The 288,358-nt window shown below is 29.8% G+C and overlaps 1 protein-coding gene and 1 long non-coding RNA gene across 3 annotated transcripts; one reads left to right on the top strand and one right to left on the bottom strand.

The window, feature by feature from the left end:
* The first annotated feature begins 2,784 nt into the window (after positions 1-2,784).
* On the top strand, positions 2,785-155,807 carry LOC148227148 (uncharacterized). Of its 2 annotated transcripts, XR_015811944.1 has the most exons (4): positions 2,785-2,996; positions 150,036-150,112; positions 153,336-153,458; positions 155,221-155,807. It is a non-coding gene; the product is annotated as an uncharacterized LOC148227148 (long non-coding RNA). The 2 variants fall into 2 exon arrangements; XR_015811945.1 differs by lacking the exon at positions 150,036-150,112 and having other exon boundaries at positions 2,858-2,996; positions 155,221-155,235.
* An 86,802-nt stretch (positions 155,808-242,609) lies between these two features.
* LOC148227149 (uncharacterized) lies at positions 242,610-247,751 on the bottom strand. The gene has a single exon (XM_088201603.1). It carries the CDS (start codon positions 247,703-247,705, stop codon positions 246,290-246,292), a length of 1,416 nt encoding a protein of 471 aa, XP_088057729.1. The 5' UTR covers positions 247,706-247,751; the 3' UTR covers positions 242,610-246,289.
* Positions 247,752-288,358: the final 40,607 nt, after the last annotated feature.

Consider the following 288,358-nt stretch of genomic DNA (forward strand, 5'->3'; position numbering starts at 1 on the left):
CTGTTATTAAGCGCTAATATACGGTAAACATTAGACACCGTTTGAAAAATATTTAAACGATCAGGCAATATGCAAATTAGCCCCAGTTCTTATCGATCGAAACGTCAGGCATGAGAAATGTACGTTGATAATTAACATTTGTGATTTGTTTTCGGTCAAATAAAAAATAAAACATCATAATAGATTCAAAAAATATTTAAAGGGCTAAAAAAGTTTAAATTTAGCATTATATATGATCACGGATGCGTGTCGAGGAATATATTCGACGAATACATACATATATAAAATGATTGGTTTTAGAAAAAAATAATGATAAATAAAAGCAGAGAGCCTTTTATTGTTTGTGCCGTGCTTTTGATTTGAACCACCTCTCAAAAATATAATTGTGGTGTTAAAAAAACGGAATAGGGATGAAACAATGGATGATAATATTTTTAAAATGGCTCCGCGTTGGTGAAATTGCTTTAGGCGCACGAAAATATCACATTTCAATACGCGAAATGTGCTGAAACGTCAAAATCAGACGTGTCCGTTTTTTGGTATAATATATAGATAAATAATTTATGTGTTCATTTATTCTGAAGTGGCGATATTTGATTCATAAATTGATTCTACAATTTATGACTTCATTTCAGCGATGAGCGAGATGATTCATATAGCAATAATATTATTAGGTGTGTATATTTACACAAGTTAGTAAAGCAGCATTACACATAATATCTAAGCAAGTATGTATATATGTATATGCTTATACCCATCTGACATTCAAATGTCATGTAAGCAACGAAACAAGGAAACTCAACATACGCATCAAAGGCTAATTGTTATAATAAAGAAGATACATGTACATATATCATGCAGCCATTGTGAAATAAACAAATATTGATTTAATTTTTTTATCTCTAAAATATGTAATGCATACTATTAAATAATAATATACTTAAATATTATATATCTGGATTTAAATAAATCAAAAATAATATATACATATATATATTTAAAAATAAATTCGCATGCAATAACTTACAATTGCAATAATAAAGCAAACATTTACTATAATTATCAGGAATTTCATAGGCCAACATACACTCGTTTAGCACCATAAAACAACAATTTGTGTATAAAGTATGTAATAGACAATGCGTCTACTGGCATAAAAACCGCTATTGTAATTTATCTTTTGCATAAAAGCTATTTGGAGTGTGTTTATCTTGTAATTTTAATTATTTAAGACTTAAATATATATCGTTTGTTGAATGTGCAAGTGATACAATTGTAGGAGACGATCAACCGACTCTGGACAAGAGGGTCAGAGACAGCAGACGATCACACGATTCGAAACGGTAGAGACTTTAGCAGATTATCCAGAGGACATCACAACTTCTTAAAGTCTCATATTCACAACTCGAGACTACTTCAATTTTGTTAAATGTACAATTTAACCGAGTAAACTGTAACCAGCTATTAGGTGTCTATTTTGGTGCAAAGTAACACACCTTAGCCCTTAAAACACAAAAGTTGGTTTAATGATTACTGTTAATTTTATTTGTAACTCCTATTGAAAATAAATATTTAACATCTATAAGAATCAAAATGTGTAAAATAGTTATTAGAGTGAAAAGAACTATATTTTTTAATACTGTTTCTTCCATTCCAAAGAAAACACTGCTGCAAAAATCAATAAGCAATTTATTTATGGTAATGCCAATGACGTTATATAAAATAAAAATGTTTTAAATAGTTATTCTAAGTAATAATGAAGACAAGTTCATGTCTCGTCATTAGTGACTTGTGTTTTTAAAACCACAGAGGAACTACGTGACAAAAGATTTAAAATAAGTTTACTAATTTACGTTAATGGCAATGGCGTTATAAATAATCAAGACATGTAAAATAGCTTCATAAATTGTAAGCCGTATGATCTATTGTCACTTGTGACTATATTGTCTTTATTACCCAGCTATAGATTATTTTATATTCATAATTATTATTTTATTTATCATGTTATTGCAAACTAATTTTAATACTAAAATAAATAAAAACACTTTTAATCTTTTGTCTTCACGTTTGCAGTAACACGTAGTGGGTCCTCTGCACGTCGCGGTTCAGTTCAACTTTATACTTTTAACTTAAAATTTTAGGATATCAATAGCATAACTTATTTTAATAATGCGTGCAAATTTAACGCTACTACTATTTAGTGATTAAGAGAAGTCTTGTGAAAGACAGGTATCTTTTTAATTTTATATTTAGTACATATAAAACAATGAAATACTTATGAAAGGAAAGAACTAGACTTCAATAGCGTTAAAATAATTAAGTCCTTGCTAGGTATTAGTAAATACATATATTATTAAAACTATGATAAAAATATAAATAAGAGATGATAGTTTAGGGACGGTGATGGTGGCAATTATACACAGATTGAGCCGCTGCAGTAGTATTTTTATTGAAGATATGAGCATTTTAAAAGGGTGGACGCGAGAAGATGCGTCCGAACGCCAGGTAGGCTGCCATTGTAGAAAGAAAATCGCCAGTGCCACTCAAATGCCGACCAGTTTTGGCCATAACAAATTTAAATCGGTCCCCATAATAGATTATATGATAAAAAATAATAAATAAATAATGTTTTTTGTTGTAATAAAAAAACAATTGAAAATGGTTTTCATCGGATTATTATATACGAATTTTGTTTTTAAATTCACGATACAAGCAAAAATTAAACTTTGTTTAACATATTTTCTAATGAATTAATCATATCACTAGTCTTCATTATTTATTTTACCTTTAATACAAATACTTGTGTAAGCACCTTAAATTGAGTGTTAGATTAGCGTCCGAACAGTGCAGACCGTTCCCGGACGCTCCGTAGTATTCCGCCGCTCAAGTGTCGTAGACAAGCCGATCTCGTGAGGAGCTGATGCCGGAAGTGCTAATCCAGTGCCAGCATACCAACGGAGATCGCTCATCCTGCGGAGACAGCGAGGGAGACCGAGGTAAGTCCCTATTTCATAACCCCAAAAGTGACAGCTCGCACCGCGCATCGGCGCCTGCGCATCGCTGCCCGCTACACACGATACCGATTTTGCGCTTCGGCCGCCCGCGAGCCACCCGCGCCCGCACCACACGATCACAACATCGCGCTGCACCACACGATACCAACTTTGCGCCCTTGCCAACTGAAATCGCGGAGGAAAAATGTCGTTTACGTCGCGATTGAACGTTATAATGGCTTACGCCGCGAAACCTTGAAACAGCGCACCGGCGCCCGCGTTTCAGCATGGCAACAATCCTCGCGTACGCCCTGCTCTGGGGGTAGGGCGTGCGCGTGGATGGTTGCCATGCTGAAACGCGAGCGCCGGTGCGCTGTTTCAGTTTTATAATAATGTCAGTGTTGTAATCGATTTTTTTTATTTTAAATAATTAAAATTACGATAAACGCTAATTTATTTCGTAACAAATTTAAATTCATGAAAAACAATTAAAGCATATTTATAGTCTTAAATAATAACTGAAAAAATGAATCAGTTGTAAGATCTACAATAGAACAAATTATGTTTGATTGCTTGCATGCTTAGAAGTTCAATTTTATGAGATTAAGTTGCTTTGTGGTAATCGCAGTTTGCTCATTTTATGCAAATTTACATCGAAAAACTACCCCAATGTATCGTTAAACATTTTCACGAATATAGTTCCGTATCGAAAATTAAGTGAATAGATTATTATTGTGATTTATAACTGTAGGCCGTTGTCTTATCTACAGAATATAAGCATATAATATAGCCTTATGTTTAAGCAAAAAAAGTCTTCAATATTGGTTTAAACTACCATTTAATTAAATGCATTATTTTGTATCACGTACTATCTATTTGAGTCTGTGTTTTCACTTATATTTGTAAGAAAAAACAATTACCAAAATATATTTACAATGAAAAATCATTATAAATACATTGAAATGAAAGTGGCGATCAAAAGTTTAAAAAAGAATGACGCTGGGGTATTAAAACGGATAATAACCAAATATCTTAATAACTATTTATATTCTTTTTAGATTATTAGGGAATATTTGGTTATTCTGGGAATTCAAATTATAGATATTTATTTAAGAAGTAAAACGAGTCTTGAGTCTTCTAAAATAATTTTTGGTATACATAGTTTACATGTTGAGAGAATCTTTATTTGCTTCCAAAAATGATTCTGAAATATTTAATAAAAGCTTGTTTAGCCAAAATATTTTCATAGAAATCGTATTAATATTTTGGTAATACATTAGATCAGGAATATGGCTTATTTTAACAATGAAGGGCAAAAGGTTATCGACAGCTCATTTCTATAGACTATATTATATACGAATATGCTGACTTTTCTTTCTATAGTGTTTTAGATTCTTTATGGTAAAGAGAATTCAAACTGAACAATGTAAATTAATTTTAAATCATCAGCTTCCGATTACGAAATCTAATGTGTAACTTTTTTTAACCAGAAAGAAATATTTTGATGGCGAATGAGATTACGAAAATTATATAATATGGCATTTTCCTAAAATAAAATGCGTACTTTTGAAGTAAGCCCATATACATTAAATGTAATTAAATATTTAAATAATGGTATTTATAAATTATAAATTGTGTTTATATTAAATATTTTATTTTAATATCCATTTATATAAAACTATTATATTAAAACATAGTGTCTCTAGTTATTGTGTAGTTTTTGTTCGTACCTTTGATTTACTGTATTTTGTATATATACAGGTAAAAGCTTTTTTGTTTTTAAAGTATCACATGCCCAGATTTTTTTGTAAATAACCATTTCTACAAACGCAAACCGAAAAACACCACAAAGTTGATTTTTCCAACGAACACCATTCCTATGTGCGGACACATCCGTTCGTTTGAAATAGCACGCTGCTGCTCTGGTATCAAAGTCTCGTCCGATACACTTTTTCGAGTTAAACGACGAACCAAAAAGCGTCATCATACAAACAGACATTATTTAGCAGCTATATGCGCGCTGTTTTGTCCCAGAGCATTCAGTTTTCGTTTTAAGCGAAATTTTTCTCGAAATAAAAAACAAACTGCATCGGCGGTGCAAGTCTAGCGCTCTGGCCGAGCATTGTTCTTTTATCGCCGCAACAGATGCCACGTCCCAACTTAAACTGTTTTGTGCGACTCTTATTTCCACCCAGCCGAACCCCCGCTGTGAAAAATTCAGTGAGATCTAGTCCGTGTTAGGGGTTGGGGGACTCTTCCGGCGGAATTGGGGCCGGGTATTTCGCGATTTTTTTTCTCTGTGGTGGAAAATATTTCTGTATCTTGAATGTGCGGAAGAATTGAATACTGTGAAAAAAAATCGGAAGTAGTTTATTTTTATATGACATTTTGAAGTTTAATATTTCTTGAAAACTTGTGATTACAAATAATGTAACACAAATAAATATCCGTTATTTTTAAATTTTAAAACAATTTTTTTATAAATACAAGCTATCATATACCGCCTTGAATACTACGAATATGTAGTAAAATAAAATTTCTCTAAAAAAAGCGAATTTGTTTACATATAATTTCTCGAAAATAATATGTATATAAATATGTGATTGTTTTTTATACGTTGCTTCACTAAAAGTTTTAAGCTATGCAATATAATCCTACTTATAAAAATTATCAAATTAAATAAAAAAATATTATCAAAACCAATAAAAACAAATTATTTGATTTTGCTTTTTTTTTAAAATGATGGATATTTTTAGATGTGACACAGCACCCGAGCTAATTTTGACTCACCCAATCTAAAAAGTTCGCCATTGCCAATCTAAAGCGGATTACATATCTTAAAAATGATAAAATATATAATTATGTATCTTAAAAATATCTAGAATACTGAAACATTTTGATAAAAGCTTGTTTCTAAGCATTCTTTTAATAAATTCTGCCACAAATCACTACTTTTATATCCATTTTTTGCTCATCGCAAAAGTAAAGCCAATTTTATATTACACTATTTTTCTAATAAAAGCCAACATTTATTTTTTGCCAGTCGATTTTCTCCGTCGACCGTAAAATAAATTAATCACCTCATACTAATTAAACGTCAGGCCCGGTCGGGTCCCAGACTAGATCGAGAGATAAAGAAAATTGTGAGCTTCGGACTGTCATCAATTCCCACCTCGGCCCATTAGGTTTTTTCGCCCTTCGATACGATAGATCAGTTATACAACTTTAGCGAGCCTCCATCGTTGAGGCTCTGGGGAAAGGCGATCGTCACACACTCGTGAGGGTTCAATTAGCGCGTTAGCCCAGGGCCAATTTTTGATCAGCGCTTCCTGTCTCGTTTTTATCCGGCAGGGGCGTATCGGCCGTCGTGGCTGATTTAAAATTGATAAAGGGCGATTCAATTTGATTTATGGCGATGCGCGGCCATTAATCCCGATTGGCCCCGAAAGGCGAACGGGGGGCAATGTCAACGCCAAAATTGATAGAGTGATCAATTATCGCGCTTTGTTTTTTTTTTCAATCAAAAAAATCGGTTAGGTCGTGGAGAGAAAAATTAACGATGTATATTGTGGGTGTACCGGTATATGTTGAGAGTCTGAATAAATGTAGTAAATATAGTATTTTTAAACTAAAACATATTTTTAACTGTTTTTTTAATAATATAAATATTTTTTCAATTATGTAAATGATCAACATAAAAAATATTTAAGAAAAATAAATACAGACTCTTAACATCAATTTTGTAAATTTATCTAATAAAAATGTGGTTTATATGACATCTACATTTATTTAGTAAAATTTTAGTTTGACATTAGGCTTAATTTAACAGTAAAGCTGTTTCTTCTTGTAACGATTATTTACGATTATAAGATGTGATATTTTTATGGCGTATGTTTGAGATTGCTAAGATAAAAATAGCATTTAGAGGTAATTTTCACTAAAAGTAAAACTAGCTTAAGTTATCAGTATAAACTGAGATTAGAATATTTATTTTGATAATCATAATTATTTAATTTTATAGTATGAACATGAATAATGATCCTAGGCTAGTCCTTTCATATGAGCTTGCTTCATGTGACTCGTTTAACTCATATAGAACTAATTTTACCCAATTTTTTATGTACTAAATATTAATGAATGTGTGTGCTAGCTCAAAAAAATACGTATACAAGCGTATCTGTTGTAGAAGGATGCAAAGTATAAATTTTTCTCCCCCGAAACGTCCGAGCGTAATGCCGTACGTGTTAGGTCATGTGAAATATTTCAGCGGACGTTAAGCGATGGACCATGGCCATCCTCATGACAGTGTGAAATTGCCGGCTCGTGACTCGACAAATTTGACCCGATACCGTCCATAATGATTCATCTTAAGGATAACTATCAACGCCGTCCAGTTTTTGCGAGCATTCATCTCTCCTCGCAGCTCGCTGATAACGCTAATGCGATAACAAGGGAGATGTGACGGTGCAACAAATAACTCCAAATGAGAAAACTAATACTGTACTATTTGTATGTAAGCCGATTATAAAATATGTTTATATAAATAAAAAAAAAATATTATCAATAAAATGTAATCGTTAATGATTTCCCATAAAAATATTTACAAAATTCAATCATAATAATTAGACCTATATTTTTTCACTTTTTTTATCAAGCCAAATTCAGACAATATATAATATTTATTTTATATTATCCAAATGTTTGTTATCTATTACTGGATTTTGATTTTATTGCATGGCATGTATGCCATGCCCAAAATGGTTTTACCATTACAAAGGCATCTATTTCATGCCCAATGTATTTTCTATATTTTGAAGCCATTTTAAAAGACTTGACGATCAAACTTCTAGTATTATATTTTATTTCATTAGTTACATGGGATTATTTAAAAAATATATTACTGTAAAAATAATTAGTAATTCCTTACCATTTTACTTGGAATTGCTAAATTACTAAAATTCGTCGTAAAATTTGTTAAGCCATAGATAGATTTTGAAAACAATTTTTTGACCAGTCCTATACCAGCAGGTTATCAATGGTTCTTAATCTAACAAGATTTGTTTTTACATTTACGTACATATTTTCCTTAAATAAATTAAATTACTGTTTTAAATTAAACTCAATATTAAGACAACATGTCTTGCGAGCATTAAATTCTGAATCGTAAAGTTGATGTTGATGAATTATTTGTCATATATTTATTATTTTGTGCCCTTATATATAATAGGTCTATTGTCGCTAGGATTATTTAAGCTGAATGTTTTATTTTAATCAAGAGTAATCCTTCAGTTGTTCGACAGATTTTCACGATACATTGTTCATGCTGAAGGATATAATATAAAAATAGTGATAAAAATCCAATTTACAAACTTTTTTTAAAATAAAAACACTTAAACACACATACACTTAAAAATATCTTCATCATTTAAAGAAAAACATATTAATTAAATGGCTACCTCTGTACCTTTTGTAACAGTCGTACATTTTTGGTCGGAAAACAGTTATTTACATATTTTGCTCTTATTTTATTCATTTTTTCCTTTGCAAATTAATGCGCCTTCATTAATGCTAAATTAGTTTTCTGTCAAATTTTGCTTATAACTAATAATTTCGCAATTATATTTTGAAGAATCACACATGCTACTTGATATTTCAGGTTTTTAAAACAATATTTATTTATTGGTTCAAATAATTATTTAACTTTTTATGTGCAGAAATTTGTTAAAATGTCATAACTAATTATTAAAGCATTTAATGCAAAATATCTAGATAACCATTGAGAGGTCTAAATAATAAAACGTCAATTTCTGATATATTGGAAAATTCTTTAAGCTTTTCAATTTTTGTAGATGTTCCACTAAACATAGTATATATTTTCTTTATAAGGGTTTCAATATCCTTAATAAATATAATCTGCTTTTATGCATCATCTATTCAAAGATAATTTCCTATGAGCCATACAGTGCTGTTGAAGTAAATGTGGAACAGATATAAACCATTTTGTATATATCAAGATTATTTTTCTTGTAAAACTTCTTTATCTGTATTAAAATAGAATGACTATATGGAGACCACACACGAATGCCTTCTCTTTGAAAAATTCTCCGCGAAGCTTTGAAAAATTTAAATCATAGATTTATCTGTCAAAAAACGTTAAACTTAAAGATATTTGATTTTACTAAAAATATTAGATATAAGCAATAAAAAACACAGACGACTTTTAACATAAGGTGTTGTAATTTTATATATAAATTTACAAACTGGCTAAGTTTTTCACCCTGGAAAATCTGAAATGACGTGAATAAATTTGACGCTCTTACTGATTAGGTTATGGTTATAAACCAGTAACATGAATTGTATTTAATGTTATATTTGTAGAATTATTTATCTTATATAAAAACAATGTATATGTAGTTTGTATATATACTTATGAATTTATGCAATGTGTATAGATGTTCAGCAGCTATCGTATACCTATGAGAGTACAGTTATCTCACCTGTACCGGCCACTGCAAGTTTTGACGCAAAACTGCTGCTAGCCGCTTATATAACCCTAACATTCCTGCAATTTATAAAGAAAGAAAGTAGAAAATCTTAGTAATATACTTTTAATTAAACTTTTACCATTTAATTGTATTTATTTGAACAATTTATTTGCTCTCTTAATTTATTTTGGATAATAATAATATATTATTTTAATATATTAAAATTTTAATCTGCTCTTAATAATATATATATATATATATATATATATATTTGCTCATTATATTTTTTTCAAATTTATTTTTATATTGAATAGAAATCTCGATAGTCAATTAAGGGTTCGTGCTTTGGTAGCCCAAGCAACCGAGCGAGTGTATTTCGCAGGAGCGCGAGTGCCAGAGGAGATAAGCCTGTAAGTTTACTAACTACATTACCCAAAGCTTTGAGAAGAAGCTTTCGTGTGTGCGATACATGCGAACCGAAATATTTATTGTAATTTTTACTTCTTAAAATGTTTCGTCCCGTTATCATACCTCAAAACTTGCCGGCCAGGTAGCGAGCGGCGGGTATTACTATTTCAACTATTAGTTGGAAATAATTCGCGTCCTTTGAGCCGTCTTCGGTGAAAGTAATACGTTTTAATGAAAATTCCTCCTTAGAGGGACAGTAATCAAAGTCTTCCGCAGGTGAGCAAAATATCTTCAAAGGACGACCCGAGATTGCAAAATGAGAAATGTTTAAAAGTTTTGCGCCAATTGTCCATTAATCATTCCGCGTTTGAGACCACTCCTATATTATTGAATGCAAAACATATTTCGCATGAAATAAAACCTTTATTCTAAGTTGCAGCATATAGTAATATGCTGCAACTTAACATAAAATAATGTTAATATTTTGATATAGGCATTAAAATAATTTAAAATTGTAATTGTAAGGCAATTTACCTTTTATTTTCTGGTTTTGCATATACTTCGTTTTCATGTGGTGTTAAGAAATGAAATATATGTATATATATAAATATATTTTATAAAGTGTCAATGACTTTTAATGATGTTTCTCGCAAACGTAACTTATTTATATATCACATTAAGACATTGATACCAACTCGGCGTCATAATTGGATCAATTAGTTAACACCACCTAATAATTGGATTAAACAACCGTAAAGTTATGGGCTTCGGTGCGCGTGGCGCTGATTAAATTCCGCGTCGGATTTGTCCGGTGGACCACGTAGCCGTGGTTAGTTGTTACAACAGGAGACTAATTTGTCTATGGACTTCCTTTGTGCGATTAATAACGAAATCCGGTAACATTTCGCTCCGGTACACATCGAACGTGATAGTCACGTTGGGTCGCTAATGAACGCCGAGCCCAACGGCACACTAGGTACCAACTACTAGGTTCGGATTACCCTTCATAGATTACACCTTTGCCATAGATTAAAGCCATTCATCAATGCTAATGTACGTCCGAAAGATTCCATTAATTATTCATTCTTTGGACGACCGTAACACTAATAACATATCGCCCGTATACTATAAAATTAGAGGGTTATATTTGCATATACTAATAAACAACAATCTAAAACAATCGTCCCTGTACGGTCCCGTATATATACAATATAATATTTATTTTGTTAAAATTTAAGTTTTTCAAAATAATATAAAAATAAAAGTAACAATAAAAAAAAGTTTGTAATAAAAAAATATATTACAAGCTAGGGATAACATTATTCTTGAAAAAAAATCACCAGTAGGTATATTGAATTCAGTTTTATAATTATTTTTCAGCCAAAAATGTACAAGTTGATTTTGTTAATGAAAATTTGTTGTTTCACATTTTTGCTTTGATACCATATAAATATATTATTATTTTATTCATAAAGCCATTAAAATGATAAGTGTTAAAAACCTTTAATGTACATATATAACTGAAGCTCTCTCCTGAGGCAGCCAGCCCTCGCTCGGCACTTGGCTGTAAGTTTCAGCCTATGAGCTTATGCTTTCGCGTCCTAATGCAGCGTAGATTTCCTACTTGAATTGTCTTGTCTTGACAGCCGACGCAAAGCTACTGATGGTCTTTAGCATGCTTAAGCATGCTAAAGACCATTTATAGAGAAGAATATTAGAATGTGAAAGTAGCGTTAAGTCATATAATATGGGTTATTCTTAAAACATACATATTTGTTATAGAACATTTACTAAAAGAAATCCATGAAAATATTTTTTCGAAAGACTCAAAAACCCACTCTTTCTTATACGTGGCGGGGGTTGATTATCAGGGGGGTTATTTGCACGAAGGTTTAATTGTCAGGGGGGTATAATTCCAGGGGGTTAGTCTCCTAGAACCGTTTTAACGATGTCCGATGAGACTTTTAAGCTAATAATAGTCATCACGTGCTTGCTCGGGAGAGAGTCCGTGCTCATTCCAGGAAAAAAAACAAATTATATTTGCAATAGGTTCTTATTGGCCGCAAATTGATCTCCCAATCGTTCCATTAGCATTTTTTTATAAAGTGTCATATATATTTGAAGACGATTTTAAAAATTAAAGCAGCAATGTTTTGTGTAGGTCGGTAAAAAAGGACAAAATTAAGTAAATAAAGACGTAAATGAGTAAATGAGAATATATAGAATGTATATAGCCATATAAATAAATAAATAAATATAGGTAGATATGGATATTTCAATGTAGATAAATTTACTATGTCTACAACTATGAAAATATCTGCTCGTGCTACTGTGTCACAGTGAAAAATATATGTCGAACTACATTATTTTTGAAATTCAAACACATGCATCTGAATTAAAGCCTGATAGATCGGATTAAATAAGCGGAAGCTGGTATTTTGGCACTAATTGGTAGACACATTTTGACATTCTAGTACTATAATTAGTTTAAATGGTAATTATAAGCTAGAATAAATATATTCCAGCTTGATATTACAACATTTTAAATTCTAGACCCTTAATTATTTTCTCTAGATTAATGTATTATATTAGATATTGATTCAAACACCTAAAAAGAGAGCAAAATCTGCCTCCAGAATATTATTTCCCGTCGTCGGTAAAAGATTTCGTTCGGTAAAATTTCCGTATGACGTAAAAGTAGGCTTTGTTTGATTGCTTCCTTGGACCGGTTGCGGCCCTTACTTTAAGAGCCGTTTTGCGGAACTGTCCCGCTTTATTTTGTTACACCCTAAACATTTTATTCCCGCCGCACTGAATCGTCGCTTTTTACGATTGCGCGTTTGTCTTCCGCCCAACGGCTAAATAAATACTTTTGCGGCGAAAAGAGTAATGATACTTTGCCTACGTGGCGGCGGGCGCCGTTGCAAGTTTAACAATTCAAATGGAGTCTTCATATTGAAAAAATAAATATGACTGGCACGCGTTTAGGCTGTAAATAATCTTCAATTTACATTCATATTTTTATTACAAATTCTTTTTGATAAACATTATTTCCATAAATAATAATACATTGGAAATTTATTTTACAAGCATGATTTTTTTTCCGAAATCAAGTCAAATTAAAAATAAATTAACAACATATTTTTCTAAAAATATGAAGCTGTACATTAAATAACTATGCTGCGATAAAAAAAGTATATAATAAAGATAAAGACTGATACACGATTGAAAGAGAATTCGAATTACGACAAACATATTAAAAAATCGTTAAGTAGAAAAACAGAGAGCAGGCATGAGATTTCTATAATGTTGAAATAAAAATAATAATAAATATAGTAGTAGCTATATGTAAAAATAATTTTAATCTTTAATTGCTGAATACTCATTGTATAATAAGATTTAAGTACATATTCATTTAAAATAACAAATAAATATATAAAAATCATTTACGTAAGGTATATTACACATAATTAGCATTCTACGCCTTTATGTAGCATATAAAAATCTTTACCACTGTTTACATAAATGTCTATGGAATATTCTATTTTTATTTTATTTGTTACAAAAAAACTGTAGTAAGAGCTAAGCAATCTAAATTGTAGAGTATGCAAAGGCAAATGCTTTAAATACGAGACTTTTCTCTGCAATATATGCAAATATCCTTTTATATGCAAATTTTCGTTGTTGTACATAAAGAACTTTTATAGATAATTCAAATTATAAATTTAATAAACAAAAATTGCTTAAATAAAGTATTTTTTGCCACAAAGATATTTACTATTTTTCCTACAAAATTATATTTTATACGTGAAATTTGGTGTTGATTTTAGGTCTATATTATTTTTATACAAAAGTCTTTGTTTTATTAGAATACCACAAATTAGTTTTTTGATTTGATGCATATATTATTGTTATAGTCAATATTTAGGGATTATTTTTATGTTATATTTTTCTGTAATTACGATAGAAAAAAATACCCATAAAAATAAAATTATGTTTAGCTTGGGAAAAAATAAATTTTGTTGTACATTATCTTTTTTATTATTCAAGAAATATGTTTAAATTAAAAACATAAACAATACTGGCAGAAAATAAATGTGATATTTATTTATTTACTAAAACTTAAGCCGATATTCTTACACTAGAAACAAAGTTATAATTCATTTTTACTTTATTTGCAGCACACAAAAGTCTCCAACGTTTTACTTTTGCTCCTTTTTCCTAATTAAACTTTTAAAGCCAAACGAAGCATCGATCCAGGTTTCCTTTTAAAGCGAATCAGATAAAAAGGTGCACCGGGGGAAGAAAGCGCTCAGTGTTCCGCAAAATCTAAAGAAATCTTATATGAAAGCTCACTATGTAGGCCTGCATAAATGCGCGTGAACGAATACGATAACATAGAATTTAATTTAAAAACAACCCTATCTAGATACAACTTTACAAGGCAATTGATTAATCGTTTATGCTAACTAAAAGTTTATTTAGATTTTTATTTTAAATATCCATGTCTACATTAAATTGGTGTAAAATAAAATTATAAACGTCTCTTAATTTTTTATTATAAAATATTTTTTGCATATAAATAATTATAAATTATGCTTTTTTTTAAATATAATCTGTCCCATAGGACAATAAGCAATTTTTATATTATATATATTTCTTCATTTCTCCTGCAACTAGATACTTGGGAAAGAAAAACGAAAAAGAACTTATAATAAGTCTCTCAGTGTATACTTGTTTTGAATAATTAGCATACAATTATAATATTTATAATTAAATAAATTATAGTTCTAAATAAATCTTATTTTATTAGTTGGTTTTTGTTGATGGTCATGATATTGCTTATGTTATTTAAATATATTTGTTAGTTCCAACATATTAAAACTCTAATTACTTGCCAGTATATAAGGGTAAGTTTTTAATCTGTTTAAATATTGTTTAATTATCATTTTAATTGTTTCTTTTACACTGACACAATTGCAGTCACTTAATATTTAATCGCTAGGCACAAACAAAAAAGCAACGGTCATCAACGGTCATCACCTCTCAAAAATATTAATATTAGATATGGGGGTTACACGATAAATCTTAGCTTCATAAGATCACGCCAGTCTTTTGATAGATTTATATATTTCATTTTGTTTTCTATAAAAAGCTTGCATTTGCTCCTGTGAGCCATTAAATCTTGCGAAGTTGAAATCCCAGATGTATCCTTTTGATCTAAATATGAATTTTCCAGGTCAGTCTTCTGTCGAGATGAATTAAAATATTTTGGCAGAGTTTCATTTTAGTATCCATTATCCGTCAGGGGATACAGGAGGACAAGTATCTTTGTTTAGCGTAAATGTAATATGGGTTAATTAAGTTTCATTTGCTCTGATTTGCAATTTTAAGAATCATTCTTGGGCTTTTGAGGTATGATCTTGTAGTCTCTTTGATGGTTTTCATGTGTTTTTATTAAACGCCTTTATTGTAGTGTCGTCAGCAAAAACAGCATTTCTTATTGAATTTGTCTGAGAAAAATGTAAGTGTGAAGAACGCTGCATATTCAATGACATTTGGTACAGTTTTGTTATTACTTCCCTGATCTTAATTTTTGAGTGTAGTTTATATTTCAGGTAAATTTGAAATATTTAGATGTTGTGTAAAAGCAGTCTCTAAATTTTGTAGAGTAGTCCAAGATGCCATATTTTGACAAAAGCCTGTCTTATATTTAAGAATACAGCTTAGTTATATTTAATAAAACGGCTATTTTGCTCTATTGTAGAATATTTATTTCTCAAACCAAATCGATGATTTAGTAAATGATTACGTTTTTCTATTAACGGTTCAATTTACTTTTTAACAGTCGTTTCGTTTGATAATTTTTCAACTTTTAGTGAAATCATAATTTGAACAACTTATTATCGAATTAGAAAGTAGTTTAATATAATTTCAAAGTTAAATAAAATTACTCTGATTACTTTCATTAGCAATTCTTTTATCACTTTGCCCCTTATCTAATCATATCTGTGTGTTTTACATTATTTGTTATATTTTTAATAGTCCATCTAAAAATGTTCATTTAAAAAATTGTAAAATGTATTTTCACTATTCTGATCAATTGTAAAATGATTCAAATATAGTAAGTGATCGACAAAAACTTCAGCTTTTTTCGTTATGAAGTCTAATTGTGGAAGAGAATTGTTAAGCGTTTCTTATTCTCTTTGTTATCTTCCACTTCCAAAGGAAGTATTCTCTGTAGCATTGAGGCTTTTAAGATCTTTTTGGATAACCTCGTTTTTTTCTTTGCTAATTAGTTTTTCTAATTCCACTGTCGATTCATTAAATTTAGTAAATCGAAGAATATAGAATTAGCAAAATAAATTAATATAAAAACCTACTGTGTAATCCGTATAAGTGATATAGTAAATCGCAAATTGTACAAAATATACTGTTCAATTTACTTATACAAAATCGTCTGAATAATATAATGTGCTTTCGTTTAATTATGTGAAGTGTGTATAATAAATTTTATTAAATGCTTATTATACCATTATCGTTATTCTAAACCGATTTACAAAACGAGCAATTCTTCCAAAAAAATTATAATATAATAAGACGTTGCGACGACGATGGCACGAAACGATAACGAGGATAGTGTTTGCAAAAAGGAACACGGGCAAAAGCTTAATATTGAATTTTTATACAGGTGCGATTCCAGGCGGTGTGGAGTCTCGCGTGGAAACTTTACTGCAATTCAATTTATGCGGGAGGAAAGCCATGAAATAAAAATGTATGAAGTCGGACATAAAACGCTTCGTTATCAACACATGAGTCAACAAAGTATGTTCATTTTATTGATAAAGTATTAAATGTATCAAGAGCTTTAAATTGTAAGTCGTGATCCACTTTAAAATTTACGTTTTAATATTACTTATTTAAACTTTAATTAAATTGACATAAATATTTTGTCATTTAAAAATATTGTAAAGCTTATTTTTAAATTAAAATATGTAATTTAAGGTTTTACAAAAATATAATATTTTTATTTATTATTTCTTGGGTTTTGAGGTCAAAGGGGTGTGACTTAGCAACCAAAAAATCTGATTTGTATCTTGTATAATTTAGCATAGTATATAATAATAACAAAAAAGGCTAGTGAAGAAGTGATGTTCTATAGACGATAATATATCTCGCGTGAATACATGTCTCTCTCGATTTGTCGGGTCTGTCTGAGCTCGTTTTTGATTGCATTAAATCGTGTGATCTCGTCTCAAATCGTGTGATCGTCTCTCGAATCGTGTGATCGTTTGACGATGTGAGAAAGCGTCACATATTTAATACTCTTTAATCAAAACAACTCTGTCGAATCACATATGCAGATGTTAGTGGGCCAATTGCATCGCTTGATTATTCTACCAACGAAATATGTTTACGCTTTGAAGTGAAACTTTCGAATTCGTTATTGCAAAAGGTAGATGTAAAAGCGGTTCTTATGCCAGATAGATTTATCCCAGCTGGTGTTCCTCAGGGGAGTTTACTTGGACCGTTCCTTTTCATTTTGTAGACAAATGATATACCTATTTTAAAAAATACTTGTCTTTCAATGTATGCCGATGACACGGCGATAATGAGTAGCTCTTACGTTCTTAAGCCTATTTCAATAAAATTGCAAAAATATTTAAATCTCTTAAGTAATTATTTCAAAAAGTGGAAAATAAAAATAAATCAGGACAAAACGGAGGCTATAATTTTTACAACTCGAAGACAACCTTTGCCCCCGACTATTATAAGCGAGCAGAGAAAGTGTATAGAATGGAAGGCGAGCGTTAAGTACCTCGGAATTCACCTGGACTCCAAGCTTAAATTTAATAAACATATAACCGAACTTAAATCTAAAGGGCTCGCAGCCATTGCGGCGTTAAAACCAATTTTTAATCGAAAAAGTGCGCTAAATACTAAAAATAAAATTTTATTATATAAGCAATTAATCAGACCGGCAATGACTTACGCCTGCCCAGTGTGGAGTAATACGTGTAATACTAACTTTTCTAAACTACAAGTTGTTCAAAATAAAGCTATAAAAATAATTTATAATACTCCTTTTTATACTAACCTCAAAAAACTTCATAATAAATATTTAATTCCAACTATTAAAGAACATGTTCACCACCATACTAATAATTATTATAAAAATATACCGCGAGATCATACTAACCCGTTAATCTCAAGAATCGGTGATTACGACAAAAACAAACTCAAATTTAAATATAAACACAAAATGCCAAAGCACATCTTGCTCTGACGCATAAATTTTATCTAATAATTTAACAGCACCAGGTCCACGAGTTTTATATTAAAAATATATATTTATAATTTATAATTTTTTTTTTCTTTTTTTTTTTTTTCTTTTTTTGTTAAGGGTGTTTATGTACTTTGACCCAAACTTAATGTATTTTATGTTTTTTTTATTTATTATTCTTATTTTTGTAATTCCTCTTAATTTAGCTAATCAATCGTAAATTGTGATAATGGTAATTAACCAGCAACCAATGAAATGTAAATATATATGTTTATAAAAATGTATTATTTAATTATGTAATAAACAAAATTAAAAAAAAAAAAAATGCCATATAGATGCATTGTTTATCGTGTAACATTTACGCTCAAAAAGGTACTTTTTCTGGTACTACCAGCGTTTACCAGGCAGATGTGCTATAAAGGAGTTCTGTAAAACTTCGCAATTGTGATATTGAATATTTTCTAATTTTTAGTCAGGCCTTTTGTCAAAACTAGTCGCTATCTTCTTTTCATAATATTCGAAATGATCGTTTGAATGACCTTATCTTTAACCGTGGAGTTGGTTAGACCTCCCATACCCTCAGTGTGCCGTTTGTGTTATTAAACCTAAAGATAATTATTAAAATACTTTGACATTTATCATCGACAGATGTGTGTGACAAACTTAACAAAAAGTATTAGAATGTTTTTGACATTAAATTAAATGTAAACAAACTCTTAAGAGTAAGTAAGTTTAAATATTTATTTTAAAGTTATGTCTGATTAGGATAAAAATTGTTGGATAGTTTCATAGAAAGTTGAGTGTTAAAAAAATGACAAAAATTACTAAACCGTCTTCTTTAATGATTTGTTTGTGGGTATATTCTCATTGTTTATTATAATTTATGTAAAAATAATTTACGCAAGTTTAACCCATTAAGACTAAAAGGTCATCATTAAAAACAACATAAAAATCGTGTTAGGTTTACCAAATTTAATCCGGGTTTAAGGTTGGGCGCTGTGTGTACAAGAGCAAGGTAACAAACATTAATTTCGCTTCCGTACGTGTATAAATTAACAGATTTTAAAATTAAAATTATTCTAAAGGGTATGCACAAATAAAAGTAATTAATGTGTTTATGCTAATCAAATATTTGCGTTTGTGTAGCGTTAATTATAAAACTTAACCGCGACTGATGGTTGAGTTTGTGTTCTTTTTATAATAAATACTTTATGAATTAAAATTGATTATATTTAAAAAACGTCCCTTGATAGTTATTTTTCTGTTTAAGTGAATAAAGTTTGAAACATTTGTAATTAATTGCATATTGCACATATTCTGAATATCAGTTGTTTGTGGTTAGGATGGCTTCGTACAATCGAATATGTTTTATCGACAGGACAGTTGTTGACGGCCCTTTGCGGTGCCAATGTCGAAATTGTTTAGCTAGTTTATTTTACTTCAATGAGGTCTAGTTAAAATAAGAATGTAAAGTATTAGGTGACTTTTGGGGTCGATCAGCGAGTAATCACTCCACTTGCTAACCTATCATTTCATATGACTTCGCCATATGCTTCATTGTAAAATTGTGAGTGACAATAAATTGTTAAATTTTTATTCTTTTCCCTCTTTTTTTTGCTTTTAAATCCAGATTTTTTAATTCATCTCAGTTTGCCCCGTGATCATTCATGATTTGATTTATTTTCAGTAAGTTGACAAATCTGTCTCTACATTTTTGTCATCGTATTGCATAAATACCTTATTTTTTAAGCTGTGTTTAAAAATTAAAATAATATTAATGGTATTATCTTAACATAAAAAGCATAATGGCAAACCACGGACTTTTGCTGTAAATGTTTTTTCTGTAATTATTTTCTTTGGTCTCTGAGCAGATTTTTTCATTGGAATTTGAAGGCACAACAAAAAGTGCTCCTTATATTACACTAATATTCACCACGGTTACGCGTCAGATTTTTTGCTATATTTATCCTTCAGACTCATTATGGTTACGTGGTTGAATTTAAAAAGAGTTCTAGTACTATTTTAATATTCATAAAAAACTTTTCATTTCTTAAAGGTGCAATGTTATGAAATATTGCTTTTAGCAACTATTTTTTTATTATTTATTTTAGATTTTTATTGAGTTTAGCGATTGCGTACCTTCTGTATAGAATAATACATCATTTTTTTATATATTGTATTATTAAAAGTACTCATACTTTTTGTATTTTATAATTTATCCATATTAAAATTATATTTAAAAACAAATTTACTAATTTTACAATAAAGTATTATTAATGTCGATTGTAGAGAATGGGCTATAAGAATTTTGTATATGCTATGCTAAGATTCAATAAATATTTTTTTAAATACTTTTTACCAGATGAGGAAACGTTTCGCCGATAATCGTCTGTTCCACTCATGTAAATATTGCAATAAAAAGTCTTACTATATTCCACATTGAGTCTCATTGGCCACAAGTTCAATCACCCCTAAGGCCTAAACCCCTAAAGTTTAATTGAATTCTGAAAATTTTACATATAAATCAGGTTATCAATTTTATTTTTAGATCTTTACACACCAAGTTCAATGGCTTAGTCTACGTTAAATTATTATTTTAAAATTCAAATCTTGAAAAATGAATATCATGTATTTTGAGAAACAGCTTCTCGAAGTGATGTTTCAAACTCGAATTGAGGTAATGATCTATGCTGGTTACAATTATCTTTGCAAGGAATATACTGTCATAAGTTTGAGTTGGAATTGTATGTTTTTAATTTTTTTTTGAGCGTGACATGAATGTAGATCGGCCGGTGTGCAGAATAATTACCGCTGGCCAATATGTCCGCCTGCTGATTTAATATCACCCAATGTGAATGTGAGCTGCCTAAAATAGCTGACGTTCATTGGCAAAGAACTAAGCTACTATTAAAACGCACTATTTTTTAATGTATATAAACTTTCTTTTGAGTTCTTCCTACTAATGTTATGTCTAGTGTTCGATTGATTGTGTTTTTTATTTATTATTTTTATTTTGTATATACAATCACATTTTTCTATTTCATATATATTAAATTATATATAATTATTTTGAGTTTCAAGATCATGTGTTTGAAGACATTACAATTTTGTATGATATGCATCCTAAATAATTTATTCCAAGATTTCCCTTGACAGGATTAACATCATATCTCAGACGACCATCGTCTAGCTCGTTCGTTCTCGCCCATCACATGCGTACCGTCACTAAATCGGCTTATCGCCCCCTTTACGTAAAACTTCACCTGAAAACATTTCTACGTGCTACCGTTGAGCACAAGTTGGTTACGTGAAGCACTCCGCTCACTCTCTCTCTCACTCGTTCGCTCTGTATCTCTCCCATCTGACGATGTCGTTAATAAGTGAAGTTGGCCCAAAGAGCGATAAGCCCCGCGGCAACTTTATGACGAAGGTGGACAGTTATCTTTTACGTGGATAAATCACGGCCACTTTGCCGTTTAATACGCGATAACGTATTCACGTGCTATGCGAAATGACCCGCGTCGAACTTTAACTGCCGAGATTTTTGTAGCCAAAATCTCGCGCGCTCGTTACAATTTTAACTGTCGTATAAAAGTTTGCCGCTCTTTGCCGCGTCTGAACGGATTACCATCGCAATTATGATCTTTCCGTTATTATTCATGGCCGTTTGGAAACGGGTATAACACTTAAAAGTCTGCTTTATTCGAACCAACTTTATCTTGGAGAGATCTCGCGTTAAAAGTGTTTCATGTCGTTATACGGACGTTTACTTCAGGTAAAACTGGACAAATTCCCCATTACAATGAAATAATAAATAACAATATAACATCTTAAAGTATGATCTTATTTTATGATAAAATACACTCTTACTACGAAATCGAGGAAAGTGGTATTTCCACTTCGTCAGATTTAATTCAGCCAGGCGGTGGCTTTAAATCGGCATAAGTTAATTTGCGCTTTAAAACGACTTGAGAATTTACGAATGCAGAAAAACTATAGAAACAAAACATTAGAAATTATTTAAATTTTTGCTTAAAATAATTTTAGAAAATTTAGTCAAACAAAACATTAAAATTTCTATGCTTAACCTTTTTTAGCATAAAATAGAAAAGAAAATAATATTTAAAATACAAGTCTGATGTTAAGTTTATATTAACTTATATCTAATATAACTTACATAATAAGTGACCTCGGGCTATTGGAATTGGAGTTGTAGCACATTAAACAAGGTGTGGTTGGGTATTTTATGTTTATATTTGACTTTGAGTTTGGTTTCATCGTAGTCATCAATACTTGAGGGGAATGGATTAGTAATAAATCGCTTTAAACCGAAACTGATTATTAGGTTAACCGTTGGCCTTTAAAATAAAAATTAGATAATTTTAGTTAGTCAATTAAGTTTTCGATTGTTGAAGTTTTTAATAATGCATATTTATTTTTGTGAATGGTAATGGGTTAAAGAGATAAAAAAATCGAGTAAAGACAATAATGAAGTAGATAATTTTTTTTATATTATATCATTTTTTAGAATTATATATAATTTATTAAAATAGCATATGCTATGGTAAATGTGAATTTTCAGTGTAGTTATATTTTCACTGGCATAAAATCATATCAGAATATTTTTTTCATTGATAGATATATATTTTTAATTGCATATATTCTAAAACTTACCAGATAAATTCGCATAGGTTAGATTTGGGTTTTCTTTAATTAATTAAGAATATTGTAGTATTTACTCGAACGATTGTTTAATATATCATCACTAGTCTAGTATGTTAAATTATATTTATTCTAGTGAAAATATATTTTCATTAAAAATACACATTCACAGTAACATATACAATAGACCCCCAATAACACGGTAAATTGGATATGTGCTATTTGGGTGCGAGTAGTTGGAGGACTTGAAAATACTCATATACGTACGTATGAATCAGGCGCGTGTGGTGAGATATCTTCCCTTTGGCTCGCTCACACATAAAGTAACATGCATCCAAATTACCGTGTTATTGGGGGGTCTATTGTACCATACACAATGTTTATCGCATCGCTTTGAGCATATTATGAATAGTCAAAAACTAGTTAATAATTCGTTTATATATATTTACTCAAAAAATAACTTGCCCAAAACGAAATTAACAAGAAATAATTATTTTATGGTTTGATTTTACTATTAAATGTATTACAAATATTATCGAATACAAGAAATTTTATTGAAATTATTGTTAAAAAAATAAAAATGCTTACACAAATTTATAAATATTATGTTATATAAATTCGTAATAAATAGTATAATTTTATAAAAATATAATTTCAAACTATTTATGTACAATCTTTTTTTACAGAAATTTTTATTAGATTCAGGTTTTTTGTTAAACGTTTTGAGGACTAACCAAATTTAATGAATGTATATCATATTTTTTAACGCTCATCTTTCTTGGAATCAGTTTATTCCTTTATTCTAAATTGACATATTTCACAGAATTAGAACCGTAAATACTTTCGTGTTTATCTGAAAATGTACTAAGAGCATTAAAGAGTAAGTTTTTTTATACGTTGCACATATTTGACTTGTACTGAATTACTTGTCCTAAGAAAGATATATCGTATTTAAAATCCATGTATATATGTGATATTTTTAACTTTTTATTATAAAAACCAATATATATATATCATAAATCATAATTTTCAAAACGTAGCTGCTTATCCACGCCTGCTTAACAAGTTCGCTCGAATAGCAGAGTAAAAATAAAAAAATGGCCGTCGGATCGGTATAAATGACTACCAGTTACGTTTGCAAGCACGCGAACGAATCGAAATAAATCACAGAGCTAATACGCTGATAATTCAAATTGATATATGAATGCAATCTAAAGTGCATCGCGACTTGCCATTCATGCGCTACGCTCGTGAATCACTGCAAAATTAACCGCGGCATGCCACTCATGTCATGACGGTCCCTGGTTTAAGTTAAACGGTTATTTGTAATAAATGAGAAAATAATTATTACGTTCGTCGATTTGTATATAAAATTTAATTCAGTCAATTGCAAAATCACGGCTAGTTTTCATTGTTTGTACATACATAAGCAAAATCTAAGTGAAACGCATCAATGTGCAGATTAAATGTTCCGCGGATTTTCAAGTGTTGTGTTAAATTTTTTCTTAGTTAAGTGAGCGAAGTTACCGTTTGAAAAATTAATTTTAATTTTAAGTGCTTAAAAGATAGTTAATTTATTTAGATGAGTATTTTATTGTTTTGAGTTTTGAATAGAGATGAAAAATGTTAATTTTTCTTAATCACAAAAACTAAAAAACAGCAATGCGTATTTTTATTTTATTTTAACACAATAATTAACTATATAAAGATAAATTTAGTATAAAGGATCAAATATTATTACAAGAAAAAATATTGTTTCAAATATTGGCAAACAAATACTATGCGATTCTCAACCTCATGTATTTTTTTGTATATGGAAAAATAACACTGATCTGATATGATTAAAATTTATAAATCCACTTATTCAGAACATTATGTAATATTATTTGCGCATTGATATGATCAAAAGTTTTAGCTTTGTTTTAATATAAAAGATTTTCCTGCTAGCGGCCGCATGTGTGCGGCCTGTTTGGAGTTTTAATGCAATTGCACGATCGGAAATTGCAATTCGGTTTCGTTTCCGCGTACCTGCTCATTGCGAACCATTTTATTTCAGTACTAGCCAGTTTTGCGGCTTAAAATATTTCTATGAAATACTTCACAATATACGACACGAGACCGTTGAAATATTTACGATACAATACACGTATACAATACTCATCGTACAGACTGGGAAATACACACAGTGTAGCAATGTTTCCAAATTTTATACTCGATATGCTGTAAATTTTTATTATATCAATTCGTCGAACCGGTCGTTTGAGTACTACATGGTAGCATTTAATTTAAGCTGTGTGAATTTGCATCATTGCTACTTTGTATGTCAATTTAAAACGTATGCGTGAATTTTCCCTATTACCTTTAAACAAAGCTCGTGTATTTATTTTTGTTGATGAATTTTTGATAATCTATGGCATGTTTATATTAAAATATGTTTAATTGAATAAATATGGTCTAGATAAAATTATAAACGGATAAATGCTTATATTATTCTACTATTTCTTATATTAACAAACTAAAAGCACATCATTTTTTTCTATACATTTATTGATTAAAAAGTGGCATCACATCAGTGTGTGACAAATATTGTTGCTATAGATTCAAATCAACAAACGTTAATTTTGCTGATACAGTCGTTAACGTAACAACGGAAGCTTCATAGACTGATTTTTTTCAAAGGCTTGATCGTCTCAAGTGACTATGACAAACTTAACTTTTTAATAACATGCTTAATATGCTCGACTTTATTTGAGTCTCGTGCTTTTTTGTCTAATTAGGTTTTAAATATTTTTGTATCTACTCTTCTTTGCTTATCACACACACTGCATTCAAATAGAGCTGAATTATCGATTGGACAACCAATACATACATGCTTCTGAAAGATCACGCTGATATATAATATTACTTTATTCAATAAGATATATAATATTACTAGTAGTTTGAACTCATAATTGGCAATTTTTTCAGGGCAGCGGAACATGTTAATTGTTTTTGTGCAACGAGTCGTGAACTGTTCATATGCGATAGACGATAATGCTGTTAATAACCACTTTTATTTTTCCTGTATTAATTAACGGTGTTCAAGTGCGGAAAATTTCCATTGGCTTTTGCGTTAACGCTAATTGAAATATATTATTCAATAGGTCTAACGATCAAAGGTGAATTTGTTTTAACGTTATGGATGGCATTTATGAATAATTCGGGAATGTACCTTTAGTATTCTGCTAGTTTCGGCTATTTGAAAATGGTATGATTAATTGATTAAATTATGGTTAAATTCTAAAATGTTATTGCTTATTAAAATTGTAAAACTCATTGAAAATATTCACAATTAATATATCACGGAAATGTAACATTACATACTAAATTAAAAGAAATATACTTATAAAAAACGACACAACGTTTAGACAACATTTGAATTGGTTTATGAAACTTTCAGACCCTTTACTTATATTTCAATTAGATCTACTAGTACCTTAATGTGCTTTGGTACCATAGAGGTATCTCGAATTTATGCCAAAAAATCAAGTAAATAAGTTGCTCTCTTTCCCTAATCATCTATAAGCCAGAACATTGTTATAAAATCACTTTTGTAACACTTTAACTTATTTTGATTTAAATCTAGCTGAGATCCATTATAAATCTGTTCTAGCCAAGCCGTAAGCTTGAATTTATAGAAGTTGAATACAAACTTTAAGACTTCACGATATTAAAAATTACTTTTAAAATATCGAGTTTTGAGGTTGAATGTGTGTTTTTTTGTAAGAAAATAGACGCAGGATCATTTATTTAAAAGAAACCATTTAACACAGTATCAAAACATGCGGCTCTTGAAAGTCAGACTTTGTTGGTATGTCGGGTTATATTTGTTGACTGAGTGTTGGAGATGAAGCTGGGATTGTCGTCATGCTGTCGTGTTACTGATGTCTTTAGTGTCGATCTACCCTTGCCATTCTGTGACTTGACTCGTGTCTGTCTGGGTAACCAAGTGTCACATATTTTATAATGATCGTTTGAGACAGGCTGGCGTACGGAATAATTTTCCGCCAGCCTATAATCGACATATTAATTTAGTTCACGAGAGTATTTTTCTTAGTCTTTTACATTATTTTTTGATTTCAAGATTGCACAACAGTTATTTAGTTCATAAGGCCTCATAACTATGTTCATAAAGTTCCAAACTCAATATATAATTTTATATAATACATAGATATTCATAATAGTTTGATTCGAAGCAGCTCCGTGAGTGTGCTTTAAGTAAAAAGTTTTCACTGACGCCTCGAACTTATGGAAACAACATTTCGCAATGAAACGGTATAATTTCGCGATTAAATTTCAAAGTTTGCTTGAATTACGGGCAGTGGCATTTAAGGCATTTTGATGTCTTGTTCGTTAAAACACCATAGTGCTCATAACTAAAGGCTTTCCGGGTGGAACGGTGTTAACATAAAAGCACTTGAGTGAGGTTGTTAAGGTGGATGGAGGATCTTTATAGATATGCTAAGATATTCACAGGCGCGCACAAAAGGACGTACACAAATAATTGTACGCTGGTTTGCGTTGCATAGTACGCGTGTTTGTTTATGTGTATGTATCTGTACAAGTTATCTGTCAGCATCCCTGGCAAATTTAACAGATAACGTCCCGGCTTGATAACGGGATCTAGCATTGTGATTATGAATTCGGGAAACGTCTCGTATAATTTCGCCGTGCGGCGCTGACAAAAACCGGACGTACCAAAGTCAGATTTTATGCCTTAAATTTATGATTTTCTCAGATTTACATGTATCTAATTGGATTATTCATAATTTTGACGTATAATATATAAATCATTTATTGTGAATTATGATTTATTTAATAAATATTTCATTACAGGTATGAATTTATTTATATTCTGTAATTTTTTTTATTAAAATTTATAAAAAAATACTTTAATTGAATTAAAAAATTATCTACAAGTTGTCAGTTTATAACTTATTCCCATTACAAGATTTAATATACATATACGGTTAAATTCATATTCATAGACTATACAAATATAAAACCCTTGACTATTAGCTACACTTAATTCGCTCATTCTAGAAGTAAAAGCTATGTTGTTTTACTCAATAATGAATAATCGATACTGTGTAAAATTCGCTTTTTTTTATTTTGTACCTGAACAATATCATTAAAATAACAAATACGCGTTTATCTATGTACGATAATGATACAGCAATTTTTGAACTAATCGCGAATAAATTATAAAAATCTTTTGCAATCTTAAATTAATATTTAGAGAGGTTAAAAATTAAAATCAAAACCAGAATAAAATAAAGTCAAATTTACAAAACGTAGAAAAACTTTGCCACTGCTTTTCTAAAGTTAACAAGGCAGTAATGTAGAATTAAAATCAAGCGATAAATACTTAGGCCTACACTTAAACTCTAAACTTAAATTTTTTAAGCACATTTTAAAATTTCACTATAAAGGGCTTGCCGCAAATGCGGCCCCAGGACCGATATTCATTAGAAAGAACGCGATAACTATACAAATAAAATTTAACATATGCTTGCCCAGTGTGAAGTAACACCAGTGATACTATTTTTTCTAAATTACAAGTCATTAAAAATAAACATATAAAAATTATAAATAATACACATGTTTATATTAATCTTACAAAACTGCTCATTAGCCTTTAAATACCAAAAAATATGTCATTTTTATACCAGAGAATATTAGAAAAATATTTCGCGAAATCACACTAACTTACTAATCTCATGTATCGGTGACTACGATAAAAACAACAACTTTCCATATTTCTCAATTATGAATAACGATGAAATGAATGTGACTGTGTTAACGCAAATAGAGTATAGAACTTCAATGAAATGTACTTAAATTATCACTTAATTTATTGTTCTTTTTTCTATTTTTTTCCATTATATTTTATACATTCAGGACGGCTTTGTCGATATATAGGACGTAGAGAAATACTCACTAACATAATAGCTTTTCTAGATTGGATTTTGCTTTAATGTTTCCGGTTTTTAACGATGGTAAATATATCAAAGTTTTCATTGTTTGAGTTTTTTGTAGTACTAATTATTATTCTGCAACTTTACATAATTAAATATAGGTAATGGTTTATATGCATCGACTTAACAAATTTAATTTAATTAAATTCTCAACGCATTATGATTCGCAACACTTTCCAAAAAACAAATTGGGAAGCGTTGCTCTATGACACGTAAGGGCAAACCAATTATAGACTAATATCGCGAGATCAATTTAAAATTTCATCATCGTGCGCTTCGCGATAAATTTAATACGCACAAATTTTATAATGTATACCTATATGCGACGGTGGATGAACATTATACGATTATGTTCCTGCGGCTTGGCCCCAATTTCGGGGCCGTTCGTACACGTCTCACTTTATACGTGGGGCAATGTACGGCGGTTTGAAGGCTGACAGCGCTTTAGCCCAGCAATGATTTATTGCCCTCGAATGATAAACAGGGGGCTGCTGCAATGGGTGGGAGGGTTAGATCGGTGGGCGGTCGGCCACCGGGTTAGGCACTTGATTTTAGATCCGATACAATCGCGGCGTCAAAGCGTTGGCAACCTATGACAGACACCTCAGCGAGGAGACACGATGGCTCTAAGTGATATATTACAAGTTGCTCCAATAACGTCGACAAGCTTAGTCTTACTCGGAGTCGAACGAAAGCTCTATAATTACAATGGCAAACATACCTAAGAGCCATATTTGACGAGTAACCGCAAGGATTAGGCAAAGATTTTGCGACACTGAAGATGGGTGTTAAAATATCTACTGAAATTTTGATTTACATGAAAAACAGATTTGGATAATGATTTTATTATTTATAAAATTCTAAATTAAAAATTATTATTCACAAATACAGGTGAAATATTATGTTTAATATATTTGACATACGAATAGTGTGTTATATATTTTTTTGTTTCTCATTTACTGAGAAAAATAAAAAAAATCCCATGAAAAAATTTGAAAACAACTTAAGGAATATTTTTAATGCACTTAAGTCAATTAAATTATCATCTGGAGCATCGGATTGATGTGATCTAGTAACGACTAATTCAATTTTAAAGTTTTTTTTAATGTGAAATACTATTTAAAAATGTATAATAAATATTTTATGAAAATGAGAGAGACCAAGATATATGGGGCATATTAGCATACAGTTTGAAAACTACTGGCTTAAGATATGATAGTAGAGTGTGAGATATTTTTTCAAGTGAAAATTCTGCTTCCGAAGAATAAAACTTTGTCAAGAGCCAGGGATAGAAACAGTCATGTGTCACTCCAGACAGTTCTTGTGGTTGTCAAGCAAAGTGGAGAGGCCGCGCATTTATATGCAATTTGCATGCCGCCTTCATCGAAGGCTTTTATTTGAGACATCTTTCGAAGACAGTCACTAATAGCTCTTCGAATTTCCTCCACGGAGCGCAGCCATTCTTAAAAGGCCAGCCATGAGTCATGCGCCACCTCTTTCTCCTGAGAATACACCCTATCGACCACATTCTCTAGATGTCGGATCTGCGCCCTCAGATAATTTGTTTCTAAGCTATGTCCCTAGTGACGTGTTTAATCAGTGTTTTTTGTATTTCTTTAATTTAAATTCATATACAATGTTATATTTTAAAATTAAAATGTAGCATAACCTACTATTTTAGATTAAGTTATACATAAAAAATTAATCGTATTTATATACATATATGTATCTATATATCAAAGCTCAAAAATATTTATATAACTGAAATTAAATCTGACGTATGGCACTCATGCAGTCGTTTCTCGCAATATGAAATCTAAAAAAATCCTTTTTATACTTTTTGTTTCGTTTGCGAGTTCAAAGTCAACAACAGCTGAGTTTTGTTGATTCAGTCGCCTCGAAGGCTTCAGATAAAGCCTCCAGACGTTTACTTTACTTTCGTGAATAACTGTGTGCTGCAACTCATGAAAAATCGAATAGCGTCACACATATACCTATACATAAAATACGCCTCGCATATTCTAGTACATCACGTGAATCGCTTGTATATAATACATTCTATTATTAAAAATAGGTGTAAGAAAAGGTACGCGGCACCCATGGGACTGGAACCCCTACTACCGAGCTAAGTGTATACTTTTCGAACGTAAATAAAAGGGAAAAAAGGCCTCTGAAGGATGGTCGCGGAAGGATAAGGGTTGATATCTGGACCTCCATAAAAAATGCTTTCCGTTTTTCGGTAAGATTTTCTTCCGGAAGAAACAAAGGAATATGTACTTAGCGCTTCCGACGTCGTTTATTTACATTCGCACTACATTATCCCTCCACGGACATGTACACACCTCTGATCTATACAAGTACGTATTATTATATACATATATATTTACCTGAAGGTCTAAAAGTACCCAACTATATGTGATAGAGATGCGGTATAGTAATACTTTATCGTAAATACCTTCAAACAAAATTTACACTGACGGTCATATCAATTAGAACAATATATTTGAGTAAAATAGTATCGTTTTGTGCTCTCAACATAAAAATTAAATTTATGCTATACTTATTACAATTCTGTAATATTATTAAATATAAATCGATGATCTTATCATAATAATTTATTTTTCTATTTCATCCACAATTTTGTTATAAGCTAAAATATATTAAAAAAAATTATATAAAATCAAACATTGCTGATTGCAACTTAAGAAATAAAAATTAAAATACTTTTTACAAATTAAATTAAATATATAGCAATGAATTAGGTAATAATTTAAAAGTACATTTAGCTAAAAATGTAGAACAATTTATATGTAGTCGTTAGCCCTAAAATAATATGTGCTTTTGCATTTTGTGTTTATATTATAGGTAAGGGTGATTTTTATCGTTGTCGTATACACAAGATCGTGGTTTGGTGTGTTTAAGCAACATATTTTTATATTATTTTCTAGTATTACAATGACACTTTTTGATGTGTATTATAGCTTTATTTTGGGTGACTTGCAATATAAAAAATAGAATTACTGTTAATACCTTACACCGAATAAGCACATAATATAATAAGTCTGATTAATTGTTTTTATATACAAATCTTATTTTTTGTGGTAAGCGCGCTCTTTCCATTAAATATCGGTCTTGATTCATCGGTTTTCATGATCTAACTTTACAAATTTAATCGTTATTTATCGCAAAAGCTTTGATTTTTCTTATTGATATATTCACCTTGTTTATAATTTTAGTTAGTTCATGCTATATATAGTTATTTTGTGTAAGTTTGCTACGAACATATTAAGTATTATAAATATTTAAACATTTTAATTTTAAACTAAAATAGATTTAAGGATTATGCATTTTTAAATACATTATTTTTTTCTTATATCTACCAAAAAGTATTCGTATTAAATAATAAAAATAATTTATTTTATTATCAGATAGCGAACTTTTTAAATGACCCACGTAGCATGGCAAACTAAGATACCTTAATCCATTATAGCTAATAAAAAGCGTTGTGATTAGTAAATGAATTCGTGTACACGCCAGACGCACCCAGGGCCAACGCAACAGGATTGCGTGCCACAGTTTCGGGAGCACTGCGTCCGATGATATATGGCCAAGGTTACAATGGTGGTGGGCCATAAATAATGGGGTTGAAAGTTGCTACGAGACTCGTCGAAGTATATGGTAGACTCCAGATTTAATATCTTGCCCAGCACGCATTTTCCGAATTTTCTTTGTTTCAAATTAGATAGACCATTACAAAATTATACGTTGTTATAAGTTGTTCAAAAAGTTTCTAAACCATATTTTTATTATATCTATTATTATTACATAAAACTTATCCAGCCGTGCCACTTTAAATTATGCCTTTAACGTTGATTTAATTTTAGAATAAGAAGAGTCTGTATTTCAGGTCAAACGAAAATAAAGCATTTCTTGTTTAAAGCTTTTCTGTATTACTTTGATAAATTTATTTTACTATTGCTTAATAATTTATATTGTACTTATGAATTACGGTAAAATAATAAAATAACCGTTGTGTTTAATTTACATTTTTTAATTAATCATATGATTCCATATATCATTTAAAAAATCTCGGTAAGCATATTGAATAATTTAAATAGTCGAATAATCAACATTGGAAATTTTTTTTTTTTATTGTCATTATTATATTTAATAATGCTGTATTTGTTTATAAAACTGCAGCTTCTTAGAGTATATTTTTAAAAAATAAACGTGTAAATTGCTTATATATTTACTTTGTACTTAAAATATATTAAAATTAAAAAAATATTTAAATTAGATAATAAAGTAACCCTTTTATATATTATTCTGGTTACTTTTTTTTACCAAATTTATACTTAAAAAAATGAAGTGTACAATATTTATATTTTAAAAAAAACGCATCACTTGCTTGTAGCTAATTTGGTTTTTAAATATAATACATAAAATATATTGCCTATTAGCTGAAGTAGCTTATTACTAGAGAATTTTCAGTACCTAATGTATACGACCTAGGTCGATTTTAATTTATTCATTAACGATATTTTTCTGTGAGAATCTTTAAATCTAATTTATGATGATTGATCAGAATTATAATTATATAATACACACTAATTCCGATCTGCCATACACGATATAAATGATAAAACAATAAGGTCTTTATAAGATTTGAACTTTTGTCTATCGTATTGGTATTAATTATTAAATTCAGTAGTTACTCTTAAAATATTGAGTAAAAACCCTGCATAAGAAATCCCATTGATGTAATATTTTAAGAGTTAAGAAATTACTTTAACAACCTATATATATTAACCCAAATATATTAATAAAATCATTAGTTCCTTAGCAAATTATTGCATTGCGTGTCGAAGTTTGAAAAAAGCGTCATAATTACACGTGAAATGTGCGTTTTCTTCTTGAGCCATAAAAAGCATCACTTTATCGCCGACGTGAAGAAAATGTCGTTATTTTGCTAAGTAATGATGACCATCGAATCCCAAATCAACGATACACATTCGAAGCCCCTGTATAAACGACACATGCCACTGGAATATTAATACTGTTTTATTTCGGCGAAATGGTTTTTATTTGCTATTTTTTTGGGGGAAAAATCCCTAGCCCGATTTACTTCAAACACTCGCTGTTTACAAATGATGAATAGTGACGCGAAAGACGCTGTCGAATCGTAATTATGTAAATCTGGTCTGGACCAGTGTTTCTCAAAGTAGGTGTAAAAACGCTAGCGATGAAAGTATTTTCCATTTTTTTAAGGGCGGCTTAACTCATCACTTTAAAATACAATACTTCCAAATACGCTCTTTAATATATTTATTTATACAACTATATAGTCTTTAAAATAAATTTATAAATATCTACAACCTATATTATTTATTAAAATATTCATAAATGGACGACTTAACACTTCAATAACTGCAAGTAAATAAATAAACTAAGCTCACAAAACCACTACCTTCTAAAAGTCAAATAAAGATTATTGTTGAATAAATTAATTTTTTAGTACGGTATAAAGCATATTAGTTTATTATTTCAAACTTTATAAAGTAAGATTAAATCTTTGCAAATTTACCGCTCAAAAAGTTTAAGAATATTAAATAAAGATAGTAAGTAGTTAGTTTATTATTAATCAAAATATTTTTGTTTTGTGTACGTGGTTGTTTATTATAATTTAATATGATTTTTAAGTATGAATTATAATACTTTAGGTATAATTATATTATTAAATGGCTTATTTTTTTAACATTTTGAAACATTTTTAATGATAATTATTTTCGTTGTAGTGCTATCATTATATAGTAATTCATTACAAATATAGTTTGTACAAGATCAGATGTTAAATTTTGTATGTATATATGAATAATATATGCACTATGTTTATCGTAAAAAAAGCTTTAAGCATATAAATAAATAACACATAAGAATCTTATTACCAGCATCCAGGAAAAAATATTTATTCAACATTTATTATGGGAATAAGTAAGATAAAATTATTATTACAAAATCAATAAAATCACTTTAAATCGCTGTTTTAAATTACTCGTTTTTTTAAACGAGTTGTTAAAATTGTTTATTTTCATTTATTTTGTTTCATTTGTAAAATACGGCGTTTTAGCAGACTGGCTTAAAGAAATATCCAGCAATTTTTTAGCGTAATTTAAGTATTATTGTAATTGATTGTAAATCTACGAATGTTTAACATATGTTCTGCATTTAATAACCCAATTGCTTTGTAAATAGACAAAAGGGGTAACAAAAATACTAATTCGGGGTTCAAGTGACGTGATTTTTTCAGACGGATAGACGTTGGGAAAGCTAGTTACGGTTTATTTTTTAAAAATATCTGAGATTTTTTACTGTAATGTGTGAATATGTGGTGTTTTCCATGTTGTAGTCAAATATTTTTCAATAATTATATTTATTGATTTCTGTTAAGCGTGTGTATAAAATTACCTGCTTGTCAGTTAGTAGTACAAATTGTTGATGTGACTTAACAAGAAAAATTAAAAACCTATTGCATTATCTTCTGACCACATCTCTGAAAGTCAACCATTTTTAGTAAAAGCTACCCAACGATGGTGCATTGTCTAATAACTACAAAAGAATACGTACTTTAAAATATATTGGTTATTGTGCAATACTAAGTCTTCTACACGATTTATAATGTTTTTAATAAATTTCATACCATTATTGTTTGCAGGATCTAAAATGTTTCATTGAAACCCCCACAAGTATTAGACCAGAATAGCATGTATTGAAAAACCAATAGCTACGTATACTCTCTGAAGCATACTCTGGCAATTATCTTCCAATGATTGTAAATTACAATACATGTAAGTTTATAAAAAAATTATAGATTGATTGAATTTTTGTAACCAAAGTATTTTTTCATTTTCACTTTGAAGGAACATACATTTAAAAACAATTTCCTTTTATTTTTATGGTTGACAGCTACATGTAAAAATATAAGATATGAAATATAGTAGTCATTTATTTAAAATATAAAAAGAAAGAAAAAAAAGTTTTTGCTATACACTACTTATTAAAATTAACGAATATTAAACATAATATTTTTTTATATACCCAACGCCTAATTTATTTGCTATTAAGCTAGTTAAATATTTTTTTACAAAAATATTGGTAATTGTGCAAAATATTTGGTTTACATGATCAAAAACCATAACAAAGTCAGGGATAAACTTTAAAGGTATATCTTTATTACTCTACACTGTATTATTTAGCCATTTAAAAAAATTGTATTAAACAAAGATTTATTAAAAATTAAAAATATAGTTTAGTGAAAAGCATTATTAAAAAATATATAACGTGCTTAATTATTCTAAGCAATAATTACAATTTATAAACATTTTGCAAAATAATGAAATAGTAAAATGTTATCAGTGTATTTATATTTTAATTATATTCATAGTAAAGTTAGCTAAATACTAGGTCTAGACACGTTTGACGTTTAATGTCAAACTTAATTAAGCACATAGTCAAAAGACGTCGTTAACATCGTCCCGATTGTTACGTCTTTAATTAACAAGACATTCGCGACGTTTATTACATAAGCAGTTACGTTAAAAATACCGTAAAAGCGTAAATCACACGAGCAAAAAACAATAATAAAAAACGCGTTCGTGCTCTGCGTGCACGTAGCCAAAACGATTCGAAATGCCAATTTTGTATATATATACTTTTTTCCGTCCTCTGTAAAAAATACAACTTTATGAAGACGTGTATGGATATATACGAGTGTTTGGCTGTACTTTTGTACGTGTATTTGTATTAAAAACATATATACACAAAAATAAAAGCGTGTTGTACTATTGTTTACCCACGAATGTGTCTTAAATATTCTTGGGCGTTGAATATATATTTCTCAAAGAAATATTGCCAATGATTTAAGCGCACATTTATGGGGTCCTTCCGAACGAGCGGTATTGTTAGCCAAAATCGATATTTCATGTATTAACTATGGAAATTGCTTATTCACATCATTACTCTTTGTGAAATTTCCCGCGTGATATGCCCGATTGGCGGGGTTTAATTAAATCCCATGACGATCGTATACCCCCTAGAAATTTTCGATGATAAGATAATAAAATTAAATCGTAATGCGGATGCTTCATCATGTATTATTTGGTATAAAATTATGCTGCTTAACTTGCTTTTAATGTTAACTTAACTATATAACTGTTTTTAATTTATTTTTTAGTAGATGGGTATAAAAATAATCGCGTAAGACAGTTTTTTGATTTTATACTGGTAAAATAAATATTTATTATTTTAAAACTTACATATTTGCAGTTATTATTTTTATGTCAAACAAAGAATCAAATATATTTGTTAGATCTTGAGTTTACTATTTGTAAAATAAAATTGTAAATTGCCGAATCTTACTTAGCATTTTCAATGACTCTACAGAAATTAACATTAATCTATTATACAAATTTAATAATACCAGCAAATATTTAATAATATATATTAATATTTAGATATCAAATGTCAATCAAAGGGTTATTAAAATAAAAGAACAAATAGTATTTTAATGATTTAAATTTTTTTTAGAATTCAATTAAAATTTAATAATCGTTCATATTATAAGTATAAACATTTAATTGTAAATTGGTTTTTAAATATGTATTATGTTATATATGAGTTCCACTTATTTTAGTAATATTTTATTAATAAATTTGTAAATTATGACTGAATATTTTTTAATAATGAAGTTATGAAACGAAATCATTCAAAAGTATTGATATAAAATACTTAAGTAAATATACAGGTATTAAATACAATATTCTGTTAAAGTGTATGATTAATTATTAGGTAATTCTGAAATAATTGTCGTTTCAATAATGAAATAAAAAATCACCTTTTGATGTTTTTTTATTATTTTCATGTAACAAAATATAATGTATTGTATTTATATGGTCAGTATTCGAATTAATTTTTAGACATTGTTTAATATTGGATGGTCAATATTATTTTTACATGGTCAGTAAAAATAATAAATGTTCATTATTTATATAGAAGAGCCAGTATTTATATTATATGATCTGTATTTTAACCTCAAGTATGTCTTATGTTGTCATTATTAAGATGTTTTAGCGCCAACTAACAAACAAATAAATAATCAGTATTTATATGAATCAGTAATTAAAACAAAATGGTCAGCAATAAATAAAAAAAGATCGGCATTTAATATTATATATGATAATAGATAATTACAATAAATGGTGTTTTTTTTAAATGATTTAATTTGACTTGCTTGATTTATATAAAAAGTGACGCTTTACTGTAAAAGTTGCAAAATCTGAAGAAACCCAATGAAATTTCTTAATTCGTTTTTTCACCAAATTTTTTAAAAGAAATACTGACCTTTTTATGTTAATACTGACCAAATATGTATTGTAACCAAATATTAGATTTATATTGACTAATAAAGATTTGTATACTGATCAAAAGTCTATTTATACTGACCTATTTATAATTTACACTGACCCATTCTATATTCATACTGGCCATTACAGTAAAATAATATTAACCATTTTCTCAATAGAATACTGACCATAAAGCTATTCAAATACTGACCAATTATATATAAGTTAAATACATTGTCCTTCTAGAAATATAATCTTTCACCTTTCGGTAATTTTTTTAATTCCATTTGAATAATTTGTAGTAGACTTTTATAAAAAATATTCTGATACCTTCCTCTTCATATCATCTGCATTTTTTTCATCTAGAAAGTGTTGCATTAATTGAAATAAATAGTAATCGAAAAGTGGAAGTAAGAGAAAAGCTTTCAGTGAAGTTCCTTAATTTATCGAGAATCAATTTTGCCACAAATATTTTGTACAACTATTTTAATCATGCTGAAAAATGAAAGCCTTTTTTTTATTTTGGCGTGCAAACGATCCAGCTGATCACAAGTTTGGCCTGATTTAAGAGCTCTGTAATGCCTGATCCTTTTGCAATATTTTTTACTTGACCTTTGAATAACTACTGTCTTCTACGACGATTGTTCTTGTACAACACCCATTTCTCATCTCCGGTTATTATTTTTTTGATAAAAGGCAAGATCCAGTAGCTTTTGGAATAAGAGAATATGTGCTGGCTTGTTTTCTCATATACCATGTAAGCCCATATACATTGTCTCCAACTATTATCAAACTTCTTAATGTGTATTTGCACTTTTGGACTAGTAAGTTTCTCAGATACTTTGAGTAGGATTTGCTTTAATTTCTGTGGCCAGGACATCACCGTCTCTCATATCGAGAACAATTCTTGATATCGTATTTTATCGTGCAATTTTTTTAACTATCTTTAACGTAAACAAATATCTAATGAATGACCTATTCTTCACAAATATTTTTTGTGGCCGTAGTTACTGAATTTTTTTAATTAATCCATACAAAATAAATTTTTACTTGATAAAAATTCTGTCATTGTTAATCATAGAGCCATTTTTTTTAATGTAGAAATTTGAAGTATAGATGTGTACCAGCACAGATATAGCAAAATATGTACTTAGGTATCACGGCCAAAACATGACTGCTTGTTAAATCTAAAATTATTAATTGATTGAAATTTACTCGATATGCACATTACAAAAGGTTCGACTTTTAATTTAAGCGCATAATATAGGGTAATATTATTTAACTGGCTGATTTAACAAGCGCTATAAAATTAAGTTTATTACAGAGCTTTTAAAATTACCCACGCTTCGACCAGCTAAAACTATACAGCCATATATAAAGTAGCAATATGAAGCCACATTTAATAAGAGTAAATCGGTTTTATCTTATTCATTGTAATAAATAGAACATCTTTGTTAATGTTGATCAAACAAGGGGGATAAATTCGCACAATCAGCTTAATCTTGGCAAAGTATTAGGCTTTCTTTACTTTACTTCTCAAACATGATTAACGATCCTAAAATAATTAAGTACAAATATTTTAATACGATTTTTAAGCGTCGCAGCCGATTTAGAATCGTGGCATAATGTCGTTATCAAGTATCCCCAAGCGCTGGCCGCTCTTTGGCCCCGTCATAAATCAAAGGATAATCCTGCTAAAGTTCTCGTCTGTAGGTCTCATAGATAGATGAATTTGCCATAATAAAGAGTATAAGGCGCTTCCCGGTTTTATTATCTACAAATTTCGCAACGCGACAATAATTCGCCGACATAAATTTAACAAACGGAATATAATCTTTAATTGCCATCGGATATGGAAATGATTATGGATCGAAAAGTTATTGGAACATGTCACTAAATTTTATATTGATACACATTTCTTAATTATTTCATATTATTTTTAGTATGAAATAATTAAGAAAGAGTATTTAGATTTAGATTTTTGTAATAATTTATTATTTATGTTTTATTGTGTATTTAATACAGTAAACAATATTATTAAACTTATTTGTTATTATAAATAAAATATACCTACTCAATTCTTTAGTTATATTACCGATTATTTTACACTATATAAGTAATATGAAAGTTAAGCAGTATTTTCGCAGGAACTTTTTGATTTACCTTCGTATATCGGTAATAGAAAAGCGTACGTATCAAACTCAATATCAGATTGGTCTTATAACGAAGGCTTTATTTAACCTGTCGACGAAAATCGCAGGTACGCTTTTATCGAGCTCACGGACTGGAATGGCACAAACGTCTTGGCGAACTTGGGCGATAAATATTTGGCTCTGGAAATTACTTATTAAAGGAAATTAGTTAATGATCGTAGCCGTATAGCCGAGAGACGTGACGATAAAGTGCGGCCCTCGAGGGGTCCAAATGCAATCAAACTACGCTTAAGATCAACTCGAGATATCGTTTATTACGCTCGAAACAAACGTGTTTTACTTTCTTTCTCTTGCAAGATTACATTTAGCAACTACATTAACATATATATATATATATATATATATATATATATATATATATATATATATATATACTAAAAAAATTATAAATAAATATATACGTTATACAATTAATTTATTAACTCCTGTACTATAGTCGGAATAAAGAATAAAGCCTTAAACAAAAATAATATATTAATAAAAAGTGTTAACCAAAGTACTTGACTTTAGATCATACGCTACTGCCTTTTTAAAAATTTTTCCCTTAAATAGTACCTTAATAATTTTAGTATAAAAAGGCAAAAAAAATAGAGAGGTTGTGTTTTCTTTCTGTAAATGTTTTAAAAATTAGTTTATAAGACTGGCAAAAATACTAAAAAAAGTTTTTTAATTAGCTAAAAATATATAATATAGCATATGGAGAGCTCTAAATATATTAAACTAACTTATCTACATAACATTTTTAAATATTACATTTATACTCACAAAAACGAATATATGTTATAACATAAAACTGAATCAATGCTGCTTCAGGCTAGCACAAAGCTTTTACCAGCTGAAGGTATTGAAAGTCAATATTTAAATATTGAGTTGCTATAACTGACTCCAGAGGGTGGCTGTAAATAGCAAATGGTGCTTAAGCCCAAATCGGTGCAGTGCAATAAATTATTATTTATGTAATAATAATTAATAATTAAATATAATTACAAATTGGTAATAAACTGCGGTTGCCAGATTAGCGAAATAATCTCTTGTCGGAGAGACTTTTGGCTGAAATCCAACTTTGCTGCTTCATTATCTTCACGTGATTGACGTTTACTATAATGTCGGTATCCACATTAATGCCGAGGTATTTAATGCATAATGACACGTGCCAAAAACACGTATAATAATATCAAGTACATAACGTATATTGTTATCAATGAAACCTTTCAATGTTGTGTTTTATTATTAATCCACGTTTCATTCGAATATGTATATTTATTCAATACACAATGTAGGCATTTACAAATGTTTGGCTGTTTTTATGGCTACGTAGGTATAAGTAGGAACGGGGAAAAAGAACAAGGAAAGTGCCGGAAGCCTGGACGAAAAAATCACCCGCAGAAATAAGGTTTCGGGTCAATCGATCTGTTTGAGACGTGAGTTTTTTGTAGGTGATTACCCCAATACATTTGTGTAGATAGTGTTTTGGTGAAAAACGAAGATTTATTAGCTCTGTTTGTTTTAAAGCTTTCGCTCGCGAACTTTGAAAGCTCGAAACGGCGGGAGTGTGCTCGCAAAAAAAGCGCCAGGAGCAAATGGGCGTTGTTTATGCGGAACATGGGCAAAACGGAATACAAGTGTTTGAACATTTATGTAATAGATATATTTTTTTGCTAATATATATTTATCTTAGAAAAAGCATAATCGCTATACATAGTATTTTATAATAATACTGAACGAAACATCATAATATAATTTTATTGAGTTTTATTTAATAGCATATCCATTAAAAAGTAGCGTTAAAACTTCTATCTAAATATATAAGGGCTGGTTGAAAAGTATTTTATCAAGCATATGTTAGGTAAAACACAATGAATTTTATATTTAAAAATTCTCAGAAAAAAGGCACTGCTGCAAATATGAACACGATCTGCACTCTCTCTCTCTTAGAGATATCTGAAAAAAATCATCTGAATCCTTTGTTACAATGACCTCAACCTCTAACTTACAACAACTGGAACACGTAGTTAAAGCCCACACAAAAAAATAAAAATATTAACAAATCGCTATGTTTTTTGAAAAAAAAATATGTTATTGGTCTATCTACAATTAAAAATTACAATTGTAGATATTATTGTATTAGCTCAAATAGTTTTTGCAATAAAAATATTACCATTAGAGTAAAAAACACTATCAAACCCATGGGTAAGCACCTTGTGGATTACGTCATTCGGCTATCATCTTCTGTCTAAACTTTGTGTACGTATATCCTATTTATTTCACGCTCAATAAAATAGCTTGAATAAGTAGTAACGTATCGTGTTTTTTATTTTCACATTTTGTAAAACTCTCACGGTAAAATGCTATCCTTGAGTTTGTGTCGTAAATTTTCGTCGGTCCTCTCGGAATGTTTAAACATAAAATGCATACATACGCCAGGCAATTCCAACTTCCATCATTTGTGTGATATATTAAGGGTATTCATCAGGCTCGTTCTTGAATTTGAACGTTGATCTCCATAATATTTTATTTTTCTCCCCTTCCGCAGGGTAATTTTTGCGGTACCCATCAAAATTATAATGATTAACGTCATTTTGCGCGGTGACGTTAAGTGTAATTAATTACTCGACCCATTTGGTATTTGCGGTCTCGGAAAACTCCTATGAAAGACTTGGAGGTTTACGTATAACATACGAGCATACTTATAGTATAGTATTTTATTATATTTATTTTCAGCGAAAGGAAAACTTAAAATTATATTTATAATTAATATCGAATTGATCAAAACAGTTTTAACTAACCGTAATAATACATTTTTATTTTGATATATAAAAATATATTCGTAATAATATTTCATACGTTGAATGCGAAAAAAATATGTTTATTACATTCCGTTTAATTAATTACTTTAACATTTCAATGCGAAATGAAAAAACTTGCCCCGTATTTTATGTTTACTGACTTTAATTTCTGACTTTTATTACTCCCCTTATTTATAACATATAATATGGTTATTAAAATAAATCGAGTTGGCGTGTCTAAGTTTTACTACGTGTCGATATTTAGACAACGTACACAACTCACGAAGAATGGAGACATCGCCGCAAAGTACTGAAATGCAGTTATTTTACAAAAATGCAGTAAAGGCGAAAAGATGAAATAGGGGAGATTAGGAGATGAGTGAATGCACATTAGATTTTCGTACTGCAATGCTAAACGACAACACGGAAACGACATAGCGCAATGTGATAGAAATAATGGAAATTTACATCGCACGTTCAGCCGCATATTTTCACCGTCTAGTCACTAAAAGTAACTAAATAAATGTGTAAAAATAGTTTTAGTATTTTTTGAACTTTTTTAATCTTTTATTATCATGTGTGAAAATTTGTTTTTATTTGTAGATATATATTATAACTGACGAAAATATAAATTCGATTCACATGCGTTTGTGAAAATAATTGCTGCTCTAACTTGTCCATGTAATTTAATTTCCAAGTTGCGAAATGGCTATTTTCTGGTAAAATCTAAGCTCAACCTAAATAAATTCAACATAACTTGCCCAAATAAAAGCTTAAAAACTATAGTTATTTTAGAAACAGATTGCTTTTATTTTATATTATAAAATAGGTTTGGGTTTAAACAGTTTAGTTTGCTTTTATTTTATATTATAGAATAGGTTTGGGCTTAAACAGCCAATAGACGTTATATTATATTTTTTATAATAGACATAACTATTTATAATAGATAAAAAATGTCTTTTGATATGATTTCACTAAAACACCATTAAAATAATACCCTTCGTTGTGCCATATACATATTTATTAAAAAAACGCGAAAAAGTAGGATGTGTTAATAGAAATTTTAAAATTAAACCATAAAAATATACATGGTAATACGTGTTCTATTAGGAATATTGCTAATGTTTTTTGTATGCTTTATGCGTTTACTTTTAATTAGGATTATTAAAAAAGTTTAAAATCTAGATTAACTTACTATTTCAAAAGAGAATTAAAAAAGTATATAAGAGTTCAACACGTTCACATTTAATACTAGAATACAAAAAAATATCCAAGAATAAATAAAATTTTAAATATATTACTTAACTCATTAAATCGTTTTATTTTAAAAATAATTTTATTAAAATTACTCGATATATATGTTAATAAATTATATTAAATCATTTAACTCATTTTTAAATAACTTTTTAATTTCTTAAAGCTAGTTTACTTCTACATAATAATATATATTAATGTTACGACAAGTTAAATTATATGTGTATACTACCTATTACTCTATAAATTTCTATGCTTTAGATAGATAGAATTTCCTCGAACAAGGATTAACTTGCCTAGCACTGTATTGTTGATAGCAGCATGAGCAGGCGTGTTTTGTCTTTCTATTATTAAATGTTAATACTTTAAAACTATTCACTTTTAATGCACAAATTTATGTAAAAAAGCTCGCATTTAAAAGTAAGAGTCATAAACACTGAAAAATATTTGAGTTAAAAGACTATTAAAGTGAAAGCAATTGTTGCATATACGCATTTAAAACACAGTAAACACAAATAATATGTCTTTTGGGTTCATATATTGAAGCGCTCTTTTATTTAATATTGGAGAGATTTTTAATCGCTTAAATCGTCTAAATATTTTTTTTGTTTAAATGGGGGACCACAATAGGAAATATTTTAACAGCATAACTCATAAGGTACGCGCTAAAAATAAGAGAGAATTAAAATATATGTCATCTTAAGAAAAAATACGGTGCACGCAGCCGTTTCAAATTTTTGTTAGTGGAAAGATTCTAAAATATTTAAAAAAAACTCACCACCTTTATATATTTGCTCGTCAAACCAAAGAGGAGCAACATCAAAATCTCACATAGATATAAATACGGGAACGCGCACAACCAATAATCGCTCTTTCTGGGCACTTTGTTTGAGTACTTCCTCTCAGCACAAGTAAAGTTACGCGTCTTATGTTTTTTAGAAATTCATATAATAATACCAAAATATGGGAATTTATTATACCTTAATTTAAAGCAGTAGATCTGGCTATTAAATATAATTTATTAAAAAATATTCAATATGATCATAACATTCTGATATGTATAATAAACTAGCTGCCAAAATAGAGTGATGTATAATATTCTACTCTCATTTTTGTACGGTTCGTATCATATATGATAATTTACACATGCATACACACACGAGAGCACTTGCCGAATTCGTTTTACCATAAATATGATAACGGCGAAGATTCTCGGCTGCAAAATTTATATTTAACACGGAAGCACTCCGCCATTACGCCTCGCCGTTAACCTCCGGCTAGTGGTTTCGGCCTTTGTGTAGGTGCGAATATCGCCGTTTTCCCCTATGGATATGGGAAAATATACCGCGGTACTTTGATGTTATATTGCCTTTTTTAAAACTGTACCTGCTCTCCTCCCCGCTTTGACTCCTGGCGACGAACGGCCGAACGGCGAAAATCTCGTAAACGCGAAATGTGATGAATTTCGCTCGGGAAATCTCTTTCTCTCTCCCTCCGGCTGTCCCGCTAGCGCTGTGATGGATGTTCGTCGCAAATGAAAAACACACCACGTAGTACGTATTCATGGCAGAGGAGGTGCTAAGCGTAAAATTTAACGCCGACCGGTTGTTAAGGCGGTCGTCAACAAGTGAAAGTGGAGAGGTGATGCGTGAGACGCTTTCGCTAGGCGATTTCTTGAAAGTAATGGGGGTTGGTCGTGTAACATATTCTCTAAAACTTGCGGGAAAGTGTGCGACTAGATTTAAGTGTGAATATATAGGGAAAATCACGGTAAAACGACTGCAACACTTTTGATCAAATCTATTTTATTAGGAAGGTTAATTCTGGTTTACTGAATACCATTATATTTGTATTACAATTATTTGATTAATACCCGAAAAATATTTAAAATGCAAACTTTTTGCTAAGGTATTAACAATATTTATTATAATATTTGACATAGACCAAAAATTAACTTTTGAAAAATTAGAGCACAATAAATAAACAATAAAATGTTAAAAGTATATGAAGCCCACTGAAAATCAAAAGGTAAATTATTAAGGCATTATAAATTTTAAAAAAATATTTTAGTTAACTATAATACAAAATATTAAAAAGTCTACTAAGACGCTTAGCTTTTGTGAGTTTTAAAAATATTCTTGATCTCGTCTAGTGGTAAAGTTTCAGAACTATACCACAAATTTTCTAAAAAAATCGACATAAATATTTAATATTTATTAAACGTAGTCAAATAAGATACGCTGTTTTTTATTTTAAAACCAAAAAAAAGAGAACATAATAAAGTGTAAAAAATGTAAATAAAACAAGCGCGTATAAATTTATACAATTAGCTTTGAAACTGACGCGATTTAAATTAAACATAAAAATAAAATAATAATTGTCTATGGATATAGTTTCTCAAAATATGAGGCAACCAATCGTGATCTCGAAGCAGTGTTCGGACTTAGAAGTTCGGCGACATTAAACAAGGAACCCAATGATAGACACATGCACTGGAATTGTTTCAACCAAATCCTTGGTTTTACATGAAACGGGCACAATCTTGAACTTCTCAAAATCACAAACCGCACGACGTCAGGCATAAGATCGCTTTTATGTGTTTTTTACACTGTAGAGTGAAGTCAAGTTTATCGTGAAAATTGTTTTTGACCATAACAATACTGAGTTAAAGAGTTTTAAAAATATTGTTGTGTCCCATCTGGTGGTTAAACTTTAAAACTAAATTACCCTTTCCGATAATAAAATATCCAATTATATTTCATATTTACCAACCGTGATATAATAAGCTTAATACCCACGCGTAAAATATACACAATTATATTGAACTTACTTAACAATCTACATTTATTTATATCATCATATACGAAACATGGACGCATAAACTTTCAAAACTAAGATCAGCTGATAATACATTATGTTAAATATTTAAATCACTTCAAAATAAACACAGTTAAAAACTGGAGATATTATACACAGACAATGACAAGGCAAAGATGTTAAATAACACTTTTTTTATATGCAAATAATTGATTTAACTAATAAATCAATAAACGTTTATTTAAATAAATAAGCACTACAGATATTCGATTCCAATTTACAGTGCTTGCTCATTCCAATTATTATGTGTGTGTAGTTTTAACTCTTAGTATATAGACTATGAAAATATTTTTTTCATTATTCTCTGACTGTTAGTTCGAATTAAATAAAATACTTAAATCTAAATTTTTAAAGCATTTTAAGACAATTTTATCTTATGCAAATGAAACGTGTCACTTGCTGCTTTTTCCTTTAACTAACTGTGTTTTGTTACCATAGATTAGTTTCTAAGTAGAGTATTGTTTATGTGTATTCAGCATTTTAATTAAAAATGTTTTAATATAATATTTGTAAAAACATATAGATTATTAATCATGATATATACATAGAAAAAAATCTTGTAAGTATTTTTTAACCCTGTTTAAAAATGATAATGTTAAATAAAAGGTCAAGAGCAAATTATATACTTTTTTTATATTTTCAACGAACTTTATTATTATTCTTTATTTTATATAATAAATTTCTCTTAAAAAAATAATTGGAAGGTAAAGGTCATTGATTTTCAGATTGAGATTTATGCCTAATTTGCTTCGTTAAAAAATAAAAAAATATTGAATTTTTTCATTTATTACATAACTTAACGTTTTTTTATATAATTGAATTTTTTTCAGGGTGAGTTATTCAAGGTTTTAAATTACACCATATAATTTAAATACTAATAATTAATGATTATTTAAAGCAATTGAGATAGATAGCCGTTTTACTTATAAACGACTTAAAAGAACGATAGATTAATTCTTCAATTGTAGCACCATTCCATTTTCAACGTCGCCAATTTATCTAACATTTCCATATTAAATTTTCACCAAGAGCACCGGTTGCACACACCAAACCCAACCATTTATTTCTGCATCGGACCAATCGTTTGAATTATAAATGTAGCGGACGAGTCGTAGTAGACCGCGCCGTACATTATAAAAACGACCGTAATTTGTTTTTTTTTTGCGACCTGTATATGTGTATTTTTTCATGCCACCCTGTTCCACCGAATTGGCACTTTGTCGCTATAGAATTATCGTGTGCCATTTACACTTTTTGACAAATATAAATTTGGTATGTTCTAATGTATAATATACATATTTTTTGACAAAGGTTGTTATATGACACACCCTTGCAAGCTATGTATAATGATCGTTTTAAATTAAATATATATTGTGGAATACCACAAGAATTTTATACTATTTTCATTGCACGTTTGCCTAATTGTAAACTGTTTTTAAAGATATTAAAATTTCACTTTTTAGCTATAAATTAATATAAAATTTTATAGTTAATAATACTATATACATTAATAGATTTTGTCTTTAAAAAATCGAAATAAACATTGAACTTTAGTAATGTAACAACTCAAATCTAAATATTAAAAAGTACTTGGTGTTTATGTATGATTCATTTAATTTTACATGTTAAAATTATAAATATTAAAAAGATTGTCTAAATTTATTTACACATATTTATTTAAATGTATCTCGTTTTTAATAAACTATATAATTGCCGATTTTTTTACAATTTTCATTAAAAACTTGCTATGTGTAATAAAATATTATAGTCACTTAATATTAATTGGTATTTGGTTTTTATTTGTTTTATGTTTACAAATCTATTTCCGTATTTCTTGAGCATTTATGGAGACCAGTCTGAATTGTCATTAATATATGCAGTTTAATTATACAATTTCCTGTCAAAAAAGTTCTTAAAACTTTTTGACCCTGCTCTTTCTACCAGTGAAGCTAACAAAAAATCTAATATTTAAAATATTGTATCTTACTGCTCAGTAAAAATATTTAACTCTATTTTTTGTCATTATTTCATAATGATTTATTTCTTTTCATGCGAATATTTCCTAATCAGCTTTTGCGGTATTCGTATGTTCCTATATTTTTGAGGCGAGAACTTATGCGCAAATTTTCCGAGGGCGTTCACCGTGAAAAGCAAAAACACGCGACGTTGATATGCCGCAAATTAGTAGTACCGTTCAGTGAAATTCGCGTCGTTTATCACGTACGATTCCATGATCAATTAGTTATGCGATACAATTCGGCAACTAGACCGTTTGTAACCGCAAACTGTAACTGCATTATCGCCGAGTTAGTTTAGAGTCTCGACGCCGGGGACCCTTTGGCCCGAAATTGACGTTCAGACCTCTAGACACGACTTGCATCCGAATCGTGTTTGGATGCGGATATCTTCTATCGTATTGAATTATCAAAACGGTATCAACAGTCGTTGTTTTCAATGATTACGAAGTAAATTGTTTTATCTGGATTAAATATTGGGTATTTTGGGGATGATATAGTTTTAGTTTATATGATATTAGAGTAACATAATATTCAAGATATGTTATTAAAAATGTATTTTAATATCAGCAATAAAGTACCAAACAATATATTATTTAAAATCGTACATAATAAAATATTAAATATACAGAGGGCAAAAGGTCAGAATAAAGTGCGGATTAAAATCTTTGCAATTATTTTTTACAAAGAAACAGAAAATCGTGCTAGGTTATTAGATAGCGAAACATGGAAAATCACTTACTGACAAAAAATTAATCAAGCAAAAAAAGATAATTTATCAAGAAATAATGTGGCTTGAGAAGTAAAAGAGATTAAAAAATATTTAATTACTGGAAAAGTCTACAGATGTTTCTAACACTGCTCAGATCTTACTGTTTATTTAAGGAGTGAATAAAAATTATAAAGTTAACGAAGTGCTTTTTGATGTGCATAGTATTTACATAATAACCACAGGAGAAGATATTTTTAAAAATGTTGAAAAATATTCGGACAAAACAATATTCAATCGAAAAAAAATAAGTTTATTACCACTGATAATGGAAAAAATATGAGTGGGAAAAACAAAGGCGTTGTTTACATATTAAAGGCCGTACAAATTTATGGTGATTCAAAACCAATATTTGTACATTGCGTCATTCATTAGTAATCCGGAAAATGCTTGGATATGTCAGTAGTTAATAACTGTTAACTGTATTGGGTCACACGCTCTCAAACATTGTCAATCCGCGAGTTTATTAAATAAATTAGAGAAAATGGCTTTCTATATTGTACTATAGTACGCTGGATTAGTCTAAGAGAAATTTTCGAAATTTTCTTGAATAAAAAAAACGTCGTCTTGCTGAATTGCAAATTTTAAACAGATATAACTAAACATATAAATGATATTAATTTACGATTGTCAGAAGAAAACTAACTTTCGCTTTTATTTTTACTCTAATACTACATAATTTCGACAAAAAAATCTTTTAATCCCAATTATAAATAAAATGTTTCACGCATTTTTAGTCAGAAAACTGAGACTTTATTTTCCGCTATTTTTTCAATTAAAGCTTTGAGTGAAATAAGAAATAATTTTTCCTTCCGGTCTCTAGATTTTAAAGCAATTGAAAATGACATAGAGAATTTACAGAATTCTTATATATCCAACATAAACTCTTATTTCAGATTTTTCAGTAAATTAAAAAACATTTTCTTGTAGTTTTTTCCGCATATTATTTGTGTAAAATTAAATATGCTAAAATTTTTTTAAAATTAAATCCAAGAATCTAAGATACAATTCAACTGATGAGCATCTTTTGATAACCGACATTAGTAAACTTGATTCAATCTACAAACAATTGTCAGCGGAGAAACACAGCTGCATAACTTTTATTATATATTATTACAATGTTAAAATATATTTTACAAGAGTGAATATAACATTTAAATACTATGTTGTTTTAATAAAAAATAATGTCAGCTTAAGGGGCAGGATTTATGGTGCTTGACTTTTTATTAAAAGAGCTAACCGCATTCACTTAAATTTGGAGATCTGATTCGTTAACGTTTGACCAAAATTGTTAATCGGTCAGTTGAAGTGGCGCAACCTAGCAATAATCAATACTGAAAATCAGCTGACATCCGAGCCTCTTTCGACTTCACCCACTAATCATAACGAGATATTAGACCATATTTAATTTTATCTATATCCCACTTATAGTATTACATTATTATAAATATTCCAATAACTTTTTTTTATTAGATTAGCAAATCTAAAAAATGCTTGAACATAGCACAATATCCTTCATGTTATATTTGCGCATAAAAAAAGCTTCATCAAAAAAAACCGAATGGCACAACATCAAGTCGTAATATTATATTATGAGGTATATACGCAATTGAACGTATCGTATAAACATACAATACGTTGTCCGTCAACGAGCGAAAACAAAACACGTAAGGTTTACGTCTGTCGAAATGAGCGTGTACGTTTCATTTATTTACGCCCTCATCAGAATTCGTGTGGCGTACAACTGTTTGAAGGGGACTCGGCGCCAGGTAACCAAATTGAATGCATCACCTGAACGGGGGCTTACATGGCCGCCCAGGGGCGTAAGCCCCCGGACAGGTCCCCGGAATAATGCCGAGGCCCTTCACGACGACCTTTTATTCTTTCGCATAACCCTCCGCATGCGTGCGTACCTACATATGTACCTACGTGTGTAATGGAAGGTTAAATGTGAAAATTTAAACACACTCGCTGTATGGTGTTAAATTCAAGACACTTGTTTGTGTTGTATTAAACAATTTCGAAAATAAATATTGAATTTGTTTGAAGAGCAAATACTCAACTGTGGTAGGCAAATAATGAACAGTTTTTGTGTTTGTAATATATCATATTCATAAATCACTGTGTAAACACTAACAAAATTAATTTAAAAGTTACTAAAATAGCTTATTTTTGATTCTATATTAAAAAGCTTTATATTCCATCGCGTTAGCTTATGCCATCGCAAACTAAGTGTAAAGAGTTTAAACTTATCTACACTACATTGAAATTGGTTATATTTTGATTAAAACTACAAACCTGTTAAATTAAATGGAACATAGAAAAATGCACTATTTATTTTTTATTTATTTATATTATGTATAAATCAATAGCATACTTTATAGAATCAACTAATTGAATACATTGTGTGCCGTGTAGTAAAGTCCTCAAACAATACAAACATTTTTGAAAATGGGTGCTCGTTTGGCATTTATGTATCTACAGGCTGTCTAGAATAAAATGTATGATAAAATAATAATACAATTACGCTTGTTGAATAAAATACTATGTCTATCTATATCAAACATATATAAGACAAGTTTTTTTTATTGATTTTCTATTTTAAATACAACATTAAAAGTAATATTGAGTCACTCGATCCATCTCACTATTTACTTAAGAGTACTTGGATAGGGTTTCCTTAGAGGTTTCTGGTCTATGTATCTAAACTCTCGTATTTTACATTTTCAGCGAAATTTTTATATTATTATATTTAACTACGCAGCTGTGTGGACCTTTTGGACTAAAAAATATTTTCCGGGTTACATTTAATTTTTAATAATATATTTTTAATGCCTGGTGTTAATCTACACTAGACAAGAATCTAAATTTTCGAGACCAAAAAATTAGAAAGAATTTGAGACGAGAGGGACACCAGCGGATAGTTCAAAAGACATCACAATCCCAGCTTCTCCACCAGCACTCAGTCTATGTAATACAGCTCGATACCACGTTTTTAAAGTTGCTAAGGATATTTTTTAATGCTTCAATGCACGAAAAATTTCAGCTGCGAGCTTGAGATTGCTCTAGAGAGTCGCGATCGCGACCCTCATTCTTGCCCGTCGTGGCCGCTTAAGAATGCTCTCCATGCACGAGCCATGTAACTTCTAAACGAGCTTGCCAAATACAATAATGTTTTTGGCGATAGCTATGAGGAGCTAGAAAAAATATGTAGGAGGGTATTTATTGTATAGTTATTATTTATATAATAGCCATCATAATGCATTAGAAAAATCCGCTAAGTCATGATGGTCAGATTTGTAATGAAAAATAAAATAATAAAATAATCTAAACGCCATTCACAGAATAATCTTACCTGCTTTCATGTCACCATTACAAATGTGCAAAAGTCCCATAAGACACGTAATAAACATAAATAAAAATTGTAGTTTCCCCTCTGAATCATCTACATTACTTTAATAATAGAGGATTGAAAAAGACGTTGTACTCCTTTCATTCCTTAATAATAAGCCAGTAAGCTGCCATATTTATTTAGACTTATGTCGAATTCGCAGCAAGCGGAGCTGCATTAAATCCACCAAAAATACCGTTAACTACAACTTCTTTTATTTTGTACGTTTGATCTAGTTCAACCAAGCAGTCACTCAAAATCATTAAAAGTTTAACTCGATATTTAGAGCGACTAGCAAATTACAACAACAAATACCAAGTATATATAAACATATTATTATTGCATAAATTTTACGGATTTAAGTGATTTTAGTGATTTAAAAACTATTTATTACAAACTTTGTCAATATAAAAATATATGCGTGTATTGTAAAGGTGCCGCACAAAAGTATTTGTTATACTCGTATTTAACCACAAATTGTTTGATATAACATTTTAGTTTGATATTTCATATAAAACACCCCGTATACACACACACATACAACTCACGTGCTTTTGCATACATCTTCAAGCATTTTACGAGTGCAAATTTTGAAATATTCGTCGTTATTAAATTATATACGGGAGTGAAGTGGAAAATTCACGCGAGCGGGCCAACTTCAATATTCATACGAGCGGCTAAGTGAAAGGTAGTGTTCTGGCAATTTTCTCATAAAAGAAGATCAGCACAGCACGCGAACGCGTCATGAGCTACCCATGGGCTTGGGTGTAAATTGGAGTGAAGATAATGGCGTCGTGCAGTCGAAGCAGCTAGCTCATTAGCCTAAAAAATGTGTATGCTGCGAAAAAGAGGCCAAATAAAAGTTTATGACCGGCGGGGAAGCGATCGGAAAAACGAAGGAAACTGCAGCGGGGCTTTATTTAAAATTCAATGTACAAATATTGGAGAATGTTTGCTTTTATTTTTTGGGCGATTGGCGATGTATTGAATTTTTTACGATTTTTAGAACGGCGATCAAAATGGGATTGCGTCGTAAACAAGATGCTTAATAAATTTTTACGTTTTTTAAAAATTATGTTAAAACGTCAGGTTCTTAGATAAATTATGTATACGTATTTTTTTTAATGTTGGGATAAAAAATAATTTTATCTTAAGTGAAGAAAAATTTCCATATTTAATTATTACCTGATTTTTTCGATACAATTCATAAATATTTGAAATGTCAAGTATTTGAATATAATTATTAAAATAAAAAAATAATTTAATTTTAGACATACATACTTACACACTTTTTTATTAGTCCTAATTTTCAAAATATATAAAAATGATTTTTGTAAAAATATATTAACAAAATTCATATTAAATTATTTTATAATAACATCTCATAATTTCGTAAGAACGCGATGTAAGGAAAGGTCAAAGAGCGAACATAATTGTATTTTATTCGCAAACGAATATTCAATTATTTAGAACATATACTGCGTCAAAACAGCTCAGTGAATATTGCATATGCCAAACACTAGGAATATATTAATTATAAATACTCTTAATAACACATTACAGATGTATTCAAAGCAAAACATTTTATAACAAACAGAGAGTTAAAAAGCCGATTAAGTTGGACCTTGTAGAGCTTAAAATAAATACTGTCATTTAGAAGGTAATAAAAATAAAAAGCTAAAATATACTCGATATTACCGCCGCAGGACTGGACACATGGAGATTGGGAAAAAGTACAGTGGAACTTTGGTTTAAGAGCATAATTTATTCCGGACACGTTATTGCCCGGAATAAATTATGCTCTTGCAACACAAAGACACTTTAACCTTGAATTAAAAAAATTCTGAAATACCTAATAATTATATTTATATAAGAATCACTCCTGTCTTGATCAAATATTCTCGTTAAATTTAAACTAGAAATCAATCTTATAAAACTTTTGATTTATGAAGTAATTAAAATGTGTTTTTTCTTAATTTATTTGAATAAATATTTTATTACTTATTTGCTACGGGAGCTATAGTCTTTTATTACTTATTTGCTGCGGGAGCGGGAGTACTTGAACCGCGACAATCTGCTGCACCAAATAGCCTTTAGACTAAAATATTTGCGAAACTTAATCCGAAACACATAATGCAAAATAATATAGTTTTAAATTTACTGCCGCATCCTTCTTTGTTAAGACTCTAATTGTGATTTGTTTGCGAGAGCGCATCCTCCATCCGGTTCCCGATTTTTTTCATAGCAACTGCATTTTGAGAGAGTCGGCGAACATTTTGAAAAAACAATTTCTCCCGTTAATGAACCTAATTAAAAGCTCTGCGTTTTCCGCTGCGGAAAAATAAGTCGACCAATTAATTACAGTTTTCCTTGGTTGGAAATTTTCAAAGAACTCTCCGAGAGAAGAGGGGCCGACGGGGGTAACAATGCGGCCCAGGCGAGATACTCTAGAAAGAGAGTAAATGATTTCAAAAGTGCATTAGGAAAGATCGCGATGTGAATGGTTAAAGGGTGCACGTAACCGGCGAAATCATTTTGCGGAGAGAAGAAGCTTAATTGGCGCGCTGGGAAATAGCCCAGACAAATATTTTCGAAACACTCTAATTTGCGCCACCGAGTTGCTTAAAGCAAATTTAAACTTGATTTAAATCTTTAGCAAACAACAACGATACAAAAATGAAGGGTTTCTAGAGGTTTGTGAAAATGTAAGCGTTGATTGATAAGCGGGACAATTATTTTGGATAACAGTATATAATATTAATTATTATAAGACTGAAGTTTTGTTATATTCAAAAAAATTAAAACATTTTATTTATATGCTTATGAAAATAACGAACGTATTACTGCTGCAGCTTAAAAAATAGGATTTATGTAATATTTAAATTGCTCATTACAGAGTTTGTTATTAAAATACACTTTTTATTTAATTTTTGTAGTAGTGATAAAATACGTTTTTACATATGTGTGTTATCACAAAAAATAGTGATACTATTGCTGGTTTTACAATAACCGGATATTGTTGTTGACTTCTTTATTAAAATTCCAATTAAAAAATATATCTGATTCTATCAATAAATTGTTTCAAAACATCCGGTATTGAGTTTTTCTTTATAATTTGCTAAATGATTTTTATTTAGTTTATAATTAAAAAATACTTCTAAAATATAAATATTAAAAAATATTAATTATAAAAATGTTATGTTAATAAGCCATGTTCCTTAAAAAATTAAAAATAAGTGCTAATCATTGATCACAAATAAAGTATTTGTTAAAAAGCTTAATGATTAGTAGTCCAAATTCAATGCAATAAAATTTACATAATAAGTAAAAATTATTCCACAAAAAAAACATATTATTTAGTTTATTATCAAAAATAATGTCTGGCTTTTTGTAAAAAACCAACACTCATTAATCATATTGCGATAAAACTACAACAATATATGATAATTTTTGATGGATTCGCCAAATATTATTTACATGCGAAATCAGTTATATTTAGTAAAAACTAATTTTCTAATTAAACTATATATATATAAAAATATATGTTATTAAAAAGCTATGTCCTTTCAAAAATAACTTTTACATGCTAATAAATTTAAAAAAATAAGGTATTTGGTAAACAGCTTGATGATTAGTATTTGAATTTAATTTTTTTTTTCAACAATTACAATTTTGAAATTTCAAATTGGCATCAGGCAAAGACATGATAATTTTTCTCAAAAAACATTTACGTGATACATTGAAAAATATAATAGGAAAACGATAAAAACTTTAATTGCAAGATTGGCTAATGAACATAAAAAAAGTACGCTACAAATTGAAGTCATTCGAAGCGCCATATGTTTTATTATCTTTAGTATTCTAATCAAATCCATTGAACAAAGGACGTTAAAATAGTAGTAAGCGATACAATAACATATTGAAATGTAATTTGAAATTTGCAACAATTCTAAGCAACATAAATATAATAAATTACCAATGATTAAAAAAATACAAATGTGCACAAAAACATTAGAAAGATGTAAGCTTATAAAGGTTGTTTGGACAATGACTGCATGCGGTACTTACATTCCTTTTCTGATTGCTTTTTCTGCAAAATATGCCAGAGGGATTAATGGAAGGAGCACCAAATGGAGCAATTTCAGCCTGCCATACTTTAGGGTAGATGCAAGCGAACATTTTTAGAAAGAGCTAGAGTCCTTTATAAATTAATCTACTTTATTAAGTTATTTTTATTAAATTTTATCAAATACTGGTAAAAAAAAATAAAGCGAAGAAATGAAACCATATATATAAATTTGCCTAATATATTTTTTTACAATAAAATATCAGTTTTATTTTTGCCACCGAATCACAATTCTTAACTTTTATGTACAATAAAATTAAATACACATAAAATTATTAAACATGACATATTATTTATAGATAATGTGTCGCATTTGGCCACGAAGTATTAAATAACAATGAATATATTATTAAAGAAAAAATATATATTTACCTAATGAGATTTACACAGTTGGGTTAAATTTAGCACGGGAGTTAGTAGTGGGCAAGTCATTCGAGTGATAATTACAGTCGTGAAAGGCCCGTCTTCAGGACAGGGGTAGCAGCCCGGGGCTAAATGTTTATAGCGGCTAAGTTAAAAGCTCTGGCCGCGATTAAAGTCGCCCGCCCCCATAAAACCGGCTCTGCAAGGCGGCTTAGCCGAGCCAAGAATCTGAACTCGGAAGAGACTCTACTATATTTGCCATAAAACTAAACGTTCATTAGTGTCGAATTTAGACAGCGGCTCCAGAAAACCCTCGGCGGAGATTTATGAATATACGGACACTTAATATTTTCAAAGGTGGAAAGCTTCGTTATAGATATAAAAATATATTTATTATTTATATTTATTCTGAGTTTATTTATATGTATATATGAATTTAATACTATTTAGTATTGCATATTATTTTAAAAATGGGCAGTGGAACAATAATAAATACAATTTTCTTAAAAAACATAAGGAGTCATTTAAAAAATAACACTATACTAAATTATTATCAGGTCGCGAACTTTTAAAATGACCAGCGTATGTTGAAAATTTATCTAACATAAATAAATTACTTAGTTTTTATATAAAACTTTTCCCGATACTCGTTGCAGCAGTTGCACCAAAATAAACTCTCACAAAAATACATTCGAATCGATATGTTGCAGTCATTCCACTTCAGCACAACCCTCTAGGTACAGATCTACTCGTTTGTTAACTTTATTATCGCAATACATTTCAAATGTGTATATATTTATATAATTTGTAAATTTCTAAATATAGGGGGTGCTAAAATCGATCGCGGCAGCGGTTTGCATAAATTATTGCAAGTTGGCACGCATTAGCTCAAGCTTCAATTTAGCACGAATTACGATACGGTCCCTTTGGAGCTTACATAGTGACGCAACATACAGTGACAGAACAGGGATGATAATGTGTGTAAAAAATGTGCTTTTTGAACGCGTAGCGTGTAAACATAACGGCCTGGGCTTGCGGCCACGGCTTTAATTTCCGGCTTGTGCGGTCGTACATTTTTATTCAACTCTTTGAACTAGATACTGCCGGTATAGTTGCTTGTGCGGTAATAAATATCGAGAGAATATTCTCCAAAAGGAGTCAAGATACGCGGAATGTGCGTCTAGGGAAGATTTACGCCTTGGCACATAATTCAAGCAAGCCGCTTATGTCGCATAAGTGAAAAATATGGACCGAGAGTTGACTTCTTCTTTAGAATCTTTAAATATAGCATTTGACAAGTTTAAACGCTTAAAATCTTGCTTAAAATATTTTGCATCAATCTCTAATGGTATGTCATAATGTGTATCCGTCAATAAGGCAATTTTAGATGTCGCTGAAGAACCAGAAAACGATAATAGAGCATAAGAAAATCCAGTTTGCTTCACTGTACATATAATTCTAGAAGTTCCTTAACTTATAAGTAAATATTAAAAATATGTTCTTTCTAAAGCTATAAATTCTAAGCAAGCTTTTAAATTCTAACAAGAGCATAATAATTTTATGTCCGGATAGGTGTATGAATAGCTGCAGAAAAAAATAATTATTTAATTAAGAAAATCATCACTGATTACTTTGTTCACGGGGAAAATAAACACAGTCTTTAGGAAAAACTTGTTAATAATGCATTAAATGTAGTTGTTATATGGGGTAAAAGTTTGTACAACATTTTTTTATAAAAAAATATTATTTTACAGTGTTAAATAAATTATTTTTGGCAAATATATTGTTTATTTACAACAAGTGTTAATTAAACAAAAAGTGGTGATTGTTTCGCATATCGTTCAGCAAGTATATTTGAACTAGGATGGACGATGCGAAACCCAGTGTTACCAAGTTGGCCGAAGAGATCTCTTGAAATGTACCCAGCGGTGTCTCCAAGCACTCCTCTGAAGAATAGTCGAGGGTTCTCCATAGTCACTCGAGGCTGATCTTCAACCGCACTCGGTTCATTGGTATGGCAAACAAAGGAAATATGAGTGCTCATGAAAACCCGTAAGGACGATATCCCGTATTCTCTCTTTTAGAATTTTTCGTTTATATTTATAGAATATGTAAAGATGAAACGAGGCTTTAGATTGACACACTTTTAATACTGCGACGTACTTTCGCTCACTTACGTGTATCATCAAACATGTAGATAATAATGTAATAAATAGAAACTTTGTTATTACTGCGAAATGGAAAATATCAGCGAAAAGGTTCTTTCTCTTTGAAATAAAACGAATTTCCGGTGTGTATCGGGCTTTCGCTTTTGAAATTGAGCCGGAAATTGCAAAATTTAGCTATTAGTGCAAAAATAACTGTCATATAGCAGCTTGGAATGAGTTATACATAGTATTATAATCAAATTTTATTCTATTTGAGGCAAATATCTGATTTTATAAATTACGATTTCTCAGCTAATAATTAAATTTAGTATTATATTTTCGCTAATTCATTAAGAGTTTTTTTATTTCCTTCGAGTAAAATTTTAAGTTTTTTTAACAAAAACCATGTTTAATTTAAGAGCAATTTCTGCTTTACTATTAATTTTAAACTGAAAATTATTAGCGAAATTTAATATAAAGTATAGAAAGTTAACATAAACCGCAATAATTTTCTTAGGAATCTAATACCATACCGAGGCTTTGAATCTTTGAATGATCCTCTTCACAATAATTAATGGTAAAATTAAATACAAAATACAACTACGTAACATTTGATTTTAATGATATTCTTATTAACGATACGATACTTGTTTTGGTAACTTATTACGATTATTTTAAATCATTTCATTAGCTAAGTGTCAATCGATCGATAGCTTTGCCGTTTTTTTTACTTGTAATGTAATTAAAAGTTACAAATAAATCTATTTATTCTCCCAAAAGGATTACACAATCTTATCGTATCTAATTTTGTTTATTTTCAACATTTTATTGACTTTTTTCGATTTTTAAGGAAGGTTACAACAATTACTATCATACATAAATCAACATCATTATAGAAAAAAATACTTTAAAACACTTTTTGTGTATCTAAATCTGTAGCAACTAATTTGCTTTTTTATTACTATGTGTCGGGTGTATTATTTAAATCACTCTTTTCTTCATAATAACTCATGCTATTTAATCATAAACGTTTTAAAGCATTTTAATCGTTAATAAAAAAAATAGTTTCTTTGTTAAAATAGGACACCGCCGTGAAAAACCTTTCAATAGCTTAAGTTACAAGGTACGCGAAATAAATCAGCAAATAATATATTATCTGTCGCTTAACATAAAAACAGGCGCTCGTAATCTGTTTAATCGCTAACGGTAAAAACTCATTAATATTTTGTAATTGGTCTCATTAAAAAAGGTAAAATTTATGTACAAATTTTATAATCACACTTTGAAGCATATCAATGGAAATTCACATCCAAATAGTGAACATAAATTGTGAAATTTTATTTCAAAACCATGAATCGTTGCAACTTGAGATATTCTCTAAGCAAACAATAATTAGAAGTTTGATCGTTTGTTTTGAGAAACAATGTTCATTATCGACTTTCCATGAATAGCCAACGCTTGGTTAGACACGAAGCCACAGTTGAACGTGTCAACTAGAAGGTGGTTTGGATAGGTATATAATCTCGGTGATATCCTCGTATTGCAATATGCAGTCAAATGTATGAAATTTTGAAGGAGAGATTCTGAATTCACCCACAAGCTGATAATACCAGATAAAGCACATTTTCACATAGATTGATTAACGAACAAAAAAACTACAGGATTTAGGTTCAGAAAATACTAGGGAAATTCACCAAATGTTGTTTCATATTTTTAAGTATATGGTCTAATGTAGGGTAACATTAGAAAAAGTGATTTTTGAAGACGGTAACAAAAACCTTGTTAATGATACAGCATATAAATAATAGTCTATGACCCTAGAGTCTAGGGTCTAGGGCCTAGACCATTGAAACGCCTTTTAAATAATTTTCCTAAAATGTATTACTCTAAGCAGTTTTAAGATACGTGCAAAATGTATTTAATTAAAAGTGACAGCAAATGCCACAATCCAACTTCTCCGGTATTTTTTCAAGGACAGAAAAAATCCATAATTGCGACACAAGCAAGCTTTCCCGTTTTCTAGGTCTAATGATTCCATATTTTTTTTCTCTGAGTATATCTCGAGTAAAAAGTGTATTTAATCAAGTCGTAGACACTAAACAGGTAAAAAAGTAAAACCTGAAACATAAAGGGGTTTCCTGAAAAACGTCTTAGAAAGGGAAAGTTTGTGCAAAGCCGAAAACTATTGACATTTGATATTTTAAATCAAATCCGTGTATTACTCCCACCCTAAACAAGATGAGCTATTTTTGTTTTTAATTATATAAAAAATACATTAAAATAAATCTAAGAATTATAAATATTAGCAAATTGAACCTCTTATATAAATATTTACTTTTACGCTCGTGTAGCTTACAGTGCGTGGCTGTACGAAAATGCGATTTTTATATACAGCTTCTATTTTTTCCCTTACTTTTTCCCCGGGCAAAAAGACATGGCGGAAGGGCGCCGGAAACGAGAGGGCAAACACTGTCAGCAACACAAACTGGCCGCTAAGTGGATTGGCTTGTCCGCGTGTTGACTCAGTGTCAGATACTATTGTCATTTCCTGACCTCTTTTTTCGGACTGTCGATCTACAGAGAGAAAGAGAGAGAAAGAGAGTCAAGAAGCCTACTTTTTATATACACTCGTATAGAGATTGTGTTCGTTTTGGACGCATTTTAATTATCGAAACTCGTTTTGTTCATATAACGGTTCATTGAGTCGAATCACAATGACACATCATTAGCGCGAATCGCTATAGTAATTCGAGCGGAAAATTAATTTCGATTTCCCTAACTGAATGAATATTATTAACTGATCGTCGACCGTGTGATTTGATTTCGAAGTTATGTAGTTATTATGCAACAAATTGCATCTGAAACTAAAGTTAATGAGATAACCAAATAATTTATTTCATTTAGACGATGTGTGTTTTTTTTATTTACTTAATTTTATTTTAAATTAAAACCATATTTTTGATTTATTAAAAAATACATACTAGTACTTATTTTCACCTTAAATTATCTCTATGTACATCTACTATGTGTATTTATATTTATCAGGAGTCTTCCGTCACTTTGTACAAATTAGGTTTTAATAAATTACAAGACAAATCAGCTACAAATTCTAGCAGATAGTCAAATTGATTTATGCGGTTCAACACAAATGCATATGTTAGCTTTAGTGATATACTTAGCTATTATCATATAAAACAGAAAGTTCAGTTCAGTCGCAAATCATTTTATTTTATTTTAATAAAATATGCCTGTTTTTAAAAGCGTTGTGATTTAAAGTTGAAAATAAACGTAAATATTATACATTTTATAACATAATAAATATCTATAATAAAACACCTAGTATCACGCAAAATGGCCTTTTTAAATCAATGTTGCAAAGCTATATGTGTCTTTATTTTAATAATTTTCATGCTATGTCTATTAAAAAGAGTAATTGTTCATATTTACAAAGAATAAACAAACATGAGGTCAAGATATTTTGTATAGGTGAATTATTTAAAAATATTACAGAATTTAAAATAAAATCGCTTAAATTACAACCTTTCACTATAAAGAGTATTACTGCAAATATATAAAGAAAGGTTATTACCTAACTGGATAAAAAAATATTTTAGCTCAAGGGTCAACTTTTTTTTAACTTCAAGCTAAAAATATAAAAATGTATTTATGTGACTGTTACTAATTTTATAATAATGTTTTTAAAAAGAATTTTAAATTAATTCTAAATGTGATGGTCGTATTTATTTTTTCTTTCAAAAATAAAAAATGCTTAAATATCACATCTAAATTAAAGACAGCTATATATAAAATAAATTCATCAAAATTTCAAGCATTTGCTAAATAGCAGCCTTGGCATTATTCGAAGAAAAAATGAATCATAAACGATCTCAAGTTTAAAATTTATTACTGTAGCCATTCAGAGTAAATTCATATTTATTTCCCTCATGAAAGCTTCATTTTTTATCCACTTACCGAGTGTATTATATATACACGCATACTTAAATACAACATAAATTCATAAAAAGCTCGTTAATATCAATTAATTTCTGAATATAAATGCACCATAGCAAAAATAATAATATAAAACAAGAAACCCAAAATAACGCAATTGTGTCAAGATAAATGGTTTCCTAGCAGGAGAAAAATAAACCTTAATTGTTTTTTTTTTTTGTAACACAACCGATTCCAATAAAACATCATTTGTCAAAGCGTGGCTCGCGGGTCCGCTTTGAGCTTATTTATGGCTAGAGAATTATTCATAATATGGTTGTTGGTAAATAAGCGTTGTTGTTTGGTCGGAATTAAACAGGAAAAGTTCGGGGCTTAATAAATTAATAAAATAATTAACACGCGAGCTTTTACACATTCTCGTACCAACGCTACTGAAAAAGCGGTTCAAATCTGATTGCGATAAATATAAAAGCAACGCTTTACCGCCTGTTGAAATTTATGACCTAGTAGATTAAAAGAGATGCATTGTAACGTATATGATATATACTTTATATATATTGTTTATGTGCTGTCGATTGAAATATGGGAGCGATGAGAACTACTAAAGGAATGATAAAATAAATATTATTATATGAATAACATTTTTTTGAACAAAAACATTATATATATTATATAAAAATACATACTTGCAAAAATCTTTGTTTAAAAATTTAGCAAAAAATATCATATCGCATAGTAATATTCTTATTTTCAAGAGCTTAATTGTCAAATTAAAAAGCTCTGAAAATTTATTTGCAAATAATTTAATATTCAAATAATCCTCATGGATTGATCATAGAAGGTTATATAGTCTGGTTTTCCTAGTTTCAGTAAAAAAAATGTCAAACTCAGTGAAAGGCTTCCTAAAGCCTTTCATTGAGTTTGACGCATAGTTCTGTCACTACTATACAAGACTCGACAATACTCTTGAAACACTTCCATTCAGCAAATTATTTATTAAAAAAACAGGCTTTAAAAGCATTTCTCTGTAATAATTTAGATATTTAGTTATTGCAAGTTCTTCTCCCAAATGGTTAAAAAATAAAATGTAACTGTTTAATTCACGCTTGGTATTGCAACGGGAACTTCACATATCAAACAGCAACATTTCTCTTTAACCATGACAAAAAAGATTGATTGCAATTTCTTGTGAAGTTTTTACGTTTTTGTCTTTTTTTGGATCTACAAAAAAATTTTTTTTTTGAATAACTCGTTTGAAAAAAACACTTAATATCTAACAATTTAATGTTTAAATGCGTTTTGCATAAAAAAATTTACCGCTATAAAATACCTATGAAATCGTGGTTCGATGATAATTAAGATTGATCATAATCATTTTTATCAACTGTTTTTTTGCAATCGACTGGTCGTGTCTGCAATATATAAATATTTTTTAACAAAACATTGTCGTATTTTCATCCAAGCGATTTTTTTGCTATAGCACAATATTCTTAAAAATCTAAGACACGTACACCTTACACATATGATTATATATAGAGGCAGTATATTTTTCATAATGCAAGAGATGCCTCATGCCCAGACAGTTTATCCGGCGTGTTGTTTGGACAGCGAGAGTCGCCATACAAAATTGAGCGTGGACGGTAAACGGAGCAGACGGGGCGGGGTACATGCTTTAATAAGTTAATGGATGTGTTTACTTGTAAGGGAGTGTCTCCAAACAGCAAAGAGGCAGAGCAAAAAAGCCCACTTGGACATTTCGAAAATTATTTATCGAAAGCTTTTAACAGGACGAGGACCAGACAACAACTTTTTAAAGGGATTTTTAGAGACCCATTTTGATGTTCACTTAGTTATGTTATTTAAAAATAACCAAAAACAATGGTTAATGGATTTTTAACGTAAAATTAATAATGTAACTGTGACCGTTGTACAACATTGTTTAATAAGTTCATATTATATTATATGTGTATCTGAAGAACATATTCGCAATTTTATTGATTAAAATGTAGTTTTTGGTTATTCTCTTTCGGACAACTACCATACAACTCTAAATTTTGCATCCCACGGACCACTACCATGTTGTTTTATATAAATAACATTCTCAATATAAAACAATACATGTTTTTTCACTCCAAGTTATTTGCACAATATAATTATATAAAAAATGATAATATGACCCTATTCGAATAAAATTATTTATACATTATAAAAAATGCAAAAAAAAAATTAAATCGTATGTATGTATCGTTTCAATGATATTATTTTTGCTTATAATTGATAATAAAGCAACGATTTGAAGATATGTGTGTCAAAGATGTTTTTTTGACATTTTTTTTTATAATTATTTTTCGTGTAAAAAAATCTGTAACGTTTAAATAGAGTAGTATAATTGTGTTAACGTAAACGGAAAGTCCTCTTATTCGTGTCTGCATTCAAAGAATTTAGTTGTCTGCCAAGTAGCTTGAACTCTGAATTCCTAACACAAACATTGTAAATATGTTTAAAAATTTCAGCAGACCATTTGTTAATTACCACTGTCATAAAGAATACGAATAAGTGACGAACCGTCAAAGTGAAATGTCTTCCTCTTTTATGTATGTAGAGAAACTTCATTTGCTTTCAAAAGTGATTCCGAGATCTTTCATAAAAGTTTCTCTATCCAAAACGTTCCCACTGGGCTCGTGGGAGTAATCTTATGGCGAACGAGATCGAGAAAATGACACAACATGACACTTTCCGGCACTAAAGGGCTTACGGTTGACAGAAACCCATCTCTACAGAGAATCTAATAGATTTTTCTGTAAAAAGAAAGAGTCAAATTAAATTGTTTTGGTTTTAATAAAAGTGTACATTTTTTTTATATTTTTTCATATATTGATAAAAGCTTAAATCTGTAATACGTATGCACGATATTTTCGGGGCTTAAATTACATAATTTGCAACCATAAAAACGCATAAACGGACTGGACGTGAAATTTCTCTATAATCGCAATGTTTTAATAATTAAAATATGAAACATGTCAACAACTTACAGACTTTGTCAATTTTTTTTTTACCTACTAACTGCTTAAAGTTATTGATTGTGTTAACGTCGTTGTAACGCATCAGAAGATCTAAATAAATTTTACCAAAAAATTACAAAAAATGAAAATTATAAAACTTTTAACACACAAATGCTTGAATACGCAAATAATAATTAAAAATAAAAAACAACAATTTGTAAAAAATAATAGACTATGATTATAGAATTTTAAATACCATTAAATATAAGCAAATTGTAGAAATTTATATTTACGTCCTAAAACTAACACAGACTTTTCTATGTTATAAAAATCAATATGATAATTGCGATAAAATGTAACTATGTGAATACCCAAAACAATTTAAAGATAGTTATGTATAAAAAACGAGTACGGCCAGGGGAATTATGTACGTAGGTGTGAATTTGTATAATATTTTTCCTTGGATCATCCGCAAAAATAAAACTAGCCTGTCTCATAAATGAAATAAAGAATCCTTCATGCATTAAGAAATAAATTATAATAATAAGGATTTTGTATTTTATGTCTATGTTTATATCATATGCATTATATGTATGTGTAGTTAAAAAAAATATTGTAAAAATTAGCTATATTAGCTAAATAAATTAATAAATAGTCACATTGCAAAATATAATTCTTTGATTCAATACATATTACTAAAATAGTTCATTTAACTAAAAACATATAATTAACTTTATATTAAAAAATAATAAGTTAAAATGTACACTAAACAGCATATTTTTAATTTATACTTTGAAATTTTTAAAAATGTTTAAAACCTTATCTGTTTTATATATTATATGATAGGTAAACTCATGAATTTGTCATCGCTTTACAGAAACCGTTATGATGTTTGTACAATACATATATTTATTGAATTGAAATTCCATTTGTGAGAGCAACCATCCATTGGAACTAGATATGGTCGAGTGTCAGACGCCAACGACAAAGCTTTTGAAGAGGCGCTGAAAACAGCGCAGTAATTATTACTGCCAAAGAGCTTTTCGCTAACTAAGAAATACTAATGGCAATACATTAACTATTTTTTCTCACAGAAAAGTCGTTAGCACTTTCTGCGTATATTATTTTATCAAATCCAAAGCATAGAACGCTGTTGAGTTTATTGTGCATCCACAGAGGCATTAAGTATGAACTGTTGAAGTTGTGCCGTAGAATGTCTGGTAACTCAATAAAGGCTGTCGTTTGGGTATTTTCCGAGAATAACCCAATTATACCGGTTTACGGTAACGTTTTCAGGCGCTAGTTTTGCACTATATGGTATTACGAACGAGCGTACACCCATTTAACGGTGTTAATTAAATGAAGCTCTTTGATTTTTAGCTAATGTAAATATAACTGTTTTGTGGGGGTCGTAATGTTTTATTTGGTTAAATAAATGATGTACAATAAATCCAAGCTTTAATTTTATAGTTTGCACCTCCAGTTGCAGAACTGTTATGGCATAAAGTACACTTTGCTAAACTGCATAAAGCATTTGGAAACATACGGGACTGAGCGTATGGATTAAACATTTATACACAAATGTGTGAGAGTTAATTCATGAAGTTATACAAAGGTTTACCCATACGGAAAATTATACAGTTGTATAATATTAATTTACAATGCGGCGCGGTAGCAAGACATGATAATCAAAAAGTCTTGCGCAGTAAACTAATGTATACTTTTTTAATGCCCTAAGCTGAGTGAGAATATATTTTAATTTTAGAATGAACAAATCATGAAAAAAATATATTATATATACCAATTGTATAATTATTAATTGAATAAATAATACTTGCCAATATCATGTACAATATATGTACATTTAATGATTTCGCCTTTATATTCTCATCGCTTTAAACATACTTTTAATTTTTATACCTTGTTATATGATTACAATGGAAATGGTGCTGACACAAGTTGTCAGCATCTAAAGAAATCTATGCAGATAAACGATCAACTAATCGTATTATGTTTCATTTTGGCTTCAGCCGTATATGAAAACTTTTATGAAACATATACTTTTTAACATCACATACACCGTAACTGTATGTATGAATATATACTGTTGAAACTAGTGCAAGAATCTGGTTCCAGATAGATTTTTTATATCCAACTTGCTTAGAATCGAATGTACATTTTAAAGCACTGCACCGCACCTCCCTTGTATAAAATATTCCAACTCACTTTATTGCGACTATAGGTGTTTTCTGCGGCGGACATGATTGAGCGCACGGAATCGCTTACAGGAAATAACACGATTACATACATTTCCATAACGTTTAAAGGATACCAAAAGGAAATGCTACATCGCCACCACCGCCGGGAGGGTTACTACCATACATATGTATACATAGTATAAGAAAAACGTGCACGGGCGATTAGGGAAATTCACCGTGCAGTCGTCCCTGCAATGCCTAAATGCGCCATGAATTATGCATGAACCCATGTCCGTCTCTCGGTCTTGGACTTAATATATTTACATGCAACCAAGTTCATCACTGGGCTACAACATTCGTCATGCGGCTATGTCCTGATATGTCCACCAACTTTAGCTCGCGATAATGTATTCAAAAGCGAACGTGAACTTTGCCAAAACGAAGTTTGCAATCTGTGTGTACGTAATCGTAAATGGCGGCAAAGTTTAATTCGGTCTCCTGTTGGTCGCTTTTGCTGTTTGACGCTGATACGATATGTTATGTTATGTTAGGGTATGTACATATGTATGTAAGTCGGATTTGAATCTCGATATTTAAGTTGAACTCTCGCGTATATTACTCTCTATCTCATACAGTGGTGGCCATCTGTTTACTCAACAGCAGTTCAGGGTATTAAAACCGCAAATAATAAAGCAATTTAAAAAATAACACATATCATCATTATTATATTTTTGTATATAATTCTGTAAAATTTCTCAGCAGAAAGCATTATTTAAACAAATTTGATATACAAACAAACCTTTAATTGGTATTGTTATATTATAAAAACGTTAACAATGATCGCGTCAGACTATTAAAAATGCAATGTTATTTAATCGTTATAACAATGTGCATGAAAAATTTATGTTGTTTGTTATTTTTTGTATTCATCGGGAAGTGACTACAATGGTTTTGTTTATAAAGGGCTACCAAGAGCATGTTCATGTTACATTAGAGTAATTAAAAATACTTATATGGACTGACAGACTGACAAATTGAGCTAAAACATTCGATTTTGGGTTAACAAGGGTAAAGCACATACTTGAATATATCAAAAAAAAATTTAAGTATTTTTTTATATTTTTATTTATATGGCAGAAAATCTTTGATTGATATCTAATATATATTATATCGTTATACCACTTCATATCACATAATTGTCGCCTATCTTGTGTTTTTAATTAAATGTCTAGATATTCATCTACGAAAGTTAAAGTGATCCATCATATTTAAAATTATTAATAAATTAATTTCTATAATCTTTTATATATAATACTAATCGCCATTATGAATCAATAATACGATTACTTATTAAATGTTTTTCTTTTCTTTTTTTTGTTATATTTTATATTTATTTATTATATAAATTGAAATAGACTTCTCTTATATAAAACAATTTTAAATAGACTTGATAAACTTATATATTCTGTGCAATAAACTTTTTTTTACTGTTTTTATGTAATTTTTCGGGTTTTAAGAGTTGTAACTTTTTAGCCAAAATTTCTGCTGGAAAATCTGGTAACAGTTTAATTTTATTATGTATTATTTACCTCTAAAATGAAAATGTGTCTCTCTTAGACTTAGTGCTGGCGGAGAAGCTGGTGAAAAAGTGACGTCCTCTGAACGATCCGCTAATGTTTATCGTATGGATGTGGGTCTCTCTCAGTTTGCCTCGGATGCTGTTTGTTGTCTGAGCTCGTCTCTGATCCTCTCTCGCTTTCAATCTACTTTGACCCTCTCGTTTCAAATCGTGTGATCGTCTGGCGATGTAATAAAGCGTCACATATTTTATACTCTTGATTTGAATCACAGAAGCGGATGTTGGTGGGTCAATTGCATCGTTTGAGTATTCAACCAAAGAAATACACAGTAAATCTTTCAAAATATGTTCATGCCTTAAAGTGATGTGAATTTTAAAATAGTTATTATTATCATTTCCTAATACGCATCCTTTACGTACAAAATGGTAGTTTTTATGGTTCTTACGAGCGGTTATGCGCTAACAGGGAGATGATCCCATAAAATCTCTGATAATTAGGCAATTGCAGTATTATATATTCTCTTCCATTTTTATTAAGCCTCTTATAAAAATAAATTGTTATTTTATTCTAATAATTTTAAAATGGTTGTTTAAATGATCTTGGTTGCAGCTGGTTGACCCCTTAAAACCTTAAAAAAAAAAATAAAAAGTAAAAATAAAAATAAAAAGATTGACTGGTTAAAATACTATTTTAATAAAGTTTATTATTATATTCTTTTCAGTTTAAAAATACGTTAGTTATTATAGAAACTTAGTCATAAAAAAAGGATGGTTTTTATTAAAATTATTAAACTAATCTTTATGAAATTTCAGGCTTAATATGAGAAGTACCGTTTTTTCTTTCATTCGTCTACTTTTTTATTTCATATTCAGTTAGACAGAATATTTAATAATATGGAAAAACCATATATAATATTAAATTTAGATTGACGTTATTCATATAAATGTTTTATTTATTAAAAAAAATTAGATTTAAAAAAAAATATACAATTCAACAATTTTAAAATATATTATTATTAAATGAAAATACAATATAGTCCTTATTAAATATTATTAGACCAAGAAAAAATGAAGTGAAAATTATTAAATACATAATAATCAAATTAACATCAAAATAGCTTTAAATGCAATTTTATTAATATTAAAAATATTAGAAATTTTAATATATTTTATGTCAATTTAAATTATATTAATTCAAATGAATATAAAAAAAGTCAAGTTATTTTTGTGTCTTTAATAATATCATACAACTCCTAAATTTAGAATTTTATATGAAATCATGAAATTAAAAACAAAAATCGCTTCTTTAAACTTATTTTATTTCAAATACATGTTAAAAGCGTGATAAATTATTAGCAGTATTTGTAACTTACAATACAAGTTTATTCGATACGCACGTGACAATCAAAGATACCTTGGATATATTTATGTATTTTAAATACAAAGATATGTTATATTATATTGACAAAACTAGCTGTTAAAATCACGACCATTAAAAAAAAGTTTTTTTATAAAAAAAAGTAATAAACAATAAAGAAATATTTTCGCATTGTGTTATACGTCAAGCGAAAGTAAAAAATAATATAAATTCTAATCTTCTAACACGTGTTAAAAATATAATATAGGCTGATATAGGATTTGATCACACTATCTTTAATAGCAAGGAATAAATTACACCACTGGTCTAATATGCTTTTCAGGAAATTTCTATTATACTGTTATCTAAAATTGACACTCAAACATCCATAATACATTATTACATTGCGATGATATGTACTCTTATCCTAGTCGCAAATCAATCACAATTAACCGTTAAGGGTTAACGCAGGGGCGGCGCACGACTTAGCGCTTATCCCCTATAATAATTACCATCAGCGATAAGTGTTATTCGATATTATGATCAAGCGTCAGCCCACGCATTTAGTTATTCCGTAGGAGTATCAAGAGAAATGCCCAAGTGTGGAAACCTTTGCAGCTTCATGAATTATTCAAGAGACCGCTCCTAGTCAGCCTGTTGAATCCCAGGGACTCCTTGGGACCGTGATGCCCATCTAGGATATGGCAATTTTTTCGCACTCCATAATACATCAGCAATGCCATGACACTCTTTAACCCTTTGATGGCCGAGGCCAGGCCGCCGTGGCTGGATTCGCAAGGAGTCGTGATCGAATCGCCAAAGAGGCAAAGGAATGGGGTTTTCGCATTCGCAATACAAATCTCTCCGACTTCGGGGAGAAAGTTTAGAAATTTGTCATTCCTTATCTGAGCGCACGTCGATCCGGGCAAAATTTATCGGAGTCAAAAATAAAAATTCAAAGTTGTAGGGGCTCGAAGATTTGCGAAAGGTGTTTGGGGAAATCTGCAAGATTTCCGAATCGAATCAACTTTTTTGCGGCTAGAATGTTTGCTTTGGAATTTTAGTGTTTTTTCGTAAGAGTAAACTTCTTGCGTGGTCCACCAGGAAAACGGTTGATTGGTTTAACATATCTAAAATAAAAACAAATATTTGCAGTCATAGATTTTGTATTTCAATGGGTTTCATACGTTTGAAATAACGAATAATAAAAAAAGCCTTTGTCAAGACGATATCTAAATAAAAATATTAATTTATAAGTAATTAATATAAATCATGATTTAAACAGCTTTTTTAATGTAATTTTAATTTTCAATTATTTTTTATTAAATTATTTTCAAATCGAACTCCAAGAAATCACTGAGAAACAATATTTTTTTAGGAAAGATGTTAATGTACTTGAACTATATAGTTAAATATGTATATTGTAAAAAAGTTTTGAAATCAAGTGCCAAAGCTAAAGGCGAGCAACTTCTACGCATATTTAAAACGGTTAGCACAGCAGTAATCACTTGAGTACAGATCATTAAACTTCTCGGACGGTTCGTCTCTTAAAATGTGTTTTAGGTAAATTATGTTAGTATCTTTAGAATAGTTTATGAAAAGTTTATGGGCGCCCATGATTTTATTTCAGCTGGTATTTTATATTAAAATGCAGGACATTGTTGCATATCTGCTGTTGTTTTTTTTCAATATTTTGTTAGAAATACTACTTGTACCATCTCTGATGTATAAAAAAATACAAAAGTGATTCTCATATACATATAAAAATAAAATTTTAAAAGAGAGTTATTGGAGGGTATCGAGCTTATCTACAACATCCTAGCATAAAATTTATTTGCTAAGAGCAATGAAACGGATGTTGCTTAATTTATTATATATTTTGCTATTTTAATAAAGTAGAATTGTCTGTTGCAAAAATATTTTATGGTTTCTCAATTTCTACTCCGCAAATTAATTTGGTCTAATCTAGTCTTAGTGTTAACATTACGGATAATCTTAGAGCATTTACTGAGAATTATGGTTATTTTTTTAAATAACTACCGGATATTTTAAGAAAATAACTAGTACGAAAGACCAGTGGTTAAGTTTCTGATTATTGACATGAAAGACTTGGTTTTGAATCTTATATGAAACATAGGTTTTTTTTATTTTGTTTTGTGTCAAAGAGATCAAAATTACTGATTATTATTAAATTTATAATTCCGATCGATTATTACAGATTAGATTTACCCAAATATTTCTAATCTCACGGATAAATATCGTGATGATTAATTAATTTGAGCTTAGTCGTACATATTAGGTATTGCAATTCTTGAGTAAAAATCTAATTTAGCTCATAAAAAATATCTCGTATATTTAAAAAAAATGCTGAACCATACAGGAACTCTATATTTAATAAGTAGTTATATCATTGATTTATACAGCTTCAGTTTGTTTTAGGTCTTTTCTATTTGAAAATATTTGGGCTATGGTACATTTGGCTTGATAGGTATCGATTAATTATAATAGGAGCTAAAGATGATGCCTTGCGAGACTCCCAAATAGAACTTTCTTTAGAGTAGAGTATTCTGTCTCTCAAAGATATCCAGTTAGCAGTACACTGCCTTTAACGGTTCTAAGTAAATTTTTCACAGCACTTTCATAATTTAATAAGATATCTATAGTTGTATGTATGTCATTGATAAATAGAAGAAACAGCAACGGACCCTATATACCTAATGCTTTTTGAAAGTCATTTTTTTATTAACACCAATTCAAGATAAGAATTTAATATTATTATAAGTTACATATGGTTGTTTGTATGTCACTGACTAACAGGAGAAACAGCAACGGACCCAAATTAGGCCCTGCGGTGATCCCGAATATACTCAACACTCAAGTGATAAGAAACCAAAGTTAGTTTTCGAAGAAGAAACCCGTAACAAACTTTACCTAACGCTTTTTGAAAGTCAGTGTATACGACGTTGACCTGGATTTTGGTATCAAGGGACAACGTTAGTCTTAAATTAGATCATATCATATATGTAATATAAAAAAAGTATTATTATTACATTTTAATGAGTTTATTTTTTTTAATTTCAACGGAAAGTTACCTACTGACCAAAATATAGTAATTTTATTATTATACTAAACTTATAGGGTACACTAGGCGAGGTTTGTACTACTGTATCGTTTGCCGAATCCAATTAGTCGTCATTAAAGTGCTCTCGAGCCGAATTGGACCCAAATTGGGTTAAACTATATCGCGTCGGCGAATTGACGTGTCAATGCGAAATAAACAAAAAAAAAGTGGCGGTAGCTTCTGGCACAATTGCACCCCACCCCCTGGCGGGCAGTTAACCGTGTTATTACCGGGAGGGTTGGTCGCACGCGACAAGGGTTAACCCGGCGTTTTACACGCTCCTAGGCCCGGTCTTAGGGACGCACTTATTATTGCCCCGGTTAATATTGAAAAATTATTCACGAGCTCATTTCGACCGGTAATGACTAAATTTGGAGCGAGCCGATTTTTACACCCGTCATTTGGTAAATCGCAACGGAACTGCCGAACTGTATACACGAAATATGTACACATATAATCATAAGTCAATTTCCATAAATTGTGTGGCCGCGCACGTAGGATTGTGTAAAGTGGCGAATATCGCCGAAATTCACTTTGTGCCGACGATCTGATACGGAAAAACGGAATCAGATATGAAAAATGGCAAGTTTCGCCCCGCGGAAATGAATACTTTAAAGCGCCACTTGTTGCTGAGTTATAGTCGACGTTAATAAATATTATATATATATATTATATAATATGTACATTTGTAGATGTCATATATGTGAATAATATCAGTTGTGGTTCATCCATATGAGCTTTGAGATTAGTTATCCTACTATGAAATTAATGTTACTGTTCTCAATATTTATTGAACTTAGTCGTAATATAAATGCCACTTTTTTCCGTCGTACTAACTGCTATCTACATATATCGGTTAATAAAAGTTTTACTTTTATATTTTTTTTACTTCTACAAATGTAGATTTTCTATTTTTACAAAAATCCCTTGAATAGCTGTGGAAGTAATAGATCGAAAATACATTCACGCACCCCCTTGAAAAATGTTTTTTCGTTTTTTATTTCGGAAATTAAATTAAGTGCAAGATAATTTTTTTAATAAAAATCCATACTTATATACATACTAAACAGTATTTTATATATACATACTAAACAGTATTCCAATTTTTATTGGCTAGTTTGTTGCTTATTCATAATATTGCTGTATTTGTGAATCACTTAAATTTCTGTGCAAAATGTTGGAAATCCCATTTCACACCGGTATGTGGTGGTAAATGAAAGAAATGTCTGTTATGATACTTTAGTCAGCTATACATAAGGATTTAACTTTAAACACCAGAACTGTTGTAAGTCCAGATTTTGCAATTTTATTTTAAAACGTGCATTCGCTTCTATTTCAATAAGATCAGCTTTTATTAAATTGCTATCGTTCATAAAAGTTTTGCACTTCATAACTGATTTACTATTTTTAGAACGATTGAATCAAGCATGGGAAAGTTTGCAAAATTTCAATTTTTAACTCGACGTGTCCAGGTTTTGTTCAATAAATGAAGATATTTTTTTAATAGCTGTTTTTATCAATTCCTTGCATTTTTGAGTTTAATCCTCACATGTGCCTAAATATATCTTATTATTTTTTTCAGAGGCTTTATCAAAATCACAGTTTTGGTTATTCATAATTTTAGTTAATTTTGCTTAAAATTATAACTGTATTATTTCCTCCCCTGAAAAAAAATTAAAAACCTTTTTACCAGGCGGATCTTGAAGACAGATAAGATAAGTAGTTTAAACAGTACCGACTTATTACTGATTGATTGCTTGTCTTCAGATATACTTAACTATATTTGCTGCATTAAATAAGTGTTGTTTTTAACTTTATGCCAAAGCTTTTGATGCAAGTGCATGACGATTCTTGAAGAACAAAAATAGTCTGGAATTTTTATTGTTATCGATGTAAGAAAGAGTGATTGGAAACATAAATTTATTTGACATCAACTCTAGTAACTTACAAAATTACAAATCTCGCAAAAATACCAATAGCCGACTGTTAATATAAACATCAGTTAACTCGTCTTTTTAAATACTTATTTAGTTAAAAAACTGTCTTTGATATAGTTTAATACTTTAAGTAAAATAATATTACTAAGATCGAATCACATTGTTTGAATCTGCTGAATTTTCTTCTGGGCTTTAGAACCTAATAAAATGTTCACAATTTATAATGCATATGGTTTTAATAATTAATAAGCTTTTGTATGATTTTTTAGCACACATATATATATATCATTTAATTAAAAGTTTCTAAAAAGGATTTGTGAATTGCACATCTTAATATAATAATTAGAAATCGACATTTTATCGTGGACTCCAAGAGCACATGATGCAATCTAGTAAAATTTTTATAGCATAAGATAGTTTTAAACTATATATTACAGATCTAAATATATACAATGTTATTTTAAGAAACACTGCTTTAAGTGTACCATTGTTACATTTTTCAGATATTTTTGTCAGCAGAATTTCCATGTATTATAGTTAAGGCAGAGGTTTTATATTCAGAAATAGTTATGAAAAGGACTTCAAAATTATGTTTGAGTAGGGATGAAGATTTAGTATACACATCTCCAAAGACATTTACGATAAATCATCAAAGATGATTGGCATTGTTATGCGAAGCATCTTATAACCAACATATTGCCTATTCATGTTATGTGCGATACGGTAGCTCATATTGTCTTAAATCATATTACAGAGAGTCTACAAAATTGATGCAGAATTGATACTAAAAAATATTAAAATTTGTTTATTTTATTAAATATTTTAATATTAAGATTAAATTATCTAATTAAGTTAGCCTTTTAAAAAAGTTTACTGTCTGAAAACAACAAGTTAGAATAAAAAATCCCATAAAAACTTAGCAAGGTAGTAATTACATTCAAAATGCAATAAATTAATTACGAAACCATTTATGCATTCGTTTTAAAACACTTCTCGGCCGTCAACAGCATCTGTAGCCGGACCGCAAAAACTCGCCGAACCGTTCGCTCAAGAAACGAGTGTTAAAAATCCAAATTTCACCGCGAAACCAGTAATTACTTTCGAACCGAACGAACTAGAGAGAAAAAATCAACCGCCGAACGGACCTCTGCGGAGAGAACCTCGGAGGGAAAAAATCGAGAGCTCCGGTTCGTAAAACCCCCGCCGAGGAAATTAAATGTAACAATCATGTACCTGCGCGCCATTACCCCTCGGGCCTCGACCCCCAGGGGGGCTTCCGCAGAATAGGTACAAATGGGATATTGCGGCGGTGATGGGGTATGGGGTTGGAAACTTTCGCAAAAACGAAGAAGTCAGCGTAACAAACCAATCGGTGGAAACCGAACTTGAAAGATTAAAACAAGTGGAACAAAAGGCCCGGAAAACTATCTGCCGAGTAAAAGTTTCGCATTTGAAACGAATGCCTTTGTGCTAAAAGCGTTATTTTTGTGAACGTATGAATAGATGCGATGCTGAATTTAAAGCTGTAATTTTGTTGCTGGAGATACGTGCCTGCAAAGTGAGCATATATTATTATAAAAAATATAATAAATCTATACGTTATCAACTTTAAATCGTTTGTGTATTTAAAACAGCTAACAATAATAATAAAAACAGTTACGTCATTAAACATATCTTATGAATTATTAATAACAGTAATTATAATTAAGTAAAAAAATCTTTGCATAATAAACAACCTATAGTAGCCAACAAAACGGAAAATGGACATGAAAAATTGTGGTTCCAGTTACCTTGTCATCAAACAACTACCATTTTGTCTTAGTTTTTCGATCATTAACTGCTTATATAAAACTCACAAAATAAAGGTATAAAAATATAATTTAATTTTTTTTAAATTAAAATGTAAATAATATTTTTTTAACGTCTAGACACTTTTTTACAAATTCATCTCATTTAAAAACACCTAGCCTAATTTAAATATAAATAATTTAATTAACATCAGGTGTAATTAACCTAGAAAAAATCTCATACAAAACACTAATCATATAATTTAATTATTTTTTGTAGTGCTATTTGTGTTGTACTGTATAAATTATTTCATCTTATTCGTTCCTTTTAGCGCAATGTATATTCTAAATATTTTAAATTGTAACGTTTTTATTACGTGATGTTAGGATTCAATATATAATTTGAAAAAATGTTTAGCTGAGAAATTCGCATCTTTCGTTGTAAGCCCAATTTGTTACACCTAGGTAAATTTGTACCAACTAAGTAAGTCAATTAGACATAATGAATACTACAACTTTATATTAATCAATCAGTAACATTTATATAATTAAATATAAATTAATTTATGTATCAAAATTTTTCACTTCTGATGATCACTCCGTAGAGAATCTAAATATATAAAAAAAATATTTTTACCTACTGTATATATATCATTAATTAATAACATAAGGTTCAGAGGGCCCAGGTTAGACCCTGAAGGAAATTTCGAAGAGGTGAAATACTCTTTCTACAATCGGACGCAATACGCTACAAACTCTTAACGATTGATACTTTGAGCGATCCGAAGTAAATCATCCGAGCAATCAAGTTTAGACCTATTTTTTAATAATAACATATGACAAACCTTGTCAAAGGCCTTTTCAAAATCTATATATGCAACGTCTACTTGAATTCCTGCTTTGAGAGATTTTATCACCGTCTCGGTTAGTTACGGTGGGACGGACATGATAAGGCTCATAGTGTTGTTTCAAAAAAACTTGCTGAAAGTGATTTAAGACGTGAAATTTAATATAAATATTTTTATATGTATTTTTAAGTAAGAGCAGCCAAAAGCATTAAAAATGATTTACCTGTATTTAATTGTACTATATATATGTACATATATTAGTATCAAACTTTGATGTATGAAATGAACTTTGAAGCTAGTCAGTAATTGCTATGTGCGTGAATTGAAAGTTAATTGAGCTCAATTTAAAGTTTTCCATTCAATCAATAACCGATTTGGACAACTATTATATCCAAAGTATTATTAAAGTATATTAACGTGCTATATTCATGGGACTTTTACAATTAGTAGCTAATGATAAAATTAGCACATAATAAATAAATATTATTCATAAACACATAAACGTTGTATTGTAAATATAACAGGTGTAGATAAAATGTTATGACACCATTTTTCGCATTTTAACTTGCCATTATGAAAAAATAAAATCACACTTTTAAGGAGCTAAAAGTTTTAAACAATTTTGTTTATGATTTGTTCTATTTACATAATAATTAATTTTAACAATAAATTTCATAAAAGCGTATACTAATAATTTATTGTTAAATAAATCATTTTAATTATTCAAAATCCATTTAGCACTGAACTTAAAACACTAAAGACTTGTAAATCTTGAGACTCATACACGTAAGAAAATTTAGTCTTGAAATTGTAATGTGTGCGAAAAATTAAAGCCTTTAATTTTCATGTATCTGGTATGTACGTTAAACAAAATCCATTTTCATAAAATGAATATTAAAACAAAGCCTCTATGTGTACATCAAATATACTTACCTGGCCCAGGCCTTAACTTCTAACTTTACGCATTCTAAATCCCTAAAACACGCTTCTACACGCCTGTATTTTTTACGTACACATGTTAAAGAACATAAGAAGAATAACAAAATGTCCGTTTTGTTCCGCTGATCCGCGACCTTTATCCCTAAAAGCCACTCTTTTATTAACGTCCCTTTTGTAGACCGTTTTTTCGTTCAAATAATTCCACCAGGTCACCGATCGAGTTTTTTCATGCGAGATTAAAGAGAAAAAAACTTTGTTTGTACGTTAACTATTTACATACACTGTTTGTAGGTACTGTCGATGTTTGCTACCTGAATTCCCCGAGCGTCGCGATGCTGCGGATTGGATGCATAGGAAATATCCTGAATGTCTGCTTAATCTATAATGTATGCCTTTCATTATATTGCAACGTCTTTCGTTGCCCTTCCTTGCCTCTCCTCGTTGAGCTGGAATTCTTTTCTTAAAAAAATAATTGCGTTGCAATATGCAAGAACCGCCACAATGTGTGCTTTGTGCTAGGCAAATACGCCGCTGAAAATATCGAGGCGGTCGTTTGTTGGCTTAATAAAATCGCAAACGAAAAACGCTGTCATGTTTGATGGTTAAAAAGAATTTTCTTTTCACACACGCTTTGAAGTAAACCTTGTTATGTGATATTTTGGTTAATAAATAATGCTCCAGTGAGCTAACGATGTGGTTTGCAAATAATGATCGAGCGAGTCAAGAATGTTGCTACAATATTTCCGGTATTTAACTTATTTTATTATAAATCCTTTTTATACAGGGATCGTTCAAGAAGGAAAGCTTATTACGATGTTGCCTTCAATACCTACTGTTTATTTTGCGCTGTGTTTAACGGTACGTCAATTGCCAAAAATACAAAATATGAGTTATTGTAAAACTTAAAAGAAAAGCTTTCAACTACTTCCTTATAATTCAAACGCTAATTTATGGTCAGTTTATTTTTTTATATCCAAACCAGATTAAATATTCTATTGAAAATTTGTAATTTATGTTTTTTTTATTAAAAATCTGACTATTATGACTTAGGTGTCTTCAATGCCTCATAATGGCCATTATACAAACAATTTTTTTTTATATATAATACATCAACCAAAGCATATGCTTGTATACGTACAAATCTATAGACACACTATTTTACAAGAATAAAATTTAATGTTAAATTACAACATTAAAAAATAAAATTATGCTGCTTACTTAAAATATATGAGCACCATCCAATATATTTTTTTCATTTACTTATAGCTATCGCAGATAACTTTTTGTGTTTGACAAGCTCGTTAAGAAGCTGGATGGCTAGTGGAAGAGAAGCGTTCTTAAACGCTGACTTTCTTTCAAGAATAAGGGACGTGATCGCTACTTTCTGGTGCACTCCTAAGCTCACAGTTGAAAGTCGCCGAGAATTGAAGGATAGCTGACACCACCCATTAGCAACTTGTAAAAGTGGTTCATTGAGAAGACTCTACGCCAAAAATGTGATTAATTGTATTCAAAATCAAATATAAAAATACAGATACCCATACTCCCTCTTGTAGAGATATCTTAGAAATTTATTTTAAATTTTCTAAAAAGAAATACTTTGATTCCCTAGAATTCTAGAAGATAGAGCTATATGTAAGGATGCTTTGAACTAGCATATTGTACAGAATGCAAATCGGCAATAAATTTGTATTATTTATATTCTATTCTTCAGTACCTCACTAACACAGTTTGAGTAAAACTTCTGATTTGCCAAATCTCTACGCGTTAATGCAAATTTTTTTTCATAGCCTTATATATTTTCATATACTTCCTTTATTTATTAGGTTTTACTTAATATATTTGATTTTTAGTAATTCTTACCAATTTAATTGTGATAAATATGGATTTATGTAAGGCAATTATTGTGATTTAAAAAATCTTTAAAAAGTGACATTTGGAATGTAACAACTTTGAAAATTAATAGATGTAACTATAAATAGCCTTTATTAGGCCTAAATTATATAAATTTAATTTAAAAATAAGGTTTCGTAAGCTTTTCATTTACAGTAACACCGTTGAAAAGTTACTGAAATATTTCATATTTTCACATATGACATTTCCCGACTCGAAGCTACACTAAATAATTCTAATTGTAAGTTTCCATAAGGTCGGGCTCTTCCTTTGGCCGTCAAAGTTGGCATAAATATATAATCTATACACTGTGACCTCCGACCTTAGCTGTCTTACAAGAAAGTACTAAAAGCAGCCCATCAAGTAAATGACGTGTTTCGCACTGAGCGTCGTAATTTATTGAAGCATTTTTAGAATTTGCACCAAATTTACATATAAAAAATTAAATAAATTATTTTGTATAATTTTTTGGTGTTTAAACTGGTCGCTAATGGATCTAGTACAATTTTACGCTTCGTTTTAGTGTTTGAATCGTTTCTCATTTGGCGTTTTGAAAAGCTCGCGGGCAAACTTTATAAAATCGCTTGAAAGGGATTAGAACCGTGGCTTTAACCGCGAAAGCCCTACTTTCATCGGATTCTTTTGATCTCTAAACATCTCGAAAATGTATTTATACACAATGTTCCGCCGTTTATCGAGATTGAAATATTGTGAAGTTGTTTCTTATATTAAATCACGCCGGAGGCGGACGAAACAATGGTTTCGCCGCAACGCAAATTATTCGCGTCTCTTTTGAATACGTAATCTATTAGAACTCTATTGAAAATTAAAGCCCTGTATCTGCAAGAGTCTCTCTATGCCGCAACTCGAAGAGACAATTGTGATGAATAGTCTGCAGGCATCCATTCGTTGAGGCAGTCATTTCACTACGAAGCCAAAGCTGGTTATCTCACTCAGGCATTCCTAAACTTGGGGATTATGTAAACTCGTGTATTGGGGCAGACTACGTTTCCGAGCGAATTGAAAAATCTCATCTAGGGGAAGAGAGAGAGAGAGAGAGAGCTTATGTTTATTTTGGTATTAAAGGCTTGCGTATTTGATTATTTTTTTCAAGCCGTATGTAGATAACTATACACGAGGAATATTCGTAAAGTAAATAAACAAAGTCCAGAAAATATTTCCAAAGCATTATATTTTGCAATTAACTTATTTATTATACTTTGAAAACAACCCTATATTTTTTTAAAGTATCATCATTTAATTAAATGCGTTAAGTTTGAATAAGAGTTTTATATATAATATCTATGTTCTGCTGGTTTTAATAGCCTAATCTCTCTGTACTGTTTCATAAAAACAGTACTAATTTCTTCTTGACATTGTTATCAATCGTATCGAATTTTTCTTAGAAGTTTGTCGACAAAAATGTAAAGACTATAATTAATGATTATCAACAAAAAAACGGATGGCAAATAATTTCATTAGCATTTTATCTTTTTATATTTTTTTAGTATTCAACAGTTTTCAGTTCCAAAAATTCTTCAAAAAATTGAAATATATATGTTTATTTTTCTTGTACGCGGCTATCCAAAAGAGCAAGAATTTTTAAATGCATCTATCTTATTTCTCAATGTAAATATATTTGAGAAAAATCCCTAGAGAGTAATATTAAGTTTAACAAGAAAGCTAAACATGTCATAAAGTTTAGCCATTCATTCATTACCCAACAAAGACTTTACCGTGGCTGAGGTTTTTTCTCTCAGTAACTATTTTATTTCTGTTTTGGTTCATCAAATCGTGAAAGAACTCTTTTTTTAAATAGCCATGACACTTTTACGTGTAGAAGAAGATGGACATGGCTTAACTATTTTCTTTATGATCTTAACACCTTCATATCTCATGTTATGTTTTTGGTATGATCTTAAATTGCGGATGATTTATTATTAATGGACATGATTTACTGGGAACCATCACTTCGTTGAAGAGTGTTGTTAAAAAAAGGACGATTTTAATAAACAATATTTAAAATAATTGTTACATAAAACTAATTTCTTGTACTTTATAAATAACTCTGCAACGAATCTTTATCCGAAAAAAAACCTTACATAAATGCACAAACAATTTGTTTTATGAAACAAAGTATTTATTTAAATGCACATATCCCTTAAAAATATTTGTCTGTTAAATAGCACATTTAAGCAAATCATACAAAAAAAAAACCTAGCTAATTTTTTCAGATAATATAAAACCATATTATTTTTTTTCATTATTCGTTCGCTTTGATGAAGTAGACTTTTTATTCAGGTGTTCGTCATGTTTGCTATGACTCTCTTTCTCATTTTTTTATTATTTGAGCATAAGCTTATTTACGACATGCCATTGTTCGTATCGGCACACCTGAAATCTCCCTTGGAATACTACTTTGCCGCTGTACACATTTTAGCAAACACTGCTTTAGAGTAATCATCTATAAACAAATCTATTGTGGTGACATGACAGTTTCTTAACGCATAAGCATAACTTCTTGTCGAATGAAACAATGTATTTTTTTTGCAACACGTTTCGACAAGTACACTGCACTATTTAGTGGTGACATATAGTTATAAGTTTTTTTTTACATTAAATATTGTTTGTGCTTTTCGAAAGTCTTGTGTGTCCTTCTTCACGTCTTATATTTTCTGTGTGCTTGAATACAGCAATTTATTATGTAGCGCCTTTGTTTAAATGATACCTTTTTACAATAAAGTATGTTGAATCCCTTGAAAAATGAAGAAAACAATTAGTTAGTATTTTATGCTAATTTTACCATATACAGAATGTATATAAAATACATTTTTGGTACGTGGAAATCAAAAATATTTTTTTCTGGAAAAAAAAATTATTCTAGACGCTTTTTAAGTATGTAAATAACAATACGAATGCAGTGATAATATATTTTTTAGTAATGTGCAGTAAAAAAAAGTTTTTTAAAAATATAATTTTTAAACAAAGATGTTTGTAGACATTTAGTCTTGTATTTCGAAAGCAGGTAATTATTTTGAGCCCCGTGAAGACATTTATAAATACGTGATGGCCACGTAGATAAAAATTGATATACTAATAATTTACTTTTGTATATCTTCGTGTTTCATATTAGATTTTCATTATATTATTTTGCAAAGGATTACTTTATATACACAATGAAAAATAGTTGTTCAATTTATTATTATCAAATATAAGTATTTTAATACGATTTTAGTTTGTTTAATTTATTTTCACCATGATACACACGTAGTTTATTTCTTAATATATAAACTTAATTAAACGCCACTCTTCGTTTTCAGCTTCACTACACCCCCATTTTCTATTTATCTGGCCATTGCTATCTATATATATGTGTGTGTACAATACAATCCTTTTATATTTTTCTAATAAACCGTGATAATTACCTTTGCCATAATATATTTAAAATGTGCGCGCCATCGTTTGACATGCGTTTCAAATTTTACATACCAAGTCAATACGATTTTCTATAAAGAGGAGAAGAGCTTTCCAGACAAGAATGCAAATTCACAAACGTTACAGTCTCTTTGACACAGATAATTTACCAGAGAGTAGAGCACAATTTGTTCGCTCGCATACGAGTGCCGGAGCAGCAAACTAATTCAGTATTTTTGCTTGGATAAGCAATTAAAGCGAACTAGTTGCCGCATAACACAATGCTCCTTTTCTTCAGCATCAACGCGCACCATACAATTGTTCTTTGTTCTACTATTTACTGCCAGGTAATAATTAACTTGCATTATATAAGAATGGGGCTGCTCCTTGAGATCTGGCGATCTTTATGAGCCAAAGTAAATCACGAGGTTTTTGACACCGGTGATAACAATTGGTTACTACTAGTATAACAGTTAGTTACACATAAAAACACATTATTACAATTCACTACTATAATGTTTTTGACTTTTAAAGGTATATTAAATATTAATATTTTATCTATTATATTATAATTTCTAACAAATTAAACAAATAGTGAATTATGAGATTTACTGAGAAATCTCTTATATCTAAATTGTAAAAACATTTAAAAAACGCAATTAGAATAAAAAATGTATAGATATATCATAGTTTTAAATAGACTATAATTTAAATCATCACTTTTGTCATGAGTTATTATTAAAAATATGTCGGGCCTCGATTGCTCGGATGATTTAACTCGGTCATTCTCGAGTTAATTGAGCGATAGTAGAAAGTTATGGGGGCCGATTGTTGAAAGAGTATTTCACCCTTTCGAACGTTTCTTGAGTTTTTAATAATTTTGCTCTTTACGATATATATTATTGACACAAATACGGCAATTACATATTTAACTTTTCTTCTGTATGCAGATAATTGTTTTATTACGGGGAATATTATATATATTTTTTTAAACATACCAATTATATAAAATGTACATGGTATATACTGCTATATAACCATTTTTATGTTAAGTTTTTTTTTCTAAAATTTGATAAAAAAACGTTGGTCATAAAAATTGAAGAAGAAAAACTAAAAAACCTTTCTAAATTTAGATAACATTTTTTTTTGAAAAAATAGCAATAAAGTAAGTGATAATTGGTGTACAATTTGTAAATATTATTACTTTTTTTTAAGAACCGAAATATTTTGCTTTTTTAATACAAAAAGCACTGACTTCATCAGATTTATATTTTACACTTAAATTGATATTTTTAATATATTTATATTTATAAATATAAAATACGAAATTGTAGTTATAAAATAATATATTTCAGAAATTTTGTTTTATTTTAGTAACAAGAAAGTTTCTATCAAATTGTAGTTTAATCGTAAAATTTTACTTCAAAGCAACGATCGAATTAGCCTTTTCCGCTTATTATGTTTATTGTCGTGGTTTTCCGACTCAATTTTCACCAATACGAACGATACCGCAACACGATTTTTGTGTCGCTTTTGAACATGATCACCAATCTAACCCAAATAAATGCATGCAGGGTAATTATTAGTTAATTTATAGAAATGTTGGCAAACAAGAGCGAGAGAGCCGGTGGAACGTTTTACACCGTCCACCGCTCGTTATAGTCGTTCGCGTTTAGCACGCGAGCTGTCTTCTGTTCTTCGGTTGTGCCTTGCTTTTTGTTAACCCTGCTAATGCTGGTTATTACTCTAAACTTGGCCGGGGTCACGCCTCGGATGTATTCGTTCTCATATTTGGAATTGTTTGGCCGCACAACGAAACCAGTTAATTGGCGCTGTCGGGTGACACATTCCATTGAACGCACGCAAATGAAATTTAGTGAGTTTTTTTAATGCATTAAAATAAAAACTGGCGTGACGGAAAGGTAATAACATAATTAATAATATGACTTTTGTGAAAAAAATATTAGGTATGTTTTAGCTATTTTATATAATATGATTATTTCTAGTAATGAAGCAATTTTTCATAAAATCGAGCTAAATTACGCATTTCATTTTTCAATATAGGAAATATATTTTTTTTAATAACCTACTTTTTTTATAATATTGTTTTAGGATTTTCCCGGTTCGGATTTTGAGGCTGAAGGGGTGTGACTTTTTAGCCAAAATAGACGCTGGAAAGCTCTCAACAGTTTATTCAGTTAATTTATATAATTTACTAAGAAGGAAATATTGTCGAGAGTAAATATTTATGTAGACTTATCGCTGGAGGAAAAGTGAAGTCCTCGGGATGGTTCGCTGAGGTCTCTCGTGTTTTTGTTTAAGTCCGATTGTTTGCCGTCTTAATGCGGTTGATCGTCTGTGATGTACTTATCTCGAGTCGCAGAATCGTCTGTCGATGTGACAGTGTCAGACCTTTTATAATCTTAATTTGAGACGACGTAAATCACAAAAATGCAGAAATTGGTTGACCAATTATATCGCTTGTATATTCAACTAACGAAATATGTTCATGCCTTAAACAAGTGAAATTTTTAAGATAACCAGAAGGGGGTATATGACAATAGTGGCTTTCACGCCAATAAGACGCAAGACGTTTTTTCTGGTTATACAAGTGTTTACAAAAGTGCAAAATTGATTGTTTTTTAAATTACGCAATTGTGTTATAATATAATATCTTTTTATTGGCCCTTTTGTCCAAACAAGTAATTATTTTCTTTATTATGTTCAAAAAGTGTCGTTTAAGTGACCTTAATGTAACTGTATATATAACCACGATATGGACCTCCTACAATTTCATATATATATTTTCGGGTGATGAATTTTACCACTCTTATATTCACAATTAAAGGAATTATTTAATCATGCTAATAAGTAATAAAAACAACAGCTCGACTTGTAATAAGGCGTTTTAACTATAAAAAAAATCGGGTTTTTCGTTAAAATTAGACACCGCCGTGAGGTGCCTTTTAATAGCTAAAGTTGCAAAGTTTGCGTCATGAATTAATATAGATAAAATATATCATTCGCTTTGATAAAATATAACGTATGCATTCGGGTTTGCCTCTGAAACGGCCGTCCTTAGTCTACTTTTAGCTGCTATTGAAAAAAAGCGGACAACAAAAACTACCAATAAAAGAGAAATGAAAATAAAAACATAAACGCGGGCAACCAAGAATCACTTTCCTACAGACACCTCGTCTAAGACTTAACTGGCATTCACACTTAAACAGATCTACAAGAGACTTCAATTAAAAGGAGACCAATTTCAGACCAGCGAAGGTCGCAGATGCCACCGCTTCTCTCTTCACATCCACTGGTCCAGCTCGCCGTTCAACCCACTTCATAGACGCCTAGAAACTACGAATACACATATGGAGATTTTTCAATTGCTGCACAACGTATTAAATAAAAATAATAACAAAAAGCTTAGTCTAAACAATATTATACCCCTTGACAATAATTTGTGAAATTTAACATTTTATTTTTCAGTTAAAATAATTTAGACACATTGTAAAATATTATTATTATTATTTCTGCCTACTACTCTATTCGGAACAAATGCTTACTCAAGATTTATTTCAGAGAAGAATTAACAAAATAATAAGCCGACTTAATTTAATTGCCCAACAAATATAGCAGTAGTTTTTTTTGCATTCCATAAATATTATCTTAGAATAAATTATGTATGTAAAAGCTCCTTTCTTAAAAAAAAGAAATAATGATTATTTCTAATATACATAGCAAATATTTTGAGATCAAAAAGCTCTTTTATAATTATTGTATTATATTTTTTTTAAATGATTATTCCAATAACTCGAAATTCAAAATAAACATTTTCAATGATATAGAAGCAGCAAACCACACTTATTGAATATAAAAGTGTCTCTCCCCAGAACGTTGTTAGATACAAACATTGTGATAAAATTTAATAAACTTTAAATATCTGCAATGAGAGATATCTTTTATACTAAGAAAAAGAAAGATGAGAACAAATAAATCGGGATATTGGAATTAAATATAAAAAGTTGCATTATGTTTTTTAAAACGAATTTTAGCACAGGATTGACTTATCATGTCCTTAGAACATCTTAATATTTATTTTTCAAATTCGCCACAGAGATCAACAAATTACTTGACATCCCTTTCATAATTTTTAATGTATTTGAGTGTTTATTCATCCCCAAACATTGTTTTCTTCATCTTTATAACTAATTTTGGTATTACATATTTACGCTTTAAGTTCACAATTTTTTTTAATTTTTATTAGTAGAAACTTCATAATTTTTTTTTATGTATAGTGTATGTTGGCGATAAGTTGCTAGGGAATTTACATATGATTTTATATTTGTAAATATTATAAATTATTTAATCTTATGTAATAAAGTAAAATATAAATAACTCATAATTAATTGTATTTTTATTTAAATTTTATTTTGTATTTATCAACTCGTAAAAAAACGAACATTTATTTTAATCGTCAATTGAGCCGGAAAAAAACAAAGAGCAAACGAAAATTTATTACAGAGAAGAAAAAAGCGCCTCTCGCTACGTTTTATATTATATTTTCAGTAAAAACAACTCAAGGCGGCAAGTAATTTGTTTTAATTAATACTTAAACGAATCCAGTTTGACAGCACCAATATTGATCTTTGGCATTTGTTAGAGAGAGCGGTGCAGCGAAACGGACATAATTTGATAATATCATCAAAAGAACTTGATTATGCAAGGGTAGGGCGAGGTCTTCAGACATTTTTCCTTTGAGGCAAATTTTCATTTTGCCCTTTTAAGAAACGTAAGTGTACGTAATGGCTACGTATTAAGTTAATAATTTCGCCCGGAATGCTTTTGACAAATTCATTCGTGCCTATGCCAGAGCCCCCGTTACGCATTCCCTAACGTCGTTTTTCAACACGTTCGATTTGCTCGCTTTCAAAAACAGAATAAAAAATATACATGCTTCTAATTTCAATACATTAAAAGCTCTACATATGGCGCCGCATTATCGTTGAGGCATACATAATATAAAGTTCGGTGCTCAAATAGGGCGTGTAACTTTTTACCGCAAAACCCATTAGCGTTGTGCAACGTTAATATTTTTTATTCTCGGTCGAGATTCCAGTTGATACTGGAAAGATAAAATGGTTTTAAATTACATCTGTGGCAAGATGTACAAAAATAATATGCATTTCTCTACATATACTTTATAATATATTTTTACATCAAGACCCTCTCTGTGGAATCAAATTCCAATGTAATTTATATTCTATCGTAGCTATTTTAAATCTAAAATTTCTACTTTTTTATTGAAACTAAAACTTAAGAAATTTACATAAATAAGTGAATATTATATTACGTAAATCCTTTTTCGTACAATAGTTTAATTAAAACACATGTACACTTATGACTGTGAGATCAACTTAAGCTAGCCTGACATTTGTGATAAAATTAGCTAATTCTCCTCTGTACGTTTAGTATATTTAATTCAAATTTCAAACATATGCGTATAGCAATGATTTCTATGATCACAAAACCAAATTGGTCGAATGTTACCGCCATGTAAATAATTGACAAGACCGCGGCGGGCGTATCAGCTAAAATCGTTTTTGGCGAAAATGTTCACAGGACCAGGAACCACTATGCTATGGATAGTATTTGATTGAATTCAAAGGCTATGAATTAGTTAATGGAATGGGCAAAACTCACTACGCTTGACATACCTCACGTATCAACGCCAAATAGTCAAACAAAGCTTCAAATGCACGTAGCGTGCCTTCAATTTCCTTTACACATATTAATACAATATGCTAGGGATAAAATACAGAAATGGATAATATCATCCTACATACACACCAAAAAGGATTTTAATAAATATTGTACGACGGTAATTCGAAAAGCAAAGATACAAGGCTGGTAAGAAAATAAGGGCAACGTGTTTTTTTTGTATGCTTTAAATTCATAATAAGTGCAATTCGTTCAATTATTTTGTAAAACTACTGCTAAAATGTTACAGTGGACTAAAATGTTTAAAATAAAATAAAATAAAAGTAAATAACATAATATATTAATTAAAGTCAATAATCGTTTTTATAAGAGTTTAACCATTGATAAAAGATAAAAGGGCTTCGACAAAAATTAGGTGTCAAAGATTAAGGTGACTTAGCATTTCTAATGTTTATAAAATACAGATCGAGTTAGTAGCTATAATGTTTGAATAAGTCGTTGTAAGATATGTGATGATGCAAGTCTAGGTGTGTTCACGAAGAACCCTTTTATATGTTTAATAGCCACCAGCTTTGATGAATTTTGTGCGAGTTAATTCAGAGCAATTAGCCTTAAGAAAAGATTCTTAAGCATAACTCCATATTTTATAGCATTTTTAATATAATTGAAGGGACTGACTTTGGCGACGGTAGTTTTAAGGGTAGTCAGCCATAATGACTTATAGCCCATATATAATTGTATTGTATGATATGTGTGAATGAGTGAGTTTCTTCATTGACCTTTAATTTTATAAGATTGCATAAACTTTAAATTAAATTTGAAATGGTTATTAAGCAGCTTAAATATATTATTTTAATCCAAATATTTCAAAATAATTCGCCTTTGTAAATAATATTTATTTTTTTAGTTTGTGTTTTTTGTGTTTTCATTGGCCTTCAAAAAATCATGTAAAAGTCTCCACAAAATATAAGAATTAAAGCTTAGCAAAAACACATACGACGCATATTTTTAGTTTTTTTTCATTGCAGCCATTTTGAAATTTACTCAAAATTTTTGCAGTTTTTAATAAATATATGTATTTATTTTTAGAGTTTCCACTCACGTAGTTTTTTTTGCTAGTGGCAATATATAATTTTTGTAAAATGTATTAGGCTATACTTTTACTAAAAAAATTAGTGAAATTACATTTATACTAGTAAAAAATCACTGAAACGGTTGCGTAACGTTTATTTGTTGTTCAAGCCCAATCTTAACCGAAACGACATAAAATAATGTAAGTTCTTAGGAAAATTTTAATTTTTGCACTTTAATTAGGTTATTGTGGGTTTGCTTAATTCGTTTAGATTAAGTTCGGATTTAAACAGCAAATGGACGTTTATTAACTATCCAATTGTGTATTATAGAGATTTAAAAGCATAATATAATCTCACTAGTGACTATTAGCTAAATAATATTTTCGCTAGTACTAATAACATATATTTTATTTTTATTTTATTTTTTCGATTAAATAAGGACCATCGTGGCCTAACAAGTTACCCCAATGCGCCACGATGGTCGAAAGCAAATTATAAATTTATAAAACATAAAAAACGTATATATATAAATAAATATAACAATACTTAAACATAACAAAAAAAATTATAAAATATTAAAATTAAAAGATATAAACCGGATCAGATCCTCGTAGCTAACATTAAATAAATCAATTTTCAATGCCAGCGTATTAAGGAGCCGTATGGCCACAGCTATAGGCGAGTCGGCAAGTGCGGGTGTCCTAGCCCTAACTGCCATCAAAAGAGGTCTCGATCGTGATTCTCGAAAATGTTCCGGAACCCAAAACTGGAATTCCTCGAGAATAGCTGGATTGTCGACAGCACCTTTTAGTAGTTTGAAAAAATGCTTAGCGACATACAGCTTTCTGCGAGAATTCAGCGAATCATATCCCAACGCTCCTAAAAGAAAGGCGCTGGGATATAAGAACAGATAATAACCAAATGTCCTTTTGTAAAGGTATCTTAAATACCTTTTTTGAATTTTTTCTACTAAAAGGGAATATTTGGCTATTCGGGGATTCCAAATTATAGATCCCGATTCAAGAATGCTACGAACTAAGGTGTCATAGAGGATGCGAATAACTGACGGATCGTCAAAGTGAAAGGCATTCCTCATAACAAAGCCGAGCATCTTGGAAGATTTATCACAGACGTCGTGTATGTGTAGAGAGAACCTCCATTTGCTCTCGAAAGTGATTCCGAGATCTTTAATGGAAGTTTCTCTAGTCAAAATGTTACCACCGAGATGGTAGAAATAAGCTGATGGCGAACGGGATCGAGAAAATGACACAGTATGGCACTTTCCGACACTAAAGGGCAGACGGTTAACGGAAGCCCATCTCCACAGAGAGTCTAAATCACTTTGTAGAGAGAAGGAGTCCGCAACAGATCGAATGCATTTATATAATTTTAAATCATCTGCGTACAGAAGAAAACTTGAATTTTTAATTGCTGTATTTATGTCATTAATAAATAACACAAAAAGCAGAGGTCCCAGATTGGATTCTTGAGGAACCCCCGAAGGGGTAAAATATTCTTTTGACAATCGGCCACCATAGGTTACAAACTGTCTACGATTGCTTAAATAACTCGAAAATAACCGAGTTAAATTATCTGAGCAACCGAGGTTCGACAATTTTTTTAATAATAACGTATGACAAACTTTGTCAAAGGCTTTCTCAAAATCTGTATACACGACGTCTACTTGAATTCCGGCATCGAGAGAAGTTGTCACCGTTTTGGTGAACGACAGAAGATTAGTAACAGTGGAACGGGCAGGACGAAACCCGTGCTGTTGGTCTAATAAAACTTGCTGAAAGTGATTACATATGTATATATGGTAATGTTATTAAATATAGTTATATAAAACCATTTTAAGTAATTCAAAGGTTTACAATCATTATGAAAGTTTGCGTTATATACAATATTTATATGTATAATAATTATTCATTATTTTGATTTAGTATTAAAATTAAAATTCTACAAAATAATAATAATTAACATTAAAAAAAAAGTTTTTTTATTTAATAGATTAAGAATACAAAGCAAGATATATACGACCACTCAATAACAACACAATTGACAACATAATGATTACTTATCGAATGACATATCAGGCATTACGTTGACAATACATTATTTGTGTCACGTGTACTTTTTCATGTCAATTTACTACGGCATTTCAACAATCATATTATATACTTGTATTTTTATTAAAAATAACTTTTGATTTAACATTTGTACCATAAAGAGCGATAAATCATAACAATGGGAATTTTTATTGAATGATATGTTTTTTATATTCAAGCTAAATGGTTTTTGTACTTTACATTTAATTAAAATTGCCAAGATTTTCAGAGAATATAAATACTAAATTAATGGAAATAAAAATAATATTACACAATATCAAGAATATACATTCTAAATTCGTGGAAAAATAATTTAATGGTTGGAATTTTGACGACAAGCTAAATACATTAATGTTTCAAAAATTAGCAATATTTATACTTTTAAATAACTAGCATAACTTATTTTAAGATTAACGTAACTCCGTTGATATTTGGACCTTATGAGACTTATGTTTTTTGTATTTTTTTCAAATATTTTATTTTACTATATATAAATCTCAGCATAAAACGGATACGTTTATTACATTTGTGTCTTTTATGGTATAAGTGTGTTTTATAATTAAATAATGTAATATTCACGACGTTTGTCTAGCGAGAAGTTAACAAATTTCATTAGCGTTTCGGATGTAAGAAACGGGCGGGTTGGATTTAGATAATTTTAAGCATAATTACAAAAGGGTGAGGCCTATTATTACGGGGATAATTATTGCGCTACCCCTTTTAGAAGTCTTTGAGACAAAATAAAGAACCCCTGAGATAATTCCTTGAAGGGTGTTTAATTAACACGATAAGATACGAAGCAGCGGTAGTGACATAACGTCGAATTACTATTTTTATATAACAAAACATTTATATAACGTGACATGATATTATACGTATCGTGTCTGTAAATTAATGTAGTTACACATGTTTCGTAACCTGAAGTCTCGTCGACGGTGACTGGTACTGTTGCACTTTCCGCATTTGAATCCTTTCTTGAAAGTCTATTTGCTTAAACTAAGTTTTCTTGTGTTTTGTGCGGCACAAAGGCTTTCTTTGAAAATATGTTTATCTGAAACAGTAGACTTCCGAGAATTTATGCAATAAACACTCCGACCAAAACATTGTCTCACTTGTAACTCCTTCGAGGCCAAGTTTAACTAAGTAAACGTTTTAAAAAAAATACCAACTTCCCGATTCGATTGTTATGTAACAGAAATTTGATATAGCTAACGTTATATATTGCAAAAGTTATATCATATATATTTTGGAGAACTATATCCTTCTATGAAATATACGTTACGATTTATGACAATAGTTTAGTGATTATTGAAGCTCTTAAACTAATATCGACGCCATAATATAACGTACGTACTAATATGATATAAATTACAATTACACAAGTAAATTTATCGATGCGTTTGATTAATTATTTAATGGTTTTATTTTATTATTTATGTATTAATTTACAAAATCCATAAACCAGTTTTTACACATAAAACAAAAATATTACAATTTTCTCGCATTTTTTGTGGCATATTTGTAAAAATCTATATATATATTATAAAATTAATGTAGCAATTATTAATTATAATTAAAAATAACGGCATTAAAATTTTGAAACCATTCTGATATAAAAAATAAATTAATTATAAAAATTCTTTCCTACTACCTACACAGTTTAGTGCTAAGTTTTAATCTGACGGTTATTTAAATTCGTCTGATTATAATTGTTTTCAATTAAACTGAATTACGTTTTAATAAAAAAATTAGTGCATTTACGGTTTTGAGTGTTTTGACAATAGATCATTTTTGTAAATAAATGACACCTGAAAGACCTAAGTTTGAATCCAACGTGAACCTAAGTGATTCAATTTTATTGTGTCTAGAAGATCGGAATTGGTGACAATTATGTAATTAGCTTTTCAATCGATTCTTACAGTTTAGGTTTTCCCAATTTATTCCAATCTCACGAATGATAATCGTGATGATTAAACAAAAAATATCAATATACATAGTTAACTGAAGAGTGTAGGTTGATTAAAAACGTTGTAGCAGTCCTTAATTAGAATTATTCTTTAAGTTTCAGAGTAAAAGTAGTAGAGAATGGATGTTACTGCCTCTCAAATGCATAAGTGCGCATCAAAGTGAATTTCTCACTGCTCCGATTTGGTGAAAAAGTGTCAAGCCTTTAAAAATTAAATTTGTACGAATATTTTTTTAATGTGCCCTCTTTATAACGTTACATAAGTAAAAGTGGGTTCATGCCTTATGTATATTTCTTAAAAGGTTTTAATAGAAGTCTGGGAATGACAAAAAATCATTACAAATTTTTAACACTCGAATTCGCTTAAGAAGACACTTAGATATGAAACCTATCTAAAGGTGCTTGTGCTAGATATTTGAAAATATGCATACTTACTCGGAAGTTTTTTTTTTTTGAATGACCAACAATTTTCTTGCGATTTTATATTACTCTAACTGGCTGGCGGTCTTATCTTTGCTTTGGTGATCTAAGAATTCGCCCCGATAAGAATAAATTACGCATAGGGATCGGCAGAATTCAAAACAATTTAGGGCTATTTTTTTTTTTGATAATCCAAAAAGGTTTTTTTATTTTGTTTTGTAAAGTAGCAACAGCTGTTAAAATAATAATTTTTAGCTAAGCTCGAAATTTCATTGATGGCATTAATTAAATATTTTCAAAAAAAAAATTTGAGAAATTAATCGAGAATTCTCTTTTCTCGAAAAATGAAAATCATCAAGAAATCAGAATGCATAAATACGCATGATCTAGTAGCCTGAGATAAGCCTAACCACAGGTACAACCTCTAGCATCTGATTCAATTATAAATCTTAAGTGTCGTCGCAATTTTCCGAAATTGATTGATTTTTACTTTAGTAGTGTTTATATTGTACAATCATATATTTTACATTCAAGTCATTTAGCTATGACATATTCATAATAATAATTTTATGGTATCCTTTTTGCAATTAAATAAAATTATTATTATTCTACTTACAGCGTCTGAACATAGGTCTATTGGTATAGTGACACTTGCATACTATAAGGTTCACCAGAACACATAATAAAAATTCAGTTGAAAGTCTGACTAAATAGCTCTAAATCTGCCTAAAAGTCCCCTGGTTTGAAAGGTTTAAACATATAATAAATTCTTGTGGAATCTGAAAATAATAATTTAAACTCCCAGACATCTGGTAGCTCCATTAGTAAAAGGCAAATGTGAAACCACTTCGTTTTCATCCATCTCTTAATACGCTTACTGTGTAATTGTTACAAAGTAAGTCACCTATCATCTAGTGATATGTAAGGGCACTCTTAAGAGAATAAGAAGGATGCGTTTGCGTAGTTGCAGCAGCGAATGGTACGTCGCTTGTGGTTTTGGATATATTTCAACCAGCGATAGTCACTTAAAGTGTCAAAGCTGCTCACTTTGCATACTGCAACACGGCGCATGCATTATGCATCAGGCTGTCGCCACACAACTGCACTCGCCGCACCGCACTGCTGAATGTTTCTACACCGAACACGACCGCCTATTTATTTATGTAGCGCCGCAGATCGATAGACTACTACTACACGGTTCTCTGGGAGACCAAAGAGACCAGAGAGACCAAATACTACATCCGCCACGGTGCGCGCTGTGTAATCATCGCTCGCCGGAAGACGGATGTGTGTGCGATTTACTCCAAAGGCTGTGAGCAGATTAGGCGTGCGGTGCTTATTTGATCGAGATTCAGTTTATTGGTAAATAAAGCTAAGAGAGGAATAGTGGAACATCCCATTTCACCATTTATGTGGTAAAAATCCAACATAAAACTTAAATACATATGTTTGAAATAATAAATATTTTTTTTATATGAATTAGCTAATTCTATTTTTTGTAGCAAATAAATGTAATGAGATTTTAGCCTAGTGAAACAGTGTATATAATATATATTATCATAGTGTTGTAAAAATAATACTCACACAGTACAGTATAGACCTTATACACAATTTATGAAAAATATTATATTCATAACATATATGATAACTTTGGTTGCAGTGTGATTTCTGAGCACAAAGCGCTGCATTGACATGCATTCGGTTTTATTGTTTGGTGTATTTTATTGACAGGGCTAAAAGGTTATTCTCACACAAATATATATTCAAGAATACAACAAACAATTTGATAGATATATATTATTTTTTCATCATATCACGAGATTAAAAGGAAAAAAATGATATTTTTTTCTCTTTTTTTTTCTTTTTCTTTTCTTAATAAAATAAAGGGGAAGGAAAGTGAGAGAAGAAGGAGAGAAATCGATAGCCAGGTAAATGGCTTTATGCCAAGTAACTGGGAAATAAAAAAAATATTAGTCACTGTAAGAAAAAAAGCGTCAAATCATGAGCGCGAAATTTTGCGTATCCTAAATATACAATATGTTTGTAGGTAATTTAACGCCTAATTATATTTTAAATATGTATTTTTTATTATAAATAAAATATGTGAGACTTTAAGAATAATCGACTTGATATTAAATTAAAAGTTATATTATTAAAATTAAATATATTGTACAAATATGATTTGAAACATTAATTTACGCAAAAAATTATAAATATTTTATGATTATTTAATAATTGTAATTAAAATATAATGGAGTAAAATAAATTTAGTATCATGGTACATATTGAGATAAAAATAAATTATGTAATGATTAAAAAAAATATCATTTTCAATTAATACGAAATGGAATAATTCATTAATATTCCATTATAAACACGAGCAGTCTATTCGCTTATAAAGTAAAAAATATCAAAAGTGAAAGAATTCAACGATTTTAATCGAACGGAATTTTAACGCGATGAAATCGCTTTATATGAAAATCTATGCAAAAAGCGAATTGAACACAAACGAGACTTTAAATTAAATGGATATTACCATCAACCGAAGCGTTCATCGATGTAGCTGTGGAGTTTTTCAGTTAACCTGTGTGAAACTATAATTTTTATACATGATTGATCGATTTAATTCGTACCGCTTGGACCATTGGACAGTTTAACCACATTTTGATTATTGTCACTGTAGCTTTAACAATGTTCGTTTGTCAGTCAAACATTCAGAAAAATGAACATTTAAGCTTTTGATCAAAATATAATTTTTAAAATATGAACCAACGTTTAATCAAAAATATGTTACTATAGTGTGTTCCTGTGCAATGTATGCGTTTATACGACATATAAAAAGTTAATTACGCCACTCAAACCATTATGGTTGGTTAAACTGCATTTCACCAGTTGTCGCAGTAACTCCAACCCCGACACGCCAAACACCGCTAAAATTGAATTCAAATTTAAATTAGCCCTAATGGCTCGGCAATCGGGTTTGTAATCAAACTAATGCATGAAGGTGGATAATTGGTGTTTACCTGTAATTACGAATGGCTCTGCGACAAGTGTCGCATAAAGCAAATTACTCGCCAACTTTCGCATATCAAAACCATCAAAGTTTCCCTTTGCTGGCAAGACTGTCGCCGCTAATCTACGAGACGACTCTTGTTGTTTCTGAGATCCGACGCCCGCCCGCCTGCCTGTACTCAAGTGCAAATCGTGTTAATGCAGTATACCACGCCAACCCTACACGACCGAATGGTGTATGTATTTATTATGTTTTTTTTTTGTTATTTATTATGTTAAGCTTTCAGTTCATTTTCTATATATTTTAAGATACAGGGTATGATAAAATATATTTTTTTTCATATTTTAATTAAGGTCTTACATAATACATATATGATATCTTATCATGCAAAATCTAAGTTAAGTACAGTTTTATTATAATGACCAAATTATTGCGCAATCGAAACTTGCGCATAATATAAATTCCGAACATTGATGAATTTTCGTATGCGAAATCATCTTTGTTAAAAATTTTTGTTGTCTGGAATTTTCTTGTTTGCAGTTTTTGTGTGCACGTTTTTTTGGTCTATACTTTACAAAAGAAAATGCATGGTTACTCATGTCAAAGTTCGATAAAAGACGTTTGTTGCCCTAATTGTATTAAAATATACGTAAATAAATATTTAGATTTTTGGTCTGTTCTTCAGACACAAGACGCTAGAGAAGCTAGAAATTCCTGGGTTATCACAATACTGAATCCCTAATATTGTCAAATAACTACTAGACAGCACTCGACTTTACGCTTTAAACCCTTTAAATCAACACTATTACAGTCAAAGATAATCTTAGGGGTAACATTGAGCTGCCTTTTAGTTTAAAACACACAATATGTAATCTAAGGTTGAGATCCAAGCGTTACACTGAACCAACTCAATATCTAAAATTGATAGTAATGAATTCGTGATTTTGGAAAGCTTAAAATTGTGTAGGTGTCGTGTTAGAAATTCGTGTTTTGCGCCAGAACTAATTAAATGCAAATGTTCAGCCTTGAAATTTTGATTTTTTAAGTCTAAATACAACATTGATATTGCAACGTATCCATGGAAAATATATCCAGTGACAAATAATATTTTAAATTTTAATCACTACGGTTTATGTGTTAATTGAATTTGTGTTAATGAGTTACTGACCTCACTTAGTCTTAAAAGTTAAAAATGTAATGTTTACAAATGATTTTAAATGAGGTCTTGTGACTACCATAATATACATTTTGTACTTACTAATAGATCCAGTAATATAGTTTAATATGAAATTTTATATGATTATTATGAATACATATCTTATTACGCAGGATAGAAAGCTTTTGCTCTACGATAAAATATGAGAGTGACAGCATTTTAGAAATTATTTATTTGCTCAAAAGACATATGTATATATAATACTAGATCGTTTACATACTACGAAAGTTGCTGCAGAAACGTTGTGAAAGAGTAAGATCAGAAAATAAGGTACAAAGATTATGATTTTCAAAACTACCATTTCTATTTTTGCGATTATGAATTTGAAGGCTTATTATTAAAATTAATCATATACATTAGGCAATGAATGATTTTTTTTGTACTCGTGTGAGCTTTAGTTCCGTCGAGTAGTATTCAATGATTTTTTTTTAATTTTCAACAATTATGCTGTTTTATTAAAGTATAATTTCATTATATATCGTGGATATTATCAACCAATTCTAAGCATGACAACAATGCGATTATTTAATTTACAGGCCTATTAACGTTAAATATGATAACATTGCGACCGTGTTATTTTGTTTTTGATCCTGTATGTAAAATTTTTTCAGGGTTCGCATTCGATAAATTATATTTTTATGCTGTGTTTCCTGCGTACTTTTTCGCATTGGCAATACGTAAAACTTTTTCGCGAAAAATCCCCAGCGCTGCCACTGCGAAATCAATATCCTTCTCGCAGGGCCAAACGGCGACGATCATAAAAAAGGCTGTTTGCGACGTATTATTTCAAGCGAAACGCGATATAATATTCATACGGAAAAAATTAAATGCAAACACATCCCGAACCAGTTGCGCCAGGGTTGAACGCGGAATAGTTTGTCGAATGATTTTACATTTGACTGCTCGTTTTGAGCGTCGTCGGCAAGATCGTGTATGACGATATTTATACGTTATGTAATTAAATGTAAATAAGGGTTGACTGTGTATGTAGTAAATAGCGTAGTATACAAAAACATACCACAGCAGAGTATGATACATAATAATATATAATACAAAGTATTTGTTTAGCAGTGTTTTGCTATTATAATTATCTATTAACAATGTACCACGATGGATTAGATATTCCATATAGAATATGTATCTTCATATATTGGATTTTGCTAGCGATTTTTATAAACGTGCGTCCGTTTTCATATGCGCGCAAACTGTGCGCTTGCATGCATGAGTGTATGTTTTTTTATACGCGCATGCGTTTTTTTATACGCGCGTGCGTTTTTTATAAGCGCGTGCGTTTTTTATACGCGCGTGTGTGTGCGTTTTTATAAATACGCGTGCATGTGCGTACGTTTTTTTATACGAGCGTGCGGTTTTTTGTACGCGCGTGTGGTTTTTTTGTACGCGCGTGCGGTTTTTTGTACGCGCGTGCGTTTTTTTGTACGCGCGGTTTTTTATACGCGCGTGCGTGTGCGTTTTTTTTACGCGCGTGCGTTTTTTTATACGCGCGTGCGTGTGCGTTTTAACATGCGCGCGTGTGTTTGCGTTTTTATATACGCGCGTGCGTTTTTCATAAAAAACTAGCTTAACTGAAAAAGTTTACGACTTAAAAGCTCATTTTTATAAACAAATGTAAGTTTTTGTTTTTTTTCAATTCAAATTTAGCTTCTAAACACTTTTTAAGGTGAACATTTTTTAGTACGATTTTATCTCACAAAGTTGTGATACTTTAAGCTTTTAAATTTGCCGCTATTTTGAAAAAAAGTTTTAAATATATTTTTTCATACCAAAAATTAAGAACTTAAGAATATTAAAATAGTAAGTTTATGAACTCTATACGATAACATAAATTAAATTCTTAGTTATTAAAACAAAGGAATTAAGAGCGTTAACTTTATTACAAGTCTCAAAAAGGCTCGTCCGATCGATCTGATACTAGAGTCTCCAATTACTCGAACCATCAACTACTCGAGTATCGAATATTAAAATTTTAAAATACTCGAGTACTCGAGTACTTTCGAATATTTACCAAATGTACCAAAATAGCTATTATTCAAATTCGTGCACATATAAATAAATAAATAAAATACTTAGTATGGTAATTTTTACAATTATTTTAACTTCACGAACATACTTTTTAAAAACAATAATGCAAAAAGTGTCTCGAATTTAATATTACTGCTAACCTTTGGTTTTATTATTCCCGTTATGGAAAAAACCCTTTCCGTTGCTGTTGATGTTGTTCTTATTGTCATTAACGCGTTGGATAAGGCTTCTAATTTATATCTGTTCGCTTTTTATAGATATAAAATTTTTTGAACTCTCTTTTTATGTTCTCTTCTTTCATTCCCTTCTCTGCTTTTCTCTTATTTCCTTCGACTATTGACAAAATAGCATTTTGTAATTCTTCTTGAATAGATTTTTTTTCTTAACAATATACAATATTCTACTCCTTCTGATTAATGCGAAGAATTTAAATCTATATCCTTCGAAGATGTATTTGGGTGAATCCCTTTCACTCTAGAGCTAAACGGTTCGCAAAGAACTGACTTTACTTTAAATGCCTTTAAAACACACAATTGTTTTGATTTATATTTTAAGCTGAGGGATCAGTATAAACAATTTACAACACTTTACGCTACAAAAATAATAGTCATAAAACCTAAAAAAAAAATTTGTTGATATTTCATATTGTTCATTGCCATAAATTAGATAAGTCGGGACTGTCGAACAGAAAACACAAAAGAAATTTCTCCGTCGTACCCACTAACATAGCCGACGACCGGAACTATGCAACTATGGAACTATGAAAAAATTATACCTGATAGTAACCGCTCTAACTCGGGACTTCGGGCATAAACGCCAAATAAAAGCAAGACGTTAACCTTTACCGGACCGAGTTAAAGTTATTTTTGTTTCTGAAATTTTTCGAATTTTTTTAATTTCGAGTATTAATCGAGTAATTTTCAAAATACTCGATTATCAAGTACTTGAAAAATAGACAAAAATACTCGAGTATCGAGTACTCGATTACTCGAATTGGAGACTATCTGATACATAGCTTGTTTTGAAGCAAAATACTATTATTTTCATATTTTATTTCGATGCAGGTTTAGCTTCTAAACGTTTTATATCTAACAAACTTTTATGTAGGATTTCTACCAAATTTTTAAATTGGCCGTTATTTTGCAAAAAAATCATATATATGTATCTTCATTTATTTTCATATATTTTATGCAAAATTTAATTCCTACAATATTTTAAACATTCATTTTTTTTAATAAGCAACACTTTCACCTCAAAGGCTTTATTTATTGTACATACAGAACTGACGTTAACGTTACTATAATATGAATCTAACTTTTCTGTGGCCTGATCTTACTGACATTTTAGTGATCGGGTACCATGAAGATAAAGCCACTGTAAAAATCGCCCGCTTTTTAAATAATTCCTAAGGGAGATTTTTAGCAAACCGTTTGCTTCTTCTGGTCATCCTTTATAAAAACATTTTTAGTGTAGTTGATTTTATAATTTATACACCTACGTTATTAATAATAGTTGTCCAAAAAAGAAATTACGTAATGTATACGATTACAAAATCAGTAAATTTTGATTGTAAAATTATTAGTAGCTCACGACAATCTTGATCAAAAATGAAATCGAGTAACTATATAAAAAACGACATATTTATAATCAGTTCATTATTTTACATATATTAAATATTATTAAGTTTTTAATTTATTTATTAAACAAATTTTATAATATTACATTTGATACTAACGAAAGTTTAATAAATTGTTATTTTTTATTAATTAACTTTTTGTAGAATATGCAATTCGTTTTACGGTGGAAAATGCTATATAAATAAATATCGCGTAATCAAAATCGCCGTTAATTAACCTGCATTGTAACCAGCATGCGTATTTTAACAGCGTAGTTAAAATCGTGATTTCGCTAAAATTATTTAAATAATATTTTAAAATTCAACGGTTTATTTAAATTGTTTTATCTGAATTGTAAATAGTTTATTTACTAAAGAATTATCGGTGATTAAATATACATACATACATATATATTCATATAAAATCTATTTTTTCATTTAATTTAAAACACAAAATATATTTGACAGTATATATAATAATCTCTAGATTGTTGTAATGAAATACATAAATGCATATTGCGTTTATATTTATTAAACTACATTTTAAATAAAACAGTATAGTGGGCAATTAGCCGATGGTTACCTATCCTTTCGCAATTATAGTAAACAGTCCGGAAAACTTACACAACTTCCGTGTTGGTTTGCACCTACTGGAAAGCGGCTGGTCTGCCACCTCGGTTGTAATTTGTCGGAATGGAAGTCTGCGTGGCTAATCCGGCCCTGCACCAGCTGCGGATTGCGGATGGTGCTCACCTGCGTCCTTCGAGAAATTAAATTGCCCCATAAAGGTGATTGCGCCATTGCCGGGGACACGTGTCCCTTCTTATGTACCGTGCCAGACGCCATTAGTCGCGGCCCCGCTAATTCCGCGCTTCGTCGGGGTATTAATTGACCCCACGGGCCACACGACGGGTCGGCTGAATTTTTCACCCCGTTTGTGTCCGACTTAATAAAATTTGGTCCCCGCCGCAATATTCGTTTGCCGTTCCTTTTTATGTTATACATAACAAGAAAAAAGAAAAGCATGTGTAGCCTAATGCCGCGTCTGATAAGGGATGAAAGTGGTTTTGTTTATATTTATTTATTTTAATTTGAGCATTATGACCTAACGGCTATCTATACCTAATACGTGATAAAGGCTTAATATATTTAGTTTCTTGGATTTTGGGACTAAGTGAGTGTGATTTATCAACCAATGAAACGGTTCGTGAATCTGTATTGTATAAATCAGTTTAGTAAGTAACAAGAGTATTAGAAAGGGTCAAAGGAGGTAGTAACAAATTTAAAATTGTATTTAAAAGTGGACTACTAAATTAAATTATGATGTAATGTAATTGAGTAATATGCTTGCATCAATCAATGCATATTTTACTTCAGACTTTAATATGTGTAGTTCTGTTTCAAGTTAGTTCACATTTGATATGACTTATCTATGGTCCTTAAATAATGATTTTATATACTTTTTTCATTAATTTTTATCTTTGTGAATGTTCATATTTTTATTTAAATTAAATTCATCGTGTTTTTGTTGTGAATTTCGTAAAAAATTTTAATTTTTGCTTCATCAAATATTTATTGTATTTTTTTTTTAAATATAAGACGACGAATAATATTATATTATTTATCTGATTCATGTTTAAGTTTTTTATAATCGATAAATATATTTAATATTGCAGATTTTTGTTGATGCTTTTTAACGAATTTATAACGAATCATGTGCTAGTAGTTAATCTTGACCGACTAAAACAAAGAAAAACATATGTGCTTCTTATGGTACACCTTAAAGCCAAAAGTTCGTCTAACGCGCAAGCTTTTGCTTGGAATTCTCAGGGGTGGCTAGTCCTAATGTCTGACCATAAACAGTATATTGTCTGTTGCTATGAATGAGTCTTTTCCATGCTCTACATTAAAAATAAATTGTATTATTTTGCCGTAACAATATTATTGTAACATAAAACGTCCAGGTTGTATACTATTTTTATGTGTTAAATAAAGTTATTCTTAACTATTCGAATATGTAATACAGTTTAAATAATAGAGTTTCATGTATATATTATACAATAATATTGTTTAAAATAACAATTAAAATAATTAAGATTATTTAAACTAATTAGTACAAAGTTTCAAAATATTCATTATTAAGTTTAATATTAATTAAACATACTGCGAACAACACAAATAAGTAAAAACATAATAAAAAACTCTACTTAGACTTAAAATAAAACATAATAATGATTGAAACGAGATAAGCAAATTATTACATATTGAAAATGTCCACAGCCGCAAAATATTACCATGAAAATATGAGTTATTTCTGTAATTTCAGAAATTAAAATATGTTTTTTTGCTATTATTGGTTATGACCATGCTTGTAACAAATAATATAAAATTAGTAAAATGTGCAAACGACAATGACCTGCGATGTTGCAATTCACAAAAACTTTAGGAATGTGTTTTTTTTTCAGTTAGAAGGTTTTCAGTATTTTTTAAAGTAAATCATTTTAAAATATGAACGAATAATTTACAAATACTGAAACAAATATTCAGTTAAGAAATATTTTAAAAAACAGACAAATTAATTCAGTATTCAAATATATAAATACTCAAAATTGTAAATTGTAGAATAAAGATTGTTTACAGTCATTATCAATATTTTTATTTACATTTTTATATAAATTTCATGTGATGAAATCATATAAAAACATAACTCAAAGCTACTAATAAAAAAACACTAATATACAAGAAAAATTAATTACTAAACTCTCTCATACAGATATCCTAGAAATCTTTCATGATTTTTTTTAAAAATGGTCTTGATTTAGCTTAAAATTAATCACTTAATCTCAACCTTGCTTTTTAATACATAATTATTAAGAAAATAAGTTATTGTAAATAATAAATCAAAACAAAATAAAACGTGTTTTTTTTTATTAAAGCGAGCATCCTAGAAGGCACAAATATTATTTATATAGAAAAAATTACAATTTCTCATTTTTTTCCTAAATAAATAAAAGCTTGCTGATGATAAAGATATTAAAAATGTCAACAAATTACACTTTTTGATGCTGAAAGAAATATGATTTTATCAGACTATAAAAAGAGCTACTTTATAGTTCCTAATGTCTTTATTTTAACAAAAGATTGGTACCGTGCGGTGCTCAAAAAGTAGTAAAATAATTATTTTCCTATTCCCAACTTTTTTATAACCAAATTAGGTTATTATAAAATCCAAATTGTTATAGTATTCTATTTATCCTACTAAGTTGCAATATGTTGTACATGTTTCTATCTTAATATACCTAAAACAAAATACATGCTATAGATTTTTACGGCTCTAAAGTAACCGTACAATTCCGTTTTCTCTGTGGAATATATTGTGCCCTTTATATTTTGCAAATGTAGGACAAATTTATACTAAAATAGAGTCTTATGTATACATTGTTTTCCAACAGCAAAATATTTGTAGAAAATTTTAATAGCGTTTGCTTAGGATGTACCAAAACGAGGTATGTAAACCTATTACGCTTTGAGTTTTACGACAAAGTTAAAAATAACACAAAAAATAACCTTATCGCGGACGTGACTAGACGAAAATTTGTCCAGCGTATTAATATGGAAATTTTGTGAGATGTTTCATAATGCGACGAGCACAAGTAGGGTACGGGTATTGCATAAAATGTAGCACAAAAAATATTTTTTAGCTTGTAAATTATTTAACGTTTAAAAGTACATATATTTCGAACAGGTAAACATAAAATTCACTAAATATTTGCATTTTGAGGATTATAGATATTTTTTAGGAGGTATTTTTAAATGCACATGGATATGACATACTACAATATTTTATATTAATGTACAATCAAACATTTTTAATAAAATCAGGAGGCTGTTTTGATTAATATTTTAAAAATAAAACACGTTTTTAATTAACATTAATTAGAAGATAAACGAATTTTAATGAAGCTATGAATCTTTCATGTTGCGTATAGGAAAATTAAAAACTTTCTAAGCTGACGGATTATAGTGTAGTTTTCTTTATTTTATCTTGATAAGTATAGATTTTTTTTAAAGTTTTAATTTAATTATTTATTTAATAAAAATAATTTATTAAATATAAAGTATACGTTTGTTTGCTATTAATGGCAAGCACATTAAATGGCACCGATGGTCACAAACGTCCTTTGAAACACACACGAACGCGGATGTTTATATTGAAAAGGTCTAACAGAATGCAATTAAAATGTCGAATCCCATTTAGGGGAGAATATGTTGGGAGCAGATAAGGAGATTTGGAAACGGCTTTAAAAGAGCTATGGAAAATTACAATGGCGAAAGGGAATTGATACAATAAAATTGTCCTTGCATTGTAAGCTCAGACATTCTACCTACGTACTTGTTAAAATTTGCATGAAAACGATCCGAGGACCTTTAATCTAGTGCTCGTGAAAGTTGAACAAAGAAAACGTATTTTTACCTCGACGCAAACATGTCGCCAGCAAAATTTTAATTTAATAATAAAATTAGATACTAAAAAAAATATTAAGGTATTAAATTAAACTTTTTATACACGATATGACAAAAATAAAATGGACTGTTTTTAATTTCGCTGATTTTTTACAAGGTAATTTACACATCGTAAAAAAATTACTGATATGTGATATATAATGTATTTTTATCATTTTTAAGGATATTAATTGCCCACTAAACTTACGATAATCATGTAAGGCACACGAGTAAAAAGCATAATAACAATCTAAATTCAAAAAAATACCTAAAAATATCGTTTAATATTACAATATAAATAAAAACTATTGCTCTTGAACTTGACTACCGAAAAAAATCTATTGTAACTAAATTAATTATTTTAAGTGCCTTTAATAATAACTTTATATTTTTCTTATATATTTTTTTTTTGCATTATTATTAGTTACATATAAAAATACAAATGTCTGTAGCAAGAATTTAATTTGTATCCATTCTATAAATATTGCTCTTTATTAGTATATATTCAATATATACTGCCTTGGTATGCTTATTATAGCGAAAAATAATGATTATTTGTAACAATAAAATGGAGCACTATAATCAGAAATACGACTTATACTAATAGAAGTAAGATTTAATAGCAGATAACAATATGAAATGACTTAAATTAGAATAGCTTCTCTTGCGTGCTCTAGTTAACATTAACTATTCTCCAAGTTGCAGAATTTTCTTCATTGAATCGTTTAATGCTAAACATAAAATAGTTCTGGTTACGTTAATTATTCAGAAATTCAAGGATTTCACTAAATCAAATTTATTCAACTAGTATTTTAGTGTTAGTTTGATTGAAAATTTTATGTGATCAAAACTCTAAGAAATTAATTCCGTTCTAATAAAATAAAAGTTGTATGCTGTAAATTTAAAGACTATTTTTATCTTGAATGTTTATTTACATTGACTGCAATTTCTATTTAAGGACTACTAATATTTGTAAATAATCAGTATCGATATGTTTTAGTTCTGCTTGTCTTTTATATGCATAAGATTTTTATTGCTCTATTAGAAATTTATTTTCATAGTATTATATATTCATACATACACTTAAATCAAAATTTATTTAACATATTTCGTTAGTGAGATCATCAAGTAATGCAATTAGCCCACCAACATCTTTATCTCTGATACGTTAGAGACGTCTCAAATCATGAATATAATGTATGTTAAACTTAATTATAATACATAAGAAACGAGAAGGTCAGAGATGAGCTCAAACAGACAAACGAAAGCGACACAGAAAAATTAATAATTTTTTACTAGTTATTTGTAGGTACGTTTTTATAAATTGTATTTTTTGCAAATTTTCTATACATTCTTACCAGCTCAAATTGGTTTAAGAAATGCACGGATAAACGCGCAGATATATTAAATAATATATATTAAATTTAAATAATATTAAATGTACATCGAATTAGAATAACATGATACATGAAAAAATATATTCAAAACATCGAAAGCATAGTTTTAATATTGATTTAATTAAAATATTAAACACATAAGGTATATATTCTTATATAACGAATGCGGATAAAAATATTTTATTCATCGTGGCAAAACCGAGATTTTATTTTACTCCGTCCATAAAGAGTGACGGCCCAGTATATTATACCGGTCAATAAGATATGGCGGGCTAATATAAAATTTTACGATTTGAGGCGCCCTGACCCCGCATATTACGAACTCCTTGTATTATTCCATCAAGGGTTCCATTACGGAGCCCGTGTAAACAATGCGATGCGGCGATATGACACGGCCCGGCGAAAACCGACTTGGAGGCACCGTCTTGGGGTCATAACGGGACCCCGGACGGAAAAATATACGACCTGGCCTCCAGTCCCTATTATCTCTTAATGCGGCAGAAGCTTCAAACGGCTCCGAATAGCCACCAGATGGAATTCGGACGCACTTTGCATATATATTCGGACTTGTTACACGCAGTGAGCTTAATAAATTCATTAAAATACGCACGAATCTTGCTAATGTTCGTATGTATGTGTTGAATAAAATCTGGTAAAGCTTGCGTCACAATCTGAATGGGAGCTTTTACGGCTGCGATTGGGATTCTGTTATTTAATTTTATTAAATTAAATTTTTGCATATATTTCCTTTCGGTAAAAAATCAACAACTATTTTTAATAAAAAATAAGTTATACTGTCAATTTTCCGTATGTGCTTCACGTTTATATTTAACTACGTATTTTCATAAATTTTAAATTTACTTTATTGCTCGATATGTAGAGTTACTGTGGAGATAATCGATCGATAATCAACTACCTTTTAATATTGCCAATGTTTACGTTGTCACATTTACAGATTCCATTGTAAAGACAAAAAATATGAAGAGACTGGAAGCGTTGGAAATAAAGACGGCAGCGAATAATTAACGCAGATAGGATGCTAGAGCAGCAAGAAGTTAATACTGATTTCTCAACGAAAATTCTATTCTCAGATGAGTCACGTTTCCACCTCTGGGTATATTAATCATAAAAATTGCTGCATATAGGGCGAGAATTTTTTATGTAATTCACAAGAGACCATTACATGTCCAAGAAATGCTTGGTGCGCATTGTGATCAGGCGGCATCATTGAGCCTTACTTTCACAGTCAATGGTGAGTGCTATAGGTGCATGATAACCGATTATTTTATGGCACGAAATCGAATATATTGATGTGAAAATCATATTGTTCTAACAAGACAACGTTGAATGTTTTACGTGAAAAGTTCCTAGGTGGCATTGTTTCACGTTTTGGTAACGTCAACTGGCCGCCAAAATCATGCGATTTAACGTTGTTAGATTTTTGTGGAATAGTCGTGTCTATGCCGATAATTTTGAAACGTTTAAACACTTTTTAACCAACTTTCGCCAAGTTGAAATGTAATACCGTCTGAAATGTACAAAAAATTCATCAAAAATTACATTGAAGAGATCAGCTGCTGCAAAAAGTCCAAAAGCAGCTATTTAATTAACATTACTTTTCATGATTTATGAAATACGTCAAAGTTTGATATCCTTAAATTTGTTTGTTTCGAAAACTGAAGTTATATCACCCGTTACATAGCTAAAGTTTGCGATAAGGCGTCAGGGATGCTCGGCTTCGTTATGCGAGGCGCGTGTCACTTCAATTCGCATTACATATTCATAGCTAGTTCATAGCGTTCACAAATATGGCTCTATTTTCTGTGATCCCAGAAAAGCGAAGTACTTCTTGTTGATAAAAAAACTCAATTAACACACTGAAACTATTGACGCTTTTAAACACTTAAATGCCAAAGCTGTTTATAACAAATTGTTATTAAAACAAAACGTAATAGATCGGCAGACCTTTAAGGCGACGAAATCGAGTTTGCTCAACGTTCGCGTGTGTGAATTGTTTGCTGGTTACGACTCAACCGACAGTTTGTCTGAATGTAGCATTTAACGAAACCAGACATGATTCTTGCATACTTTATGTATATGTACATATTAAAAAAAATACAGTAGTAAATTTTATTATTTTAAAATATAAGAGTTAAAAAATTCCCTAGAGTCGCGATCGCCTCCCTTATTCTTGCCCGTCATGGATAGAACGCCAGTGCCTAAAATCACTTATCTTACACAAGGATATTTTGGATTATGTTATCATTTATTTTAGGGGTGCACCATGTTTTTTTTATATTTAATAATATAATATTGTTTGTAAAATGGTGATAATGACGCATTGATAAAACCTGTCATCTCAAAATAGCTAGATTTGTGATAAAAATTAAAAATTAATAAAATAGTATTCTTATATTAATAGTAACTTAATATTATTATAATTACACTATAAAAACGCAATTTTTTTTAAATCGGTAACAAAGCAAAATTTCAATTAAAATATAAACATATAATCCCTTAACCCTTTACACAACTTTAAATATATCCAGACTTCTACATAAAGGAGTTAACAATATAAATTTAAATATATTACTTATCATTTAGAATGTTTTTATTCTTTTAACCTTTTGTATATTTTTATCTACATCAGTACTTCTATATTTTCCCAATAAATAAATTGCCTTTTAGTTAAGTATATTTTGATATATATTTATCAAATTTATAATAAGCTTATTAAATAAAAATATATTGTTCACCTAGAAGCGAAATAATCTATATTCCAATCAGGCATATTTAATATATAATAATATTTTTTTAATTAAATCTAAAAACATGTTTTTTCTAATGGTATCTTTACTATGTGCATCGTTTTTTCTTGTTAAAGGTTATCTGAGATAGAAACAAATCTTTCATTGCATGTGCTATCTATAATATTTGTTTATTATAGTACAAAATACGATACCCGGTTAGGCTAATGGTTAAATAAATGTTTGCCAACCATTAGTTTCAATATTTCACGCAAAAACGTGAAACAAAACGCGACATTTTGCCATATTATATCTAAAAGGTTAATAAATACTTCACTTTTAATATGTTTATTTTACAGAGTCCAATAATTAATTAGCAATGTTAAAAAAATAACTTTTAAATTAAATTATATTTTATTAAGCAACGTTTATTACAATTTGGTTTCATTTTTAAAATTTAATCGGTATTAAAATGTAACCAAAAAACCTTAAATCGCAATATATATTAGATACATAAAAATATAAAACATATGTTAGTTGGTAAATTTATTTTTAAATAATATACCTCAAAAATAAGTGAAGTTAAAACTAAATGTGACTTTAAAATTTTAAATATTTAACATTAAAAATAAATACTGGTGATACTAAATGTCTTTCTAAAATCTCTCACAAATAGCAATAATAAAATAAGATTAATTTATTTAAAATTTAATTTTAAATAAATAAATTAATTTATCTAAATTGACATAATCAACCTTGCAGACAACTTCGCAGTTGTTAATGTTGCGACAAAAAAATTTTAATTAGATTATTTTTTAATCACTGTGTAAAAATTGGTTTCTTTCCTTTTACCATTTTAAAACACAACTGGTAATTATAAATTATTTTAGATATCAAGAAAATATATTTTACAAGCAACTCGCGTTCGGTCTTTGAGCAAAATTTTCCGAACAATCACTTAACTCGTTACGCCATTATTGAAAATCAATATTTTGACCACATTGAACCTTAGCACAGCACGATGGCGTTTTGCACGCAAACTAACATTTTTTTTATAAATCTAATATAATAATAATGTTTAAATGTGTGTTATTCATGATGAAAAAAATAAAATGTCACGCACGCACGACAATTAATTACAATACAACATATATTTTCGTGCTGTTTAACAAATCAATTTGGATTTTTCTATACTTGAATATAAAATGTCCTGCTCGGAAGTCCTTCTGACCCTTCCGGCGCTGTAATCCTGACAGTCACGTCTTTAATTAGAACGCGTGACCGGAGCGCAGTGTCATTCCGTGCCCGGCATGTCACGGACATCGATCATTTTGGACTCTCATTACATTCGGGTCGCATCTTCTTAAAGGTCGTTAAAATCATTCGAATTCAATTATAAAAAATTAAGGGAAGAAAATGTTTAATTAGAAGAAGCGAAAAAGCTGTGGACCCAAAATTATTTTTTCTTTTTCGAAGAACTTTTTAATAAGCATATGTTGAATCTCAGGTCAACGTCTTGAGAGATACTACTTGTCTTATTAAAATAAAAAAATATATGTAAATAGTGTTCGTTAAAATAAGAATTTTCAATATAAATTTTACTCAAAAACAATATAAAAATACAAATTTATATAACAATATTATTTCTATGTAGAATAATATCCCTCGCCTACACAAAAAACTTTTTTACAAATAGATCAATACGAAACTTGAAAAAAACGTTGAATAATTTAGACTAACTTTAAGAAAAAAAATATATATATTACAAATTATATTAGTTGTAAGGCTATAATTTATAATCAAAAGCCCCGCATAATTTATTAGAAAATATATTATAAAACCCATTTTTTTGTTATTATAATTATCATTATATTAAAATACACATAAATTATTTTATATTTACAAAGCCTCAGCCGTAATTTTAATAATGTTGTATTTTTGCTTAAAACATATTATTTGTACGTTTTTTCTTACTGATAACTAAAAAAACAAAGTCGAAATTACATATTTTTTTTAATTGTGTACTTTTCATTATAAAATATTTACAGAGAAAATATTTTATTAAGTTCGTAATATTTAAATTAGACTAAAATGTTTTTAATAAATTACTTATTCACGTAACATTCTTAAAAATACGTTAAATATAATTAATGAATACGTTACATATTAGTCTAGACTAGGGTCTAAAAAAAGTCTGTAAGCGAAGTAGAGCAGAAGAGTAAAATAATGAGTTGACATGGTTGCAAATTAAACAGTGACTTTTTTAAAAACAATTGCAAAATAATTCTGAAGACGGTTGTCGTGCTCGTCGTATCCCCACCACGTACGTTGGTAGGGATCAGAAGATTTTGGTGCACCATACTTGCCGTTTTAACGACTACTGGGTTCACAGGCATTGCTCGTCGAACTTCAGTCGCGCGTGTGTTGTGTAAGTGCTGAGCTTATCATGCCGCTATTTTTTTCTAAATCAGTGGTATGGGGAACATAGTCATGACTGCAAAATAAATAAATAAAAAATGTTCGGGTTATAAAGATAAAAATATAAAAACATATATTTTGATTATATATAGAAGAATTATACAACATGATTATATTTTTGTGAGATTTTATAAGCATACCAAATTGTTTATATAGTAGATCTCTCATTTTTAATTCTAATTTAAAATTTATATCAGACATTTCTTGCGTTCGTTTACTTACTTCTATAAATAAATCAGTAGATCATTACTCTATTGTAGTTACATGTTTTCATCAGCTGTCTGTCTTAAAAGTAATTTTTTCAATATGTAAAGCATCATGAATTTATTTGTGAACTATATATTCGACAAATATATACTATTCTTAATTTAATACTTTAACTTTCTCCATATATGCCTTAAGCACATGATTACATACCCATCAACCTCTTTTCGTGTTATTTAAGGCAAGTAACTTTTTTCGCGCAAGTAACTTTTGGTTATTATGATTCAAGAGTGTTTACATCCTATACCATTTTCATTCTGTGTCGCTTCTGGGTTAAGCTGGGTCGAGACGATGTTCTTCCTATCCCGATTTTTTATGAACTACCATATCCTTTTCACCCGAGTTTTTCTTATCCTAAACGAATAGCTCCGAAACAACCAAAATGTGGAATATGTTACTACTATTTTCATCTGACAGTTGGTTGATGTTTGGCTCGGCCTACTAGTATTGGCCAGAGATCGTAAACCTCGGTACGCTCAATTAATTTTTAACGGTATAGTTACGACTTACGAGCCACCAGGGTTGACTTTTTGAACGTTCACGCACGTGTCGTAAAAATATATTTACGTTTTCGTGATTACGCAAGGTTTATAATTATGCATCGTATATATGTAACTTATAATATTATATATTATTTTTATGTGTAGTATTAAAAATATAATCGATATTATTATTAGTAGGCGGGTTTTTATGAAGTCTAATTATTTGGCTCTTAGAAACTTACATTATAAATGTAGATTGTTAAATTAAATGAATAAAAATAATATAACTCAATTATGTGAAATACAGTCACATTAATCAATTGTATATGTAATTATATTTTTATTATGCATATTTAGATTAAAATTTATTGTAATTATAATGATTACAAAATGGTAAATACCTAATTTAAAAACATAACTATAGAAAGTACCATTTATCTGTTATTATTTATTTATATTTAATTAGAATATTAGTAATTCAATAACACAAGGTAGAATAAATATTTGAGGGAATATCCGTAAGGTTTTATTTTTTTTTAATTTTTTTTTATTACCTGTGTATTTTTCATATGTGTACATGCATGTGTATGATATTCTCTATGAGCTCAAGTAGCTTTTCTTTCGTATCTTTTCTATTTTATTTTATTTATTTTCTATATATATTTTTTTTTGTAAGTAGCTTCTTATTAAAAAAAATATGTACCACCATTAATCCAACGACGATTAAATAACAATTTATCAAAGAATCATGATAACATTTATTATTCACGATTTGTAATACATAAGTACATCTACCCAGTTAAAACATATTCTCTTTATTCTAATGTATATTTCTCACTTGAGAGAATAAATATTAAAGTTAAATGAGGTAAATGGAAATAACATTTTTAAGAGCTTTTATCTTGTTGTTTTATTTGATGTTTTCGCAACCTCGCTAGGAAATTTACATAATCCAGTGGTATAATTTGTATAAAAATATGTTAATTATTGGAATATAAACAACTCCAATAATAATAAAATAATATGTTTCATATACCTACAATATTATCACTACACTTGCTGTATGAAGAGTAGATGTTTGTTTTTAAAATTTGTAAATAATTTACAAATTAAAGCAATATAAAATTATAAAAATCTTACAAGTATTTATTTTATATTTTTACTAAATATATAATAATACTGCATTCAATACAATACTTGACGTAGCTCTCTAGGTATTGAATATAATGTAAGTTTAACAGTTCAAAACACCTGCCAATAGGCGCTGCATGCGAGCAAATAGACAAATGACAGTTTGACATGCAGCAATTTCGATCGGAAAACTGTGTCTAGACAGAAAAAGTTTTCCCAGTCAAAATCTAAAATACCACGCAATAAGCTTTTCCATTTCTCAGTGCATCCTAAAAACCGCGAGGTGTAGTGTTGAAAGGGCACCCTTTAAAATACTCACTAAAGAAATAAAAAATATTTATTTGCGTTTAATATTTTTATGATGTGTTTTTATATTTTATTTTGATATATGACTTAGCAATCTTGTATTGGGCTAGTGAAAGCATACGTATGCTTACAAAGTATGACAATTTTTATCTCGGATCGACTAATGAGTCACTACTTTATATTTATTTAGAATAATATTTTTTTATTATGATACAAAAAACGTTTTACACGTTATTAAAAACAATCGGCAAATGCATATAAAAAACTCCAATTATCGTTTTTAATATTAGTATACTTTTATAAGACCGTCAGCATCAAGTTACTACTTGGTTTAAAATAAATTAATTAAATGCACAGCGGTATAATAAATTATATTTATTTTTTTGACGTTATTCTGCTACATTAATTTATTTAGATACAAGTGTTTTATTCAAACCACTTCCAGATGTTCTTCGGCAAGTTTTTTTTTCTAGAATATCTCAACTTGCTTTTCCATCAAAAATTACAAATGTTTTATGTTCTTGTGGCAAAAGTAAAGCAAAATTATTCCTCAAGGGCTTGTAGAGAAAAAATATTTTTGCAGTAAACAATATTCTTTGTATGAATATTTTGATTTTTCCTATTACTTTGATTGGGTAATATCTGTTTAAACAAATATATTTTGTAGTAGTAACTGATAAGTATCTCGACCTCTGCTCTAGATACTTGTTTATTGCGTTTTTAACGCGTAAGCATGAAATGATTGTCATATAATATATTACATATTGCTTTACAAAATGCATCATATATTTCTACAAATAAACTATAGAACCAACCTCTATTTTCAGTAGAGGTAAATATATATTTTTTACTGTGAAATGGCTCTATACCTAATATCTTGGTATTTTGGCTTAACAGTTGTTTTTAAAATGACCAAAGTTTATACAACAAATGTTTTAGTTATTAACGTCAATGTTTCTTAAACGTTTAAAATAAATAAAATGGCTGAACTCATTTTTTTTTTTAATAAAAATAATAAATCATTTACTTCTTGGTTTAGATAATTCTTAAACATTTCACTTCTAGGTGTGGTCCCAGTCATCTAGACAAACCTAAATATGGTATATATTATAACTACGTTTCTCATTACGTTTTTAGTGTTTTTCTAAGCCAGATCATATACAACCATCTAATGTTTTTTTTAATAAGCGCTAGTATTTTTTTTTACTATTTTAATACTGTGAGTTTTGGTCATTTTATAAGATTTCCTACGTATGCTTAAAGTAATGCTTTGTTTAAAATCTTTTCTGAATATGTGTAAGGATTTATTTAATATAAGATAGCTTGCTATATAAACTTAATGGCGGCAGAGTGATGCTAAAACATAAGAGTATGTAAACACCATATACTGAAATATGTTTAAACTTAACATGTAACCTTTAAGGCAGTATGTGCATTAGCTTTGTGTAATAATTTACGTTCGTTGAATAATATTGAAAATGCAAATATTGTATATTCAAACTTCAAGGATAAATTAAAAGTTCAAAAATGTTATACAATATATACATAGAAAATAATACGTGCCTAAAAAACAATACCAAAATTAATCACATTTATCATACAATTTAAATAATCATCGGCACAATAGTGATTCTAAACTGTGGCAAAAACAAGATTTACAAAATATATTTTCATTATAAACTATCTTTTATTATAAAACAAAAATGAATCTAAAAAACAAACTTCATTCTGAATACTACTAAAAACGTAGCCTTTATAATAAAATATAGAGATTTAAAAAGGTTTCAACTTATTACAAACCTCAAACAACTTATTCACATTAAAAATATTTTTTATTTTTATTTTAAAAATCTTAATTGAATAAGTGCGTTAAGAAGAATTATATAATATGGTGATAGAATATGTAAAAATAAATAGAATATCTTCGTATAGTTGTATTATATTTATAAGCAAGAGCATATTTACACACAAAAGTGTAATACTTTAAATAAAAAAAATATTTAAAGTATGTATTATATAAAGGTGTTAATGTTTATTGCTAATTGGCAAATAAAGTCAGGGACTTTAAATAACCAATAAAAACAAATTTAATTTAATAATAATGGGCTTTAAATTAAAATCACTCTTGTGCACACCCGTGTCATTACTGTTTTACGCCTTAGTGAAGCTTGAGTTTTGTCTTTAGCGCTCATATTCCGACCCAAGAGTCTTCTCCATTATCATACCAAGGAGATCATTTCATTGAATGAATTAAGAGAAAATGGCGACGGTTAAGCACAGTTTATAGTCTGGGCGTACCGTTGTTGTCACGGTCCACGCCACGTTTTCCCAACGTTTTTCCCAACATTTATTTCCCTAATAAGGGCTCGGCCGGGAAAACAATGCCCCAGGGATTGCGGCGGCGTTCCATCTCGGTTGTTGTTGCGAGACCACTTTTCAATTGACGCGCCAATCCCTGGCAAGTGTTTTCCGCTAGGCCTAGCGGTAGGGAAACGCATTATGTCTAGGGACGCCCTTTGAGGATAAGCGTCACGGATAGACGGCGGCTGCCGTCTTTCCATTTCGGAAAACTTATTGCATAGTCAAGCGGCGGAACGGCGCTTTGTTTGGTTTGGGTTCCTCGCGAATAGGAATTGGTGTGTGATAATTCAGAGAAGGAATATAATAGTAAATAACACTGTACAAAAACATTTTTGCTACAAAGAAAAATACAACGATTTATATGTACAAATACAAGTTTATGTAAACCGTTATTATTTTTTTTAAATACAGGCGATCTAATTATTGTTTCTGAGCATAATACTTAACGGTAACTTTAATTATATTTTGATGTGAACATATTTTTTTTCATCCATACTTATATTTGCTTATATCGATCGCGACACAATGTATCGACGCATTCGCAATCTATTATGAAGCGAAAGAAATGTGATACTGCAGAGAAATTCTTGAAAGTTATTAACATGTATAAATTACAACATATATAGAAAAATGTAAATGTCGCAATCAGGCGGTGGAGTTGAAATGGCAGATCATGGAACTCGGAGTCTCCGTTGGCGTGTCGAGTTGTATTATTGTAGGCTGTGATTTTGGTCAAGCAGCTGAGAGTTGCTAAGATGTCTTCTAATGAATTCTGAGTGACATTTAACTTTTGGCGAGAATTCTGCGAACCATATCTCAACACTCCTAAAAGTAAGGCGCTGGAATACAAGAATGATTGATATAACGTTATTTGAATGACTTTTTCTGAACCTTTACGATTATAAATGAGTATTTGATTACTCGAGAATTCTAAATTGAAGATTTTGATTCATGAATCCTGCACACTAAACTGTCATTATGTATGGATAGCTGACAGATCGTCAAAGTAGAACGCAATCATTATAACAAAGCTGAGCATCTTGAAAAAAATTTAGCAGAACTCGTTTACGTGTAAAGGGGACTTCTACTTAATCTCAAAAATTATTTTAAAGTCTTTAGTAAAAGTTTCTTTAAACAGAACTTTCCCACCGGAATCATATACATATTTTATAAATGAGATCGTAAAAGTTACATATTTATGTATTTTCTGAAACTAAATGATAGGCACTTGATGGAAGCCAATCTCAATAGAGAATATTAGTTTTCATGTAGAGAGAAAAAATCATTACCAGATCAAATACTTTTACACAGATATTTAAAAACCGTATTTCTAGACAAATAAATTTTTACCAATAGATAAAAATTTGTATTTTATGTACACAGTAAAAAAATATATGTTTTTATAATAAATTCCAGGATTAATCGCAATGAGAACTTACAATTTATTATTTTAGCAGTGATACTCCTGCAATGGTCACGAATTTTTAGCAACTTTCAGTTGCTGAAAATTCATGGCAAGTAAGTAAGTTCTAATCGCAATGAATCCTAGAATTCAAGTTTTATTTATATAATTAAATTTTATTATTTTTACAGTTTTTAATCCAATGTTTTAAAAATATTAATATTTCTGTATTTTTTTTTGTATATAAATTGCTTTTTTAAACAATAGTAATATACAGATTTATTACATTTTGACGTAATATTATACACTGTAGTGCTTTAATGTTAATGTAAGTAATAACACTGTTTGTTGACAACTATCATTTATCAACAGTTAAGTGCATGTTAATTTACCCATTGGTTAACCAGCATGTTTTCCATGACATGTATGATTAATTACCTTTACTTTATATCTATATGCATTACGAAATTAATTTAAAAAAATATATTTTATTCCAGCATTACCACACCACCACAAAATTTGCACATTAATCAACAAAGCACGCGTTTAAGCGGGCCTTGCACGCTTATAAATAAGAGCACTCGAGCCGAAATCCTAAACAAACAACCCCGCGCTCAACAATGACCTTGTGTATTAGATTATTTTTTCAATTAACTCGGAGAGCATTAGGTCGTGCCGTTTTATGTTGGGCGTGTGATGCGAAAGGCTCACAAGAGCAAGCCCCGACGTTGTTATTTCTCGGTGGAAATGCCTCCAGTGAATTAGACACTCTTTGTAGTCAACATTGTACACGGATGAGGAGAATGGACCACTCCAAACGCCCTGAGAGTGGTTCCCGGATGCTGCGAGACAAGATCATACCCTCGTGATAGCGACGCAAATATTTACACCAGGCGCCTTATATAATATATATTAAGGCATTGTAGGGACGAAACACAAGACCCGTTCTATTACGTTTAGCGTACGTTGTCCTTTCGTTTTTGGACCCTTTTAAAACTAGACACAACATTAATTAGATTAAATAAAAATACACGATAGAATGGACTAGCGAAATCTTTATTTAGTTCATATTATAAAATGTGAGCTGCAATAATATGTATAGAAGTTACTGTCGTAAAATAATCACAATATATTAATAATAAGCCTTCGGACAAACAATAAAGAAAATGAAAAACTATTTTTTAGATTTAAACCCAAAAGTGTTTGACTTTACAGTAAAATAAATTCTGGAACGTAACAGTTAATTCAATAGATAAAATTTGCTACATAACAGAATTGCATTAAATCGTAAAGCTGTTGTGTCGAGTTGTATTACGGAGTAGCTGGAATATTTATTGTAATGTCATGTTCTCGTGATGCTCTCTGGACTATCTGCTGATGTCTCTTGTGATGTTCTATCTGTGTTTGATCGTGTCAGAGTCTCTGCATCGATGTGATAAACTCAGGTCTAAATAGCGTAGTCCATAAGATCTAAACTGGTTCCCCAAATGTCGCGGGCTTAAACTCAATGAAATATAAATTAAAAATGAAAATAAAAAAGCTTTCATATTTTATACTGATTCAAGCCAGCTCTAACGGAGTACAGATGAAGATCTTTATGAATCAAATTCATCGCTTATTGAACACGCCTCAGAAATATGTTGACATCTTAATTTATAGCTACTTCAATTATCGGTAACCAGAGGGTTCAAAGAACTATGATAATAGACGCAGGATCTAACATATTATATATCGTGCATCTTCTTATGCAAATGCTTGTTTTTATTGGCGCAATAATTCGTGGTTAGCATCTCGGTGACTAGAGAGTTTAGAAAACAATGCCAATATATCCAAGGCCAGCCGTATCTGGCGCACGTCTTAGCATTAAAAGAGTTTTGCTGTTTTTTGCGAGATTTTTTACGATCAATATATCTCTTTTCCGCTGTATAATGTTTGTTCTGAACTCGTAACGGATTTGATAATTATGTAGTGTAGAATATGTTCTCTTTTCGTTGTTATAGTGGTCGTTATGGTGACCTTAAAATTTTTACTAATAATGCAGATTGTTAACCCCTACATTTTTATTATTAAAAATAAACAGAACTAAACTTGATTTACATAAAGAATTGTAAAATTATTTTTTTGTATATTTATTATAAAATTATTTATTTTTAATATATAGTAAGGCTTTTTTTAGTCATTATTTTTTTTAAATATATGTAAAATAATAAAATAAACCAAAGAAGTTTAGTAACCATTACAAATGTGATACAATATATCAATATTACTATTTACATCACCTTGCTTGACCAAGAAATCATGATCGACAAATTTTAATAATTAGGTCTTTAAATTTGCATTTATTTAGTATCTGTACTAATACATTATTTGTATAAATTACTAAATTCTAAATATCAGATTTTACCAAACTTTTTCTTCTACATAGTTTATCCTATTGCTATGTTACTATCAAGATGTAATTTACACTTGGTCGTAAATTAAACTGTAATCAATACAAGCGATCACAATTATGCAACTGTATCGAAGCCGTCGTTAATTACAAACAGTTCGACTTGGGGGCGTAATTAAGCCATAGTCCGTACATAAAAAAGTTTCATAATTAACATTATCGCATGCTTAAAGAACTGTATTGTGTTGTCAAGTTGATAATGTATTTTGGTACAAGGAAAAAGTTTTAAACAATATTTTGAGGTAGTTAACCTATTTGAAAATAATATAAGATAATATTATTATGTCGGAAACTATCTGAAAACCTCAATCACAAAGAAGTTTTAATTGGTTCAGGACATCTATAGGATCAGTCTATTAGTCAAACTTATTGATGCTTTATAACCTGTTCAACAGTTTGCCCTTTCACTTCTAGTTTTAATATATAAGTGTATTATTTACCAATCATTTTGACCTTGATCTTAGTAAGAGAACTCATTTCTGATGAGTATTAATTAAACATTGAATTCAGATTAAATGTTTCGACAATTTGTGTGAAAATATTTTTATTTTTTGTAAAGTACCTACCACATAGTTTATATCCTATTTTTAAGATATGATTTATCGACATTTTTAACCAACTATTGCTGCATGTCATAATATAGAGTCTATACAACATTGCATTGTAAATAAATGAGACATTCGAAAATGTAAGAGCATAGCATTATTTTGATTATTTTTTTTAAATGAGACAGTTTGCTCAAATATATTTCAATCTGTTGAGGTCTGTACTGCAGATTAAGTCATAAAAATGTTTATTGTTTGACTCGTAAATAGTTTTTATTGCCGCTGTAATAATATAATATAACAGTATTTTACGGCAAATACAATTTTCTTAGCCGATGGTTGGTGTCTGTGTTTGCTTACCGGAGATTTCATCTATTAGAAAATACCCTTCGGGGATGTGTGCTTGTAGAATTTATGTGAGAGGGCGTCTGTTGATGCCGACACTCTTGCCTCGGGGACATCGTCGAGACGGAGAGTCTGGATCCGAAAACATGGACCGTACATGAGAAATACTGTAAATTTCACAGCAGCACACGAATCGTGTGTGGTGACTCGGTGCAAATGCATAATAAAGTTGAATATAGATAGTGTAATAATAACTTTTAAATAAACCTCAACAACAATGTTGTTTCATTTTAACATTTATTATGTATTTTCTATCCACATGTCTGGAAATGAATAGACTACATAGTTTATTAATACATATGATATATAAGAAAGTATATAGTAAAAAATATTATTACTTATTTATTTATTAAAATTTCTATTTTTAAATTCAAGCTACTTATCTTGGTAGATAAGATAAAATTACTTTATTCAAAAAAACACATTGTAACAAAAACGTTTATTGGTCAAACGACGACGACGGCGAAATACGGCACGCACACATATAATCGATCACTAGAAATATAAAAAAATAAAAACTAACACGTAATCTTGTTATCTAGCATTTTAAAAAAAATAATAATATTTTTATGAATTAAGATATCTACTAAAGCAAAATTATTAACACATTTTTTTAATGTTAAAAAAATTATATTTTTATATAATACTTAATAATGAAATTTTAATAATTAAATAATTTTAATTTAAATTTTATGACATCTTACAATAATAAGTAAAATAAATATCTTTCTTTGAAACGTTTATTATTATTTTTATTATAGATCTGTTTATCATTATTAGACAGGTCTCCCTAATAAGTCATGCTTCTCAATATACAAATAATAATTATACCAATAATTATTTAAAAAATAATTATTAGTGTTAATATTTTTTAATATTAAGAAATATGTGAAATTATTTTATAGTCGCTATTGAACGATGAATTATTGCGCAATTCAAAAGCTTCCATAGAGATCAAAACTGTTGGATCAACTCAGAAGGCATGCATAGAATTTTAAATATTTCGATGCATTTATATTCAAGGAAACACGAGCTGCTTCTACAATATTTATGCATATTTTAAGCAAATGTGAAAGCGATGCAAAATCCGCACTGTCAATGTTGAATATATAACGCGAAATTCCATTTGAATCTGGAAGTAAGTCACAATAGTGATTTATGGAGACCGTGTGCTATAATAAATATTTATTTTTATATAAATATATTTAATTCATTAAATATTTAATTGGATTACAAGGATAACTATTGTAGCAGTGCGAGAAAATTCAAAATAAATATTGACACTATCAAAATATGTTGGTAACAGACGGGAGAGACGTTCGAGAGAAATCTCTACTATTTTAACAAAATCACAGCCGACAATAATAAAACTAGACAGGCCAGCGAAGATTCTCTGAGTTGAAAGATCTGGATTTTCAACTCCACCACCTCATAGCTACATCTACATTTCTGTATATATGTGGAAATTTATATATGTTTATTACTACTACCATCTGTTTTGTCATCTATTTGTCTGTAAAGTGCTACTTCTTCGGTCTCAAAACCAATTATTAATATGTCGATAGATTGTGTCGCGTTTGACCGGGCTATCGTGCCAGCGATTTTTTGGTCGATTGCTTTTGACTCATTGACGAGGCCTGCTATATATAGTTTAATGCAAATAAAGTGTTTTGTGTAAATAATAGACACAATAATAAAAGCTACGCATATATTTAAAATCAATAAGCTAAGTAAGACATTCACATATGCTATTCGACCGACGTTCAACAGGATTTCTACTACCTTATCAGAGCGTAAGGATTATTAAGAAAGTTCGTATTTGATTGCTTATCTTTGATTCGGTAGTTTCGCCTATGGCTACACACTGTTTGCAGGGTCTTTATTACAATCGGGTCCGGATACGGCTATACCATTCACGCACACAACCTGAACGAAGTACTTTACTTTTATCCTTTTCCATAATAACACTTTCTTCTTTATGGATAAATTGTGATAATGTAAAGAAATAGAGCTAACAAAAATATTATAATGCAATACTTTATATGCTATTTAACCAACGGAATTTTACATAAGTAGCAATTAAGTTGGATTGAATTCTAAAATATTAAAATTGCTAATCAATAATAAGTATGTGTACGATATAATACAAATTACTCACCTTACACACTTTATACAATGTTTATTTAGTCTATGAATAAGCAATTGCAACACTCACCTTACACACTTTATACAATGTTTATTTAGTCTATGAATAAGCAATTTCATGCTATTCTTCTAAATTTTAGAGACCTCAATTCAAGCAGTAACTATCGCGGATTATATAGCCCAACAACAATGTGGCGCGTTTCGCGGGAATTTCTCATTAATTTTAATAAAGTCGAAACGCGAGCGAAAAATATATAAGCGCGCACACATACATACACACATTTCAGAGCGTAGAGCAATTTCCAACCTTTGTGCGTTGCTGCACGAGCGTCAGATATGAAAGGTTTTGAGCGTTGGCAGTCAAACAAAAGTGGGGAATTATACCGCGCCGGGGTAGGAAATAGGTGTCTATTTCGCAACAACCCCGCCGAAACAATAAAACATGACACAATAAGCTTTCCGTTCTCTTTGACAGTGAACGGTAGTCGTTGTCGCTCGTAATAATTATAACTAGTATTCGCATATGTGTAACTTTAACTGCATCCATTGATTAAAAACTTTGCCTTATTAATTTAAAAAGGCACGCCATTTATAATTCAATGAATTTATTTGACTATACAGCCTTTAATATATTTTTTTAAATAACATATACTTTAAATATATGTTAATAAAAATGTCAAAGCATTACTAAAATAAATGTTTATAAAAAATATTATGTAATATTGTTATACACAAAACTCTAAAATGTTTAATTAAATACTGACTGTAATTTAACTATTTTAAATTTTTATGCTAATTAAAATTTATATGTAACAAAAATTAAATAACAAGCGTTTATATTAAAACTTTTTATGACAGTAAGAATTGAAGTCAGAAGCAATAAAATCGTGCCGTCGCCGTCGCAGAGGGAACGTTTGGTAACGAGCGTTCCCACTGCGACAACGCCGACAGTATGTTATTGCTTTTGACGTGAAATTTTGCCTTCTGAGAAGTGAGAATTGCTCTTTGCGCTCTCCTATTGACCAAAATACGGTTTGAAAATAATTTGATAAGCTTTCTTATATTAAAAGTCCATAGTGAAATCGGTAAGGATAGCTATCATATTTTTTAAAAATAGTGTAATATCGAAATGCTGACAAACCATGGAACAATATATGAAATGCGATGTCTGTTTATACTTATTTTATTCTGTAGGAGAGTTCGCTTAGTTTGTATTTTGCACTTGATCTAATTTTCATTTGGTTAGGTTTGGGTTTAAACAACAAATGGACGTTTCACAACTGTCAAATTGAGTTTAATAGACATTTTAGAGCATATTAGTTAAATTATATTTTCACTGCTCAAAATTAATATCTATTAGTTTAAAAAGCAATAAAGTCAGCACAGTCCCTTATCCCCCCCCCCCTCTCAGCAGTCCTGGTTCTACCACACGACAATGCGCATCGCTATGTGGCAATATTGACTCTCAATAAAATCAAGGAACTTGACTGAAATATTTTATTGTTCCAACTACAAATACAAAAAAATAAAACACAGAAGAAGTAAAAAGGCGGCTATCGCAATATTTTGCACTAATACGTTTTTATGCTAATGGAATTTAAAAAAATCCTGAAGGTGTAAAAACGTTAAATATTTAGAAAAAAAAATATTTTAAAATAATCAAAATAAAAATAAGCATTCAGTTTCATTTTGGGATTACCTAATAATTACTATAGTTAAACTTACCCTAGTTTAGTCTAAAAGAGCAAAATATGAGTGGTTTAATTATTTGTATTTACTTAAAAGCCATAAATGTATTTTTACAAGTATTGTGTATTTATTTCAATATAAAACTATATACTTATTTATTTATTACGTGAAAAAGGTTTGTATTGGTAATATTGCTTTTTACTTTTTTATTATAATAATCTCCTAATTTAAAATATTTTAAATATAATTTTAACAAATAATTATAAAATGAAGTACAATGTTTTTATATAATTTTATTGTTTTGACATTAAGTACCTAAATAATATTATTTTCTAGCTATATAATTATTAAAATAAGCAAAGAGATTTAGTTACCTAAAAATAGATACAGATGTTAGGTTTTACTGTTTAATACTTATTATTGAAGAAAAAAATTGCAAATGAAATGCATTATTATCGTTAGATTTCATTGTTATTTCTACAATTTTTATGTCTATTACAAACCTATAAATTTAAAAACTCTATATATTGTCTTTGGTTGTTGTCATGCTAATATTTAATGGAGAAAAAAATTGACATTGGTAAAAAGAAGATTTGTATAAAGATTTGGAGTAATTTATTATTTTCACAATAATTTTTAAATTCCTAACAGAAAACATATATTTTTTTTAAGACTTTTTAACTGCAATATTAGGCATATTGTTTAAAATAAATTTAGCACGTACTAAAGCGAATGATAAAAATACTTTGTCCATTATCAAAAACGATGAATGATTTATTTGTGATGTGAAATATCCATAATTAAATATTATTTTTCAATACAATCATTTTACGCTTTGACTGTGCATATCTAAGTGAGCAAAGGGATGAAAAAAATAATATTTATCATAGTTGTATGCTTCCATTCAATATACTAGAGAGTCGGTGTTTGACAACTCCTGCCTTAGAAAAAGCAATCAGCGATGTCAAAGTAGATAATAGTCGTCCAGAATATTCCGAGATAGCTCAACCATGTATCGTATTTCTCATTTCGCAATATTATTCCATAACGCCTTACAGTAACATTGTAAAAAGGCAATTTCAGATTTATCTTTGAATGTTTATAAAATAAATAATAATCTGACACTCATGTAAAAAAATTGCAGCTAGCCTCCAAATTAAAATGTTATTTTAATATTGTAAAACACTAAAATCATTTAAACATGCATTTTTTTATGTTCGCCCTTAATATTTCAAGTGCCTTATTCAGCGCAGTTCTTATAAATTTGCATATGCAGATGACAATAATGTAGAAGCAAGATATAGGTAAATTAATGTCTTTGTTTCTCATTTTTAATCATGTATTAACGAGACAGATATCTAATTTCATATCATTATCAAATACAAAGGAATTACAGACAATGAGAATATTCTCACAACTAAATAAGACATCTCTTTCGCTAATTAAATTAATAAATTTGTTAAAAGTACAAAGTTAATTTTTTTCACTTATAATAATAGTGATATTTTATTTTTATAAAAATATTGTCAATTATTAAATATCTATTCTACTCATTAAAATGCTGTTTTATATATAAAGTAAATTAGGTCGATGCTTAAATGCACTATTAGGGTGCCTTCATTATTAATTTATCTGCGTATACATAGAGCGGCAATGCAATTAGCAGACCTGGTTTTTGTCAGATATTTTATTGCTATTAAAATATTATTTTGGCGTGCTATAGACGCTATAAATTTATCAAAATATCATTGGAACTAGTCAATATATTTTTGTGTATTTGAATTTATTTGCATCTCAAGCGGCACGGTAATTAAGACTTTATAACTAATGTGATAATCATATGAAAAAACGTAATCAAAATCTCTTTTCAGAAATCAAGCTTCGATGTTGATATTATTAAAACTGTAACAAATTTTATTCTCAGAAATATCTGCTTAGCAAAAGAATAAAATACATTCTTATGAAATATTACATCTTTTCAATGTCCCCAGAAATGCTCAAGGCATACATAATTTTCCAGGAAATCCAAACTAGCTCAAGATGGATTGAAATCACAAGAGAGAAACCTTTGTACATATATATATATATATATAAACCTATTTATTTAAATTATTTCTTTGCATAATATTGATTAGGAAATTTTTGCGACCACGGTGTGGCTTGACAAAATGCTGGCGGAGTGACAAGGCGGAAAAGCCGTGAAGATCTGTCGTCGGTATTATTACGCCGCTTTCCCCTAAGGCGACAGCTCCGAGCCGAATTCGCCAATTTGCCACAGTTCAAAGCGTCTGATTGGCGCAACGTAATCCGTTGATTGAGAACCAGTGGCGGGCGAACGCACTAATGAGCCGTGGTACCTGGCGCGGCCACTTGGGAAACTGTCACATGGAAATTCACCCCGTTACGCTATCGTTACGGCGAACACGTGGTTTCAGTGTAGGGGATGAGTGACTTGTTGTCATTGATTGACATTAAAAATGTATTTAGATTTGCTCTCATTTTTATTAAAATATATGTACTTATGATTTAATTCATATTTTCACCATAGTATTTTAATGCCAAATTCTCTAATTGGTTCAAAATCACCGGATCTATCCTATTGACATTATTCACAAAAGAGTCGTCACCTTTGCCCGATGTCGGTTACCCACTCATTCAACCGCCCTGTCAATACGTCTACTACTAAAACTTCCGACATGGGTCGGCACTACACTATGTATAACCAAAACTATGTATACGCAACAGTGTGTGTATTCTTTTTTTTTAATATTTTAATTACTCGGCTAAAAAACTTATAATATACTTTAAAACCCCCAGTTAATGTATCAACAGTATCCATTATTCAGTATACGTATCAGATTTCCCACGCCAGATTTTTGCGTAGGATCAGACAACAAAAGGGCGAGATCACGTATCCATTGTTTAATGTGACCCCTTCACCTTTGTATGGTCAAGTACACAAATCGAACGTTTTCGTTACACACAGGCGTGGACAGCACGTATAGAACGAATAGTCCTGCGGCTGACCGCCAGTCCCGAAGGGACGATTATTTTCAATTGGATTTTCCTGGTAGGAAACTTTCGGTCAGCCCTTCCTCCGACAAACGGATTACATGCGATTTCTTACATAGACAGTATCAGCAAAAAATCGGCAAAACTGCGCGATAAGTGAACAATGGCCTTTTTTGTGAGAAATATATGATTTAACGGTACGCTATTTCATTAGAGTCCACTCTATCTGGTGATTTAATATAATGTATAATAAATACCAGTGCATTTTATTATATATTATACAGCTCTACCTCATAACTGTATGATTTAGAAAAGTGTCATTGCAATATTTTTAACATGGTATTTCTAAAAAAAATCTTTCCCGCCTCTCGCCAATCAATTCTAAATTAAAACCTCTCTATTTATAATTTGTGTCTTTAAACTATAATATATGCGTCATTACTATTTGTATTAATATATACATACATTTTGATTTTCAATTACATATTTTTAAACAAATTCTCTCTAGACTTTTTTTTGTGAATGTGCTCTTTATCTTTTTCCAAAAATGGAAATTATGAAAATTCTTCTTTTAAACGATACAATAAAAAAAAGAATTTTAAATATGTCGGATGATATTGAGAAAACAGTTAACGATATACTTTCCAAGCGATATTTTGTTTTACATGTCGACGAATCTACTGACATTAGCGGTAAGGCACAAATACTAGGATTCGTTCTTTTCATTAATGAAAACAAAATAGTGAATCAATATCTATGCTGCAAAGAACTTACCAAACATACGACAAGACAAGATGCTTTTGATCTTATTTCTTCATATTTAGAACAATTTAAAATATCATGGGAGTTATGTGTAGAAATTTGTACGGATGGTGCTCCTTCAATGGTAGGCTCATTTAAAGGATTTGTAACCATTGCAAAGACAAGAAAACCTAATATTATATCTACGCACTGTTTTTTACATAGAGAATCTTTAGTTTCGAAAACATTACCAGCAGCACTAAAACCTGTACTAGATCAAGTTGTAAATATAGTGAATTTTATAAAATCAAGGCCTTTAAAAACACGCATGTTTAAAAAACTTTGCATTTCTATGGAAGCTAAGTACGAGTGCTTTTTCACACTGAAGTCAGGAGGTTATCTAAGGGTAAAGTTTTTTGCCGATTCATAAAACTTAAGAATGGATGATTTTGTAAAATGTCTTCAGAATAATGATTCGTATGCTAAAGTGGCATATTTAGCAGATATGTTTAATTACTTAAATAACGTTAACACAAGCATTCAAGAAAAAAAATTGACATCCATTGACAAATTGACAGAATTTCGGAAAAAAACTCTTTGTAAAATCGAATAATAGAAAAAAAATTAGATATGTTTCCTTCACTTAACGAAAACATTCTTGAGGGAGTTATTTCCGCAATAATAGAACATTTAACTTTATTGGAAGAAAAGATTGCACATTATTTTCCATTCTTAAATATAGAAAATTATGACTGGATACGAAATCCATTTGCTACGATTGATACATCGTGTTATGGATTTTCTTACGCCGAAGAAAAAGAATTAGTCTCATTGACGACTGATCGTACTCTAAAAATTAAATTTTCCGAAATTACCATGAAGGACTTTTGGATTTCTGTCCAAGAGGAATATCCAGTTCTTTACATGAAGGTACTGAAAATTTTGTTACAGTTTTCAACATCATATTTGTGTGAGCTTGGTTTCTTAACAATAACTAATATGAAAACTAAAAAACGAGAAAAACAGAAAAGACAGAGAAAAAAATTCAGACGAAGAATTGAGGGTAACTATATCAAATATTCGACCTAATATTTCGGATATCTGCAAAAGCCAACAAGCTCAGGTATCACATTAATTAATTTTTGATTGATCATATAAATTCCATTATGCTAAGTAGGGACGTCATTTTGGGTAAACAAAGGGGGGAAAATGCACCATTTAGATTTGCCACCCAAAGAACACCTTTAAATATAAATACAAATATCTTTAATAAAACGCGTCTAAATATAAAATTATTTTTAGGGCGAAATTAACTTACTAAATTTATTTTTAATAATAAACTTTTTTATATAATTTAATTTAAAAAAATTATGTCCACATATTATTTTTGACCTCTTAATTCTGGTACACCGCTACTTTTACCCATGATCAAAAGTGCACCGTGACTTTAAAAAGGTTAAGAACCACTGGCATAGAAAATCAAATCGCAACGTTGAAATACTCCTACTAATCACAATTTATTTTTAATATATTATGTTTATTACATCAGTTTTATCGCTCTTAAGATACTTTTAATATATATTCAACTTTAAAGATATTAAAAAAAAATTCGCTTGCTAACAAAGATATAAATTAAATATGTATATTTAATAATTTAGCTTTGAAAGTGTTCTTCCATTTACAATTTTATGTTTTTCCATGTATCTCACTGTTTCTTTAAAATTTAATGAACGGTATATCTCGAGGGGAGTTTTAAGGTTTTATAAATTAAATTTCAGTTATTACTCGAACATATAATTTATTATTTTAAAAAGCTTAAGCATATTAATTGTAAACATGAATAAATAAAAAAAAAGTGATCGTTATTTTCACAATAAGACATAATTTATTTGCTTCTGGAAAAAAGTGTGTTTGCTTTGGAAAAATATCAATATATAGTTATTTGCATTTTTATATATCATAAATATTACTACATACAAAATTCAATACGTTCTACGTAAAAAAATACTTCAAACTCAATATTTATTGAGCAAAAAATGATAATTATTTAACTATAAAAAAATATGTATAAGAATAAGCAGTAGTTTTTTAATAGCAATTTTTATACATTATATTTAATATTTTTTATTATAAAAATCCTTTATGGGATGTAATCAGTAGTCCGTATCGTTCAAAGATACATATTCGGGAATCGCCCTGGACAACCCATAAAACATGTTTTTAATCTTGTCAAGAACACTCAGTATTAACTGCAACTCTCACACTTTTGTCAACCAAAGCTTCTCATGTGTCTATAGTGCGAATGGAGTCACTATCAAATTTCTGCAAGAAAAGAAAACATTCACAAACTAATATCTACATGTTTAATTTTATTTTTTATCTGAATCTTTTACATCATCAATATGCATGCACACGTAGAAACAATAAATATGTATAGGCAAACAACGAACGTGGAAACGGAATGAAAATTAAGTTAGTTACACGATATACCGGTGTAGTGTTACACGATAAGCAAGTTTCGTTATGTTACAGCTGCATATTGTGCAAAAATTAATTAAAAGCTAAATATATAGTGAAAGTTTTATTTATTAGTTTGTAAGCGTTGCTACATATTCGAGCATGGTACACTTCGAAATCGCTAAAAATATCACAGACAAAATTCTACTTTATTGTTTCCGGTTAGCGAACCAAAATCAGACTCAGACATTTGATAGATTCCACTTCCGAGAGGGTAATATAAAAATACCATAAAGTTTATGGATATATGTGGTATATAGGGATCTGCTTCGTCCGAAAAAGATTGCTTATGCAATGTATGCAGACCGAAACTTGTAGATATAAAACACGGTCGTACTTGCTTTATTTACATTAGCATATTCGCGTGTATAGGGGGTGTGTATAAAAGTCACGCCGAAATTTAACTCACCTGTCCCAGGTATGAAAAATGTGGCGTAAATCTGCGGAATAACCGGGATTAGGGGGACCCATTTACTTGCAAATGACTGCTTACCCCTAGGTACGGAACTCGGAGCCCATATTTCGCCTGGGGGCCGTCTTCAATTCGAGATGGGGCCATACGTAGTTCACTTTAATGGCTTTCATCACCTTGAGACGTTTCGGCGTCTTAATTTAGAAGCAAATTTGGCCTCGTTGGCAAAATTGGCAAACCAATTTTGTGTTGTGGTTTAACATGTTAACAAAGTCACTCGGACTTTTAAAATAAATGTTGAATCACTGTACACAATAATCAAAACCGATCACAAGGCAAACTGTGGTTGTGTCATTACTTTAATAACCACGTTCAGACTTTGCGTTGCTTTATTAACCACATTTTAAAATAAACATAGAAAATTACATACATACTATATTCAAGGACGGAATAGCGCAATCCGTAGGAGACTAAGAAATCTGAAGTTGCGGGTTCGAGCCCCGGCAGTGACACTCGAACTTTTATTTTTAAAAAAATGCGATATTATTATGAACCGGTCCCAGTTATAATCTATTGATTAAAAATTATATTACACAAATTAATTTTTCATAAATAATAAATATGACACCGATTCCCAAACTTTATACTTGTAGATATTTATTAGGTCTGACAGATTTACCCCATTGTAACGCATTGGACTTAACAAATAATATAAAATAAAAAAGAATAATTACAATACTATTCTAAGACAATATATAATTTTTGTATACAAATATTTCATGTTTATTTTTTTATTTTTTATCTATTAACGCATATTAATTTTCTTCTTTAATTATATGTTAATTCAGAACTAAACATTAAAAAAATGGTATTAATCATTTACTTAAAATAGATAAACATAAAGGCAGTTTTTTGACTGCAATATTATCTTAGTTAATAATTCAGATACACTGCTGCTAAGATATTTTGAAAACTAGTTTATGAGAACAACTTTATAATAAGGAAAAATTTAACAAAATATTGTTTTAATTTTAAGTGAAAAGCAAAGCTTTTTATTTGCTTATTTATCGATAAACTTCAAACGCAATTTTATTGCAGATAAATTATCATATATTTCTGAAAGAACAACGTATCTGCAACATAAAATATTATTTTAACATGACCTAATCTACCAAGTTGGCAGATCAACTCATTAGTATCGTGAAAACATTTTTTAAAGTGCAGTAAATCTTAGATCATATCTGTACTTTTAACATATATCTTAAAATACGTCATCGCTTAGATTCTGTAAACTATTTCCTTGCACGATTCTGTCCTCATCAACAGTATCAGCAACTAACAGTTTATAGCTTGCTCTATTAGCTTATTTGAGGTAAATCAAAGGTCGTTTCGCCTTTACTTTATGAATGAACTATTTGCAAGCCGCACACAATTGTTTGAAGACTGTAAAAACCTATTATTTTTTTTAATTTACGTTAATAATTTGCACGTGGGCTTTGAAGGCATTTCGTTTAGTTACTCATCGGGCTGAAAATACAATTGAAAGCTCGCCCACCCATACCGCTGAATTAATTTAACGGCCGAAAGCCGAAAAATAAATTAATTTCCCGAAACAAATTGAATATTCATCGTGTGCATTACGTTTTACGTGCCCGGTTCCGGATTACGACCGTTTCGGTTCCAAGACGTTGGCCGACACTTTTTGCCGTAATCTTCAATTTGAATTCGGGCCGTTTTCAATTAAAACTTTTTAAGCTGTACCCAATTTGTGGGCGCCGGGCGGTCGGGAACGAGGAGTGCTCCCGTTCTGCCTATTGTCTCCGGTGGGATTCTCGTTTTGCGAATTGTTCAAAATATGGAATTTATTGCAGGTGTGCGCTAACGAGACTAACGCAAATGGATTACCGACCTCATAACGCACACAACATATAAATCTGTATAGGTATAAAAATAAAATGTGTTTCTTCACTGTTTACTTTTCTGATATATTGGGTGATGTAATATATAATAAAATAATATAGTAAACACTAACATTAGAAGTAAGATAATAAAAATAAGATCTTTATAGATTTATTTTAAATTTTGTAATTAAATATTTTAATAATATAAATGCTGTATTACGTTTTTTACAGAATAAAAGATAATTAATATAATTAAGCAATTATAATCATGGCTTAAAAATATATTTGACAACAGGTAGTTTTTGTAAACAAATAAAATAAAATATGGATTTATCTTTGGACAGCTCCTTATGTATACATTAATCACTTAATGATTCACTAATAATATGTAGTTAAAAAACTTACATAATAATTAACAAATAATGCTTACAATGATATACGAATCACTGTATATGATTATCGAATTAAAAAAAAATCTAAAACTGTTTTCATTCGCAAAAATGTGCTTCACAATCCATAAAAATAAACACAGAATTGATTTTTAATTATTTTAACAACCCTTCGTTTTCTTTTAGCATAATTACTAAAATTTAGATTTTTCATGCTACAAATACACTTAAAATAGTTTTGATTGTTTGCAAATATGTAGTTGTTTTTTCGTGATATTATATCTTAGTGGCTTTCGCCATAGGAGCTATCGCGAAAAAAAATTAACTCGACCCGAATTAAGCGGATAAACTGCTACAAGTAATAAGGGATGATCGGAACGTTTAATTAGCAGATTTTATCTGTTGAGTTATATCAGCATTAATTCGCTGAATTGTGTAGATGGGAATAAAATATTATATTCTCGCTTAAGATACGCAACAGAGCTTACAATTAAGCTTTTGTGTTAATGTTGTAATATTGATTTTTATTAAATATGTTTCATTTAAATGCATATATTTTAATAAGTCAAAAAGTATTTGTGATTTGAATAAAATCTAATAAATATATCTTCTAAAAAACTAGATAAAAAAGTAAAATAGTTAAAATATTATATATTTCTCAAATAGAATTAGAAAATGAAACCGTCAATGGTTTTGGTAATTGGCAAAGCTTTTTTTTATCACATTATTTTGGAAGAGAATATTCATACCAAAAACGAAACGTTGGCACACGATTTGTTAATTATTACAAATATGGACCTTGATATGCGCGCAAACGAGCGTGAACACGAAAAAGTGTACTAGGGAATGGCCTTATAAAACGTACATACATTTGCTTTTTATAAGTCGGTTAGATTTACCGGCTCCGTTGGTCGGAACTTCCGTTTCCGATTCGCTAATTAAATTTCACTGTTCAAGTTCGGAAACGGAGCTTTCGTGCTAAGTGGTCATCATTAGGTTTTATTTCTGGACAGAGCTTTGCCGTCATGGGCGTAGCTGCTCTTTGAGCGATGGCACGTACGCAACCCTACCACTTCTTTATCAGCGTTTAATCGAAGTGATGCTTTAAATGTGATTAACGGTGTAACGTTACGTAAACTCGCCAAAAAAATATTGTGTCAAGGTTACATAGCGTAGTATCGTTTTATATCCCTTAGACTTCAATTTATAGTAAGAATGCGAGGTATAATATTTTTAAATAATAAATACACGAAAATGTAATATAAATAATGTATGACTACTAGGAATTTCGTCTTACGATCTCTCAATAAAAATTACCCGTAAAATCATAAAAATGAATCAGAATAAATTCTCAGTAGTATTTAAAAATCTTTGTTAAACTGAATTGCTTTAGAAGCAAGAAGTCTGAGAAATACCACAATTATGTCTAATGTTCTTAATAATTTAATAATAAATAAAAACTCTTCATTATGAGTAAAAATATTTAGAGAGATAAGTATGAGAATTAAATAGCAATAAACATTTAATAAATTCAGATTTTTTTTTACATTAATTTCTTTCTCTCAGATTTTCCAAGAAATAATAATGTTTTTTGGGCAAAGAACGGATGCGACACTGTTTTCTATAAAACATGAAAATTTCTTTAAACAGATATTTATTCATTACTAATGAAAATTATATTGAAGACATTAAACCGGTTGCAAAAAAGTTACGAAATATAATTTCAAAGCGAATAATTATAATATTTTATGTTTTTATCTATTAAAAATATATAATATAGACCAATTAAAAATGTAGACGCCTGTCATTTTACAATAATAGATTCACAATAATAATTAAGCAAATAAGAATCGATTTACAAATATTTGACAATTGATAATTTATTGTGCATACTTTGTGCGTAAATTTAATCGTCGCTCGCGTAATAATTAATTGTTCGCCCATTATTTTTGCCCTATGTACCAAAGTGATTACAGCGCTGAGTCCACAACGAACGGTCAACATCCTTTTAACAATAATTGTACATTTTGATATCGCTTTTACATCCAGAACCAAAGGCAATATATCTTGGTGAGCTACTATCATAATATTGGCTTAGCTGATGAGCGAACGAACCTTCCTGTGTCAACAAGAAGCTTTTACAAGTAATTTATATGGAATATTGCCAAACCCTGGTGAATTGATCGTGCACGTTATTACATTCCGCGTACACCCTTGATTAATAACAACACCACTTACATACAATACATGATGTGTTAGTGTGTGTAGTACACTATATTATTTGTATAATAATCTTACATCTGACCTAAATAATTTATTTAAAAAATAAAATTACAAAATATTATCTGAATATATTGTGGTTTAAGCTTCTGTTTAGTTGCTTATATACGAACATATTAAAAAAATGATTTGATATGTATGCAGTTTAACAGTAAGCCATTTAAGATTTGGAATTCAATGTTATAGCTTTTATTTATCCTTAGATTTTAAATTTATACATAAAATTTATAAAGAAATTATATTTTAAATTTCATGACAACTCTTAAAAAAAGGTGCAAATTTGTGGATTAATAAAATTGCTATTTCCCTAATTTTTTTGTTTTATTTTGTGTTTTTTTATTGTATATTTTTTATTATGTTGTTAGTTTATGTTTTTAGAATCGGTAAGCATTTTTATTTAAAAAAAGAAGCAAATAAAAATTAAATTTTCTTAAAATTCTTAATTAAAAAATATTATTTCCAAAAAACGATATAGATTATAGAAACAAGCAACTCTAATTAAATACAAATCAACAACTTTAGTTTTAAAATAAAAAAAAACACAATATTTTTTAAGCTGTTTTATACCATAGGATAAATTTATATAATATAACTTTGACCTAAAACAAAGTTTACTACTTTTAAAAATGTTTTTGCTGAAGTGAAGAATTAATTTTTTTGCGTTTTTAATGAATTTTAGGGGTCAAAACTATGTGGATTTTTTAACTAATTTTTAAGCCGTTTTTAAAAAAAATAAAAAAAAACACAACAAAAACAAGTCTTCAAAATTTTAGTTTCATTACTATTTTTTTAGCGTAAAAACACTTAATAAGTAGTTAAAATAAGTGGATTTAAAATTTTTTTTTCTCCAATCTAGCTTTTTTAAGAAATTTTACAAAATTATTTCTAATATACATACATATAAACATTGATAAAAATTAGCGTAACAATATTTTTTCCTCTGGCAGTTATGATTATTTAATTAGGTATGCAAATTGCAGTTACCTTTATTATTCCCTGTAGATTTTTGTTTTACATCGTATATTGTTAGTTTTTTTTTTATAAATTATTATATTAATAATAATAACAAAGAATGATATATAAGTTTCATAAAGTTTCTAAGAAACAAGCAACTATAACTAAATACAGTGGTTAAAAAATAGAGATATATTTTTATTTGACTGTTTTATACAACAGAATAAATTTTAATTATAAGGGAATAATACAAACCTTTATTAGATAACTTAAAAATTGACTTAAAGTGTAAATTTGTCAACTCCACCTTTGAGTGAAAATTACTACAATGACATCTTGTACCTTTAATTAAAATAAACATGCTCAAAAAAGTTATACTTCCAAAATCTCCAATTAAACACCACAAACTTGAGATATTGTTTTATTTTCCTATTTTAAAGTTGTCTATTTAGATTTTGTTTCTACTTTAAAGTTGTCGAACATGGAGCTTCACAGTTTACGTCATCGATATAGCATTATGGAATATTTGATTAAACTGTAATTAATTCTTATTGCTGCTGGTAAAGAATAGAGAAAAAATGCAACAATGAAAGATAAGTTCATCTACTATTTTTTTAGCTATGTGATAAAGAGTTGGATTTAGTTCTTAAATCATTAAGCTACTTAGGTAAAAATGCTCTAATAATTTTCAATATACATTACTTGATCTGACAACCGATTCAGGAGTGAAGATATGTTCTAATGAGTTTTGGCTTGAGATGTATGATACAAAAAATCTATTTATGCATTACTTTCATTTGTATCGATACAGCTGTCTGAAAAGCTTTTCTACTTTGGTAAAAATAAAACGAAACAACAAATAATATAAATGTGTTGTGGCGTTTCAAACACTCTTTTGCCTTTAAATATTGGTAAATAAAAAACAATCACAACTTTTTTGTTATTGTAATCTGTATCGAATATAATTTACTGTAATCTGTATCGAACGTACTTATCTATGTACTTATTACTTTTAAATTATTTTTAAAAATACTAATATCATTAAAGTTTTAAATATATAGGTACATATTTTTAATTACATGCGTTATATTTGGATTGTAACTTTTAAATTAATTTTAAACCATCTCAGGGATTATATACAGAAAAATAAAAGGTTGAGAATTCCGCTTAAGCATAATTTTAATTGTTAAGAAATAAATATTTTAAACTGATTTATTATATAATATCATAAAGCAGAGCTACAATAATTATAATTTATAAAAAAGTACACATTGCTATTTACATTCAAAAAGATAATGATAAATTCACAAGAACTCGTAACAAAAACGTTTCCATTTTCTCTTCTCATTATTCTCCTCGTCTAGCTAACAAATGCGAAATTATATATCTCGTTACTTTCGTTACACGTCGCAAAAAATGAGATATAAAAAATAAATAAATAAACGCAATCTTACGATCGTTTCACATTACGCAAATTTTACAGCGAATCACATCTCTGGTTGATAATTTTGTGTCATTGAAGTTCTAGGAAGTAATTTTTGTACATGAAAATTTTCAATACAACTCGCCAAAGAAAAGGGAAATACGATCACGTTGATGTCGTCGGCGGGGCTCGTAACAATAAAACCGTTTAACGAGGGGCAAGAGTCGCTATATTGTGTGTGCTGTATTCATATTTATATTTATCATGATGAAAGATTTGATTTATTTAATATTTGCTTGTTGAAAATTTTAAAACGCATACGTTATGTATTTTTCTTGATTACATTTACGAAAATTAAATTATGTAATAAATTTCTACATTTAAACCCACTGAGTCAGAAAAATGAAAGCGCAAAAGAAACGACTCTGAAATTATATATGTGATTTTATTTTATTTTAATGCTTCTATATTTAAGTTAAATGCCACTTAATTATGGATGTCTTATCTTTTATATAATAACACAATTACAAAACATTAGAAAATAAATAAAATGTAAACATATGTAAATACTAGTACTTAATAAGAAAAACGTGAATTTTAAAATATTTTCTTTAAAAATTACTTAACAAATTAATAAATTTCTTGTTTACAAGATAAAATTAATTAGATATAATAAGACTTGTAAAAGTAATAATGAGATAATAAATATTAGGATTTTTTTAAATGCTTATTATTGTTGGTATAAAGGCCATGATGATGCATTGAGAAACCTGTCACGGTAGTCATGGTAGTTACCTCAACTCCTTAAATATTTTATTCCTATATTTAATATGGTAAATATTCAAATAAAATGTGGAAATGTTTCCTTTGAATATTTTTTCCAATAAGCGTTCTTTGTAGAGAAACCAATGTATTATTATATTTGTAAATAATGTGTGTGCGATTACAGACTGAAGGATGAAGGAAATGAGATATATTTCTGTTTGTAAAATAAAATATAAAATTTAATAAAAAATAAGTCTCATAAGTAATAAGTATGTATTTTCTATGACTATGTGTAAAATTTGTAAAAGAGTACTACAGAAGATTTTTTGCGATTTTATTAAAAACATCTCTAATATATATATTTATATCACATTACTTTACACTGGAGTTACTGTATTTTTTTAATATAATAATATAAATTATGAACATTTATGATATTGGTAAATCTGAAAAGCTGTCAAATCTGGATTAAAGAATTTTAATTATTAAATTGAAATGCTTATATTAAACGATTAAAGCAGCTCAGAAGTGTTTAGAGGACGCCAAAGATTAGTATAATACTGAAGCGGGTTTTCTGAAAATATAATTGCAAAGTAATCAAAGAAACAATTGAGAATAATAAGGGGACGACAAAGGCTTTTCCAAAAAATATTGCTCGGTCGAAATGAATCGCCTTTCGCAGGACATTTCAAACGCTTTACCCTAATAAAACTTGCTTTAAATTCATACCTGCCTTGGTTCTTTTATTAAAACCCCACCACCCACACAAACTACGTTCCAATAAAATTATATAATATAAACGTGAGAAATTACACATTGTTTTGTGTAGAACTTTTTTATATTTTCAATAATGATTATAAATTGTATTATAATTATTTTGTAATAATACGCGCTTACAACTGAAAATCTTAAGCTCAATTCGTTCATTGTATTATTTTAACAATAAGCTTACAAAGCTTTCGTTTGACCTTTCTTTAATTTACACGTCGTTAAATCATGTTCAACATCTTTTGTTATGCTTCACAATATGCTTCATGTTATGATTTCTCCTAGCCATTGTTTTTGAAACATTTCAAGGAGACAGAAATGATAACAATATATTTTATAAATAACATAAAAACGGAAAAAAATACTGGACCTATACGTAAAATGCTTTATAGTTTTGGTAATATATTATTTTTTTATCATATTAATATAAACCACCTTCTGAATTTTGATCTAAAAATAATAAAAATATTTTTAATATCTAGAATTATGCATGTGTACCATTTATTTAAGAAATATATTAAATAACGATAATCTGAGTGGCTAATCAGGTTATTGAATAATTAGTAGTTATATGTTCAATGTATATTTGCATATGATTTTACTGTTAAAAAATTATTAGCTTACTTTTATATTTTTTTCTAAATTATTTTTAAAAAATGATGAATAAAACATTTCTTAAATTATGTAGTTTTAGTATCTGTATAGTTTACAAAATTATCCATTTAATTAAATGTTAAAAATAACCTTAGTTAAACAAGAAACAATTATTACCTGAAAATACCCGTAAATGACTTGAGCGTTTAAGTTAATACTAATATACTGATAAGTAGTCTTAATGCGATGTAAAATTACTAGTTATATTTTATTAAATATAATTTATTAAAGTTTTGGTTATTTTATTATTATATATGTGATAATTTCATATCTATATACTTTGCAGTTTAAGTTTAAATTCGCACTAATATAACTCAGGTATATCATTGATATAAATAATAAAAATTTAAAGACCTAATCAGCTTCCTTAAAGAGAGATATCGGGTATTGATCGTGGAGAAAAGTATTCGTTTTTCACTTAAATAACAAATTTTATTTTAATACTAATATATATATAACTTTATTATATGAATTGATTAACTTTATTAAAAATAATAAATAAAATAAGTAACATGCAGATAGCATCAAGTTTTGACTTTATTTTAATCAATAACATCAATGGAATTTGCTCTATTTTATATTGCAACCTTTTTATTGCGTGCTTAATTATTTTTTTAATGCTAGTTCCGATTTATTTATTTGCTTCCATGGTTCATTATCGCTATAATTCATGTGTACTCGTTGTTTTGCTATTTTTTTCTAATGGAATATTTTATCTCTTGTTTTTAAATGTTTTAAGGTGAAAAAAATGGAATAGTGGAGGTATAAACGCAATTACGTCCGAACAATGATACCCTTATCGAATCTACGCGATTCGGATGCCGTTTTTTATCGCCAAGAAAGGGGTCACTTTTGTTAATAGTGTCCGCGATAAAAAAGGGCTTAGAACAAACGAGCGGAAGTTTCCGCCGCCTGCCCCGCGCTTCCGGCGCCGGCCGAGCTTCCGTCGCGAGAAAAGCTCTCGACGAGCTTTTCACGTGGAAAAACTGTAATTATCGACCGGTCGAAGCGCCTGTCTACCTACAGAGAGACAGAGCTATTTGGCTCTGGCTCGAGATGATGAATGGACCAAATCTGACTTGCGAATGAGAAATGCTAATTAATTGCCTCCAGACTACAATAACCGGATAACTGACATAACTGAAGCAGAATGGCAGGGTTGCGATTATACTTAGCAGCAAATTGCCTGTCTTATTTGGACGACTGGTCGGTGATGTGGGATTGTGTATATTTAAAAATGTTAGGGATATTTTAATGAGTTTGTTATAAAGATTTATTAAAACTAAATATCTTGCATCTAATTTCCAGCATGTTTTAATTTAAATAGACAGCTACTGGTCAACTCAAAATTTTTAATTTTTGTAATCAAGAACTATAGAAAATTTTCGAATAGTGTGGCTTTGTTAACCAGTAAGACGCAGTGTGGAGGGATTTTTTTTAACAAAAAAGGTGTCACCCCTTGCAAAGCTTTTTACTGAAGAAAATTAAATTCAAATATCATTCAAATGAAATTTAAAGCAGCTTTTTCTATGCCAAAGAGCGCATAAAACATTAAACAAAATTTAATATAATTTTTTCTTTACTTTAGATATGTCAAATCTAAAGCTAAACAAACAAATACAAATACACAATTGAAGACTACATAAATGTAAAATAAAATTGTAAAACATCATACATTTGAATATAAGTTTATAGTGATTTCCAAAGTTTTGTCAAATTCTCATCTGACAAATCTTTATATATCTTTCTTTTAGTGGTAGTGTCTATGTCTAAATGAAATCAGAGGAACCACAGATCAAGATATTTTAAAGAATTGAAATATGGCAGAGGTGGTCCAACGACTTTGATGAACAAAAAAGCCGAAACTGTATTGGTCTTGAACAAAGCTCTCTCAAAAATTTTCTCAAATTGGAGTTATAATTAGATTCATTCGCAAAAACTCGTGTTCAAGTATACTTGAAAAAATAGAAATAGAATTTAAAGCATATTATTTAGCAGAGCGGATGTCTTTTCGAGAATGTATTCACAAATTGTATATGGTAGTCTGATTAACATGTTCCAAAATTCCATCTCTCAAAATGTCAACTGAACATATATTTTTAGTCAAGTACGCGAGCATAAAGTATAAACTTAGTATTTTTTATATCTAGCATATATTTTTAAATTAGATATTTTATATTATTTATAATAAAAAAGTTGTGTGCTTAAGAACACGGACCCACAGTTTTTTATTGTAATAATATTTGATTTTTTTTTCTTAGGCTTTTTTGAAATATATTAAGTTTGATTGATTATATACTGCCTAATATAATAATAGTCAATATGTCTAGTGTGTTTTTAAAAAAAATATAGAAAATTTGCCTTATAAGGGTTTATATGGTAAAACGACTTATACAGGTTAAAGAATAATTCGTAGTACGAAAATATACTACATACTTAAATACTTTCATGTTTCATTAATCCTTTTTACCGTCGATGTTTACTTAGTGCCTTACTAAAAGGTTTTACATAAATTTGCATAAATGTCGTGTTTTGAGATTGCTTTACGTGAATCGGCGCTTATTGGGTGGGAGTTTGTATTTGTGTTTATGTTTTTTTTTATTTTTTTTTATTCTTAATGAAGGAATTTAAAAACGCGTGCCGTTTTAATACGCATTAATCACTCTCGGTGTATAGATTAAAATTTATTTCAAAGCGAAAAAGCTCTCCTTTTCACGTGTTTGTACAAAATATCATTAACGCTTACACAAACAATATTTTACCAAAATTATTTGCATGCGAATAAAGCAAAATGAATAATATAGATTTCAATAACATTAAATAAAAATGTGTTATTTTTTAAATTTGGTCAATTAAAATTATGTATTATAAAAAAAATTATTAATTATTTTCAGGTGTGTAAATCTATAAATATATACACATAGTGTATATAGCTCATAACAAATTTATTCTATATAACATATGTATGTTTCTTAATAGTTTGCTTATAGTATTATAATTTAATGAATAAATATTATACTGTACAATAAACTCTAATATAAGAAAAAAAGCTATTTTTTAAATTTTATTTACAGTTACTCAAAGAAAACATTAATTTTTTGATTGCTTAATGCATTACAATTTTATTTTTTATAATTAATTGTTGTCTAAGAAATTTGTTGTTTAATACTGTTTTTCATTTAAAGCATTATTTTCGCTCTCGTACCGTTTTAATTAAAATTGTAACAATTTCACTAACAAATTCACAACAAAGAAACAATCGATCACCTTTTGCACAAAGGATATTTGATGCTCGTTGAAGCTGAGATTTCCAAATGCAATTAACATTCTTAAACTTTTTCTCGTACAGGTATTTTAAAGCTCTTACACGTTTGATGTGTATGTGTATCAAAATTCCGACGCTTTGGGGGCATTAAAAATTTTAATGGAATTTTTAACAGGCATTATTATTTTATAAGCTTTCCAGCGCTGGGTATTTTCTATTAAACAAAGTACAAAGCCGGCGCCGTTTTGTCGGAACGTTCAGGTCTGCATACCTATATATGTTTATTATAATACATCTGCTGTAGGGATAATTTAAGCACCTGACTAAATCCGATGCACTTTTGTAATGTACTGTAATATAAGTAAAAGCATAAATGTGGTGTAAAAGGTAAACAGGTTTATATATTCATAAAGTCAATGTAATTTTTTGAGTAACGTTTTGTTTAATAAAAATAAATATTATGCATTATCTATAAAGTTCAAATACAATAAGCAAGATAGGTAACAATATAATAACACTATGACGAAAGAGAGCAATACCAAGTTTAATTTTAGTACACCTATAAACGCTAAAATTGGCAGTACCTACGAAGCAGCCGCTTCTCCCTTCGCATCAACATTTGTCAAGTTACAAATTACGAAATCCATAGTCCAACACAATTCGCTAAATCAACTGGAATATAAAAGACGAAAATGTAATATAATTTTTTGAGAGTATTTGCACAAATTAAAATTGGCTTTCGATTTGCTTCAAAGGTGGTCGACCAATATTTAACTACTTTTCAGCATCTAAGTGTATTACGGAATCAAAATTGTCCCGGCAAAATTCTCATTAATTAAGTTTAAGAAGATGCGTTTCTAGCAAAAAACTTCCGTCGATGACTAATGAGTGACGCTCGAGCAGGATAGCGATTTTTTATCTCTATCCTGCTCTTCACCTCATTCTTGGTACAGTTTAACGTCCAGAATCCAGATTTCAACTTACTTTGAAAACGACTGATTTGGACACAGAAACGAAAAGAAGGACTTTGGATATACTGAAACATAATAATATAACTATACGTGAACGTGACTATTTTTTTAAGATAATGATAATATTTTTAATCATAAATAATAATAAAAAATAGTTTTCAGTGATTTAAAAATTGTTTCAGATATATAATTTATTTATTTACTTCAAACTCAATTTTTTTAAAATACGAAATATTATTTTATGTAATATGACAAAATGTACAAAATGACCTAATACGTAAAATATTATTTAGCCCCAGATTTATCTCAGCCCCATCTGCAACCTCAGCTCGATTTTTCTAGACCCCAGCTTGACTTTTCGGAGCTCAAGGTAATTGAGATTTTCTGCTTTGCTTTTAATATTGACTAGAATTACATGAACATAAAAATAATACTATTTAAACTACAGTAAAATATAAAATATATAATTAAATAGATTTTTTATTATTAACTTAAATAATATAAGAGGTTAGAATAGTACGGCCAAGCTAAAAATATATTTAATAATAATAAAGGCTTACTTAGATCGCCAACCATAAAGGTCGGTATATTATAGTCAATTTTTTTTATACATCCAGTACTATGAAACAGCGTTGCAAGAATATTTTAAATTTTATATGCTTTTTTTAAGTACATTATGTAATCTACTTTCATTGTCCGTAGTATAAATATAACCAATATGAATTGATATGCAATATTGATTACGCGTGTTTGCCTTTAATATCCTATATGAATACAGTTATATATTTAAAAAATATCTTTAACTATATTTATAGTGTAATACAAATCTAAGAAAAACATATAAAAAATATTGTAGATCTTAATTTGCAACATGACATGACAGGCGTTTGCCTATCAATAAGATCAACTACTACTAAGTAAATTGTAAGACCCCCATACTAACAGTGACATTACTTGTACTGATTTTATTCTATAATTACGGCTGACAAATAATATTTGTTACTATGCAAGGCCTTGCTATGTTTTATTTTAATTATTTTTTACGATAGTTATCCGTGAAGGCACGATAAACTAATTTTTGATAATTAATTGGAATTATATAAGTACGATAAAAAATAAAAAATAATATGGTTCATATAGGATTTGAACCTAAGTCTTTGAGGTATTATCCATTGACCATTACATATGGTCTGATATGCTAGTTAAATCGAAAACATGAATTTGTTATTTTTTGTTTAAATTTACTTAAATTCTTTCTACGTAATTCATGTAAGTCATTTTAAATTCTTAAATAAATACAGACATTAAAAATATATCGTTAACCATTTTAATTTGAACTAAACCATATTGTTTTTCTATTTTATGAACTTTTAAAAAAAAAAATTGTATCAAAAAATGGTATAATAAATCTCGCATGTGAGTATAAACAATCCAAAAATACATCAAGCACCCATTTTTTTATAATAGACTTGTTCGTTTTTTTTATAGTCGGCTATGTGTATTTGGAGTTGTTTATACGGCATAATTGCGTCACGAAAATTGGCTATTCATAAATCACTACTACCGCGCTTGGTTGAACGCATTATTGTTGGAATTATAGAATGCTTTGTTGCATGGACCAAACCGACTGACCAATTATCAAGCTCAAAACACTAAATCAACCATTATGTGTTTCAGGGTATATAATATAAGGCATGAATTTATATACGAAGGCTTCCGAAGAATGCTCAAACACTTTTTATTAAAAATATAGTTAGATCAATCGTTTATTTTCGACTAGAACTAGTTTTAAATAAAAATTTTTGCCTGTAACCAAAACCTGTTTAGGCTCGTTGATACCATAAGAAAGTAGTATGTAACGTTGCATGTTTCAAACATCATACAAAATATGTTTTTAGTTTATGGTAAACTGTACCTAATAATATTTTAATTTTATATTTTTAAAATGTTTTAATTCAATTATTATCAATTTATCAGTAATATAAAAAATAACATATAGATGTAAGCTATATTGATTAATATTATTGTCTAGACGTTCCACTCGATCTCAATTACAACAATAAACCTATATAATTGATTACGACGCTCGTCGACTATATTTTGTATCTTAAATCTATTAACCAAAGAATTTTGCAAGAATGTTTTTGTGCAAACTCTCTTAAGCCACTACAAAAACATTATATATTTTTTATAAATATGAAGCTAAACCAAAGTATGATACGATGGTGCTATCAAAATTGTATACCACCATTTTCACACCCACTTAAATCTGTGATATACCATTATGGAATATTATACCTATTCGCATATTAAATTCCGCGTTGTACCGAGAATCTCGAAGAAGAATTTTCGCCGTTCCTTGAAATAATTCACGACTGATATTTTTTCATTGGAATCCATCTCAGTATATATAATATGTATATAAAAAGAACCGTTTGCGATTTAATTAAAATATTAGATTTCAATATTTCGCATATTTTTTTGACACGAGTGACATTTATATTTAAATTTAAATAATCATTAATGTAAATTATTATATATTTTATTATTTATGTCGTAAAACAAACATTGAATTTTAATATAAAATAATAATCTAACAATGAACAAAAAAGCTTTAGTGATTACCTGATTTTTATGTAATAAATAATGTTTTTCTCAATACTACATTTGTAATATAGAAATATTATAAGCATTTCTTTTAATTATGCTACAGAAATAAAAGCGAGACAAATTCTATACTTATATACATATATTTCATTATATAATTTAAACAGTCTGTTTCCATTCGACATAAATTCGCGTATAGTTTTGATTTTTATTTTATTCTTTACTCCCTGTGACATATGTTTCAAACTTAAACTTTTGAATTTATCTAGCATTGAATTTATTTATATAAAAGTACAATATAGTTTTCAATGGATCATAACTGAAATATTATTTATTTAAATTATTATAATTTAATACACTTTTACCACCAGTGATAAAAATATTGTTTATAAAATTAAATCACATAAGAACCTACGAAAACTTTTGTATATCCATTGTATCTGGTATGTTGTATTTATAATCATTATTTTTCAGATTTCACTTATCTTATGAACAACATCATTTTAAATTATAGCAATAATAAAAACGCGTATTAGTAAATCTAGATATGAATATAGAAATAATCGCATCGTTGCATAATATTGCAATAAATTTCATTCATAAAAATGGTAATTCGAAAATCCATAGTGCCATATTCACAAAAATAATTGTATTTGTACTCAACACTGTATTTTAATGGTCTTATTTTACGTTGTTTTTAAAGGTTCTCTGCCCATCGTGACATTTCTGCAACGAGTCAAACTGATATTATAGATATATTAAAATTATAGTATTTATAAATAAAATATAAATGTCATTCTATTAATATCGTTAGGTTAGGTTTGATTATGTTTTTATATGTTATGTTGGGCTAAGTTTGGTCTAACATAATGTATGTTATGTTATACTTAGGCTAGCGTCACATACGCTAAAATTGTCAAAATTGTCGTACTAAAAAATAATGTGACGATTAAAATTTTGTATACTAATTGAGCGTATGATTTTAGGCAAGAAACATCGACAATGCGTCACTTCCGGTGCTCCGCAGGGATCGCTACTCGGACCCGTACTGTGAAACATACATAATATACAACGACTTGCACTGAAAGCCTATGATCGAACCAGGATAGGTAAGACCATGTTGTATTTGCATTTTACAGCCAAAGATAACCTCACTAAATATTTAGAGATATCTGAAGCAAGACTAAAGCTCACCATAAAATATATAGGTGCCGTCTTTTTAACAAGATAACAAAACACAAGTATTTGATAAAGATCGCAAAAGTGATTGGACACTTTTAAAAAGGGTCAGTGAATACATTGGCTCATAGAATACTTAAAATCTATTGCAAGACAAATTCTGATACAAGTGCTTAAGAAACAACTGTATTGTATCCTATGTCAAAAGAATACCCAAAAAAGTATATGTGAGTATTGCCATAGCACTATTAAAATTTGCTAGAAGTTTATGTTTATAGCCCATGTGTAATTACAACAAAGAAAGCGAATAAGCGTTACAAAAGTAAAATTTGAATAATATTTAGATTAAGGGAGTTTTAAACCAAGAGTAAATGTAACTGCAAACTAAAGTGCAGCTGCTCTCAGAATAAATGCGTTAAAGCAGATACCTAGGTGGCAAAAAATTGGAAGTGTCAAACAATTATTGGAATATATCACGTAAATCATTGATAAAAACAAATATTTGAGTTTACCTTAACGTAGGCAAATTAATCACAATCCCTAGTAATTTCTTAGGTTATATTAATTTAACTGTCTTAACGCATCAAAATTGCTTATAAAATTTCATTTTTTATGATAATTGTTACCGGAAAATATAAGATTATTTAAATAGCACTATTAATTAAATCACCATTACATTAACAGTTAAAAGGGTTAAATTATGCCAATAAATGCTATAAAAAGTCAGTACGGCATGTAGTACAGCGTTTGAACCTTTTAAGAAAAAATGTATTTCTTTGTTAAAAAGGGACACCAACGTGAGAAATCTTTTAACAGAACGTCGCAATGCATCTAACAGATGCACTTTTCATTTTTAATTTTATTCACTTAAACATATGAATGAAAAATAAAATAACAATTCTTTAGTATATAATTTATTAACTTACAATAATAAACTTTAAAAGAAGAGAAACATATTTAAACTTTTAATAAAGATTCTCAATACAACATTTTTACCATTGTTTTATGAACCACACAATAAAATGGGTAAAACTTATAGATTAAAAATATGTTTATTTGGTTGCTGTTAATTTTAGTTTGCTTGCTGGTTGATGTAGAAGAATTTAATTTTTATAATTTTAATTGAAGATTGGAAAGTTTTCTTAAGAAATATCAACTCATTGAAAAGTTTTTTTAAGAAATATTTACTACTTTTTCTCGGTTGATTATTTTCAATAGAAACATATAATAAAAAATAATATTTGTTTAAAATTTAAATGCAAATCACTAACATAACACGAATGGTTGCAATGCATTTCACGGATGCTTTTCACTCAAATAACTTACATGTGATCATGCAACGAAATCGTTATGATGACTAACAAATGTGTTATCCCGAATCTATTAAGGAATTCAGTATCATAAGCAAAATATAATAAGGGCGCCAACGATAAAAAATGACACATGCTTTTATTGGATGCATTGCGACCATCGGAGGATTAAAATTATCCATCATAATAAAAAAAATATTGTGTGCACTCGGGACTGCCCCCAAAAGAGCCTTTCGTAATCTGCAATTTGTTTTTTAAAAACTCGCCACCCTTTTGTAATTGGTCATCCTACCAAAAAAGGGCGGAAAATAAAATCCCATTATGGCTATGGATATAAGTATTTTAATGCAAGTAACCAATAATGTTTTTTTTTTTTTTTTAGACACTTCATCGAAGAACTCCTCTGATTTTCTTAGATGCTTCCTCTCAGACTCTAAGAACTCTTTTGAGAATTTCTCAGAGACTTCTTCTACTGGCGTTTACACTTGAACATTCACTTCGGAGTTCAAAGCATCCGAACTTCACGAGCTGTTCCACCTAGACTTCAACCAAGAAGAAATTGACACAACTTTAGACCATCAAATATATCAAAGGCCACCGCTTCTCTCTTCGCATTCGCATATCCTCCACTTCGACGTCCGGAATCCAGAGCAAACCCACTTCAGAGATGCAGAGGTGCAATTTTTATTATAGCTTTATAAACTTATGTATCCCTTATAAATGGTATTATTTACGTAAGAGTCAAGCATTTAAATTATTAACAACTAAAAGTATTAAAACGAATCAAAACAAGTTTTATATGCTAGCCAAAAGTAACAAGTTAAATATGATTAAATTATTCAAAAAATATTCTCTGTGTAAATCTGCAAAGAGCAAATTGCAACGTGACAAATTTTCGCCGACAATATGCAGCGTACGTCCGCTAAATTTATCACGATGAATAAAAACGAAAACACAAAAAGGAAAAAATGATTAATGCGATAGGTTGAAAAATAAAAAATGAAAAAGTGATTTTTCCAATTCAGTGTTACAAAACAACAGTAGTTAATATATTCCGTTGCCGTTGACCTGCGTGATTGCATTTTTTCTACACTTCCAATACAGTAACTTCGTTTTGACGTGAATTGTACGTATTTTTTATTTTGTTCAGTTATTGGCAATTGCATGGTTTGTATGCCTAATTATTATGCAGTACCGCGACAACACGTATCACTGTTGTATGCAAAATATATATTAGTTTTCCTCGAAGTAATAAATCGTAGTTACACATAATTACTACTGCCTTAAATAATTTATACATATTAGTTAAAATCGATTAAATTACTAAATATTGCAAATAAACACTAAATAAAGGTATTATGAAGTATGAAATCATATGCAAAACAAGAAACCATCTAAGTATTATGTATGTATTTTTTATAATGTGTAAATATATATTTATATATCAGTAAAAGCATCCAAAGCCTACCCATGTTCTAGAGCCAGGCTTACTTTTGTTGATATATGCCCATAATAAATCTAGGAATGTATACTTATCGCTTGATTAGGTTATAAAAGTTGAAAGTGAATAACACGTTTAAATATAGTTTCTTTAAGATGTTATACTTATACAATTTGTAAAGGCGTCTTATCTTTTTTTGACTACCTTCTTACTGTTGTAATAATACAATACAGCTTATATTTTTCATCACCTGATCAAAAGAAATAATTGTAAGGCCAACGAGTTTATCTGTACTGTACAATATATTTTTATTATTTTTTCCACAAGGATCAAATAAATAAATGTATAATATATGTATATCGCCTAAATCATAACTTACCTAGATTAATAAATGATCAGCATAGATAAACCGCAGTTGGTATTTGGTCGTTTATATAATATTTATTTACATATTAGTTTAATGATAAGTGAAACTTTAAAACGTAGTAAGTAATAATATTTAATATTGTAGGAACGAATATATGCATTAAATTTTTTTTTATTCCGTAAATCCAATACAGATTACAAAGAGCTTTGATCAAAGCGTAAAAGTTTAGGAACAGATTATTATCGCCGGAAGGGTTCACGATTCCTTTGACAGTTAGGCGTGTCACGCTCGTTAGTGTCGCAACAATAACCTTAGATGAAAAATCAAGTGTAAAGTTTTAACTAGCGCGTTATCTGGTGTCAAAGCTAACGGACGGCTTGTAAAAATTATAGAACAAGAATACGTTTCAGGAAAAGCAAGACAAATAGACCGACACAGGAAACTGGAAATAAAAGGCTATCGAAAAGGGTCGCAAGAGACACTTTTACCTGTAATTATGGGAATAAATACGAGACTCTGACTAGTGGTTAGAGAATGTTCTGCTTTGTTTGTATTGAACGCTGATTTCTCTATTTAATACACCTACATTTTGTTGTTGTTAATTTTATTAAATATTCAAATTAATACTTAAAACTAATATAATTATCTAATATACCAAAAAAATATGTCACGTACTAGTAAATAAATAAAAAAAAATGAATTGCAATTTAACACGTTTATGTTAATTTAAAAACTACAAATATATACTACGTGTCAAATAAAAATATCGATACTTTATTCTTATCTAAATGTTTGTTGCATTTTCATTTAGTTAGAAGAGTTTTGTTTTTGTTGATTATCACAAAAATCTTTTTTTGGTACAAGGTAAGTAAAAAAAATAATACATTGTTAACAAAAAAATAATTTAAACTTGCCTCTAAATAGCAAGAAAGTACCTAAATAACTAATGATAGATTTTAAATCCGCTTATTTTCTTTATTAAACCTTTTAATTTTCACAAACTAACTAAAATGTACACATAATGTTATTTAAATATTTATAATTTTGCTAAAATATTAAGTAAAAAATAGAGGTTTAAAAAATAAATAAATACAATTCATAGAGAAAAAACTAAAAACCTTTTACAATTGAGGTGGAAAAATATAGAAAAAAAAAACAATGCATTAGGTGCTTATATAAGTATATTTGGCTGGAAATCTGAAAGCATTAAAACATTCAGCCTGCAAAGCAATATGTGATTTGCATTTTCTGTTTATATAATAATAAAATATATGTTTATCGTAGTCTCATGTGCGTAATAAATATTAGTGGGTTATTGTGCTTACGCAAAATATTTTACAGTAACAAAATGACAATTTTCTTTAATTATTAGTTTCGGGTTTTGATGTGTGACTTTGCAGACAAATATTTACTGGAAAATCCGTAATAGTAAGCTTCAAAAACAATGTAATTTTTAGTTTTAGCATATTTTATATATTTAAAACTATTTAAATATTTTATTTAGATAACATTTCATCAAACTGAGGTTTCCCTTCCTATTGTCAAAATTCATTTCAAGTGCTAATCTATTAATGCTGTTGATTCTATACACCTTATCTTTGAAAATATTTTTTTACATAGATGCTGCAAAATACAAATATAAGTTGAAGTTAAATCATTGATATTTAATTGGCTATTGATGTTACTCACAATGTGCTCAAAACTTCTAACAAATATCTGATTGATTGAAAAAAAGTTGCATCAATCATATTTATTTAGCATCGGTAAATATTTTTATTGTATTAAATATTAATAATGTACTAAAACTAAATGTATGTTTAATAATCCTTTTTGCGCGGTAAGATATATAGCTCTATTAAAAAAATAGTTGCACAGTAAATTTTGGATATAATACCTACCTGTTGTAAATGTATATGTATTGTTACACTAATTAAAAAAATCGGCTGTAAATTATACATAAAATTTTTATTTTATTGGTAATTTATATAATATGTTCATTTTTTATGTGTAGACTAGCATCAAACATGTAGGATAATAATGTACCATATTCTAAAATACACATATCATGTTGAAACACAATGTTCATTTCTCACTGAAACACACGTCTTATTCTAACCATTTGTCACCTTTGTGTGTCATGCGACGACAACCGAAAGATTATGTGTTCGCCGCGAGAAGACAGGTGTAATAAATGCACTCTGATTTACCCCGTTTTTAAGGGGCGCCCCTTTTTAGGGGGCGATGGCCATCCGTCAACGTGGCTCCCTTTTCTCCGGACCGTTTGATTGATCGCGCGCCACGGGGGTCTCGCATGCTTATCAAAAGGCCAGCCCGCTGGCCGTGGTCCGTTAAACAAAGCCTTCGTATTAATATATGCAACCTTGGCCGCGTTGTGCGCAGGAGCGGCGTTCCGGCACGCGAGCGCGACGCACGGAGCGCGTGCCGGATCGCCTCCGCGCGGAAAAAAGAATGGCACGGCTATTAACGTTAATTCGAGCAATTTGTACAAACACCTATGTTGCACGGCTTGAGGTAGATGTTTATGGGTGAGTTTAGTGTTTTTAACCGAAAATTAAGATTTGAATTACGAGCGAGATAATGTGTGTGCACGGCGGAAAAGGTCGAGTGAATAAATTTGACCGTATGAAATTCCGGTAGTGTTTAACTTCTCGCGTCGGCGAACTTGACATTCTAGATAAGCAATATATGCTTTGGTTATTAATTAAATAATAAAAAAAACTTTGTATTTTTAATTAAATATTATATAACATAATATGATACTTATTGAATTCAGAAATTCAAAATTCTAGGTTTAAAATGTAGATCCTTGTTTGCAAAGTAAGGTGCTGTAAAAATCAACTTGTTGACTGCCTCTTTGTGTGCAATTTAGAAAGCCTTTGCCGTTACATCAAAAAATCAGTTCTAGCTGAAATAAGTCCAAAGTGTTAAGTCAGATCTTTAAAGACAACTTAGAAACTATTTGACGCAGCCAATGCAACGAAATCTACACATATTTTTGAAATGTTAAAAATTAAATACTAATTTTGTATTTAATTAAAAATATTTTTTGCACAAAAATATGTTTATTCCTACATAATATTATTTTATAATTGTAAATATACTTCATATATAATCATAATGCAATTAGTATGATCTTTAAATTAAACGACCTGCTTTACAATATACAACAAAAAAAGTAATAAATATTGCGTACAAAATTATGAATATACCCAAACTGATTTAGCTAAAATTGTTTGTATAAATATATGATAAAAATTACTACCGTATGGGTTTTATAAGTAAGCTTTTAGATATATGATAAACGTGCTATGTATAGGTTTGTGTGAGATAAAGTTCAGTTAAAAAAAAACAAAACTTTTCATCAAACAAATAAATATATAACATACAGTTGGTTCCATTTACGGCTTACATTCTAAAGTACACAACGAAAAACGAATTTATTTTTACATTTTGCAGATATACCAGACACTACAATATCAGAGCAAGTGCCATAATATAGCGGAAGGACGAAACGTCCACGTAGGGACAGCTTTATTAATTTATGCGGAAGACGAAAGGGAAATTGTCGTGTTTGCCTGTCCTCCGCATAATATGCATGTATGTACATATATGTACATACGTTATATTTGCGCAAACATCGTGAATACCGCCGGGATGTTTGTTTCACGTGCGATGACACGTGGAGAACATTCGTCATTCAGAGGAAAATTTCGTGATTTTCCAGAACGGAACCCAGATTTTTGCACGGGGCTTTGCATATTCTACGTAGAATAAATTTAGAGCGCAAGCCCCGAGGCGCACCTTTCAATAAAAATGATCGAAGGCCGGATGCAATAAATATTTTTTGGTCGTTTTGTGGATACGAAACGGTTTCAACCCTTTGCAGGGGTGATATTCCAAAGTAAGTCTTGTGAATAAAAAAAATTCTATAAAATAAAAATGTGTTTCGAATAAATATTGATAGTTTTAAAAATACATAATAATAAAATGGCATATGTGCTTAAGAAAACATAATTTGTAAACATATCTGAATATTAATTGGATACATATTTTTAATCTCAAATAGTATCCTTCAATCTGACATTAAAGTTTTGCATCATCTGTTTGTGCTCATCGTATGTGCATGTGTCTGCCGTGCAATTAGCCAAGATTGTGGTAACCAACCCCTTTGGAGGTGAAAACCGGCAGATATTTACGCGTATCTAACACAATTTAATAAATAGTATAAATAGATTGAATAATATAATATATAAATAGTATATAATATAAATAGTCTTAATATAATGTAATTAGATAGTATTGTTACATAAAAAAAAAAAAATGGCCGATAGCGGCGTGACTATAGCGGGCGTAATTACGCCAGAAAATAGAATCAAAGAAATAAATGAATTAAAAACAAAATTAAATGAATTATTATCAAATGGTAATATATTATCAAAAGAGAAAAAAAACATTATAACTAATACATTTGATATAATGTATAAACATTTATTAGATGTATTAAAAACTAATAGGGACGATGAAAATAATAAAACTGAAGATAATAACTCAATAATTGAGTTATTAAATGAGGTTAGAAAAGATGTCAATAATATAAAGAAAAAACTACATTTAAATAGCAATATTATTAAAAATAAAAGGCAACAGAAATATTATTCGGAAGTCGTTAAAAAAGGAAAAGATATTGCGATAATTATACCTAAAAATATGCAAAATATAGAGCAGACAAAAAAGGATTGCAAAAATGTAATTAAACCAACAGAATTAGAAGTTCGAATACAAAATATTAGACCAATAAGCAAATACATATTACATTGAAAACATAGAAGAAATTGTGAATTCAATATCAAGGATTAGTAATTTAGTACAATATAATAATAAAGCAATAATTGTAAAATTTAGTAAATTTAAATCAGTATCATTAAATGAAATTCATAACATAATATGTAAATTTAAAAAAAGGAACTAGTACTGATAAACTAGATATAAATATAATTAAAGAAACAAGGGAAATAATAGGAACTAAATTAAATTGTTTAATAAATAAAGCACTTTCCTTAGGAGAAATGCCTGAAAATTTAAAGATTGCTACTATTGTACCTATACCTAAAATAAAAAATAGTAAAAAAGTTGAAGAAATGAGACCAATTAACATGCTACCGTGTATAAAAAAAATAATAGAAGAAGTAGTAATCAAACAATTAAAGGAATTTATTACTTCTCAAAACATAATATGTGAACAACAATCGGGATTCAGAGAAAAGCATTCCACTGAAACTGCATTACAAGTAGTGATAAATGATTGGCTGTTGGCTAAGGATACAAACAAAATCATTGGAGCAGTTTTCTTGGATTTCAAGAGAGCCTTCGAAACAATAGACAGATAAATAATGTTAAAGAAATTGGAGAGTATAGGTATAAGTGATATAGTTTTAAGATGGTTTAATAATTACTTACATAAAAGAAAACAAAAAGTTAAAATAAATTATGTATATTCTGAAAAGAAATTAGTGTCATATGGAGTACCACATGTGTCTAAATTGGGACCATTGTTATTTGTATTGTATATTAATGATATAGTTAATAACGTGAAAAAATGTAAAATTCATCTATTTGCGGATGACACATTAATGTATTGCATAGGTGATAATATTAAAGAAATTATAAATAATTTAAATAATGAATTAAGTATATTACAAATATGGTTAAAGAATAATGTATTTAAATTAAATGAGAATAAAACTAAATGTATGTTTATTAATTATAAAAATGTGTTAGATAATAGTACCAAAATAGTAATAAATAACTCTAGTATAGAAATAGTGGATAATATAAAATATTTAGGAGTAATTCTTGATACAAAATTAAATTTTAAAGAACATTGTAATTACATATTAAAAAAAATTAGTAGAAAAATAGGTTTATTATCTAGATTAAGAAATATATTAAGTATAAATACAAAAAAAATAATTTACAATAGTATAATATTTCCCCATTTCAATTATTGTGCAACACTATTAAATATGTTAAATAAATTAGATAAACAAATGTTGCAAAAATTACAAAATAGGGCAATGAGAGTAATCTTAAATAAAAATAGATTAACTAATTGTAAAAGTATGATTGATAGATTAGAATGGTTGAATGTTCAAGAAATATTGAGTATGAATGTTTTAGTATTCATATATAAGTTAGAAAATAATATGTTACCAGAATATTTTAATAAGTATTTAATAGGAAATAAAGATGTACATAAATATAATACTAGAAATAGAGAAAATTTAAAGATAATTAAGTATGAGAAAACGAGTACGGCTAGGGGAGTTATGTACGGAGGTTTTGATTTATATAATAGTCTTCCAAGAGAAATCCGAAACAGCAAAAATATAACGGGTTTCATAAATGGAATAAAAAAACACCTTCGTACATATAGAAATAAATTATAATATTAAGTCTTTATTATTGTATATTTTTATTTTTTCTTTCTGTTATGTATTTTTTATATATTTTTTATATATGTTTACTAAATTTGTTAGATGTAAAGATTAGCTATCAAGCTAAATAAATTAATAAAATAAAATAAAATATACAATATAAACAATTAAATTTACTGCAAAAATGTTCGTTTTAATCATTATCTTATTTAGTATATTTTAATGTAAGCTACTTAATGGTTGACTAAATCTATAAACATTATCTTATATGTTAAAATATATAAATAAACTTGAATAAAACAGACAAATTTATTTTACAGCGCAATTTATTGGAATAAAACACAATATAAAGGCAAGCATTTTTACAAGGTCAACAAATTACAATAAAATCGATTCAAAGGCGCACGGAAAGCAATAAAACACCCTTTAGGGACGCTTTAAGGTAAAATAAGCGTTCAATGTCATTAAGTTGTCAGTGGTAAAAAGTTAAAGGTCCCCCGACTACCAATTTCTTAAGCTGAATACTCACCTGAGCCTACCTAATTCCCAATAAAAATAAATACTTAAATACCTCCTTTAATATGAACAATTATCGTTAAAGAAAATTAACTCAAAATTTAATTTACAAAAAAAAAATAGTTTAAACTACACATTTATATTATGGGTCTACTTTGTGCGAAAAGCATGAAAAAAAAAGCAAAAAGCTTGAAGCCATAATTAAAAGCTACATAAAGGGTAAATTTCTTGCGAATTAAATTATGAAATATTTTTTTACATACTGGATCCAGTAAGGTTTCTGATTTACTAAGTTTCAAGCTTATCTATCCATTTTATAATTTTATACAAAATATTAAAACGTATGCTATATTTTTAATAAAAAAATCTTTTCTTTTTATAGCATAAAAATTAAAATTGCTTTTATTTGTATTTCGTCTAAAATGAATTAAATGCGATTTAATTTTTTTATAGAATTATTCTATACAACATCAGAATACTAATAAAATTAATACATTGTAAATATTGGATCAGCGATACAATGAAATTATACGATAACAACTATATTGCTTATATTTATATATACATATATCAAAATCAAATGATCTTTAGTTACACGCTACATTAAAAAAACACAATTACAAAACGGTTTGATTATATTTATTTATGCAATATAGTTTAAGTATATATATCTATATATATATTTTGTTACATATATAAAAATATTTAAAATCAACTATAAAACAAGACATTCATCAAAATCATATAATAGATATATTGTCAAAATAACTATAATTTGTTGACAAATTTTATTTACTGCAATGTTAATTAACTAATAATGATTTGTTAAATTATTAAGTTAAAAACAGAATATCAAATAAACTTTAAACAAAATTTTATTGCTAAATATCTATTTCCGTATGTATTTTATTTATTTATTATTTGGTTTCTCTATTTTTTTATCACTAATTAATTAATATTGCTGGTAAAATATCAGTATTAATAGTTATTTTTCCTTATAACTATTTGGCCTTACGTTAAAGTGAGCCATTTGAAATTTGGTTGTACACCCTACATATATGCTACATATGTTAGGGTGTGTGACTAAACTATAGCATAAGACATGTAACACGTGGCAAAATACATTAGAATTTATATAATATTAATCAATGTAGCGCTGAAGATTAAACCATTATTGTATGTTATATTGATATGTTATTTTGCTTTAAAAAAATATAAAAAATCTATAAGAGAAAACTTGAATTAATATACGTTTTTTAAATAATAATAAAATATTATTATGACATTCGCATTAAATTCTATTTGTTCATGTAGTTAATTATATACTGTTTACTTTATATGATTCTAAAATAAAACACAATTGTATCTTAAATTATAGTCTTATTTAATATTTTGACAAGTTTTTTATCAATGGAACTGGCAGTTTAACAACGTCTTTTTTGATATAGTGCCTTTTAGAGATTGATAAATATTTTGAAGTCTATACGTTTTATACTGCTTTTTTTAATTATGGAAATGTGTAATGAATAAATAAAAATATATTTTAAAATCTTTTGCTAAGTTGCAAATAAATTAAACGGGTCTTAATTTCTGTATTTAACTTTTTAAATTCACCTTATATTATTATAAAATATACCTATTTTTAAATCATGCTTTATTACCTTTCAAAAATGATATACAATTACAATCTAATTGAAGTTGCATTCTGAAAATATTTTATATAGTTGTAATGGTAACTCATACTTGAGTCACGTGAAGTTACAATAAATAAAATGTATTAGAAATATATAAATCTCAATATATATGCTTCGATACATACACAGACACACATTTACGCAAAAAACATATCGTCCTTATAAACAGCGAATAGAGGAAATATTCGCCCGGAAAAATTGAAAATATTGCTCGAGTCGCTTGGTTAAATGCGTGCTTTGTGCTTTGGAACATCCCTTTTTTCCGAATTGATATATTGTTTTGCGACCCCCACGGCAGCATCTTGTCTAGCGACCCGCGAAAAACAATATATCGAACACAATACAAACGTACACATGCATGGGGGAATTCCGCAGATGCCATCTCGCGATGTCGCACAGTGGTCTGGCTATTTAGTTTTACTGTATTACCATATTCAAGATTTTTTTAACTCGAAAATTAATACTTACAATTCAGCAAAAAATATTACAAGCACTTTCTACTTACCAAACCAATAGTATATTGCAATAAAAAATAATGTATCTTTCTCTCATTCAAATGCTGGTAAATTTACGAACTTCGTTCATAGCACTTTAGAGGGCCATAAATAGTCGCGATCGCGTCCCTTGTGCTTGCCATCTCGGCCAGTAAATCAATGCTTAGGACCGCTCCTCTTGCGTGAGCTATCCTATTTTTATTTTATATTAGTATTATAATTTTTATTTTATAATAATATTATTTATGGGGAGCTGAAAAATATATATTCATATATTTTAGATGTGCACGGTAATTGTTTTTTTATAAAATTTAATGCTTTTCCTATTGTTTATATAATGGCTATTATGACGCATTGAAAACACCTAATAAGTATTTAGGGTAAAATTTTATTGAATAATAACAATAATTTAAAATTAAAAAACTAAGTGGCATTCTAAAAGTAGGATAATATACAACAGATAATAGAAAAACTCGCTTAATAAAAGTTTCCGAATAAAAATGCATTTTTTAATTTTTCTTTTTAACCTAACACGCATAAACCCAATGCGTCACAACGAGATATATTTGTACAAACTGGATAAGTTAAACAACCATAATGAATACCTACAAGTAAGTAATAACTACCAGACTAAAAGTATGGAAATCGATGACATCTGTGTATTATAATATATAATCAATACATGTCACTTTTCAGCTGGGGCCGGTTCTTAATATTAACGCAGTCTGCTGCCGTGACTCGAACCCGTGGCCTCTGGGTTACTAGTCTATACGCTACGTACTACGCTATTCTGACCTGAACCAGCACGAGATAGCGAAGTAAGTATAACGAAATACATTAGATGTAAACACCGCCATAGATTTTAGTATATTATAATACTATATTATTCTAATGAACTACATAAAAATAAAAACATTATTCTAACGCTTAATTTAAAGCTTAACAAACAGCTTAAATTAAGTGGCAGAAACAAAAGCAAAAGACAGCAATTTTTTCTTCGGTCGTTTTACATTTTATAATGAACGTTGTTATTTTAAATAAGCTATTAATATATTTGATTGCCTAAAGAAGAAACAGCAAAAGCTCCTTTTTTGAAAATTTTAAAATAAAAGCGTATTAGTTGCGTATTAAAAGCGTAAAACTATGGCTTAGCCATTTGTTAAGCAATCTTGAGAATTATAATTTTACTTAATTTTACTTACAAATATGCTTGATTATGTAGTAATTATCATTGCTTACAATTACAATGACGACGCCACAAAAATTAAATGAACGAAAAATAATCGAGAGCTTCACTGGATTATTAAGTAAGTTAATATATTTGCTGTATTTTGTTTGAATTTATTTATTTTGTGTGTACTTTATTGCAGCGTACGCGACAGCTTCCAATTTTTTATACCTATATTCCGAGTCACAAGAAGAAAATCGTATACGTAGCACAAAAATACGATTGTGTGCTGTTTTTGTTTCTACCTGCGCTGCAATAACAGTTAGTATGACATATTATCTTAAAAAAAATGTAATAAATAACATTTCATAAATTAATAAAAAAAAAATTATATAGTGATAAAAATGATATACATATAATAGATATAAATTCACAAACATAGAAAATATATTAACTGAAAGCTTACATTGAAAATTTACATATTAAAAAAACAATTAATTACACTTAAAAAATAAAAATTCAAAATAAATTACAGTTAAGTTAGATGTAAAAATACTGAATTTTTTAAGTAATACTTCCTTTTGTACAGAATCAATCAATATCCTTTTCATACATCAAATACATTATTTTATTATTAATAACTAGTTCGTTAATCCTAGGTATAATTATAGATGATGCAATTTGAAGATGTGTCGCTAAGTGAATGCGATTTTTATTTTTGTTTTTTATTGACAACATTTTCAATAAAGTTTGTTCACAAAGATGGGTTGTTTGCAATGACACAAATTTTTCAATAGCTCTTTTATTTAATTCCATATATTCCTCAACATCACCTATTTTGATCAAAAAATCTAATTATTTATTTTTAAATATTTTTCTTAAAGTAAACTATCAAATTAATTTAATTAATGAATTTTCCTGAGATAACGTCCTGATATATTTTGTTCTCATACTTATTCTAAAGTGGCAATGCTTGTTTCAAGGTTTTTTGTCTGGATCACATCCGGCTATAAATGTAAATATTTTGGTCCATTCCGCACAAAATAAATAAAAAAAATAATATAATATATTACAGTGGCTAGTTGTCAACTCCTAACATATAATTGTTTTGGTTTAGTGTGCGTGTTTTTTAAATAAAAAATTAAAGCTGCTTAATTGTTTAATTTTTTTAATTTCAAGACGTAATTTTGTGTATTTGTATTTCTAGATTTCAATAAAATGTTAAAAATCACACAAATGACGATGGTTTAGCTTTTACAAATAAATATGAAATATGCTGCCGAGCATTCAGTATTCACTATAATCACATACAGCAGCATAAAATTTAAGCCTATATAAGCTTTAGGACACGTGTAAAATTATAAAACTTGGGGACCCGACAAAGCCGCGCCGAACACCCCGCGCAATACAACCCCGACATTGCCGCGACGATAAAGCCGCGCCGACACTGCAAATCAAAATTATAAAATTGAATGAAATGAAAGAAAATGATTTTTTTAATTCTAATTATTTTGTTTTGTGGACAGCTCTATCACTAGTGATTAGCTTTTTGAACAGTTAGTCATAGATCGAATGATGCTGGACAGTTACAAAATATACTGAAATGAAAATAAATCAATACAATATCATTAAAAAAAGGTTAGGTTGTTTGGTTCTACAGTGAAAGTCGGCGCTAGCGGTAGCGAGACGCCTCCCTTTTCCTATATATATTTGTAATTATTAATAAATAAAAATCATGTTATAAAATGAATTTTGTTTTGACTTTACGCGGCTATGTCGGTGCGGCTATGACGGCGCGGGATTGTCCTGCGTGGCTTTGTCGGGGTGCCATAAAACTTTACCTTTTTTTTGTTATTATTAACGGTTGTTTACCGTTGAATTTTATTTTGAAATACAAGAGGTTAGTAACAGTGGAAATGCCATAATAATGTTATTGAACATTTATATATAAATAAAAATATAAAGTGTAACCTTTGCAAATAATTTGACGAAATCGTCGACCTTATTCGGAACACATTTAAATGAATATATAGAGGGAACTCTTTTTAGCAACACCCACATCATTGCATAGATTGTTAACCCGGACCACTGTGTGGCGTAGCAGGTGCCCCGGGCGAAAATCGACGCCCGATTTTCCAAGCTTTCGTCCCATAATTATGATAAATGTACGTTTCCTGCTCTTCCGGACAGACGGACAGACGGGCGTTTCCTGTTTCGCTATCGGCATGTAGATGCCGCAGCGGTTACGAGCCGCTTCCGAGCGCTAAATATAAACATATTATATGTGCTGCATGTATGTATATATTCGTATAAAATGGAGCTTCCGACAGATGTTTGCCATATTTGCGAATATTAAATGTTGCAAGGATGAAATTTAAAAATACATACAAAAAGTGCGGCGAATATTATTTGAGAGAGAATTTTGTGGAAAAATAACAGTGCGTGTTATGTATTGACCTTTTGTCCGTTGTATGCCGAAAGGTCCTGCTAAAACCAAAGTATTCAAAAACAATCAATATATTATATAAATAAAATAAGATAAAAATGTTTCCTAGCTAGAACGCGTAGAGCTAATTTGATTATTATTATTCTTAGTAACTTAATAAGTAGCAAAAAAACGACGGATATTTATAAGTAAAATATGTTTTTAAATATTTTCATTATTTATTACCTACACTTGACATTGTCTGATAAATACAATACAATTAATAAAGCAAAAATCAAAAATTAGTTTTACAAAATTAAATAACAAAATTATTTAACTATTGAAACCAAGTACTATGTAAATATAATAACTTTTAGGAGGTGTAGCCTTGGGGGTGGTTGACCTTGGGGCCAATTGTGTGAATCTAGATGGACTTTTTATTAAGTGATATTTGATTATACGGCGTGACGTTTCTCCCAACTGCGGTGAAGGTGGCGCAGGTGGTGATGCCGGTAGATTATTCTCATGGTTCTTGTGGATGCGTGCGGCAAGTGTAAGGTGTGATCTTCAGGTCTGTCGGTGAGGGCGCGTAACTTGGTAGATTGACTGCGTCGCTGGCTCTCTGCCCGTCTCTTGTCTCTGCTGTCTCCGGCTGTCCGCCCTCTCCTCATCAGAGTCTGGGCTTATATCCTTTAGGGGTTGCACGCTTGCTGAGCAATCGCGATTGTGCATGATCTCTTAGCCAATCGCTGCAGTCGCTTCGTAGAACTCGAGAAATCGGATATGCATTTTCATAAGCGAGTTTTTTGCTTGTCCAGACTTTCGAATTCTTCGGAAAGGGTTTGCAATCTATTGATTTATTGGGTACGTTTTGTCACAAAGGGATTCTCTTAACGACTCATGTTGTGTGGTCAAAAGAAATCCCTCTTGTACCATGATATTTGTCTCATTGTTAATGAATGAACGTTTTTGGTCAAGGTCATTAACAATGAGACAATTGCCCTTTTAAATGTGAACTTATTTATGTGGTCGCCACAAATTCATATGATTGACGTTGCATAACAACTTATTAAATAAGGATTATTTATTTTAATTTAAGATGTGGGATCAGCTATATTGTCAAAACTTAGAGTTATATTTTCGCTTCCACTGGTCCAACTTGACGTCCGAAATCCAGAGCACACCCACTTTGAAGACGCAACATAAGAACGCTCCTACGGACAACATTTCTTAATTGCTGTGCAGCATGTTTTATATTTAATAACAAACAGTGTCTTAACAGAAATAAGTCCCTTTCAGATCTTATCCCTATTGGTGCTTGTGTCATAAGAAGCTAAAGCAAAAAAACATATTTATCTCTACCTTGCGTATATAAGCGCAAATCAATTACTTCTGACAGGAACCTGTGTCAAAAACATAAAAGATCAAGTTGATTTAAAATAGCGCAATTGACCTAAAATGGCAGCTAGAATAACATGTGCAAATGTCACGTTGCTAATTTGCACCGTTTGTGACTGTTTATAATATAGTTACATATATAAATAATGCATCGTTTGTGTTTCTTAACATAATAATATACATAATAATTTCAATCATTATTTTTTGTGGTAAGAAGTTATATTTTTCGTTTTTTATAACTTATTCAACAAGCAAACCACTCGATTTGTTATCCTAATATTTAACTGATTGTGTGTATATATACTTTTCTATGAAAGCGTATTCGGGTTAATAGCGTAATTCGTGGCGTGTTTTATTATTTTGTATTTCTAACGGGGAAAAAATGAATAAATTGTCTTATAGGTTTATTGTCGTGCACTATATCTAAAAGTCGGAATCTCCCTGCACCATAAATAATGTTCCCTCGCATGAGGGCCCAGCAATAGCTTACTGAACAAATTTCATTTCTCATACAATGGATCATTATACTCGGCTGGCCCCGTGGCCACACACTGTCCACCGCCAGCCATAGGTATTATATATAATTCATATATTCCCACCGTATAATATCTTAAATTCCCGTGAATAACGTGCCGACGAAATTTATTTCGAAAAAATAAATTTCTCTTGAATGTGCTCGTGTGATTTACTTTCGTATCTGCCATTGTTCTGAAACTCTGCCAGTTATCTGTATAGATGATTAATTAAATTATTTCACGATCATAAGTACATTATTACAAGAATTTAATTAACAGTATACTATTTAAAAAATCAATTCCTGTCAATTATAAAATAGTTCAAGCACGTGTTCTATTTACGCATTTAATGAATTCAGCCTGCCATTGTTCTATAGCTCTACTTGTAATATAATATATGTATATATGATTTTGTAAGTTTCCGGCGAAATATACATAGGTTTGATTCATTGGTTTGAAAAAAGTATTTTATATATACAATGACAAAAAATCGATGTTTCGCTTTTAATCCCTGTTAACCTTTCAGAAGTAGTTCACGTTTGTTTATTATTTAAACTTGTATATCACTTTTTTGAAAACATTTTTAAATAACATGATTGTATTGCGTAATGTTATAAGCTATCTAAAATAAATTACCATAATAAAGCGTTAATATTTCAAATATAACAATGAGGTTTAAAATGAGAGAAATAGCTTAGTAAATTTGTGAAATACTTTGTAAAACTTTATAAACCCTCAAATTGATTTAAAACAATATAAATAATAAATATTTACCAAATACTGGAACTTTATTTATTTTTGACATTTGGATAAATTTCCAAGCCATATTTAACTGGGGTGATTATATGATATTTTTGTAGCAAAATACATGTTGCTTAAGAGAATATGCTAATCAAGTGATCTCACGATATACTACAGAAAAGTTAAGCATCTTTCTATGCCACAAAGGTATAATAAATTGTATTTTATGTTAAATTTACTGTTGATGTTTGATTTTTTAATTTTTTTTTTAAAACAATTTTTTCTTGGCTTTCAAGTCAGGGATGTTAATTTTGGTTAGGCAAAAATTTTAAATTTGAAAAAAAAAATTGAAAAAACGAATAAAAAGTTTTGTCTGTGGATTTATCTATATGCTGCACGCGTCTTAAAGTGGGTTTGCTCTAGATTTAAATCATCGAGCTGGATCAATTGATACGAAGAGAGAAGCGGCGGCTTCTGCGATCTTCGCTGGGCTCGAGTTGAGTTAGTCTCCTCTCGTTTATAATATAAGTTGGAAGGCTTTTGCAAATCTGATGCCTTAAACTTAGTGTAATTTTAATAGTCAGAAAAATCACTTAGATGAAGTCTTCAGATGCTTTAAACTTAGTGTAATTTTAATAGTCAGAAAAATCACTTTGAAATGAATTAATACCTGGTTTATTATATAATTTTAATTCCAATCGATCATCGCAGATTAAGTTTACCTAGTTTTTTTTCTAATTTCACGAATTTATATTCGAGCTAGGTCATACATATTAGATATTAAAAAATCTGTAAGAATGAGCTACTTTATTCATATAGATATCACATATTTATTCAACAAAAACATATCTGGAGCTTAAAGGATAAGATAATAACTTCTTTCGGAAATATGCAATGTTATTTAATTTTATTAATTACAATATTTCATATTTTTTTAACTTTATAAATTTTATAACTTGGTTGAGTTAATATTAAAAACTTTAAATTTAAGGATATGTGCTATATGTTAAAATATTTGGTTTTAAGTTAAGACAAAATTTTTAAAATTGGGTACATTAAGTAAATAAAATATCATCTAAAATTTCCATTATTCAGTAATAATTCACCTGTATGTTTCTTGTTAAATCTTAGGTGAGATCTATATATTTTTAAACTTAAGAATTGTTGTTAATAATTTATATTATTATTATCTAAATTTCAAATATAAAAATAGTGACAAATTTTAATAAAAATGTTTTATGGCAGAATCAAAATTGCGTTTAATAAAGAAATGTGAGTTAAAGTAAATATTTCTAACCAAGCAAAATACAACAAAAATATAGTTTATTTTATCTACCCCAAATAATATGAGTCACAGTTAAACAAAATATAAACGACAAATAATACAGTAGTAGCAGTAGCAATAGTGTTATTATTATTATTAATAGTATTATTTTTAGCATTACTAATAATAGTAGTTGTAACAGTAGTAGAGGTAGTAATGTTTTCTATAATTATTTTATACTAAATCTAAAAGCAAGTTCATATTAAACCAAACTATTAGTACAACTATAACTCTTTGCTTACAAAATTCTATTATTTTACGGTTTTATTTATTATATTATTATTTTTTTTTAATAAATAAAACCGTATTTTTTTATTAAATCAATGCGAAAAATTAAGTTTTCGACATCCATTAAAACCACAGGTAACCGAATCTCGGTGGTTTCGCCTAATCACCCGTCGGATTATACAGTTATCGGTTCTCGTTCGTAAATTTGTTTGCTCGTCCTTTTATCCAGGAACACATTAACGTTGCTCGATCCCTTGGTAATACTTTCTTTGATTTCTCCACCCCGCCCTTATACATATTACACAAGGTATATCCAATCCGTTCGGCGAGATAAAAATCTACGTCTCTCGGAGGTAACTTCGGTAGCGGCGGCGGGCCAGTTTGGAGCACGTACCGATAACACGGGTCGTAAGTCAATAAAGTTTCGGTTAGTTAGATGCTATTGGAGACATTCAATGTGAGATGTGGCGTGATTGCCAGCGAAGGGACGTGATCAAAATCTGCCCTCAGTCGGATGGGTAGAGACGAGATAGAGAATAAAAGGGAGAGAAGCGAGCAAAAAATACTACCGAGAAGTGGATGAAAAAAAAATTCTCGCATATGATTTTCAAAGTGAATTTTATATTAAATTTGCGAGCGTCGAATATTAAATACGCTTGGCGACCCCTTTTTTGCGGTGGAGCCGAATTCGCTCACAATACGTTCGATTTTTATAACTTGCGCGCTATATATAATACATATACATAATATATAACCCAGAATATTTTTAATACATATTATTACAGTAAACATTTATTATATTTTCGAATTTCATAAACTCAACGAAAACAACGCAGCACAAATTTAACAGAATAAATCTGAACGAAGACAAACGATAACGAAGAGATAAAAAATGCTTTTGAGAGTTACTCAAATTTTTTTTCACCGGTATGTCTATCGATCGATAGCTCCAATATGATTTTTAAAATAAAAAAAAATCTTTAAGAATCTGATTTAATTATAGCCTTAAAGACTTTCAGTAAAAACAAGTATCTGGCAAGTTACAAAATACCATTACATATTATATATATGTAGGACAAGTATAAAGGATTCATAAGACGTCATCACTATGTATTGTTTTTTTTATTATTGTGACGCATTGAGGTAATCTGTTAAGTCACGATAGTATTAATTTAATTTAAATAAATAAATAATATTAATATTACTAATATATGTTATAATCGTATCATTATTATACAAAGATATTATCAAAAGAAGTAATTTACTTAAGCTAACGTTAGTCTTTATACGAAAAAAATATATTTATTTCCTTAAAAATAATCCACTTATATCGCTGTGCTTATATATTCTCAGAAGCTTTCTATTGAGGCAATGCAAATGAAAGCTTTAACTCAGACTTTGCCTCCAATCAAGCAGCGTTTGCGCTGAAGCGCTTAAGTAATACGAATTACAAAATACGTCGCTAAAAAGTGTCTAAATAGCTACTTTTAACGTATGAGGGTGTATTCAAGTAGAGTAAATTGAGCCGGGGAAAGCTCATGTATTAGATGCCATTACACCGCTTGAGAAAATTGCTCTGTGATCGACGGTCCCGATCGCAAAGCTTCGGGTAACCGGAGTCTTTAGCAATTTTTTAAACTTCTTTTGCAAGAGGTCGAAGTAGAAGCGACTGGTGTTTACCGCCCGTGGTCCTTTTGTTCTGGAACTCGAACCAGACTGGCCCCTATTTGCCCTCTTTCGGTTTGTCCGTAACTTATGTTCGACTTGACTTGGCCGTATCGCGTTTGAACTTTCAGTTCGACGACGTTTTTATTTTATTTTAAATAGAACACGTTATTTAGCATGTATATAAATGAGCTATACATATACATACATATAATAAAAAAATTATTAAATGTGATAAATCATAAAAATATCAGGAAAGATGTTACTGCCGAATTAAAAACAATTTCTACAAACTCCTTTGATGACAGTTTTAAAACATTTAAATGTTACGTTGAAGGTGTATTAAAGTATATTTTAACAATTTTAATGTTACTAAAAATGGTGTTTTAATGTAAATGTGATAATTAAAATGCCATAGTTTTTGCTGTATTCATAAAAGAGCTGCCGTTAAAATTTAATTTATATTTATACATACTTACTAATTGATTTTAAATAATCGCGAATAACGTATTGTTATATATTATTATAATAAAATACCATGTTTAAAATACACAGAAATATAATTCTAAACCAAGACCTTATATAACATGTATACGCAAAGTTTCAGATCATTAAATTTGAGTGAAAAAGTGTTATATGCGATGATACTATGTACCTACAAATTAAATATTAAAACAGGCGTAATACAAGAACGCCTTCGCAATATAGAAGCGATGTTATCCTTGAAGCGTACGGATGTCTTATATTTATATTTATTAAAATAAGACGTGCAGTATGTCCAAATTAGATGAAAAGGTGACGACCCCCTTTTTGTAACTTCACACCGATGCTATTTCAGTAAAAAAGAGTCCCTCTGGAAAAATACATTTTCCACGGCGGCGCCGTTTTATAATCGTATTTTTGTGTGAATAATGAAAACGGAAACAGTTACTGACTTACCATTTACTATAAAAATGACTTGGTACCCGCCACCCTTCAGCAATGGGGTTCGCGGTGTAGAAAAAATTGAGTTATCTAAGCTTGATGGATTGCCGTCGTATATCATACGAATTAAAAGTGTCACAACTTACACAAAATAAAAATAAAAAACATAGATTTTTTATGTTTAACATATTATGGAAATAATATGTATTTACATTATATATATAATATATTTAAAATAAGGTTTTAATAAAACAATTATTTACAAATAATTGTGTAATCCAACGGGGGAAATAATAAATAATTTATATTTTTTAATAGTCAATCTTAAAAAATCTTTTTTATTACGAAGCAATATATGCTAGATAAGTGAGAAATATTTTAAAAGCAACATTAAAATTTGCATATGACTTAATTAATTCAAAATCATCAAAATATAGAATTTTAAGTAAAATTTTGTATTTGGATGAAGCTTAAAGCACTGAATTTAACTTTTGAGCTTAAACATAATATAATGGTCTACATCGGAATATAATTATTCGGACACGCTTATAGGTTCGTGTCTTCAAACTGAAAGGAAAATTAACATAGCTATGCTTCTAATTAAATTGCTCTATTTGCAACAGTAGTTTTAAGAACCTAATGTAAATTTGTCTTCTTAACAATTATTGCCATACTAATTTCTTCACCTGAGTCTACAACATATGAAATATTTAAAAAATCATATCACTATGTAAATATTATTGTATTCTCTTTTTTTTATTATCATATTGAAAAAATGATATCTGTTATTAATAATTTATGTACATAGAATACCACTTAGTACAAATACTATTTTTTTTTACATGATATAAAAATAAAAACTATAAATCTATAATTTATTTGCATTTGCAAACTTTCAGCATCGTATGAATTAAATAAATAATTTTTAGAAAATCCAACCCTTTCCTAAATAATACGAACATTTAAAAACATACACTACTTTGAGTTTTAATGTAACAAAAAAAAATACTTTTTGAGGACCAGAAAAACTTCAACGAAAAATTCAAGGCTCCTAAATATATGTTATATCAATGTATATTGAGGGCTTAAATTAGCTTAATTTATGCTGTGAACTGCAAAACGTTATAAATTTTAAAAATAATAATAATATTTTTTTATAGAATACAATACTTTTGCTTTAAAAAATGTAATCTATCTGGGAAATTTTTGGACAAAAATAACCTATGCTTAAGATTTTGTATTGTATTATTATCTGTTTACTATTGCTTATAAGCTTAAATTTGCACCAAAAATAGCTCAAAAAATGTTTTTACTAAAACCAGGAAAATCAATACAGTGTCATAACCTCAAGCCTTATGTATACTATATATTACCTATTTTTTGGCTATATAACAAAATGCTTTAAGCGCCTTAAAATAATTCTTGAGAACAAGCAGATTATTCCGTCTCACTAGCTTGGCTTCTGCGAAAAGCGCTCAACCATAAATTAAGTTCATCGCTTTATTTGAGAATATCGATTCTTTCGACTGATCAACGTATTGGTTCAGACCGTAATGTCAACATGTTTACTTTCATATGAAACGAAATTTATTTGTCATACATTAATATTATTATTTTTGTGAAACAATTTTTGAGTCACGTACAGTTTGTGTAATTACTATAAATATCTATAAAATCGTCTCCGAAAGTTGGGTTTAACTTTGATGACAAGCTCACTAAATTTGTTTTCGGCTATAGTTATGAGGAGTTACAAAAAATATGTACGTAAAAAAATTGTGATTGGTCAGCAAGCTTTGCAGCCATCAGATTTGCAAAATCCGACAGACACTCGAAAAGACGTCCGTCAGTCCACGGATCATGTACGGTCATGGACGCTCACATCCTAAGAGGGACCCCGAGGACAGAGAGAAATCAACCTCCGCTATACTGTCGCTACCACACCAACCAGAACTCTAGGGATCTTCCACGGACATCATCCCTGCGCCAGCTTCTCCACCACCACTCGAAGAATAACGATCTCGCCTATTATAGTCTATCGCAATAAGCAAAAAAATCTAATACAATTCACCCTAATTTCCATCAGCGTCTGACTGCAAAGTCACACCCTTCAGTGTGAACAAAACGTGAACAAAAGCTATGTTTGCTTCCGCATAGAAATGCTAAGGCAGCAACATTACTAAATGTCACTTTCAACACGAAACAACTGCGTAGAACTAGCTTAATAAGATATTATTTAATGGATGACATTCACACGCCAATTAGCCTCCATTTCTTTTATCTGACAGGAATAATTTTCATCATAAATACTTTCACTGCTGCAGGATTAATAAAATAACCAGCGCGAGAGACGGGTGGTATATGACGCTTACTATTAAATTGAAATACCTGGTTTCTAATGCTTTATATATCCTAGTGTTTTTTTGTATCGTAAATGTGAGATAGCAATTGGTGATTGTTAAATTATTATAATTGTAATAAATCGTCATATATTTTGTTTACTAAGATTTTTCCAATCTCTCGGATAAATATCATAAATAATTTAAATCGAACTAGATTGTACATTTTAGGTATATAAAATACTTTTAATAATGAGCTTCATAGAATTAAACGCAAAAAATATTTATACATATACCAAAATATGTCTGACTATTAATTTTCTGTCATCGAATCAGAACTGGCACTAAATTCAGTCTTAAGCCGTAAGGGCAACTTTTAAGCCAAATCACGCAGCTTTTTACTATGGTAAATTACATTATTTTGAGTTTTTTTTTACAGCCTGTACAAAAATAGCGCACTTATGCCTGAGCGCAATGTAAGTTCTGAACTCTTCCTGTCATTGTTTGTAACTCTTAAGCTCTACGCCAATAAACTTACAAACTGCATAAAATTTCAACACACACAAATGCGAAATACTTCAAACAGGGAGTAAATGGCGTCCATTAAATTAACGTTTGCCAACGTTTCTCCGTTCAGTTTAAGCTTTTGAAACACGAGTCTCTCCGCGCGTCAAATTTTATTTTAATTTTTTTGCAAATTTACCGGATTCTTTACATTTTCAGTTCACTTGTTGCTCTATCGTAGTCTGGCATTGAAGCAGATGTATTTCCGCTTAGAGGAAAACTCAATAGCGTTTATGACCAAGCAATTCATAATATTTCTTTTGAGCTTTCTTTCATTTATTAAAAGCAATTTAGACCTGGATGTTTTAAATACAATCACCAATAAGCGACTTTTACTTTTGTTTGTCTAAATCAATTTAAATTACGATATATACATAAATAGCGTAGGATAAAAGTCAGATACTGATGATTTTCTTAAAGTCGAAATCGATAAGCCAAGGGCTCAGAGAAAAGCTGGCCCCATGCGCGGTCATTTCTACTTGACGACCCAAGATCAACCGCATTGCGTGGCTCAAAAACGTGTGATTTAAATTTTTTTAGTAATTTTTAGAAAGGCTAATATATTAATTACGCTATTATATTTTACACTCAAAAATCGATTTTAAGTGATTCTGAGAAACATTGCCTTGTGTTCAAACGGACGGCAGAATTATTATTTTTCTAGCTTGCGTAGTTTTTTTTTATCGACATTAGTTCAAATTACAAAACTAACAATAACAATATATATAGTATGCTAAAATGTATGGTAAAATATGACACAATTTGATAAATAGACAGGTAATTAAATTTATATGTCAATTTATTTTCTCTCCTGCAAATTAATTTAAAGAGCTTCGCTTCATACATCAATTAAGTAAAAAAATAATTACTTACAATATTTAGATCTGATTAAAAATATCAGATTTATATAAAACAAATTAATTATTTTAATCACTAGAAAATATACACATACACATATATCTACTTTGCAAGCGTGAAAGCTTTTTATAAATCGTTATTATGATTAAGAATAAATTTAAAAAATCAACAGTTTAATGAATAAAATAGTCATAAAAATTTAATTAAAATTATTATTTAAGTATATTTCCAAAACTATAGTGCTAAATAATATAGGTATATCTAATAGTTTTAATAATTTATATTTAATATAACGAATTTTCAGTACAACGAAATTTTTTCTTTGGTTCTGTGAGCTTTGCTATACTGAGATTTGCTATACTGCATTAGAAACTTTGAAAGGATTATGAATAAGAAATAACTTATTTCATAGAATATATAAAAAAAATTTAATCAAATCGAATTACAAATATTTATACATTCATATCCTCCTAGAAATCCCTTCAAGGCTGGCGTTACAAATAAAAATGATAATAAAAACAAAGCTTTCAAGCGTAATTAATCCCTACAATCGAAACTTCAAATTACGAAGATATTTTTTGTACATAAATCTTGAAGATAAATAAAATTCTCTTAATATATTATTTTATATTAAGATTTCCAACTTTTATAAGTTGAATATTTTTATTTTATCTCTTAACATTTTTTTTAATGTCAATTTATGTATACATATATTAATAGTTTTTTATCTTAAGCATGATCGGATATAAATTTACATTTAAAACTTAAAATTTATGATAAATAAAAATAAATAATTCTTATTTTCACAATTTTAAGTAATCCAAATCTGTATAGTTAGTGGTATAAAAATCATAAAACATCACTGTAATAATGGTGTCATTTAATTAAAATGTATTCAAACTAATTTTTACAATATTAAAAAAATCTCGGATCACGAGGATTTAAAAAAAATATTTTCCGATTATACCAGACAAAGAGACAAAAAAAGTTGGCTAGAGACTTGTATCAAACATCTTTCTGATTTGTAATCATAATCCCGCGAAACTTTTATATATTTACATAAATAATACGCTTATCATATAAACAAGATTGTCATAATTTATACCTAAAAGTATAACCCAACAAAAAAAATTAAAATAATTGACTTAACAACGGAACAAAAATACGTATCTCAAGCCTCGAGGCTCTAGCAGAACTTCGTTAACTTTTAACCCCTTTTTTGACTTTGATAAATTTATGCAATAATTACACAACGAGAGCTCGTTACGAATTAAACGCGATTTTTCCTAAAATATGTTCAGTGTTTGTTTTATGGTACATTTTTTTCGCGAGAGATCGGGAAAATGGCAAGGAGAGAGAGCTTTTGCATTTCGATTTCCCGAAGCTCCGCGGGCAGATGGCAGAACGTGGAAGATTGATCGTTTCGCATTTCAACACTTGGGCTCTTGGAAAATACGTCTAGTGTTGCACCATATGCACTCTGGTGCACCTTAACCCAGCTTTAGAGTGACACCTTCCCATACGTGACTTTGCTGTGGAGCTTTTAAGCCGGAGAAACCGATAACCAGATAACTATATATCAAATTTATTTATCATTTTTTTTATAATCTAAAGAAAACAATATATGACACAACTATATTTTATAAATTTCCATATAAAATAACACGTTATTGCTTATCGTAATATCAATTTACGATTAATGATGAGTTTATCCATTCTACATTACTGTCGTGTTTACTTTGAAGAGGCGTGGCAAGTTTCGTAAATATAATTGACACCGTTTTTAATTATTTTCCTGTCGAAATATTCGGACGATTTCTGTAATTTAATTGCAATTGGTTTAATCGTCAATATCTATGGATAAACGCGTATTTTTTATTTTTTTTAATAAAGATAAATGTGCTAAGAAACCTTTCTGGAAGGACTACAGCTCATAAGTGCTCAATATTTAATTAAACATAAAAACTTTTATTTTTGAGGTATGAGCATATCTAGTGTAGTAGATACTAATGGATCATATATATTAGTTTTTGCAATAAACCGACATCACATACCGTGTCAAAGGCTTTTTCTATATCTAACATTAAAAGTCTCGTACTTTTTTATATTAAAATTAGCGCATAAATTATACGACAAACTATGAAGTTGATGTGTTGTCTAGTGCGGAAGCTCACCTGCTCGTTAAACATACGTTAGATAAAATATGTTAGATTGACTATCATTTATCAATTATTAACTATGACTATTTATTATTAATAATTAGCTTAATACCTAATAAATGGCTTTAAGTGTATCATGGGACATAATACATTAAAATATTTATTTTATTGATCAATGCATTAATAAAAAAGACAGATGCTTCTTTTGAAATAATTTGACCTCACAATCCAAATGGTACAATTTAAATTCATTTAACATTCCAATTGCTTTTTTAATGTTTAACGTTTATTATTATAATAAAAACGTTTTTAATAAAAATTTCCAAAACGAAGCACTTAAGATTTATTCGACTTCAGCAAAATAAATAAGATGAATCGAATTTCCTTTATTAATTAAAATATTCAAGTGGAAATAACTTTAGTTTGTGTAAAATTACACGCTAAAATAACCATCGGAGTCGCTGAAATTCCGCTCAACATTATTATAATATTATTATTCTCGGATTTTTTCCGTCATGCTTGACGATAACCCAAAAGCATCCCAGGGGGGCGGACGCAGACTGAAAAATATTACGTAACTAAATATTCAAACAATTTAACCCTTTAAACAGTGTCCCAGAGGAATAAATTAATTTTTAAGTCACGTTGCTTGTTTATTGCGTAACGACTTTGGTTTTATCTTGAAGGGTTAACCGATTATTATTAAAAGCAATTAATAATTTGCCTATTCAATATTTATCATTTATACGTTTCAAAGTGTATAAGTAGCTAATATTCAGTAAAACATATTTATATTACAGCAACTCAAAAAAATAGTGAATCGCATAAGCTTTAAGCAAAAGCTCAGTGTCATTAAAAGTTAATTTTATTTAATGTTTCCATTTCATTATGAATCTTAACAAAGAAAATCATTACATAATTCAGACGCCATTAAATTTTACAAGCAACTATTGCGTCTATTCTGGGATCGTTTATGTACGGCAAATGCTTGAAAATTAATAAATTTCCCCACAAAGCTAATTGGGTCGATGCGTATTTCGTGCGCAAGCCAAATAAAATTGTATACATTATATTATAATATATGTTTTACGTAATATAATATGTATTTCAACAAATTAAATTTCGCGACATAGGAGCGGCCCCACGCGTCATTGTATTATAATATACTAGGCACACATGGGCCCTTAATTAAGTGAGTCATACGTCTATTTTGCACTTTATGTCAAATAATAAATTTAATATATTATTAATTTAATTGTCGAAAAGGAGAAATAAATTGAGATATTGATTCTAAAAATGTTAAAATAAATCCAATATATTTTTATTTTCTATACCATAAAAATTTTAACAACTTAAACTATTTTTTTATCAAAAAAAAATATTTAAATACTACATATCCTATAATTAATATACAATGAAATAACTATATAACATGCAAATAAAAAATGTAATTAATTAAAATAAACTGTACATTCTGTTTTATTAAAATTATAAATTACCGAATTTTAATTTATAAAATATAAACTGTATACTATGCTTAAAAAACAAATATAGCTCTAACACTTATAACTTAGAATGCGGAAGTTCATAATAAAAATGCTAAGAGGTTTTTTGCACCATTGCAAAAGAAATGTATTCCAGAAAATCGTTTCTCATTTTAATGCACGAATATTTTTCATAACATCGATTTTCATTACAAAACTTTTTCTTCACGCTCCTTTTATAAGCAAGCATCACCTGAGCAGCATTAATATAATTATAATTTATTACGCTTTTTCACTTCATGTATGAAAAATATATAAATCAAATTTATATAAAAAAAATACAGCAGCGGTATATTTTAATTGATCCTTAATTTGTTATTATAGCATTTATAGATAATTTTCATCGGTAACAATTCAACAATGGCATTATTTTCTCAGCCGGTGATTAGGAAACCGGGCTTCTCGCAATCCATTCAGCTAGGGATACGTATTGATTGCTTCGAGGGGATCACAATAAAGTTTTCAGAGTTCATTTTCAATAATGGAGCCGCCGCATCCTTTGATAATTATAAGATTTCGGATTTATTTTTCCGGTAAGAAACAATTTCGATACTTCAATCGTAAACACGTGTGCGGTAAGGCAGATCAAAATCAATCATTTTGACGAAACGGCCCACAACCCCGAGCTTAGCCTTAATGGAAGAAGTTCCCAGGAACAATGGGGGGTCGGTTGATAATAAAGTGGAGATTGGCGCAGAGTTATGATAGGATTATAATGGGACCAAGTGAACTACGCAGGTAATAATAACCGAATAGGTTGTTATATCAACAACTCGTCGAAGATCGATCGTCAATCACATGTATGAATGACGTTCACATGTACTATATAATTTATCTATATTAACGTAGGCGAGTGGGGTAAAAGTAAAACATTAGTGTTATTCCTACAACCCCTTTATACATTATTTTTAATTTATAACACTCGCATTTGGGATAACTCTCAAAACAGCCGCTCGAAATCTGTTTTAGCGTCTAACTAAAATGTGTGAAAAAATAGTTGCCGAGAGGAAACCCGTTCCCTGGGAAAACAATGATTCCGGGCCTCATGACAAAAATTGTATTTTATATAAGTTTTTACCATCGTAATATGATTTCTTGAATAAATAATAATACGAAATAACTCTTTCTATGCTGCAAATAAATATAAAAATTAGCCTCCGTTGGTACATATTATCTGAAATCATATTTTATGCAAAATATTCTAATTAGGCATTAAAAATTATTTAAAATATCTACTTATAATATTTACTTATTAATTAGTCGTGTTTTTTTTGCTGCTCAGTGTTGCTATATAGTGAATTTCCAGTTCAGGTCAAAAGAAATAAAATCGTGCCATTGTGGTGAAAACGCTCGATTATCAAGCGTTTATATTAAGACTTTTATAACAATATTACGAGTGAGAATCAAATAAAACACATCTAAACCGAATTTACTCAATAGGAGAGCGCATAAAACAATTATCCCTTTTAAGAAGTCAAAAATCCACGTCAAAAGCAATAAATTCGTGCCGTCGCTGTGGAAACGCTCGGTAATATTATAATAATATTAAAAATATATAAACCAAACTTTTCTCAATAGAAGACCGCAAGAAATAATTATCCCTTCTAAGAAGGAAAAAATCCACGTCAAAAGCAATAAATTCGTGCCGTCACGATAAGTAAAAATATATATATGATTTTACTGAAATGACATATTAAAAAAATATTTTTAGGATAAATTCGAGACGGTTTTTTCACATTCTCTTTTAATAATAACAACATGAAACTGAATGTTTTATTTATTTATTTTGCTGCATTAAATCCAGTTGTCATATTATCGATATTACAATATATAAAAACATTAAATTTATTTAATTCAGCTGGTACTTTTGTTGATTTTTCGTTATTTCTTTGCTTCCTTTTTAGGTATTCGATCTAAATTTTCTGATCAATTAACTAAATTTTCTGTTACTAATTTACTTGTTAGAAGTAAAGAATCATTTATTGTAATAAAAAAATTGCTCATAATCATAAAATGTATGTATTTTTACCTAATTTACCTGCAGAAAGCAGCAATAAAACAAATGTTCTTTGTCAAGAAATGCACGAGAAAAATCGTCATATTCAGAATATAAGAATCTAAAGAGCTACTTCTAAAAACCATCAACGTTAATAACCATAACCAAAACTGCTAAGCCGTTCTTAATACCAATACAATTTTGTAATGATATTTGAGACACAATAGTTCAAACAATACTCACTGTCTTGCGCAAATTTTCTTTTATCAATTTCGGATAGCAACCACTGTAGTTTTACTAATAAGGAGCCACCCGAAAGACATGGACATACATTTTAAGCAATTAGACAGTCTGATTCATTCTAAAAATAAAAGTATAACATCATAAAACTTGAGACGAGAGCGTTCCGCAAAAGATTCCAGAAAGCTACCAACCTAGACTAGCGCCATGATCTGACCAGTAGAGATCAGAGACCAGAGGGACTTTGCTAACAAAATCCAAGCCTAAACTCGCTTGACAAGAAAAGAATAAAATAAAACTTAAATTGTAATATTTTTTTGTACAAAGATAAATAAGCAAATATAGTTTATATAAGAAATAGTATTGCTAAATGGTATGGCTTTCCTCCCATTATAAAAGAAATATTTTTTTTTTAGAAAAAAATGCAAATATTTATGTACTTGAAATCCATTTTAGTTAAGCACTTTGTCCTATTAAAAATTCAGCGTACTTTTGTGTAGTAGAGAAGCATTTTATATTCATCTCCCATTAAGTATAGAACTGTTTCTAATACATTTAAAACTTTTTGTTTAAAAAAAAATTCTTGAGTTTTATTGCATAAGTGGCGATAATTTGATAGTTATGTATTACTGAAGACGCAAAATATGTATTTTATTGCCTCGTAAAACAAATATTGTATTTAAAAAGCATTTTTAAATACAATATTTGTAGATTTTAGTTCTAGGTTAGTTGAAATAAAACAGGAAGTTGCTATTTTGGAAGCAAACCCAAGTTAAGAACCATTACAATAAAGTATGAGACAAAATAATTCAACTTACTAAATCTTTTTAATTTCTCAAATATTTTTAATAATTTCAGCTTCGAAGCTTTCGCGCTAGAGTCCATTGTTTTTAGGGGTGTCGAACTTCACGAAGGAACTTTTTAACGAACGGAACGCAACCAAATATGAGGGATGTTTGGGGATCTCATTAAGTCGCAAGTGTCACACAAAGGGACAGTGTCATTATTTTTAATTGGGCGGGATTTTCGAAAGTTCCGAAGCGGCCGACAAAGGCACCAGTTCGCGCCCACGTACCCAGGAACTGAGCACTAATCTCCTTTGGCGGGGAATTACAGGGACGAAATGCCAGGAAAGAGAAGAAGAATAATAAAAAAAAATTCAAAATAAAATAGCCCGAGGCCACCGGGACGGATGACACATGGGACATTTTATTGCCGTGACATTTGTTAGCGGTATTAAAAATTCCGCAAGTGTTCTTGCGATGGCGCTATCGTGCCGTTTTTCGTTTGTTTTTGTCAGTGGTGCGTTGCGACTGTCATCGTAAATCATTTGCGGTTTGTGGCAATTGTTAATTTTGTTCTAGTTGCGCGGAAGTGGCAATTGAACGGGGTTAAGATTGTGCAGGGTCGAAATGTTTCAAAGGTCCACAGTGTAAAAGGATACAACATTAGTTGGAACTAATTAGTTGGTTTAATAAATGAAAATTTTGACTAAAACTTAAGTAATTCGAAATATAAGAGTAATGCTTATTACACTGAAGATTTAAAATCAAAGAAAACAAAAAATCATGTCATACTACAAGATTAACTGAAAACAAAACTTGTATAGACCAGGCAATAAAAATACTTAAAAAATAATATATGCCCTCTGCAAAACAATGTATATAATATTATCTAAAACGACTAACCCCTACTGAAGCTACTGAATATTCGCTATGGATATTCATTAAAATGATGAAAATTAAAATAGAATCGTACCATTAAAAAAAATCTAGCTAAAGTTGTTAAAACCTTTTCCTACAGATGTTTCAGCTAATGAAAAATAAAAGCTCTATGACTTTCTGAAGACGCCTCAATAAATAATTTAGTGTGCAAAAAGTATTGTATATTATCAAGAATCACCTAGCCATATAGTTTGTAACACACATTCATATTGGCATAATTAGATTAAAATATTTTCTAATATAATGAAAAGTTACTCAAATTATCATTTTAAAAACTCCCTGAAAATCTCCCGACGTTTAATCCCATTAAAATTTTGCCGATCTTATCAAAAATATTTTAAAAATTACTCTTGAAAGACTAATCTTGGGCGAAAAGAAAGTAATTTCAGACAATAAATTTGGGTTTCACCACCATTACAAATTTAACAAAAAGGTGCATAAAGTCATTTAAACTTTATGGTAATTAATAAAAAATATTTCTCTGCTGCACTCATTGTTGTATTTAAGCATTCGATAAGAGATGACATGATTTTTTACTCTAGAAAATATAAAAAAACTTTCACACGCCTACTATATAAAAGAAAGATTATTCTTTGTAAATCATCAAGAGGAATTATCATCGCTCTGCGAAATAAACCCGGAGTTCTACAGGACAGCTTAAATATACCAACTTTATACTTAAGATATTTCAAAGTCAAAGTCTAACATGAAGACCCTGCAGCTACATCACAATGCCTTCAAAATTTATTTTAAATATAGGCTATATTAGGGTATATGATCAGACAGTACCTCAAGATAATTCGATGAAACATCTAGGCCTAAAATATAAAAAAATATATTGGCTTCTTGGCCTAGATTCCGAACTATCAATAAATAATAAACTCGATCTACTTAACGATACTACAACCGATCTAGACCTTTAAGATTCAATTTTGAGGTATAGCATAAATCTCCAACATACATACAATTCAATAATTTGAATCAAAAGTATTGCGTTGCTTCACAAATTTCCCCTTTGACCATTAAAATGGCAGACTACACAGTGATAAAATTATAAAAAAACAATCAAAGAAACAATAACGGACCTTAGGGTACTGTGACAACCACACATATAGACACATTTAGAAAGGCGATTGTCTCATTGCTAATGACCGTGACGAAAAACGTTCATTCGTTAACAATGAGACAAACATCATGGCACAAAAGAGATATCTTTTGACCACACAACACGGGTCGTTAAGAGAATCTCTTTTGTGACAAAACGGTACGGACGCAATCAATCACCACAATGCAAACCTTTCCCGAAAATTTGAAAGTCTGGAGCCAAGCAAAAAACTCCGACGAGGAGAGGGTAAACATATATTAGATGGCTGAGGCACGAGACAAGAGACGTCACCAGACAGCAGAGCCAGCGACGCAGACAACCAGAGAGCCAAGATCTACCAGCAGCCATCCGGAGGAACCAGCCACGACACTCGCCGCACGCAGCTTAAGAACCCTGAGCATCATCTACGGCCATCACCACCTGCGCCACGAACACCTTCATCACAAAAAACGTCACGCTGTAATTGTCCATAGCCAAGATTGTAATTATAACTTAATAAACAATCTAATAGGATTCACTGAAGAGCCTCATTGGCCGCGAGGTCAACCACCCCTAAAGTACTATAGGAGACCTCACGTTTACATAAACCAGTCTTCTAAAGATCTATGTATAATAATGAAAGACGAAGGCTTCGAAGATATAAGCCCGGTGATTTACTAAAAATATTTAAATGACTAGATAACTATTAAGCTATTTAGTTTGATGACCATTTTTTCTATGGCAAAATGTTTACTTAATGTCGCAATAGTAGTATAAGATTATAAATCAAAAATCAATTAAAATAAATATACATGTATGTATGTATACATATTAGATATGAAAGTATCTAGGCTTTAAAGACAGAAGCAAATACTTGTGAGATTCTAATATAGCCACTTAAAAAAGCTAAGACAAATATGGCATCTAGCCTAAACCTACAATAAAGTCACCAAAGCAGCGCCTTTTAGCTTACTCTCAGAGAAAATAAATCACTACGATTTATAGGATATAATGTTGAAACTATTTTCTGATGCAATGATTGCATCAGAAAATTTCAATCATATGCTTGCCAGATAAGCGTTTAAAATTACAGATTTTTAATTGCTAATTATAGTGCGTATGAATAAAAAGATATACTATTATATTTTTTAATTTTACGATGCAAGCGTTAGCAAATATTTTCTATAATGTTTTCTAGGGTAATACTCTGTTAAAACTTTATGCATATGTGCGAAAAACCTTTTTACTCGACACCTAATCCTTAACACTTTGTTGAAAACTTATTCCGTAAAATTTTGAACCTCTGCAAACAATGATGCCTCTCGCGAATCGTTCAAAATTGAACTGATTAAAAATTTAAAAGCAATTACCCGACAAGACTCCCTTAACCAAATCTATACACCTTCTATTCGCCTTCCGTATTTGCATGTTGTAGCTTTAGAACTAAGTTTAGTTCAATGTTTACCTAAATTTAATCATAGTAATAAATTTTGATTATGAACTTGTAACAAACTACAACCTCAATCAAGTTTCTCTTATAGTTTCTCATATAAAATTAAAATATAAATATATAATACATACAAAAGTCTATGATATGAGGTACTAAAAAATTACTTGATTTCCGGAACGAAATTTGCTAAAACGATTGACTGTAAATAACTTAGGTAAGAATTTAATTAATCAGATCGAATCTATTGAATGTTTAATTAAGTTTTCGAGTTATTATTTCACATTAAAATGTTTTTCTCTTCGTAATTAATTAATGAGAAATTTAATTAAATCCAAACATTAAAATAGAAGGGTGACTTAAATTGTTCACTCAAAGACAATATAATCGAAATTTTAACAGGTACAAAGTCAAACAGATTGTTCCAAAAACCAGCACATTTACAATTCTTATTATTTAAATCTATAAATAAAATGATAGTATATTGTTATACATGTATATATAATTTATAAATATAAAGCTTTACCAACAATATGTCATAATGTCGTATATATTAAAAAATATTTTATTTTAATAATTTGTAGAGTTCAAATTACTTATTTGGTCCAATTTGTACATTTGAATGAAACGTTATTTGTATAATCCAATTAGTGAGAAGACGAAAGCGTGCTGTGGAATAAATATGCTCTTATCCATTGATTCTACGAACACATTATTAAAATACCAATCTGAATATATTTATTAATTATTTATGTTTTCTATAAACTCTTGAAAAGATTATCGAGCTTACAATCTGTAAGTCGACGTGTAAATTTACGGGTTAAAATTTAATTAATCACCAGACGAATTAACGATACTCGCTTGATCTTCACAAGTCAATATCAAATTAACTAAGATAAATTATTGTACACCTCAAAAGGCCGCAACAACAAAAAGCCCCTTTAAAGGCGTCGAATACTTAACAGGGGGTTTATCAATCGCCGTCTGAGTTACTAAGCTCGGTGCTGAAAGAAGCTTCGGCTCGCCGAAAGCTCTCTCTTTAAAAGCCGAGCTTGATAACGCAAAAACTTTTAAATTGTTATCATATCGAGTTTTAAGGTTAGCTATAAATTTTATCATTGAATTAAATTCAATAAATACTAAATGTACAAAATTCTGGTGAAATTTTATTAATTAAATAAAGTATATGTGCTTTTGTATTATATATCATAATATTGAAATTTATTTTACTATTTCTTTAACCCAGCCCGAGTGAAGAGGCTTGTTTTTTGTCGTATATTTTTAATTAAATATATTATCAATTCCTATTTTATGCAATCCTGTGATAAAATGTTTCGCGTATGGTTTTATGTTTTTATTCTGACTGTTAATGATTTTAAATAGTGATTTGTAGATATTTTTGTGTATATTTAGGAATACAAAAAAGTAGGTATAGCACAAAACCTTTTAGTTTATTTGCACATATAGTACAAAAACTTGCACAAACAGTAAATGTGTAAAATATTAATTTTATCTAATAAGTGCAAGCATGACAGTGATCTTGGAATAAGCTTCATTGCTATATATTTGCATCTTGCGTTAATCCTATTTTTATTTTATTTGGTACTTTGGGTTTTCCAGCCGAAGTGGTGCAGCCAAAAGAGACGCCAATAACCTGGTTACAGATTTTTAAGTTAAGTTATACAATACCATATGTATTTTATTTATTTGTCCAGAATAAAAATACTATTTTTTAAACAATACTAATGCCTATAAAAAATTAATAAAAATAGCACACATATTTATTGGCACCACGTACAACAAAGAACGACAAACCATAAAATGTAAATTCCTTGCATTATATACAATCTACGCTATTCTCGCTATAAAATACCTTCAGTAGTAATACAATTTAAAAGTCAAATCATTTATACAAAGTAAAACTCATATTTCACAGCAAGTGTATGTCATATTGCATACTGTATTGTTTAAAATTAACTATTTATACAATTTGTTCTATGGTGATTTTTTTCTGACGTGGATATGCCATATTTTATTTTATATTGTTTTATAAATAAAATTATAAAATCTTGCAGTTTTTATAATAGTGTTAATGCATATTTTATGATTTTATATATATGCAATAAATACATTTTAAGTATTATTTTACGTTGTTAATTAAAATTCTACTCACATTTACAAACTTTTAAATAAACAACATTTTAAACTCTTCGATCTTTCAAACTCTCAAGCTTTTCAAACAACCGCTATCAAGTCTCATTTTCAACAGAATCTTTAGCAATTTCCTTTCAGCTATTCGCTCCATATTGAACACCCAGGCTTTGCCAATATTGTTCAATAAATTATGGGAATTCTTTGCACCTCATCTATATTAATATTGTATTCATGAAATAAAGATCAAAATTAATTTCCATCCCATCCAAAGTTTCTAATTTAAGAAGAATATTAATAAAGCTATTGTTATCACATTACCTAGTTTAAAAATATATATTCGCCTATATAATCAAATATATACATTTTAATAAATATTTTAATGTTTGAACTTTACTTAACTAAAATAACTTTTTACAATTAATATAACATTAAACGTACATCTATGAAAAATCGCCCATTAGTGCTGCTCCAAAAAAACTAAATGTTTGCTAGTCGTGTGTTACTAATGAGGTCTGGTGCAAAATAAAATACAATTTTAATATGCGATTTATTTTTAAATTTAGCGTACTTCTTTTAACCATATGAAAACCAAGTATGTAAAACGATGATGCTAGGCTTAAAATAAACAGCGTTTCCTCGTTTACAAATTAACAAAGTTTTAAAACCTGATGTGTTTGAGTAATGTGTGCTGCCGACTATGACTATAAATTACGAGTAACTCAAAGCGAAATAGGAATATACAAAAAATAGAATATGGAATATACAAAAAATAGAATATGGTAATACTTAAGTGACTGACATTGCCATGTCAGTTCACTGAAATTACAGTTGAAAAGACACTTCGTCGATGGAACAAAAATCTTACTGAATACAAAATAGTATTTTAATAAATGTGATAAATATACATATATGATTGTTAAACAATAAAGATCAGTAATATGCTGATTCAAATTACAACTAAATAGATGTATTTATAGTACATGTAAGATTCTAAAAATAAGTTCAAGAACAAAATTATTATTCGCAAAATCTAAATTGCAAGTCAAGATAGAATTCCATATATATATTAGTCAAAACCTCAAAACAACTACTTCAGATCATGCAAAAGTAATTCAATATCTTAGAAGATTGGCGACTCTCCCAAAACTACATCGCAAACGATCTACTTTCATCTCAATAAACCACGTAAATATTAAATATTTTACAATAAAATATGCGGTATATACGGAAAATATGAAGAAGAGACGTTTTCAAGATTTCTTATAATGTGCGTATAAATGTCAAAAGATCAGAAAAAATAGTAAAAGTCTCAAGAAAAAATCAGAGGAAAAAATAGTCAAACAAATTCCATCTCATACAGAAGAAAAATTGTCTTTGTACGAAACTATATTTTACATCCAGAAAAATAATTAAAAAGGATTTTTCACATAAGAGTTTATTATATTAGAAACTAAAAACGTAATAGCAATAACATATTTTCATAAACATAAACGTGAACTCAACTTTGATGTGTTGTGTTTTCTAAGACCTAAATTTATAATAAACACATGGTAAAATATGTGCATCGTAATTATATTTCTAAATAAATTTTATTTTAGTAGAGGACCTAAGGTTTCAGCTAGTTTCGTCAAAAAAAAGTTTAGGTTATAATCGATTCTGACTAAAATATACATCTTTTTTTTACGGTGTAAAAACAAAAAACTTTAAGTTCAAGAATTTTCAAGCGTAAAACTTTTCTAGTACAGCAAGTTGAACCGACTGTTCCATTGATTTACACATCTTAGATTATCTCACAAGAAATATCTTTGGCACCAATTCCATTTTTAAAGCTGAATGAATTTTTTAACAACGAATATTTAGTAAAATTGATTGAATTGTTTTTTTCAATACTATATTAGGAATTGGGGGGTATCAAAAATATAATTAAAAAGATTGTTTGTCATAAATTCTTGCTTAAACCACAAATAATTTAAATTTATTAGGTAAAAAATATCAATTGAAAATGTAGTTCTAATATATATGATATATACATATTTAGCATTACACGTGTTGCTAATTTCACTATTATGGGTTGTGTAGCATATAACTCTGAAGCTGCAATACATTATAATATTGTCGTTTAATTAAATATTTAGTGAATAATTAAAAAGTCAATAATAATTATTTGTAAATAAATACAGTAGATAAATATAACTGCAGTAGGTTATTGTTGTACATACTTCATGTTAAATTTAATATCTAAACTAAACTACGCATAAATTCTATATATTGAAAGAGATGGTATAAAACCAAATACGATTGTTTTTTATAAATATATATATTTTATAAAATGGTAATAAAAAAGATGCAGTGAAAAAATATATTTTTCATGGATAAAATGTTTTTATATAAAATATATTTTAGATATATATATCAGAATTAAATTCTTAAACTAATATAAAATCGAAAAACTTAAAAAAAATGTAAGATTTTTACATTAAGAAACATAAGAAACTTCAGGTCCTAACGATTATTGTAGATCTAGCAATCAGAAAGCTATGTATAATATATAGAGTGATTTAAAATTACAAAAGGGTAGCTAGTTTTTTTCAAGTATATTTCTATTGGTTGCTAGAGCAGATTAAGAACGGCCGTTTTGAGGGCAAATCATGATGCTCGTGACATATTTAATTCATTTTGATTTAGTACAGGTACTTTGTGACTTAATCTGGTAAAAGTTTTCTCACGGTGGTGTTTCATTTTAACGAAGAAACCCACTTTTTCTTAATCGGTTGAGACTATTACTATATAATATGAGCTATTATTTCTAATTGTAAATAAATAAAAATGGTGCATTTAACAAACACGATATGCTTATTAAATTATAATTTAAGATAATAAAAGTACATACTCACATTTATTTTTTTCACAGTCGGTTCACAAAATAAACTTCAGTTATTAACAGCTTACTGCCCGGGGTTTTTTATGCCGAACTTTGGTTGGTAGCCGGGCGATTTCGCAGAATAATGGCAAACAATTATCTTTTTTAGTAAATTCCCTATAAGTTTAAATATTTCATTAAAAATTAATATGTGGCTTCCTTCTGATTTTTCGCATAAATATAATAAGACATACCTTTTAAAAATTTATCTATATAAGTATATGATGCACCCCAAATTCGGCAATTCCACACGGATAAAAAAAATGCATTTTATAATTGAAGGAATGCAGTATATTTAGTCTCTTTTGACTATCAACCGAAACGTATCGCAAAAAATTACGCTTCTCTCAATGATCTTTTGTAATTGCGAGTTTATTTAAAAAAATATATTTTTATTATCACCCCAAAATGAACGAAAGAGATGAAACCTTTTTGGAAAAAAATAACACGCGTTGTCCAACGCCCCCAGTGATTATAGTGAATATAGTGATATGTGCAAAAGTGATTCTAATTCATGTGTACGTGAACATAGACCGCGTGTGATGATTTATTTACATTCAGTGATGGTGAGTGTAATAGTGATATTATCCCAGAAGACTCAAGTGAATTTGATCCAACATGCTATAATCATTAATTCGAGGGTATTCCAGGGAACAAGTTTTTCCAGATAATAGTGAAAGCATCGAAGAAATGGGCAATTTATATATTGGCGATAATTTGTTCGAAATAGTAGTTTTGGAAATTAATTTATATCATCGGCAAGCATCTCACAAACATAAATACACAAAAAACTATGTCAAGAAATAGATTTAGACAAATTTTAACTTTTTTGTATTTTGATAAAAATGCAACAATTTCATATAGTACAGATAAGCTGGTGAAAATGAAACCTATTGTTGATTACTTTTTAGGCAAATTCAATAATGTTTACAAGTCAAAGCAAAACCTTTCTCTGGATGAGGAAATGATTCCATGGTTAGGCAGACATATTTTTCGGGTATTCAGTCCTCAACCAAATATGGAATGTTGAATAGAATGATTTGCGAATCAGATACCGGTTATATTTGTAATTTAAAATTATACACCGGAAATGCAGGAAGGTTAGTAAACACGGAAATGAAAGTACTAAGACCACATATGGACAAGTGGCACCGTGTTTATGCTGACAATTTTTAAAATAGAATTTTACCTGCAATTTTTTTTTTTATGAAAAACAGAACATTGTATAACAATCCAGAAAAATAGAGATCAGCCAAAATCTCAAAAATATAAAATTTAGGCCCCTACAGATGAAACATGAGTGAAACGGTTAAACGCTTATCCAAATTTTTAAAACAAATAAGAAAAGAGATTACAGAATTATATCTACTTTTTATAACAGCCAGATGATAGACACAAGGGAAAAACCAGAACGACCGGCCTTGCAGTATATAAGCCTCAATGTATAATGGAGTGTAATAAATATATAAGATGTTTATCTCGCCGATCGATACTTAGTTACGTAATATTTCGAAAAACAATGAAATAAACAAAAGAGTTGTTTTTATTTCAATGCGCATTGTTTTTTCGTTCAGTGTCTATCAAAATTTCAATCGTAACAGCAAAATTAAATTCAAAGATTTTCTATTGAGTAAGGCTTAATGATGGATGCAGAATTCAGTAATATTTATCGATTCTGAGGACATTTCACCAGTTTCTACCACATTGTGCCGTGCCCGTGCTGTCAGTCCACCAAAAAGGCTTTCGATAAGCTAAAAAACCATCAGACAATAAAATTAAAAGTGAGGAGAAATATGTGAAACGAAGATGTCGTGCTTGTTCTGCACGTGTAATAAGGAAAGATACACCATACATGTGCGGAAGTTGTGAAATTCTTTTTCATATTGACGAATGTTTTTATACGAATCAAAAAATAGAATAATAATAAATAAAAGAAGTGTAAATAATAAAAATAAATATAAATATAAATATAGTGCGGTTTATAAATAGTGAAATAGATATAAAAAAAAGTGTAAATATTAAAAATAAATATAAATGTGAATATAGTGCGGTTTATAAATTGTGAAATAAATATAAAAAAGTGTAAATAATAAAAATAAAAATAAATGTGTCTGTGACAGTTGTATGCAGAAAAAGGACGCCGAAATATTTGGTGAGTGCAAATATTATTATATTATAAACGGATAGTTTTCATAAATCGTTTATACAAAAAATTATAAAGGCATTTAAACATACATATTATTAAATTATAGATTACTTGTTTATAGCCATTGCAACAATTTTAAATTTACACAAAATATTAGGAATGAAAAATACATATTTATTTGTTCATAATATTATTCCACAAAGATTCTTTTAAGTGCAATAATTTTTTTTTTAAATATTTTACAATAAACTAATACGGTGATAATTTATCCGAATTATAGCTTTTCCCCCCTGGTTTCTTGATATGTGAATCATTGCGGTTTTCTAAATGGTGTGAAAATTTCAAAATAATAAACACCCGGTTATGGATGATATTTTTTGGAAGTTCTTTAATTGCTGTGTTATCTTATTTATCTACAACTATATACCGTAACGATTTTACTGTTTAATTTTGCAATAATACAGAATTTTAGGTTGAAAAACTTTGTTAATTGATGTTTCGGTGTTTAATTGGGGATGTTTCGATTTCTTTTAACCGGTTTTATGTTTACTAGCCAGACAGTTTGACAGTTTGAAATTTATTTTTGTTTAAGAAGTATAACATAAAATATTATTTTTTATATGAAATAAATAATTAGGTTCATACATTTCATAAAAAAAATTTATGTGCCCTAAAAAGGCGACTTCTCATTGCATCGCAATGGGATAAGACAATTTTTACAATAATTTTAAGTAAAATATAATTTATTTTTCATTTTATAGTAAGTAGAAATAGTATATTACCATCTTTGATTATCATATAGAGGCAAACTTGATGGTGTCCCAGTATTTTATTAATAAAAGAAAGCGCATGACTTTCAAGACTCATATAAGAGTCCTCGGGCGTTAAGTTGTTAAATTTAGTAAAAAAAAACTTAAGAGCATGACAAGGATTATAATAAATAAAGAAAATATAATTTAAATAATAGTAAAAAAAGCAATAGGATTATAATTTTAATAACCAAAAAAACAATACCGCCACTAACAAGGGCAAAGTTTTAGGAGCACATGATGACAAACATGAAATTTATTATGTATTTTTAAAGTATAGAAAAAAAAATATTAAATGAAAATTAAGAAGGCATTTCGATTGCTTATTTTATATTTACACAAGCTCTAATAGTATATTTAAAATAAATAAATAAATAAAGTTTATTGAATCATTACTTTTTACTTCTTAATTTGTAGAGTAATATTACAAATATATAAGTACTAGCTTTTTAGCTTTGACTACTCTTCAATTTTTATTTTTCATAAAAGCTTTTTTCTATGATTAGATACAAAGTTTCTGTCTCCGAACTTGTTACTTTGGTTTAAATGATATTACTATGAAACTTTAACTATGATGAAAGAGAGACAACAGACAAATAATATTAAAAAAAACATTGTTTGCTTTTATTAAATTTATTTATATATTTATTAAATACCATTAGCTTTGCTAAATAAAATCGGCAATATGTATTGAAACATTCACCCGATCGAAAAGTTACCGAGGCCCGCCCAACCAATATTCCGTTTTCAACTTGTTAACCGTCCCATGTTTTAGCACTTTGCGATTACTTAATTGCCGCGCGTATAAGTTATGGATAATGAAATTATCGTTAAGGTAATGAAACAGTACGTGGCATAATTACGGTCCTACTCACAATTATATTACATTATATACATATGTACGTACGTTCATATAATTCGCCGGGCCTTTTAGATTGTGTGCCCTAACAAGATTTCGCTACGCCGAGCGGGGAAGACTTCCCCATGCTAATTTTAATTTGCAAATAAATTAGCGCTGGAAGTTTTCCATCACGTAAGAAAACACTAAAAGCAAAGTTTTATCTGAGGCTCTAATTGAATAATGTTCGCAATGGGACAGCGAATACGTTAACAACCAGCCAAGCCCATCCCCGATAGACTCTCCTGTTCTCTCCTTTGCTCCCGTGCATTAACAACTTAAATTCTGCCCGGGCTTCCAATGCCAACTTTTCGAATAAAGTCAAAGAAAAGACTCGAGATGATCGATACTAACGGTAATAATTAAATTAAAACTAAATTTGAGTGCTTGTTAGAATTCGTTGATAAAGGTGCGCACCGATTATACATATAATACAGATTGTTTTTAGGGTTACTACCAACTTTTAAAAAAATTGGAAATGAATAAAAACATATCTCATATGAAATTTAAACAATTAAATTATGTAACTAAACTTTTGATTAGAAATTATACAACTTATCTTCCACTATTAAATTACATTTACACTGTCTACAAATAACTACTTTACTTGCAGATCTATAAAATAAAAAATTGTAGCCATGATTTTGAGGCTCTAAATTTTTAGGAGAATTTATAAGAATGAGTATTTTTCACTCATGATCGAGCCTTAACTAAGTAGCAATAATCATAAATAAATCCAAGCGATATTTGTGAAGATAATAATAGAGGTTATTACAATACTATGTTTCATGTTTTTTCTTTTAATGCTTTATCTGTTATCGGACGTTCTATCGTGATGTTTTTTTTTCTGGTCATTTTCTCTTTGGATGATAAGGTGTATGAGTTTTTAAAAAATGTTTTTTTTGTATGAGTTTAATAAAAAAATAAAATTAATCAAAAAGCACAGACCTAATAATTATACATTGTGATAGTTACCCTAATGATAGTGTGCAAATTATTTATGTTAGATATTGATATAAAAAAATGTTTTTTTTTATATATTAGTTTGCGCAATATATATTTAGTTTAGCTGTCAACTTTAAAATATTCTCTAGTGTATATTTCGTAAGGTATTGCTCTCGTGATACTATAAAACAGTATATTTGTCTTTCATAAGAACTCCTCCCAACGGTGAACAGTAGTGACGTGACATTTGCACATTACATTTTGTCTAGCTCAACCATTATATTTTTAACTTTTAACCTTCAAGTTGAAAGTTGAACTAAACAGCGATATGCTGATGACCAATTGCATGCTATACTGCAATACGAGTCAATTGAACAGCAACGTGCTCATCATTTTCGTACTACTGTAGTACTGCTACAATACAAATTACTAAATATATTGTATTTAGCCAAGTTTTGAAATGAATTTGTAATTACAGGGTGTATAAAATTATTTTTCATAATTTATTTATGGTGAAGTTAGGTAATAAAACTATTCATTTTATAGACAAATTCTTGACATAAAAATTTCAATGGTGTAAAAACACTATTCAAACTTTTATGTCTATGATTGTGACCACTTTTTAAAAATATTATTAATTAATATTGTTTTACGTTAATGACTAATAATTTAAAGACCTATATGGACCCCATTGAATTATTAATAAAGCTTATGTAGATATATATATATATATATATATATATATATATATATATATATATATATATATATATATATATATATATATATATATATATATATATATATATATATATATATATATATATATATATATATATATATATATATATATATATATATATATATATATATATATATATATATATATATATATATATATATATATATATATATATATATATATATATATATATATATATATATATATATATATATATATATATATATATATATATATATATATATATATATATATATATATATATATATATATATATATATATATATATATATATATATATATATATATATGGTGCTTTTTAGTTTCTATCGCTTCTAGGAGGTTGGAATTAGTTGTTTTTATTAGATAATTGTAATTGTGATCCACCATAACATATCAAGTTTTCTTATATTTTCCTAAGCTCACAGATGAATATTTAAAATTTATCAATAAATATCAATGAGTATTTCGCTAATTTTGGAATACCACAGGGATCCAATCTGGATACTCTGCTCTTTTTGCTCCGAATCAATGACATACATGCGGTAATTTATAAAAAAAATTGAATTTGTTCTCTTTACAAAAAGACCTAGAGTTTTTGTGGAGATAGTCAATCAAGAATTGCCAAAAAATTGTTTTAGAGTAATTTGTTACTCCTATTTAAAAGCTATATGATTATATAATTTACCTTTCAGTATCGCTAAATGTCACATTGTTATATTTTCCAGATCCTCTTTTCTGACGGAATTTTCTAACAGTTTCAACCGTTTTTTATATAAGCACTAATAATGCATCTGCAAAGCTCACCTGTTTTGCGAAACATAGACCGAAACTCACGAATAGATTTTGCAGCTTATAATAATTTCTCTCAAACTGTAAAAACTGAAACTCAAATTTCTTGCTTCTCATTCCAACCTGCTTTAAAGTAACTACATAGCTCTATACATGCACATTTATTGTCTTTGATATGTGTCTAAAAATAAAATAAAAAGCAAGTCAATGTTATTAAAATATTAAATTAGTATAACAATGTAACAATTTTTTTTTAGTTTACTTTTTTTATTATACATAATCACTTTGGAGACCTATTGTATTACCACAATTAAAATTTAATTTATTACTTCTAAATGAAATTTATTACATATATCAAATTATCATACACATATGATAGGTATGTAAACGCAAGAGCATTAAACAATAAAGCCGCGGTTTATAAACCTCGCACAGTCGAAGTGTAAAAACTCATTTTCCGCAAACCGCAAATTCAATTCAGGTGTATAATGTTTCACAGTAATTCGAAATTATTCATGATATCAATAACATGTGCTTAATCAAATTATTTATTTATTTTTGATTTTTCTATCAATATATTTTTATTAGTTTATTAATATTTTCTTAGGAAATCACAAAAAATAATTACAATTAAAGTATTTATTATAATAAGATTTCACTTTCTATAAATAAATAAGATTGTGTTTAATAAAAGGTATACAAATAAAATAATATATGTATGTATATTTTCAAAATGATTATTTATAAAGCAAACTCATTTCCATTACGCCCTTTCAGAGCAATTCAATCGACAAGTTTTACCGAAAAAAGGTGGTCATTGAAAGGTTTAATACTTTACGAGACGACGGAATTTTCATTCGATAGCCGCGAAAAAGTTCTTTGAAATCTATTCAATTCGTGTGTTTTGTATGAGTGCTTAGGAGTTTTATTATAAATCATTTAATCCGAAATAGATTCTGAGTTAAGTCTATTTATTATAATATATTTTTCAAGTATATTACAATATACATTTATAATTGTATTTAATTCGGAGAAATAATCAGTTTTACTGCGGAAACACGGCAGTTGTTTTCGGTCACTTAGGGGTTTGGGAAGCAACAATATTGCGATAAAACTTTGGCGTATGTTTCAAAGTCACGTGCGCCAACTACGTGTTGGGGATAATTCGATCAGGCTTCGAGTAGAAGTTAAGCTCTACGCAAAGCTGTTTTGGTTGGGTAAATATTTTTGTCCTTATTAAATATTGTTCATCATTATAATATGAAACAATCCGGTTTACAGGCCGAATATCAGAAATACGTGTGATAAATTTAAATTATAAATACTTTACGTTCTCTTAGTTACTGACCGAAATCTTAATAAATAACAAATAATTTTGCAGGCGTCTTTTGTTACTGAAAATTTTGCAATGTTTAGTGTAGATGGTTTAACTTCACGGATACGAGATTTTTTAGTTATTTTAAAACGTTGTTTTATAGATATATAATATGTATGAGTGAAAAACTGTTAGGTGGTATGTGTAGTATCTGAATTTATTTAGTCATGAAATATTCATTTTATTGTTATAAGTATACTGTGTATGACAACACTTTTAAGACAGTTTGATCTCTCTTTTCGTTTGTTTATAATGATCTTAAAATTATAACAAATTGTGCAGGTGTAAAATGAAAAAGTACGCGCGCTAGAGAATACATTTTACCCTTTCATAATATTATTGTTATTTGATTCTTTGGTTACTGATCGTCTGAGTGGCCTATTAAGGCGTGAACACATTTTGTGGTGTAACTTATAAGCAATACTATTAGCTCTCAAACATCCATAAATTTGATTCGCCATAGCTGTCTTAAAACAGCATTATAAAATATGTGACACTTGATCACAATAAAGAAAAAAGACAAATCCTAGCTGCTTTATTAGGGCTTATAAAAAAACTGACTTTTGAAAAAACCTTTTTTTTAATTTCTAATATATCCTAAAACTCGGTTTACGAAGTTTTACAATTCAGTTTAAATAGCGAAAAAAATATATTAATCAGTTATTTAATATAAGTATGGTTACAAAAAATATAACAAGACAAAATATCCTCTTATTAAGTATTGACTAAAAACTCTATAAAATGTATTGATAAAAAACACAAAAAAAACTATTTGGTTCTCGGTTCGGTGTTTTTGAATTTGATGTTTTTTCTTGTGATTCTTCAAAAACATATTTATCGATTCCTTGACGGTTATTTTAAGAGTAACGCTTTGATTAACTTATTCGACACATTCATAGATCCGTATAAACACAGGGACCTATATATATTATACAAAATATATTTTTACTTAAACTACTGATTTCACTTTTCAGTTATTTTAGATCGTTTTTGATTTTTCTAGTATAATAATAGAGTTATCAATCCAATCAGTCATTTCTCCTGAATGTGACTTTTTAAGGAATTCAATATCTTGGAATTTATTTTACCTTGAAATCTCAGTTTGTTTGATATAAATTCATATATACCTTCACTTCAATTGGCATTTTTTCTTCCTAAGGCCTCCTTCGCTAGACGTACTGGTCCCAAAACTTTACAAAGTTCCATGATATTAGGATCATGGTGTTCATTCCACATGTAAGAAGCACCAATATTTTTTAAAGGTTAAATAATACAAGTTATAGGGATCCCATCATTCCGCTTTGTGCCTTCGCGGTGTACGGACGCACCTCGTGCTCTGTGCGTAGACCGCGCTGCTGTACACACTCGGACCTGCCAGCTGCGCCGCTGAACAATTTTGCTCACTGCCTACCAAACAACAGCGCCATGAAAAAGGCGCAGACGCGTAAGCGTTCTGTGGGGACGATTAAGGCGTTCCTTAACCCCAGTCAAGATTCGGAATGGCAACTTCCGAAAAAAACTGCCACACCATCCACTGAGTCCAGGAGCCCCGGACCAACCCCGAGCCAAAACAGATTCGAAAAGCTTCCCGAGGTATTAGGAAGCAAATCAAGCAGAGTTCCGCCTGTGATTATGGAGGTCACGGGCACACATCTTCAAACGACGGACCTTATTAAATCCGTCACCAAATCCAGCAACTTCACGTTGCGTTACACTGGAAAGGGCAACGTGTCCGTCCAGTGTTCTTCGCTCGAGCAACGAGCCTTACTAATGGAAGGATTGAGGGGGCATCGCCCATTTCATACCTTCACTACTGACGAGGACAAGACAGTAAAGTCTGTCCTGAAAGGACTACCAGAAGTTCCAACTCAAGACATAGCTGCTGACCTCCAAAGGCAAGGACTCAATGTCGTCAAAGTGACGACAATGAAGACAAAGACGGAGGTGGAAGGTCCATGGGCCCACGCCCTCCTTCCACGGTCGCATCAGGCTCAGGAGTTTCGGCCCATGAGCGACCGGATGTACCTAGCCTGGCTTTCGCGCCTGCATACTGCGCATACAGGCGCTAGACCAGGCCTCCTTCCTAGGTCGTCTCGTGAACGACCTGGACGGGTAGACCGTCGCGATTTATCTACTGATGGTCTCCGGCATCACTATCTTTTTTGGAGACGGATCTTTTTTGGAGACGGAAAAAAGACGGAGGTACTGGGAGGTTCTCGCCTCTACCTGGTTCAGTTCTCTTCGGATACCAAGACAGCTGCAATAAAAAACATCCGGTACGTTTGTTTCGCCAAGGCCATTCTGGAAAGGTATAAGCGTAACAATGGACATTTAACCCAATGTTTCAGATGTCAGCTTTATGGACACGCAGCCAAAAACTGCCACCGAACCCCACGATGCGTCAAATGTACCGGCAGTCACGCAACCGCTGACTGCTCGAAAACGGATCGTGAGACACCAGCGAAATGCATCGGATGCGAAGGAGATCATCCGGCCAACTTCAAGGACTGCCCTCGCAGGAAGGAGTATCTCGTCCAGACTCAGAGAAGACATCAAAGGCCAGCTACCGTCGCGGCTGTCGCCCCGGCTGCACCTGGACCGACATTTAACTTAGTTCAGGAGCATTTTCCCGCACTCCGACCATCCCAACCGGCTAAGAACTTCTCAGCTGCGGCCGCTAATCTCAAGCAGGCTCAAAGATCACAACCAGAGCCGACAGCAGCACCAAACACCGGCGCAGAGGATGCCCCCATGTCGTCCTCGGATCTACGGAAGATGCTCCTCGTACTTCAGGAGATTCGGGTCAAAGCTGGCAAGTGTGCGAGCAAAATGGAGATAGCCATCATGATGGTAGAGTACCTTGATGTCCTCTTCTAAGAAGAAATTGAATTTGCTGACGTGGAATTCACGTGGAATTCGACACAAAACTGGCGAGCTGGAGCTATTGATCAGTGAGTATAAAATTGACATTGTCATAGTTACCGAGACGTATCTTAAACCTCACGTTAAAATATCTTTGCCGAACTTTGTTTGCCTCCGGAGAGACCGACTCTCAAGGCCAGGTGGCGGGGTTGCGATTTTTATTAAAAAATCTATAAAACACGCGCGTATAAATCCCGACGTAATTAACTTAGAATCTGTCGCGATCCAAATTAATAATAATAATAAAATCATCACAATTGCTGCCGCATACAACTCACCCGGAGACGAATTGTTGCAGAGTGATCTAGATGCTGTGCTTGGACTTGGAAGCTCTGTTATATTAACCTTCATCCGTCCCTCGGGTCTTTTTTGACCCGAAGCGATTTTGTTTTGCAAATATATCTTAAAATATTAATACTACATATCTGTAATTTCGTGACTTTGATTTTGTTGAGATGATAAACTAATTTTTGAAAGGAAAAAAAAAAAATGTTACCTGGATTATCTCTTGTAAAAAAAGTAACACTTAAGTCCCTCGGGTCGAAAATGACCCAAGTCTATTTTAGGTCAAATTATTGGAATTCCTGGCGCAAACAGATGTTTATTGTTTATCACATTCTAAGAAATACTCTTTTGAAGTGATTATAATAGAAGATAATTTACTTGAATTTTCATCGGGAAATGATACCTGTTCAGAGACGTCAGATCATATTGAAGAATTGACTGAAACTTCTGATAGTGACATAGATGATGTACCTCCTGGATCTACATCATATCTTTCTAAAGATAAAGGTATTAAATGGCGATCAAAGCCTTTAACATAGCCGTCAATCATCATCAAACATGATTAGAACTACCCCTGGAATCACAAGGTATGCTGTTTCTCGCATATCAACAGAACTCTGCATTTCAATTATTGTTTACAAATTCTATAAAAACTATTATTATTCAAAATACCATTTTGGAAGGAAATCGTGTATAAAGAGGATTGCAAAATATTGATATTATCAAATTGGATGCATATATTGGACTTTTGTTGTTAGCTGGTATATATAAATTGAATAATGAGGATTTGGAAAATTTATGGCACGAAATAAAGGGTCGACATATATTCAGGGCTACTATGTAACTAAAACGATTCAAAATTATATCGAGTCATTCGATTTGATGATCGTAGTACACGAGCTGCTAGAAGAAATACTGACAAATTAGCCCCAATTCGAGAACTTTAGAATAAATGGGTTGAAATACTACCATACCTTTATAATCTGGGCGAAAATGTAATAATCGATGAGCAATTGATTTCATACAATTCCGTTTCGACAATACATACCAAAAAAGCCGGCTAAATATGGGATTAAATTTTGGGTGCTAGCAAAAATAGGCGAGCGGTTTTAGATTTGTGTCAACAACTTGATGGGAGAAATGTAACAGTTAACAACTTTTTCACTTCTTATGAACAAGGTCAAATGTTACTTATAAAAAAAATACTATGATTGGAACTATTCAAAAAAATAAAACGTCAATTCCACCCGTATTGCTCGAAGTAAAAGGCAAAGCAATTTTACTTCAAAATTTGCATTTACAAAGAATACATCTTTAGTATCATACATTCCTAAAAAAAAAGAAATGTGTTGTTCTTCAGAGCACTCTTCACATAACGAAGGAATTGTCAGGTGGTTCTGAAAATAAACCTAACATTATATTAGATTATAATGCAACGAAAGGAGGAGTTGATACCTTAGACAAAAATAGCCAATTACAGTACTCGAAGAAAAACAAATAGATGACCAATTACTTTTTTTGCCAATATATTAGATATATCTATATCAAATGCATTTATTATATTTACATGAGTTTATCCAGATTGGAATATAAAAAAAAATTATCAAAGGAGAATTTTCATTGAAACCGTGGGCAAATTATTGATAAAAGACAACAATTTATATTAGAACAAAAATGCACAACTACATCTCCTTTAGAAGTACCAACAGCAAGGATACGTGTTCAAAAAAAAGGTAGATGTCACATTTGCCCAAAATCGGACAATATACATGCATTAGAATGTAAATATTGTAAAAGATTTATTTGTAAGGCACTTTCCTATAATGTATGTAATAAATGTAATAAAAAAATAATTAACCCATAAATCGCTCTTTATTATTCGTAAACAGTCAACATTACCGATACTAATAAAATTAATTTAATTAATTTGCATTTTGTTTCTTTTAAGTCAAAAATTTCTACCTGGGTCGAAAAAGACCCGAGGGACTTTAGTGTACAGTCGATTTGAGGGACGGATGAAGGTTAAGCGGAGATTTCAACGCCAGGCACTCGCACTGGAATTGTTCTAGTACCAATCGATCCGGTACCATGCTCTTTAACTACTTGCACGATACTGACACGGATATTCACTTTTCAAATTCACACACACACTATCCTTTTAATAACATGTCTCCATCAACTCTTGATTTCGCATTAGTCAAAGGTTTTACGCCAATTTCGGGGATGCACTGCATCCAAGCTCTATCTTCGGATCATCTTCCTGTGTTTTTTGCTCTGGAAGGCGATGTTGAGGTCATCCCTGAAATATTTTTTGACTACGGAAGAGCTGACTGGAAAGGTTTTAGAAGTTTCATTGAATGTCGTCTACACGGCGCTCCACAGATATACACTTTACAAAACACCAGGCAAATTGACGATGATATTAATTTTTTTTACAAATTTAATCGAGCAGGGTAAATTATCATTTATACCGACGCGTAAAAATATACCAAATAAAGTAAAATTAACTCCAGAAATTATCGAATATATAAAAATCAAAAATAGAATTTAAAAGCAATGGCAAAAAAATAGATCACCCCAGCTTAAAACTTTATTAAATAAATTAACCAGTGATATCCGCGTAAAAATCCAAATAATTAAAAATGATTCATGGTCGCGTAAACTGAAAAAACTAAATCCAGCAGATAACTCATTATGGAAAATCGCTAAATCAATTAAAAATAAATATTCAGACATTCCGCCGTTAAAAAATGGAGACGACATAGTAACCTCGAACATACAAAAAACTGAGGTATTAGCTAATGCATTCTCTACATCCTATGTGCTAACGCAAAATTATACGCATCTAAAAACCCAGAGTAAAGTTGATCGTTCAATTCAAAGACTTGATAAAACTAGAATAGATAAGAAAACTATTAACGAAATTACCCCGTTCGAAATTTATAACATTGCAAAATCACTTAAAAATAATAAAGCTCCGGGAATTGACCAATTAGATAACATCTTAATAAAAAACTTTCCATTTAAATGCTTTCATTTCCTAACTAACATATTTAACTTTTGCTTATCTATTGGGTATTTTCCAGGTATTTGGAAAGTTGCAAAAATAATTCCGATAAAAAAACCCGGTAAAGCTGATAGCATCCCATTAAATTACCGACCGATTAGCTTACTACCGTCCCTAAGTAAATTATTTGAAAAGATTATCTTATCACGTTTAAAAGAGTGTCTAAATGGTAAAATCATTGACGAACAATTTGGCTTCCGCGAAGGACACTCAACAACGCATCAACTTAATAGACTCACGGAGCACATTTCTGCGAATTTTAATAGGAAAAAAAGCACAGGATTTTTAATGTTAGACGTAGAGAAGGCATTTGATACTGTGTGGCATGAAGGGCTAGTATACAAACTAGATAAGTACAAAACCCCACACTATCTGATACAAATTATCCGATCATACCTCCAAGATCGAAGCTATGTCGTCTCCTTAAATAACGATAATTCGACACCGCGTAAAATACCAGCCGGGGTTCCTCAGGGGAGCATACTTGGGCCGTATCTTTATATAATATATACAAACGATATTCCAATTTTAAAAAACACCAGTCTCTCTATTTACGCGGACGATACGGCCGTTTTAACTAGTTCATATGGTCTTAAACCAATAGCAACAAAACTACAAAAATCTTTGCATAACTTAAATAAACATTTAAAAAAGTGGAAAATAAAAATAAACGATGATAAAACTGAGGCAATCATTTTTACGATGCGCCGGCAACCGTTGCCTCCGCCTTTAAAAACCGAGCAGGGCAAAAACATTGAATGGAAAACGAGTGTTAGGTATCTGGGTCTTCACTTAAATTCTAAATTAAAATATACAAAGCATATAAAAGAAGTACGGTCTAAAGGGCTTGCCGCCATTTCAGCTCTGAGACCCATTTTTAACAGAAAAAGCGCGTTGACGATTAAAAACAAAATGTTATTATATAAACAATTAATACGACCGATATTAACATACGCTTGCCCAGTGTGGAGTAATACGTGTAAAAATAATTTTAATAAGTTACAAGTAATTCAAAATAAAGCTGTAAAAATAATTTACAACACCCCATATTATACTAATTTAAAGAAACTCCACACTCGATATTCTATACCTACAATTAAAAATCACATTATTACTAATACGATAAATTATTACAAAAATATCTCGCGTGAACATAATAATAAATTAATTGCAAAAATTGGTAACTATGACAAAGTCACACTAAATTTCAAGTATAAACATAAAATGCCTAAGCACATAATGCTTTGATAGCAAATCTGTAACCACGACTTCAATAGCCCCAGTTCGTAAGTGTTATTTTTAATTATGTATCTTATATTTTATTTATTTTATTTTCTTTTTCTTATTGTATAAAGGTTTTAGTATTTTCTCCTTAAATTTTACTTATTAAATATTGCATATTGTTGCCTCTATTTTTATTTAAACTATTGTAATTTCGCTTGTAAACATGATAATGGCTAAAAGCCAGAAACATGTAATTTATAACTTGTATAAAACTAAATTATTTTTGAAATAAACATTTAAAAAAAAAAAAAAAAATAGGGATCCCGGGATCGACTAATTGCAATACCGAAATCCCGGGATCAATATTTTGGCCCGGGATTGGGATCCCTACTTCCGAGCATGATTTTTAAGCTATTCCATTGTATTTACCAATCGAGAATTAAACTTTCTCTCCATTTATTTTGTTTTACATAGCTCTGTAATAAGCTATTTCTTATGGGTTAATTTCTAAAAAATTTTCAGTTGAAAAACTGATCATTTGTAATTAAGAAACAATATTATGAATTTACAGTAAGTTATAAATAATTTAAAAAATCTTCTTCATCGACATTTACACACTCATTTTCACTCGTTTATTTTTTAACCAATGCGGCTTTAAGTCAAAATATAAACGTTTTTAATTAAATAATATAAAAAATAATCAAAACCGGATACCAAGTTGAAAAAAACAGTTTTCGAATATCGTAAATTTATCTATAAAAACGTGCTTTTTGAAAACTCGGTTTTTGAAAATCGACAAGTCCGCTCCATAGCCATTTTAGACGACAATTATACAATTCGACTCTCTGACTTCCATGATCATTTATTCTGTTAGCAGCATCTCAATTTCTCTATATATGTACACATTTGTGTATAAAATAAACTTACATCTGGCTGCAAAGTCATGCCAAAAATGTAGGGACATTTTCATCAATTAAAGTATGTTTTTCATTTTTTTTCTAAATAATAAATAGAATTCTTAACAAATTCAACTGTGTCTTTAATATTGTTCTTAAGTTGTGTATTGCTTTTTGATAAATCCCCCAATTTTTTATTCTAAAAATTAGATCGATCTTAAAAACTCTTTTTGCAATAATGTAATAGTGCAATAATAACGATTTTTAATTTAAAACTTTTTAATTGTAACATAAGCCTCAAAAATAATTTTATCCTAAATATATTTTCGTGGTGGAAGTGAATCAATCGATAATTCGAGATACATACAATTTTATATTATTCGAGTAAAACAATATTTCGATGAGGTCAATTACTTTTTTTTGGATCACTGTTAATATTTTTAAAGCTAATGGTAGAATGTATAATTTGATAACACGATATAATTAATTAAGCTTAGCACTGTTTAATTATAACGAACATTTACTTGAGACATAAATTAAATGACTTTTCTTTAGCTAATTACGAAACAATTTTTTTCTTATGATATCATGTCTGACGTCAGACGTTGGCAACCACTTTGTTAATAAGTTCCAATCGATCCTTGACTGTACGAAACACTTCTTTGTCTGTCATGCATATCTATAATATATGCGTATATTTCGCAACGAAGATATTTCCTTTTTTTTTACCCATTTTTTAACTTTAATTTTGCCCAATGTAAAAAGAAACTCATATTACGGATGAAAAAAATTCAGTCATTGGAAACTCCCTTGAACAATGGAACTTTTAGCATACGCATATAAAGCCATATTTTCTATTAATTTTATTAACTTTTAAAGTCCAGGTCTTACGTCCATTTATTAGCACTGACTTGACATAGGACTTTATATTAAATTTAATTATTGTATGTAGATGTAAGTACTTGTTTCTGAGACCAACTTTAAACTTATAAAAACTGGCCTCTTAACAATTTCGATGCGGACTTTTATCTCTTTGTTGCGGTCTAGTTTACTATTCACCCAACTACCTAGGTATTTAAAATGCTTCCTCGTCTCGAATCTATCTTCGTCTAATACTAAGCTTACCAGACTCGAGAAGCGTGCTTATTTTTAAACGTTCTTTATTTACACTATCCATGGATTTTTAAAGGTCATCAGCGGTTTAAGAAAATATTGCAGTGTTATTAGCATAATCTTGCCGATTTTTATACATTTTTGTCCCTGGAGTGCTTCTTTAAATATGGTTTCGAAGTATATATTGAAAAAGTGGGAGAAAAACACATCTCTATTTGGCAATTCTGTATTGGAATATGTTCGGTTAGTCCTTATTAATCCATATTACTGCTTATTGATTCCTATATAGATTTTTAAGACGTCTTACAATATCTGTCATATATCCGGATAGAACTTAGGCTTTCTATAAGATGATCAGGTTTTACGCGATTTAATGCTTTCTCAAAATCTATGCAACAAATGTGCGCAACATTAAAAAAAAATAGTTTTTATTTATTTTATAGGTAATTAAATTGCTAAGTAATATTACTTTAGAATATAATGTAAAGTGGTGTTAAAAACCAAAATTAATGATCTTGATGTACCATAGGTAAAAGAGGGTTTTAGGGCCTTTACGAGGCTTAAAAATATTAAATCTTACTTAAGTGACAAAATTCCAGTGAAGATCCTTAAGTAAAAGTTTTACTAAACCTCTTTTATGCTCGCATCAAACAAGGGAGTCACATGCCTCATATTGTATGAGGCATGTGACTTTGAGTCATACAGAATAAAAGCAAATATCAGCTGTGTAAAATATATCAACAATATGATGCTGATGCATGCCTGTGCTTGAAAATTGAAAATATCGCTCAGAATAGTCCTGAATTTTTACTTTCAAAATATATATTTAAAAAAATGCGTTTTTTTCTATATTTATTTATTTTAAATTGATATTTTTTTGTGTATTGTATTGAAAGTTAAGCTTTGCTTTGCGTAACGATATTAATGGATCGCGTCGCGCTCAGACGTTCAAGGCGCGCTTTCACGGGGATAAACAGAATTAATTAGACATTAAATAAATTATGTTACCCCGTTGAAAATTTACTTAACGAAGCGACTAATTGTTTCGTAATGCGTATTTGCGAACTATAACTTGTCTCTTTTAAATAATTAATCGTCCGTCTTCCGCTTGACAGACGATGACTCTTTGTCAAACGCTTCGACTTGACGAGAAAATCGACCACTTTGCCACCGATTTATCCATTAAGAGCAATTAGATGAAAATTTTCTTTGCTGAAAGCCCACGTTAATGATTCAGGAGGCAACCTGTTGTCGACGTTGGTGAGAAATGGATAATCAGTGTTTAGATCTGATTCAAAATTTTTAGAATGATTAATTTTATGTAGGATAGCTTAAAAACAGTAATCAAAAATCTAGTATGATTCATACTAGAATCTGGTATGAACTACCTTTATAATTAAGTAGGTACGAATATTAAATTTAATTTTAATCACTCTTGACCATTGTTATTGTGAAAATGTTATTTTTATTAATCGAATTAAAAAACTAAAAAAATCATTGATGTATTCACTGAAGTGAATTACAATTTATGTTACATCGACTGTAGCTTAACCATCGGTGTAATAGTAGTAATATTATCTTTATATTAGTTATACGGTCAAACAGCTTGGTTTTAATTCTGTGTATAAATTATATAATATATTTTCCATATGTACACAACTAATGGATATATAAATCAAATATCAAATTATCTCAAAATAAATATTATCTAATTTACCATTATATATTTTTCTTACGTCAATTCATTAAACAAAGTGATATTTTATCTTCAATGACATTTTGAGTGGTGATTTTCATTCTCATTATCAAAACGTCAATTATAACATATCCAATTAGTCTGACTCTTAAATCGACTCTTCAATTCGCTGGAAATCGTTAAATTTTATTCTCCGGACAACGCCATTTATAACTTCGTTTATGCTATATCTACATATATGTATCTATTACATTTAAATTTATTACGAATTCTTACAGGAAACATTAAAATGTGTTTATTATTATAATGTAATTACTTGAATTTGAACGAATTATTTTTATCTATTTAATATTTTACTGGTTTTTGAGGAAGTAAACAAAGTAAGTTTCACGAAAGTTTTTCTATCGATCATCTAAATATCTTTAATAGATCAATAAATTAATTTTAAATTTTATATTAGTGGGTTAGTGCGGTTATTTTACATATTTTTATAATATTTTTTGGTATAAAAATTTCAGAGTTTTTTATTTGTTTATATTTGTAGGCTAATATGCAGTTATTTAAGATTATTATAAAATTTTAAATAAATACAATTTTTATAGCTTTATTTTAAATGACTCACAGTTTTGAAAAATAAAATGTATTACTTGTACTACTCCACACCAGGCATGTATATGTTAAAATATGTCTAATTAATTGTTTATAGATTAAAATTTTATTTTTTATCATTAGTGCGCTCGTGCAATTAAATATCGGTCTAAGGGTCGTATGACGGCAAGTCCTTATTATATTTTTGAAAATTTGTATCAGAGTTTGTCTACGATTTGTAAAAATAATTGCTTCTGTTTTAATTCGATTGATTTTAATTTACACCCTTCAAAATATTTATTATGGTCTTATTTACAATTGGACTAATACCTTAAGCATTTTTTAAAATAGCTGTATTGTTAGTGTTTATAGATAAATGCGTATATTTTTATTTTTATGCTATCGTTCGTATACAAGATCTAGAGAAACGGCATGAGCAAACTTCCCTAGGGTACTTTAGCTGGAATTTTTTACGCGATATCATATGTGCATTATTTATAAAAAAACATAGCTTCTACTTTTTAAACGTGGTAGATAGTCGAGGGTTTTATATTTGTATAGTTTATGAATCAAACCGTCGTGCCATACTGTGTCAAAGAAACAAAGTTTTTTTTTTTTTTGCCCTAAAAATAAATAAATAAAAGTGAGAACCAATTAATAGATACCTAGGTAAATGGCTTTGGCCAGGAACTGGAAAAAATAAATATTAGACACTGTATACTGTATCGAAAGCTTTTTCTATATCTAACATTAATTGACCCGCATTTTTTTCATATTGAAATTAGCCAATACACCTATATGTTCCGACAAACTATTAAATGTTAATAATTTTATTTTCCAAAAAATCTTTTAAATAGATAAGATTTTTTTTCGAATATTTTCCTAAATAACAATAATAAGGCGATCGAAGCTTTTTATCGAACGATTTTTAACGATTTTCAAAATAATTGGGAAGTACCTAAAGGATAGGCAGACGATAAAGTTGTGTTGTGAGAAATCTTCTATCTTTCAGTTTTGAGCCAATGCGTACAGTTGCTCTTGGGTCGTCAACCAGAGAAGAGTTATGTTCGCATTTTTTATCATTTTGCAATAAGGTTAGTTTAATCTTATGCATATTTCGCTTTTCATTGAAAGCCTCTTGGCATGCCAACAATAAACTTTTATCCTTGGTAACGCCCCTATCAAAACCGCAGATTACCTCGCGCGAAGAGTTCGACTTTGTCTGGTAAAGCCCCATTTAAAAAAATCCTCTATAGAGGCTCCCTGAAACTACAGCCCCCTATTCATAAACCGAGGCCTACGCCCACATTTATGGCATCTTTTAGAGAGGGTCCTAAGCAACGTCTTTCGTCAAAACTGTAGCATACAGAATTGCCTCTATGAAGCAAGGTCCTGCTTAAAGGGTCAGTCAAAAGTTAAATCAGCATGCGCCACTTCCTCCTTCTAAAGACGACGGCCTTATCGGCTTACCCCGCTGAGGGCCTGTGCTCACATATAATGTGCTACTTAAATGTAAATAGTTTATGGTTTCATTACGTGTTCTCTTGATTCAATCATTATTTATAAAAATACAAAAAAAAACTATATATGTATTGTATCTTTAAACATCCTGTAAGATAATACATTTCAAAACAGTGGCAAATCAACTTTGCCAAAGTAACTCACAATAATTATAATTTCATATCGCACCATTCGTCAAAGGATCCGGACGTGTGTCTTTCTCCCGCACAAAGTGCGTAGGGGAGGCAGACTCAAACATTAACAAAACACGATGTAATCTGGCAGACTCACGTAATTATGTGTTCGTTACTTGCTTTAACTATTAAAGTAAACTCTTCGTTGGTGTTTCGAAGTGTTGTAATAACGATGGAAGTTATTATGCACGGAGCGACGAGAATCTTCGTTTCTCTGCCGGCGAGTGTGTACGTAATCGAAATCTTGATTACTCTTTAACAAATGTCGTCGTGAGTTATGACGGAAACTTTGTACTTGGAAAAGATTCCGAAACTTTGACGCAGATAATCACGTGTTCTCGAGTAACGATGTTTGAAGAATGGTATCGCTAGGCAGATCCGCCGTGTTTACAATTTAACGCTTGGTTACGACGCTACACGTGCAGAATCAACGGATTAAATATATTAAGCACACGATAAAATGTATGATATAAATATTTAATATTGCGCAGTTAAAAAAATATTTAATTTAAAATAAATCATAACTTAAGACTGAGAGAGTATTTGGATTCATATTGGGCAACGTTTAAATTCAGCCAAGGTAAACGATATAATTTTCTCTTAGAACAAAAAGTATGAGAGTTTACTATTGTTTGCTATTATTAAATTAGACATCAGTTAATGTTATGCGGGCCAACCCAGAAGATTAAAGCTTAGCTTTATAATAAATTCAGCATCGAGTCAAAAATTATCCTCAAAATGTGATACAATGCTGCTAATACACATTGTTGATTATATACTATTAATTTTTATGTGATAATTTAAATACGTCATTAAAAAAATCATTTTTTAACTGAATCAAAATAATTGTAATGAAATAATATTACCCCAAAAATGTCACAATTGTAACTGATAATTATAGTATGCTGAATTTTATATTCAACATCAACTTCTCAATACAATGCAGTAATTACACACGCGTTATCTTCCCTCCCACTTTTATTTCTAGGGGATCGGCGTCAGTCCTGGAATGTTAAATGAATAAATTTGATAAACCTACAATACCACTAACTACATTCCATAATTTTGCATTTTTTATTTTTTTTATTTTGCACAGAATTTCAACGATCTTTTAAATAAATTTAATTATTAAATGTGTTCCTTCTATTTTTGTTACCAAAAGCCATTAAATATTCGTATTTATTATAAGAATCGAGCATTATTATATAACAAAAATAAAATGGTAAATATTTCTTTAGAAGCGCAGGGTAACACCCCCACGGTGTATGGCTGAGAGGCAATTAGTAGTGGATTCTAGTTAGAATGTCGAGCTCGATAGGGAATCTTATGCTGCCGGACGATTATCCTCCAAGCGGTGGTGAAGCTGATGCAGGTGATGATGCTCGTGGACGATCCTCAGGATTCTTATGGCTGCTTGCAGCGATTCTCAGGAGGTAGTTCTTCTTCGTTCAGGAATTCCAGATCCTCGCGTCAGACAATTAACGCAAAAGTGGGCAAAATAATAAAAGCATGTTTGTAATTTTGAAACAAACTTTACCTTAAAATGTCAGAAATTACAAAATTAATATATTTATGCAATCTAATAAAAAAAATCATAACAGCTAGAAAGCCTAATAGGATACGTATTGTATTAAAATAGAAATTTGGGCTCCGCCCTCAAAATTATTCTGTCTAAGGAGATTACGATTTTGTCTCCTCCCTTTTCTCTTTCGTAGATAAACCAGAACGCTGTCATTTGCAAATACGTACTTATAACTTAAATTTAGCGACGCATACACCAAATTGACACATAGAAGGTGGAATTGCACAACGGGAATGTTGTTGCCTTACGGTGCTATTTGTCTTTCGGTGATATATTGTTTCCCGTGCCCGTTTCGTAATTATTCATTCAATGCACCAGAGAATCATTGCGTGTAATTTATAAGAAACACTTTTTTCTAGTCATAATGAGGGCCTTTTCATTTTAGGTCATAGTTGTTAACGCAAGTTTCAATAATAAGATTCTTCACAAATGAGGGTCTTTATGTGGTTCCATCCTTTACACTATATTATCTTGTTTCTCTCAATTGTTGATGAAGGAGCATTTTTATCACAATCATTAACGCGAGTTTAAAGAAAAAGATCTCCAACACTATTAAATATATTTTTATGTAATTGTAGATCAAGTAATACAAATTAAGTTACATCTAAATGCTACTATACCTAAAGCTATATTAACTACAAAGGCCTTATTTGGTATTATAAACTGCAATTTATTTCGCTATAAACATTTCAAGTCATTTTTCTTTTATCCTTTGCCTAATTTTTGCACTAAGTGAGAAGTTACCAGTTTTAGCTTAATATTAGTACTGCAGTACAATAATTTATATGATTTTAAAATATTGCATATTTTTTATTTAATCAACTAATTTAATTTGTAAGCTTAAAAAAGTGCAAATATTTTTGATATTATATATGTATGATATATAGTTCCTTTAGGAGAGACTGTATATAATAAAATGATGCAGATATGGTATGTAAATTTGTGTAAATTAATACAATTTACAAATATTTATCAGATGGTACTTGCGCGTCCTTAACGTGGAGTGGGGACTGAAAAAAGCTTTGCGAGATAAAGGGCTGATGAGGATTCGGGTCACGTTCGACAAAAGTACAATCCAATAAACTAGAGCTTTATCTCACGTCATACGTCATGTTGTGTAGTCCTTCAAATATTACGATTTCTCGTTTTACGCCCACCACGGCAAGTCGGATTTACGACTTAATAAAATTTTAACAATCGAATAACTTTAGCCAGAAAGTAAATATCAAAAATTCATTCATAAGACCACAGCTAGAATTTGGAACTCTTGTGGCACGATGCAGAAAATTATAAACAGGGTCAATTCATATTTTATTTTGATTTTTATACTATGCTGTAACTGAGCCTTCAAATATGTGTCCATTGAGAATCAAATATTTTTTTCTTCATTTTCATTTGGATCATGTACATTTCGTTATCAACATCTGCCATTAAATCTACCAATTTTTACATACGATACACCACAGCACTCGTCAGTACGATTTATTTCCGGATAATGTATCCATGGTGACGTGTGACAGAGCTAATTCTAGAATTCATTAATAGCAATATATAAAAACTGGCGTATATTGCTTTTCAGAGAGTCGTAAATTGTCAATAGGCAATATAAAACTTCTTACTCTTATTGAAATTCTATTTTTTTCCAATAAATTTTATATATTTTTACGTAAAAGTATACGTATAATTATCGGTTAAACTGAATTTGAATTATTCATGCTATGTAATATATTCTGCGCTCGTTTCTCATTACTGTTTAAATTTAAAACACGATAGTTTACTTTGCTTTAAGCATAATTATTAAAAACATATGTATGAATCTAATGAATAAATTACATTTATTTTATAAAAAATCTTGTATGTTTAGATATATTATTTATATATTATATAATATCTATAGCGCTTTTTCGAAATTTTAATATCATAGCTATGTTACTTAATGGTGAATTATTTAAAGCATATACCAAATTAATTATATACATACTAATTTTTAAATATAATTAATAATGAAAAATATATTTATATCCATTACTTATTTATTGAATAAATAATATATATATAATTAATTCGTTTTATGTTTTGCTTTTAGAATATAGTTATTATGTAATTGTTTTGATTAAAACTGAGAAACAATTAAGTATATTACGTAAAATTCTATTAATTTTAACAAAATTGCATTGAAAAATATTTTGTTGTAGTGTTGTGTAGAATCAATAGAATCCTAATTTAAATAAAACACATTACATATATAAATATACATTAACATTTAATTTATTTATATTATATATAATTTTTTCCACAGCATAGTTCAATAACCACAAAACAGATTCCTAAATGAAAATTAATATTAAACTGAACGTTAATGTTTTACGTAAATTGTTGTGGTTCGATCAATTTATTTTAAAAATAATATATTAAAATCATAAATTTTCTTTGATGAAAATGTAAAATAGATCTTCAGTATTCGAAGCGTGTTTGATAAATTATTCATTAAATTTTAACAGTCCAAGAAACGTGACTTTTGAATAGTTTTAAAACTTTGAACCAATTTATAAAGTGCTCAGAGTCTAATAAAAATGTGACAGTTTGAATCAACGTTATGCAGAATTTTAATTCGAGGCATTGCATTTTTGCAACAAGGCCTCCAAAGTAGTGATTTTCCATTCGCTTAACGTTTCAGATTTAACTTTAAGTTTCCTAATTAATAAATATTAATAATGAAGAAGCTTAAAGTCATTTATATTTTTTTTAACTAATTAATCGATTAACTTGTGCGCACATAATATTTATTTACTTACAACCACATATACAATAGATCTATTTGTTTTATTGTTTATTGCATGAATTTAACACCAGTGAAATTTTGTATTATCTTTTGATTTAATATTGCTAGTTATTATAACTATTAGGATTCCGGAATTATTGCCAATTTATATTAGTAACGAAAAGTAACATTTAGAATATCGACATTTAATCTTATAATTTTAACACATGTCTGTAAAATATTTTTACAGACAAAATTATAAGAGTAAAAGAAATTAATTTAAAAATAAGCGATTTAGTGATAATAATATTTTTAGCAGATAGTCAATAAATGTTAAAAACGCTTATAAGCTAAGTAGCAGAAGCCTTTAAAAAATACGTTCTAAAATTAAATGCATTAAAATATCTTGAGAATTCTCGACAAATCAGAATCCCCAGTCACGATCCTTAGCAGTGTGGGAGCGATTTAAAAATGTAGTAAAAGTCTAGTCAAATGTCTTACATTTTAACTGTAAATTTACAGACGCTTGCTCCATATTAGTATGTTGGATAAAATATAAAATGTAGAAGAGTGATCCTGGTTCATAAAATTATGCAAAAAAAACCAGTACCTTTTTATTTATTGTGGTAGTGAATAGGTTAAATATTGCTAGAATAGCTGACAACGTTCAGTAGAAAAATAAATTGAATAAGTTTTTTAGTATGTGTAGGTTCATTCACATAAGTGAAACTAATGTTTTACATACAATACGAATATGCAAATTAATAAAACATAGCCCATTATTAATTCTGATGTAATATATTGCTATCGCTGCTGAATATCGTTCATAGCATACAATATTCCTTCTTCGCTTCATAATACGCCATCACGTCACATGAGTTACGGCCTCAGTTACAATCTAACACTAAATTCATTATCGTCTAGCGACACACATTAAAATATTGCAACGTTTTCACCCATTAAACCCGTCAACTCTTAACGTGTTTTGTGTTATTAATCCGACGATATAACACGCCCGATATGCAAGTATGATGCATGATGGAAAAACACGCTTTCTCGAATATAAATCATGAGTCTTATTTAATTTGTCTACACACAATGCAATAGAACCGAGATAAAAGTGTGGATATAATAAAAATCTCCGTCAACGCTCCGAAACATAAGTAAGAAAAATGGCAAATTTTCGACCTTGACTTGTTTTCCTTTAGTCTTTTGTATCCGTCAAGTCTAAAATGTGGCACGTACTGAGCTTACACATAAATACTGAATAATTAAAATGCTCACTGTATAGTATGTGTTACACAATTTCAAATTACTGACTACTTCAACACATATAATATACATGGAATATATATATCCCAATATCTAAGTAGATTATGACTTCAATTCTAAGGCTTCAATTTTTTTTAATTTAATAAAAATTTTTATGAATAGAGATTCTATTATATTGATCTTTTCTGTTTTTTTTTCATTTAAAACGGAACCATATATCGTTAAAGTAGTAACATTATACAATCATAAGTAGCAAAAAATAATTTATTGTCAATTTTAGGTTAAGTAAATGTATTATGCACAGCGCACGCAACAACACGTGCCAGCGATAACTGATAAATTATAATTAACCGAAAGGTACATTTAATAGGCGAACTTACGAGAAATAATAGCACTTTTTTGCATATACAGGTAAATTTAAGTTTATCTTTTGACGTAGTGCACATATTTTACCAAAATTTCAAGATAATGTCGCAACTTCTAATCTCGTTTATATAATTTTATTGTGTAATATCATTTAACATTTAAAATTAAATTTACCAAATATTCTAATACTAAGTTTAAGCTATTTGTTTAATACTGTAATCTTTGAAATATAAGATCTGTCTCAAAAATAAGGCAATTGAGTGTTTTGACCTCATTGGTGCAGTTAGTGCTGCGCTACCTTTGTGTGTGTACTGTCGTATTTAAAATAGAGCAAAAAATAAAGCATCAGTATGCTATTTAATTGCGTGTGTAACGCATATACCACCGATACATTTTTAAGCTGAGAAAAAGCCTGTATAGATATCACTCTATTTAAAAATGTTTTTATGTGCCACAAATCTGATTGTAGAAAAAAAAATTAGATACGAATCTTTTCCAAAATGCCAACTATTCTAGTAAAATATGAATACAATCGTAGAACTAACGAATGATTTAGTGTATATACTAGTGACTATACAAATATTTTTTTATCGACAGCAGTGGAATTATAAGCAAACATTTTACAGTCAATCAAGCATTCTATAAAAATATTTTGAAATAGCTTTAAAGAAGCAGATCTGTACTCCATCAGAATATTGCTTTTGTTATTACAACAATTTTAGTTCAGTATTTTTTACTAAAAAAACAACTTTAACCTTTTAATTTCTACCTACAGAAATAGTATGTTTATATGGAAAATAATCGTATTCGATTAACTAAGCACACTTAACTGAAAATACATAGAAAACTGTGTTGCATTTTATAAAATAACCAGAACCATATCTCAATGATATTAGTCAGTTACTAGTACTAAAAATACCTGGATTTAATTCCCGTAAGAATCGTGTTCTTTTTCAATTCAGTCAGTAACGTGTATTTATTTAAATTAAATTAGCAATATCTTAACTCAATGCGTCACTATAGTAAAAACAAGCAATATTTTGTATTAATATAATACACAAAATATATATTAAAAACGATACATTAAATCGTAATACCAAGTAAGAAAGAGAAAAAATTATAAAATAATAAAATTTAATAATATAAACCAGATAAGCTCCATGTAGCTAACATTAAATAAATCAGGACAACCCAATCGTTTTGTAGTTTCGATTTACTCCTTCATGTTAAAAATCATCGCGATCTACCAATATGCAGGGAATACATATTAATCTTTTATGCAAAGTGTACGAATTAAGATTTTTCATTAAACATTTTAATAGTAAAATTACAATTTAAAATATATTATATCATATAAAAAAGTAACGTAGAAAACAAAAAGTAGTAGCATAGTAAATACTACACTAGAATAAATATTATTAATAAAATGGTTGCCACTGCCAATATTTAGCAATATTTTTAAAATCGAGATATACAATGAAAGATATGATCGTAAACATTGGTTAAGATGTTCTTCACTCAAAGAATTTTGTATATTCGATGTTATAATGTTCACATCAGAAAATGCAGAAGACATTAATTTTTGAGCCACATTTGTCAGGATTAGGTATTTATCTTTAGAGTATTTCCGAATTCAATCTTTAGATTATTAATATAAATCATTCTGAAGTTTGATTATTTTCAATTCTAGCTCATACAAATATTGTAGATATTAGACTTGCGATTTCTTCTATATTGATATCTATCTAAAAGAAATTTAAAAAAATAATGTGATATTTTCAATCTTTCCAAGATCTTTGAATCCCATCTAAAATTGTTTTCCATAAATTTTAATTTCAAGAATTATTTTATTTGGATCAAATTGAGTCATATATACTTTTTAATGCACAAGAAATGTAGTTCATAATTTTAATTTGCTCAAAAAAATATTTTAAGAATTTTTATATAATATTTTAAATATTTTATTCAAAAATATTTAATTTATTAAAAAAATAAAAAAAAAACAATATTTTTAATAAAAAAATAAAAAACTTTAATTGAACGTATCATAATTAATTCAAGATTTAAAATTGCAAGGGCTTTAGGCTAAGGTCTGCAAAGAATCATAAATTTTATAACCACTCCTTGTTTGTTAATTGAAGGTAACTATCATCTATATCAGAGAGGAAACTTTTCATGTCTTCTAATAAATTTAAAAACCTCATGAGGAATAGACTTCTGCAAAGCCAACGAACATTAGTGTTCATCAAATCATTATCCTCATTTTCTGATCTGAAAGACACTGCTTCGTATAGAATTGACTATTTTAAAGAAAAGTATTTTTTTTATATAATAAATATCATGCTAAGATAAAACAATAAAATCTTTATTGTGACTGGTTCTATATGGAGCACTATCTGTCATAATCGAAAACAATCTATAAATGTTTTTTTTATTTTAAATATAAAGTTATTAAAACTGTTAATATATATTCTTGCGAGGGTCTTTATCAGGCGCGTACGTTGAGATACATTCCTTTTCGCTCGCCCTCATGTTCAGGGACGAGAATGAGTGAGAAGAAGGGACCGTGCAGAACGCATGTAACGCACTCCCTATCTCTCACTCACATATATATAATCGACAATTGCATAATTTAAACAATTGACTGACACTGATCCGATTACCTCGGTAAACCTTCGTAATGTCCAGAGCTAAGAACGATTCTTTTAAACATAAAGGAATGCATAAACAATGTGTCAAAGTACGTCATTATTATCTTTATAAATACAGAGAACTCATACCTTTTTGTTTATTATATTTTGCTCAAACAATACGCCATTGGGCACCAGAAAAATATACAATTGACATTTAACCCTTGCATTATTTGAGCTTCGAAATAAGTTAATCTAGCTAATTTCACTTTTTCAATGCATTGACATATATATATATATATATATATATATATATATATATATATATATATATATATATATATATATATCTCACTACTTACTTAGTGGTTGTTGATTGTGTTTACTTCATTGTAACTAACGGCTGTTGTAGTGTAACGGATTTACAATAAATAAAAAAGCACTACACCTAATGTATTGGACGTACCTCAAATTCAATTTTTTTAATAAGAAAATATTGAAACAAAGCTATAAATCTTTCATAAGCATTGTTAATTTATTCTTAGATGTTTTTTTAAGTTTTGCTCGTGCACATCATTAAATATATGTATGTAACTCATATGGTATCATAAATAATACTGTATCGCATCGTGTTGTAATTAAAACGTAATTGCTTCTAACGTAGTACGCGTGAGCACTAACGTGGCGAGCTAACGAACGCGTTTCGCGCTCGTTACACGTGTTTTCACGTGAAAGCGATAGAAATATACGTTTAATTATTATCTGTATAACATATTCGAGTTCCGGCGAGTATTTTGAGCTCAAAATTTCGAAATTCTGATATAATTGACACCAAATTCTGTTATGGAGAAATCGCATTTCAAGTTTGCGAGAGCTAGCAAACTCAGTTGGAAATAAGATACAAAATTTAATTGCACAATTTTTTTTTTTTTAAATTTATTGCACAAATAAGTACTTTATTTTAAAAATATGTGTGATAGCTATTATTGATCATCGTTAAATATTATTAAGTGTAGCTAAATGTACAATAGAAACGTTATCACGTCCACAATAAAACTGTATCGACTGTGGTTACTGGAAAATTCAAATATATATTGTGAACTTCAAAATATATTTTTTATAATTGCTGGTGTTTTTTTCATTTATATTACCCCTTATTGAATGCTTTATTAATTGTATTTTATCAGACTTGGAATTTTCTATCTAAACTAGTTCATTCTGTGACTCTTAATAGGACTGTTTGTCTATAATTGCAAACATATTTCTAATTCTCGTTCGCATTTTAATCATACATTTAGGGATCGTAACCACAGGACCTCATATAATAACTGTAGATAACTAGAGAGACGAGTCGATACTAGTAGCGAGGTGGTCGTAAAGCATTTCGGCCCCGACTAATATGGCGGAGGCGGCGGCCCGTTAAAGGTGCCATGAAAAGTTTCTAACTGCCGAATGCATTCGCCGACGCGATGATAACCGTGTTTTATGTGCGTATATGAATTTACAGATTTCGCATAAATGACCCCATAAAAAGAGGCACTAAACTTTGTAATTGGACACGGCGCCAACTCTCACATAACAGACAGAGTTGTATAACGATTGTAATGGCCAGAGTCAGAGATGTAAAAGAACGGTCGGCAAATTGCGTCTGTTCTTCTATCTGCGCCGTAAAATTATATAGGGTTGTTTGTGGATTAATGACTGCTTCCAAACCACAGATATTATTTTTGTAGAGAATCAAATCACGCGAATTGGCGCTGCGTATTAGGATTGGGGGTAAAACTTTCAGTTGCTAACTAAAGACTTGACATTTTTTTATTTTTACAAAGATACCATTGTATACAATATATGTTATTAGCTTATAACTAATTTCATTTTTACAATTTCGTTATTAGCTACAGTATAATAAGCATTAGTCTAAGGGTTTAAGTGTCTGAAGCCCTTTAGAGCAATCTTCTAAAATGTGTTTTTTTTAATAGCTTGGAGTCCAGGTGCAAATCCAAGTATTCAACGCTATATTTTCATTCTAAGTTACTGTCTTTGTTTGCTTTTGAGTGGCGGTGACAAATTTTATCTACGTTTCCAAATTTAATTGAATCCGTTTTATTCTGGTTGATTTTAAGCTAAGGTTTTAAGATTTCTTTAATTTGTGTGCAATTGGTTCTCCAACTGGAATTTTATTATTCATTATTTAGTAAACCCACATAGTTTATTCATCTTAAGAATGAACGTATAAGCGTAGTAGATAGTCGAGAGTTTTATATTTGTATATTTAATTAATCAAACCGTTAATCCATGTCGAAAGCTTTTTCTATATCTAACATTAAAAGGCCCGTACTATTTTTGACATCAAAATTAGCATATGCATGGTCCGTCAAAATAATAAGCTGATCTATTGTCAAGTGGTTTTCGGGATAGCTTAACTATTCGTTAATCATTTTATTCTTTAGAGATTTCTTGAACTTTCTTTAATTAAATTTACATCTAATTCATCAGTACAGGTTCCTTTTTTTAATTTATATTTTATGTTATGATTTTTTTCTAAAGATACTGATTTAAATTAACTAAATTTTACATTCAATGTCTTATTACTATAATGTACTAAATTAATAAACTGAGGTATTGAATTCACAATCTCTTCTATACTCTCAATGTAGTATGTATTTATTTTTCAGCTATTATATGAGGATCTTTATATATATTTCCATCAATTTCCATATTAGTTATGTCGTTTCTCTGAGTTGGATATATTAATTTTATTATTGTTTTCTACATCTAATTTGATTTATTTTTTATATCATCTATTGACTTTACATGCCTTTTTTTTAGCTATTCTTAATACTTTGACTTCTATATTTCTACATTGTTCTAATTTTTATCTTAATTTGTTGAAAAGCAATTTTCAAATTATATTTTTTTTTTATCTTAATAACATTATGTTTTTCTATGTAAAAATACACAATAAAATAAGCTGTTTTTACTTTACAATGTATTTTTTTGCTATTGGTAAAAACTTAATTTATTATTTGTCCTTGTATTTTATAACCAAATATATTTGTTAATTTTTCTATTTTTGATGTTTAAAAATCCTCACATTTTCTTTAAAAAAAGTTTCAGTCTCCAATTAAAACAGTATCTAAAATTTGTTTAGAATATTATTTATTAATTAAATAAATAATTGTAATTATGGATTGTAATAGTAACCGGATTTTCAAACTGATATTACCGAGATAATAAACAGTTAATACCTGTATTACCTATATTGACATAATTAATATTATTTTAATTAATTGGTAATAATAAAATACTTTATTGTTAAGTTTATGATGTAATATTTTGTAAAGTATCAATGCTTTTAAATTTTGCAAAAAAATCCAAGGATTCAAGAGTTGGAAGCTTTTTTTCTAAAGATGTTAAATAAAGAATTATTAACTTTTGACATCTTCATATTTTTTTGGTAACAAGCAGGTCATATTTTAATTTAAGTGACCGAAATTTATGATCTGTCTGTCTATTTATGCATATTTCATGTTTTAATCAATAAGAAGCACTTAGTCAATCTTCCTCTCGTTCAGGTTCTTCTAAAAATTCTTTAAATTTTAATCATTTAATGTGTTGTTTACGAGTACTAATCAAAATAAACTTTTTTGCTCCATTTACTTCTTCACTTTTTCATTCATTTACTATATTGTCGGAAAAAATATTTTGTAAATATCGGAAAAAATCATTTTAATTTTGGAACAATAAGTCTAGAAAAATATCGTCTTTAATTGACTGCTTTTGGATGGCTCCTAAATTTTTATACCAAGTTATTAATCACTACTAAACAAGTTATTCTAATTAAATATTTTTCTATGTTTCTCATTATTTTTTGTCAATTATGATTATCCGAAAGAACTTTATGAGAAAGAAAGGCGTAGAAAAGTTTTAATCTGTCTGTTTAAAATGCAAAATATATTTAGCTAAAAACAGATTTATGTGATTAATGATTGTTATAGTTATGTCATTTAAATTATTGCACAATAATATATATTTTAGAATATCTTAATTATATTTATTTTTACTTATAATATAAGTAACATAAGTTCAATTTAAGTTATAAGTGTTTTTTTTATTCTATAATATTTAAGCCATAAATATTATAGAATAAAAAGATACGTAAATATTGCATAATAAATTTCTACTTTAACATCCTACACTGATAACCTTACTGAGGGTAATATTAATAATACCTTATGCCTGGACTACACTCTCTGGAAATTGGCTAAGGTTGACCAAAAACAGAAAATATAGTGGGTTACTTCGGTCGAGTTCGGTTCTGCCCGCTCTAAAATCTCTCGGAAGTTGGCCGAGGTTACCGAGAACGGAAGATAAAGTGGGGGTAATTCAGTCGACTTGGCCAGCTTCGAGCGCTTCCGAACATTGTCGGCAAATGGGCCGAAGTCAAAGGAATCGAAGTTGGAGCTGCTCTTTCGAGCGCGAGCGGTAAGATACCTACTTCCCTTTTCGCTCTCTCGCGTGTTAAGTGATGACAGTGAGAGAGATAATGATATGTTTTTTTGCAAACTGAAATAGAACGAGTAGCTCGGTTCAATTTCAGTATGCGCGTAGGCGTCCTATGGTCAACACGCACGTTGAGCGCTACATTGTAGTCACGTGGTCAATGTTTAATACCACATGCTTATCAGGGGACTTCAACAGACTCTTACTGACATCTTTGAATATTTTAGGGCACCAAAAGGGATTAATTATATTTTTGATAGTATTATATATTCTTCTAACAGATATCGTTATTATTTTTTTTCATATAAAATTAAATAATTAAAAAATAATTAGTGGTACTTGATTTTGTTAAAAAATCGTTTCGAATATCCTTATGTATTTTCCTAGATCAGTTTATATAAATGTCACACCATAACGAATTTTTATTTAGAATCGATGGTGACAAATTCTAGGATAGTCACAGATAAGGTGATCATATTCTGAAGTATCATTTTTCTACCCTATTGTATTTTGCAAAAGCCGACTAAGGTTTTGCGTAAATTGAATATTTATGACCGAAAAGTTTTCACTGATATTGTATTGGTGAGTGCCCACACAAACTTTTCAGTAGCGTAATTTTAATAATATGACAATTTAAAAATTGCGATTATTTGGCACATTTTTCGATCGCGCGCAAATATGCCAGCTGTACATGACAGCAGTCGTCGTGCGGACGTCCGGACGGCATATGAAATTTGTGGCAGTGTGGCCGCTACTTGGAAGTCGGCGACCTCGGCCGACTTCAGTTGAACTTCGGTTCGAACAACTTCCAGAGAGTATAGTACAAGCATTACAATGAACATTATTTTATTCTCTACTTCTACTTTAAGCAATTTAGACATCGTCATTTTTGTAGTTCTAGGCCATGAATATATCGTTTTGAACAAATAAAATGTATTTTATTTTTAAATGGATTTTTTTTTACTACCAGTATTAAATGTTGTAGTAACGGTAGTATCAAATGTGGATTTTTGCTCTAATGCCGGTATTATTTATATTACAATTATCAGTATTGCAATCCCTAATCATAAAAAAATAATCTATTTTGGTATTTGGTATTTCCTAAAAGTAATCTTGATTTTTTCAAAACTAAGCCAACATGTATAAAAACGCCTTATTCAACATTTTTTAATAAATTAAAATCAGCAAATAATTTATGACAAACATTGTATAGTGGACACAAACGAATCAATACGGCCACAAACAAATCAAAGTAAAAAATCTCTATCAAACCGACTGCTATTGAAAACACGAAAGGTTCACCCCTTTCGTTTTAACATAATGCGAAATTACTGGCGTAATTATTTAATTATTTACGACTGCATAAAACATCCAGAGCCGGTAATGCGTGGCTAGCGTGCTGGCACACAGGGTGGCCACAAAATACTGACCCATCGGCCCAGCTACAACTGTGCTGTTGTAAATCTGGTTGGACTTTTGTACTCCATTCACAAAGGAAAAATACGCTTTTTAACCACCAACAATGTATTTATAGATATGTACGCACTATTATAATAATATAGAACGAACAGGGCGAACGTCGACAATCTAACAAAGCAGTAAATGGTCCGGCGAAACAATTCAAAATTATTATTAATCGTCGGACCCCCTTTTGTTATCGCACCCCGGGAATGCTCCTTAACAATTATTTCCGCGATTTAGTGTGAAAATAAGTAATTAACACAATTTTTAAGTTGTTATATTACGCGTGAAAATGAAATTAAGACTTGCAGTAAATTTTATTAAATTTCACATTTATACATTTTGTATAATATATTTTTTAAATGTGTAAATTTAAAATAAAATAATAATTGAAAGTGTTGCGAATAATGTCGTGTTAATGGAATGGAAATGTAATGCGTTGATCAGATTATTCCATGCACTCTAGGGACCTTCATGTGTCAATGGTTTCGTTTATGCATATCGAGCATTGAAGGTAATTATTCTATTCATATAACCTTTTTAAAAGTATAATCAAAGAATTAAAGATTATACAAAACATTTAAAATATTTTAAATACAATCATATATACAATTTATTAAAGATAAAATATACTAATCCATACTTCAATTTTAAAAAAATACAATAAAAAAAAAATTATTAGCAAAACTTTTTTTCAATTATTAAATGATGTATATTAAAACAATCTGATAAGCACAAAAAATAATCTAAAATACCAGAATTTTTTGAGGCTTACGAGAAACTAAATAATTTAATTTTACTAAAGAGGTTGCTTACAAAAACATAATAGAATTATATGTTAACTATAAAAATTCACCATAAAAAATTAAATTATCAACAAAGCTTTTTAATATTTTTTTCTTCAATATTTACATATGGGTATAATATTTTAGCATATTGATTGTTTTGATTCATAATAGTGAAAATTAACATTATGTTATTTATATTAACAAATATTATTAATATTTATTTTACAACATAATTTTCTTACACATTTAGAAAAATACTTATGCATTACATTTAACACGAAACATATTTTTCAAAGATCTCTTTGCGCTCACATTTTAAAAACCACAGAATGCAAACTAAAGTATGGTTTCAAGATTGTTACAATATAGTATCGCGTGATAATCTTTTATAATCTATTATTCTTTATTAAAGATGCTGACGTATCACAAATTTAAAAAGATAATATGCATTATTTACTTTCCGTAAACAGCACACAGCATGTTGTCTACAAAGCATATATTTATTAATATGTGACGGTGATCTATATGTATGTATGTATATGAGCATCTTAAAAATTACTTTATGCGTCGCTTTTTTATTTTTTGTAAGTTTGACGTGTCGGCAGACAATACTTATATACCGATAAATAAATAAGTATTTGACTTACTTGATAAATTATTTCCGGAAGTCTTTGAATAATTAAGCTTAACTTGAATTCATGCTATGTTTGATATTATATAATATAAATAGTTTTGTAGACTAATTAAAAATAAAATACTTTTCTATAAAATACAATGAAAACGTATGCACATTCATTTAATATGAATTTCATTGGTGAATATTGAGATAAATTAATTAAAACGGGCGTCGGCAAACTACGGCCCGCTGCCTATTTTAAACTGGCCCGGGAACTAACAATAGATTTAACATTTTATAACTCTTTAAATTTTTAAATTATGAGCTACAACGGAACGGTCAACCGTCGTTTTGAGGATTTTCGAGATATGAGCGTATATGGTGCTCTTATTGCTTAGCATTCCACTGTTTTATTAGGCAGTTATAATTCGACAGCATCTTTAGTGCTACCTGTATCGATGTTTTGGTATTGATATTTTATTCTCATTTTATTACCCGTTAATATTCATCATGTCACTGTAAAAACCAATAAAAAAACTATTAAACGTACTTTTAAGGCCGAGTGGAGTATAATTTATTTTGCTATCGAAATAGATAACAAAGTATTTCGTTTTTTGTGCGATGACATTATATTTGTAAAAAATAATACAAAATATGTATGTCATCATTACCGGACTATGCACTAGACATAATATTTACAACTCGCAGAAAAGTAACGGTCAAATTTAAATAATTCAAAAGCATTTTTTTCATCACTGCAAAAATAAAAAAAAGGAAATCAACACTATGACTACTGTCAATTCATTAGTATCTTATTTATTCAACATTATCGATAGTAAATTAATTAGGTCATTTTCGTTTGATTGTTCCAGAAAAATACATACATTTCAATATTTAAGTCTTTCGGCAAAAACAGTTCCTCAGAGGCTTGAGCACATTGTGAGTTACATCAATAGCCAATTAAATAGCAATGTAACTTTCATGAGTTAAAAATGATAAGGGTTTTATTAATTAAAATTTAAGTGTTCCAAGCCTCTTATTATTTATTTCACTATTTAAAAACCGGTTTTTTGTAAATATATCTCAAACTATCATGCGTCAAAGGTGAACAATATTCGTTTTCATAGACTAAACCGTCGTTAATTCTATAATTTTTCGTATTATAAATAAAAATCAAATATTCTGACTATGCCATACAGTAGTTTAAAGCAATTGATTTAACTTCAAAATACAATAAAACAGTGCTTATATATTAAAATTACAATGCGTCACAGTCATTTTGACGACAATTGGCGTTGATTGAGTCACAAATTATTTTATTCTGCTATTGTGGAAAAAATAAATAAATTTTTGAAATTTCTATTTTCACAAAAAATTGCTTGGATATATTTTCTGAGCTCCAACTTCAGTTTTATCAGCATTTTGTAAATATTGATGAAAGTGTAAATTACATTTTAATTTAAAAAAATCTATTCGACTTGACAATTAAAAAAAAAATTAAAAATATTATTTAAAAACCTGTCTTCAGGTGACAAACATGTTCATTTAAAATTATATGCTCTAAAATTCATGTTTGTATTTGGCAACACTTATGCGAAAAGACATGTTTAAAGAAAAAGTACATAAAAAAAAAATTTTTTCAAGCTAGATTTAAAATATGCCCTTTTTAATAAATTTTAAAGACATGAAGTGACAAACTTCGTTTGATGGAATGTTATATTAAAAAAGCAATTACATTATTCATATAAATAAAGCTTATTACGTTTAAGGCTATATCGTTAGATTCGTTGCTTAATTGTTTTTCTCAAATTAACCTGTTTCTATACTAGTGTTTACCAGTGGCGTACGGTGGGTGTGCAGTAAATGAATAATATGAATAAAAAAAATTTAATAAAATGAATATTTTTATTTTATTATTCGTTCTTTAAAAACACATTTTTAAATTACGCTTTCGTAAAATGTGCTTTTCTGTTTTAAATTTATAATGAGTCCTTTTTCTATTAAAATCATGCTTAGGTCACTTGCGTACTTTGATAACAAGTATTGATTTTTGCTTGAGCAGGTTTATTGATTGAGCAGGAAATAAAATTTCTGCTGAAACAGTAACATTTTAAAGAAGTAATATTATTTTGACTATTTTATCTACTTCCTGAAAACTTGGTTCAATATTTTTTTTTCATAAATTTTATAAGTTTATAAACAAATTTTGCTGCAATTTCAGAGCACGAATATAGAACAGTAAGCTCGTTTTTAATCTTATATTATATAATCGAATAATGTTTCATAAATTTTTTTTTAGTGTTTTGATTAATTTATTTGGAAAGTTTTCATCATATTGCGTATATTTTTTCTTCTCCAGAAGATGAAAATATTCCAATTTTGACATTAAAGAAAGTCAGGAATCAATTCACTTACACATACTATCAATTACTGTATTAAATAGTTGACTAAATGTCAAGTTTACTTCAATAACTAATTCATTTCTCAGGAGTCTGTGGTAATTTTCTTCTGATACATAAGAATCCCATCATTTTTCTCAATTATTATCCTGTTTATATCTGAGTGGTTGCAAAACATCAGTAATTTTTTTCCAGCAATATATTATATCTAAAGATTTAAATTGTTGAATGTTGTATATCACATCAGTTTTTATAAAAAGTTTTAAAAATATATAAAGAGGTTTCTTGTTAAAAAATTTTGTAAATAATTAAGAAATCCTCGTGCTTTTTTTTGGGGTCCCATTTTTTCAAGACGTCTCGAAAAAGTCTATAAATTCATTTGTGTATTGTTAAACTGTGTTATTTAAACGCTTATTTTAAATAGTTTATTTTGCAGACCACTACTGATTTGCTGTACAAGGCTCATATATATAAATATGTCCACTTTAATAACAAGAAAGAAACTGGCTTTTACGTTTATATTTACCCATTTTGCGCACTCACTGTGTACACATAATGGATATAAATACATTTAAAAGCCTGTTTTTTTGTTATTAAAGTAGACTTATTTATATAAATAAAATCAAATAATCTGGCCTTTACAAAGAAATTTGCCAACCCCTTAAAATAAAAGCACGCTAGTTCAACATAATTATAATTTTACCTAAAAATACATTTTAAATATTTAGCAACATTAAGGTTCATTTAGATACATAAATCGCAGCACTATATTTTCTTCTTCTAACGTTATAAAATCATGATTCTATTACATAAAAATGCTATTCAAATATGTATCAAATCGAAGTAATATTAACCTGGGGTCGAAATGCTTTACGACCATCGAGTTACTAGTATCCTAGTATCGACTCGTTTCTCTAGTTATCTCTAGTTATTTTATGAGACTCTGCGGTAACAGATATAGTTCTACTATGTAGTATAAGCCATTTCACTGCGTCACTTTCACTCGCTCGCGCGTGATCGAATTCGGATAGGGAAACCGCGCGACGTGACCCATGGGCCGTTAAATTCGAATTTAAGCGCCCGCTTATAGGATGAGCCCCGTACCGCAAATCGGTAGATGTCTTGAACATAAACTGTTTAAAACGAGCGTGCTACTCTCATTAAGCCAGTATTGTTAAGGCATGTATGATTATTCGCCTGGGGTGTATATTTCAAAATAATAATATTATATATAAATATATTTTTATACTTTCGGGTTTGAGAGGCAAAGAGGTGCGATGATGAAACCAAAATAGACGCTGGAAAATCTGGTAACAATTTATTTTATACACATATAAATTAAGACGGTGGAGTTTTGGAAGTCAGAGAGTATTCGCTGGCGTGCCGAGTTGTATTATTATCGGCTGTGATTTTATAATATGTCTCGCGTTCATACAGTATCTTAATTTATCTATGCTTTTGAGATACGTAACGTCTCTTCTTGTCTTCTGTGACCAATGTAATATATTTATTGATGAGGATGTTTGCGGATAAACAGACACGCCCGCAAAATGTGTTCAGAACGGTCCAGATGGCCACTCGGGCAATCGATAACCGAAGGGTAGATGAACAATAGTATTATGCGCAGGTTAGAATGTATTGTTTAGCACGCACCCTTTTCACACAAAGAATAAGTTTTTTTAGCGGTACTTATGTGTAATTAACGTCTCGAGACGTCTCGAGACAATTAATAACGCAATTGTTTAATTACGTGAACTCTTTTTCATTGTGAAAAATACTGCTTTCGAGATATGTTTTCGTTTATTGGAAAAGGTCGTTAGAAGGACCTCTAAATTATAACAAATTGTGCAGGTGGTTGAAATTCCCATAATTACTTAATGTAATTTTGAGTTTATAAAATTTAATTTTTATTATACTGGATTTTATAAATCGGTTGTTTAAAAATGTACGTGGAAAAATATTATTTATTTTTCATGGTAAAATGATCTGATAAATGTTAACCTCATAATTTTATTATTCTTTCATTAAGTGTTCATTTATGAAGTGATTTATCATGCAGTATGTTAAAAAATATATACATATAAAAACTACTAATGGTAGAGTTGGCAAAAAAAAACCTGCAGATGTCTAGTGCATTTTTTATTATCAACACACAGAACGGTCGTAGCATACTCTTTTCATTCGTACACCGTATTTTTTTAAGGCAAAAACATACCAACGGCACATTGAAGCGTATTTGCCGTCAGCGCATTTGCCCACATCGTTAGATGATTCCTACAATCTACAACAGTGGTGAAAAAAATCACCGCCCAAACGAGCGCTTTTCAAACACCGAGCTTTCGCGTCAAACAAACGAGCTTCGGGTCAACTTGGACACACAATTGCAGCTTTAAACAACACAAAAGCTCCTTCGCAGCCGCGTTACGTAACGGTCATCGCGAGTCAGAGGGGTTAGGGTGGGCCGATAAACGTTGCATTTTCCAGCCCATCAAACTAACGAGTGGTCCATTGTCGTACGCCACCCCTGAACCCCACCGCCCCCTGCCCGCCTTTATGCAAATTCGACAAAATCACAAATCGCCCCGTAGCCTTCCCTCTCGCCGGATAATCTGACGGCAAATTTGACGACCCGAAATTATGATACACGCTCCATTGAATACGTTCCCGGTCGTAAATTCGCTCGCATACGCCGATATGTCCGTTCGGATGTGAAAAAAATAGCGTTCGATACTTTATCGGCGTTAGGGTGCGCAGGTTTTAATAGGCGTTGGATAAATATGTGCTGAAGGGGATGTGTTTGGGTATGTGCGAAAATAAATATCAAAATTATCGCGATAAAATTGGAATGAATTTCCAAGTCAATTATATTGTAATGTAAATGAGCATAAATTTGAATTTTACAAACATATAAATCGTTAAAAAGATAGTTCCTAATATATTTTTATCCGCATTTATGTCTAATTAAATGAGTACATCTTTGCGTGTTCTTTTAGTATTATTTTTTACTTTTATAGATTTATTTGACAGTCATATTCGACGACTTGGCCGCCTCTAATACACATATATATCATAACTATTTTTGGGACTTGTAATATTTTCGGTAAAAGTACTTGGACGTTACGCGTCACCTCTTGAAGATTTATGCTTGGTAAGTTCGGTCGATCGGTAGAAAATTGCTACTGTGCAAAGTGAAACCGTTCTTTTCCGGTATGGATGTTCAGAGCATACACGCGACTTTAATGCGCTCGGTGGGCAGGTGTCGGCCAATGCAACTGTGCCGCCTGCATTTATATTAAGAGTCGTAAAGTTGATGGTGGCTCCTTTGCGAAATTACGCTTGGCTGGGAATTTTCCAACATTCCAATGATCTCGTATATGGTATGGTAGATGCTAAAAGCATTTCGCTCGGTCGCATGCAGTACATCTCACCGTATTTGGTAAACAATGTATTATACTGACAGTGTGCTGCAAAGGAACCTAGTTATATTTATATATATGATACCTCCTTATCCAAATTGCATGTCGTAATAGTCGATGACTATCAAAAATACTTTCTGCAGTATCTTTATCAGTATCTTCTACTTGCTGAACTTTTTAAATTAATTAATATTTATCTCAATGTATCAAATTCGTCTTAAGTGTGTGTTCATTATCTTGTTCTTTAAAATGATTTTAGTTAAATCGAGTACATCTCAATCGTAATTATTTATTATTATAATGTAAATCTTTCTTTGCTATTATATAACAAGCGTTAGCTCAATGTGTTAAGTGTTAAAATATGATAAACACAATAACAACCACTAAATAAATAGCTAGAAAATAGACTAAAACATTATTCATACATCAATCAAGGACATTTTATTTATTAATAAATATCATTTTACTTTAAGGTCAAATTTTAACCCAAATCAAATTTCGCAATAAATTTAGATTGCTCTTTTTGCAATCTTAATTGGGTGTTCATTTAGCAGGATCTGTGGTAAAAATAAATTACTTATAAGGACGGTGAAAACTATATATCGCTAAATCTTAACAAATTGATTTTGCTTAGCTTGTTTTGATATTTTTTAATTTATTTTTTAATCGAATCTGCAGCGATCTGTTTATGATAATTTTTTAGTCTATTCATATATGTTTCTTATTTACTTACATCGAGACATATGACCTTATTAGATACATTCCGTGTATCGTTTATGCACCATGTTTGAACGGTTACACCCAGATGATCGTATTTGATCGTGGCAGTACAAGGTGGGTGTGTATATAAAAACTGATACACAGCACCAAATCAATAGCTTCTGCTCAAAACAGCATAATCAATAGCTTCAATCAGAGCTATTAAACTTGGACTCCCAGAGAACTCAATCCAAGTAGATACGATGACCAACAATAAACATAGAAAATCGAAAAAGCAGCCGCTTCCCTCTTTACGCATACCTCTTCTGAAACCAAAATTCAGCTGGTTTTTGAACAAGCCGTCCAGCTTCTTAACGAGCTTGCTAAATGTTTTCGATGAAAGCTATAAGGAGCTAGTTAATTTTATATAGGATGGTGCTCATCTTTTATAGGTGTGAAGCATATTTTAGTGGGTTCTTTTTTAATGTATATTGCTATGATTTTTTGTTTGTATAGTGGCCATTATTACACATTAAGAAAACTTGACAAATCACGATGGTCAGATTTATAATAAAAAAAAATATTCAACGAACTTTATTGTTACTTCCCCAAATTGACTAAAACAGAAGCTGAATTTTCACATAATGCATTTAGATTATTTTTTAACTTTCATGTTTCATAAAAAATTCTAACTCGTTAATGAAATGGTATGTAAATTATTTTTAAATCTGACATTGCTTGTCTTTCGAGTAATACTTTTATGTTTATTTGCGTATCTATAAAAAATGATTTTAGCGTTTCTTCAATAAATAATATTTTAGGGGGCGTAGCCCTAGGAGTGGTTGACCTCGCGGGCAATGAGACTCTTGTGTGAATCTAGATGGAATTTTTATTAAATGATATTTACATGTAACAAATGGACGATTACGGCGTGACGTTTCTCGCTATGAAGGTGAAGGTGGCGCAGGTGGTGATGGCCGTAGATGATGCTCTAGGCTCTTGTGACGCCGTGCGGTGAGTGTCAGGTGTGACTCTTCAAACGGCTGGTAGTTTGGGATTTCCAGGAATGATCTTCTGGTCTGTCGGCGCGTTACTGGTTCCTCCGGATGCCCGCTTCTAGATCGTCTGCGTCGCTGGCTATCTGCCCTCTCCCCATCGGAGTCCAAGCTTATATCCTTTAGGGGTTGCACGCTTGCCGGCCAATTGCAATTGTGCATCGATCTCCTAGCAGTCGCTTCGTAGAACTCGAGAAATCGGATTTTGCATTTTTGAAAGCGAGTTTTTTACTTGTCCAGACTTTCGAATTCTTCGGAAAGGGTTTGCAATGTGGTGATTGATTACGTTCGTACCGTTTTATTACAAAAGGGATTCTCTTAACGACTCGTGTTGTGTGGTCAAAAGAAATCCCTCTTGTGCCATGATATTTGTCTCATTGTTAATGCATGAACTTTTTTGGTCACGGTGAGAAAATTGCCCTTTTTTGTGTGTGGACCTATTTGTGTGGTCGCCACAATATCTTATTTTGAGTATAGCATGAGATTGCCTGTTTTGAAAAACTCATCAGAGAATTTTCAAAATAGTTAATATCAACTCACCTATTGTCCTAAATTGTTGTTTATATGTCTCGAGTAAAAACTATATTATACTGTAATACCTATTTTTCTTGTGTTTTCTCTACCTTTGTTTAATTTCCATTTTTATAAGTATCAGAATTGTGGGTCATTTGGCTTTTATAAAAAGTAAGCCTGTGCTTTAAAGATCAATGAGAGCTACAGGCAGCCCTCGACTTTCGCACATAATTGGTTCCTGAAAATGTGTGCGAATGTTGAATGTTCAAAAGTAGAGGGAAGTAAAAAAAAATTAAATTGTGTGTATTTTAAAATATTTATTTATTAAGTAAATTTAATATGTTTAAGAGGCGTTTAAGAGACATGTTTAAGTGGGGTTTGCGGGTGCTTCCTTTAAAAAGTTATCAAGAGTTAACTGTTTTCCATTATTTTTTCTTTTTTTCATATAGTATTTTATAACATGCTATGTCTTTATTGATCGTCCTACGCACTTGAGTATGCGTTTTCCATTGAGATCACAATCTTCCATAATATTTAAAAATTTGATAAGATGTGTGAAGGCTTCATTCATATTTTTCATTGTTAAAGAGTTTTCCAAAATAAACCTGTTTCATATACGTTAAATATTTGGCTAAAGGATTCTCCAACTTCAATAGTTTTAGATAATTAAGAAATAAATTCTTTTGCAGCATCGTTACCCGCATCAGCCGATTCTCCAGTAAATTTAATATTATGAAAAGAATACCTCATTTTAAAATTGTAAAACCAATCGTTACTTGGTTGAAAAACCGTGTTAAAATCTTTTTTTTAATCTATTCTTCCAATCTTTGTGCAAACTAAGAGTTTTGCTTGAATAATTGAAATACTCAGAGGGACATATTTTTGATGTTGGTCATCGATCCATGATGACAAAGATTTTTCCATTTCATCCATGTTTTATTTTGCCGTTTTTTTTTGGAAACATATTTTCAAAAGTTGTGGAAATATATCTGTAATTTCCACAATTTTGAACGTATTCCTTAATTATATTTTTATTTTGCAAAATTGAACATATCGTAGACCTGTTTGTATCATACGAATGTCCGATTGAAGCAAAAGATTCACCGCTATCAGAACGTCTAATAATTTCTATCTTTGTCTCGAATCGTCCTTGATTTCTTTTTGTTCGTATCAACACGATCGTTTTAAGTTTAAAAGCAAATTTAATTTTTAAAAAATGTTTTTTTTTAATGTGCGAACGTTCGAAAGTCGAGGGCCGCCTGTATTGACACTTTACTTTTGATTTTTTATAAATAAATACTAAGGGTCTATAACAAAAAGGTGTTTCTATACATGTTTACAACTTACTTATCCAGTCATTGATCTCAAATTTATTAAGAAAATATGCTCAAATTACACTTTAAAATGGTAAAAAATCACAAATTAATTGCCAATTGTGTTATAATTATCTGACGCGTATTAGTAATGTATGTTATCATAAAAATACGAGCCAAACAAAGTAACGAAAAATTATAGTATCGAGCTTTAATATAAACTGTATAAACTTTTCTTGTTACATACTTATAACGAGACGTTACAAATAAAATAAATACAAACAAGCATGTTTATTGTAACGTGCAAATAAAAAAATCTCTGACAATGACATAAAGAATTATACAATTTATTTTTATATAAGATTGTTTAACGTTTCAAAATTTTTTTAAGCATTAAATTAAACATTGTAGTATTTTCTAAGCAAATACTATTTATTTTAAGACACTATTTTAGTCATAATGAAATATTCGTACCATTTGTTACTACAATATTTTATTATCCAGAGGTGCATAAAATTCAGTGAAACGTCGCCCACTCGCCTAGAAATTGCCCGAAATATTTGAAAATTTCAAAACCTCTGACGTGACGTCTGAGGGTATGCTCAACCGCCGTGAATTATTTCTGAGAATTGAGTGCATTTCGAACATCTCCGGCTGTTGGCCCAACACACGGTCCGTGCTGAATACTTAACGAGGTTCATGCTCCCGTGCCATCATCTCGCGAGATGCACCTCTATATTTTCGTGATGAGCTTCATACCTTGAGCTACTATTAATAATTATGGCTTAAAACAAACCCGACATAGAAAGATAGAGACTGGAAGGTCCATGGGCCCACGCCCTCCTTCCACGGTCGCATCAGGCTCAGGAGTTTCGGCCCATGAGCGACCGGATGTACCTAGCCTGGCTTTCGCGCCTGCATACTGCGCATACAGGCGCTAGACCAGGCCTCCTTCCTAGGTCGTCACGTGAACGACCTGGACGGGTAGACCGTCGCGATTTATCTACTGATGGTCTCCGGCATCACTATCTTTTTTGGAGACGGAGGTTGGATAGGGGATGTGGGGGGAGGGAAGGTATGCGGGCAGTCGCGCTCCGCGTACCTGGGGTCTCTACGGGAGAGAAATGATTTTACGCATCCTGGAAAGAAAAATATTTATTTCATCAACTCATCCTTTGTGCTTGTTTTATTTATTTCCTCTTTCTTATTTTTTTTTTCCTGCTGCCTAGCTCACTCCGATGAGAGAAGAGAGCTCGCGGGTGGCCCTTAAGGGGCTAATAGGTGGTCCTATTGAGGACGGACGTCTGTGCGGGCGCCATATGCGGCGCAGTATCTCTCGAACGCCAGAAGATTTCCCTTCGTGGCCACGAGATGTCTGTGTTGTGGAGGGCCATCGCCCTCGATTTCGAGGTTGGAGTGTAGGACTGCTCTCTCCTCGTCCATCATTGGGCAGTCCCATAGTATGTGCTCGGACGTCTGTAGTTCGTGGCCGCAGGGGCAGTCGGAGCGGTCTCTTAAACAAAAACGTTCATGATAGGCCCGGAAAGCTCCGTGGCCGGTCATGAACTGTGAGGTGTGGAATCCACAACGGAACCACCTGAGCTCGAGTCTCCCTGAGATCAGGGGGAGGAACTTTTTGGTCAGTAGTCCCGTTGCGGACTCGTTCCAGCGTTTTTGCCACTCTTCTAGCACCGCAGCGCGAGTGACGCGCCTGATGGTCATCAGAGCGGCACTTGGGCTAGGCTCTCCCACTGGAGGGAAGAGCCTCTTGCCCGCTATTGAGGCCGAGCGGCCTCTTCCGAGGTGGTGGACCGCGGCTCTCATCTGGGCAGTTAAATCGATGGGTTCGACGCCGGCCATCACGCACATTGCCGAAATCGGAGCTGTATTGTAGGACGACGTGAGGAGCCTCAGCGGCGACGTCTGAGTTCTCAGCAGGATGGTGTTCGGTAGTCCGCGGGAAGATCTTTCGGCCCACGCACTTGCCGCGTACGTGATTATCGAGACGAAAATGGCTTTGTACATTATCACCTTCGCCCTGAAGTTAAGGCCCCAGTGTTTTCCGCCTAGGCGATGCAGCCTGCACATTGCATTTCTACTTTTCATTCCTGCCATTCTCAGGTGAACGCATGGGTCAAAGTTCCTGGATATTATCATCCCCAGATAGCGGGCTTTTAGTTCGAATTTAATTTTGTGTCCGTTCATGCATATTTGGGGGGGTCTCTTTGGGTCCAAGGATCCTCTCAGCAGCACAGCTTGTGTCTTGTGGGGGGCAAAAGAGAGTTTATTCTCCTTGCCCCAGGCAAGCAGGGTAGACAGTGCTGTCTCGGTCTTAATTTCTAGGCCGGTTCGGCTATCGGCGCTCACTATGAGCAACAGATCGTCGGCGTACGCAATGAGGTCGCAGTGGTGGGGCAGAGGGGTCTCCAGGACGTCGTCGAACTGGACATTCCACAGCATCGGTCCGAGGACCGAGCCCTGCGGGCATCCTCTCTCTAGGGTCTTCCAGACTAGGCTTCCGCCTGCGTCGATCACCACTCGTCTATCCTTAAAGTAAGACGAGATAGTTTTGGTGAGGTCGGAAGGGACTCCTCGCTTCCTCAGCTTGTCGATTATTCCGGGCCACCAGGCGTGATCAAAAGCTCCCGATATATCCAGAAGTACTCCTACCACATGCTTGCCGGGAAGGGTGTCGACTGTCGTTTTGGCGTATTGTAACGCGTCGTCTGTGCTTTTTCCTGGGCGAAAGCCGAACTGTCTGCTTGACAGTGGTTTATTCATTCTGAAGTGGCTCTCAAGTCTCTCCACCAGCAGTTTTTCGAACAGCTTGCCTATCGCCGGGAGAAGGGTGATCGGTCTGTACGCCTTAGGCTCGTTCTTGTTCTTACTCCCCGGCTTCGCCAGTATTATCATCTTACCGGGCTTCCAGCAGCCCGGAAAGATGCCTTTTGAAATAAGATCGTTGAAGACGATCTCGAAAATCGGGGCCGCGGTCGGCCACGCCTTTCGGATGAGGTCGCTCGTTATGCAATCCAGCCCGGGGCTAGACCTGGCGCGTAATCTGCCGAGGGCCTGCTCAATCTCGGTACGCGAGAAAGGTTGTGAGGTCGAACGTGCGGGCTCCGGCGCCGCTGAGTTTGCTCTTATTTCCGCTTGTCGAGGAGTGTCCTCGGAAGGCGGATCCATCGGTAGTAGAGCTTCGAGTATGTTCTCGGCCGCTACTTTTGAATCTATAGCGCAGATGCCGTTCTTGTCGACGATTCCTGACATGGAAGTGGCGGATCTGTCTGACATTTTGACTATGCGGTAGTGGCGACCCCATACATTGTTTGAGCTTTCGTTTGTGACGAATTCCCTCCAGTGGTTCCTCTTTGAGTTTCTGATAAGGTACTTATAATTATTTGTCGCTTTTCTTAGCGCCTTCTTGGTCGCTCTGAATGGGTCGTCCTTTGGGGTGTCTGAGTCAATGCGTCCAGATCCACGCGCCTTCGCTTCGGCAGCGTAGATGCGGTAAGCTTTCTTAGCCGCCGATTTGGCGACTGCGATCTCTGGGGACCACCAGTCGGGCTGCTTTTTGTTCTGAGGTCTAGGTCTGCTTCTGGGTATGTTCGCTTCGGCAGCCGCCAGTATCGCGATCTGTAGTGCTTCGGCTTTAGCTTCCACATCTGGACCCAGATTTCTAGCTGCTTTGTCAAGTTCCTTCTGAAGGTCTACTTCAAAGCTCTTCCAGTCGGCTTTTCCAAATTTGAAGCGTCGAGGTAGCAGCGACGCCGGAGTAGCGCGATCCTCTAGGGCCCGATCCCGATAGGTTGGCTGTAAATTAAAACTAATTAATCTGTGGTCGGAGAGACACATTTCGGAATGAACTCTCCAATTTTTAATTGTTAGCGGATCTACGAGAGAGTGCAGGGTCGCATCCGGCGACGATTCTCCATTCGGGGAGGCAAAGGTTGGGACTGAGGGTCCCGTTTCATCGAACGCAACATCTAGGCTCGAGCCCAAGATGAAGTCGACGACCTGATGGTTCCTAGCCGGATTGCGGTTAAGCCTAGTCTCAGATTTTTCTCCCCATAGGGGGGATAGGGCGTTTAAGTCCGCACCCACGACCAGGTTCCGCCCGCGGAGGCTTTCCACTGCCGACGAAAGCCCACTCAAGTGCTGTTCAACGGGGTCCGCATACTTAAAGTACGCTGAAATGAGGTGCACGTCTAGGCCCGGGGCCGAGATATGCACCGTTGTGCGCCACTGGTCTGAGAGGTGTCTCAGGAGAGTGACTCTGAGATTCGGGTTAAAGACAGCGATCGAGGCGCCCGCGGGTTGGATCTCAAAGATCCTCGCCCCGGAGCCGATGCCCGCCGTTCTGCCAAACGCTACATAGGGCTCCTGAAGAAGTCCTACGTCTACGCCCATTGAGGCGGCTTTATAACCGAATTCCGCTGTAGCATCACGCGATCTGCGGAGATTTTGCTGCGCAAAGAGCAGCTTAGGTGTCGTCTGCTGAGGATTAGCCATTAGTGTTGGCCATTTCCCTCGCCAATGCAGCCTTGTAAGCCGGGCAGCTCTGATCTCCCGCTCTATGGGGAGAGGACTCGTGCTGCCGTTTAAGACGACAGCAGGTGGCGCAGTTTGCGGGTTTGTCCCTGTTAGGACATGACGCACTTTCATGCGTTCCGCTGCCACACCAGTTGCATGAAGCCTTGGGGGCCCTGCAGTATTTGGCCGAGTGACCGTAGAGGTGGCATTTGTAGCATCTCAGGACTCGGAAGTGGTCTCGGATGCGGTGGGCTTGAAGCCCTATATATACAATTCCGCTGTCAACCAGCGGGGAGCGGCATGAGGCGGGTAAGGATACCACCACATGGGTGAGATCCCTTCTCTTCGCCCGTAGTTTGACTATCACTTTGGCTGATTTGAGAAAATCAGCTTTGGTGATAGTTGGGACGACCCCCTCGATGTTCTGAACGAACATCGATGTTAAAAATTCCACTCCGTTGTTGTCCCCAGGGTCGTTGGGCACGTCGTGAACAATTACGCGCGGGTCTTTGAGACCCTGAATCGAAGCTCGTAATCCGGCTTTTTCGAGAGCCGAATTGTACCCGATAATTTTTTCCGCTTCGGCGCGGCTGGATACTAAGATTCCGGTTGCGTTACCCGCAGCCGGCAGAATGCGCTTAACCTGCAGCTTAGCGGCTGAAGGATCGACTGCCTTAGTAAAGGCTGCTAGGGTCTCTTTGGAGGTCTTAATTTTATCCCCGATTGGGGTGATGCGGACGACCGATGTTGACGTCATCGGTGAGGGCTGCGGAGCTTGAGGGGGGGAGCCCCTGAGCTCTCTCACTATGCTAGCCATAGTGGGCTGTGGAGGCGAGATTCTGCGCTCGAGGCGCCGAATTGCCTCACTGTTGAGGGCGAGCTCTACTTGTATCGCCGCAAGTGACGCTTCAGCTCCTTTTAGGGTGGGAGTGGCGTTTCGGGGAGTGAACTCCTCCGCGACTAGAGACTGAGTCATCTCTGTAGCGGCTGTGAGAGCCCGTCTAGCCGAGACCGTCAGATGGTCTGCGGAGCTGATGAGCTCCAAAATGTTGTTGAAGCCGTCTTTTAGACGGGAAATTGGGTCAGACGCCGTAGCGTCGCTTTTTGTGCTGCTAGTGGGGGGTGGGTCTCGCTTGGCTGGAAGAGCCGGAAATTCTTCTCTGACTCTTTTTTTTGGTGCCGGGGGAGAAAGTGAGGCTTGAGACCTTTTTCGGGAGACCACATCGGAGGTGGTGTCCATATGCTCCTGAGTGGAGTCTAGGGGTAAGCTGCTGCTATGGCTGGGGCGGCGTTTTGTGATCTCAACTGTTTTAGTTGGGATCTTTGTCGGTTTTTTGGCCGACTGTTTTGCGGCTCCCTTTTTAGGGGGAGCCGTAGGTTTGTTCATGTTCTCGGCTATTCGTTAAAGCAAAGAATAGCAAAAAAAAAAAAAAAAAAAATATTAAGTTAAATTAATTATTTAAATCAATCTTTAGTTGGAGGGCCGCAGGTTGGGAGCACGTGGGCTCCCGAGTTTGTCTGGGCCCGAGGGCCGGAAGTGCCGGAGACGGCGCGGTGGTTCGCGATCGGTCGCCCGGCTGGTGGGGGTTAACGATGGTGACGCGGCGCGTCGCGTAAGCGGGTTTGGTGTCACTAATCGCGGTCGGGTCGGATCGAAACCGATGTAAATTGTTAGCTTGGGCTTCAAACTGTGCGTGTTTGAGCCCGGTGATCAGGAATCTTGCGCGCGCGATCTCCGGCCGCGACGCGGGGCCGGAGAAAGATACTTCCGCGTTCTGGCCGACTTATCCTTTTCCAATCGGCTTCAGTTTGTTCTCGTCGGTTCGGGTCTGGCTCAGCTGTCTCTCTGGCGAGTTTGGGCTGGGTAAGCCCTGGTTGTCGGCTGCTATAGGCGATTCGGGCGGAGCACGCGCAAACGTGGCGCTCGGCTCGGCTGTTGGAGCGCGACTGAAAAGATAGAGACTAGAAGCAGTCGAGTGCAATTTGTGTAATAACTAAAAATTAATTATGTTTTTAATGAGGACACGTCACCCGGCTCAATTCAGCCGCCGCTCTAAACGTAATTAATATTAAACAGATCTCGCTTAATGCCTCATTATGTTGAGATAACTCGTCGGGAGACAATCGTACACATAATACATAATATACCCGTATCGTATTATGCTTCTAGTATATAATTTCACTCGTGATTTACGTCACGTTTTATTCTGTAATTTCCAAGAGCTTTATTATTTATTTTTAATATATTTTATCAGATTTTAATATAGTTAAAGCTTCAAAATGCTTTGAAAAAATTTAACAAAATATTTATTTAAAAGTAATAAGTGTATTAACTGACCTAACTCAACAGAACGTGTGATGAATGAATCTATGCAGCGTTTATTCCCTTTCGGTCAGCAAAGAAGTGGGACTCAAAGATTGCAAAGTTTCACTTGAACCGTAACTCATTTAGTATAAATAATTGTTTATATTATAATGTTTGATATATTTTGATCAGTTTTTTGCGTAGCTCTGCATAATCGCTGATCGTCAAAAGTATTGAATTAAATTTTAATATTGCTCAACTGCCAAGTCCTGACTCCGTAAATGTCAGTCTGTCCGTTTGTAATGAACCTTTTTATTATTTACACACATAGTTCTACTTATTTTTACAATATTCCGTCGTTGTAAAAAAATCTGTTTTGACTAAATGCAGCCGGTGGGGTCGAACATAAAATTTGTACAAAGTTATATTTATAATAAACATATTTACCAACGTCTAACACTATGCGTAAATAAAGCGTTCTCTTTCCATATTTTTTAATGGAATGATTTACTTGCATGTTGCTTGTATAATTTGACTTAAATTACAGATGCTTTATTTTATTATCTTTGAATATTTGTAGGTCAGAGTTTTTCTTTTTTGTAAATATTTTAAATCGTTGACAATGTAGCTTTATTTATATTATTTATAAGCTTAACTTATGTTAAATATCATTTAGTCGTGAAAATATTTTTTTTGTTAATTTTAATTAGCATATTTTCATAGTGTGCGGTCCTAAGATAGTAAATAGAACATCTCACTTGATCTGTACTTATATGGTGCAGTTTTTGGTAATTGCATAGCTCTCAACCGAATCACAGGATTAAAATATTGTTATTGCCTTGCAGCTGCAAAGAATCACTCTGATGATCTGGCTTATATGTACAATGTATTAACCGCTGGGAAAAATAAATATTATTTTTTAATTAATTGCACTGACGATGGAGTAAATAGAATTTGCACAGAATTTCAATATTAAAAACTTGGTAACAGACGCTTAATTAATTTTGTATAAATAGTGATATTTATGTATAATATATTCATTAATGGTTGCGTTTATGTTCGGTATCGAACGCACTTTATTTACTTAAATGAGCACTATTAATATTTTTTTTTTGCTTAAAACTGCATTTCAGAAATGCTTATTCAAAGTTATTTAATATAGTATTTAGTATTGGTGTTTCTAAATTTTAAATATATAATACTTAAATTACATTAGTTTAACGTTCTATTTTAGGTAAAATACTTTACTTATTTATTGTTTTTTTCTGATAACTATTGTCCAGGTATAACATTTTTTTGGTGAATCTTAAAAAATGCATATAAAATCAATTTTAAATATCATTTTAACGCTTTGCTTTTAAATAAATATTAATAAGTTTCGCTTATACTACCATCTGATACTAATGATGCAATGCTCTTCCCCATACCTGAGACATCAAAGGTGAATCGGCGACAAAGCTATTGATGGCTTTGCCTACACAGTCACAAAGTCTGAATCTAATATTTGTAATGTTTTAGATTAATATGCTCTTTAACTAAACTGCAAATTAAAATTTGCGCAGTAAGAAAACATGTACATGTTTGAATAAAATTGTATCCTTCACCAATTTCTAGTATGTTAAAAAAGGTGCAACTGCATTTAAACCTAAGTTGTTTTACTAAAAGCTTAAAATATTTTTTTTGTTTCTTATACTAGAATGACAAATATCTTATATTTTTTTAAGAATCATTTTTAAAACATAGTTGATATAATTCATTCCTACGTTTAAGTAGTACTTACATATAACTTTTTAATCGTATTAATTTGTTAAGTGATTTAAGCATCCATTTTATTTATTTTACTTGCAACGTCTGTCTCAGTCAAAGCTAGATGACACAGCTAGTAATATTATTTATCAAAGAGATTTGCTTTTATTTTTGAAAACAGGAACAAAACTTTCTCGTATTTGCTCGTAAAAATGTCGCTGATGGAAAACACGCTATTTTTGCGCTGAAGCGATAGTAAATTTCTTGTTTTATAGGAGATTACACAATAAATATTTTATATTTCTGTTATTCAATAAGGCGTAAACACGTTTTTTAAATCTATGTTAACATCTGTGCTTCAAATCGAAAACTTTATTAACTATATAAAACATTTCTCATTATAAATAATATTTGTTTGTTTTATACTACGCTATAACAATTATTTGACACAAAAATCTGCTTGCTGATAAAATTTCAATGCACTGTATTATCGTGAATATTTTACCATAAAATGGCTTTTAACAAAGACATTGTATAGCAAGTTTTGTAGAAACATACTTTAAAAACAGATTAAAATCAAATTCTCTTCATTAACATAGCCATCTCTTAAAATATTGAACCCCAGGATAAAATCATAATAATATTATTGGCTTTAGCACGTTGCATTCACTAGCTGCAAGTATCTAAATAAAAATAAACCATTACTATCCAACAAATTAGTACAAAATCAGATAGCTTTGTTTATTGGGAAATACTCGAATACTCATGTTTTTAATGCGGTACTTAAAAATATGATATTCAATAAATTATTGCTAGTTATTAGGTGGCACATTAAAATGAAGTTTCCACAGAATCTTCGGTTTGTGTATATTTTATAACAGCAGCTTAAATAAATGCTTTGCCAGTCTCTATCATCGACTAAACTTAGGAGAATCATAAACTCAAGGAAACTAAACAATCTGTCGTTGAAAATGAATATTTTGCCTAATGTATGTATATTGCTTTGTGTCCCATAAATAAAATGAGACACAAATCAATGATAGAGAATTCTTTAGCACTAGCCAAAGTACTCGAAATTAGAGTAGATAAGTATGCTTCAGATCATATTAAAGAATACATTGATCAACAGCATGGATTTTGTGTATTTAGTTAAGTAGCAACCAATCTGCTTTGTTTTTTTTTTAATTTTGTGCCAAAAATCTCGATATAGACAATAAAGTCATTTACGCTGATTTTAAAAGGGCTTTTGCTAACGTTTGTCGTGCTTATTATAGTCCTAAAAAATGGATTAGTTTTTGTATTTTTACAATATAATTTTTTTTAAATTATACTTTTCAAATCGATAGCATAATGTTCAATATAAGCAAAAAAGTCATCTAAATACATTGCCACATCAGAAATTCTTTATGGTTCCTATTTTGGCCGTCATTTTTTTTGTATTTATTAATGTTTATAATAAAATTATTTATAATTCATTATTCCTCATTTTTTGGCAAAGACCCCTAAGAATTCAGACCATTACTAATAAAAATTAGTAGGTTGTATTATTTGGCATCCAGACTAAAAAAGTATGCTTAAAAATAGTTCTCACTCAGTGATTATACAAGGTATAGAGTACCCTCGAGCTTTTTAATTGACGCACGTATCGCAAGACAATTCCTAACATAAAAAAATACTTTATTTTATATGTGCTGATAAATAATATATTCTTCTTAGTATATTGTTATTTATTCTACGTTATTCTTGTTCTAAAATAAGTCATGAAATAATATTTTTTGATGATAAATGATAATCTATTGAAGGGAAATTATGCACATGTAATGTGTGTTTTTTTATCAATCATAATTGGCTACATGGACGATGGAGGAATAGGCTAAGCGGAATTTTTCTTATCTAAAATATTTATTTGTTTTTTTATTTTATATTTTTCTTTAGTTTTTTTTTATAATATTAGCATACGTTTTTACAGATTGATTCTTAGGCTTAACAGTCACTCACTCAGCGTTCTCAGCCTCATGCCTAAAGACGACCCAAGCACTTTTTAATTCAGAACTACAGTACAAACCATTCATTAAATTATGTAGTACTTTTAGTTGTAGGCGTCTAATCTTCAAACGATAATTAAAAATAATTTGTGGTTGGAGTAGATACTGTAAAAACTTTATTTTAATATGATAACAGTTTGATTTGACGCAAAATTAAGCGTTCGTCGATTTCTTAAAATGCAGATGTAATTGTGACAAAAGCTCTAATCGGCATGATGTTAAGTTGAACACAGACATCAAGACAGTTTTACAGTTTTTACATATTTATTATAAAATAAAAATAGATCATGGCGCAGCTAAGTAAATAAAGATTACTTTAATTAAATATAAATATTGTTTGCTCAATCCAATAGTTTAGTTTTTTTATACATAATATTTTAACAATTACATACATATTATATTTTTTATGATACACTCAATTTATGTGTACATTAAATAAGCTAAAATAAAAATCTTGATGCACATACATGATATTAATAATAAAATATTTAATTTGCGCGCAAATTTATTACAGTAATATAAAAATTTAAGTGCAATAATAATTTTATAACACCCCTATCATGAACAAGTTATTATTATTTTAGAATAATAGGAAATTTCATGTAAGCTTTTCTAATAACAATACTGCTTGATTAGAATCAAATTCACACATGAAGATTATCAATTCGCCATTCAGTATTCGCACATTGATTTTTATTCACGATTTTCATCATATACGATGACGATCGACTCGCACATAACCGGCTATAGAAATTGAATACGAATGTCGGTATATTTATTTATGAACGCATATATGCATACGTGATGTTGGCTTTATGTAGTACGCCTTATATATACAGAGTGTACACACTATCAATTCTATATTTTTATATCTTCTTCTAAATACATTTGCTGCAAAATTTTGACTTTACGATCTTTTAAAATACTCTTTTCTAAGAATTATGTCCAAGGGATTTAGTACCTATAAATTCCTGGAAATATTTATAAAATAAAAATATTTTTTTATTTTAGATTATGCTTGATACAATATCAGAATAATTTTGAGGTAATTATTATTATTTTTATAATCAATTTGACAAACATTTTAAATTCAATACGTGTTATTGAATTTAAAACTTGAATTTTCCAATGAACTCACTTTGCAAATTTATCAGCTATCTACCGCGAATGTTTATAACTTTTTTTTGTATGTTTAATATTTCTGAAAATAAATAAAAGTGCTATCTAGCATCATATCTATTCCTGTTTTGTACGGACTATGATTTTTACAAATTTTTCATAATATAATTACTGTGAATATATTTTTAAGGGAGATGGTTATTCTCATAATGAATTATCTGTTGATTTTATGTTTAATAAGACACGACCACGATTCAGATGCATTTTTGCAGTCTTTGAAATAATGGTAAAATATTTGTTTAAGTCGTAAAACCAACATTTATTTAAAACCGTCTCATAAATCAGACGTTCTAAAAATAAATAATTACATTGATTGAAAAACTATGACTTTAAATTTTAAAAACGTACATTTTTAATTTGCTGATACCTATACAACATATTTCAGAGATGGTATTTATAGCTCGTTATGTTTAAAGTAATATAATAAATATATAATATACAAATCCTTGATTCCGAAAATCCTGTTATAAGCTAAAATATGTGATCTTATTTAAAAGTTTTTATCTATTTAAATATAGTTTTAGAGAAGCGAATGCACTCTGTTTACCCTGTATATGTTTTATGTATAAATACATAGACGATTCGTGCGAAGTGTCGGCGAATACGAGACCCTAAGCACCATTCTGTGGTCCCTTGAAATAATTCCATACATGACACTCCTGAGAGGGATGTAAAAATGTGAAAATATTTCACCTGCACAACATCCTGCGGGAGGGACGTGAAAAGATGCCACATCCTATTACATATTTCCACAATGGCTCCCCTTTAAGGCAAACACCGGTCTCACTTTTTGACTGTAGATATCTACTCGAGGCAGGGTTGCAATTATTGTTTGTGATGGGTGAAATACTTTTTTATGAATGGAGAGGAAAGTAACTTAGTTTATTGGATTGAAGTCGGAAAAATTGCAATTTTTCAACTCCAATAAATCAAAGCAAGAAACTGTTTTTTCGAAACGAAATGAAAAAAACTTTCCTCTTTACAGTAAAATATAATCTAAATCTGTGAATGCGGATTATTTGGTGTTGTATTTTTATTTTATAATTTTACAAAATCAGCGTATTAAAGATGAAATAACTAATGATTTGGGGTGGAACTATAGTGAATCCTTAGTGAGACCTGATACATATATATTTTTATTACTATTCTAGCTGTTCTAAATGTTGCAATAAATATTACTTGCTTAAGTTCAGCAACTATAAAAATAAAAATTCTGAGGAACGCTATTGCATTTTTCATATTATTTTTAAAATATTCTAATAAATAATCAATCATAAAACTAAAAGTAAAATTTTAGTATTAAACGTTGTACTATTTTTTTATTGATTGATGTTTTTTACGTGCTATAAAATTTATAAAAAATAGACATATGGCCTAGATAAGATTTAGATGGTTTACCTAAAGACGTAGTTCATCTATGTATATTTATAATACCGCAGATGACAGTATATTCCTCATATAATATTAAAGTTTAATGTATCGACGCGCGCGTGTGCATTAACACGTACTGGAGATGACAAGGGTTTTGAGCTTTGGGCAAGTCACGTGCCGAAGAGGATAAATCAAATGTGACTGAGCGTTAGGAAAATGGCACTCGAGAAAATTTACTGACCATAAAGGACCCCCGGCGAAGGTCGAAATGAAAACGTCGCTTTGCAGAGATATACGAATCGATTGAATATCGCGCCTCATATTCTATTTTGCGGTTCAAATAAATTCTTCACCGTCATATTTTTATGAAATCTTTTCTTTGATATATTAAATAATATTATTTTAAACTATCGGTTCAGGTATACTGTGAAATTAAAAAAATATCTTAGGAACGACCGCAAAGCGACTTTTAGAAGACCACCATAAAATCAAGGATTTCTTGATGAATTCATAAATGATTTTATTCTTCTTTAGTTCTTGTCCCTTTATATAATTTTTTTTATGTTTTACTTTGTATGTATTTTTAATATTAAAGTTCTCCTTACTTATTATTAAAACATATATTTCTCATCTTTATTTGCTTAATTAGTAATATTACCAACTTAAAGTGCTTTTCTTTTTTAATTAGGTATAGTATGAATATTTTTAATATTTATTTTAATAACAACAATTTTAGTTCTAGAATAATATTAGCTTAGACTAATTTCTCTATACAGAAAATCGTTAAAAATTAAATAATTATTTGGGTTTAAGTATTTAGAATACATTGCTTATTGACAGTTGTGTAAAAAATATTTGTAACAAATATTATGCTTGTTTATTTGTTTGTGACGCACTAACGTAAAAACTTGAATTTCTACAATAAAAATCTTATTAACATTTGATATATTTCCTGATTACGTAACTAACATGTTAGTAGTAATGCATCTAATTCTTAGAAACGAGCGCTTTTAAAAAGTTTTATTATATATTTTTTAAAGCAAACTAAACCTAAAACAAGCAAATAATAAACCTACCTTATAAAATTGTAATCACCTATTTTCCGGTTACTTTTGTTAGTTATCCCCATCCAAATTTGTGTTTAATTTACGTATAAATTAATTGAGCCGTTGTCAACCCTGGTGTGCCTGTCGCATGTATGTTAGATAACAAGGGGGTGCCGTAGATTGTTTGGGCAAACCGCTGAGTGGTGAATAAAAAACGTTATAACTGGCTTTAGGGCCAAACGGTCCACCCCCAAAAGCAACCCCTTGCAGGCTCGGACTGTCAAATCCTTTGTCACCCACCTTCCCTGGAAATAAATTCAATTTCACATATATAGGTACTATATATTCACCCTCAAGCGAATTTTACCGCGGACAGTTTCCGTATAACGTGTTTTAAATTAATTTCCCTTGTTAACGCGCAAAGAATTGTCTATAAATTATATACAAAGCAATGTTTCTTCTAAACAAAAATACATATTATGTACTTTAATATTTTATTTTTATAAAGTCAACTAATGAGATAATTTTTGGAAAATATGTACAAAGTACATTCGAAAAAAAATAGTTATACTGTTTCATTATACACCCTTATTTATTTATTTTTAAAATGAAGACATTATCTGTTTTATCTCGTGTTTGCCTTATATTTAAAATTTAAAAGTAACTTATACGTAAAAATTGCAATATATAAAATATAATAAATATTACCTGATATTATTAAATAAAAATATATTATTCCTACTATTGTCAATTTAAAACATAGTATTTGAGTATTTCATTATTATTGATAATTAGTTTATAACTTATTTTTAATAAAGTAACGGGTACGGTACTAGCTATACAATAAATACTATGCATTTATGTATTTTTAATAAAGCACCCTTTATTAAATACGTATTTATATTTTTTTTGTACATTTGAATTATTGCTGAAGTTTTAATATTTGACCGCGTTGAATTAAAATGAGTTTTTATTTTATTTTTCATTTTAATTAAATTTTAACGTGAAACCTTTCCCGGCCGAAATATATCGGTTCGAAGTTTTTAATTTATTTCGGACTCGCTATTATACGATATTTATCATGTGTATATGCCTGGGAGAAAATCGTTAAATAAACACATTATTTCTGTACAGTTTGCCCAAAAAACTTTTTTAAATAATGAAACGATGGTAGATATAAAATGTTTTTATTTCCTTAAAATAAATAGTTTATATATATTTTTAATATAGTCCCTTGCGATTGCAATACATATTATTTCTTAATATAATTAAAGTGCCAACCTAACATATATCTTAATTTTGTTTTCAGTTAGACCGTATAGCGAATAACAAATTTATTTATAGCTACTACTTTATTTCATGAACTTTTCTATTCTTAAAAGTTAGCACCACGCCTTTAGAAACTTGACGTTTTTGGTTAATATTTTCTTTAAATAATGAATCATTACATTGTTATTTTGTAATGCAAATAATTTATACAGTAACTATATAGTAACCATATTTTTTTTTTGTTTGTAAGTCTTACGTTTTAACATGGCAGAAGTTTTTTTATAGAAACATATATATTTACAAAGTAAATTATTAAAAATATAGAACACACTAATAAATTATTTTAAATTATAAAGCACAATTATATTAACACTTATTTATTAAACAATAAACATTAAAAAATATGTTTTAAGGCATTTTATGTTTATAATTAAATTTAAATTTGCTTTTCTCATAGTTACCAAATTCTGAAAAAAAGTGGTTGAATATAGTATCAAGTAACAAAAATCTACTTGAAGTTTTTCATGGTTAGTATAAAAAGTATGTTATATATTATTTTTATCGCTTTATTCTGAATAACGTATTACTGTGTTACAAACACTGTGCAAAAGTATATTATTACAAATTTAATTATCTGTTGACATATTCTAGTTATTGCGCTTCTTTTATTAAATATCGGTTTTAGGACCACAATGGCGGCAAGCCTTTGGATTTCAGTACGGCGATATATTTTATGCTTGGATTATAAAAATCTACTACATTTTTTCTAAAATATTTAACAGCTATTTATCATTAACAGCGTAATTTTTAAAATAAAAAAATAGTTTTGCTGTGGTACTTGAATATTACTCAGCACCTTATTGTTGAAAAATATAATTGAATCTTGAATTATTTGCTTGTCGATTATTTTTTTCTATTTTTCTAAATAGTGAAAATTTTTAATATTGGCTTAGTATTTATTGTTTGTAAAGTGTAGCGGCTCATTAATAATTATTAAGACAGTAGTTTCTGAAAGCCAAACTATCTCTAAAGTGTATGACATTCTGTTTAATAAATTTTCCGACATTTATATTTTATAGAAATGTTCCTTTATTTGTACATTAGTTCTCTTCAATTGACCTCTACCTCACTTGAATTATTTTGACCAATATTTGATGTAATCCGGAAAAGCAGAGTCCCCTCAAACACTTACCATCCTCACATGAATGGTATTCAATGTATTACCTTCATTGATAAATAACCTAATTGCTCTATGTTAGATTGAATTATTGTTTTATTTCGACATATTAAACTTAAATTATATATAAAATTAAATAGGACCTTATTAAAAATAGGTAGATATTTCTAAAAGCTGTTAATGCTACTGAAAAAAAAATATAAAAATTTAATTTTTTTTATGTTATAGTAAAAAATAATAATTTAATGTTTAAGCCCAGATCTTTTAGGTCAAGAGTATGTGACTAATAGCAGTCGTTTAATTCTTTAAATCATATGAATTCGTTCGCTAATTCAGTTAAATTGTCTTCATGGAGAAAAGCTTCTTTTACTCTTAATCAAAATTCACAAGTCGTTCAAACCTAGGACTATTATCTTCTTCGATGAATACACCATTGATCATATGTTATTTAAACTATAAAGCTATGTCATAGACAATTTACAGTGTTAACAACAATTTAAATACTTCAAATATAAGTCCTAAATACTTTTAAATGAAAACCTTATCTTATATCTGATCGACAAAACATCAATGATATTTAATCGCCTAACTATTATCACACTTATTTTTGTAATCATAAATAAGCAATTGCCTTTTCAAAATCGACCGATTGCAATACAGAAGCTCCTGTAACGGACGTTATATTTTTCGTTGCTTCCGGAAGCAACCAACAGAGAAATCCACAAAATATGGACGCAGCTTCCGGTACAAATGAATTCCGCTGATTTACGCTGCCCGCGTCATTCCGACGAATATATATCGCTTTTCGAATCATATTTCATTCCGGCTTTTACCTGCATGCGAACCGATGCATTTTTCAATCGATCGCTACACAGTGTTTCCCAAAACTTTGCTTCATATACAGACAAACCGAATCGGATGAACATACGTCCATCTATCAACTGTAATTATAAATATAATCTTAGTATATAAACAGTAAATCAGACCTGTTTTAATTTTACTTATTTGAATAAACTTAAAGTTATTCAAAATAAAGCCATAAAAATAATATATAATACACCGTTTTGTACTAACCTTAAAAAATACAATAGCAGAGCATCAATAATTATAAATACTAAAGCAATTGCACAAATGCTAAGTTCATTACTAAAGATCGTAAAATAGTCATTAAATAGTTTAAGACTGCAGTGAGAATTTTGTTACCCATTGCAACTTATCCATAATATTTAGTGAAACCCGACAGCCCCTTTACTACCCAGACTTTTGGCTCTCTTCCAGATTCTAAAGAAACAAGATTTAATGACAATCTAATATTAAGAATAACACAAATATTCAATATATTTTTTTTCTCAACTAAAATCGATATTATTAATAATATATAACAATTTGTATGTACATATGTAGCAAAAATTATCATAATTTATAAAATGTTATCTTACTGGTCCCGTACATACTATATATTATGGTCACCCAAAATTCACACAAAAACATTTATAAAATCGCAATTTCAACCAAAACGCTCACGGGTCCAATTCCCACTATGCGTTTTATTGATGCGGTTTTGATTTTACGTAAATCGTTGAAATGTCAAATTGCCAATCGGTGGTTATAGTTTTCACCATTTTGTGTGTAAATATATTTTCAAGCAATATTTTCTAAAATGTTCTAGTGAAAACTGCAATTAAATGAAGTATTAAAATAAATGCTTTTGATGCTCTAATTAATCATTGTTTACCGTTTAGTTTTACTAAAATCCTTTGATGATTTATTTACTAGTATTAATTTTTAATTATTAATTACAAATGATTTGTATCATACCAATTTTTAAATTAACATCTTAAATAATTATACTTTCAGCATATAAATCATAAAAAATAATCAGCTTCTGCTTATATAATAATCATATACACGCATAAGAGATCTATTTGTAATTTAGCTCCACTAATTACCTTTGTGAATCCTTAGCGATTGCTTTCCGGAGACGCCTTATCAATACAGATAGATAAAATATATCAAGGTTTAAGTAAACCAATTTTGAACGTTATGTATAGATTAATGCATTCAACTAGAATAATTAATTAATTATGTTGTTCTGATAATAAATTAAGGGATAATATAATTCGCTGTATGTGTAGAAATTTTCATTTCATACTAATAGTATCCCACGTGTAATTTTATGCTAAAATAATGTATATAACATTTTTTTGTTTACTAAAAAATTTTTTGTCAATTTCAAGTGAAACTGTTGAGATTTTTAATAATATTTTAATCAAAAGCATTTTTTTTCCAGTCCCATGTTCTATTAAATATTAGATTTACCAAAAACATACCGGATACATTAACTTTAATAATATATGTATTTTTTTTAATAAATGAAAAAATCTTTAGTTAATATATTATGTATTAATTTAGCATTAAACTAATTGTAAGCGTAATTTTTACTGATTATTTTACATAAATTTTAAATAATAGTGGCTTTATATGGTGATATAAGTATAAGCAATTTTGCCATATTTTTAACACAAAAATATTAAAAAAGGGATTACTGTTAACACTTTGTCTAAAGACAAAGTATGTATACAAACAGTATTGTTAAATTAAAAATGTGTTTTTGATTCGTACGAACGGGATTCTACTCAATTTAATATTTTTACACCAAGATAATTTATATTAAACAGCATCTCATTGACGTACTGTTAATTGCACTTTAAAGGGTTCAGATAGTTATATTTCAGCTGAATCATGCTATTCCATAATTTTCCTCTAGATGTTTTCATACGCCTGACGGAAGTAAAATAAATAATGTATTTTAAATACGTATTTCCATTTTTTTTTAATGTATGATTCAAAATAACATCTTTAGAAAAGTATTGCTGGATTTAAATAGCACTGTATTTATTTTTCGCTGGTTTAGGTTAAATGATGTATCATATTTGACAATTTATTCGATTTTATAAAGCTGCATAGCTTATGATTATATTAATAATAATTATTATTGAGTTGTGTAATTTTCATGACACCAAAACTCACTGTACAAAAGTTCTGGAAGCTATAACCAACAGATGTTGTGTTTCAAATATTTGCTAAGTTTATAAAAATTATTATTTTTCAAAAGAAAGCTATATTTCTTATTAAAATTGGTTTAGGGTACATAGTACTATCACTACTATGTACCCTAAATCAATTTTAGATTATCAATACTAGATTTTTTTAATAAATATGTTATTACTTATAATGTGCCACGATATTTTTACAAGAAATATAAGAAAATTTGATTTATATGTAAAATACATATACACACTGTCTCAAGTTTTTACAATGATTTTTTTATATAACGTGGTTTTTATTTTAGAAAGCAATGCAAAGCACAAAACAATTTTCGCGAATTTATATGTTTAATTATTGCAGAGCATCCTATAATACAGTATAATAAAATAAAATAATTACTTTTTATTAACAACGTATTTTTGTTGTTATGGTAATTTATAAACAAAAACATCCACAAAGAGAAAAAATAACAAAGCGATAAACCCACACTGAACGAAATTGCACAGCTCAGAGAGAGAAATAACAGTAGAATATTTTACCGTAAAGCTAATCAGCTTTGGAGCGAGTTTAAATATAGTAACTCAGTAAGGATAAAGAATAAATCATTATATCTGAAAAAAAGCAAAATTTTAAATAGATTGGTCGAAATTTCGATGACCTCTTAAACGATGAAGAAAGGAATTCAGAACAAGAAAATATGACTCCGAAGAAACGCACAGAAATATCTCAAGTGGTAATGAACCCTATCTGGAGGAAGTAAAATAGTAAATAAATAGTAAATCTTGAAAATAGTAAATCACCAGATACAAAAACTATTTTGCAGAGATGCTAAAAAGAGATAAGAAATTATTATAAATATTTTCCATTATGAAAACATAATACCAAATTTGTATAATTAAATGAAATAGAGGAATTAAATGCTGCATACATAATAAGGATTGATATTTTAAAAATACAGAAGTATAACATTATTAAAGACAACATATAAAATATTATCTAATATTATAGATAAAAATAGAAAAAAAGTTGGGAAATACTAATGTGAGCTCAGAACAGTAAATACAATAAAAGACTAAATTTTCTCTATTCAACATATTTTAAAAAATACTAGGGAATTTCACATAGTTATTGATTTTAAAGATGCATAAAACTAGCGATATAAAGTTTCGAATGTTAAGTAAAAGTACATTAGGCAAGGGTTTTCAATTATATCGGAAAAGATTGAGTTGTCGGTCTAAAAATAACGATGATGATAATATTTTTTTAAGACAGTTTGTTTTTTATAAGCGTGTACATTTTTATGTTATACTATCTTTTAATATTTTTGTATGACTACCTGTAATACATACAACCGTATTAGCCAAATTTTGCTAGGGTTTTTTTCACATATACATATATCTTTAATAATTTAATTTAACTTTTTGCTGCAAATAGTATTTATCACATATGTTAAGTTATGTTAATTTATAAAATAAATTAGATTTTTTTCAGTTAGAGTATAGTTTTTTGATGTAGTTTATTTAATCAATGATACTTCTGGTGTAATGTACCATAACAATCTACAAGAAAACTATTTTCTACAATAAAACTAATAACATATTTAAAATCGATAAGTATATGTTTGAATACAGCTAATTACCATCGAATTTTTACAATTAACCAGGTTTTTAACTTATCTTTCCCCCCTGAACCATATTTTTGGAATATTTTGAAACTAACTATAAAGTCAATAAAATATTTACTGTAAAATAAATGTTTTTTTCTCCAGCTATTTGAGTTGCATTGGGTTGCATATTTAAGCAACACTGTTAACGCAACGCAAATAAATTAAATATGTATATATATTATTATATACTTATACTTACATCATAACGGTATAATTACTAATATTATTTTACCATTATGTCAAAGCAAAAGTATTAAAAGAACTTATTTTATATATAAAACAAGCTGTTTTTAAAAAAAATACTGTTTACCATTTTAATTTGATTTAGTGTTTTACATATAAATAAATATTTATAAATGTGAATCTTAAATATTAAAATAATTTAAATGCAAAAATACTGCTTTTAAGGACACTATATACAGAATTCAACTACATGACAAAATCGCTAATTATATCTCGTCTGGCTAGCTTTCACGTAGATAATTTATACATGAATTTCGTCACATGTCAATCTGAAAGCTTTCCTCGTCGCTCTGAGTCCGTCCGATTTTCATGAATATTAACGCGAGTTTCGACTAGCATGTTAAAAAATCAAGTATTTTTTACAGCCACCACACAAAAATTGTTTTACTCGGCTCGGGAAATTTTTACGACGTGCAAAATTCCCGAAGCACCGCACCGCCATAATCGCGTAAACGTTTCGGGGCGATTTCAGCCACTTTTTGGGAGCTCGTCAATTGCGGTTTTCACCCCTATTGAGACGACAACAAAAAAAACGCCAACGGGAGATTTATGACCCGCGGCGTGACCTGGAAAAAATAGTGTGCGTAAACCTTCGAACTTTACCATAAAACCAACGTCAAGCAGGAAAAGCTCGAAAGAACATCCGCCAGGTGGCAAGAGCGAAGACCGAAGAGCGCAGCTTGATAGCATCTCTCTCATCAATTTCCTTTTTCTGAGTAAACGGCACGAGATGGAAACAGTTGCTTGCTTGCACAAAAGATAAAGCTTTGTATCTACTTCGCGTGCGAGCGTGTGCTGCTGTGTATCTATCCAGTTTGGTTAACAAAAAAATCATCTTGTTGCCATATCTGGATCGCAACAAAATGAACTTCCCATGAGCGTGCTGAAGTATCTTCTATTTTTAGTTAACGAACATTGTATAAACTAAGAGTAATTACAGTTTTCTTATATAGCAATAAAATAATATGAAAAATACTCACATGTTACCCTCAATGATGTAGCTGTTATAAGGCAAAACAATATATAAATATAATATTAACAAATATGGAAGAAGGATTAATGATAATAATACCAATCATAAAGGGATTAATAGAAAAAGCGCATGAATCAATTGCAGCTTCTTATTATTTAAAATAATTGCAAGCGAGCATTTCATATATAAACAACCTTTCAAAATTTAAAAGTTTCAATTAGGATACTATTTTATGCCAGAATACACCCTATGCTCATTATTTATTTATTTAATAATTTATTTAGCTTAATAGCTAATCTTTACATCAAACAACTTTAAGTATATAAACATATATAAAAAAAATACACAACAGAAAATAAAAATATACACTAATAAGACTTAATATTATAATTTATTTCTATATGTACGAAGGTGTTTTTTAATTCCATTTAGGAAACCCGTTATAATTTTGCTTTTTCGGATTATTCTTGGAACACTATTATACAAATCAAAACCTCCGTACATAACTCCCCTAGCCGTACTCGTTTTCTTATACTTATCTATCTTTAAATTTTCTCTATTTCTAGTATTATATTTATGTACATCTCTATTTCTTATTAAATACTTATTAAAATATTCTGGTAACATATTATTTTCTAACTTATATATAAATACTAAAACATTCATACTCAATATTTCTTGAACATTCAACCATTCTAATCTATCAATCATACTTTTACAACTAGTTAATCTATTTTTATTTAAGATTACTCTCATTGCCCTATTTTGTAATTTTTGCAACATTTGTTTGTCTAATTTATTCAACATATTTAATATTGTTGCACAATAATTAAAATGGGGCAATATTATACTATTGTAAATATTTTTTTTGTATTTATACCTAATATATTTCTTATTCTAGATAGTAAACCTATTTTTTTACTATTTTTTTTTAATATGTAATTACAATGTTCTTTAAAATTTAATTTTGTATCAAAAATTACTCCCAAATATTTTATACTATCCACTATTTCTATACTAGAGTAATTTATTACTTTTTTGATATTATTATCTAACACATTTTTATAATTAATAAACATACATTTAGTTTTATTCTCAATTAATTTAAGTACATTATTCTTTAACCATATTTCTAATATACTTAATTCATTATTTAAATTATTTACAATTTCATTAATATTATCACTTATGCAATACATTAATGTGTCATCCGCAAATAGCTGAATTTTACACTTTTTCACGTTATTAACTATATCATTAATATACAATACAAATAACAATGGTCCCAATTTAGACCCATGTGGTACTCCATATGACACTAATTTCTCTTCAGAATATACATAATTTATTTTAACTTTTTGTTTTCTTTTATATAAGTAATTATTAAACCATCTTAAAACTATATCACTTATACCTATATTCTCCAATTTCTTTACCATTATTTTTCTGTCTATTGTTTCGAAGGCTCTCTTGAATATAGGAACTTCATATAGGAACTACTTTTAAAATACCTGTATTTTTATTAGCGATACTAAAATTGCTGTAACAGCGAAACATTTTTAAAATATTTAATTTTAGTAATAAATTATAATATCTAAAAAATACAAATAAAGTATTGTACCAAGTAATATAGTTAACATACACATATTATTATGAAATTATGACACCAAAAACTACATCAATCATACTCCTGCATCGTTGAACATAAACAGTTTTAATAATGTAGGCATTGTTCAAAAATGAAATATTACCTCATTTTTAAAGACAATAACTCAATGGTATGAAACAATAGACTATATTACAAAAAATAATTGTCAAAAATACGTTTTATTATTTAACACCATCTACTAGTTTTCATGACCTACTAAATCTTGTTTGCTAATTTGGGTCATGTTTAGTTTATTTAGTCGGAAAATACAATTGCAATTTGTATTTTACCAGCACATCGTATATTATAATTAGACCAAAAACAATTTCACTTTGATCAATTAATTATCAATTAAAAACAGAAACTTCCAAAACAGAAATTTTAAATTAATTATTAATAATATTAATATATAATATGTAGATTGTTAGTTTTAGATGTAAAAGAAGCACCTCCTAATTTATATGACAACCTATACAAATTAACTTATTAAATAATTTTAAACTCAATATATATTCTTTTGCAGAAAATATTCAATTTATTTCATGGCATATTACATATATCATAATGTAGTGTACTTCTTATTTTGTATGCTTATTATATAACAGAAGTACTGCATTCCTAATATCAGTGTTATATATTTTGTATAGATTCAGGTTAGACTAATGAGATGTGCTATTATGTCTATACTGTGGTAATTTAATAAAAAAAAATATCAAAACTGATGCAAATTAATAAACAAACCCTCCAGGAAAGAACAAATTGTCTTGATCTGACGGTTTTTGTCTATTTTTGACCAACTCTATCGTATCGTACAGAGGATATAAATCTTAAATACAACTACGAATTAGCAAAAAAAAGTAAAAATCACCGTTCAACGGTCTGATAAAGTTTTGAAACACAGTTTGTCATAATCTACATATGTAGATATCTGTGTATAGATAGACGCCTTGTTAGAACATTCGGTAAGCACAAACCAAATTTTCAAATTAGTTCATAGGCAAACACATACTACACGATTAAATCGAATTGCTCAATTCTCAGCCAACAACGTTGGAATATTGGCGAAATTGATTTATTTCGCGTGTCATATTGAGCAATTTCATTAAGTCCCTTATTCGCATCCAGAGAGTTTGCTCGGACCACAGGTGGGTTGTCGCATTATCTCTCTATTTAACTAGTTCCCACCTGGGTTTAGCTTACGTTGTCATGGTCACCCCATCAGTATGTGCTAAGCCGACTAATTGTGCCTCAGGTTATCGGACCGTACGTTTATTAGCACATCATCGACCGTCACATCGAGAAACGTGACCGGCATATTTTATAATGGCTATGGATATATAGAAGCCATGAAATTTGCTGATGAAGGTGCTTAAATTGAATTTGATAACAAATAAATTATATTCAGTTTCTTTATTCATTGCAAATAAATTTTGCAATATAGTCAAAATAGAAACAATTTTTTTACTTAGTTTGCAACATTAGTAAATTAAAAAAATAAACTGTAACTTAAATTGATTTTCAATCAGTTTTTGTTCATGGCAAATGAAAAATTGATAAAGTTGAATTTATCGGTCTTTAGGTTCAGCTTAAAAAATCGTTGCATTTATTGATTGATCGATATATGTAGCTATAGCTAACTGAAATATATAGTAGTGACCTACTTGTTTCATTTGGACGTCTGAACTAAGATACTAGTAAGAAGTCGCTCTGGTGTGATTATTTTTATGATGCTATTATTTTTACAAGTTCGCATAACCTCCATGTATAATATATATTTTTAATTTATACCTATAAAACGTACATTTAAATAATTCAACGCAATGTATAAGTAGTTAAACTCCGGGAAAGGTACATATAAAATATAAAAAAAAAAAACTTTAACTACGGTCCGCGCGACCGTTTCCGAATCGAGGTCTTTAAAATTTATTTTACATCCGAATCTGAATAGCGGTCCTTGCACACATACACCCACACATTTATATACTTGAATTTCTTCTGAATTCGCCAAAGTTCAATTTGTTCGTTTCGTTAATAGCCCATTAACAGCGGCGTTACAAAATTTATGCTACGATAACGGCGCTAACGCAAAACCCGGCCGCTGTCATTTTCCTTTAGTATTTTATCCGATTGTTCCATTTGGTTTAGGGACTGTAGATAGATTTTTGCATATTTAATACACACAATCTACATGCAGGATTTGATAATGCTCCGAAATTTATTGACATATTGTTTCATAACCAGTAGCGATTCAATAAAAATAGACGTTCTAATAGCTTGTCGTGATTTGTGATATATTTTTTTATTGAAATTTTCACAAAACTTTATAATTTTCTTGACTCATGCTCGATCGTTGATAATTCTTTAGTTTTTTTAAAAAAAGTACTAAAATAAAACGCTGATTTTGATTTTAATATTAGATTTGTTCTGTGATGTTTTATTAAATTGACAAATAATTATCGACTCGACTTGCAATGAATGCGTACAGTTATAGGGCAGGTATGTGACCCGCCAAACATATTTTTCATTTATTTTATACTACTGCACTTTATCGTGAATGGCGAAAACAAACGCAATATAAATTTTAAGCGCAAAGTGTAAGATAAATAAAATTATCTAAAAATAAATGTGATTGCAGAGGGTTAAAACATTAATTTTGCCGAATTCATTTTAATCATATTGTATTGTTATCAAAAATGGAGTTACCTATGATTTTTTAAATATCTAATTGTAACCCTTTACAAAAAAATTACCGCTGTCCAGGTTTTATATGAACAATGAAAGGGTTTAAAGTGGGTAAATTTAATAATCAAATAAACTTGTTAATAAATTAAATATATAAAATAGATTTGTTTCATCATAGACACCTTGTACATGTACTCATGTGTGCCCGCCTTCTGGGATGATCAGACTTTAGGTTTCGTGACATCTTCGTGTAGTAACAAATAGAAAATATACCAATTAAAAGTTTCAAAAATTTCTTAAACCGAAGGAACCCAAAAACCAGCCGCGATGCTGTGAAAATTAAATATTATATTTTATTTATCGCATGTAATTAAAATATTTGTAATTGTTTTCAAAAAAAAATTTACGATATTTTAATTCGCTATTTGCTTAACTGCAAATATGTATTTTTCACCAAAGTTGTAAAATTCAAGTAAAATAGCTTGACCATCTGCTGGAGAAGATCCATTACGACTAATAGGTACATATGTATATGTATACTAAACACATAAAATAGTTAAAATACTAAATTAACCCAACGTCTTGGCTCATTTCTGACCACAGATATAGAAATCGATACACAAACATATATTATATGTGTAGGTTTAATAATATATTAATTTTCATACAGTTTTAAATATAAAACAATAATCGTTTAATTAACAAAAATATATTATAGATATTCGTACTCAGTCGACATTTAGGATAAAGTGTAGTAGTATAAAATAAATGAAAAAAAGCTCTGGCTGGCCATATACCTGCCCTATAACTGCATGCATTCATTACAAGTCAAATCGATAATTATTTGTCAAATTAATGAAACATTACAGAACAAATCTAATGCTAAAATCAAAATCAGCGTTTCATTTTAGTACAAAATATATGTATATCGTACGTATGGGGATGGAGACCCATACTTTCGTATGTACGTAATAATTATTAAATAATAATGTTTTCATTGGCTAATCATTTTAATCGTCATCACGCTCTGGCGCATAAAATACTAATTTTACCTTACTATATCTTGTGAATTCTTATTCTTTGTAAATTTCTCACAATTTACTTATAGTTTGTATACCTAATTCCTAAAATATTCATTACTTGATTTTCTCCAAGTATTTTTGCGCTCTTATGACGTGCTCTCTTTTGTCAAACGCTCATATGACTGTCTGTGAATTTGACGCACGCTATTTTGGTAAACGCTTTTATGACGCAGTGCTTATAATGCAGCGCTCATATGTCGGCGCTCATTTGACCGGCTGCCTTTGAAAAGGTACACCTATTTAAATTACTTTTAATTAAAAAAATCTTTATTACATTTGATTTTGATTCAAAGTCACATTAACTTTTTATTGTGTTAAGACAAGTTGACACGTGACTTTTCTTGAAACTTTTTTAAATGAAATACGGATTGAAACTTAGAAATGTCAGATGGGTCGGACATTACAAAAGAAAAACATCTTATTGTTACATATTTCTATACTTATTTTTCCATCCTGACAATGTCTAATAGCTTTTTGCTCTTCTGGTGCTACATAGCAACTACGCCGGATTGACACGTGATTTGTAAACTATTATATTAAACAAGAGTCTTTCAATTTTTAAATTTACATATTCACGTAATATACTTTATTAAATTATACAATAAATACAAAAAGTACATTATGCTTTTGTATTATATGACGTGCTATGACTCCATCAAAGAGTGAAACGCTTGGTATATTATGTATATATTTTATTTCATAATTCATATATGTAAACTGTATTTTTTTAAACCTATATTTTTTTTATACATATACAGTTATTTTACTTACAATTTGTGCAATGACTAGTCAAAATATGTAACTCGTTTTCGAACATATAATATAATACTTTGATTTCAAGCTGTATTTTAACTAGACTTTGTCCTACGTGAAGTGGGAAGCAGCTGCCATGTGGTCGTCTCGGTTGAATTCTGAGAATTTGCCTAAGCTCTCGTTTGTTTTTAATCAAAATTTAAGTGGTTGAATTTCCAATAATTTTTACATGTCAAGTTAGTGTTTCTGACTAGTAAACGGTCCTAAGAAAAGTGAGTTTAGTACACCGTATTTGCCCTTATATACCCTCTCAGAGTTAGGGAAAGTTCTTTGCCTTCTATATTTTTATCGTCAACTCATGGATTTTTATATAGTCCACATACAATTACTTTTGTAAGATATATATTTTAAAACGATTCTTTTCCTTCCAATGTTATTTAAAGTTCTTAGTCTTAATTGATGTTTAAACAGTAATGAACCGTCAACTTGCTTAAACAATTGCCGAAATATTTACTTTTCTATGTATTTTTATCATTTATATAAATTTTTATTTAAAATATAATAAATATTGTTTTCTGGTTTTTAATATATTTTTTTAACGTCTTAAGTTCTTTATTTGCTTAATTGATCTAATTCACACCTTAGATACAAATTAGTAACTGAGGTGCGTGTCTCGCATCTTAAATGAGCCTCATGTCGTAGTTTAGAGACCCCTGCCATAGACTATTGAAGGGTGAGGGGATGTGATGACATGTTTATATTAGAACTTCTACAAATAGGTCAATTCAATATGCGACCTACCATGTCCATATAACTAAGCATTATCCCAGAACATATTACTAGTAAAATTAACTCAGTCGTGTAAATGTATTTACTAAATCAAAATATTTTACTTCTACTAAAACTATACTCTTTTTGCCTTTTTAAAATATTATTGAAATTTGTATTTATACATTAAAAACATCCCTTATGTATATACTCTCCGTGCTAATGAAACAAACATATATTTTTGTTATTATTACGCTGTAATATGTGTGATATATGTTCATCGACCACAAATTTACAAGTGTAGTCGCTATTCACGTTAATTTATGGTGATGGGTTGTAATGCCCTTTCCGTTGAAATTTTGCTTAGGGTCAAAAATATCAAATACGCGGGCGCGAATTTAATTCGGTATCATTCGCGAACCGTACATCATCTTTTGCGCAATTTGGCCCAAAATTTGCATATGCTGCGAGCATTTATGCAAATTAAACGGAAAATCACGTGTTTTATTGGGCCGAAATCAACGGGAACAGGTTAAACCCGAAAGCGGCTAACCTGCAATTTAAAAATGAATCCATTATTTACAGATTAATATTGTTGAACTTGTTTTAAAACACCCAAAAGGTAAAGGTGTTTTGTTAATGTATGCTCTTACTATTTTTTCAATATTAATATCTTGTTATATTGAACATATTTTTCTTACTGAAATAATTTGCTAGAAATCAGTGCTTTTCTCACGTCTTGGTAATATTTTAATAATATTATTATAGATTCAGTTCTTATTATAAATTTAATTTATTGTATTTAATACAAATTTTCATTCTAAATTATAAAAATGTGTTCAACTCTTTTCTTGCAAATCCTTTCCTTGTTTTTAGTATCTATGGCCGAATTTCGTCCTTTGAGTAATCATTAATTAGCGTACTTTAAAGGATCAAGAAACCTCAGAAATGGTCCAACAAATTTGATGAACAAAAGTGATGAAATTGTCTTAGTCTTCAACGAAGCTCTTGTTGGGGTGGCATTTAAATTTATATGCAAAAATCCGCGTTCACATTTACTTAAAGTCCGTATTAAATACAACAGTTTTTCTTAATATATATTTTTTTTAAATATATTTACAGTATCCTGATTGCAGTCTGATTAACAAGTTTTTATCTCATTGTTGGTCCATTTTTAGAAAAGTTGCATTACCGTTTTCGTTTACACTTTGAGTTCTAAAAATCAAATTTTTAAAACTTACTTTTAAAACTTAAAAAATCCGCCAGAACGCCGTTCAAAAAATTCACTGGTAGTAACTATTGAAACGTTTGACTCTTTTGAGTAGTTTTTGTTATAAATTACAATTTCTATATATATATCATGACATCTTTTTTTTTTTTAATTTTTGTTTATTACATAATTAAATAATACATTTTTATAAACATATATATTTACATTTCATTGGTTGCTGGTTAATTACCATTATCACAATTTACGATTGATTAGCTAAATTAAGAGGAATTACAAAAATAAGAATAATAAAAGAACATAAAATACGTTAAGTTTAGGTCAAAGTACATAAACACCTTTAACAAAAAAAAAAAAAATTAAATTATAAATATATATTTTTAATATAAAACTCGTGGACCTGGAGCTGTTAAATTAATAGATAAAATTTATGCGTCAGAGCAAGATGTGCTTTGGCATTTTGTGTTTATATTTAAATTTGAGTTTGTTTTTGTCGTAATCACCGATTCTTGAGATTAACGGGTTAGTATGATTTCGCGGTATTTTTTTATAATAATTATTAGTATGGTGGTGAACATGTTCTTTAATAGTTGGAATTAAATATTTATTATGAAGTTTTTTGAGGTTAGTATAAAAAGGTGTATTATAAATTATTTTTATAGCTTTATTTTGAACAACTTGTAGCTTAGAAAAGTTAGTATTACACGTATTACTCCACACTGGGCAGGCGTAAGTCATTGCCGGTCTGATTAATTGCTTATATAATAGAATTTTATTTTTAGTATTTAGCGCACTTTTTCGATTAAAAATTGGTTTTAACGCCGCAATGGCTGCGAGCCCTTTAGATTTAAGTTCGGTTATATGTTTATTAAATTTAAGCTTGGAGTCCAGGTGAATTCCGAGGTACTTAACGCTCGCCTTCCATTCTATACACTTTCCCTGCTCGCTTTTAATAGTCGGGGGCAAAGGTTGTCTTCGAGTTGTAAAAATTATAGCCTCCGTTTTGTCCTGATTTATTTTTATTTTCCACTTTTTGAAATAATTACTTAAGAGAGTTAAGGATTTTTGCAATTTTATTGAAATAGGCTTAAGACCGTAAGAGCTACTCATTATCGCCGTATCATCGGCATACATTGAAAGACAAGTATTTTTTAAAATAGGTATATCATTTGTGTACAAAATGAAAAGGAACGGTCCAAGTAAACTCCCCTGAGGAACACCAGCTGGGATATTACGCGGTATCGATTGTTCATTATTTACTGAAACAACATAACTTCGACGATCAAGGTAGGAGCGTAACAAGTGTAGCAGATAGTTAGGGGTTTTATATTTGTGGAGTTTGTAAATCAACCCATCATGCCACACAGTATCAAACGCTTTTTCCACATCTAACAATAAGAGTCCCGTTGATTTTTTCATGTTAAAATTAGCAGAGATGTGCTCTGTTAACCTATTGAGCTGATGAGTCGTAGAGTGGTTTTCGCGGAAGCCAAATTGTTCATTGATAATTTTATTCCCCAAAGATCCCTTTAAACGTGATAAAATTATTTTTTCAAATAGTTTACTGAATGACGGTAATAAGCTTATTGGACGATAATTAATTGCGATAGTGTTATCCTTTCCTGGCTTTCTAATTGGGTGGATCTTTGCGGTTTTCCAAATAGCGGGAAAGTACCCGAAAGATAAGCAGGCATTAAAAATATTTGTTAGATAATTGATGCTAATTCTTGGAAGTTGTTTTATCGTAACGTTATCTAATTTATCTATACCGGGACTTTTTCTATTCTTCTCATAACATCTTAATTAGGTTTGTAAATAGGTAAGCATAATTTTATAATACAAATTTAACAAAAATATTTTTTTAGAAAGATTTTTGTGATTATGCCTTGAGCAGCCAACCCTAGCTCAGTATATGCGAGAATCTCAAGAGATATTGCGCAGACAACCTACTTGATCTGTCGCGAGTGACCTTTGTAAAGATATAAAACGTTATCTTAAAAGACAAACCTTTTAGTTGTTTATATAAAATAGAAACAGATTAACTCACCTAGTCTATCATTAGATAAAGACAGTTAACCTGACCTTGGTAGATAGGGACAGATAAATAAAAATATTTAATTTATCCATATATAAGACAGATGTTGCGTATGTCAGTTAATAAAACAAGGCTTCACTCAGAATCAATATCATTTCAGTTTTTAAGCGTGACTGCTTTGCATAATCTACATTTTGGTCACCTGAGTTTAGAATCTTCCATTAACCTCAGGCGACGTGTAACACAAATATACGTCGTATAAAGTCAATTACTCTATGTATAAAATAGATTAATAATAAATATAAAATATCAACACTATGAGTTGTTAAAAATTAAAATACGACATGTTTATTTTCAGTTAATATTACTTATAGTGTATTTTTATATTTGCTAATTCTATTAAATAAATAATATATTAAATAATTTATATATTATTATATTGTATACTAGTTGTGCTTTGCTTAATGTGTAAATATTATATGACATAAATAACAGTGTAAAAAAATCCACAATATCAAGACTCACACTAAGAGGAAATGTGTTTCGGAAATGAAAACTGACGTAGCTTGCGCTAGCTGCGATTTTTCCGTCAAAACACATAAAAACGTCGATCTTAATATTATAAAATAACCAAATATGGTCGTAAAAAGTTACATTTGACATTTCACCATCAAAATTTATAACTTTTTTTGTCGGAAATTTTCCACAATAAACGCTTACTAATTACGGTACCTGCATCTCTTTATGTAAATCGTTCGTATTTATTTGATAACTTAATAAATAGCTCTGACTCTAATACAAAGAAACATAAATAATTATAATATTGTACGAACCACTATATATCACATCCGTTCTAAGACATTAATCACGCATAAATACCGCTGAAGAATAGGATGCTAGCTATACAAAACATTTTACTTGGTGCATATTACCATTACCGATCGCCGGAGTGATTATCTGACATTTTTTATTTTAAGGCGTAAACACATTTCGTGGGTGTGTCTAAGAAGTTATGCAATTAGCTCACAAACATCTTCATCTGAAATTTTTCAGAGCTGTCTCAAACGCTATGGTGCAAAAATAATGGAAATATTTTATTGAATTACATGTTTAATATCACACGTGTTTTTCTTATGCGTTCTATTAAGTCCAATGTTACATTGCGGTATATCTGTACCAACTGAGTAAGTCAATCAGATAAATATTATATAACAGAGTAATAACGAATAGCGATGCATATGTATATATTTTACTCCCTTTGTTTATTATGGATTCCCGAGAATTACAAAATATTGGGAAATTTAAAACCCTAGCAGACAAACACATAATGATACTGAATATCTCACTAGTATTAAATTCTAAATTATGTGGTTTTGTATTACGTCGTAATGCATTAAAACCATAAACTTTTAAAAGATATTTTGTTTCTAGTCAAGTTGAGAATCGAAAATAAGACCCAAATATATTTTTTTATCTAGATTATTAATTTTATTTTAGCATATTTAATTTCCAGATTTTAATAAATAAAACTTTTTAAACAGAAAAAAAACTGCCGTGAGAATATATTAAACTATTTTAATAACTAACATCGATATTGAATTTTCACTGTACAACTTTTTCAACTTATAAAATTACATTTATAATTGTTATATTAAATTTTGATCTTATTTATAATTAAATTCTGCACTATAATTTATTTTATTAAGCCACATTATATTTTTTATTATCCCACGTACCTTTTTACTATCAGCTTTGCACATGACGTCATTTACGCCATTTGCCGCATCGCACCGCACCACGCTTTCAGTATCGGCAGCCGAACATTAATTGATTTAATCGTCCACCTAAAAGCTAACTAATAACGGTCTAATTTAATAATCCGAGATAAAATTATCAGCCGGCGTTCTCATCTCATCGAACCGGTATTGAATTAATTACTGGTATAGTGGTGTTTTTAGTGTAAATTCAACTCGCCCCATTTACATACATTTAATTTCGGCCATCGAAACCAAAAACGAAAGCCTTATGCCCTTCGTCCTTGGGCCCTCACCTTCGCATCATGAATAAGACATCAGCTGCGGGGTGGAAAAGCGATACAGCCTTATCTCTTTTTGCTCACCTGCCCGAATCGCACTTCAGAAATTTTCACCAGTTAGTTGGCGATACTTAAGATTTCCATTTGGATTTGCATCATTTAGTGAATTTTATAAGACTCTTGTTTGGCACTGGGTGTTTTATTAATTCAATTCGAAAATGGTTCAGTCGTTTTTTGTTTTGAATATAAATTAATAAACAATTAGTATTATCTATCATATTATTACAAATAGATAGTTATATTAACGTTCAATGTTCTATGAAATTGCGTGTCACTCTAATGTATTTCTCAGAAATAAACAGTATAGTTAAAATATCAAATTCAGTGAAAGGTAAAAAATATATAATAAGCGGTTCACGAGTTTATTTAATAACACTAAAATTCAGTAGTGTTTCGAATTAAATATGCTTGAAATTTTACTAGAAACACCATAGCAACTTAAAAGAGGGAAACTTCGTTGAATTTATCAATAGAATTGGTTAGATGTTAATGACAATATTTATTATTAACGCAGATGCGAAAAAAATAACTGGCTCTAAAACGTCAAATTAAGCGTGGGTCATCTGAATGGCCAAATTCCGTTTCTAAACCCTTTGCTTATACACAAGTCAAAGCATAGCAGTCGCAGTTAAGTCGCTTTTAAGATCGAACGTAGGAATCAGGTTCACCACCGGAGCTCTGAGCTTGGAGCCCCATTGAAGAGCTTGCATCATCGTCGGTATATCTTGCCCTCCGTCAAATCGACGTTTCCCACACTCACTACCAAAAGACCTGCGCCTTTTAGATACCGTGCTTCTGTAGCTACGCCTCAAAATATATTTTATTTACATAATTAAAAATCATAATTAGATATTTACATATTTGAATTGCGTCTCACAATAGTTTGCCTAATCGTATTTATACATTATCTGATATTTCTAGATATTCGTACATATTTAATTTATTATTATATTAATGTACTGGTTAAATATTTAACTAATTGAGCTATTGGTTAAACAAATCAAAAAAAATATAAAGTTCATATGAAACATTTGCAGTTTAAACATAAATTATTTATTCTCAGAATTTCGGTCGCCGATCACGCGATAATGTCTGTATGTTCAATTTTTTGAAGTACGTTATACAAACTCCAACTATTGAAATTAATAATTAAAAAGGCGATCAATGGGAACTACGCTTCCTAATAAAATATTAATACTTTATTACATACGTATATAGTTACAATTACTATGTACATTAGTATATAAAATAATATAAAAATATTTTGGCATAGCTTATAAGCTAATGAAATAACATTCATGTCGAAGTTTATAACCGAATACTTACTTAATTCTTTATATAAATAGTAAATATTTAGTTTATTTTTAATGAATAATGTTTCGTTTATTATAAATAAAATATTTACGATTCAAAATTATTATTTTTAGTTTAGCATACTAAATATAAACACTTATATACTAAAATATTTGTTGGTAAGACCAAGTACAGGACGATTAAGGCGAAGAAAGTATGTTAACTTCCAAAAAAACGGATCGGTGCTATTATTTTACGACCGCTTAATTAGTATTTAAGAAATACTTTTTACCTTAATTTTTCTGGTCTGAATAGCCAATACGATATAAATTTCATAACTACATACAAATTTAGTTTAATCAAGATTTTATCCCCATCTAAAAAACAATACTTCTAGCTTATATATTTTGCAAAACTTTTTAGATAAATAAAGTCCTGTATATAAACATTTTAAATATATATTTTAAAATCTAAATCTGGCTAAAATTGAATGTTTTATTATAAACAAGAAATATTAATAATTCTTACCTAATTATGTAAGAAATATATTTTAGTATACATTCATGTGACTGTTTGCTAGATAAAGTCAAAAACAATTCAGCCATAAAGTCTGCGATGAATGAAAAAAACATCAATATTTCAATGATATTGACTCTAAAATCTTAATTAAAAATTCAACAATTAAAAATGATAACATCAACAATAAAAACTGACAAAAACGCGAGATGCTAGCTCTTCCATCCCTTAAATTAAAGTATGCAATTACCATAAAAATACGTGATATTATTTTTTTTAAAAACTCCATATATCGAACTCGTTGAAAAATACGTTTAAACATTTATTATATTTACTTGAGAATTGTTATAATCCGATGTCTCTATCGTGTAATAATATTTTATGACACAAGTGTCGTTTATATTTTACGTTCGTGAATCGATCGTAGACCTATAATTATTTTTCAATCGTTTTGATTTTTATCTATGTAATCAGTAGTGTTTTTATACGTTTCGACTTGCGTGAATAATAGAGATAATTGCTCTTTGTATATATGATAAGTAAAAAAGTTTGTTGATTTAAATTTAATGGGTTGAAATAAATCAATAAACGTATTTTTATTTTCGATACTATTTTCAATTCACGATTTCAAGTTAATATGTAAACACGTTACGAATAAATCGTCATTAGCTTAAAAAGCATTCAATTTTTCAAAAAATCATTGCTGTAAAGTATAATCCTATCAAAGCAACTAATACATCAATGTATAAACTAAAATATTATTAAAAAAAAACTATGGTGACGACTAAGGTTTCAAAAAATTGAAAACGGGTTTTATTATTTAAATATTTCTTATACAAGCTATATTTTTTAAATCAATATATATTTATTTATATTCTTATAAAAAATGTTTTTGTTAAATTATATTTCACTTAAATCCAATACTTTAATATATTTATGGTTTCATTATATTTTTATTTAATACACTTGTATTATTTATTACTAAGCTTATTGTTAAACTATCAAAAATGAATTCCTTGTTTGTTTTTGATAAATGATGACACTTTTAGTATTTAATTTAAAATTGACGATTAGCTGTTTATAATTATAAGTTATAAGAAATATACAAAGCAAATGACATGGTAAAAATAACAAAATGTCAAATTCATTTTACCTAGCTCTCGTTGTAGTAATATGACGGTTTTAATGAAAATATAATGTTCATTTTGCTAATTTAATTGTTATACGTATACATTATATTTTCGTATTACGTCAACGAGTTTATTATTTCACGAGCTCGCCATAAAACATTTTATAAATTGAACAACATCAAAGGGTTAACGTGACAAACAACACACCAGCGCAGATTCCTTACAAGCACAATCAAAATTAAGACCCTCGTTATAATGGGTTGAACACAACAAAAACTCGCTTAATTCAGACGACGGTTATTTATCACGTAGATTATTATCGCGCACCTAAAATACTTTTGACCATTGTGTAACATATATTTTCAAAACCGTAAAATATCTAAACTCTATAAAGTAAACCCGCTTGTTAGGATAACGCCTACATAAAATTGATGTTAAGTACAATAAAATGACATGAGAAAAAATATTTATATGTTTATACAGCGTATACGGCCATTTCGTATAAGCAACGACACAAAAAGGAACATATAAAAATAGGGTACCATCATTCAAGTATTTCACATAAAAACCTCGTTTTTACAAATAACCCAACGTGGTTGCTTGTGTCCACAGGTCGTTCGTTAGATGATGTGAACACTATCGTACGACCCTTTGTATTATATGCTTATGCATGTTTGCGTAAACGTTATACGTAATGCGTGTAATAGAATAGAACGAAGGCACTTTGATGAAAAAAATCTTATTTTGCCGGAATTGCTTGAAATCTATTTTCTTTTTCATTACGATCGTTGTAAAAAAAAGGTGAAAAGGGCCTCCTTCCGTAATTATATACACAACTCAGATTAATTTTAATTATTTTAAAAACATTGATTGAGAATCGCTTAACCACTGAATAATGCCTATATCCTATACATTTGTGTGCAGAATCAATAACATCCCCTAATTTTAGTTGAAGTTTGTTCAACAACTACGCCTAAAATATAATAATTATCAGTGATTATAATTTTAGCTCATTAGATGACATGTTGAATAATGGATTAGGGTGTATATGCAATTTGTTTAATTATTAACATAGTTTACTTGTTACGGTGATAAAGTAGACTAAATTTATACTAATGTCAAAATATATGGATTTAGTAATTTATAAGTCTTTATTTAAAAAAAAATATTCTTAGAAAAAATCAAATAGGTGACTCGCATACTACTATATAAATCAATTATAAATATCTACAGACCTATAGCTTTGCGATAAGCACTTCCTATTTTTTTAATAAAATTATATATATATATATATATATATATATATATATATATATTGTTAATTTAATTCTTAAAATTTTTTATTGTATTTAACAAATATATAGAAACTTTGGTTTACGAGCAAAATTCGTTCCAAAAACGTGCTCGTATTTCAAATCATTCGTATATCAAATTAAATTTTCCTATAAGAAATATTAGAAATTCAGTTAATTCGTTTCAAACTCCAAACTTATTCATATAAAAGTGATTATTACAAAATACACTAATTTAATGAATAATAATATTAGTCTCTAGCGCCACATCTTTTGTATTGGTTCTTTGAAAAAAAAATGGATAAATAACAGATTAAGTTAATTGAGATCCAATTACATTCTTTTTAGCTTCACCTTTATTTTCTTAATAAATTTCTTAAATTAGGCAACAAGAAAATATAGTTAGAACAATGTAAACATTATTTTAACTATACCTAGTTTTTTATATACGACTTAATTAGCTTAGTAATAAAAAGTTTTTAGATTTTTTGTAGTGATTGATGAATATTTATAGTAATTGAAGTCTTTGCGGCTATTGTGCAATAAGGGGGTTCAGCTGATTAATTTTTCTTGAAAACTAAATCGTTGTTGTTGTTAAAACCCTCACATGGGTTTTAAAAGCACATATATAATAAGTGTTACATATCTAATTTACGCGCTTATTATAAAAATCAAGTATTTATAAAGTAGATAATAAGCATGGAAAAGGAACGCCTTAATAGGTGCATAAGAATGTTTTTAAATTTTTTATGTCAACATTTACCAGCATTTTTATTTCACCAGTCGCATAAAAAATGTTTATGTAGATACATGATGTAACTAATTGTCTTGCACTAATCTTTATAAGATAATTAATATCATGTTGATTTATGTATGCAAACATAATATAAGTGGATTGCTTAAAAAGAATGTGACCTTATAATTTAAAAATATATTTTTAATTTTTATTTTCTTGACAGAATTAAGTCACATTAAGGTAAGGAAAATCATACTTTAATTTGGCAGTTTTTGCTAATGAAAGTATATTTTTTTACCTTAAAGTCCCTAGACTCTACACTAATTTATTGATTTAATTACTACAAAAGGTATCATAGATTCTGCTATTTATCAGATAGTTTTTTTTTAAATTGGTTTAAAATATGCTGTTTAAAGACTATAAAGTAAAACTTTATCATTTCCTACAAACAAATAAAATTGGCACTAATTTGAAACAAAGAATTGCTGTTATAATTTTTTTAACTTATGTTCTCTCTCTGTTGAGTAATAATGATATATTTTCTAAAAAAAATCTATATTTGTGAGAGCTTCCTTATTTTTTACAGAGATACTTTATATAAACAATTTAAATTCTAAAGTTTGTCCCTTTAGAAATGATTTCTGTCGCTGGTACTTTTACATAATTTACTAAGAAAGTTTACTACTAAGCTTGCATTAATAATACGAGCTTAGAAAAGAAATATATTTTTTAATTTACTATTTATGGCTATAAGCTAAATTACTTTTCTAAAAAATATAATTTTCCATCTTATTTTAAAAACTGATTAACTTTTACAGTTGTTTTTTAAGACATGCAAGTTTTAGATATACATACTTCCGATATCTAAACTTCAGATCGAAAACTTTTCAAACGACCCAGATACTTAGAATGTTAATATAAGATGGTTATGTATTATCGGCGCGTTAATTAAACCACCTGAAATTCTAAGCACACAGTAAAGTAACCGACGAACGAATATACTGCCGGATAGGGGTTGCGATCTGAGGGTACGTACTTTATTAGCCGTCTAACGTTAAAATAGAGTTTCCGACTCGGATATTAACTGAAATATTTACTGAAAAGCAGTGTTTTCGCGTCAAAACCAGCTTACTAAAGTTGCCAGCAATGCAAGCCTTACGTTTCGTAAGAACGACCTCAACCCCTCAAAGAGGAACAAACATCCACGTAATATATAGGTGCATTTTCATACTGTACCCAGGTTTATTCTAGGAAAATGGAAACACAATATTAATAGTTAAAATTTAATTTCCATCTTACAGTTTTTTATTTATACTAATAATATACATATATAGTATACATAATTAAAAATTATAACTAAGCACTATAATTTAATTACTGCATAAATTTGACATTATAGTTTATTCTATCTTACCCGGATTTAATTGTAGTTTGGGGTATCTATTATTTTGGTTGTCTATCTCAACTCCTTTGTGCAGAATTCTAGTCGCGCCTCTCAACATATTGTTTGCGGCTAACTTACAATTATTTCAGCTTTTAAATATTTATGCAAGTATTAAAATATCAAATTTATAATCCAGTAGTATCTTCACTTATAAAAAACCATATTTTTTTTCTAAAAAATACATCCTTTTACTTTAAGTCGGGACCACCGGTAATCGTTGTGAGGAAAATAATTTTGAAGAACTTATAATTTTTTAATTCTCTGGATCTTCTAAGAAACGAAGCATTTTTCTTGCAAGTATATTGCATATAACAAATTTTTACACACGTACATTTGCGCTTCACAAGAAGAAAGTTGTATATGTCGCACGAAAATACGATTGTGTGTTGTTTTTGTTTCTATCTGCGCTGCAATAACGGTTCTGAAATACTTTGGCAAGTGTAGCAGAGGTCGAAAATAATATTACGCGTATGATATATTATTTAAAAATGAACTAAAAAACATTTTAAAAATTTATAAAATATTTTTTTTTTGTACATATTACATGCATAGAAAATATATGTACAGAAAATGTACATGAAAAACATACATATTTTAAAACACAATTAATTACGTTTAAAAAATAAAAATTCATAATAAAATCACTGGTTGTTAACTCCTACGGTCCAGCGTGCGTGTGTTTTGGATTAAAAGTGGAAACTGTGACGTTCACTGATGTATTTCATATCAGGACATTTATTAACACTTTTCAAAGCAATTATGTAGATAAAAAATTATTTAATTTAACTATTGTGTTACCATCTTTTTACATAATGAAACATTGCTATTATATTAAAATGTCTGTTGCACTATATCATATATTCAAATTTAGGTACAACTAAATATAGACCGTTCTTTACATTCTTTAAATTAGATCACGCTTTCAACACCCACATTATAAATCCCGTGTATTTTATTTTTGAAATAATAAAAAAAATTGAAACACGTTCGCATTCAGAAGGTCCCGCTCCGGAAAGGTCAAGCGGGACTCTCAGAGACGGAGAGATGCGGGATACGCGTAACGCGTATCCACCTTATGATAATGCGGGAGGCATACTTTGAATATGGCGTTGATTTATGTATGGCACATAAATTAAACGGTCGTGGGGCGTTCGTGTGTACCTCCTTCCTCTATGCGCAGGGCCCGAGGAAAGGTCGGACCTTTGAGAAATCAAGTCGCCATTGTCCCCGAGGGTGTACCGGAGTCACATTACACGATGATATGGCTTTCATCAATTATTACGACGTCCCTTGCCCCCTAGTCTAGTGATGGGGTTCATTATCAAGCAAGTGAAATATGGATGACTGGGAAAGTTGGCTGATGAATTTGGAAACTGAGACTCGATAGTCGGTTGGTGTGGCGTCAATATAGCGGTTAAGAATAGGGCTTTTAATACCAATAATATTTTTAATACAAATAAATTTATATATTAAAATTATTTTTATTGGTATAAAATTAGGAGCTATCTACTCACTATTTGTATATGACTACTACTATTATATGATAGTATAAGCATGCAAGGTAAATCATTTGAAAATATTAAAAAAATTAATTATCTAAAAATATGTTTTTTTTTAATATTATATTATACATTCCCAGAACACCTCTTCCATTTTTGACCAATTCTTAAATTCTTAGTTTTAACTGTAGTTTTTAATATATTGTGTAATGTTTAAACAAGTAAAATAAAATATTATATTAATAAATGTTATACTTTTAACAAAAAAACAATAGCTATTATAATTAATATACCGATATTTTTGTATAAAAAATATAAATAAAATACAAAAATATCGATATTCAGTATACATTAGTTGAGAGTTGATAAATTGCTGTATTAAAAACTGTCTTCAACAAATAATGTTGTGTACGTGTCGCAAACTTTTGTGTTCGTGTTTTCGCAAAAATAAAGTATTCGACCGATTTGAACGAAAAACAGAAATAAGAGTAATAAAAATCTATTTTAATTTAAATAATAAAAGTTATTTTTATTTACGGTGTGTCTATTTAATTTTAAGTATCTTAAGTACACTATAAATAGAAGTAAACATTGAACAGATGTCATTTTATAAGTAAGCTTGTGCATCGTGTTTCTATCAAAAGTCATGACTAATGAATAATAAAGTTCGCTGAAAATTAATTAAAAAATAATCAAAAATACAATTTAAAATTTAGTGTTGTTATTAAATCGTATAGTATTTCAGAATCGAATTGTATATTAAAACATCGCTTAAATTAACTACTTATGCTAGAGACCATCAATAGTTTTGGCGCTGGTTTTTCTGACCGCGGTTATCACTCGCGACGGTCTAGGTAGGAGGTCGGGCCTAGCCTTAGTCTGCGCAGTATACTGAAGCAAAGCCCGACTACTGAGAGAAGGCTGGATGTTTTAAGTTAAAGTATGTTAATATGAATAAAATATGTCGTTAAAAATAATCATCCAATAATCTTCACAAATTGGAAATCGATCGCAATTTATTTTTTAAATTACAATAAAATTACATACATAAACTAATTAGTTTAATGAGAACCTTTTAGCTAGTCTTTTGCGATTAATTTTGTCGCAAAGATTACAGATGTACCCGATAGTTTAATATTTGATTATATCCATATGCATTCATGGACCATATACACTAAGGATCGAAGTCCCCGTTTCGTATCGATTGAATAACGATAATTTTCGATAACGATAACGATAATTTTTCATTATTGATTATTGTTCGATATCAAAAATAAACAATAATAAATTTTGCATTTATCGATCTCAAACGATAGTGATCGATAATGAACGATATTGTCGTTTGTTTAGGCGATATTTGGCGGAAAAGTACAATATAAAACAATGTTATCCAATCGCGTGCGAAATTATGCGCCCTTTGACTTCACGTTTATGGCCGAAGTAGTCCTGGTACTAGAAAAAGTTAAATATGTGAGTGAGGAACTTTCTACTGATGATTCACTGACCGCTCAAAAAATATTCCCATTTTTTTTATCTTGGAAAAGTGCTCGCTGCTGACACAACTCACGAAAGAATTCATCACTGAATTTCAGAGACAAAGGGAACGAGTTTTGCCGAAAACTTAACTGAAGAGCACCATGTACGTATGGCCAATCAACTTTACCCGTATTATAAGGGATTACCTCTTACTCAGTTCAACAAGGAAGAGTCCACTCTAAGGAGATTTCTTGACTCACATCCATCGTCTCAAGATGTTAAACAGGAAACTCCAACAAGGCAGCATATCGGACTGGCATCAACTCCTGCCTTCGACGACATGGATTTCATAGATCAGAGACTCTAAATCTATAGTGGGACTCCTTCAAGATTTATCTCGGACCTTCATCTTATAAAATGTATGTATTGACCTGGTGGAAAGACTACAACGCGATCTTCCCGTTGTTGGTGGCTGAAGCCAGAAAATGGCCAAAAAAGTGAACGAGTTTTTTCTGCTAAAGGAAGCCTCGTAACATCTCAGAGTATAAGGTTTGACTCGTCAAATGTTGAAAAGATCCTCTACATACGACTGAATCACAGTAGAGTCAATATCACTAAATACAACACTGGAATTCCTATTGTTGAAGAATTACCTGTCGGAGAGAGGGATGATGAGGAGAGTGAACCATCATTTTTATATCCAAGAAATCGTGCTGGTTCTGCATCCAGTGCAGCAAGTATGGACTCCCGCAACACTGTGAATGTGACTACAAGAAAAGCTCAAAGACAGTTAACGAAAACTTAAAAAAAAGTTACAAAGAATTATGTATGTTCCAGATTCAGACTCAAAAGATGATATTGACAGGAATGGTCCTTCAGAGACTATCAGTGCAAATTACACAGAATCAGAGGCAGATACAGAAACTGATCTTGCTGTGAATGTGTAATATCAGATTATTTTATAATAATAATAATTTAATAAAATTTTGTTAACAAAAATTTTTTGTTTATTACAAACGAAAGTTACAAAATTTATCGTTAATTTTTGAGGTTGTACAAAATTAAACAATATTTATAGTAATATTAAACGATATTATTTATATTAGAAAATATAAATAATATCGTTTAATATTACTATAAATACGATATTAATCGATAACAAACAACGTTTGTTATTGATTAATATCGTTCATTATCGATTACACGAACGGTAATATTGATCAGACGATAAATTTCATTTCTCAAAAGTTTTAAAAATATTATTGTTTTGCTATAAAGAATATGTGTGTCATAGTTTTGAGAATAAATTAATGAAAGTATGACTAGACAGAAAATCTATTTTCAATTTAAAGATTACCAGTAAAGATGAAAACAATAAAAAGCATCCAATTATAATCTAAAAAGTTGAGAAAAAGAATTTCTTAGATAGCAAATATTTGAACTTAATAGTAGTAGCTTAAATCTCAATTATTTTTATTCGATTATGACCCTTCTCGTACAAAAAAGGGTAATAACAAGTTTAAATATGTGGGTCAATTCCCAAATATTTTTATAATATTATATTTTTAAATTATTTAATATGCATTCAAATTTTAAAGCATTTTTCATTGCATATTGATATCTATCATACTTATACAGAAATCGATAACATAAAATTCTAATGCAATGAAATATATTCATGTAAGGTATACAAACTAATTTAGTCAAACATTTTAATAAGGACCTTTGGAGCAACACGCATTGTCCTTCTATATTTACCGAACTTCTAAACACGTTGCGATACCAAACTTTATTAAATTTTCCTTTACTAATTTGACTCTTGAAAACATATTTCGTGCAGATTTAGAAAACTAATCAGACATCGATTAATATTAGGTTGTTTATTTTATTTTTATTTTAATTACATTATCAGCATTATTGAATTGCTTTTTTATTTGCTATTTTACTCTTTTTACTAATTTGTATTTTTATATATGAATATACATATACCAACAAGATATATATCTGTGACTAATACCTGAAAGATCTGGGTTCAAATCCCATATGGACATTTATGTTCTTCTATCGTGCTTTGAGGGATCATTATTTATTTATTAATACGATCATTCATCGCATATTAAACTATCCTAAATTTCTTTTTCTCATAGAAGAATGTCGTGATTAGAGTCTCCAAATCGAGTAATCGAGTACTCGATACTCGAGTATACTTGTCTATTTTTCAAGTACTTGATAATCAAGTATTTTAAAAATTACTCGATTAATACTCGAAATTAAAAAATTTTGAAATATTTCAGA

Source organism: Plectrocnemia conspersa, unplaced genomic scaffold (genome assembly GCF_051122295.1).
Source record: "Plectrocnemia conspersa isolate PC_06_02 unplaced genomic scaffold, ASM5112229v1 ptg000013l, whole genome shotgun sequence".
Classification (NCBI taxonomy): Eukaryota; Metazoa; Arthropoda; class Insecta; order Trichoptera; family Polycentropodidae; genus Plectrocnemia; species Plectrocnemia conspersa.

Excerpts from the sequence above, each read along its gene's own strand:
- LOC148227149 (XM_088201603.1), bottom strand. The coding sequence starts at position 247,705 with ATGAACAAACCTACGGCTCCCCCTAAAAAGGGAGCCGCAAAACAGTCG.